The sequence below is a fragment of the Oncorhynchus mykiss genome, chromosome 18, assembly GCF_057628025.1.
Source record: "Oncorhynchus mykiss isolate SJ-2025 chromosome 18, ASM5762802v1, whole genome shotgun sequence".
NCBI lineage: Eukaryota > Metazoa > Chordata > Actinopteri > Salmoniformes > Salmonidae > Oncorhynchus > Oncorhynchus mykiss.
The window spans coordinates 12743020-13022421 of record NC_143039.1 but is presented as its reverse complement, the minus strand read 5'-3'; the positions used below and the strand labels follow the sequence as shown (position 1 = coordinate 13022421).

At 41.2% G+C, this 279402-nt stretch overlaps 11 protein-coding genes, 3 long non-coding RNA genes and 2 other non-coding genes across 35 annotated transcripts; 10 read left to right on the top strand and 6 right to left on the bottom strand.

The window, feature by feature from the left end:
• The first annotated feature begins 926 nt into the window (after positions 1-926).
• Positions 927-11566, top strand: LOC110495590 (uncharacterized). Its single transcript, XM_090207057.1, has 4 exons — positions 927-1041; positions 2018-2256; positions 5282-5530; positions 7526-11566. The coding sequence occupies exons 2-4, from the start codon at positions 2154-2156 to the stop codon at positions 8932-8934; spliced, it is 1761 nt and encodes a 586-aa protein (XP_090063183.1). The 5' UTR covers positions 927-1041; positions 2018-2153; the 3' UTR covers positions 8935-11566.
• Positions 11567-16850: 5284 nt separating this feature from the next.
• Positions 16851-37727, bottom strand: LOC118965192 (uncharacterized). Its single transcript, XM_036981872.2, has 4 exons — positions 37621-37727; positions 33699-33935; positions 20555-20776; positions 16851-20280 (listed from the first exon to the last, which is right to left on the bottom strand). The coding sequence occupies exons 2-4, from the start codon at positions 33787-33789 to the stop codon at positions 18614-18616; spliced, it is 1980 nt and encodes a 659-aa protein (XP_036837767.2). The 5' UTR covers positions 33790-33935; positions 37621-37727; the 3' UTR covers positions 16851-18613.
• Positions 37728-39374: 1647 nt separating this feature from the next.
• On the top strand, positions 39375-41790 carry LOC110497043 (uncharacterized). The gene is made up of 3 exons (XM_090207126.1): positions 39375-39528; positions 40241-40471; positions 40955-41790. Exons 2-3 carry the CDS (start codon positions 40369-40371, stop codon positions 41680-41682), a joined length of 831 nt encoding a protein of 276 aa, XP_090063252.1. The 5' UTR covers positions 39375-39528; positions 40241-40368; the 3' UTR covers positions 41683-41790.
• A 13875-nt stretch (positions 41791-55665) lies between these two features.
• Positions 55666-222088, bottom strand: LOC118948156 (uncharacterized). Its single transcript, XM_090209465.1, has 8 exons — positions 221978-222088; positions 220778-221016; positions 216621-216854; positions 207974-208219; positions 196085-196282; positions 194794-195042; positions 58850-58964; positions 55666-55771 (listed from the first exon to the last, which is right to left on the bottom strand). Exons 2-8 carry the CDS (start codon positions 220878-220880, stop codon positions 55666-55668), a joined length of 1251 nt encoding a protein of 416 aa, XP_090065591.1. The 5' UTR covers positions 220881-221016; positions 221978-222088.
• On the top strand, positions 68346-82173 carry LOC110495597 (uncharacterized). The gene is made up of 3 exons (XM_090207052.1): positions 68346-68448; positions 72011-72262; positions 78674-82173. The coding sequence occupies exons 2-3, from the start codon at positions 72157-72159 to the stop codon at positions 80491-80493; spliced, it is 1926 nt and encodes a 641-aa protein (XP_090063178.1). The 5' UTR covers positions 68346-68448; positions 72011-72156; the 3' UTR covers positions 80494-82173.
• On the top strand, positions 92035-92224 carry LOC118941223 (U2 spliceosomal RNA). The gene has a single exon (XR_005037554.1). It is a non-coding gene; the product is annotated as a U2 spliceosomal RNA (small nuclear RNA).
• Positions 93420-97741, bottom strand: LOC149975395 (uncharacterized). 10 transcript variants are annotated; one of them, XR_016488257.1, is made up of 5 exons: positions 97137-97741; positions 96766-96857; positions 96266-96410; positions 95838-95933; positions 93420-94107 (listed from the first exon to the last, which is right to left on the bottom strand). It is a non-coding gene; the product is annotated as an uncharacterized LOC149975395 (long non-coding RNA). The 10 variants fall into 10 exon arrangements; XR_016488258.1 differs by having other exon boundaries at positions 95842-95933; XR_016488250.1 differs by lacking the exon at positions 93420-94107 and having other exon boundaries at positions 95640-95933.
• LOC118941222 (U2 spliceosomal RNA) lies at positions 113582-113763 on the top strand. The gene has a single exon (XR_016488650.1). It is a non-coding gene; the product is annotated as a U2 spliceosomal RNA (small nuclear RNA).
• On the top strand, positions 116425-142661 carry LOC110528928 (uncharacterized). Of its 7 annotated transcripts, none has more exons than XM_090207080.1 (5): positions 116425-116646; positions 125803-126041; positions 128791-128964; positions 136312-136494; positions 138862-142661. In XM_090207080.1, exons 1-5 carry the CDS (start codon positions 116519-116521, stop codon positions 139614-139616), a joined length of 1479 nt encoding a protein of 492 aa, XP_090063206.1. In that variant the 5' UTR covers positions 116425-116518; the 3' UTR covers positions 139617-142661. The 7 variants fall into 7 exon arrangements, with proteins under 7 accessions (XP_090063206.1, XP_090063205.1, XP_036829028.2 ...); XM_090207079.1 differs by having other exon boundaries at positions 116430-116646; positions 128731-128964; XM_036973133.2 differs by lacking the exon at positions 116425-116646 and adding an exon at positions 124727-124852 and having other exon boundaries at positions 128731-128964.
• LOC110528878 (uncharacterized) lies at positions 148798-161117 on the top strand. Its single transcript, XM_090207112.1, has 4 exons — positions 148798-148919; positions 149691-149939; positions 154918-155091; positions 158163-161117. Exons 2-4 carry the CDS (start codon positions 149837-149839, stop codon positions 159227-159229), a joined length of 1344 nt encoding a protein of 447 aa, XP_090063238.1. The 5' UTR covers positions 148798-148919; positions 149691-149836; the 3' UTR covers positions 159230-161117.
• On the top strand, positions 171137-180814 carry LOC110495595 (uncharacterized). The gene is made up of 3 exons (XM_036951104.2): positions 171137-171250; positions 172210-172459; positions 174996-180814. The coding sequence occupies exons 2-3, from the start codon at positions 172363-172365 to the stop codon at positions 176357-176359; spliced, it is 1461 nt and encodes a 486-aa protein (XP_036806999.2). The 5' UTR covers positions 171137-171250; positions 172210-172362; the 3' UTR covers positions 176360-180814.
• Positions 197366-203071, top strand: LOC149975394 (uncharacterized). Its single transcript, XR_016488260.1, has 2 exons — positions 197366-197662; positions 202194-203071. It is a non-coding gene; the product is annotated as an uncharacterized LOC149975394 (long non-coding RNA).
• Positions 222089-224907: 2819 nt separating the features above from the next.
• Positions 224908-235053, bottom strand: LOC149975393 (uncharacterized). Its single transcript, XM_090207095.1, has 2 exons — positions 233445-235053; positions 224908-227833 (listed from the first exon to the last, which is right to left on the bottom strand). Exons 1-2 carry the CDS (start codon positions 233545-233547, stop codon positions 226419-226421), a joined length of 1518 nt encoding a protein of 505 aa, XP_090063221.1. The 5' UTR covers positions 233548-235053; the 3' UTR covers positions 224908-226418.
• A 2676-nt stretch (positions 235054-237729) lies between these two features.
• LOC149975392 (uncharacterized) lies at positions 237730-239033 on the bottom strand. The gene is made up of 2 exons (XR_016488263.1): positions 238772-239033; positions 237730-238063 (listed from the first exon to the last, which is right to left on the bottom strand). It is a non-coding gene; the product is annotated as an uncharacterized LOC149975392 (long non-coding RNA).
• A 6478-nt stretch (positions 239034-245511) lies between these two features.
• On the bottom strand, positions 245512-262488 carry LOC149975391 (uncharacterized). Its single transcript, XM_090207069.1, has 4 exons — positions 262359-262488; positions 258484-258732; positions 250816-251064; positions 245512-248748 (listed from the first exon to the last, which is right to left on the bottom strand). Exons 1-4 carry the CDS (start codon positions 262471-262473, stop codon positions 247739-247741), a joined length of 1623 nt encoding a protein of 540 aa, XP_090063195.1. The 5' UTR covers positions 262474-262488; the 3' UTR covers positions 245512-247738.
• Positions 262489-267196: 4708 nt separating this feature from the next.
• LOC110510710 (uncharacterized) lies at positions 267197-279184 on the top strand. 5 transcript variants are annotated; one of them, XM_090207036.1, is made up of 5 exons: positions 267197-267322; positions 268266-268514; positions 271900-272139; positions 275167-275415; positions 276268-279184. In XM_090207036.1, exons 2-5 carry the CDS (start codon positions 268412-268414, stop codon positions 277689-277691), a joined length of 2016 nt encoding a protein of 671 aa, XP_090063162.1. In that variant the 5' UTR covers positions 267197-267322; positions 268266-268411; the 3' UTR covers positions 277692-279184. The 5 variants fall into 5 exon arrangements, with proteins under 5 accessions (XP_090063162.1, XP_090063165.1, XP_090063164.1 ...); XM_090207038.1 differs by having other exon boundaries at positions 267230-267519; XM_090207037.1 differs by having other exon boundaries at positions 267258-267322; positions 268403-268514.
• Positions 279185-279402: the final 218 nt, after the last annotated feature.

Genomic DNA, 279402 nt, shown 5'->3' with positions numbered 1-279402 from the left:
TAATACATGGACGGGCATACTGCCTGTATTGTAAGGCTGATTCTACGCCAAACTTAGTGATGTAAAAAAACACATGACAACTCAAAAGGCAAAGCCTTGTAACAGTTCCACCCAAAACAAGCTGCAATTTATGGTTAACAAATTTACTTTGCAAAAAAGGCTGAGGCCACCATGGCATTAGCTATCGCTGAACACTGTTCCATGCTGGCATGTGATCACATTGGAGAAGCATGTAGAGCTGCTTTCTCAGACTCCACTGCTGCTACCCACTTCAAAATGCACAGGTCAAAGTGCACAGAAATTATTAATGGTATTCTAGCACCATACTTTCTGAAAAAGTTTGTTGTCGATGTGGGTGACCAGCGTTTCAGCCTCCTCCTCGATGAGTCCATGGATGTAAGTGTTTCTAAGTACCTGGGGGTTGTGTACTTTAGTGACACCAAGCAGACAATTGTATCACCATTTCTGGCGCTTGTTGAGTTGGAGGGAGGAGATGCCAAATCTATAGTCCTGTGCTGTTGTGTCTTTCCTCTCGAAGTGTAGTCTTAAAAAAGAGAAACTCCTGGGGATAGGGGACTGACAATGCCTCTGTTATGACGGGGATTAACAATGGGGTCCATAAAGTGCTGAATAAGGAGTATGGCCTCAAATATCTGGTTCTTATTCGCTGTGTGTGCCACTCTCTGCAGCTTGCTCATTTGTTGTTCTAAACATATTTAGGGTGTTTTTTGCTCACTTTTTGTCTTTCCCACAAAGTTATTCCTCTCTCCTACAGCGTCCAGCACAATTACATGCACATTGTCAATTATGCAAATTGGGCGATAACGTCATTTAGCGACTTCTAGCGACTTTTAGGACAGCCAATAGCTACTTTCCTTACTGAGGAGTTGGCAATCCCAAGGATCCCGGAATGCACGGACGGTGTTAGCGGGGGAACAGGAAGTTCCAGGCAGGCGCCCACCATTATTCAGTATAAAGAAAGCACCAGAACGATGCAGTCAAGAAGATAAGCTAAGTGTCCTTTTCTATTTATTACTACAGGTATGTAATAGCACGTTTAAACGTTCTGATATCAAAAGAATATGTCATAACATTTTAGGTAATAAGTCCGTTAAGGTATTATCACGTTTGGTAAAGGTTTAATGTGTAATTTTTGTGTCAAACCGAGTGAAGCACATGATAACTAAGTTACATATTTAGAGCCTTTAGGGTTTGTCTGAGTGGATGTACATAATTTTCTCAAGGTCATTTCATAAATAATCTATTTACTTCTGAGATTTCTGAATTCGTGTTGCAAATTGTTTTTTTAATGTAAAATTCACGAGCTGGTAAAATGGCGGCGCCACTCGGTTTGCGTCAACAGACTTTTTTTTATTTTATTGCAACAATAATAACATTATTACACATCAATACAGGGACATGTAAAGTCCAGGCAGAGAGACAATTTCACTGTTCCACCACTGTTTTGAAGCTGAATGTAATGATCATCAGTTTTCTACATGTGTACTAATATTCAGACACATTCAGTTGTTTCTATCTTTATCTATAAATGTTACTATGGTGTGAAAGGGTAATACTATTCGTTTTGATTTAAATAACACAGTGAAGACCAGGTTATTCAGGAAAATACTACATAGTGCTGCCTAAAACAAACGGTAACCTTGTACTAAATGGTTTTTGAGTCATTTATGCATTTGTGAATTCAGGACATCTACTATACATTAAGTGCACTTAAGTTGTGTAGCCTGATTTTAAAGTGTATACATTGTCTAATGGGAATCAGATCTATTGAAATCGGATCAGTGCTTGACTTGGACAGGAGCTCACCAGAGCGGAGTACCGGCACCTCAAATTTCTGTTTGAGCTCATGTTCCTCTTATAGAATATTAGCTTAACAGTATTGTAGCGCTCCTGCACCTAAATATAAACAATATTTTTTGAGAATAAATTAAGTGCCAGAACTGCCAAGACAATAACTTTTGGGTCCGTTTGTCTTTACTACTACTGGCCGACTCAGATTAAGTCTGAGGCCGGTAACATCAACAGTGAGGACAAACCCAGCCTGCCTCTCTCCTTCTACACTGAGTTCAAACCTACAGTCACCCAGTCCTGATTGTGACAGTGGAGCCCAGTTTGCTCTGCAGGATCCAGAGATGGCATCAGTGAAGCTGGAAGACTGCAGTCAAACACTGGAGCTGAATGTCAACATTAAAGATGAAGAAGAGGAGGAGACGATTGGGAAATCTGTTAGTCATGGTAAGAGCAGGTTCTATGTGTAACCAATGTGAAATGGCTAGCTAGTTAGCGGTGGTGCGCGCTAATACCGTTTCAATCGGTGATGTCACTTGCTCTGAGACCTTGAAGTAGTGGTTCCCCTTGCTCTGCAAGGGCCGCGGCTTTTGTGGAGTGATGGGTAACAATGCTTCGTGGGTGACTGTTGTTGATGTGTGCAGAGGGTCCCTGGTTCGAGCCCGGGTCGCGGCGAGGGGACGGACTAAAGTTATACTGTTACATACCTAACTAAGTTTGTTGTTCGTTCCAACTTCCCACTGTGCATGAAAAGATGCTGTAGAACTGTTTCATGATGAACTGTTTCAATGAGAAGGTAGATGTTAATTCATGCTACTGACACTTGCATGGTTTGACACCAGTATTGCCAGCATTTGTTTTATTCACTGGGCTATCTGGAGTGATCAATTATTTAGTGAAGTAGTGTTTTAAAGTTCTATGAAATGAGTCTGTAGTTCCTAACCCTTGTGATACTGAGTGGAGGATGATATGAAATTAGTCTGTGTAGTTACTAACCCTTGTGATAGTGAGTGGAGGATGATATGAAATTAGTCTGTGTAGTTACTAACCCTTGTGATAGTGAGTGGAGGATGACACGCCCCTTTTTAGCTTTCAACTCTTACCCACTTTTAGAATAGTTTTATTCCCCTTTTGTATTGCACAGCTTTCTTCTATGAATACATACAGTGCATTCGGAAAGTATTCAGACCCCTTGACTATTTCCACATTTTGTTACGTTACAGCCTTATTCTAAAATGGATTAAAAAAAGGTCATCAATGTACCTCAAAGGAAACACAGGTTTATAGAAATGTTTGTACATGTATTAAATTCAAAACAAAAATACCATTATTTACATAAGTATTCAGACCCTTTGCTATGAGACTCGACATTGAGCTCAGGTGCATCCTGTTTCCATTGATCATCCTTGAGATGTTTCTACAACTTGAGATTCCACCTGTGGTGAATTACATTGATTGGACAAGATTTAGAAAGGAACACACCTGTATATAAGGTCCCACATTTGACAGTGCATGTCAGAGCAAAAACCAAGCCATGAGGTCGAAAGAATTGTCCGTAGAGCTCCATGAAAGGATTATGTTGAGGCACAGATCTGGGGAAGGGTACCAAAACATTTCCCAATAACAAAGTGTAATATGCAGATAATGCAGATACCTCTAAGAACTACAGCCAATAAAAATAGAGGATTTACAGTTCCAATGCTTCTAGAATATCACCGGTTTGTAAAAACTCACAAAACTGATCTTAAATATTATGAAACTCTTCTTTTCACTATATAAGTATATTCACCAAGAGCCAGACTTGATGTTAATTATTTTAACCAATGACCAAGTGAGGGGGAACTGACATACATCCAGTCGAGAGCAATTGAACGTCTAGCTTGTAATAGACAGAGGTCAACCATTTTCTTTTCTCTCCTATGTAAAGAGATATTCTCTGGGTAAAGATTTTGGAGGTATAGTTTAGGGATTAGTGGTATTGTGGTAGAGGTCATCTCAGAGATATAGCACAGTACTGAGCTCAAACGTTTATCTCAGCACATTCCTACTAAATGCGTGTTACATTTAACACACATTTCTGGGGTATTGGGGTCAAATTTGTGGGGCTTAACTTGGGATTATCATCATCTGGAACATAAACATTAACTAGATTAATATGCTAATTCAAAAAAGTTTCCTGTGTCAAAATATATCTACCAGATGTATCAGTTATAATATTATCCACTTGAAACGGAACCGATTAGTGAATTAAAACCATAACACCATGAGAATGAGAGGAGAAACAGGATGCTATTACTTGCCCTTGCCATCTCCTTTGTACTTTAAGTAGCACATCCTTCAACAAGTGAGTTTCTTGTAGGAACACAATAGATGAAGTTGTTTAAGCCCAGTAATCACCTGTTATAAGCTTAGATCGTTTACAAACTCCACTGACATTCTACGAAGTACATTTCAGTTTTGCATTAGAAGTCATTTAACCAAAGATGTGAACGTGGAATAAGCTATAGCATAAAGACATATCTAAAATATGTTTAGTAACCAGAAGGACCGCATTAATATTTTTGTAGTGAGAAAAATGTGTAAAGATCTGTTGGAACAAACAAGCCATAAATCTACCCTAACAGTAGAACACTGAACCCCATTCCACTGTCTCCCTAACCGAGACATCCAACTCTTCCCCTCCCACCTCCCCCTAATCGTAGCCTGGTGGACGACTGATCCGTTAAAGGGACCAGTCTAACCTAACGACGCTAAACAAAACAAAGTGTCTCCTGCCTTCTCTCGGCCATTACTCCTCACGAGCAAAACAAAAGGCGTATCTGGCAAGATGATATGTGATATATCACAACAAAAGGCATATCTAGCAAGATGATATGTGAAATATCACGTCCTATTCGTTTTTGAAAAGTAGGAAAGAATAGCTCCACCTAAAACAGTAACGCTAGTTAGTGAAGCCTGAGACCAACGTTACAGTATGGACAGTCCAAAATAGTTGTAGATGATCCACAACACAGGGTTTTTTGCTAGTAGCTACCAAGTAACAAAGTGGCCCTCACACATATAATATTAACGTAGTATACCATGATACGTTTACAAACCAATAAAATATCAAAGATCAGAAATGACCAGCCTATGTAAGGAAAAGGGATACCGTCGAATATGTGCTTTGTTACCCAAAGGCCCTTTGCACAAGATGTTCGTGTGAAAGCCGAACATCATGTGCAATCATTTTAGTCCAAGGATATGATTGAAAGGCCTCCATCATTCTTAAAAAGTTTGGAACCACCAATACTTTTTATTTTTAGAGCTGGCCGCCCGGCCAAAGTGAGATATCGGGGGAGAAGGGCCTTGGTCAGGGAGTCAATCACTGAATTAGATAATTGATCAAGAAGAAATAATATATTTTTAGAGAATAAAGAAAGTTCTGGAACTGTCAAGACAATAACTTGTCTGTTTCTCATTGTTACTACAGGCCGACTCAGATCAAGTCTGAGACCGGTAATATCAGCAGTGAGGACAGACGCAGCCTGCCTCTCTCCTTCCACACTGAGTCCAAACCTACAGTCACGGGGTCCTGATTGTGACAGTCGAGACCAGTTTGCACTGCAGGATCCAGAGATGACATCAGTGAAGCTGGAAGACTGCAGTCAAACACTGGAGCTGAATACCAACATTAAAGATGAAGAAGAAGAGGAGAAGATTGGGACATCTGTTAATCATGGTAAGCACAGGTTCTATCTAAGTGTGTTGTTCGTTTCAACTTCCCACTGTGTATGAAAAGTTGCAGTAGAACTGTTTCAGTGAGAAGGTAGATGTTATTTCATGCTACTGACACTTGCATGGTTTGACACCAGTATTGCCAGCATTTGTTTTATTAACTGGGCTGTCTGGAGTGTTCAGAGAGGAGACTAAAGAAGTGAAGTAGACACATTGTCAGTGTTTTAAAGTTCTATGAAATGAGTCTGTGTCGTTACTAACCCTTGTGATAGTGAGTGGAGGATGACACGCCCCTTTTTAGCTTTCATCTCTTACCCACTTTTAGAATAGTTTTATTCCCCTGTATTGTACAGCCTACTGATATGAATACATATGTTACCCGGTACAGACAGAAGAGGACTGGCCACCCCTTTGGGCCTTGTTCCTCTACGTTTCTTCCAAGGTTCCTGCTTTCTAGGGAGTGTTTCATAACCACTGTGCTTCTGCATCTACTCTTTTGTGATTTTAGGCTGGATTTCTGTAAAGCACTTTTTCAACTGCTGATGTTTTAAGGGCATTGTCAAATAAATTGGATTGACATGTACACTACCAGTCAAAAGTTTGGATACACCTACTCATTCAAAGGTTTTTCTTTCTTTCTACATTATAGAATAATAGTGAAGACATCAAAACTATGAAATAACACATAGGGAATCATGTAGTAAACAAAAAAAAAGTGTTAAACAAATCAAAATAGATTTGAGATTCTTCAAAGTAGGCCACGCCTTGATGACAGCTTTGCACTCTTGGCATTCTCTCAACCAGCTTCATGAGGTAGTCACCCGGAATGCATTTAAATTAACAGAAGTGCCTTGAGTTAATTTGTGGAATATCTTACCTTTATGCGTTTGAGCCAATCAGTTGTGTTGTGACAAGGTAGGGGGGGGGGGGGGGGGGTATACAGAAGAGAGCCCTGTTTGGTAAAAGACCAAGTCCATATTATGGCAAGACCAGCTCAAATAAGCAAAGAGAAATGACAGAACATTTCAAGAACTTTGACAGTTTCTTCAAGTGCAGTCGCAAAAACCATCAAGCGCTATGATGAAACTGGCTTTCATGAGGACCACCACAGGAAAGGGAAGACCCAGAGTTGACCTCTGCTGCAGGGGATAAGTTAGAGTTATCAGCCTCAAATTGCAGCTCAAATAAATGCTACAGAGTTCAAGTAACAGACAAATCAACTACTCAGAAGACACTGTGTGAATCAGGCCTTCATAGTCGGATTGCTGCAAAGAAACCACTACTAAAGCACACCAATAAGAAAATACTTACTTGGGCCAAGAAACACGAGCAATGGACACTAGACCTGTGGAAATCTGTCCTTTGGTCTGATGAGTCCAACTTTCAGATTTTTGCTTCCATCTGCCGTGTCTTTGTGAGACGCAGAGTAGGTGACTGGATGATCTCCGCATGTGTATTTCCTACCGTGAAGCATGGAGGAGGTGTGATGTTGTGGCGGTGCTTTGCTGGTGACACTGTCTGATTTATTTACTCATTTGTTTTTCAACAAGACAATGACCCAACACACCCCCAGGCTGTGTAAGGGCTATTTGACCAAGAAGGAGAGTGATGAAGTGCTGCATCAGATGACCTGGCCTCCACAATCACCAGACCTTAACCCAATTGAGATGGTTTGGGATGAGTTGGATTGCAGAGTGAAGGAAAAGCAGCCAACAATTTGCTCAGCATATGTGGGAAGTCCTTCAAACTGTTGGAAAAGCATTCCAGGTGAAGGTAGTTGAGAGAATGCCAAGAGTGTGCAATGCTGTTAAGGCAAACTACAAGATATTTTGATTCGTTTAACAATTTTTCGGTTACATGATTCTATATATGTTATTTCATAGTTTTGATGTTGTAGAAAATAGCAAAAATAAAGAAACCCTTGAATGAGTAGGTGTGTCAACTTTTGACTGGTACTGTATATTACACCAACTGACTGGTTCTTCTGATGTTCACACAGGAGACCATGTTGAGACATTCTCTACATCTATAGAGCAACAGCAGGAAGATCACAGAGCTAAGAGGTCTCACCACTGCCCACATTGTGAGGAGATTTTCCCAATTCTATCAAAGTTCAAAATACACCTAAGAATACACAAAGGAGGGAATCTGTATTTCTGTACTGACTGTGGGAAGAATTTCACAACATCAAAGGCTATGACAGTTCATCAGAGAGTACACACAGGAGAGAAGCCTTACTCCTGCTCTGACTGTGGAAATAGTTTCTCTCGACGGGGCGACCTAAAAACACACGAACGTATACATACAGGAGAGAAGCCTTACTCCTGCTCTGACTGTGTAAAATGCTTCACCACATCAGGTGAGCTAAAAATTCACCAGAGAACACACACAGGAGAGAAGCCATACTCCTGCTCTGACTGTAGGGCGAGGTTCTCTCAACTGAGCCACCTAAAACAGCATGAACGTATACACACAGGAAAGAAGCCTTACTCCTGCTCTGACTGTGTAAAATGCTTCACAACATCATCTGAACTAAAAGTTCATCAGAGAACACACACAGGAGAGAAGCCTTACTTTTGCTCTGACTGTAGGGCGAGTTTCTCTCAACTGGGAAACTTAAAACAACATGACCGTGTACACACAGGCGAGAAGCCTTACTCCTGCTCTGATTGTGGAAAGAGTTTTTCTCGACGGGGCCACTTTAAAACACATGAGCATATACATACAGGAGATAAGCCTTACTCCTGCTCTGATTGTGGAAAGAGTTTTTCTCGACTGGGCGATCTAAAAATACATGAACGTATACATACAGGAGAGAAGCCTTACTCCTGCTTTAATTGTGTAAAATGCTTCACAACATCAGGTGAGCTAAAAGTTCACCAGAGAACACACACAGGAGAGAAGCCATACTCCTGCTCTGATTGTAGGGCGAGTTTCTCTCAACTGAGCCACCTAAAACAGCATGAACGTATACACACAGGAGAGAAGCCTTACTCCTGCTCTGACTGTAGGAAGAGTTTCTCTCAGTCGAGCCACCTGAAACAGCATGAACGTATACACACAGGAGAGAAGTCTTACTCCTGCTCTGACTGTGGAAAATGCTTCACAACATCGTCTGAGCTAAAGGTTCATCAGAGAACACACACAGGAGAGAAGCCTTACTTCTGCTCTGACTGTGGGGCGAGTTTCTCTCAACTGGGAAACTTAAAACAACATGAACGTATACACACAGGAGAGAAGCCTTACTCCTGCTCTGACTGTGGGGCGAGTTTCTCTCAACCGTGCAACCTAAAAAGTCATAAACGTATACACACAGGAGAGAAGCCTTACTCCTGCTCTGACTGTAGAAAGACTTTCTCTCAACTGGGCCACTTAAAAAGACACCAAGGTATACATAAAGGAGAGTAGCCTTACTACTGCAATGACAGTTTTCAATCATCAGCTGAGCTAAACGATCTTCAAAGAACATACACGGGAGAGAGGCCTTTCTTCTGCTCTTACTCAAGAGTTTCTCCCGATTGGGCAATTTAAAAACACACCAACGGCTACACACTTGAGAGAAGCCTCATCAGTTCTCTCAGACCAGCTGAGATTAGTCACTCCACTTAATTCTTCTCATAAAATAATTTGCAATGTTGAATAGGATCAAATCAAGAACGTGTAGAACAATTTTAGTCCTATTGTTTCTCACTGTGAGAGAACAATGCAGAGAACAGGGAGCGTTATGGAATGATCAGTGAGCATCTTGTCAATTTTGCAATTTTGCTGACAGTTGTGAATCTGATGCAGCCGAAGAGCTACTGCCCCTTTACTTGGGAAAGCACCGAACAACAGAAGGGATGTTGGACCATCAAAGAGGTGCAAATATGATGAGTCCTACATTGATTTGGGGTTCACTTATATTGGGAATAGTGCCTTTCCTCAGCCAAAGTGTGTTTATAGCTCACAACTGAAACCTTCACTCTTGCGCAGACATTTAGAAAAAAGCATGCCAATTTGAAAAATAAGCCACATGAGTTTTTTAAGCGAGAATTAAGACAACTTTCGAGTAGTAAGACACCTATTAAAGCAACAGATACCATTAATAAGAAGGGGCTAGAAGTGTCTTATACGGTGAGCTACCGAGTGGCTAGGACAGGCAAGCACCATACTATTGTGGAGGACTTCATTCTTCCTGCTTCCGTGGATATGGCTGGAGGAAAGGCCCAAAAAAACTATACCGCATCGGCGACATGGCAAGAGATGTTTTGACACAATTACTGCTTCGCAAGCCAGTGAATTCTATGCGTTACAGCTGGATGAGTCTGATGCTGGATGGGCCTGACACAGCTCCTGGTACATGTCCGTTACGTTTTTGGGGGTCAATTAAGGAAGACATCCTCTTCTGCAAACTAGGACAACAGGATACATTTTTAAAGTACTGGGCAGCTTTGTGACATCAAATGGACTTTGGTGGTCAAGATGTGTTGGTATCTGTACAGATGGCGCGAAAGCCATGACAGGGAGACATAGTGGAGTGGTAAACGCGCGTGCAAGCAGTTGCTCCCGGCGCTACTTTGGTACACTGCAGCATCAACCGAGAGGCTCTTGCTACCAAGGGGAATGCCTGACAACTTGAAAGATGTTTTGGACACTACAGTGAAAATGGTTAACTTTGTTGAAGCAAGGCCCCAGAACTCTCGTGTATTTTCTGCACTCTGCAATGATATGGGCAGCGACCATGCAATGCTTTTACAACATACAGAAGTGCGCTGGTCATCAAGGGGCAAAGTATTGACACTTTTTTTTAAATTGAGAGACGTACTTAGTTTTTTTTACTGACCATAATTGTCACTTGTCTGACTGCTTGCATGATCAGTTCCTCACATGACTGGCCTCTCTGGGTGATGTTGTTTCTCGCCTGAATGATCTGAATCTAGGATTACAGGGACTCTGCAGCTATATTCAATGTGCTGGACAAAATTGAGGCTATGATTAAGAAGTTGGAGCTCTTCTCTGTCTGCATTAACAAGGACAACACACAGGTCTTTCCATCATTGTATGCTATTTTTTGTGTGTGATAATGACCCTACGCTTATGGACAATGTCAGATGTGATCTTGCGAAGCACCTGAGTGAGTTGGGTGCGCAATTACACAGGTACTTTCCCAAAACGGATGACACAAACAGCTGGATTCGTTATCCCTTTTATGCCCTGCCTCCAGTCCACTTACATGCCCTGCCTCCAGTCCACTTACATGCCCTGCCTCCAGTCCACTAACATGCCCTGCCTCCAGTCCACTTTCATGCCCTGCCTCCAGTCCACTTTCATGCCCTGCCTCCAGTCCACTAACATGCCCTGCCTCCAGTCCACTTTCATGCCCTGCCTCCAGTCCACTTTCATGCCCTGCCTCCAGTCCACTTACATGCCCTGCCTCCAGTCCACTTTCATGCCCTGCCTCCAGTCCACTAACATGCCCTGCCTCCAGTCCACTTACATGCCCTGCCTCCAGTCCACTAACATGCCCTGCCTCCAGTCCACTTACATGCCCTGCCTCCAGTCCACTAACATGCCCTGCCTCCAGTCCACTTACATGCCCTGCCTCCAGTCCACTAACATGCCCTGCCTCCAGTCCACTTACATGCCCTGCCTCCAGTCCACTTACCGATATCTGAACAGGAGAGCCTCATCAAAATTACAAAAAGCGCATCTGTGGAAATGTAATTGAATCAGAAGCCACTGCCAGATTTCTGGATAGGGCTGCGCTCAGAGTATCCTGCCTTGGCAAATCGCACTGTTAAGACACTGATGCCCTTTGGAACCACGTACCTATGTGAGAGTGGATTCTCGGCCCTCAATAGCATGAAAACTAAATACAGGTACAGACTGTGTGTGGAAAATGATTTAAGACTGAGACTCTCCAATACAAACCAACATTGCTATGTGCATCCCTCTCAAGCACAACCTTCTCATTAACCTGTGGTGAGTTATTCAAAAATTTAAATTAACAAGTAAGGTTTTATATGTAAAATGGTTAAATAAAGAACGAAATGTATTATTATTTGTGCCCTGGTCCTATAAGAGCTATTTGTCACTTCCAACAAGCCGGGTTGTGACGACAACTCACACTAATTTCTTATGTTTAATAAATGTATCCTATTGTGTGTGTGTGTGCAATATTTGAGTGCGCTGACCCTGGTGCTAGAGGGGGTACGCAGCTTGAGGTTGAATGTTTGAAGGGGTACGGGACTATAAACATTTTGGGATCCACTGGTCTAGATAATCCCAGTTCCTGCTGTGTCATGCTGATGGGAAGACTAGGCTATGGAGAAAACCATGAGTACATGCATCCATGCCGTGTGTCAGCATTGCAGGCTGGTGGTGATGGTGTGGGGTGTGTTTTCGGGGCACGCATTGGGCCACCTTGATAAAAGTGGAGCAACGTTTTAATGCCACAGGATATTTATACATCATTGCCAATCAGGTGCGTCCCTTTGCGGCAGCAATGTATCCATCTGCAAATTAATGTTTTCAGCAGGATTATGCCACAAGGCTTGTCCAGGGACGGTTCCACGAACATACGTGAATTCAGCTTACTGCAGTGGCCTGCCGTGTCACCAGATCTCGATCCAATTGAACATCTGTGGGAAGAGATATTCACTCCCAGCCAACTTGGCACAACTGTGGGAAGCATTGGAGTCATCATGGCCCAGCATCCCTGTGGGTTTCTTTCCACACCATGTAGAGTCCATGACCTGACGAACTGAGGCTGTTCTGAGGACAAAAGGAATTGCAACTCAATATTAGGAGGGTGTTCCTAATGTTTTGTACACTCAGTGCAAAAGGAAAGTATTCAGACCCCTGGACTTTTTCCACATTTTGTAACGTTACAGCCTTATTCTAACATGGATTACATTTTAAAAAAATGTCCTCAATCTACACACAATAGCCCATAATGACAAATTGAAAACATGTTTTTTGGCAAATAATAAATAAGTATTCATACCATTTGCTATGAGACTCGAAATTGTTCTCAGGTGCATCCTGTTTCCATTAAGTATCCTTGTGATGTTTCAACAACTTGATTGGAGTCCACTTGGTAAATTCAATTCACGGCAGGGATGGCAGGGACTGGGAGACTAGTTAGGATCGAGGGAACGTTGAAATGAGCAAAGTACAGAGAGATTCTTGATGAGAACCTGCTACCGAGTGCTCAGGACCTGTTGACTAACTGTTGAAGTTAATTGATATAATTTTTGTACAATTTGTTCTGGGCAACATCTTCTCTTGTGTATAATTTTAAACGAAACAAACTGTTTTAATGTGTCTATATATAAACCAAATTTGATCCCATTCACATTCTCACAAACAAATGGCCCACACTGTGTATATACAATTGTTGACATCCGATGGTCATTCTTATGGTGGGTTGCAAGATGCAGGATCCTTCCAAGTTGAACCCACCAGAGGGGGACTGTCAGGATGGTCCTGTGAGGATCAGGTTACAGTGGATCCCGGTTCTACAGAGAGATCTCCCCCTCCCAAAGAGGGGGAGAAGTATAGAGGGATTGATGGGGGGGGGGGTTATGACCTCACGCCCATCATAAATTATAAGGCAACAGCCCATCTCAATTCTGTTCTCTAATGTGAGAGACTGGAATGTCTGTGTGCATTAGGAAGAGTTTACAGCCCAAAACTACACAACATCAAATAAATGGACGTTGGGACATGTATATTTGATCAGCCAAATGGTGGAAACAATGATGGATGGAATATGAAAATGAATGTCTATTTTATGATGTTCTTAAAAGTTAGTTGAGGATGTTATAACGAAAACATTAAATTGAAGAGTTTTCATAATGTATATGTGATGTTTACATACTTTGTGTCGAGAATATGCAGATGAAAGAGGATGTTATGGTGATAAGACTGATTTTAGTTGTCCTAATACCTTGCCTTGTAACTAGCTACGCCCCAGGGATCCCAGAGAGTGTGTCATAAAGATGGAAACGCCCCTTTCTACTCTAGGGTATAAAACATGAGTTAAGAATTTACATATCAGACTAAGTTGAACATGCACTGCAGCCGAGGTCTACGACTAGTCGTGACCCCGAAACGCAACACGAGGTTGAAGACAAAGTAAATATCTGAACAATCAAGTTTATGGTGGAGTAGCTATTCTAAGTACTGTATCTAGGAAGTTGAATTTAAGCAGGACCATCTGGCTATTCTTTTCAAGTCACCGGTTGTGTACACGGCCCTCTTACCCACGCCAGCAGCGTTGACACGGCTGATTAGCCTCCTCAGAAGCCCACTCTCACAGAACGAGTGCAAGGAAAGTGACAACTATGAGAAAGGACATTGACATCGTTTGGAGAATCTGAGACTTGCACCTGAAGACGAATGAACAAGGCGTTGGCCAAACTTTTCCCACTAAGCGGAACTCGACCCACAAAGAGATACCCAATGGAGACTTTCAACACGTAAATACAGACATTACACTTTTAACCCATAACAGGGGCAGTTCAGGGCAAGCTGTTAGGGCTGAAACTAAGCATAGTTTACAAATGTATCCAAGTGTTGAATTTCTCTCTTGCTCTCTATGTAAATCTCTATCTTGTGTTGGTCCACTAGGGACCTGTTGCCATTGTATGAAGTTCTAACCAATAACCTAGACTGTTTGTGTATATGTATCTTATGTTATCGTTTAGCTTGTTAGTACATAAATAATCAACTCAATGTGTGGTACGGAATGATTAGTGAGACCTTGGTTTGTGCAGATTTCCGAATTATGCGATGTTCAGAAGGAGACTGATGAAATGAATGAATTGGTGACTGCTATGAAATCGATATATTCTATGAGTTAATTCGGGAAATGGTAACTCATTAAACAACATTTTCCTGTGGCTGCTCCAGGTTACTGAGTTAATTGTTACAGGATTAATTTAATCACGTAATAATAAACAGTTAATTATTCAGTAAATAGAATGTCATCACATTAACATCACGTCATATTGATGCCCCCGTGCTAGAAACCTAAGAAACTAGGCCTCACTGTTGAAGTCAGTCCATAGGAATTGTGTAGCAAGTTACTCATACACCAATCATGATTATTGTTGAGAGTGGTGTGTATGGAGTTTTTCTTTTTCACCCAGATACTAGTAAAGCGAGATTGACTCGTGTTGTATATCTGACACAAATCAGTATGTAGGGGATTTACTGAATGCTATGAGCTGGGGCATATGTACCAGACGATGCAGGCATTCTGAGAAAAATAACACTACATTGGGCCCAACAAGTATTTTTGTCTATCGCATTCAGGAGCGAGTAGACTTGGTCATAATTAATTTCTCGAGCATGGACGTAGGGCCAGCCGATTAAAATTTGAGTAGATACTGGCTTGACCAAGCTAGTAATTATCTCTGTCTCACGTTTTCATTGGTGCGAGTAGACCAACGGTGTGTTTGTGTTTTCCGCGTGTCCCGGTTAATCGCAAAAAATATTGCTGAAAGAGACGTAACTCTTGTTGGAGGGGACTTTTGTTGTGCTGGAAAGTAAGATTCGGCACAAGTGAAGCTAAGCATTGCACCAAATGCAGTAATATCTAACAAGTAATCTAATAATTACACAACAACTACTTAATACAGACAAATCTAAAGGGATGGAATAAGAATATGTACATAAATATATGGATGAGCTATGACCGAGCGGCATAGGCAAGATGCAATAAATGGTATAAGATACAGTATAAAACATGTGAGATGAGTATTGTAAGATACAGTGGGGAGAACAAGTATTTGATACACTGCCGATTTTTCAGGTTTTCCTACTTACAAAGTATGTAGAGGTCTGTAATTTATTATAGGTACACTTCAACTGTGAGCAACGGAATCTAAAACAAGAATCCAGAAAATCACATTGTATGATTTTTAAGTAATTAATTAGCAATTTATTGCATGACATAAGTATTTGATTCATCAGAAAAGCAGAACTTAATATTTGATACAGAAACCTTTGTTTGCAATTACAGAGATCATACAGTGCCTTGCGAAAGTATTCTGCCCCCTTGAACTTTGCGACCTTTTGCCACATTTCACGCTTCAAACATAAAGATATAAAACTGTATTTTTTTGTGAAGAATCAACAACAAGTGGGACACAATCATGAAGTGGAACGACATTTATTGGATATTTCAAACTTTTTTAACCTCAGCACTGACATGGTTTTTCAGCATCATCTTTGAGACCAGATACACTACTGCCGCTGTATTGATCTACTGAATGTCTTTGTTTAATTCATGGAATTCTAAAGAATTTATCTACTCAAAACATGTCACTACATCTCTACACATCACCGTGGTGACAAGCCCATTCGTTAGGCACCAGTTATGTCTACAGTGCATACAAATAGATGCTAATCAGTATAAAGTGCATGTGTTTTCTTATTAAATAAGTGTTTTATAGCGTACCAAGGACAAGAAACAGCATTACCCATGCAATTCAATAATGACCCAGTTACTATTGGAGAATGGAACCAGAGAGGAAGCTTGTGTTACCTTTCTCACACCACTACAGTCTTCATTTCAACAGACCTTTTACACAACACCATTTGTTAGAGCTCAATATATACCCAAGACTATATAGAGGGTCAGGCTGTTGTAATGCCCAGTTGATCATGTAAATAGTCTTGAAGACTTTAATTTAGATATGTTTATTTCACATCCATTAAGTAGATACTAAATAACCTCATTTTTTTCAGCTTTTAAAATGTTTTATTTTATAAAGAATTCTCACTCCCAGACTTTTGACATTAGTCTATGTATCACACTTCCAAAAGACTTTAAAAATATTTAATGCACCAGTTTAAAATGTTTTTTGTCATGACTGTCATTACCAAATAGGCTATCATTTCATCAAATTGTTAGATTTTAGAAATTATTATTATGTGAACTTTATTTGAACTTACGATACACAGAATCATCTAGAATGCCAGCCTAAAGATCTTCGGGCACGGACTGTCCAAGGTGTTGAGAGCGTTTCGACAGGGATGCTGGCTCATGTCGACTCCAATGCTTCCTACAATCGTGTCAAGTTGGCTGGGAGTGGATCTTCTCCGAATAGCTCGTTCCATCTCCTCCCACAGATGTACAATTACAGGGAATTCAGTGAGCTGAATTCACTGTGATGTTCTTGGAACCATTCCTGGACAAGCCTTGTGGCATAAGGCATAATCATAATGAAAATAAAATCAATTTGCACTGCCGCCATGAAGGGATGCACCTGATTGGCAAATGATGTTTAGATATTGTGGTGGAACTATTGTAATCAAAATGAGAGACTTATACATTTCTTCAAAACAATCTAACTTTATTATTTAATTACTGCAGTAATGGAGCTGGTCAATGACTGTGTCGTAGGTGATTAGTTGAGAGCCCAACCAGCAGGACTAAGCCACAACATTTTATAGCAAAGTCCATCCTCCTGGATGTTTATGACAAACAGATTTATGAAATGGGCCACAAGGGAAAGATTCGTATGAAATGTACTAATTTCTCATTGTGTAGAGACCAGGGTCTGGCCCCCCAACTCCACACTGGAGCCATCTCCCCCTGGTACCTCAGGACAGAAACATTAACTCATGCTATGGAATGCGGTCTTGTTAGGTTTATCAACCCAAGACAATGTAAATCTTCTGTCAGTGTTAAATCTCCCAGAGGCCCACTTTTCAGTTCACACAGAAACCATAGAGTTATAAGAACCCTCTATTCTGTTGCATAAAACAACCATTTGATAAAATTAAACTAATATAACATAATCTTGCAATTTTGCTCTCACAATATCCCGTGGCATTCAAACATTACTCAACTTTTATCAAGGGGCCCAATGTGTGCCCTGAAAACACACCACCACCCTGCAATGCTGACACACGGCATGGATGCAGGCAGTGGTATAAACTACTGAAGTAAAAATTATTTAAAGAACTCATTTAGTAGTTTTTGTAGTATCTGTACTTTACTATTTATATTTTTGACAACTTTTCCTTCACTACATTCCTAAACAAAATGTACTTTTTACTACATACATTTTCCCTGACACCCAAAAGTACTTGTTACATTTATGATTAGCAGAACAGAAAATGGTCCAATTCACGCACTTATCAGGAGAATATCCCTGGTCATTCCTACTGCCTCTGATCTGGCAGACTCACTAAACACAAATGCATCATTCGTAAATGATGTCTGAGTGTTGGAGTCTGCCCCTGGATATCTGTAATATTAAAAAAACACAACACAGTTGTACAGTCAGTCTGGTTTGCTTCATTTAAGGAATTTGAAATTATTCATACTTTTACTTTTGATGGAGTATATTTTAGCAATTACTTTTAATACATAAGTATATTTACAACCAAATACTTTTACTCAAGTAGTATTTTAATGGGTGACTCACTTTTACTTGAGTAATTTTCTATTGAGGTTTCATTACTTTCACTCAGTCTGACAGTTTGGTACTTTTTCCACCACTGGATGTATGTCCTCGTGGTTTCCTCCATACCCCAGTCCTCCCATCAGCATGAAACAGCAGGAACCAGGGTTCATCAGACCAGGCAGTATGTTTCCAATTTTCCAGTGTTTTCATTCCTTAGCCCACTGCAACAGCAGTTTTGTTTGTTTGTTGAAAGCTAATGGAGATCCATAACAAATACACAACAACTAAATCATTAAGGATCAGCTGGTCATGGAAAGAGCAGGTGTCCTTAATGTTTTGTTTTTTTTACAATACAGTGTTCTACGCTTCATTTGATCCAATTCAATGTTGCCAATTATTTAATGAGATGAGAATAAAGTGGAGTGTCTAATCTTAGCTGGTCTGAGAGAGCTGATGAGGCTTCTCTCCTTTATGTACACATTGGTGTCTTTTTAAATGGCAAAAATCTGTAGAATATCTTCTCACAGTCAGTGCTTTGATAAGGCTTCATCAAATATGTATTTTCCAATCGGGAGAAACTCTTGCCACATTAAGAGCAGGAGTAAGGCTTCTCTCCAGTGTGAATTCTGACAAACTTTTAGGTCAGTTGATGTTGTGAAACATTTTACACAATCAGAGCAGGATTAAGGCTTCACTCCTATATGCATACGTTCATGTCTTTTTAAGTTGTACAGTTTAGAGAAACTCTTTCCACAGTCAGAGCAGGAGTAAGGCTTCTCTCCTGTGTGTATACGTTCATGTGTTTTTAAGTCCCCCAGTTTAGAGAAACTCTTTCCACAGTCAGAGCAGGAGTACGGCTTCTCTCCTGTGTGTGTTCTCTGATGAACGTTTTGCTCAGTTGATGTTCTGAAGATTTTTTCACAGTAAAAGCAGGAGTAAGGTTTCTCTCCTGTATGTACACGTTCATGTGTTTTTAAGTCACCCAGTTGAGAGAAACTCTTTCCACAGTCAGAGCAGGTGTAAGGCTTCACTCCTGTATGTATAAGTTCATGTCTTCTTAAGTGGCCCAGTTGAGAGAATCTCTTTCCACAGCCAGAGCAGGAGTAAGGCTTCTCTCCTGTGTGTGTTCTCTGATGAACTTTTTGCTCAGTTGATGTTTTGAAGCATTTTTCACAGTCAGAGCAGGAGAAAGGCTTCTCTCCTGTGTGTATACGTTCATGTGTTTTTAAGTCACCCAGTTGAGAGAAACTCTTTCCACAGTCAGAGCAGGTGTAAGGCTTATCTCCTGTGTGATTTCTCTGATGAACTTTTAGAGCAGTTGATCTTTTGAAGCATTTTTCACAGTCAGAGCAGGAGTAAGGCTTCTCTCCTGTGTGTGTTCTCTGATGAACTTTTCGATCAGTTGATGTTTTGAAGCATTTTTCACAGTAAAAGCAGGAGTAAGGCTTCTCTCCTGTGTGTATTCTCTGATGAACTTTTCGATCTGTTGATGTTTTGAAGCATTTTTCACAGTCAGAGCAGGAATAAGGCTTCTCTCCCGTGTGTGTTCTCTGATGAACTTTTTGCTCAGCTGATGTTTTTAAGCATTTTTCACAGTCAGAGCAGGAGTAAGGCTTCTCTCCTGTATGTATATGTTCATGTGTTTTTAAGTGGCCCAGTTGAGAGTATCGCTTTCCACAGTCAGAACAGGAGTAAGGCTTCTCTCCTGTGTGTGTTCTCTGATGAACTTTTTGATCAGATGATGTTCTGAAGATTTTTTCGCAGTAAAAGCAGGAGTAAGGCTTCTCTCCTGTATGTACACGTTCATGTGTTTTTAAGTTGTACAGTTTAGAGAAACTCCTCCCACAGTCAGAGCAGGAGTAAGGCTTTTCTCCTGTGTGTGTTCTCTGATGAACCTTTAGAGCAGTTGATCTTTTGAAGCATTTGTCACAGTCAGAGCAGGAGTAAGGCTTTTCTCCCGTGTGTGTTCTCTGATGAACCTTTAGAGCAGTTGATCTTTTGAAGCATTTGTCACAGTCAGAGCAGGAGTAAGTCTTCTCTCCTGTATGTATGCGTTCATGTCTTTTTAAGTTGTACAGTTGAGAGAAACTCTTTCCACAGTCAGAGCAGGGGTATGACTTCTCTCCTCTGTGCAATCTCTGATGAACTGTCAGAGCCTTTGAGGTTGTGAAATTCTTCCCACAGTCAGTACAGGAAAACAGATTCTCTCCTATGTGTATTTTTACATGTAATTTTAGCTTTGATAGAATTGAAAAATTCTCCTCACAATGTGGGCAGTGGTGAGACCTCTTAGCTCTGTGATCTTCCTGCTGTTGCTCTCTGGATGTAGAGAATGTCTCAACACGGTCTCCTGTGAGAACAACATCAGAAGAACCAGTCAGTTGTGTGATATACACTACAGGTCAAAAGTTTCAGAACACATACTCATTCAATGGTTTTTCTTTATTTTTACTATTTTCTACATTGTATAATAGTGAAGACATCAAAACTATGAAATAACACACATGAAATCATGTAGTAAACAAAAAGGTGTTAAACAATTCAAAATACATTATAACTGAGATTCTTCAAATAGCCACCCTTTGCCTTGATGACAGCATTGCACAATATTGGTATTCTCTTACCTTGAGAAAGAGATTTCTCAATCTTATCTTCTTCATCTTTAATGTTGACATTCAGCTCCATTGTTGGACTGCAATCTTCCAGCTTCACCGATGTCATCTCTGGATCCTGCAGTGCAAACTGGGCTCCACTGTCACATTTAGGACCCAGTGACTGTAGGTTTGGACAGGCTGGATTTGTCCTCACTATTGATGTTACCGGCCTCAGACTTAATTCCAGTTGTCCTGTAGTAACATTGAGAAACAGACAGAAAGTTGTCTTGACAGTTCTGGCACTTTATTCTAAAAATTTTTTTTTATTTCTTCTTGTTAAATGATCTATTTCAGTGCTGGACTTGGACTGAAACAGGTGCTGGTAATCATTTTTAGGTGCAGGAGCTCCACAATACTGTTAACATTCTGTCCAAGTCAAACACTGATCTCATTCCAATAGATCTGGTAGATAAGCATTTAGAACAAAACATGAATTCATTGCAATTAGACAAAGTACCTGTTTTAAATTTGTCTACACAACGTAAAATGTACTTAACCTAGAGTAGTTTCCCAAATTTGCATAAATGACTAAAAACCATTTAGTACAAAGTTGCAGTATATGTTTTAGGCAGCACTATGTACTATTTTCCTGAATAACCTTGTCTTTACTGTCTTATTTCAATGAAAAAACAATTTGATTTCACATTCACACCATAGTAACATTTATAGATATAGAAACATCTTAATGTGTCTGAATATTAGTACACATGTAGAAAACGGATAATCATTACATTCAGCTTCAAAACTGTAGTGTGACCGTGAAATTGACTCTCTGCACCAGCACTGCCTGCACTGAAGTCTGTTGACGCAGACAGAGTGGGTGCCACCATTTTACCAGCTTGTGAATTTTACACAAAACCAATAACATGCTCAGATATCTCAAATAAATTGATTGAATGGATGTACATAATTTCCTCAGACAAACTGTCGTGGAAAATTGCAAGATTGGTATACTCCTTGTATTGCACTATAATGGTTGTTTTATTCGACAGAATAGAGTATTCTGTTAACTATTGTGTGTGTTCCACTGAGGATGGGCCTCTATGATAGAGCACTGACAGAGGAGATTTACAATGTCTTTGGGTGATAAAACCTAAAAGAGCATTACAGATAACACGAGGTAATGTTTTTGTGCTATGAAGTACCAGGAACGAGATTAGAACCTCATCTTAGGGACCAAACTGAACGATAATTAATAGCGAATGCTATCTGGCTATGGGATACTCCTCTCTCTCAAGTAAAAGTATTTCTTTGTGAACTGTTCATAAGATCTGTGGTTCGTCATGTAAATTGAGAGGGGTGTATCTTGGCTATAAAAGTTTTGTACTTTTCTGTTGTGACTTTTCGATGGTTCATTAGAGATGGCGCATCATTGAAAGTCAAAGGCAAAGCTCTTATTATTAAAGATGTAGTTTAAGTATAACTCTGATTGGTGTGTGAAGTTTAACTCTCCTCATTTGGTAAAGCAGAAATATGCCACCACAAAACCCAAAGTATCTAACGTTAGCTATGTGACTTGTAAAATTGTTTCACGTTCTTCACTCAGTTTGACACAACACATCAAACCTTTACCAAACGTGATAATACGTTAACGGATGTTACCTAGCATGGTTGTTTTGATATTAGGAAGTTTAAACCGGCTATTACATACCTGTAGTAATAAATAGAAACCAACACAAAGGTTCTTGACATCACAGTTCTGTCTCTTTCTTTATTCTGAAGAATGGTGCGTGCCTGCCTGGAACTTACTGTTCTTCCACTACCACAGTGCACCCACAGATAGAACAATGAGACATATTTCACTGGATGTAGGAATGTTAAGCATCTGCTTAGCGTTTCCACTCACCAACAAATATGGTAGTGAGAGGAAGCCCAGTGGCTGGCAGTGAGAGAAGATGGATTTTGTTCGACATTCTGCAAATGTTCTAATCGATGAAACATCTGATCTTAAGGGAAAAAGACACTTATGGCTGTATCACTTAGTTTCCTGCCTGGCAGTTAAGATACAACATTTGTTCAGATGTGTAGGAGGAGACTCAGCCTAGGAGAAAGGGTTAAATATCAGTGCTTGTGTGAACTATGTCTTTGTCTAATGCAGCTGTATTGATCCTCTGGGAAGAATAAACTTGGTTTGAGCTGTCATAGAGTCCGTAAAGTTTTTACTCTGAGAATTAGAACCTAACAATACTAAGTAACAAAATGGTCCAAACATATATAGCGTTAACATAGTATGTATACCATGATACCTTAATAAACCAAGAAAGTATCAAAGATCAGAAATGAACAGCCTGTGGAGAAAAAGTGATACCATTGAATAATGTGCTACGTTACCCAGAGGCCCTTTGCACATGATGTTAGTGTTGCATGTGAGTGACCATCATTTTAGTCCAAGGATATGATCGAAAGGCCTCAATCATTCTTAAAATGGAAGAAATTTGGAACCACCAATCATTTTTCTAGAGCTGCCCGTCCGGCCAAACTGAGATCGGGGGAGAAGGGCCTTGGTCAGGGAGGTGACTAATCAGGATTGAGTGGAAAGATGAAAGGAGCAAAATACAGAGAGATCCTTGATGAAAACCTGCTCCAGGGTGCTCAGGAACTCTGACTGTGGCGAAGGTTCACCTTCCAACAGGACAACAACCCGAAATACACAGCCAAAACAACGCAGAAGTGGCTTCGGGACAAGTCTCAATGTCCTTGAGTGGTTCAGCCAGACCCCAGACTTGAACATCTCTGGAGAGACCAGAAAATAGCTGTGCGGCAACACTCCCAGTCTAACCTGACAGAGCTTGAGAGGATCTGCAGAGAATAAATGGGAGAAACTCCCAAAATACAGGTGTGCCAAGCTTGTAGCGTCATACACAAGAAGACTCGAGTCTAATCTCTGCCAAAAGGTGATGAACAAAGTACTGAGTAAAGGGTCTGAATATTTATGTAAATGTATTTTAACATTGAGAAAAAAAAGTTTTATCATTTTGTTAATTTCTAAAAACCTGTGTTTGCTTTGTCATTATGGGGTAGTGTGTAGATTGATGAGGGGAAAAACAAATCTATTTTATAATAAGGCTGTAACATAACAAAATGTGGAAAAAGTCAAGGGGTCTGAATCATTTTCCAAATCACTGTATGCTGAATCCTTTCAGCAAGGTTGCTTCCCCTCCTCTCTAAAGGAGTGTTTTATTCTCATTCTGAAGCCTGATAAATCCAACAAAATGTGAAAGTTAGACCGATTTCTCTTCTGAAATCCGACTCAAGAATTTGTGCTAAAGCCTTAGCCAGGAGATTGGACAGAGTTCTCCCACATCTAATACACAAAGAACAAAATGGCTTCGTGAAAAACCATCAACGTTTTCACAATGTGAGGAGAGTACTAAACATAGTGGACCCTTCACATGTGCACTGATACTGCCATACTCTCACTTGATGCAGAGAAGGCATTCCATAGAGTTGAGTGGTCTTATTTCAAGTGCTTAAGAGATTTGGGAACTACTTCTGTAAATTGATTAAGATATGATATATAGACCCCACTGCAGAAGTTGCAACTAACAACTTGTTTTCACAATTTTTCAGCATTTTAGGGGGATGAGACAAGGATGTCCGGCCAGTCCAGGACTCTTTCTTTTAGCTATAGAATCCTTTGCCATTGCAGTAAGGGCCCAAACGTCAATTAGTGGAATTAAAACATCAGATTTCGAACATTGAGTGGACCTGTATGCTGATGATACCCTCTTATTCCTAACAGATCTAAAGAACTCTTCCCTCTCCAATTGTTTTATTTAACCAGGAAAAGCCTATGCGCAGACAGACGCTCCTGACCTTCAGTGGTCACCAGCGCTGGCGTAGCAGGCCTTGCGCGCAGACAGACGCTCCTGACCTTCAGTGGTCACCAGCGCTGGCGTAGCAGGCCTTGCGCGCAGACAGACGCTCCTAACCTTCAGTGGTCACCAGCGCTGGCGTAGCAGGCCTTGCGCGCAGACAGACACTCCTGACCTTCAGTGGTCACCAGCGCTGGCGTAGCAGGCCTTGCGCGCAGACAGACGCCCCTGACCTTCAGTGGTCACCAGCGCTGGCGTAGCAGGCCTTGCGCGCAGACAGACGCTCCTAATCTTCAGTGGTCACCAGCGCTGGCGTAGCAGGCCTTGCGCGCAGACAGACGCTCCTGCCCTTCAGTGGTCACCAGCGCTGGCGTAGCAGGCCTTGCAAGCAGACAGACTCTCCTAACCTTCAGTGGTCACCAGCGCTGGCGTAGCAGGCCTTGCGCGCAGACAGACGCTTCTAACCTTCAGTGGTCACCAGCGCTGGCGTAGCAGGCCTTGCACGCAGACAGACGCTCCTGACCTTCAGTGGTCACCAGCGCTGGCGTAGCAGGCCTTGCACGCAGACAGACACTCCTGACCTTCAGTGGTCACCAGCGCTGGCGTAGCAGGCCTTGCGCGCAGACAGACGCTCCTAACCTTCAGTGGTCACCAGCGCTGGCTTAGCAGGCCTTGCGCGCAGACAGACGCTCCTAATCTTCAGTGGTCACCAGCGCTGGCGTAGCAGGCCTTGCGCGCAGACAGACGCTCCTAATCTTCAGTCGTCACCAGCGCTGGCGTAGCAGGCCTTGCGCGCAGACAGACGCTCATGACCTTCAGTGGTCACCAGCGCTGGCGTAGCAGGCCTTGCGCGCAGACAGACGCTCCTGACCTTCAGTGGTCACCAGCGCTGGCGTAGCAGGCCTTGCGCGCAGACAGACGCTCCTGACCTTCAGTGGTCACCAGCGCTGGCGTAGCAGGCCTTGCGCGCAGACAGACGCTCCTGGCCTTCAGTGGTCACCAGCGCTGGCGTAGCAGGCCTTGCGCGCAGACAGACGCTCCTGGCCTTCAGTGGTCACCAGCGCTGGCGAAGCAGGCCTTGCGCGCAGACAGACGCTCCTGACCTTCAGTGGTCACCAGCGCTGGCGTAGCAGGCCTTGCGCGCAGACAGACGCTCCTAACCTTCAGTGGTCACCAGCGCTGGCGTAGCAGGCCTTGCGCGCAGACAGACGCTCCTAACCTTCAGTGGTCACCAGCGCTGGCGTAGCAGGCCTTGCGCGCAGACAGACGCTCCTGACCTTCAGTGGTCACCAGCGCTGGCGTAGCAGGCCTTGCGCGCAGACAGACGCTCCTGACCTTCAGTGGTCACCAGCGCTGGCGTAGCAGGCCTTGCGCGCAGACAGACGCTCCTGACCTTCAGTGGTCACCAGCGCTGGCGTAGCAGGCCTTGCGCGCAGACAGACGCTCCTGACCTTCAGTGGTCACCAGCGCTGGCGTAGCAGGCCTTGCGCGCAGACAGACGCTCCTGACCTTCAGTGGTCACCAGCGCTGGCGTAGCAGGCCTTGCGCGCAGACAGACGCTCCTGACCTTCAGTGGTCACCAGCGCTGGCGTAGCAGGCCTTGCGCGCAGACAGACGCTCCTGACCTTCAGTGGTCACCAGCGCTGGCGTAGCAGGCCTTGCGCGCAGACAGACGCTCCTGACCTTCAGTGGTCACCAGCGCTGGCGTAGCAGGCCTTGCGCGCAGACAGACGCTCCTGACCTTCAGTGGTCACCAGCGCTGGCGTAGCAGGCCTTGCGCGCAGACAGACGCTCCTGACCTTCAGTGGTCACCAGCGCTGGCGTAGCAGGCCTTGCGCGCAGACAGACGCTCCTGACCTTCAGTGGTCACCAGCGCTGGCGTAGCAGGCCTTGCGCGCAGACAGACGCTCCTGACCTTCAGTGGTCACCAGCGCTGGCGTAGCAGGCCTTGCGCGCAGACAGACGCTCCTGACCTTCAGTGGTCACCAGCGCTGGCGTAGCAGGCCTTGCGCGCAGACAGACGCTCCTGACCTTCAGTGGTCACCAGCGCTGGCGTAGCAGGCCTTGCGCGCAGACAGACGCTCCTGACCTTCAGTGGTCACCAGCGCTGGCGTAGCAGGCCTTGCGCGCAGACAGACGCTCCTGACCTTCAGTGGTCACCAGCGCTGGCGTAGCAGGCCTTGCGCGCAGACAGACGCTCCTGACCTTCAGTGGTCACCAGCGCTGGCGTAGCAGGCCTTGCGCGCAGACAGACGCTCCTGACCTTCAGTGGTCACCAGCGCTGGCGTAGCAGGCCTTGCGCGCAGACAGACGCTCCTGACCTTCAGTGGTCACCAGCGCTGGCGTAGCAGGCCTTGCGCGCAGACAGACGCTCCTGACCTTCAGTGGTCACCAGCGCTGGCGTAGCAGGCCTTGCGCGCAGACAGACGCTCCTGACCTTCAGTGGTCACCAGCGCTGGCGTAGCAGGCCTTGCGCGCAGACAGACGCTCCTGACCTTCAGTGGTCACCAGCGCTGGCGTAGCAGGCCTTGCGCGCAGACAGACGCTCCTGACCTTCAGTGGTCACCAGCGCTGGCGTAGCAGGCCTTGCGCGCAGACAGACGCTCCTGACCTTCAGTGGTCACCAGCGCTGGCGTAGCAGGCCTTGCGCGCAGACAGACGCTCCTGACCTTCAGTGGTCACCAGCGCTGGCGTAGCAGGCCTTGCGCGCAGACAGACGCTCCTGACCTTCAGTGGTCACCAGCGCTGGCGTAGCAGGCCTTGCGCGCAGACAGACGCTCCTGACCTTCAGTGGTCACCAGCGCTGGCGTAGCAGGCCTTGCGCGCAGACAGACGCTCCTGACCTTCAGTGGTCACCAGCGCTGGCGTAGCAGGCCTTGCGCGCAGACAGACGCTCCTGACCTTCAGTGGTCACCAGCGCTGGCGTAGCAGGCCTTGCGCGCAGACAGACGCTCCTGACCTTCAGTGGTCACCAGCGCTGGCGTAGCAGGCCTTGCGCGCAGACAGACGCTCCTGACCTTCAGTGGTCACCAGCGCTGGCGTAGCAGGCCTTGCGCGCAGACAGACGCTCCTGACCTTCAGTGGTCACCAGCGCTGGCGTAGCAGGCCTTGCGCGCAGACAGACGCTCCTGACCTTCAGTGGTCACCAGCGCTGGCGTAGCAGGCCTTGCGCGCAGACAGACGCTCCTGACCTTCAGTGGTCACCAGCGCTGGCGTAGCAGGCCTTGCGCGCAGACAGACGCTCCTGACCTTCAGTGGTCACCAGCGCTGGCGTAGCAGGCCTTGCGCGCAGACAGACGCTCCTGACCTTCAGTGGTCACCAGCGCTGGCGTAGCAGGCCTTGCGCGCAGACAGACGCTCCTGACCTTCAGTGGTCACCAGCGCTGGCGTAGCAGGCCTTGCGCGCAGACAGACGCTCCTGACCTTCAGTGGTCACCAGCGCTGGCGTAGCAGGCCTTGCGCGCAGACAGACGCTCCTGACCTTCAGTGGTCACCAGCGCTGGCGTAGCAGGCCTTGCGCGCAGACAGACGCTCCTGACCTTCAGTGGTCACCAGCGCTGGCGTAGCAGGCCTCGCGCGCAGACAGACGCTCCTGACCTTCAGTGGTCACCAGCGCTGGCGTAGCAGGCCTCGCGCGCAGACAGACGCTCCTGACCTTCAGTGGTCACCAGCGCTGGCGTAGCAGGCCTCGCGCGCAGACAGACGCTCCTGACCTTCAGTGGTCACCAGCGCTGGCGTAGCAGGCCTCGCGCGCAGACAGACGCTCCTGACCTTCAGTGGTCACCAGCGCTGGCGTAGCAGGCCTCGCGCGCAGACAGACGCTCCTGACCTTCAGTGGTCACCAGCGCTGGCGTAGCAGGCCTCGCGCGCAGACAGACGCTCCTGACCTTCAGTGGTCACCAGCGCTGGCGTAGCAGGCCTCGCGCGCAGACAGACGCTCCTGACCTTCAGTGGTCACCAGCGCTGGCGTAGCAGGCCTCGCGCGCAGACAGACGCTCCTGACCTTCAGTGGTCACCAGCGCTGGCGTAGCAGGCCTCGCGCGCAGACAGACGCTCCTGACCTTCAGTGGTCACCAGCGCTGGCGTAGCAGGCCTCGCGCGCAGACAGACGCTCCTGACCTTCAGTGGTCACCAGCGCTGGCGTAGCAGGCCTCGCGCGCAGACAGACGCTCCTGACCTTCAGTGGTCACCAGCGCTGGCGTAGCAGGCCTCGCGCGCAGACAGACGCTCCTGACCTTCAGTGGTCACCAGCGCTGGCGTAGCAGGCCTCGCGCGCAGACAGACGCTCCTGACCTTCAGTGGTCACCAGCGCTGGCGTAGCAGGCCTCGCGCGCAGACAGACGCTCCTGACCTTCAGTGGTCACCAGCGCTGGCGTAGCAGGCCTCGCGCGCAGACAGACGCTCCTGACCTTCAGTGGTCACCAGCGCTGGCGTAGCAGGCCTCGCGCGCAGACAGACGCTCCTGACCTTCAGTGGTCACCAGCGCTGGCGTAGCAGGCCTCGCGCGCAGACAGACGCTCCTGACCTTCAGTGGTCACCAGCGCTGGCGTAGCAGGCCTCGCGCGCAGACAGACGCTCCTGACCTTCAGTGGTCACCAGCGCTGGCGTAGCAGGCCTCGCGCGCAGACAGACGCTCCTGACCTTCAGTGGTCACCAGCGCTGGCGTAGCAGGCCTCGCGCGCAGACAGACGCTCCTGACCTTCAGTGGTCACCAGCGCTGGCGTAGCAGGCCTCGCGCGCAGACAGACGCTCCTGACCTTCAGTGGTCACCAGCGCTGGCGTAGCAGGCCTCGCGCGCAGACAGACGCTCCTGACCTTCAGTGGTCACCAGCGCTGGCGTAGCAGGCCTCGCGCGCAGACAGACGCTCCTGACCTTCAGTGGTCACCAGCGCTGGCGTAGCAGGCCTCGCGCGCAGACAGACGCTCCTGACCTTCAGTGGTCACCAGCGCTGGCGTAGCAGGCCTCGCGCGCAGACAGACGCTCCTGACCTTCAGTGGTCACCAGCGCTGGCGTAGCAGGCCTCGCGCGCAGACAGACGCTCCTGACCTTCAGTGGTCACCAGCGCTGGCGTAGCAGGCCTTGCGCGCAGACAGACGCTCCTGACCTTCAGTGGTCACCAGCGCTGGCGTAGCAGGCCTTGCGCGCAGACAGACGCTCCTGACCTTCAGTGGTCACCAGCGCTGGCGTAGCAGGCCTCGCGCGCAGACAGACGCTCCTGACCTTCAGTGGTCACCAGCGCTGGCGTAGCAGGCCTTGCGCGCAGACAGACGCTCCTAACCTTCAGTGGTCACCAGCGCTGGCGTAGCAGGCCTTCAGTGGTCACCAGCGCTGGCGTAGCAGGCCTTGCGCGCAGACAGACGCTCCTGACCTTCAGTGGTCACCAGCGCTGGCGTAGCAGGCCTTGCGCGCAGACAGACGCTCCTGACCTTCAGTGGTCACCAGCGCTGGCGTAGCAGGCCTCGCACGCAGACAGACGCTCCTGACCTTCAGTGGTCACCAGCGCTGGCGTAGCAGGCCTTGCGCGCAGACAGACGCTCCTGACCTTCAGTGGTCACCAGCGCTGGCGTAGCAGGCCTTGCGCGCAGACAGACGCTCCTAACCTTCAGTGGTCACCAGCGCTGGCGTAGTAGGCCTTGCGCGCAGACAGACACTCCTGACCTTCAGTGGTCACCAGCGCTGGCGTAGCAGGCCTTGCGCGCAGACAGACGCTCCTGACCTTCAGTGGTCACCAGCGCTGGCGTAGCAGGCCTTCAGTGGTCACCAGCGCTGGCGTAGCAGGCCTTGCGCGCAGACAGACGCTCCTGACCTTCAGTGGTCACCAGCGCTGGCGTAGCAGGCCTTGCGCGCAGACAGACGCTCCTGACCTTCAGTGGTCACCAGCGCTGGCGTAGCAGGCCTCGCACGCAGACAGACGCTCCTGACCTTCAGTGGTCACCAGCGCTGGCGTAGCAGGCCTTGCGCGCAGACAGACGCTCCAACCTTCAGTGGTCACCAGCGCTGGCGTAGCAGGCCTTGCGCGCAGACAGACGCTCCTGACCTTCAGTGGTCACCAGCGCTGGCGTAGCAGGCCTTGCGCGCAGACAGACGCTCCTAATCTTCAGTGGTCACCAGCGCGGGCGTAGCAGGCCTCGCGCGCAGACAGACGCTCCTAATCTTCAGTGGTCACCAGCGCTGGCGTAGCAGGCCTTCAGTGGTCACCAGCGCTGGCGTAGCAGGCCTTGCGCGCAGACAGACGCTCCTGACCTTCAGTGGTCACCAGCGCTGGCGTAGCAGGCCTTCAGTGGTCACCAGCGCTGGCGTAGCAGGCCTTGCGCGCAGACAGACGCTCCTAACCTTCAGTGGTCACCAGCGCTGGCGTAGCAGGCCTTGCGCGCAGACAGACGCTCCTGACCTTCAGTGGTCACCAGCGCTGGCGTAGCAGGCCTTCAGTGGTCACCAGCGCTGGCGTAGCAGGCCTTCAGTGGTCACCAGCGCTGGCGTAGCAGGCCTCGCGCGCAGACAGACGCTCCTGACTCGGTAAGTTCCAACTCCAGAAAGGTGTCGGAAAATAAAGGTTAAATAAAATAAAAACAACTCTGCTCCCTTTAAGACACTAAAGAAGAACACTACTAATCCCTTTGTTAAAAACACCAACTATATGGCACAAAGTACAGCAACATCTGGGTGAATCCCCGGTATTATACAGTTTTACACCCATTTGGTGTGATGACAATTTCACACCTGGTTAAACTGACTAGGGGTTTAAATAATGGCCAAGAAAAGGTATTGTTAAAGTAACGGACTGGTTTAAAGAATTGACAACGACAGGTATTGTTAAAGTAACGGACTGGTTTAAAGAATTGACAACGACAGGTATTGTTAAAGTAACGGACTGGTTTAAAGAATTGACAACGACAGGTATTGTTAAAGTAACGGACTGGTTTAAAGAATTGACAACGACAGGTATTGTTAAAGTAACGGACTGGTTTAAAGAATTGACAACGACAGGTATTGTTAAAGTAACGGACTGGTTTAAAGAATTGACAACGACAGGTATTGTTAAAGTAACGGACTGGTTTAAAGAATTGACAACGACAGGTATTGTTAAAGTAACGGACTGGTTTAAAGAATTGACAATGACAGGTATTGTTAAAGTAACGGACTGGTTTAAAGAACAATAAATAAAAAAAAGAGGGTCTCATGTCGTTTGAAGAACTAAAGGGAAGATTTAACGTGAAGCTTTTCCAGTCTAAAACAATCAGCCCTACAACCTCCTTTGACCACATTAGAAACGCTCTCTGTTAATGTGTGTTATGAGAGAGGTCACATGGCATCATTACATGGGAAAATATCACCCTTTTGTTAAGCTCCACAAATTTGACCCGTGTTAAATGTAACACGCATTTACACACCTTGTATCATTGCCTGGAGGAATGTGCTGATATTCAAACATTTGACCTCAGTACACTACATCTCTGAGATGACCTCAGTACTACACCTCTGAGATGACCTCAACCCCATTACCACTAATCCCTAAACTATCCCTCCTAAATCTTTACACAGAGAATCTCTTTACATAGGAGAGAAAATAAAATGGTTGACCTCTGTCTATTACAAGCTAGACGTTCAATTGCTCTCCACTGGAAGTATGCAAGTTCCCTCTCACTTGGTCATTGGTTCAAATAATTAACGTCAAGCCTGGTTTTTGAAAAATGTACTTATATAGTGAAGAAGAAAGCCCCAGAGTTTCATAATATTTGGGATCTGTTTTATGAGTTTTGCAAGCCAGTGATGCTGTAGAAGCCAGTGATGCTGTAGATGCCAGTGATGCTGTAGAAGCCAGTGATGCTGTAGAAGCCAGTGATGCTGTAGAAGCCAGTGATGCTGTAGAAGCCAGTGATGCTGTAGAAGCCAGTGATACTGTAGAAGCCAGTGATGCTGTAGAAGCCAGTGATGCTGTAGAAGCCAGTGATGCTGTAGAAGCCAGTGATGCTGTAGAAGCCAGTGATGCTGTAGAAGCCAGTGATGCTGTAGAAGCCAGTGATACTGTAGATGCCAGTGATGCTGTAGAAGCCAGTGATGCTGTAGAAGCCAGTGATACTGTAGAAGCCAGTGATACTGTAGAAGCCAGTGATACTGTAGATGCCAGTGATATTGTAGATGCCAGTGATTCTGTAGAAGCCAGTGATTCTGTAGAAGCCAGTGATGCTGTAGAAGCCAGTGATACTGTAGAAGCCAGTGATACTGGCTTGACGTACAGTACCATTGGAACTGTAAAACTGTGTATTCACTATTTTTTATGTGAATTTTGGCGATAGTCTAAATACAATCTGCATTATCTGCGACTGCACATTATACTTATTTATTTTTATTATTGGAAATGTTTTGGTGCCCTTCCCCAGATCTGTGCCTCAACATAATCATTTCATGGGGCTCTACAGACAATTCCTTCGACCTCATGGATTGGTTTTTGCTCTGACATGCACTGTCAAATGTGGGACCTTATATAAACAGGTGTGTTCCTTTCTAAATCTTGTCCAATCAATTTAATTCACCACAGGTGGAATCTCAAACAAGTTGTAGAAACATCTCAAGGATGATCAATGGAAACAGGATGCACCTGAGTTTAAGGTTGAGTCTCATAGCAATGGGTCTGAATACTTATGTAAATAAGGTGTTTCTGTTTTTAATTTTTAATAAAAGAGCAAACATTTCTCAAAAAAAATGTTTGCTTTGTAATTATGGGTTATTGTGTGCAGATTGAGGAACTTTTTATTTAATCAATTTTAGAATAAGGCTGTAACGTAACAAAATGTGGAAAAAGTCAAGGGGTCTGAATACTTTCCGAATGCACCATATGTATTCACATAAGTAGGCTGTGCAATACAAAGGGGGAATAAAACTATTCTAAAAGTGGGTCAGAGTTGAAAGCTAAAAAGGGGGGGAGTCGTGAAAATTATGAGCCATATCATCCTCCACTCACTATCACAGGGGTGAGAAACTACACACTCATTTCATATCATCCTCCACTCACTATCACAGGGGTGAGAAACTACACACTCATTTCATAATAGAACCCTAAAACACTGGCAGTTGGTCTACTTCACCTCTTAGGCTACTCTCTGATCACTCCAGATAGCTCAGTGAATAAAACAAATGTTGGCAATACTGGTGTCAAACCATGCAAGTGTCAGTAGCATGAAATAACATCTACCTTCTCATTGAAACAGTTCATCATGAAACAGTTCTACTGCAACTTTTCATACACAGTGGGAAGTTGTAATGAACACAGACTTAATTAGAAAAAACCTGTGCTTACTAAGAGAAACCGATTTCTCCTCCTCTTCATCTTTAATGTTGACATTCAGCTCCAGTGTTTGACTGCAGTCTTCCAGCTTCACTGATGCCATCTCTGGATCCTGCAGTGCAAACTGGGCTCCACTGTCACAATCAGTACCCCGTGACTGTAGGTTTGGACTCAGTGTGGAAGGAGAGAGGCATGCTGGGTCTGTCCTCACTGTTGATGTTACCAGCCTCAGACTTAATCTGAGTCGGTCTGTAGTAATAAAGAGAAACGAACACAAGTTATTGTTTTGACAGTTCTGTCACTTTCTTTATTCTAGTCAATTATGTAATTACAATAGATCAGGTAGCTAAGCATTGACAACAAAACATTAATTCATTCACATTAGACAAAGTACATACTTTAAATTACACAACTCAAGTGCACGTAACCATAACATGTCATTTATAAACAAGAAAACGTCTCCTTTAAGCAGTACTTCAAAGTGTTTTTACTTAGTTACTTTACACCACTGACAATTGTATTTCCCGTTCACACCATAGTAACAATTATAGATAAATATAGAAACAACTGAATGTGTCTTAATATTAGTACACATGTAGAAAACTGATGATCATTACATTCAGCTTCAAAATAGTGTGACCGTGAAATTGTCTCTCACTCATGCACCTGCACTGCTACCCCATTCAGAGATGCTAACTGCTTTAGTACACCTGCACTGCTACCCCATTCAGAGACGCTAACTGCTTTAGTACACCTGCACTGCTACCCCATTCAGAGACGCTAACTGCTTTAGTACACCTGCACTGCTACCCCATTCAGAGACGCTAACTGCTTTAGTACACCTGCACTGCTACCCCATTCAGAGACGCTAACTGCTTTAGTACACCTGCACTGCTACCCCATTCAGAGATGTTGACTGCTTTAGTACACCTGCACTGCTACCCCATTCAGAGATGCTAACTGCTTTAGTACACCTGCACTTCTACCCCATTCAGAGATGCTGACTGCTTTAGTACACCTGCACTGCTACCACATTCAGAGATGCTAACTGCTTTAGTACTTATTGACGATAGTATCTTCTGACCAGGGGAGTTTTCCTAAGATCCATGACACTAGTCTTTTTCCACATTTTGTTAAGTGACAGACTTATTCTAAAATTTATTAAATAGTTTTTCCTGCTCATCAATCTACACACAATAACCCATAATCAAAGCCAAAACAGGTTCAGAAATGTTTGCAGATTTATTACAAATAAAAATATATATAGAATCACCCACTGCTCTTGTTGGCGGAGAGAACATTTAGCAGTTTTAAAGTTAATTTCAGGCTAACGTTCTGTACCCAAAATCCCTAATTTGTTTAGGAAAAATATTCCCTATCCCTCAACCCTTGCTCTCTTTACGTGACACATGTATGCATGGCTAGAGAACCTTCTGTTATTATTACTCCAGAATGGCTGTTATTCCAGAGGACGAGTCGGACGGGATTCTTTTTCCCCCCAAACGGCCCCCTGTAATTCTTTTTTTACCCCCAAACGGCCCCCTGTAATTCTTTATTTTTCCCCCGAACGGCCCCCTGTAATTCTTTATTTTTCCCCCCAAACGGCCCCCTGTAATTCTTTATTTTTCCCCAATAAATTGGCAGTTATGATGCAAGCCTGGAGGATTTTATTCTAGGAGTGAAGATACAGTATTTCAACATGTCCAGGTGATCGGGCCACACTGGTAACTCCAGCTTGGTTTCTAAACCATCTATCCTATAGTGTCACCCTAATATTTGTATTGAGAAAGTGTGATCATAATCATTGGCATATTTTAGCGATCTGCAGTACATCCTAAATGCCCCTCAGCCTTCAGATGTGAGCTAAACAGTTCAATTTCACCCCAGATGCATTTTAAGCCTATGGATGAGAACGTTAATCATTTACAAACCTTTAGGTCAGTTGTATGCTGCTGCTTTGCGATCTATTAACAGCAAAGGTTGCATTAAATTGACTCAATATTTTTTACTGATGCATATGGTAATATTCAATTCATAAACACAAAACATATAAACAAAAGCATTCACTGTGAAAGTTGATAGGCTGCATGCAGCCCATTCATTATGCACAGCACTTAACTGATTCGATAAGTTGAACTATTGTTTTCTGGTGTAAAACGAGAGCAACACCTGTCAAACGCAGACATTTCTCTCAAAACACAGGGATGTCGATTTGCACCGGACTAGTATTATCAGAGGACTTTGGATTTTGCCCCAAAACAGTAGGTTATTCTGGTTGGAATTGTTACTCTCCTGCCATGTAAATCTTAATGCCATGGCAGATTCGAACGGGACAAAAATGAAAGATGTTTTGTGCTCGTGCACATAATTACATAACCCGACCTCCCCCAGTAAAACGACTCCCGTCCGAATAGGGCACAACAGGGCCTGACCTATAGCCAGGGCCGCTATTTACCATTCTGCTCCAAAAATTCCACCCCCAGCCAAACTAGAACAGTCCCAGTTAGTAAAATGAAGTTGAAAAGACATCTAAAATATGTATTTTCCAGACATTGAATGCAAGGGAAGCCAGCAACCGTTTGTCCTCCCTTAAAAAAATTAAACAAATAATAATAATAATAGCCAATCAGCATTGACCTAAACTGACTGGGCTCAGCTGTGATTGGTCCTGGCCCACCAAAAACAAGTGTCAAGAGAAGCCAGTTTGGATTTGCCTTCAGACCAGTCACATCACATCAGAAGCCAAACATAACTGACATCTCAATGTGTTGTTGTCCTCTGGTGGGTAGTTGGTTAACTTAGAAAAGGGACGATTTTAGCCATGGATGGAGATACAGGGATTTAGACTTACGGCCTTACTTAATTCTCCGTACTGGCCAATGATTAGAACAGTGATTCTGATCCAACCATATACATTGCGCCCGTGGCCTGAGAGGATGAAAGTTCAACATGTAGCTAGATGTAGTATGCTAATATTACCTAGCTGGCCTGGCGCATCGTTTCCCATGAAAGTAAGTTAGACTAATGAGCCAAAACGTTTTGCCAGGTAGCCGAGGACAACAGAAACTAAACGCATTTACTCTACTACAGTCTACTACTACCTTTTAGGCAAAATGAACGAGGAGGATGGCATTGGTGTTTCTCTACAAGTAGTCAGAATATGTTGGAAACATTGCCTTGCTTGACCATGCCGTAGGTAATGTAATTGTTTGTTACACACTATGTTTAATAGACTTCACCCAACAGATGTTGCTCTCCGGTTTTGTAATGAAAACGAATGTGTGGTTGAATTTATTCTGCCAGTGTCTTCTTATTGTCTCGGGCCTTAGGCCTATATATCACGGTGTCAAGGCATATGAACTAACAGCTTAATGTGCACACACATAGGTTGTTATATGTTTGTTTGTTTGGGCTTGGCTTCTGCAGTGACTTCCCGTGCACTGGAAAAATGTATTTCTGATTTCAGATTATCAATCCTTACAAAATAGTTTTTCTATATCATCATTCGAAAGTTGTGTAAAAGGCAGTTGTTTTGGAGAAAATCATTGATTTTCGTATTAGATACACATTTGCACGTGTTTTTTCTTGATTGATTACAATTTGATTGATGTGGTTCTATTGTACGTCATCATTAAACGCAGACAGAGTGCGCACCGCCATTTTACCAACTCGTAAGACTTTTTATTTTTACACAAAGCCAATAACATCTCAAATACATTGATTATATATAAATGTACATTTTGATTCACGTTCAAAAAGAAAAATCTAGCTACGTGACTTGCAAAATCGTTTCACGTTTTTCACTCACTCGGTTTGACACATAAATAACACACACAACCTTTACCAAACGTGGTAATACCTTGACGGATGTGTTACCTAGCATGTTATGACGTGGTCTTTCGACATTGGAAAGTTTAAACGTGCTATTACATACCTGTAATAATGGACCCAATGGTTATCGTCTTCACAGCACAGTTCTAGCGCTTCCTTTATCTGAAGAATGGTGCGCGCTTCCCCGGAACTACTTCTCTCTCTGCTTTGGAGTTTAACGGCGGTTGGAATCGAATATGTAGCATTACCGCCCCCAACTGGACTATAATATAAACACATTGCACTTTAAAATACAAAATGGGAAAACGGGAAAAGCAAAAACGTAAATTAAAAAACAACAACTCTACAATCATTAAAAACCCACTACCCCATTCCACTACTTTGACCCGATCTGCTCCTGCACCATGCCAACGGCCTGGGAGGACGGGACACCACCACCCAACACATCCTGTAACTCTTCTGAAGTTAAATACCCAGATACTTCTCTGCAGCTGCCTCAATTATTTTCTGTGACTTACGTTCCACCTCTGAGGTGCAGATGAAGCCAACCTTCTACGAAGCCAACCTTAATGAAGCATACAGTATATCACTCAAATCAAATTGTACTTGTCACATGCGCCGAATACAACAGGTGTAAACCTTACCGTGAAAGGCATACTTAAAGACCCTTAACCAACAATGCAGTTCAAGAAATAGAGTTAAGAAAATATTTGCTAAATATATATATATTTTTTAAGCAACACAATAAGATGACATAACTTCTAATGACTACTGAAAAGTCAAAAATGATATGTATCTTACAAGGAGGGTTTGAATTTGGACTTTTCAGTAGTCATTAGAAGTTATGTAATCTTATTGTGTTACTTTTTATGTCCATTAAAATAACATAAAATTGATATAAATACAGTGTAGACATTGTTAATGTTGTAACTAACTATTGTAGCTGGAAACGGCAGATTTTTTTATGGAAGTCCGTGCTCCCAAATAGTAGAAATAGTGTGATTCATAAGGTTACATGATTCATTAGCCCCACATGGCTATAAAAATATTATGCAATTATGCAATTATATGGCCATTAAATAACACACAACATCATGCCGTATTTAGATAGTGGAATAGGCCTAGTCTAAATCATATTTACTTTCTGTTTTGCAGCTCAGGCGGTTTTTCTAGACAATGCTCTTCTGTGTATTTATTGTATAATTCTCACACAAGTCATTTGCTGAAGGCCCAAGCCTATATTACGCTATCTACTGGTACAATGCTGTTCTAAAACAAGATCTAGACTTTTATTTTGAAAATGAAACCGGAAGCTGCATTATTGACGAGCTACATTCGGTTTTGCAGATTCCACATTCCAGACAAAAATGTGTATATATAAAAAAGATCTGTAACCGAGTAAAGGGAGACGTAAAGTAAACATTTAAGTGTAAATGTTCATTCATGGTCGTAATATAGTACGTTTACAGATTATTATTTTTTGCGGTTACGTTACATGTTTCACGCACGGCTTTTCTTACGACTCAATGTCCCGGAGGAGGAGGAGTCGGTGGCACCAACCCCCTTCTCATGTAATGGGGTAGGGCTATTCCAAGGATCCCGGAACGTACGGACGGTTGCACTGTGGTAGTGGGGAACAGGAAGTTCCGGACAGGCGCGCAACATTCTTCAGAATAAAGAAAGCGTGCAGTCTAGAAGATAATCATTGTGTCCGTCTCTATTTATTACTACAGTTATGTAATATAATGTTTAAATTTATAATATCGAAAGAACATGTCATGCTATGCTAGGTGACAAATCTGTTAAGTTATTATCACGTTTGGTTAAGGTTTGATGTGTTATTTTTGTGTCAAACAGAATGAAGAACGTGATAACTACTTGACAAGTTCCATAACTAGAGACTTGGTTTGTCTGAGTGGATGTACATACTTTTGCTTGAACGGGCTTCAGGCAGTGCGGGTGCAGCAGAGAGAGCCAATTTGACGGTTGCAGTACTGTTTTGAAGCTGAAAGTAATTATCCGTTTTCAATCTTTATAAATGATAGTATGGTGTGAACGGAAATGCTATTGGTTTTGTATTGTAACAATATATCGAAGGCAAGGTTATTCAGGAAAATAGTACAAACAAGCTGTTTTTGTCAATAATGCATGTACATTCTGTATCTACTATCGATTAAGTGTTTTTAAGTTGCATAGTTGCAATGTTTTGTTGCCAATGCTTATCTACCTGATCCATTGAAATGAGATCAGTGCTTGACTTTTATTTATTTATTTTTTTACCTTTATTATTTAACTAGGCAAGTCAGTTAAGAACAAATTCTTATTTTCAATGACGGCCTAGGAACAGTGGGTTAACTGCCTGTTCAGGGGCAGAACGACAGATTTGTACCTTGTCAGCTCGGGGGTTTGAACTTGCAACCTTCCGGTTACTAGTCCAACGCACTAACCTACCCTTGGACAGCAGCTCACTGGAGCGGAGTACCAGCACCTCACATTTCTACTGCTTGAGCTCATGTTCCTCTTATAGAATATTAACTCAAAAGTGCTGTGGAGATCCTGCACCTAAATATAAAGAGTACTGGTCCCTATTTCAAGTCAAAACAAGTCAAACACTGACTTGGATAATTGAACAAGAAATATAATGTATTTTTAGAAAATGCCAGAACTTTCAAGACTAACTTTTGTCTGTTTCTCTTTATTACTACTGGCCGACTTGAATAAAGTCTGAGGCCGGTAACATCAAGTGAAGACAAACTCAGCCTTCCTCTCTCCTTCCACACTGAGTCCAAACCTACAGTCACTGGGTCCTGATTGTGACAGTGGAGCCCAGTTTGCACTGCAGGATCCAGAGATGGCATCAGTGAAGCTGGAAGACTGCAGTCAAACACTGGAGCTGAACGTCAACATTAAAGATGAAGAAGAGGGGGAGAAGATTGGGAAATCTGTTTCTCATGGTAAGCACAAGTTTTAAGTTTGTTGTTCGTCCCAACTTCTCCACTGTGCATGAAAAGTTGCTGTAGAAGGAGTCTGTGTAGTGACTAACCCTTGTGATGACGGTGAAGGATGAAATGGCTCATCATTTTCACTCCTTTTGTACCTTTTTAGCTTTTGACTCTTACCCCCTTTTAGAATAGTTGTAATTCTCTTTTTGTGTTGTACAGCCTACTGATATGGATACATGTCACCAATTACAGTAGGAAGAGGACTGGCCACCCCTTGAGCCTGGTTACTCTACGTTTCTTCCTACATTTCTTCTTCAGAGTTTTTCCTAGCCACTGTGCTTCTACATCTGCATTGCTTACTCTTTGGTGTTTTAGTCTGGGTTTCTGAAAAGCACTTTGTGACAACTACTGATGTAAAAAGGGCTTCATAAAATACATTTGATTGACATGTATTATCACACCAACTGACTGGTTCTTCTGATGTTGTTCACACAGGAGACCATGTTGAGACATTCTCTACATCCAGAGAGCAGCTGGAAGATCGCAGAGCTAAGCGGTTTCACCATTGCCCACATTGTGAGAAGATTTTGCCATTCCTATCAAAGCTAAAAATACACCTAAAAATACACACAGGAAAGAATCTGTATTCCTGCACTGACTGTGGGAAGAGCTTCACAACATCAACTAAGCTAAAAGTTCATCAGAGAACACACACGAGAGAGAAGCCTTATTCCTGCTCTGACTGTGGGAAGAGTTTCTCCCGATTGGATAATTTAAACACACATGAACGTATACATACAGGAGAGAAGCCTTACGTCTGCTCTGACTGTGGAAAATGCTTTAAAACAACAGCTGAGCTAAAAGTTCACCAGAGAACACACACAGGAGAGAAACCTTACTTATGCTCTGACTGTGGGGCGAGTTTCTCTCGACTGGGCCACTTAAAAATACATGAACGTATGCATACAGGAGAGAAACCTTACCCCTGCTCTAATTGTATAAAATGCTTCACAACATCAACTGAGCTAAATGTTCATCAGAGAACACACACAGGAGAGAAACCTTACTCCTGCTCTGACTGTGGGAAGAGTTTTTCTCAACTGGGCCAGTTAAAAATACATGAACGTAAACATACAGGACAGAAGCCTTACTCCTGCTTTTGTTGTGTAAAATGCTTCACAACATCAACTGATGGTTCAAAAATAAACATATCCAGGTGTTAGAATGGCCAAGTCAAAGTCCAGACCTGAATCCAATCGAGAATCTGTGGAAAGAACTGAAAACTGCTGTTCACAAATGCTCTCCATCCAACCTCACTGAGCTCGAGCTGTTTTGCAAGGAGGAATGGGAAAAAAATTCAGTCTCTCGATGTGCAAAACTGAGAGACATACCCCAAGCGACTTACAGCTGTAATCGCAGCAAAAGGTGGCGCTACAAAGTATTAACTTAAGGGGGCTGAATAATTTTGCACGCCCAATTTTTTAGTTTTTGATTTGTTAAAAAAGTTTGAAATATCCAATAAATGTCGTTCCACCTCATGATTGTGTCCCACTTGTTGTTGATTCTTCACAAAAAAATACAGTTTTATATCTTAATGTTTGAAGCCTGAAATGTGGCAAAAGGTCGCAAAGTTCAAGGGGGCCGAATACTTTCGCAAGGCACTGTATTTCCAACAGAAGCAGTGGATACTGACCTCTGTTGTGTCGGGTGTGGACACCTTGCGAGGCCTGGACCCAGGACCGGGACTGGGAAATGGTGCCAGGTGCCCAGCCTGAAAACAAGAGAAAATATGTTTTCTCATGGATTTCTGATGGTATCGTGCCATGGAGGGTTCCTCATCTCTGCAGAGAGTAAGACTGTTTCAAAATGACCTCGGGAGCACTGTGGGTGTTGAAGATGTCCATCATCCCCTTGGAGGTGGCCTCGCCAGTCTTGTCCTTGATGGGCATTATACAACATGAAAATAGCTTTTTTTTTTATTCCAAGCACAATTTTTAATGGGTTACAGAAGGGAATTTAGAGTTAAGCAAATTCTCTTCCTTTACTGACCTTAATTAATGGGTATTGCCTCCACTCACTTGGTGTCATTATCGTTTGTCGTCAGACACCAGCGGTTACCATTCCTGGATTTCGTGAAGGGTCCGATGAGGTCCACCCCGAACATTTAAAATGTTAAGTTACTTTTTTCTTACCCGTATCTGTGTCATACAGTATGCAGTTTTCATATTTGTACGGATACTGACACTAACATTTGATCATATTGAAGTCTGCTGTGGTCAAATAAAGCAACCATTTAAAAAACAACTTATCAATGCAAAATTTGAATCGTGACACACTTACCGATCATGCACCATGATGAAATAACTTTGATGGGTTTCAACTCCTGCGCCATAGTCTTCACCCTCTCAAACTTCTGGCAGGCTAGACAGGTACTGACCTATAAGCACAAAATTACAAATTGAAACACTGTGCACTCTATGACATTCATCGAAATCATAATAATTTCAGATATAAAAGCATGTGATTTTTAACAAAAGGTTATTTCACTTGCCCAGCTGTCCACATCCTTGACAATCCCACGCCAGAAGAAGCGTAGGTTGGTTTTGGCAATCATGCGCTTCACTCCGAAATGTCCAGCATGCATCTCTGTCAGCATGGCCTCCTTCTCCTCCTTAGTGAAAATCACCCTCCTCTGTGGCTGGCTATCCTTCCCCCGTAGATACATGTGTGTCATGACTTTTGCTCCTGGGTGAGGATCAGAGAGAGCCCACCTCCCCTCCCACCAGAGAGGAAGGGGGGGGGGGGGGGAGTTGGCTAGTTTTATGACGGCCGTAAATACCTTGCAGGAACTCTCTCTCGTACACTGCAGTATGGAGAAGTCAAAAATCCTTTGTGTAGAGAGAGACTGCCCCAAAACTTTAACATCAAAATGTTGGACATTGAAACAATATTTATAATGTAAATAATGTGGGAAATGGTCGGGAGGGATTTAAAGAACAATCATGTTAAATCAATTGTTGTTTTGTGATATCATTGAAGACGTTAGAACGGAAACATTGTAACTTTAAGAGATTTCACAATGTATATGTCAGAGTTACATCTAAATGTTGTAAAACATATGATTAAATTAAACTATTTGTGAAAAGATAAAATGTGATTTTAGCCTTCTAAATGAGATCATGTTTTTTCATATAGACTTTTGCCAAGTCAGTAACCACGCCCACGTGAGCACAGACATTGTGACAACGTGACAGAACCGCTCTCCAAGTTGAGTGCTTAAAAATATTTGCTTTATAATTAACATGTTAGACCAGTACATTGACAGGTTGCTACTGACGTGTAAAATGGTTTTAAAACGACCAGATCAGACAGCGTGGAGGGGTGACTACACGGCTGACAAATGGTTTAAAACTAAAACTACATCAGACCAAGTAGGTGGACGGTAAGCCGGACATCACGAATGGTTAGACTCTACCAGATCAGAATACGTGCAGCGCGAGCTGAATACGTTACAAATGGTAAGACCTTCAAACTCTCGAGTTAAAAAGAAAGACTGCATCGGAACATTCAGTCTGCAGCTGTTTAAAGACTTTAGTCAAGTAAATTTGACCGAGAACCAACTTGTGTACCTTTTTGAAGGATCCAGTCTAACGAAGACGAGAGGGGAAGAACATTTCCCTCTCACCACTGTGTGGTACTCGGATGTATCCATTCTAACGAACACTTTCAGAACAAAGAAGCCTACTACAACTACTAAGGACATGGTGACCTCAGAGACTTTCTGTCTAACTATTTGTCACAGACGGATCGGGTGATTTCAACAGAGAGGGACGACAAAGACATACAAACGTAAATGACCGTATTATTCAACTGTATGTACGATAGCTGAATTCCTTTGCATCTTCTTCTCTTGCTCCCCCCCCCCCCCCCCCCCCCCCCTCTTTCATTGTGTAACAAGCCGTCATATCGGATTAGTCCTCTAGGGACTTTTCATTGCATCATGTTAGTAATCAATGTATCAATCAATGATCTTGTGTGTTTGTGTTTCTGTGTGATTAGTTAGTTAGTTAGTAAATAAATAATTAAGCCCATTTGTGTATCACTGATTCGTCATCTAGACTAGGGTTCGTGCAGATATCCAAGAATTTTGCAACGTTCAGAATGCGACTGATATGAAGTAAAAATACATGAATAAGTGACTTATCTAAACTGAGCAAAAAAAGAAACATCCCCTTTTCAGGACCCTGTCTTTCAAAGATAATTCATAAAAATCCAAATAACTTCACAGATCTTCATTGTAAAGGGTTTAAACACTGTTTCCCATGCCTGTTCAATTAACCATAAACAATTATGAAGGTGCATCCCTTCACTGCAGCAGTGTATCCATCTGCAAATAGATTTCTTCAGCAGGATTACGCCACAAGGCTTGTCCAGGAATGGTTCCAAGAGCATGACAGTGAATTCAGTTTACTGCAGTGGCCTGCCGAGTCACCAGATCTCAATCCAATTGTGCATCTGTGGGAGGAGATGGAACGAGCTGATGATGATCAGTTTTCAGCATTAGTTTTGGTGGATTATTTTATGTTACTATATAACTTTTGTTTAGTGATAAACAGGCTATGAATCGACTACTTGTATTTATTAAATTGTCTTTTAATACTAGATTCATTATTTTAGTCATTGATGATGAATGTATTTGAATAACTGTGTTGAAGTTAATTGATCTGGCAGGTAGCCAGCGGTTAAGAGTGTTGGGCCAGTAACTGAAAGGTTGCTGGTTTGAATCCCGAGCCGACTAGGGGAAATGTATAATTAAATGTGTATAATGAAGTGAAATACTGTATATACAATACACAACATTACTGCTTTGTTGACCCTGTCCCTCTGGCCAGGGTCAGAGTAAGCACATTTTTCACCCCCTCTCCTACAATTTTTTAAAAAGAGAGGCTGCCTGGATCTTTAATTTAAAGACCCTTGCTCCCTTCGGTCTCAATGTATACTTTGATCTGAAGCCTTTCTTGTGATTGTGCTATTCATTGTAAATGTTTGTAGGCCTATGTAGCAAAATTGTATCTGTGATCGTATGCTCTCATTCATGTTTTTGATAGGTTAGCCAGCACCTCGCCTAAACAGGAGTGCGCTTCTTTCGCCCCCAGGTCTCTGTAAGTCATGGATATAATATGTCTGTCTCTCTGTGAGTCATGGATATAATATGTCTCTCTGTGAGTCATAGATATAATATGTCTCTCTGTGAGTCATAGATATAATATGTCTCTCTGTGAGTCATGGATATAATACTGTATGTCTCTCTTTGTAAGTCAAGATATATGTCTCTCTTTGTAAGTCGAGATATAGTATGTCTCTCTGTTTATAAGTCATGGACACAGTATGTCTCTCTCTGCAACAACAATTCTTCTCCATCCCCTCTTTTAAGTGGCTTTCCAACATCTAAGCCCTGGAACCCTGGATCAGGAACTCGTCTGATGTGCGACACGTGGATCCAGGTATCTCTCTCAGCAACCTTCACCATGGTGGGGGTCAAAAGAACTTGGTACGGGCCTCTCCAACGAGGGTCCTTTCAACTCTTTCTCCTGAAGTCCTTCACCACCACAAAATCACCTGGGTTAAAACAGTATTCAGTTCCACCTGCTAGATCTGGCAAGGAAGCCTTCGCCCGGGGGAAAAGAGCCTTAAGAATACTGTTAAGGGTGACGCAATACTCAACCATGTCTTCCTCCATCCCTTGCGGGACAACCTGCTCTGGACGAAATGTGCGTTTGTCATTCGCATAGGATGGCCAGACAGCACCTTGTGTGGAGAGAGACCAGTGACTGTATGGGGTCTGCCTCTCATACTCATCAGTGCCAATGGAAGCACTTTCACCCATGTCAGCCTTGTTTCGCCAATCAATTGGATTAATGGGGCGGCAGGGTAGCCTAGTGGTTAGAGCGTTGGAGTTCTCAAATCAATCTGCAAAGCCTCTGACTAGGATGGAACAATCTTATTTACGAAATACCAACCGTTGCCAGAATCCATTTTTGACGGCAGACCCCATCTCCTAAGATGGCGCTGACGGAGATGGTCGCCTCGCCTCGAGTCCTTAGGAAACTATGCAGTATTTTGGTTTTTATATATTATTTCTTACATTAGCCCAGAAAATCTTAAGTGTTATTACAGGTGCATCAAAGCTGGGACCAAGAGACTGAAAAGCAGCTTCTATCTCAAGGACATCAGACTGTTAAACAGCCATCACTAACACAGAGAGGCTGGTGCCTACATACAGACTCAAATCATTGGCCACTTTAATAAATGGATCACTAGTCACTTTAAACAATGCCACTTTAATAATGTTTACATAACCTTCATTACTCACCTCACATGTATATACTGTATTTTATACCATATATTGCATCTTGCCTATGCCGCTCGGCCATCGCTCATCCATATATTTATATGTACATATTCTGATTCCATTCTTTTACACTTGTGTGTATAAGGTAGTTGTTGTGGAGATTACTTAGATTACTTGTTGCTGTCGGAACTAGAAACACAAGCATTTCGCTACACTTGCATTAACATCTGCTGACCATATGTATGTGACCAATAACATGTGATTTGATCTCTCTCACAAGGCCTTCTTAGACTAAACTATCAGCAAAAAAATGATCAAAGAAATCACCTAAAAGTAAATATTAGAAACTGTTAAACTTTCACGTGAAGAAAAGCACCAGGTATGGACAGCACCAGGTATGGACAGCACCAGGTATGGAAAGCACCAGGTATGGACAGCACCAGGTATGGACAGCACCAGGTATGGAAAGCACCAGGTATGGACAGCACCAGGTATGGACAGCACCAGGTATGGACAGCACCAGGTATGGACAGCACCAGGTATGGACAGCACCAGGTATGGACAGCACCAGGTATGGAAAGCACCAGGTATGGACAGCACCAGGTATGGACAGCACCAGGTATGGACAGCACCAGGTATGGAAAGCACCAGGTATGGACAGCACCAGGTATGGACAGCACCAGGTATGGAAAGCACCAGGTATGGACAGCACCAGGTATGGACAGCACCAGGTATGGACAGCACCAGGTATGGACAGCACCAGGTATGGAAAGCACCAGGTATGGACAGCACCAGGTATGGACAGCACCAGGTATGGACAGCACCAGGTATGGAAAGCACCAGGTATGGACAGCACCAGGTATGGACAGCACCAGGTATGGACAGCACCAGGTATGGACAGCACCAGGTATGGAAAGCACCAGGTATGGACAGCTTTCCCACAGAATTTTATTTGACATTCTGGGACAAAGTAGCAGCCCAATTTACTCAAATGACAACACACGTTATGTATCAAACAATTTCAGTTATATTAAATTCAGGAACATCTGGAGAGTCCCCTACTGATTATAGACCCACAAGTTTAATAAACTGTGACAATCAAATAATAAAGCTTATAAGAATGACAAAAGTATTACCAGACTTAACATCAAACAAACAGGGTTTATTAAAAATAGACAAACAAAAACACATTTCAGTTTAATACAATACACAAAAAAACAATATATAGATTTATCAAAAATGGTGGTTGATGCCAAAAATGCTTTTGACTGTCTTGAAGGGCCTTTTCTATTAAAAACTTTAGAAACTTAAAATTTGAGCAGAAAAAAATACATTTTATAAAAAGATTGTATAAATGTCAGAAAGCTAAAATATACAAAAATATATTATCTGATGAAATTGTTTTATAAATGAGCACAAGACAGGGATGTCCCCCCTCTCCCTCCTGTTTTGCACTGGCAGTTGAACCGCTTGCAGAAAGAATTAGCCAGGACCCAAACGTAACAGGTATCAGTATTGGTAAACATGAATATAAAATACACTTATTTACAGATGATCTCCTGATGTACCTGTATTTACAGATGATCTCCTGATGTACCTGTATTTACAGATGATCTCCTGATGTACCTGTATTTACAGATGATCTCCTGATGTACCTGTATTTACAGATGATCTCCTGATGTACCTGTATTTACAGATGATCTCCTGATGTACCTGTATTTACAGATGATCTCCTGATGTACCTGTATTTACAGATGATCTCCTGATGTACCTGTATTTACAGATGATCTCCTGATGTACCTGTATTTACAGATGATCTCCTGATGTACCTGTATTTACAGATGATCTCCTGATGTACCTGTATTTACACATGATCTCCTGATGTACCTGTATTTACACATGATCTCCTGATGTACCTGTATTTACACATGATCTCCTGATGTACCTGTATTTACACATGATCTCCTGATGTACCTGTATTTACACATGATCTCCTGATGTACCTGTATTTACAGATGATCTCCTGATGTACCTGTATTTACAGATGATCTCCTGATGTACCTGTATTTACACATGATCTCCTGATGTACCTGTATTTACACATGATCTCCTGATGTACCTGTATTTACACATGATCTCCTGATGTACCTGTATTTACACATGATCTCCTGATGTACCTGTATTTACACATGATCTCCTGGTGTACCTGTATTTACACATGATCTCCTGATGTACCTGTATTCACACATGATCTCCTGATGTACCTGTATTTACACATGATCTCCTGATGTACCTGTATTTACAGATGATCTCCTGATGTACCTGTATTTACACATGATCTCCTGATGTACCTGTATTTACACATGATCTCCTGGTGTACCTGTATTTACACATGATCTCCTGATGTACCTGTATTCACACATGATCTCCTGATGTACCTGTATTTACACATGATCTCCTGATGTACCTGTATTTACAGATGATCTCCTGATGTACCTGTATTTACAGATGATCTCCTGATGTACCTGTATTTACAGATGATCTCCTGATGTACCTGTATTTACAGATGATCTCCTGATGTACCTGTATTTACAGATGATCTCCTGATGTACCTGTATTTACAGATGATCTCCTGATGTACCTGTATTTACAGATGATCTCCTGATGTACCTGTATATACAGATGATCTCCTGATGTACCTGTATTTACAGATGATCTCCTGATGTACCTGACCAATATTGGACCACAAAATATGAAATACTTTGGATGCTTAATAAGTGACAACAAATAACCAAACACGATATAAAGATAACTTTATTCCATTACTTAACAATATGACAGCAGATGTATTTAAATGAAATAATCTTCCCAATCTGGCAGGTAGAGTAAACCTCTAAAGAATGGCATGGCTCCCAAAGTTTTAGTATTTGTTTTCCATAATACCAATTATTCCACATTCTTTAAAAAGTATACTGTCATAACACTGTATATGGACAAATACAATTCATAGAGTAAAAAGGAAAGTTTCACATCTTCCTAAATCTGAGGGTGGTTTTAACCTTCCAGATTTGGAATTGTATCAACTCACTACTCAAGGCTTTACCTTGCGACATGTAGTTAAATGCACTAAAGAGGAACAATGGGTGTTTGGTTCATATTGAAGACGTGCGTGTTCATCCCCAGAATATTCTACGGGTTTATATTCAAAATAAAAAGCTAAGAACATGAACAACGTAGTTATAAACACAATAACAATATGGAAGAAGATGAAACGGATTCTACAAGAATCAATATCAGTCCCTAGAAACCACAGGAATTAGTGGACTCTATTCATTAGTGGAATGTTACAATAGATGAAACATGGTTTCCATGGTTTCCAGGTGTTTGATGCCATTCCATTGGCTCCGTTCCGGACAATATTATGAGCCGTTCTCTCCTCAGCAGCCTCCTGTGCTAGAAACACAACCCCCTGTATATAGCCTTGTTATTGTTATTTTATTGTGTTACTTTATTTTATTTTCTACTTTTAGTTCATTTAGTAAATATTTTCTTAACTCTACTTCTTGAACTGCATTGTTGGTTAAGGGTTTGTAAGTAAGCTTTTCACGGTAAGGTTTACACCTGTTGTATTCGGCGCATGTGACGAATCAAATTGTATAAAATGTATGGAACAATCCCTGGACGGCGTTTCAGAATTCATCCATAAATTGGTCCACATGGAAAACTAAAGGCATAGAAACTGTAAAAGACGTGGTAATAGGAAATACATGTATCTCAGTGACAGCTCTAAAAAGCCATTTTGGAAGGACCAATGTAGATATCTTCAAATACACTCAACTTAAAGGTTTTATATCACAATGTTGATTTGGAATCTTTTGGACGTCACAGCAATCTTGAGGGAATTCTATTTGAATTCTATTTGAGTCAGAAAATGATATTAATATGATAGGTAAGCTATAGAAAACCTTGCAGAAAACCTATACAACTGACCAACTCTTAGAAAAACTACTGGAACCAAGATTTAACAATAACTGATATTGTAGCTGGAAAAAATAGAAAATCCCATCAACTGGATGAGTCACTTATGTAGGTGGATGGAAATGATCCAGACATTATGTTGAATATAATAATAAACTACATTCATCAATCTGACTCCATTACTATGTGAATGCTACAGACCTAGAATCGTATCCAGTGGGTTTAGCCAAGGTTGCGAACCTTTTGTCACCTCTCGGAATACTATAAGATGCAAGTGTCTAGGTTTACCGTTCCGCAATTATTAAGAGGCTGAGGAACAAGGAGCTAATATCTTACAATCTATGTCTTAGCATTAAATTAAGTTAACCTTAGTGCAGAGATGCACAGTTAGACCGAGCATATATGCTATGTACAGTGCATTCGGAAAGTAAACTAACCGCACGTGTTTTCTGACTCCCTACGCCTATGTTACAACAATCTTGGCAAAGGAGAAATGCTCACTAACAGGGACAAAATGAGAGAAATAAGATTTTTTTTGAGTGTGAAAAATTTCACAGAGCGGCAAAGATTACTGTTTGATTTGAGATGGGAGCTCCTCCCTCCCCGCTTTTTCCGTTGACATGACGGGCCATTGCCCGGTTCAACCCTGGCCAGTGTAATAAAACTCCCTCAATGAAAGTGCACTCAGTGAGAGAACACAATTAAAAATGTTGAAGTACTTTTAATTGAACAAAATTAGGAATACCCTTGGTTTGACTGCACAATGTTATTTCAATATGGTTCAATAGGGATAAATGATAGATTAGTGAAACAGGGAGCAACCAAAATGGAGGTCTGGTGAGGTGACCAAACAATAGTGCCACTACATGGAACATTCATTCTTGAATTGAGGTGGCCTTACAACTTGCAAACCCTTTCAACACCCCATTGTTTAAGCTTAATATACTGTATCCCTGGGACTATATTGAGGATCAGGCTGTTGAAATGCAGTTGATTATGTAAATCCGGAAGCATTGAAGAACCAGTGACATTACGTGGAGGCGTAAGAATGGTGCTGCTAAGATCAGAGATTCATCTCCTGAGTACACACCTTCGAATCGTGAGTACATACTGTACCTAGTCCCCTGAATACAAACCAAGTAATCTTACATACAGAACTTCAAGTAGTAAAATAGTGAACTACTCCTTTAATGGAGTGGTAGGCTCTATGAAAGGGATGTTTTCACAACGCCAGAAATGTTGTATGTTAGCAATCAAGTCTTCAAGATAGAGAAGTTGGGGGAGGCAGGTATCCTAGTGGTTAGAGCATTGGGCCAGTAACCAAAAGGTTGCTAGATCGAATCCCCGAACTGCCAAGGTAAAAAATATTTAGTTCTGCTCCTGAACAAGGCAGTTAGCCTAGGAACAGCTGTCATTTTAAATAAGAACTTGTTCTTAACTTACTTACCTAGTTAACAAAAAAACTTTCAGTACAGTGGAAAATGTATTTATGATAATTGCATATCATTTGAATCTTCCCACTTTTTGCTGTGTACTGCAGTGTTTCCCAATCCTGGTCCAGGGGACCCAAAGGGAAGTGCTTTCTGGTTTTTGCCCCTAACACTCACACACTGGATTCAACTAAGCAACTCAAGCCTTTGAATTGAATAAGGTATGTGAGTGCGAGGGCAAAAACATACATGTACACCGCTTTGGGACCAGGATTGGGGAACACAAATAGATTTCTTCAGTAGCATTATGCCCCATGCCACAAGGCTTGTCCAGGAATGGTTCCAAGAACATGACAGTGAATTCAGCTTACTGCAGTGGCCTGCAGAGTCACCTGATCCAAATCCAATTGTGCATCTGTGGGAGGAGATGGAACGAGCTATTCAGAGTAGTGATCCCACTCCCAGCCAACCCGACACAACTGTGGGAAGCATTGGTGGACCAGCATCCCTGTGAAATGCTATCAACACCTTGGACAAACTATGCCCTGACAATTTGATGCTGTTCTGAGGACAAACAGGGGTGCAACTCCACATTAGGAAGGTGTTCCTAATATTTTATACACTCCGTGTATATCAGATAAAGATGGTCAGTTTTGGTGGAATATTTTATATTACTAAAAAACTTTTGTTTAATGATAAACAGGCTAAGAATCAACGTTTTTTGGGGGTATCTGTACTTTACTATTTATATTGTTGACAACTTTTACTTCACTACATTCCTAAAAAAAAATAATGTACTTTTTACTCCATACATTTCCCCTGACACCCAAACGTACTTGTTACATTTTTTTATGATTAGTAGGACAGAAAATGGTCAAATTCACACACTTATAAGATAACATCCCTGGTCCTCCCCACTGCCTCTGATTTGGCAGACTCACTAAACACAAATGCTTAGTTTGTAAATTATGTCTGAGTGTTGTTATCTGCCCCTGGCTATCCGTGATATAAAAAAACAACTCAGTTGTGCCAACTGGTTTGCTTAATTTCAGGAATTTGAAATTATTCATTATTCATTCATTATTCATATCATTCAAACTTTTAATACTTAAGAATATTTACAACCAAATACTTTTACTCAAGTAGTATTTTACTGGATGACTTTCACTTGAGTCTTTTTTTATTACCCCAGTTCTCCCATCAGCATGAAACAGCAGGAACAGGGATTCATCAGGCAGTATGTTTTTCAAATTCTCCAGCGTCCAGTGTTTTCATTTCTTAGCCCACTGCAACTGCAGTCTCTTGTTTTCTGCTGAAAGCTAATGGGGATCCATAATAAATTCATAATAAAAACCACATCATTAACGATTATAGTTTTCACCTGGGTTCACCTGGTCAGTCTATTTCATGGAAAGAGCAGGCGCCCTTAATGTTTTGTACACTCTGTACATGTTGTGTCTACCAGCTCTTTCCCACAGGAAACTGCAAAGGGAAGCCGTGCCACCCAGTCAACCATCAGACTCCATAGTGAGACGCCTCACAGAGGATATTCAACCCTAAGGGCAAATCCAAGGTCATCTCAATATCTTTACAGTAGAAGCTTACAAAACACACCAAAACTGACAAGGTGCACACTGATCAGTAAAGAGGCTAACATTCTATAACGCTCCCTTTCCTCGGCATTGTTCTCTCACAGTGAGAAACAATAAGATTACAATAGAGTGTTCTACACGTTCTTCATTTGATCCAATTCAACATCGCCAAATATTTAATGACATGAGAATTAAGTGGAGTGACTAATCTTAGCTGGTCTGAGAGAACTGATGAGGCCTCTCCTTTATGTACACAATGGTGTCTTTTTAAAATGGCCCAAATTGTAGAATCTCTTCTCACTGTCAGTGCAGTGATAAGGCTTCTCTCAAGTGTGTATCAGTTGGTGTGTCTTTACATTGCCAATCTGGCCGGAGAAACTCCTGCCACAGTCAAAGCAGAAGTAAGGATTCCCTCCTGTGTCTGTTCTCTGATGAACTTTTAGCTCAGTTGTTTACAAAAATAATAACATACAGTCAGATCAGTGGTAAGTCTTCTCTTCTTCACCTTGGTGTCTTTTTAACAGGCACATTCAAAATAAACTTTTTCCACAGTCAGAGCAGTAGTAAGGCTTCTCTCCCTTGTGTGTTCTCTGATTAACTTTTAGGTGAGTTGATGTGAAGCATTTTACACAATTAGAGCAGCATTAAGGCTTCACTCCTGTATGTATACGTTCATGTGTTTTTAAGTGGCCCAGTCGAGAGAAACTCTTTCCACAATCAGAGCAGGAGTAAGGCTTCACTCCTGAATGTATACGTTCATGTCTTTTTAAGTTGTCCAGTTTAGAGAAACTTTTTCCACAGTCAGAGCAGGAGTAGGGCTTCTCTCCTGTGTGTATACGTTCATGTGTTTTCACGCTGTTCAGTTGAGAGAAACTCTTTCCACAATCAGAGCAGGAGTAAGGCTTCACTCCTGTATGTATACGGTTGTGTATTTTTAATTCACCCAGTTGAGAGAAACTCTTTCCACAGTCAGAGCAGGAGTAAGGTTTCACTCCTGTATGTATACGTTTATGTGTTTTGAAGTGGCCCAGTCGAGAAAAACTCTTTCCACAGTCAGAGCAGGAGTAAGGCTTCACACCTGTATGTATACGTTTGTGTGTTTTTAAGTCATCGGGTCGAGAGAAACTCTTTCCACAGTCAGAGCAGGAGTAAGGCTTCTCTCCTGTGTGTACACGTTCATGTCGTTTTAAGGTGCCCAGTTGAGAGAAACTCTTTCCACAGTCAGAGCAGGAGTAAGGCTTCTCTCCTGTATGCACTCTCTGATGAACTGTTAGAACCTTTGATGTTGAGAAACTCTTCCCACAGTCAGTGCAGGAATACAGGTTCTCTCCTAGGTGTATTTTTAGTGTTGATATAACTGAAAAATTCTCCTCACAATGTGGGCAGTGGTGAGACCTCTTAGCTCTGGGATCTTCCTGCTGTTGCTCTCTGGATGTAGAGAATGTCTCAACATGGTCTCCTGTGTGAACAATATCAGAACAACCAGTCAGTTGTGTGATATACACTACAGGTCAAACGTTTTAGAACACCTACTCATTCAAGGGTTTCTTAATTTTTACAATTTTCTACATTGTAGAATAATAGTGAAGACATCAAAACTATGAAATAACATTTGGAATCATGTGATAAACAAATCAAAATATATTATATTTGTGATTCATCAAATAGTCACCCTTTGCCTTGATGCCAGCTTTGCACAATCTTTGTATTATCTTACCATGAGAAAGAGATTCCCCAATCTTCTCTTCTTCATCTTTAATGTTGACATTCAGTTTCAGTGTTTGACTGCAGTCTTCCAGCTTCACTGATGTCATCTCTGGATCCTGCAGCGCAAACTGGGCTCCACTGTCACAATCAGGACCCAGTGACTGTGGGTTTGGACTCAGTGTGGAAGGAGAGAGGCAGGCTGGGTTTGTCCTCACTGTTGATGTTACCGGGGTCAGACTTAATTCTAGTCGTCCTGTAGTAACAATGAGAAACAGACACAAAAGGTTTGTCTTGACATTTCTGGCTCTTTTTCTCTATTAAATACATTATATTTCTTCTTGTTCAATCATTTAATTCAACTTGGACTTGGACTGATATGTGTGCCGGTACTCATTTTTAGGTTCAGGAGCTCCAAAATACTGTTGAGCTAATATTCTATAAGAGGAACATGAGCTAAAACAGTAGAAATTTGAGGTGCCGGTACTCAGCACCGGTGAGCTGCAGTCCAAGTCAAGCACTGATCTCATTTCAATAGATCAGGTAGATAAGCATTAAGAACAAAACATTAATTCGTTAAAATTAGACAAAGTACCTGTTTTAATTAGTCTACACAACGTAAGTGCACTTAACCTCTAGTAGATTTTCCCAAATTCACATAAATGACTAAAAACCATTTAGTACAAGGTTTCAGTATGCTTTAAGCAGCAATATGTACTATTTTCCTGAATAACCTTGTCTTCACTGTATTATTTAAATTAAAAACCTACAGTATTTCCCGTTCACACCCTAGTAACATTTATAGATAAAGATAGAAACAACTGAATGTCTCTGAATATTAGTACACATGTAGAAACTGATAATCATTACATTCAGCTTCACAACTGTAGTGTAACTGTGAAATGGTGTCTCTCTGCTGCACCCTCACTGCCTGCACTGAAGTCTGTTGATGCAGACCGAGAGGGAGCCGCCATTTTAACAGCATGTGAATATTTCCTTTCATGGAGCTCTATGGACAATTCCTTCCACCTCATGACTTGGTTTTTACTCTGACATGCACTGTCAACTGTGGGACCTTATATAGACAGGTGTGTGCCTTTCCAAGTAATGTCCAATCAATTGAATTTACCACAGATGGACTCCAATCAAGTTGTAGAAACATCTCAAGGATGGAAACAGGATGCATCGGAGCTCAATGTCGAGTCTCACAGCAAAGAGTCTGAATACTTATGGAAATAATGTATTTCTGCTTCAAATTGTTTGATAAAATGTGAAAACATTTCTAAAAACCTGTGTTTGCTTTGTCATTATGGGGTATTGTGATGTCATGGGGTATTGTGATGTCATTATGGGGTATTGCGATGTCATTATGGGGTATTATGATGTCATTATGGGGTATTGTGATGTCATGGGGTATTGTGATGTCATTATGGGGTATTGTGGGTAGATTTTATTTATTTTTTTATTTTACCTTTATTTAACCAGGCAAGTCAGTTAAGAACAAATTCTTATTTTCAATGACGGCCTGGGAACAGTGGGTTAACTGCCTGTTCAGGGGCAGAACGACAGATTTGTACCTTGTCAGCTCGGGGGTTTGAACTCACAACCTTCCGGTTACTAGTTCAACGCTCTAACCACTAGGCTACCCTGCCGAGATTGATGAGGAACATTTTTTATTTAATCAATTTTAGAATAAGGCTGTAACGTAACAAAATGTGGAAAAAGTCAAGGAGTCTAAATTCTTCCTGAATGGGAGAGGGGATACCTAGTCAGTTGTACAACTGAATGCATTCAACTGAAATGTGTCTTCCACATTTAACCCAACCCCTCTGAATCAGAGAGGTGGAGGGGTGGGGCTGCCATAATCAACAACCACGTCTTCAGCACCCGGGGAACAGTGGGCTCATGGACAGAACAACAGAACAACATATTTTTACCTTGTCAGCTCGGGGATTCAATCCAGCAACCTTTCGGGTTACTAGTCCAACGCTCTAACCATTAGGCTACCTGTAAGTATTCATATAAGTAGGCTGTGAAATACAAAAGGGGAATAAAACTATTCTAAAAGTATCATGAAAATGTTGAGCTCTATCACCCTCCACTCACTATCACAAGGGTTAGTAACTACAGACTCATTTCATATCATCCTCCACTCACTATCACAAGGGTTAGTAACTACACAGACTCATTTCATATCATCCTCCACTCACTATCACAAGAGTTAGTAACTAAACAGACTCATTTCATATCATCCTCCACTCACTATCACAAGGGTTAGTAACTACACAGACTCATTTCATATCATCCTCCACTCACTATCACAAGGGTTAGTAACTACACAGACTCATTTCATATCATCCTCCACTCACTATCACAAGGGTTAGTAACTACACAGACTCATTTCATATCATCCTCCACTCACTATCACAAGGGTTAGTAACTACAGACTCATTTCATATCATCCTCCACTCACTATCACAAGAGTTAGTAACTACAGACTCATTTCATATCATCCTCCACTCACTATCACAAGGGTTAGTAATTACACAGACTCATTTCATATCATCCTCCACTCACTATCACAAGGGTTAGTAACTACACAGACTCATTTCATATCATCCTCCACTCACTATCACAAGGGTTAGTAACTACAGACTCATTTCATATCATCCTCCACTCACTATCACAAGAGTTAGTAACTACAGACTCATTTCATATCATCCTCCACTCACTATCACAAGGGTTAGTAACTACACAGACTCATTTCATATCATCCTCCACTCACTATCACAAGGGTTAGTAACTACACAGACTCATTTCATATCATCCTCCACTCACCATCACAAGGGTTAGGAACTACACAGACTCATTTCATATCATCCTCTACTCACTATCACAAGGGTTAGTAACTACACAGACTCATTTCATATCATCCTCCACTCACTATCACAAGGGTTAGTCACTACAGACTCATTTCATAGAACTTTAAAACACTGGCAGTTTGTCTACTTCACTTCTTTAGTCTCCTCTCTGAACACTCCAGACAGCCCAGTTAATAAAACAAATGCTGACAATACCAGTGTCAAATCATGAAAGTCTCAGTAGCATGAAATAATATGTATCTTCTCATTGAAACAGTTCTACTGCAATTTTTCATACACAGTGGGAAGTTGGAATGAACAACAAAATTAGACAGAACCTGCCCTTACCATGAGAAACAGATTTCCCAATCTTCTCCTCCTCTTCTTCATCTTTAATGTTGACATTCAGCTCCAGTGTTTGACTGCAGTCTTCCAGCTTCACTGATGGCATCTCTGGATCCTGCAGAGCAAACTGGGCTCCACTGTCACAATCAGGACCCAGTGACTGTAGGTTTGGACTCAGTGTGGAAGGAGAGAGGCAGGCTGGGATTGTCCTCACTGTTGATGTTACCGGCCTCATACCTGAGTCTGCAAGTAGTATAAGAGAAACAGACCCAAAAGTTATTTTCTTGAAAGTTCTGGCAAGGTCTTTCTTCTCTATAAAATATATTCTATTTTTTCTTGTTCAATTATCTAATTCAGTGCTTGACTTGGACTGAAATAGTTGCCGATACTCATTTTGTGTGCCGGTACTGTTTATATTTAGGTGCAGGAGCTCCACAATACTTTTGAGCTACAACTTAACCTGCAGTAGATAAATGCATAAAAGACTCAAACCATTTAGTACAAGGTTACAGTTTGTTTTAGGCAGCACTATGTGACATTTTAATTGATAACCTTGTATTCACTCTTTTACTTCAAAAAAACAATTGTATTTCCTGTTCACACCATAGTAACGTTTATAGATAAAGACAAACTGAATGTGTCAATATTATTTCACATGTAGTAAACCGATAATCAATACATTTAGCTTCAAAACAGTAGAGCAACCGTGGTCATGGATCTGAGCTATGCAATCTGGTTTCCGAGCTGGTCATGGGTGCACCTCAGCCACGCTCAAGGTACTAAACGATATCATAACCACCATTGATAAAAGACAGTACTGTGCAGCCGTCTTCATCGACCTGGCCAAGGCTTTCGACTCTGTCAATCACTGCATTATCGGCAGACTCAACAGCCTTACTTTCTCAAATGACTGCCTTGCCTGGTTCACCAACTACTTCTCAGATAGAGTTCAGTGTGTCAAATCGGAGGGCCTGTTGTCCGGACCTCTGGCAGTCTCTATGGGGGTGTCACAGGGTTCAATTCTCGGGCCGACTCTTTTCTCTGTATATATCAATGATGTAGAGCTCTTGCTGCTGGTGATTCTCTGATCCACCTCTACGCAGATGACACCATTCTGTATATTTCTGGCCCTTCTTTGGACACTGTGTTAACTAACCTCCAGACGAGCTTCAATGCAATACAACTCTCCTTCCATGGCCTCCAACTGCTCTTAAATGCAAGTAAAACTAAATGCATGCTCTTCAACCGATCGCTGCCTGCACCTGCCCGCCCGTCCATCACTACTCTGGACGGTTCTGACTTAGAATATGTGGACAACTACAAATACCTAGGTGCCTGGTTAGACTGTAAACTCTCCTTCCAGACTCACATTAAGCATCTCCAAACCAAAATTAAATCTAGAATCGGCTTCCTATTACGCAACAAAGCCTCCTTCACTCATGCTGCCGAACATACCCTCGTAAAACTGACTATCCTACCGATCCTTGACTTCGGCGATGTCATTTACAAAATAACCTCCAACACTCTACTCAACAAATTGTATGCAGTCCATCACAGTGCCATCCGTTTTGTCACCAAAGCCTCATATACTACCCACCACTGCGACCTGTACGCTCTCGTTGGCTGGCCATCGCTTCATACTCGTCGCCAAACCCACTGGCTCCAGGTCATCTATAAGTCTTTGCTAGGTAAAGCCCCCACCTAATCTCAGCTCACTGGTCACCATAGCAACACCCACCCGTAGCATGCAGTCCAGCAGGCATATTTCACTGGTCATCCCCAAAGCCAACTCCTCATTTGACCACCTGTCCTTCCAGTTCTCTGCTGCCACTGACTGGAACAAATTGCAAAAATCACTGAAGCTGGAGACATATCTCCCTCACGAACTTTAAGCATCAGCTGTCAGAGCAGCTTACCGATCACTGCATCTGTACACAGCCCATCTGTAAAGAGCCCACCCAACTACCCCATATTGTTATTTATTTTTGCTCTTTTGCACCCCAGTATCTCTACTTGCACATCATCATCTGCACATCTATCACTCCAGTGTTAATGCTAAATTGTAAATATTTCACCTCTACGGCCTATTTATTGCCTTACCTCCCTAATCTTACTACATTCGCACACACAGCATATAGATTTTTTCTATTGTGTTATTGACTGTCCGTTTGTTTATCCCATGTGTAACTCTGTGTTGTTTTTGGTGAACTGCTTTGCTTTATCTTGGCCAGGTCACAGTTGTAAATGAGAACTTGTTCTCAACTGGCCAACCTGGTTAAATAAAGGTGAAATAAAATAAAACAGTTCTACAGCAACTTTTCATACACAGTGGGAAGTTGGAATGAATAACACAAACTTAGTTAGTTAGAACCTGCTCTTACCATGAAAAAACGATTTCCCAATCTTCTCCTCCACTTCTTCATCTTTAATGTTGACATTCAGCTCCAGTGTTTGACTGCAGTCTTCCAGCTTCACTGATGCCATCTCTGGATCCTGCAGTGCAAACTGGGCTCCACTGTCACCATCAGGACCCAGTGACTGTAGGTTTGAACTCAGTGTGGAAGGAGAGAGGCAGGCTGGGTTTGTCCTCACTGTTGATGTTACCGGCCTCAGACTTAATCTGAGTCAGCCTGTAGTAACAATGAGAACCGGACACAAAAGTTAGTGCCAGAACTGCCAAGACTTACTTTATTATCTAAAAATGCGGTTTATATTTAGGTGTAGGAGCTCCACAATACTGTTGAGATAATATTCTATAAGAGGAACATGAGCTCAAACAGTAGACATTTGAGGTGACGGTACTCAGCTCAGCTCCAAGTCAAGCACTGATCTCATTTCAATAGATCTGGTAACTAAGCATTGACACAACATTAATTAATTCACATTAGACAAAGTATACACTTTCAATTAGGCTACACAACTGTGAATGCAGTTAATCTATAGTAGACTTCCTGAATTTACATACATGCCCCCAAAAACATTTAGTACAAGGTTGTAGCATGTTTCAGGCAGCACTATGTACTATTTTCCTGAATAACCTGGTCTTCACTGTATTATTCCAATCAAAAACCAATAGTATTTCCGTTCAAACCATAGTAACATTGATAGATAGACAGAAACAACTGAATGTCTCAATATTAGTACACGTGTAGAAAACTGATAAATCATTACATTTAGCTCCAAAACAGTAGTGCAACCGTAAAATGGTGTCTCTCTGCTGCACCCTCACTGCCTGCACTGAAGTGTGTTGATGCAGACCGAGGGGGAACCGCCATTTTCCCAGCTCGTGAATTTTACACAAAACCAAAAACGACATGTAAAACGAACCCAGAAATCTCAAATAGATTGATCCTTAATGAAAATACCTTGACGAAATTATATAACGTTACATCCACTCAGACTAACCCAAAGTCTATAACTATGTGACTTGTAGAAAAGTGACCACGTTAACCCACGCGGTTTGACACAAAAATAGCACAAAAACCTTCATTAAACGTGATAATAACTTGACGTATTTACTACCTGACATGGTCTTTCGATATTATAACGTGCTATTACATACCAGTAGTAATACACGGACACAGAAGTTATCGTATCGACTGCACAATTCTGGCGTATCCTTAATTCTGAAGAATGATGCGCGCCTGCGCGGAACTTCCTGTTTCCCCACTACCAGTTTCTCAACCCAGAGACGTAAAAACGCGAGACTTCAGAGAACGCTTGCGAAGCAGACCAAGCCCGGGTTTGAGAAGTCAGTGAGAAGTGAACAATTCTGATACTTTTGCAGCGTTTAATGGGGATCCTAATAAATACCAAAAATATTCCGTTGGCACACACTTGATACATGGCCATTATTTTATCAATTTCATAACTGCAGTGGTTTATTCACAATAGCTCTCAATGCGTATCATACATATCCCAGCATCACATCAGTAGGTATTGGAAATCTACCAGTACATATGTGTCCATTACACATTTTGTAGTCGTCAGCTGGATGAGTGCACTATATATATGTGTGTCTAGGTCATTGGACACAATTAGACATGCACCTGTCTGGGGAGTGACCATGACTGTTTATTTATTAACCATTGCTATGGCTCTAATGTTTCCATCCCTAATATGAAACCAAACTAAAATTAGTGCAAGGCAAAAAGATAATGGTGTCTAAATGCCAGAGGGGCTAATCATTAACATAAAGAGGAGTTTCTATGTGTGTGACGTAAAGATGAAACCTGTATAAAGAGTGTGTGCCAAGGCTGGAAAGTTAGTAGTTTTCATTAACCAGCAAGGCTGATATTACTCTGTAATAAAAGTCTATTTGAACTCACAGGGGAGAAATGTGTATGTGAGAAATATTATTGACTGAATATTTTCACAACATAGGCAGACACCCTTCACTCTTCCAGCGAAACTCCAGATATAACACACTTTTATCGGTACCCTGCTCCAAAAAACAATGCTCTCTCCTTCTGCTCTTCTGAGACACATGAAAACATACCAAAACCACTACTGGTCAGTCTTTAGAAATTGGTTGAGGTTTTTCCTTTGTGTAATGAAGAAGTAGCCCTGTTCAGAACGAGGGTCACTTGTAGTGTACTGTTAGATCGAGGCGCCTGACCAGAAAGCTAGCTACAGTTTGTTTTCCTCCTGTATTGAACACAGATCATCCCGTCTTCAACTTTATCGATTATTTACGTTAAAAAATACCTAAAGTTGTATTACAAAAGTAGATTGAAGTGTTTTGGCAAAGTTTACAGGTAACTTTTGAGATATTTTGTAGTCACGTTGCGCAAGTTGGAACCGGTGATTTTCTGGATCAAACGCGCCAAATAAATGGACATTTTGGATATACATCGACAGAATTCATAGAACAAAAGGACCATTTGTGATGTTTATGGGACATATTGGAGTGCCAACAGAAGAAGCTCGTCAAAGGTAAGGCATTAATTATATTTTTATTTCTGCATTTGTGTCGCGCCTGCAGGGTTGAAATATGCTTCTCTCTCTTTGTTTATTGGGTTGCTGTCCTCAGATCTTTTGCTTTTGCCGAAAAGCCTTTTTGAAATCTGACATGTTGACTGGATTCACAATAAGTGTAGCTTTAATTTGCTATCTTGCATGTGTGATTTAATGAAAGTTTGATTTTTATACTCATTTATTTGAATTTGGCCCTCTGCATTTTCCCTGGCTTTTGGCCACATATCCCAGAGAGGTTTTATATGGGAATTTCACCCTGGCTCTACCCTGGCATATAGTCATTAGTATATTAACAACATTACGTTTTTTGTTAAAAAAAAAGGAAGTTTCTACTTCCTGTATAAAAAAAGGGAAGTTTCTACTTCCTGTATGTTCATCTGCTCAAAGTGAACCACCAAGTCCCGCATTCATAGCAGGCATGGCGGGAGTTGAACAGCTGTTGTCAAGTCGAGAGAGGGGGAGGGAGTTTGAGGCACCAATCTTGAATGTGATTGAGTAACGAGAAAAACAGTCTGAGGGTGCGTTATTGGCAGATGTAATCACCAAAGTCTGAAAAATCACTAATTAAATCAATCAATATTACTGTCTGTTGAGCTGAATCTGAACAGCCAATCACGTGTTTTGCTTTGCCTCAGGTAAGGTGATATCATCTCACCTACTCATTAAAATTTGTCCACGGTGGATGACAGACCAAAAGGATAGCTGTAGATTAATCAACTCTCCACTAGGAGGTGCTGGCCAGCCTATTGTCTTTTCTGATAGTGGATATAAAGTTGAAGATCTAACGTTGTTTCAAAGGTACAAATTCAACATATATTCAACCTATTTATACAAGGTTTAACTACGTTGAAAATTGGTTAAAATGATGCCATAATCCTGTGGTTGAACCTCAAAACAACAGCTTTTGCAAATCCAATGTACAGTATTCTACACATACATTCCACGTCACAATACGTTGATAAATTATGTTGAAACACCGTTGATTCAACCATTTTGTGCCCAGTTGGCACCTTGTCAGTTGTGCTGTGTTTTGTTAGCTTCTATTGAAAATATATTAACTTGGATTGGCCCTTAGGGTTGAACTCACAATGAAACAATTTGTGGTGAGAACCAATATAGATAAATAGATATGATATTGATTTTGATTGATATAGATATGAGCAAGGCATATTGTGATATCGGTTTATCCTTGCTGTTAACCTACACTTGTATGTATAGTAGAACAGCCTTCGCTAAAAACCTTCTCAATTTAGCATAGTTAACTACTTGACCACGGGCATTCAATTGATTCCTATTGTATTCAAACTGTTGAGGTATGTTAGACACCCAGAACAATCACACTTGGCCTAACCAGCATCCAGCATCAGTTTTCTGGACTTCACAAAGCCATGGAAGTGAAGTGTAGACAGTTGCATTGTTATTCATTGAAATAGATATGATCTCAATGGAGGCTGCTGAGAGGAGGACGGTTCATAATTATGGCTGGAACGAAACAAATGGAACAGCATCAAACACCTGGAAACCATGGAAACCATGTGTTTGATGTATTTCATATCATTCCAACCATTACCATCAGCCTGGCCTCCCCAATTAAAGTGCCTCCAACCTCCTGAGTTTGGTATCGATATCAGTTTGAAAAAATCCTACTGTTATTGATATATACTTTCCATATTGATGCCCATCACTGCAGCCCATCACGCTGCTGGAGGTGTCTGCTTAAGCACAGGATCATAGCCACCCTCGTCTCCCTCAGCAAATCTGTGAGTTGACTGGGTGGTAGTGCTTCCCTCTGCAGTTTTCTGTGGGAATGATGTCGAAGACAACATGTATCAGATAGAGATGTTGTGATGATCAGTTTTCACCATTTAGTTTGGGATCATTCTTTACTACTAAATTATTATTTATTTAATTATCAACAGGCTATGAAATGACTGACTACATGTGTTTATTAAATTGTTTTTTCAAAACTAGATTTGTTATTTTAGTCATTGATAATAAATGTGTTTGGAAAACCACATTCAAGCCAGCTAAATTGATCTGCCAATGAAACATAAAGTTTGTATATGAATTTGTACTGGTCAAACTCTTTTCTTTTGTCTAATGAATTACAAAAAACGATGTTTCAAGTGACATATTTACTGTTTTTCTGAAGCTGAACAAGACAGCAAGTTGAAATTAAAGTTTTAAGTTCCTGGGCCGACACATCACAGACAAACTGAAATAGTCCACCCACACAGACAGTGTGGTGAAGAAGGCGCAACAGCGCCTCTTCAACCTCAGGAGGCTGAAGAAATTGGCTTGTCACCCAAAACCCTGACAAACTTTTACAGATGCACAATCGAGCATCCTGTCGGGCTGTATCACAGCCTGGTATGCCAACTGCGCCGCCATCAACCGCAAGGCTCTCCAGAGAATGGTGAGGTTTGCACAACGCAACACCAGGGGCAAACTACCTGCTGTCATGACGTTGCCCTCTTTGGGAACAGTGAGCACCACCCCCTCCCTATGCACCATCCCCCTCTCTCTGTCGCTCCTACACCCAGGCTGCTGTGACCTCAGGTCGTAAATTCCTGGAGGAGAATCCTGCCTCATGGCCAGAAAGTATAGAGAGAGAGTGAGTTTCATAGAGAGAACAAAGGAATTTCTTCCACCTCACAGAACTGGAGAACCGAACGACATTCATGTTCTGGAGAATGTATAAAAGATCGGTGAAGTAATGAGCTACGAACTGGTCCGTTTGGTACAATTTTGGTAAACTCATGAGCGACAATACAGTCACATTACCATAGTACTGTTTATACAAAAGTCTCAGTTATGAGGCTTACATCTAGTAGTTGTATAGAATGAATGAGTGAAGATGGAACTATTTGTGAAATTATGTAATGTGATTTTAGACTGTTCTTCCGGCTGAAATCCTGTTAACCGGATCGATTTGACAACAGCCGGCCTAGGAACAGTGGGTTAGCTGCCTTGTTCAGGGGCAGAATGACAGATTGTTACCTTGTCAGCTCGGGGATTCGATCTTGCAACCTTCCGGTTGCTCTAACCACTAGGCTAGGGTATGGCCAGAAGAGGACTGGTCACCGCTCTGTGCCTGGTTACTCTCTAGGTTTCTTCCTAGGTTACTGCTTTCTAGGGAGTTTTTTTGTGGCCACTGTGCTTCTAAATAAGTCTAAATAAATTTGACTGACATGTATATCACACCAACTGACTGGTTCTTCTGATGTTCACACAGGATACCATGTTGAGACATTCTCTACATCCAGAGAGCAACAGCAGGAAGATCACAGAGCTAAGAGGTCTCATCACTGCCCACATTGTGAGGAGATTTTCCCATTTCTATCAAAGCTAAAAATTGACCTAAAAATACACACAGGAGAGAAGCCTTACTCCTGCTTTGAATGTGGAAAATGCTTCAAAACATCAAATGAGCTAAAAGTTCATCAGAAAACACACACAGGAGAGAAGCCTTTCTGTGGAACTAGTTTCTCTCAACTTTCCCACTTGAAATCACATGAACGTATACATACAGGAGAGAAGCCTTACGTCTGCCCTGACTGTGGGAAGAGTTTCTCCCAATTGTATACCTTAAAAACACACCAACATATACATACAGGAGAGAAGCCATACTCCTGCTCTGATTGTGTAAAATGTTTTAAAACATCAACTGAGCTAAATGTTCATCAGAGAACACACACAGGAGAGAAGCCTTATATCTGTTCTGACTGTGGGGTGAGTTTCTCTCACCAGAGCAACTTAAAAACACACCGTTTTCACACAGGAGAGAAGTCTTACTCCTGCTCTGTGGAAGGGTGTGAGTGTAACTCAAACGTCTAGCCAAAGGTTGCGTGTTTGAATCTCACCAGGAGGACTTTAGCATCAGATGGAAGCTGGTGCCACCATTGCCTTTTATTGTCCCCCAGCACAAGGTGCACCTGTGTAATGATAATGCTGTTTTATCAGCATCTTGATATGCCACACCTGTCAGGTGGATGGATTATCTTGGCAAAGGCTGAAATGCTCACTAACAGGGATATAAACAAAGTTGTGCACAACATTTGAGAGACATTAGCTTTTTGTGCATATGGAACATTTCTGTATTTTTTTATTTCAGCTCATGAAACCAACACTTCACATGTTTTGTTTATATTTTAGTTCAGTTTATATTGTAATGTAATGTTACATACTAAATGGAGTGGCATGGATGTTTTTGTAACATATAATACGTTTTGCTCTGAGACCAGGTTGTCCCTCTGCAGTATTTTGTGGGAAGGAGCTAGTATACACTTTTTTTAAATATATTTTTTTATTGAACTAGGCAAGTCAATTAAGAACACATTCTTATTTACAATGATGGCCTAGGAATAGTGGATCAACTGCCTTGGTCAGAGGCAGAACAACAGATTTTTACCTTGTCACCTCATTGATTCGATCTAGCAACCTTTTGGTTACGGGCCCAACGCTCTAACCACTAGGAGACCTTCCATTGCGATGTTTTTTATTTGATCTATTATTGTATTTTGTTTTGATGTCGTTGTTTCCGCAATGGACATGATTTTCTTTTTACAGTTTACTAACCGTACAGTAGGTGGCGGCAGACACGTTATATTTGAGTAAATGTCAGTATACCAGAGAAGAAGATTACGCTGTACACTGTCGTAGTTGGGAACAGGAAGTTCCGGGTAGAAAACGACAGAACTGTGCTGTTACGTCTATAGTGGTTGTGTCCGTTTCAAATGTATTATTACAGGTATGTAATAGCATGTTTAAACTTTCTAATGTCGAAATAATATATTAGGTAACAAATCCGTCAATGTATTATCACGTTTTGTAAAGGTTTTAATTGTATGTGTTGTTTTGGGGTCAAAACGAGTGAGTGAAGAACGTGATTAAAAACGATTTTACAAGTCACATAGCTAGACATTGGGTTTATCTGAGTGTATGTACACAATTTCCTCAAAGTAATTTCATAAAGATTCCACTTATTCGAGTTAGTTTTTACATGTTCTTGGTTTTGTGTAAAATGTTCTTTATGAGCTGGTAAATAGCCACGTCCGAACCATCCTGTTCTCACGAGTTTACATACACTGTTTCTTTCATGTAAACTCGCGAGATCGGGATGGTTCGGAAGAGGCTGGTCAAGTGGCGGCTTCAACGGTTTCGGTCGACTTTCTAGGACTTTGCTCGTGGTGAAATGGTGACATGAGGCTGCGTGATGGAGTGTCAAAATAGAGGGAAGCTAACTGAAGTTATCCTTCACCATTTGGAGAGAGAGGCCAACTGCATGGAATGGCGTCGATTAATGCGGATGAATCGGAGCACGTGTCAAACCCATTCCATGGAGGACCAAGTGTCTGCGGGTTTTCGCTCCACACCTGTACTTGATTAATGAATTAAGGTCACTATTTAGAAAGGAACTCCCCTCATCTGATTGTCTAGGTTTTAATTGAAAGGAAAACCTGATGAGAATTGGTCCTCAATAGAATGAGTTTGACACCCCTGAAACAATGGAAATGGAGAGTTTGAGAAGCAACAGCTGTGCTGGAATGCGATCAATGTGGGGACAGTTCTGATGATATGGAGCGGGAGGATGAGGGCCTAGTATGTGAAATGTCTTTGCACTACAGACCAAAGAAGAACAGATACTGATGATACTGGAAGCAATGGTAACTCTAGAGGCCCACTGTAGGGAGCTAGAGTAATAATGTCTCACAGTGGAAAGTTGGGATGGTGTTTGAGGGGCCACAGGGCCTCGTTTACACCCTGATTAACCAAGGCTATAAAAAGGGAGGTGAAGTTAAACTGGGCCTCATCTGTGTAAATTAGAACTTGTTCTGAACTAGCCTACCTGGTTAAATAAAGGTGAAGTAAAAAATACATGGTAGATTGTTAATATCTTGTACTAGTCAGGTTCAGCAAGGGAAGATTCATCAAATGGAAAATAATAATGGGATGAAGCCATGACCCTGGAGCTGATGCTAAATTGAAGGGAGTAATAATCTCTGAGGTCCCAATATCTATGTCCATGGATGATATTGTTAAAGAACATGTGAAGGGAGACAGAGTGGTTGAAGCCTAAATGTTGATCAGTAGGAAAGAGGGTTAAAGAAGTGAAAGCTTATCAGTGCTGTTGAGGTGTTAGAAGGTTTTGTCTGGAAAAGTACAGAATAGGATTCCTTAGCTTCAATGTCAGAGAATTTGACCCAGCCTCATCAATCAACCAATCAAATGTATTTATAAAGCCCTTCTTACATCAGCTGATGTCACAAAGTGCTATACAGAAACCCTGCAGAAAACCCCATACAGCAAGCAATGCAGGTGTAGAAGCACAGTGGCTAGGAAAAACTCCCTAGAAAGGCCAGAACCTAGGAAGAAACCTTGAGAGGAACCATGCTATGAGGGGTGGCCAGTCTTCTTCTGGCTGTGCTGGGTGGAGATGTTCAAATGTTTATAGATGACCAGCAGGGTCAAATAATAATCACAGTGGTTGTCGAGGGTGCAACAGGTCAGCCCCTCAGGAGTAAATGTCAGTTGGCTTTTCATAGCCGATCGTTGAGAGTATCTCTACCGCTCCTGCTGTCTCTAGAGAGTTGAAAACAGCAGATCTGGGACAGGTAGCACGTCCGGTGAACAGGTCAGGGTTCCATAGCAGAACAGTTGAAACTGGATCAGCAAAGGTCAATCATCACAGTGTTTTTAAATGCCAAAGAATGGGACATGTAGCTGTTGAGTGAAAAGATGTGCCAAGTGTGGTGGGGAACATGATTACAGTGAATGTTGGAGCAATGTGACTGTTAAGTGTTGCATTTTTGGGGAGGACACACAGAGCAGCATTTGGTGGATGCCAGGTGCAGAGAGATGCTCAGAGAAATAGAATCTGTCATGATGTATCATATGCAGAGGCTGTAAGACAGACTGGTGGAACTACAGTGCAGACTGATGGAGCTTCCATGGCTGGTCCCGTAGTAAGAGGACCTACTGTCAGACTGATGGAGCTTCCATGGCTGGTCCTGTAGTAAGAGGACCTACTGTCAGACTGATGGAGCTTACATGGTTGGTCCCGTAGTAAGAGGACCTACTGTCAGACTGATGGAGCTTCTATGGCTGGTCCTGTAGTAAGAGGACCTACTGTCAGACTGATGGAGCTTCCATGGCTGGTCCTGTAGTAAGAGGACCTACTGTCAGACTGATGGAGCTTCCATGGCTGGTCCTGTAGTAAGAGGACCTACTGTCAGAACTGGTCTTTCTACTTTTCCTGACATGGTTTCGAGGCCTGTTCAGAAATCTTGCGTCCATAAATGCACTGTGACAAAGGATACTTTAATAGTGAATACAATGTACTTCATAGCTTTCATTGGTAAGGTTATCAACAACTTGGATTGTGTAAAGCAGAAATACCAGGTTTAAAGTTATCTTGTAAACTGCAGCAGAGTTGTTGGGGGTAACAGATGTTACTGTCGGTATGGTTTTTGATAAGCTGGATAACCTGGGGGTGGATTGTCTCAGCATGATATAGACCCCAATGTTTGTAAACACAGAAAGGGATCTATTGATATAGTTTATTGGGGGGTGTGGGAGGGTTATTGGGGAAGGGGAGAGTGTGGTAGAAGTTAATAGGGATTTCTTGGTTTATTTTCTTAGTACAGAATTAGACAGCACCTTAAACGTTTGTTTGTGGACCTCCATGATACCATAGGAGGTCTGCATCAACAGACTTCAGTGCAGGTAGTGCCTCATCAGAGAGAGAACATTTCAGTTGCTCTACAGTTTTGAAGCTGAATGTAATGATTATCAGTTCTTTACATGTGTACTAATATTCAGACACATTCAGTTGTTTCTATATTTATCTATAATTCAGGGTTTTCACATGGGGCTTAAAGTAAATACATTTTAGTGCTTGAAAGTCCTTGAACTTGACTTGCCACTGTACGACCCCTGATAATTCTTAATATGGTGTGAATGGGCCATACAATTGTTTTCTGTGAGTGAAATAATACAGTGAAGACAAGGTTATTCATAAAATAGTACATAGTGCTGCCTGAAACATACTGTGATCTTGTACTAAATGGTTTTTGAGTCATTTATGCATTTATGTGAATTTAGGAAATCTACTATAGATTAAGTGTATTTATGTTGTGCAATTTAAAATGTGTACTTTGTCTAATGTGAATGAATGTTTTGTCAAGGATTAGCTACCTGATCGACTGAAATGAGATAATTGAACAAGAAAAAATATAAAATATTTTTACAGAATAAAGTGCCAGAACTGTCAAGAAAATAACTTTTGTGTCCGTTTGTCTTTATTACTACAGACTGACTCAGATTAAGTCTGAGGCCGGTAACATCAACAGTGAGGACAAACCCAGCCTGCCACTCTCCTTCCACACTGAGTAGAAACCGACAGTCACTGGGTCCTGATTGTGACAGTGGAGCCCAGTTTGCACTGCAGGATCCTGAGATGACATCAGTGAAGCTGGAAGACTGCAGTCAAACAGTGGAGCTGAATGTCAACATTAAAGATGAAGAGGAAGAGGAGGAGAAGATTAGGACAACTGTTAGTCACGGTAAGAGCTGGTTCTATCTATAAATTATCTTATTAAATTAGACCTCCATAAGTTATGACCAGTCTATTGCTTGGTTGAATTCTGTAATTCTGACATCACACATCCCTGAACAACTCAAGACTTCACAGTGAAGCAAATTTAAAGAAAACTTGTATCGCCTGCCTTCTCCCACACATTGTCTCAAAAACGTTGAAAATGTTTAATACCCTCAATCACCAAGTTAGGCATACCTCATTTCAAAATAGGCCAAGGCATCATGACTGTCAATATTGAATGATAATTCTTCACGTTTTACCAGTGAAATGATCAAGCTGCGTCTGCATACCAATCGTTTGATCTCAATCAATTTCATGGGAATATGCATTTAAATCTTCTTGAATTATTGTTCGTTTATCAAATTAGAGCAGATGGTGTTAAATTATATAGACTTCCTGTATTTTGTTTTAATCAAAGCACATTCTGCCTCATGGCACACTGTTGAGTGTGGGACGATTCTGCAAACCATCCTAAAATCTCGTAAGAAATTAGGTGTTGTATTTGTTGTAACAGTAATGTTATGCTATAATAATTGGTTATGTTGACTACTAATTAATCATTAGGTGATCGTCCAAGACATTGATCTGACTTTACTAAACAAACACCATTGTTTGTATAAAGTTGTAGAAACATCTCAATGATGATCAATGGAAACAGGATGCACCTGAGCTCAATTCTAAAGTTTGGGGTCACTTAACACCAGTCTCAACGTCAACAGTGAAGAGGCGACTCCGGGATGCTGGCCTTCTAGGCAGAGTTGCAATAGCCAGTTTTATTGCTTCTTTAATGAGCACCACCGTTTTCAGCTGTGCTAACATAAATTCAGAAGGGTTTTCTAATGATAAACTTGGATTAGCTAACACAACATGCCATTGGATCACAGGAGTGATGGTTGCTGATAATGGGCCTCTGTACACCTTTGTAGATATTCCATAAAATATCTGCCGTTTCCAGCTACAATAGTCATTTACAACAATAACAATGTCGATACTGTATTTCTGATCAATTTGATGTTATTTTAATGGACACAAAATGTGCTGTTCTTTCAAGACAAGGACATTTTTAAGTGACCCCACATTTTTTGAACAGTAGTGTATATTTAATGTTTTATATATCAAGTTGTAGAAACATCTCAAGGATGATCAATGAAACAGGATGCATCTGAACTCAATTTTGAGTCTCTTGTTTTTCTTTGCTTTTTAAATTATTTTTAATAAATTTGCCAAAATGTCAGATCCTGTTTTAGCTTTGTCATTATGGGGGTGTGTAGATTGCTGAATATTTTTTTAAATTAAATTTTAGAATAAGGCTGTAACATAACAACATGTGGAAAAAGTCAAGGCACTGTCAGACCCCTTCCCATTTTGGTACGTTACAGCCTTATTCTAAAATTGATGACATGTTTTTCCTTGTCAATCTACACACAATACCCCATTATGACATCACAATACCCCATAATGACAAAGCCAAAACAGGATTTTTAGAAATTCTTGCAAATGTCAAAGAAAATTATAATTGCTTATCTACGTTTAAGTTTTCAGACCCTTTGCTATGAGATGATCCTTGAGATGTTTCTACAACTTGGAGTCCACCTGTGGTAAATTCAATTGATTGGACATGATTTGGACAGGCACACACCTGTCTATGTCAGGTCCAACAGTTGACAGTGCATGTCAGAGTAAAAACCAAGTCATGAGGTGGAAGGATTTGTCTGTAGAGCTCCGAGACAGGATTATGTCGGCACAGATCTGGGGACCGGTACCAAAACATTTCTGCTGCATAGAAGGTAACCAAGAACACAGAGGCCTCCATTATTCTTCAATGCAAGAAGTTTGGAACCACCAAGACTCTTACTAGAGCTGGCCACCCGGCCAAACTGAGCAATCGGGGGAGAAGGGCCTTGTTCGGGCAGGTGGCCAAGAACCCGATGGTCACTCTGACAGAGCTCCAGAGTTCCTCTGTGGAGATGAGAACCTTCCAGAAGGACAACCATCTCTGCAGCATGTCTGGAGCAAACCTGGCACCATCCCTACGGTGAAGCATGTTGGTGGCAGCAGCATGCTGTGGGGATGTTTTTCAGCGGTAGGGACATGGTGACTAGTCAGGATCAAGGGAAAGATTAACGTAGCAAAGTATAGAGAGATCCTTGATGAAAACCTACTTGAAAGCGCTCGGGACCTCAGACTGGGGTGAAGGTTTACCTTCCAACAGGACAATGACCCTAAGCACACAGCCAAGACAATGTGGGAGTGGCTTCGGTACAAGTTTCTGAATGTCATTGAGTGGCCCAGCCAGAGCGCGGACCGGAACCCGATCAAACATCTCTGGAGAGACCTGAAAATAGCTTTTCAGAGATGCTCCCCATCCAACCTGGCAGAGCTTGAGAGGATCTGCAGAGAAGAATGGAAGAAACTCCCCAAATACAAGTGTGCCAAGCTTGTAGCTTCATACCCAACAAGACTCAAGGCTGTAATCGCTGCCAAAGGTGCTTCAACTAACTATTGTCTGAAGGGTCTGAATACTTACGTAAATGTAATGTTTCAGTTATTTCTAAAAACCTGTTTTTGCTTTGTCATAATGGGCTATTGTGATGTCATAATGGGTATTGTGTGTAGATTGATGAGGGGAAAAAAACAATTGACTCAATTTTAGAATAAGACTAATGTAACAAAATGTGGAAAAAGTCAAGGGGTCTGAATTATTTTTGAATGCATTGTAGATGTTATTTCATGCTGCTAAGACTTGTATGGATGACAACAGTATTGCCAGCATTTGTTTTATTCACTGGGCTATCTGGAGTGATCAGAGTGTAGACTAAAGAAGTGGAGTAGACAAACTGCCAGTGTTTTAAAGTTCTCTGAAATTAGTCTGTGTAGTTACTAACCCTTGTGATGTTGAGTGGAGGATGATATAGCTAATCATTTTCACCACTTTTGCCTCTTATTAGTTTTTGACTCCTACCCAGTATTAGAATAGTTTTATTCCCCTTCCCATACAGCCTACTGAAATGAATACATACACTACCGTTGAAAAGTTTAGGGTCACTTAGAAATGTCCTTGTTTTTTTTGTCCATTAAAATAACATCAAATTGACCATTAATACAGTGGAGACGTTGTTAATGTTGTAAATGACTATTGTAGCTGGAAACAGATTTTTTTTTAAATAGATGTACAGAGGCCCATTATCAGCAACCATCACTCCTGTGATCCAATGGCATGTTGTGTTAGCTAATCCAAGTTTATCATTTTAAAAGGCTAATTGATCATTACAAAACCCTTTTGCAATTATGTTAGCACAGCTGAAGACTGTGGTGCTGATTAAAGAAGCAATAAAACGGTCCTTCTTTAGACTAGTTTAGTATCTGGGTCATTTGTCAGTTAGATTACAGGCTCAAAATGGCCAGAAACATCAGTCTATTCTTGTTCTGAGAAATGAAGGCTATTCAATGTGAGAAATTGCCAAGAAACTGAAAATCTCGTACAACACTGTGTACTACCTTCACAGAACAGCGCAAACTGTCTCTAACTAGAATAGAAAGGGGAGTGGGTGGCCCCGGTGCACAACTGGGCAAGAGGACAAGTATTTTTAGAGTGTTTCGTTTGAGAAACAGACGTCTCACAAGTCCTCAACTGGCAGCTTCATTAAATAGTACCTGCAAAACGCCACTCTCAACGTCAACAGTGAAGAGGCGACTCCGGGATGCTGGCCTTCTAGACGCTATTCTGGTTAGGGCCAGTTCGCGCTGTTCTGTGAAGGGAGTATTACACTGCATTGTACGAGATCTTCAGCCGTTTCCAGCTACAATAGTCATTTACAACGTTAACAATATATTTCTGATCAGTTTGACATTATTTGAATGGACAAAAAATGTGCTTTTCTTTCAAAACAAGGACATTTGTAAGTAACCCCAAACTTTAGAATTTATTCATTTATTTCACCACTAATGGTAGTGTATTTTTATTTTTTTTACTTTTTAAAAATGTTACCTTTATTTAACTTCCTTTACATACTGATTATTGTCCGGAATTTCGGATGACTGACGTGCCCAAAGTAAACTGCCCAGAAGCTAGGATATGCATATAATTGATAGCATTGGATAGAAAACACTCTGAAGTTTCTACAACTGTTAAAATAATGTCTGTGGGTATAACAGAATTGATATGGCAGGCGAAAACCTGTGGAAAATCCATTCTGATTTTTTATTTTTTGAGGTCACCGTTTTTTTCAATGCTTGCCTATGGGATATTCAAATAGATAGGACCCAGATTGCAGTTCATATGGCTTCCACTAGATGTCAACAGTCTTTAAAAGGGGTTCAGGCTTGTTTTTTGAAAAATGAACAAGTATTTGTAGTTTTTCCAGGGTGTGCCCCATTAGAAAAGTAGTCATGATGCGCGCATCATTGAGAGTGCGCTCTTCGTTATTCATCTTCGCTATTGAACACACTATTCTCCGTATTAAATATTATTGTTTATTTAGATATTAGAATACCTGAGGATTAATTAGAAACATCGTTTGACTTGTTTAGACAAACTTTACCGGTAACTTTTTGGATTTGTTTGTGTGCATGTTGAACGAGTGAATTACTGAATGAAGTGCGCCAACTAAACTGACATTTTTGGGATATAATGAAAGACTTTATCGAACAAAATGACCATTCATTGTGTCGCTGGGACCCTTGGGATTGCAAACAGAGGAAGATCTTCAAAGGTAAGTGATTTATTTAATTGCTGTCTGTGATTTTGTGACGCCTGTGCTGGTTGAAAAAGTATTTTGATGTGGTGCGATGTCCTCAGATAATCGCTTGGTATGTTTTCTCCGTAAAGCCTTTTTGAAATCTGACAACGCAGTTGGATTAACAAGAAGCTTTTAAATGTTGTAAGACACTTGTATTTTAATGAATGTTTAACTTCTTGACGCACCCATCCCGTTAGCGGGATCATTATCATCACAGTTTAACTTGTTGTTAATCCACCTGGCGTGTCAGATTTCAATAAAGCTTTTCGGCGAAAGCATAACAAGCGTTTATGTGAGAACATCTCTCTCAGTAGACAAAATATTACAAACAGCTAGCAGCCAAGTAGATTGGTCACGAAAGTCAGAAAAGCAATAAATTAAATCGCTTACCTTTGATGATCTTCGGATGTTTGCACTCCCGAGAGTCCCAGTTACACAATAAATGTTCATTTTGTTCCATAAAGATTATATTTATATCCAAAATACCTCCATTTGTTTGGCGCGTTATGTTCAGAAATCCACAGGCTCGAGCGGTCACGACATCGCAGACAAAAATTCCAAATAGTATCTGTAAAGTGCGTAGAAAGATGTCAAATGTTTTTTATAATCAATCCTCAGGTTGATTTTACAGTATATAATCGATAATATGTCAACCGGAATGTTGCTTCTTCCATAGGCGAGAGAGAGAAAATGGCTGTTGCGCATGAAAAACTCTGCTGGCACCCAGCCATCCACTGACGCAATGGGTTCTTTCTCGCTCATTTTTCAAAATAAAAGCCTAAAATTATGTCTAAAGACTGTACACAGCTTGAGGAAGCCGTAGGAAAAGAAATCTGGTTGATATCCCTTTAAATGGAGGCAAGGCATCCAGTGGAACAGAGAGCTTTCAGGAAAAACAGCACTTCCTTGTTGGATTTTCCTCAGGTTTTCACCTGCAATATCAGTTCTGTTATACTCACAGACAATATTTTGACAGTTTTGGAAACTTTAGAGAGTTTTCTATCATAATCTGATTATATGCATATTCTAGTTTCTGGGCTTGAGAAATAGGCAGTTTCAAATGGGTACGTTTTTTAGCCTAAAACGAAAATACTGCCCCCTACACTCAAGAAGTTAATATTACGATTTTTGTATTCTGAATTTCGCGCTCTGCAATTTCACCGGATGTTGTCGTAGATGTCCGGCTAGGGTTTGGACATGCGCTCAAACAGGTTAACATGGCAAGTCAGTTAAGAACAAATTCTTATTTTCAATGACGGCCTAGGAACAGTGGGTTAACTGCCTTGTTCAGGGGCAGAACGACAGATTTTTACCTTCTCAGCTCGGGATTCGATCTTGCAATCTTTCGGTTGCTCTAACTACTAGGCTACCTGTCACCCGGTATGGCCAGAAGAGGACTGACTGGTCACCGCTCTGAGCTTGGTTCCTCTATAGGTTTCTTCCTAGGTTCCTGCTTTCTAGGGAGTTTTTCTTGGCCACTGTGCTTCTACATCTGCATTGCTTGCTCTTTGGGGATTTTAGGCTGGGTTTCTGTTAAGCACTTTGTGACATCTTCTGATGTAAAAAGGGCTTCATAAAATACATTTGATTGACATGTATATCACACCAACTAACTGGTTCTTCTGATGTTCACACAGGATACCATGTTGAGACATTATCTACATCCAGAGAGCAACAGCAGGAAGATGACAGAGCTAAGAGGTCTCATCTCTGCCCACATTGTGAAGAGATTTTCCCATTTCTATCAAAGCTAAAACTACACCTAAAAATACACACAGGAGAGAAGCCTTACTCCTGCTCTGACTGTGGAAAATGCTTCAAAACATCAACGGTGCTAAAACTTCATCAGAGAACACACACAGGAGAGAAGCCTTTCTACTGCCCTGACTGTGGAACTAGTTTCTCTCGAGTTTCCCACTTAAAAAGACACAAACGTATACATACTGGGGAGAAGCCATACTCCTGCTCTGACTGTGGAAAATGTTTTAAAACATTAAATGAGCTAAAAGTCCATCAGAGAACACACACAGGAGAGAAGCCTTACATCTGCTCTGACTGTGGAACTAGTTTCTCTCGAGTTTCCCACTTAAAAAGACACGAACGTATACATACAGGGGAGAAGCCATACTCCTGCTCTGACTGTGGAAAATGTTTTAAAACATTAAATGAGCTAAAAGTTCACCAGAGAACACACACAGGAGAGAAGCCTTACGTCTGCTCTGACTGTGGAAAATGCTTCACAACATCAAGTGATCTAAAAGTTCATCAAAGAATACACACAGGAGAGAAGCCTTTCTTCTGCCCTGACTGTGGAATTAGTTTCTCTCAACTTTCCAACTTAAAATCACATGAACGTATACATACAGGAGAGAAGCCTTACTCCTGCTCTGACTGTGTAAAATATTTCAAAACATCAACTGAGCTAAAAGTTCATCAGAGAACACACACAGGAGAGAAGCCATACTCCTGCTCTGACTGTGGAAAATGTTTTAAAACATCAACTGAGCTAAAAGTTCACCAGAGAACACACACAGGAGTGAAGCCTTATTCCTGCCCTGACTGTGGAACTAGTTTCTCTAAACTTTACCACTTAAAATCACATGAACGTATACATACAGGGGAGAAGCCATACTCCTGCTCTGACTGTGGAAAATGTTTTAAAACATCAACTGAGCTAAAAGTTCATCAGAGAACACACACAGGAGAGAAGCCTTACATCTGCTCTGACTGTGGGACTAGTTTCTCTCAACTTTCCCATTTAAAATCACATGGACGAATACATACAAGGGAGAAGCCATACTCCTGCTCTGACTGTGGAAAAAAAATTAAAACAACAAATGAGCTTAAAGTTCATCAGAGAACACACACAGGAGAGCAGCCTTACGTCTGTTCTGATTGTGTAAAATGCTTCAAAACATCAACTGAGCTTAAGGTTCATGAGAGAACACACACAGGAGAGCAACCTTACATATGCTCTGATTGTGTAAAATGCTTCAAAACATCAACTGAGCTTAAGGTTCATGAGAGAACACACACAGGAGAGACGCCTTACGTCTGTTCTGACTGTGGAAAGTGCTTCACAAAATCAACTCATCTAAAAGTTCATCAGAGAACACACACAGGAGAGAAGCCTTATGTCTGTTCTGACTGTGGAAAGTGCTTCAAAACATCAAATGAGCTAAAAGTTCATCAGAGAACACACACAGGAGAGAAGCCTTATGTCTGTTCTGACTGTGGAAAGTGCTTCAAAACATCAACTCATCTAAAAGTTCACCAGAGAACACATACAGGAGAAAAGCCTTACTCCTGTTCTGACTGTGGGGTAAGTTTCTCTCGACTGGATACCTTAAAAAAACATCAACATATACATGGAGAGAAGCCATACTCCTGCTCTGCCTTTGTAAAATGCTTCAAAACAGCAACTGAGCTAAAAGTTCATCAGAGAACACACTCATGAGAGAAGCATGCTTACATCTGCTCTGACATTTGGGTGAGTTTCTCTCACCATAGCAACTTAACACACACCAATGTATACACACAGGAGAGAAGCCTTACTCCTGCTCTGTGGAGGGTTGGGCGTGTAAGTTAAATGTCTAGCCAAAGGCTGTGTGTTTGAATCTCATCAAGGAGGACTTTAGCATTTTAGCTAATTAAGCAACTTTGCAACTACTTACTACTTTTTATCTATGTTAGCATGTTAGCTTAGCATGCAACTACTTAGCATGTTAGCTAACCTTTCCCTAAACCCATTTAACTCTACATTACGCCCCTCACCCTAACCTAGCTAATGTTTGTAACAACAAATTGGAATTTGTAACATATCATACATATTACAAGTTCGTAAGATAACATACGAATTGTAAATCGTAACATACGATAATAACATCCTATAAGTCGTATTATACTAAACAACAATCTAAATACAACAATTTCAAATATTTACAGTTCGTGTAAGGAAATCAGGCAATTGAAATAAATCAGGCTCTAATCTATGGATTTCACATGACTGAGCAGGGGCTCAGCCATGGGTGGGACTTGGGAGGGCATAGACCCACTTGGGAGCCAGGCCCAGCCAATCAGCATGAGTTTTTCCCCACAAAAGGTTTTTATTACAGACTGAAATACTACTCAGCCCGCCCCCCCTCACAATCTTGCAGGTGAAGAGGTCCTGGGCTGCTGTGGTTACATGTGATCTGCAGTTGTGAGGCCAGTTGGATGTACTGCCAAATTCTCCAAAAGGACGTGAGAGGTTGCTTATGGTAGAGATATAAATATTGAGTTATCTGGCTATGGTGGACGTTCCTGCAGTCATCATGACAATTGCATATTCCCTAAACTTGAGACATCTGTGACATTGATGTTGTGTGGCCATTTATTGTCCCCCGCTGTTTTATCAGCATCTTATGCCACACCTGTCAGGTGGATGGATTATCTTGACAAAGGCTGAAATGCTCACTTACAGAGATATAAACAAAGTTGTGCACAACATTTGAGAGAAATTATGTTTTTGTGCATATTGCTGGAATTTTTTATTTCAGCTCATGAAACCAACATGTTTAGTTTATATTTTAGTTACGTTTTTATTGGTAGGCCTAACATACTAAATGGAGTGGCATGGATGTTTTTGTAATACATAATACGTTTTGCTCTGAGACCAAGTTGTCCCTCTGCAGTATTCTGTGGTAAGGAGCTAGTGGACACTTGTTTTATTGAACCTTTATTTAAATAGGCAAGTCAGTTAAGAACAAATTGTTATTTACAATGATGGCCTAGGAACAGTGGGTTAACTGCCTTGTTCAGAGGCAGAACAACAGATTTACCTTGTCAGCTCGGGGATTTGATCTTGCAACCTCTTGCAACCTTTTGGTTACTGCCACTAGGCTATCTTCCGCCACACCTAACATGTATCAGATAGCGATGATCACTTTTCACCATTAGTTTGGGGGGATTATTTTACAACCTTATTTAATGATACACAGTTTATGAAATTAATACATGTGTTTATTAATTGTCTTTAAAACTAGATGAGTTATTTTAGTTATTGATCATGAATGTGTTTGGATAACTGCATTGATGCAAACTTTATTGATCTGCCAATGAAAAATAAAGTTACATGAATATGTACTGGTCAACCTCTTCTTCTGTTTAGTATTCAGTTCTTCATATTAGATCTGACAGTATGAATGGTTCTTATGGTTGTGTTCAGTTCTTCATATTAGATCTGACAGTATGAGAAAGGAAGTTAACCCCCTAACAACTGCTCCCCGGGTGCCGATGACTTCAATTAAGGCAGCCTACCCCCCACTCACACACACCTCTCTGATTCAGAGGGGTTGGGTTAAATGTGGAAGACACATTTTGGTTAAATGCATTTCCCTTTCCCCACACCAGAGTTCTACAAGACTATTTACATAATGGACATTTCAACAGTTTGACCCTCAATATAGTCCTGGGCATTTACTGAGCTGTAACAATGGACCATGGAAAAGGTCTGTTGAAATGAATACTGTAGTGGTGTGAGGAAGGTAACACAAGGTTCCATTCCCCAATAGTAACTATTGAGAGAAACAGATGAGTGAATAATAGAGCCTGTAATTGTCAATGTAACACCTGACCACATACCTATAATGTAACATGATGAACCTTAGGTTTTCAGATATGTGTTTTTTTTAAACCTCCTAATGGGTGGATTCATTACGCCGATTCTGTTGTAAAACATTGTCTGTTAGAACCCGTTTACTCCCCCCAAACATTTTTTTGCAAGGACAAGGAGAGTTTCTATTGGACAAATTCCGGTAGGTCCCTCCCAATTTCGCTCCATTTGCTCTGTTTGCTTTTTAAATGGTAAACGGTTACCGTTGCAAGGCGTAATGAATACACCCCAGTTCTTAGTTGTAGTGCCTTTCACCTCTTTCAACCCACCCTTCCAGTGGGATAAAGATTATACATTTTTGTAAGTAGGGCTGGACGGTATACCGTATTTTACGACGTACTGGTATTGTTGCACGGACCCGTTTGGTTTGGACTTTTCCTATAACGGTATTTTAATGTTTGATTTGTTAAATGGGATACGCCCTGTGTAACATCTATTTTACTTCGCTTCTCTCCATGCCGCTTTCCACGCAGACCTAGCCCCGCCCCCTGTCACTCGATGAGGCATTTGTTGTTCCTCGACCATGAGACACTTGTGCTCCGTCTGCAGGTTCAATGCAGCACATGCAACAATGTTGATGACAACGATGCTGTTTTCTCTTTACTTCTTAATATAAACCACTAGCTTTCTAAAATTACACTACTAGTTCGTGTTTTCTTAGCAAGTTGGGCCTAAATTTTGTTAGCCGCTAATCGCTAGCTAGCAATCTAATAAATGTACTGAGTCAGAGCAAACGTAATTAGCTATGCAGCCTGATAATACCAGTGATGCTGTAGACCGAAATCAGCATGTTGTTTGGGAAACAGTATCTTCAAAACCAAATAGGAATATGTGAAGCAAGAATGTTAGCTACATGAAGTAGCTAAGAGAAAGAGTAGGAACCAACGTGTTGTCACAATAACTGCTCCCTGGCATTTTAATTTGTCATGTCAAACACTGTATTCAAAGAGCCCACTATTATATTTTAACTATAGAATAATCCCTAACACTACTTTACACCCAGCGTCATAACACTTTATGACACAGTCATAACCATGTCATAATGTCAACAGCTGATAGAACTTGCCATAACACTGTCATGACCTGTTTAGACATATTGCATTATTTTATGACTGGTTATGACATAAGTGTCAAAATCCACAAAACCAGCCACACATGGCAAAACATTCCATTACACCATAGCCTGTGTGTCAACAGTATGTTTGTTATGTATCATTTTTTTAATTGAACATGTTCAATTATTATTGTAATTGCGCACACATTGTCAGACATGGACCTACCCCAATGCTCTGTTGTTGATGACTGGGATGAATGCAGCAGCAGATTTCAGGTGAGAGACATGGACCTACCCCAATGCTCTGTTGTTGATGACTGGGATGAATGCAGCAGCACATTTCAGGTGAGAGACATGGACCTACCCCAATGCTCTGTTGTTGATGACTGGGATGAATGCAGGAGCACATTTCCGGTGAGAGACATGGCCCGATGTAATTATACAAAAGAGAAGAAGAGTTTGACCAGCAAAAATGTACAAACTTTATTTATTGGTAGATGGATTCAGTTCAATGCATTCATCCAAAACACTTTTCTCATCAATGACTAAAATGACAATTTAATAAATATATGAAGTCATTTCTAAGATTGTGTATCGTTAAATAGTTGTTTAGTATTAAAAACTGATCATCACACCATCTGATACATGTTGTGTCTACCAGCTCCTTCCCACAGAAAACTGATCACACCATCTCTATCTGATACATGTTTTCTACTAACTCATTCCCACAGAAAACTGATCACACCATCTCTATCTGATACATGTTTTCTACTAACTCATTCCCACAGAAAACTGATCACACCATCTCTATCTGATACATGTTTTCTACTAACTCATTCCCACAGAAAACTGATCACACCATCTCTATCTGATACATGTTGTCTACTAACTCATTCCCACAGAAAACTGATCACACCATCTCTATCTGATACATGTTGTGTCTACCAGCTCCTTCCCACAGAAAACTGATCATCACACCATCTCTATCTGATACATGTTGTCTACTAACTCATTCCCACAGAAAACTGATCACACCATCTCTATCTGATACATGTTGTGTCTACCAGCTCATTCCCACAGAAAACTGCAGAGGGAAGCAGTGCCATTCAGTCAACCATCAGACTAGATTGTTTTAGTAATGGCCACTGATATGGAAAATCTACAGTTTGTCAATATGAGTTGAACTGTAATTTGTCGAACTGATGTCTATATATCAGTTTGAATAAATAACAATTGTGACTGTGTGGACTTTCCACAGCTTTGGGAAGTCCAGACAACTTCTTGCTGATTGGCTATTGGGGCAAGTGTGATTGTTCTGTGGGCCTAACCCACCCAACCAGTGTAAATACAATGGGGAGCAGCCTGTTAAATATGCTAAGTTGAGAGCCTGTTCAAGGGTTTTGTGCCTGTTTTGGTTAACAGCAAGGATAAACTGATATCCCAGTATGCCTTGCTCATTTACCACTCGCCGGAACGTTTATTAGTTACACCAATTTTGCCTGCAGAACAGCCTGAACAGGCAGTTAACCCACTGTTCCTAGGCCGTCATTGAAAATAAGAATTTGTTCTTAACTGACTAGCCTAGTTAAATACAGGTAAAATAAAATAAATATTGGCATTAGAGAAAGGCATAAAGCAATCACAGGTGTTGATTGGGAGAGCTAAGACAACAACAGGTAAACAGCTCAGACAACAACGGGCAAATGGCGATGAATGGGCAGAGAGGGTCCGTTAGCTACACACAGGGCCTGAGTTTGAGGCTGGGGCCGACAGATAAACAAAATGAAGTACCGTGTTAATGAACAGTCCAGCAGGCATCAGCTGTGTAGCCGAGTTGCTGCTGATTGGACCTCGGAACACCACCGCCACCAGCTTGTACTGTTGACACCAGGCAGGATGGGTCCATAGACTCATGCTGCTTATGCCAAACCCTGCCTCTGCCATCAGCATGATGCAACAGGTTCTGGGGTTTGTCAGACCAGGCAATGTTTTTGCACTCAATTGTCCAGGGTTGATGATCGTGTGCCCACTGGATCCACTTCTTCCTTGTTTTTAGCTGATAAGAGTGGAACCTGGTGTGGTTGTCTGTTGCAATAGAACAATCCATGACAAGGATCGACAAATTGCAGCATTCCGAGATGCCATTCTGCACGACACTTGTTGTGCTGTGGGGTTATTTGTCTGTCTGTGGCCCGCCTGTTAGCGTGCACGACTCTTGCCATTCTCCTTCGACGTCTTTCATCAACAAGCTGTGTTCGACCCCCACAGGACTGCTGCTGACTGGATGTTTGGTCGCACCATTCTCTGTAAACCCTAGACACTGTTGTGTGAAAAGCCAGGAGGGTGGCTGTTTCTGAGATACTGGATCCAGCGTACCTGGTAACTATTATACCACGCTCAAAGTCACGTACCTGGCAACTATCATACCACGCTCAAAGTCGCTTAGGTCACTGGTTGACCACTCCCTCCATTTTTTTTTTGTACACTGCTGCTACTCTCTGTTTATTTTCTATGCATAGTCACTTCACGTACAAAAATGACCTCAACTAACCTGTAGCCCCGCACACTGACTCGGTACCGGTACCCCCCTGTATTTAGCCTCAGAATTTTGTATTACTTTGTGTTACTTTTTTATTATATTTTACTTTAGTTTATTCGGTAAATATTTCCTTTAACTCTTCTTGAACTGCATTTGGTTAAGGGCTTGTCAGTAAGCAGTTCACGGTAAGGTCTACACTGTTGGTTAAGGGCTTGTCAGTAAGCAGTTCACGGTAAGGTCTACACTGTTGGTTAAGGGCTTGTCAGTAAGCAGTTCACGGTAAGGTCTACACTGTTGGTTAAGGGCTTGTCAGTAAGCAGTTCACGGTAAGGTCTACACTGTTGGTTAAGGGCTTGTCAGTAAGCAGTTCACGGTAAGGTCTACACTGTTGGTTAAGGGCTTGTCAGTAAGCAGTTCACGGTAAGGTCTACACTGTTGGTTAAGGGCTTGTCAGTAAGCAGTTCACGGTAAGGTCTACACTGTTGGTTAAGGGCTTGTCAGTAAGCAGTTCACGGTAAGGTCTACACTGTTGTTTAAGGGCTTGTCAGTAAAGCAGTTCACGGTAAGGTCTACACTGTTGGTTAAGGGCTTGTCAGTAAGCAGTTCACGGTAAGGTCTACACTGTTGGTTAAGGGCTTGTCAGTAAGCAGTTCACGGTAAGGTCTACACTGTTGGTTAAGGGCTTGTCAGTAAGCAGTTCACGGTAAGGTCTACACTGTTGGTTAAGGGCTTGTCAGTAAGCAGTTCACGGTAAGGTCTACACTGTTGGTTAAGGGCTTGTCAGTAAGCAGTTCACGGTAAGGTCTACACTGTTGGTTAAGGGCTTGTCAGTAAGCAGTTCACGGTAAGGTCTACACTGTTGGTTAAGGGCTTGTCAGTAATCAGTTCACGGTAAGGTCTACACTGTTGGTTAAGGGCTTGTCAGTAAGCAGTTCACGGTAAGGTCTACACTGTTGGTTAAGGGCTTGTCAGTAAGCAGTTCACGGTAAGGTCTACACTGTTGGTTAAGGGCTTGTCAGTAAGCAGTTCACGGTAAGGTCTACACTGTTGGTTAAGGGCTTGTCAGTAAGCAGTTCACGGTAAGGTCTACACTGTTGGTTAAGGGCTTGTCAGTAAGCAGTTCACGGTAAGGTCTACACTGTTGGTTAAGGGCTTGTCAGTAAGCAGTTCACGGTAAGGTCTACACTGTTGGTTAAGGGCTTGTCAGTAAGCAGTTCACGGTAAGGTCTACACTGTTGGTTAAGGGCTTGTCAGTAAGCAGTTCACGGTAAGGTCTACACTGTTGGTTAAGGGCTTGTCAGTAAGCAGTTCACGGTAAGGTCTACACTGTTGGTTAAGGGCTTGTCAGTAAGCAGTTCACGGTAAGGTCTACACTGTTGGTTAAGGGCTTGTCAGTAAGCAGTTCACGGTAAGGTCTACACTGTTGGTTAAGGGCTTGTCAGTAAGCAGTTCACGGTAAGGTCTACACTGTTGGTTAAGGGCTTGTCAGTAAGCAGTTCACGGTAAGGTCTACACTGTTGGTTAAGGGCTTGTCAGTAAGCAGTTCACGGTAAGGTCTACACTGTTGGTTAAGGGCTTGTCAGTAAGCAGTTCACGGTAAGGTCTACACTGTTGGTTAAGGGCTTGTCAGTAAGCAGTTCACGGTAAGGTCTACACTGTTGGTTAAGGGCTTGTCAGTAAGCAGTTCACGGTAAGGTCTACACTGTTGGTTAAGGGCTTGTCAGTAAGCAGTTCACGGTAAGGTCTACACTGTTGGTTAAGGGCTTGTCAGTAAGCAGTTCACGGTAAGGTCTACACTGTTGGTTAAGGGCTTGTCAGTAAGCAGTTCACGGTAAGGTCTACACTTGTATTCGGCGCATGTGACAAATAAAGTTTGATGTGGTTTTGCCCAATATAACATTCAATCGAACAGTAATGGAATGCTTCGATGCCTGTCCGCCTGCTTTACATAGCAAGCAACGTGACTCGTTGTCTATATGAGCGTTCCATTATCGTGTACCTAATAAACTGGCCGGTGAGTAGATATCAATATCATATTGAATTGTGGATTATTGGTGCACACCACTAATTGCTTTCAACGTGACTAAAATAACAAAACTAAAATACAATTGAATAAACAAGTGTAGTCGTTCCATATCCTGCTTATCATTAAAGTAATAGCTAAATAAGCGAAACACCTTCTTCGCCCGCTTTGAGGAAAACACAGTGCCACCGACGCGGGTCACCACCTCTCACCAGGACTGTGAGCTCTCGTTCTCCATGGCCGACGTGAGTAAGACATTTAAGTGTGTTGACCCTTGTAAGGCTGCCGGTCCAGAAGGCATCCCTAGCTGCATCCTCAGAGCATGCACAGACCAGCTGGCTGGAGTGTTTACGGACATATTCAAATCTCTCCACATTCTGTCTGTTGTACCCACTTGCTTGAAGATTCCACCATTGTTCCTGTACCCAAGAAAGCTAAGGTCTAACTTCTGCTATCATGAAGTGATTTGAGAGGCTAGGGATCATATACACCTCCACCTTACCCGACAACCTAGACCCACTACAATTTGCATACTGCCCCCGCAGGGCCATGTGGATCAGTTTACCAACAAAGACGAGACAGCCTATAGGGAAGAGGTGAGGGCCCTGGCAGAGTGGTGCAAGGAAAATAGCCTCTTCCTCAATGAGAAAAACAAAAGGATCTGGTCGTGGACTTTGGAGATAGCAGAGGGAGCACATCGACAGGCCACAGTGGAGAGGGTCAAAATCTTAAAAGTTACTTAGCGTGCACATCACTGACATCCTGAAATGGTCCTTTCACACACAGATGTGGTGAAGAAGGAGCAACAGGAGGCTGAAGAAAGGGCTTGGAGAACAGCCCCGAGATACTACATTTTGTGATAACATTTTACCTCTCATTCTGGGAGGAGGGAGAGAAGGAGGTAGAGAACACCTCTGTGTTTGGAGACATTGGATCAGCATTCTTGGGTCTCGGGTCTCCTGTTAACACATTTTATGTAGGGAAGCTAATGATCCAAAATGTTTTGACATTCCTGGGAGTGTGTAAACTTGTATGTTTTATTAGCATAGCATTTTTGTATGTTTTATATTCTTGAAAATGTATCAATTTACAAATTCGACCACTTGGAAGCCACTTGGGCAAATTGTGAAGGACACCTGGGTGACTTCATAGTAAATTTCATGCAGCTTGCTTATTAGTCTTCCAGTTATCAGTCTGAAACGTTGCACATACACTGCTGCCCTCTTGTGGACACCATCTAAATTACAACCAGGGTCGTGACTAGATTTGGGTCCTTTCTGTTGCATTTCAAAGATGGTGGTACAAAACAATTTAAAGTTTTATTTGTATTTTCTTCTATCAGATCTATTGTGTTATACTCTCCTACATTCAATTCACATTTCCACAAACTTCAAAGTGTTTCCTTTCAAATGGTATCAAGAATATGTATATCCTTGCTTCAGGGCCTGAGCAACAGGCAGATAGATTTGGGTATGTCATTTTTGGCGAAAATTGAAAAAACGGGGCTATCCCCTTAATGGGATAGTGCTTAGTGCTTTTTCTTTCAAAAACAAGAATTTCTTAAGTGACTCCAAACTTTTGAACGGTAGTGTGTGAATAAGCAGCCCATTCATTCCAGTAGGCCCCATGAAGTCAGAACAATACAAAAAGCACAACCATTTCATTTCCAAAATGGAATTTTACCACCATGATATGACATTTCTTGTAGTGACTGAGTAAGCCTAAATGTAAAAGTAAGCCTCAAAAGTGCCACCTTTATTATGAGGAGGAAACATTTAGGCAGCCAGGACCATAGGCCAGGACCGCTCTGGCCTAAGCTCTCACTTCAGTCCAGTGCCATGGATGGACATCTTTGAAGTTTGTCCTCTAGTAATTTAGGAGGGCAACTTTATGAAGGCCTCCTCACAATGGCCTTATCATACAACGCTCAACAGAAGAAAAAAATACATAGGCTATTATTATTGTTCACATTTCTTGCGTTGATGTATTGAAGTCATGCAGTTTGATGTACCACACGGGACAGCTTGGAAAAAGCAACGGTCGGTGGAACTCTGGCGCCATCAAGTGGACAAATTGCTTCAGTTCAGTTGTGGCAGCAACGCTACCAGAGATATTTGGACCCAGACTTGACCAGACTACCTCTGACAGTCAAAAGGACGGACATAAGGGTACTGGGGGTAAAGTTTGACCGGGGGGGAGGAGGGAGCGGTAACTGGAGTGGGATCCTGGGGACAGTAAGACAGACACTGGGTTTTTGGGGATTACGACAGCTGACTTTTGAGGGCAAGGTTTTAATCATTAAAGCTGTGATTTTACCTGTGCTTTTATTAATCAGTTCTGTTTTTATTCCCCCTCAAAGGAGTATTTTAGCCCTGGAGCGGATGCTTTTTTACTTCCTGTGGGGAGGCAAGCGGGAGAGGCTGAGGAGGGAGGTGGTTAAGAGGCCCAGGTCCAAGGGGGGGAAAGGCTTGCCTGACCTCTACTTGTTCCTGGGCAGCCGCTATACAGCGTTACATCTGACTCTTGCCACCTCCCCGGTCAACAACAAGACCCAGGCCCTCGCACGGTTCTGGCTGGGATCTTACCTCAGGACCCTGAGGCTGATCCCAGTCGACCTGCGAGGCCCAGTCTCTTTCCTGCTACCCACGCACTACGTCCAGCTCCAGAAGTTCTTAAGACATTTTAAACTGGAAAAAGAAACAGTCACGGTTTTAACTAAACACCGCTCTCTTCTCTCTCTTGTGCAGGATCGGGAACCAGTGTGTCCAGTGCGCGGGCTCGCTATAGGCGAGGTCCTCAACAGTTTGGCGCAACGTGGCCCATCCTGCTCTCCTGAATCGGCATCGGGACCTGTCCTGGATGGTCGCCCACGAGATCCTCCCGGTCAGGGCCGTTATGCACTCACGGGGCATGGCGAGGACATCCGTGTGTCCCCGACCAGGCTGCGGCCAAGAAGAGTCGGTGAGGCACTTGCTCTGGGAGTGCAGAGCTACAGGGACCGGTAGAAGGAAGCAGAACCCCTGATCACCCCGTGTCTGCCAGCAGGGGAGGACCTAACACCTCAGCTTGTGCTGTATGGGGTGGGCCGAAGGCCTATCCCATCGAAGGACTTCACCAAGTTCTGGCCCACCCTCACATGCTTGAAGGAAGCACTGTGGTCCTCCCGAAACCTGCTGGTAGCGAAAAATGTAGAGACCACCCCCCCAGGCAGTGGCCATGGTAGCCACGGAAGCCCTGGTGTGGTACGGAAGGAAGGGGGCCTCGACCCCAGGCGAAGGGTCCCCCAAAACACCCTAGGTCCCGGCGGCCACGGCCTGACAGCGCTGCGGCGCCTAGGGCGATGCGACTAGGGGAGGGATCTCCTCTGGGCCCCGAAGGACCGGATGATAATCTATTCAGAGGAGCAGGGTGAGGCGAGTTTGATAAGGACTCACCCCGCTCCTGTACAGAGGATCGAAGACAGCCTTTTAACAAAGTGACTTTTTAACATGTTTTTTCATGTCTTCGAACAATTCTATCTTGTTAAATCATTTGTACACATTTTAAATGGCTTTTACAGATTTGATGTTTTTTACAATGAAAAGTCATTTTATTCATGGTTGTTTTTATTGGTTTTAACAACATGTACTTTTAACAAATTTAAATGTAATCGTCAAATGATGTGTTTTTATGCTTGTATGCCGTTATGTGTAAAAATGATGTAAAAGTATATGAGCTGTTTAATGTGACAAAACTTCTTTTTTTTTTAACAAACGGAGAAAAAAAATCTGTTCTTATCAGTTTAATATCTGATACGTCACCTATCTGGGGACCATATATTAAATTCATTTTTGGAATAGGGAGATGGAATAGGGGCTTGCTCCGTCCACTCCACGCATCGACCTGGTATTGCAGTACCTCCAGGAACGGTGCACCCCCTGTCGTTGTAAATATAAATAAGGCGTTGCTTCCTTATAGTTTGTTAGGAGCATGGTCTATTTGTAGTTACACATTGTACAAGTTCATCTTAGTGTCAGTGATGTCTAGACAGTGCTGGTCAGGTCGGTCACCATTATATTAATTATGATAGCTGATGTGAATGGTGCATTAATCTTTAAAAAAAAAGTTTTCGTCACGCACACGGGATACAGGGTGTAAACGGTACAGTGAAATGCTTACTTGCAAGCTCTCCTCAACAGCGCAATACACACGATCAAACAGATACACAAATAAAGTCCTAAAGTAGTCAAAAACACTTATGATTTGGATATATATACACAAGAAGACTATACAGTATAAACTATGAAATGTGCTAAAGTCATGTTCTGGTAACATGGACTGCCTCACATACCGGTAACGTTATCTGATGTATTTGTCTGAAGCCAATATTTGATAGGCCTGCTATTTTCACAAGACTCAAATATATGTCGTTAAATGTATACAAGGTTTGTAACTCATCTGCCTGTGTTAAAGTAACTATGTATGTTTATCCCATTATTTCTATGATGTCACACTGCACTTTTTCAAGTGACAAAAACTTGATATAGCGTAGCAAGAGTTATTCCTTCGCTTACGGCATTATTACAGATCATATATACACCATACAGTCACTGGCTTACGGCCATACCAGTCACAATACGCCTGGTCTCGGAAGCTAAGCATGGGCCTGGTTAGTACTTGGATGGTACACTGCCTGGGAATACCAGGTGCAGTAAGCTTTTTTGTCCAGCAGGGTGTACTCTTGTACTATTTAATCAGGGAGCAACTGCCTTGATGTATTACAGTTTCAATCGCCTACAATCATTTTTTGGAACAATGTTGTTGATTTTCAAAACAGAGTCCACAAAACACACAACTTTTATAAAACAGTAAATGCTTTTTGAAAATGTACTTGTCTTTTAAAAAAAAAAACATTCATAAAAAATACAATACCATCAAAATTGCAAATCCGTTCATCAAAAGAACACAACTGCCTGCAAAAAGATTGACACAACTATACTTATTTCTTGAGTGCAAGCAGACAAAACAGAAAGTTAGTCTGTCTTTTAAAAATCCCAGTAGATCCATAAATGTTCTTTGCAGTCACTAAATCATGATGACCAAAACTGGAAGTACAACGATACAAACATGCAGAATTATGGGCAATTACTCTCCTTTATTGCATATTTCACCAAACAATTTAATCCACATCAAATTTAATTACTGATAATTTAAAAATATTAATATTTGCACATTGTGTGTACGATTCATTCATCGGTACAGATGGCAAACAGAAACACAATCCACAATAGAAATAAGGAAAGCTGAATACAACAGGGGAACACAACTGATATGAATGTACAGGCCTCAATCCACACCAAAGCAAAGCTCTAGAATAGAAGGTCACGTGTTGGAGATGATGACATAGGAGTCAGCCAAAGTTACTTAGAAGTAACCCAACTTCATTCTCTGCATCTCTGAATATTTGCAATATAGTAAAAAATGTTACGAATTAGACAGTCCCCGTTAAGTAAGATCTTTTAAACAGGTCAACAAGGCCGCAGGGACAGACAGATTACCTGGACGTGTACTCGGAGCATGTCCTGACCAACTGGCAAGTATCTTCACTGACATTTTCAACCTGTCCCTGACTGAGTCTGTAATACCTACATGTTTCAAGCAGACCACCATAGTCCCTGTGCCCAAGAACACCAAGGTAACCTGCCTAAATGACAACCGACCCGTAGGACTCACGTCTGTAGCCATGAAGTGCTTTGAAAGGCTGGTCATGGCTCACATCAACACCATCATCCCCAGTCCATGCCCTGACGAATTGAGGCTGTTCTGAGGGAAAAAGGTTTTAACTGAATATTAGGAAGGTGTCCTTAATGTTTTGTACACTCAGTGTACATACACTGAAAAATATATAAATGCAACATGTCAACTGTTGGTCCCATGTTTCATGAGCTGAAATAAAATATAATGTACCTAGAATACAAGGGTTGAATTTGCACTAAACAAATTAATGTCAGATAAATCATGTCACAAATCTGGCTTATGGTTAGCCTCATATACATTATCTATTTCAAATGTAGAACATATAGCTAGCTCAACAATATGAGTTTAGCTATTGTCTGCTGCTGATGTATAATGATGACAAGGGGCACATTGATTGCACATGTCCATTAGGCCAGTAATGCCACCATACTGTAGACATATGGTTGCATTGGTAATGCATGCCATTATGACAAGCAGCTAAATGGATGATATCCTGAGACAGCATGACAATCAAATAAAACCGCTCAGAGAGATTACAACTGGACAAAAAGGTTGTTTTCATTTGAGACAGAAACACAGACAAGTTAGAGACAGATCCCCTTCACACCTTTTTGATTGTAGAATTCTGATCTGTAATTAATGAACATTGACACTAGTTCATCTTGGATACTATTGTAATGAAACAGCAGGGAGCAGGTCTCGAACCCTCAACCTTCGAGCCCAAGGTCTGGCGCGCTGTCGACCTTCGAACCTTCGAGCCCGAGGTCCGGCGCGCTGTCGACTGCCACAAAAGCATGCTCACTCCAGCGGCAGAGTCGATTTCCGCGCTTATAAACCCAGGGTCGTTACGATGTTTTTACGTTACAATTAAAACAAGTTTAAACAATTAATAAAAAAAAAGTTATGAATCAACATATAATTTCAATGTAGAAATAAGCTACCTTGTTTGTAAATGTTGTAAATGTTAGACATCTTAGTAAGTATGCTAATATTATGCTATTATTACTAAAGCTTCAATTTTAGAAAAACAAAAATATCCATCAGGTACTCCCTGATCTACTGGGTGAGCAGATTCCAGCCCAACAATAATACACATTATTATCAAGTCATTAGGATTGATACGTTTGTATCAGGTGTGTTAGTGCAGGGTGGGAAGAGACGCCTGCACACCCAGCAGACCTCCAGGAGCAGGATTGGCCTGCTACTGTTGTAATACCCACAAGCCATAAGACTCATGAACAGGTAACCAAATGGTTACCTGGACTATTTGCATTGTGTGCCCCCCCCAACCCCTCTTTTACACTGCTGCTACTCTCTGTTTATCTTATATGCATAGTCACTTTAACTATACATTCATGTGCATACTCCCTCAATTGGCCCGACCAAGCAGTGCTCCCACACGTTGGCTAACAGGGCTATCTGCATTGTGTCCCACCATCCGCCAACCCCTCTTTTTACGCTTCTGCTACACTCTGTTCATCATTCATGCATAGTCACTTTAACCATACCTACATGTACATACTACCTCAATAAGCCTGACTAACAGGTGTCTGTATATAGCCTTGCTACTCTTATTTTCAAATGTCTTTTTACTGTTGTTTTATTTCTTTACTTATCTACACACACCTTTTTTTTCACACTATTGGTTAGAGCCTGTAAGTAAGCATTTCACTGTAAGGTCCTGTTGTATTCGGGGCACGTGACAAATAAACTTTGATTTGATTTAATACGTTTGTAGCCTACATTGTGTGAATTTTAACTGTATTGTTGTGTACAACATGTGCTAACATAAGTACCCACAAATCCTATGGCATACAAGGATGGGCCTGCAGACTCTTGGACCTTCACTGGGACCTCTTCATCTGCAGACAGGCTTTCACAGCTCTCCATATCTGAGGACAGACATCAAAGAATCAAGCTTCATTATATTCCAATTAGACAGCCCTGACTATCTCTGTCTGTCTTCATAGTTTTCCTTTTCTGACAGCTGGAGCAGAAAATCCTTTCACCCTCTTCCATTGCTGATCTCTACAAACGCATCTGGAAAATGAGTTTTTAATTTACAATGATAAATAGGTGAACATTACGATAACAAGCTAATATGGCGTTAGCCAGCTGATATTTAACTTAACACTAGTATGTAAAATTGCTAGCTAGCAGCTCATCAGCCAACACACAGTGGCCTGACTTACTTGAATAGGTTCTGCTTCTGGTCAAAACCTACCGTGAGTCAAACCAAAAGTCCACACCTCTTCTCAGTCTGCTGCGCCCTGGAGCAGCACCTGGGATCAGTTGAATTGCCTCATGGGGTACAAACCAAGGATCCAATTCAGGAAAGTTGTATTTCAGGTAGGAATGCTGGTGAGTGACTGCCGATCCAATAACCAAAAGTTATTTTCAGCCGTAGGTAATAATTGTCACGTTCTGACCTTAGTTCCTTTGTTTTGTCTTTGTTTTAGTATGGTCAGGGCGTGAGTTGGGTGGGTTGTCTATGTTAGTTTTTCTATGATTTGCTATTTCTCTATTTGTCCTGGTATGGTTCTCAATCAGAGGCAGCTGTCAATCGTTGTCCCTGATTGAGAACCATATTTAGGGAGCCGGTTTTCTATTGTGTTGCGTGGGTGATTGTTTTGTGTCTACACCAGACAGGACTGTTTAGTTCATTCTCCTTTGTTATTTTGTTTAGTGTTCTCATGATAATAAATTATCAATATGGACACTTACCACGCTGCACCTTGGTCCTCCTCTTCTTCCACCACCAACGGCCGTTACAGAATCACCCACCACCAAAGTTATCACCCCAAAGCCTGTTACAACTGACCCGGAAGGTGGGGGAATTTGGAACATGTCACTCCTTGTGTTTGAGACAGTCTGTTTTGATTTAGAGAGATAAAACCAATACTACTTTGTAACAGACAGATGTTCCTATTCACATGTTGAATGTACTAGCTCAAAATAATCTGAGATGTTGACAAAAAATGCAACCATCCCCTATATCCTCTACACTAAATCACACATTTTTATGTAAATCCATTTTTTTATAGAAGGGTCCAGACAGTATTTTTTGTGATTTCACATACTTTTGAGAACCTTACCAAAACCAGCAAATCGCGCCCTCATCCTTGTTTAGCAGTATGGGGGTGGGGGAAAAAATGAAGTCTCCAAAACCCCCGAAATACGTCCTTTTAGAAACGGCAAAGCTCCCATGATAGTGATGCGGGTCTTTAGATGTTGTACACATGAAATTGTGTCGTTCCGAGCAACGTTTTAATCAATGTTGTTTTATGCCCGGGGTTTGGGAGAGGAAATCCAATAATTCCTTCAGTTTAAAAAAATAACGCATCTACACTGACTGACCGCCATCTTGCGGGAACACTCAGGTCTCTTCTCGTTGTCATCAAACACCACGTGACTGGGGGACTACCGTAAACTACATAATAATGTGACAGAGGCAAATAAGAACGCTGTTCTTTATCTCCTAACGTATTGCACAAGTTAACTGCAGGCATTTACTTAAAAAGTAGCTACAAATATTTTACTTCGAAGAAAATAGTTTCAACGGTATTGAAAAACCATCCTATGGCTTTTTCCCAAGTATTCTGGTATATACGGAATTACGCCCAAGCCTAGTAACTACACAGACTCATTTCATAGAACTTCTTCACTGGCAATTTGTCTACTTCACTTCTTTAGTGTACTCTCTGATCACTCCAGATACCCCAGTTGGTTATGGAAAATATATTTCACAGCGGTTTAGATGGTACGATGATTCTCTACACAATGATTGCTTGTTTTGCCACAAACGGAACATTTTGCAACCAGGAAATTGAGGATTTGTTTGCATAGCGCATCTTTAAGCAAACCAGACGGCATGATTTTCCCGTTTTTTATTTTTATTTAATGTATTTTTATTTACGGTTTTCAGGGGCACCTTCCAACACTCAGGCATAATTTACAAATGTAGTATTTGTGTTTAGTGAGCCCGCCAGTTCAGAGGCAGTAGAAATGACAACGTGTTAATTGGGCCACATTGCTGTCCTGCCTGACCATTTGTAATGTAACCAGTGCTTTTGGGTGTCAGGGAAAATGTATAGGAGTAAAAAGCACATATATTCTTTAGGAATGTAGGGGAGTAAAAGTTGCCAGAAAATATCAATAGTAAAGTACGGATACCCAAAAAAACTAGGGGGCACTATTTTCATTTTTGGAAAAATAACGTTCCCAAAGTAAACAAGCTATTTTGTCAGGACAAGATGCTAGAATATGCATTTCCAAAACTGTAAAAATATTGTCTGTGAGTAGAACAGAACTGATATTGCAGGCGAAAGCCTGAGAAAAATCCACTCAGGAAGGGACTCTTATTTAGAAACTTCTGCGTTCCTATGCGTCCCTATTGAGCAGTAAATGGGATATCAGCCAGATTCATTTTTCTATGGCTTCCCTAATGTGTCTAGTGTCACAAGACATAGTTTCAGGCTTTTTATTTTGAAAAATGAGCGTGAACGACAACATTGCGCCAGCGGTCAGCTAGCTGGTGGCTCTCAGAGTGAATTGTGCGTAATAGACAAAGGCGGCCATTGTGCCTCTCGCTCCTACTGGGAAGCCAACTTCCCCGGTTGATATATTATCGAATATATATTTGAAAAACACCTTGAGGATTGATTATAAAAAACGTTTGCCATGTTTCTGTCGATATTATGGATCTAATTTGGAATATTTTTCGGCGTTGTCGTGACCGTAGTTTCCGGTGGATTTCTCAACCAAACGTGAAGAACAAAATGAGGTATTTCGGCTATGAAAATAATCTTTATGGGACAAAATGAACATTTGCTGTCTAACTGGGAGTCTCATGAGTGAAAACATCCGAAGTTCATCAAAGGTAAACGATTTAATTTGATTGCTTTTCTGATTTTCGTGACCAAGTTGCCTGCTGCTAGCTGGACATAATGCTATGCTAGGCTATCGATAAACTTACACAAATGCTTGTCTAGCTTTGGCTGTAAAGCATAATTTCAAAATCTGAGATGACAGGGTGATTTAACAAAAGGCTAAGATGTGTTTCACTATATTTCACTTGTGATTTTCTGAATATTTTCTAGTAGCATTTTTGGTCAGTTGCGTTATGCTAATTAGTGTCAGTTGATGACAATTCTCCCGAATCTGGGAGGGGTAGTTCTAAGTTAAAGGAGAAGTTTCCTGTTTTACAACAACTCAGTCACACCTTGCCTGTTTGATTTAGAGATATAATACCAATACTAATTTGTCGCAGACAGTTGTTCCTATCACATTTTGAATGTAGTAGCTCAAACAATATCTGATTGGCAGCAGGGTAGCCTAGTGGTTAGAGTGTTGGACTAGTAACCGGAAGGTTGCAAGTTCAAACCCCGAGCTGACAAGGTACAAATCTGTCGTTCTGCCCCTGAACAGGCAGTTAACCCACTGTTCCTAGGCCATCATTGAAAATAAGAATTTGTTCTTAACTGACTTGCCTGGTTAAATAAAAAATTATAAAAGACATGTGAAACCTTCTCCCATTAAAGGAGAATTTCACTATTTTTTTATGTAATTTTACAAACACTTTTTGTGATTTCACATGTTTTTGAGAACCTTACCCCAACCAGCGAATCACTTCCTCATCCTTGCTTAGCAGTATGGGGCCCCCCAAAAAACATGTGAAGTTCCAGTACACTTGTTGAATCTATGCCATAGCGCATTGAAGCTGTTCTGGTGGCTCGTGGTGGAGCAAAACACTATTAGAATAGAATAAAACTTTATTGTCCAATTTTTCTTTGAAATCACCTTCATTAAAATAATCACATACATCATATTTAAACCAGTCAGTCCATCATGTTGCATACACTATCAACTTAGAGGACATACATTCACTCACAACGACTACTGTTCCAACTGCACTAGATAGATAAGTTAATATACCGATACAATTTACTTTGCATTTAGTAGTCCAACAGCACAAGTGTAACAGTATTGCTTCTGTCCCTCTCCTCGTCCCTACCTGAGCTCGAACCAGGGATCCTCTGCACACACCTACAACTGCCTCCCACGAATCATTGCTCCACAAAAGCAGTGGCCCTTGCAGAGCAAGGGAAACAACTACTTCAAGGTCTCAGAGCGAGTGACGCCACCAATTGAAACGCTATTAGCGTGCACCCCGCTAACTAGCTAGCCATTTCAAATCGGTTACACAAGGAACGAATGAATGTTTGAACACGTTCTTCTTGGCGATGGGCGTTCTTAACCGTCAGACTGAAGGGAAACCTCTCGAACTGCGGGTGTAGACGGTGGGAGGGGTCGCCAACGACAGCCAGGGCCGCCTTTTTGGTTGCATTGTGGAACAGACTGCTCAAATGTGCCTGTGGTCGACCAATTGCTTTGCTGGCTGTGTTTACTATTCTGGTCAGTTTGCTTTTGCGCCTCACACTCAGATTACCATACCATACTGTCATATTGAACGTTAGGATGCTCTCTACCAGCTCAGATTACCATACCAGACTGTCATATTGAACGTTAGGATGCTCTCTACCAGCTCAGATTACCATACCAGACTGTCATATTGAATGTGAGGATGCTCTCTACCAGCTCAGATTACCATACCAGACTGTCATATTGAATTTGAGGATGCTCTCTACCAGCTCAGATTACCATACCAGGCTGTCATATTGAACGTTAGGATGCTCTCTACCAGCTCAGATTACCATACCAGACTGTCATATTGAATTTGAGGATGCTCTCTACCAGCTCAGATTACCATACCAGACTGTCATATTGAACGTGAGGATGCTCTCTACCAGCTCAGATTACCATACCAGACTGTCATATTGAACGTTAGGATGCTCTCTACCAGCTCAGATTACCATACCAGACTGTCATATTGAATGTTAGGATGCTCTCTACCAGCTCAGATTACCATACCAGACTGTCATATTGAACGTTAGGATGCTCTCTACCAGCTCAGATTACCAGACTGTCATATTGAATTTGAGGATGCTCTCTACCAGCTCAGATCACCATTCCAGACTGTCATATTGAACGTTAGGATGCTCTCTACCAGCTCAGATTACCATACCAGACTGTCATATTGAACGTTAGGATGCTCTCTACCAGCTCAGATTACCATACCAGACTGTCATATTGAACGTTAGGATGCTCTCTACCAGCTCAGATTACCATACCAGAATGTCATATTGAACGTTAGGATGCTCTCTACCTGCTCAGATTACCATACCAGACTGTCATATTGAACGTTAGGATGCTCTCTACCAGCTCAGATTACCATACCAGACTGTCATATTGAACGTTAGGATGCTCTCTACCAGCTCAGATTACCATACCAGACTGTCATATTGAACGTTAGGATGCTCTCTACCAGCTCAGATTACCATACCAGACTGTCATATTGAACGTTAGGATGCTCTCTACCAGCTCAGATTACCATACTGTCATATTGAACGTTAGGATGCTCTCTACCAGCTCAGATTACCATACCAGACTGTCATATTGAACGTTAGGATGCTCTCTACCAGCTCAGATTACCATACCAGACTGTCATATTGAACGTTAGGATGCTCTCTACCAGCTCAGATTACCATACCAGACTGTCATATTGAACGTTAGGATGCTCTCTACCAGCTCAGATTACCATACCAGCATATGTTTTGAAAGCGATGATTATTTAGATTTCTCAACGTTAAAACACAGCGTCAGAATTGTAGTTTACACAGAGCCAAATATGGGCAAATGTAACAGCTGAAAACCCTACTTAAGGAGACCGGGGTAAAGCCAGTTTCAGGTTGGATATTCGAGCTTTCAAACCACTTGCCACAGACTCCAAATAAGTGTCATGAAGTTGGAATAATTGCGCACAACATTGCACAGGTTTTATTTTCACAATTTGGACATTTATTTGCTTTTCAAAGCTAATAAACGTGGAAATGTGAGCTGCATTTTGTATTCCTATAGTTGAATTAGTTAGTCAGCGTAAACAAAGTACAGAATTTGTTACATTTGAATTTCAATAGCTCCATGGTCATGTGACCTACTGACTTCAAACAAGTTTCAGAATGTCCACTCAGTGGGCCTACACATTACACATCCTTTTGTTTGTCCATTTTCATCTCACACAATGTTACATTAATTTGCCTGCTCTGCCCCCCTGAAGGACAGTGTCACTCACACACCAATTCACTTGGTCCTTCTCCTTGGGGCCTTCCTGACCTCCAGACAGGCCCCCATTGACCTGGTGACCTCTGACTCCTGGCCTCTAGGCCTTCACAAAGAAAAGAGAACTCTCCCTGGGGCTCCAGCCAGCTTCTCCGGGATCAGTCGCGTTAACGCACTGGATGCCTCGCGGTGCCCGTCTCGACCAGTCAGCGGACATTCTGAAAGTAGTTTGAGGCCAGTAGGTCACATTACCAAGGAGCTATTGAAATGATAAACATTGAAAAATGTATGTAAAATCATTTGAGATGAAAATGGATAAACTTAAGGGTTTGCTATATAGAAGGGTAGTCAGCGGACATTCTGAACCTTGTTTGAGCCCAGGTCAACAGACGCCTCACGTCCTCAACTGGCAGCTTCATTAAATAGTACCCGCAAAACATGAGTCTAAACAGTGAAGAGGCGACTCCGGGATGCTGGCCTTCTAGGCAGAGTTCCTCTGTCCAGTGTCTGTGTTCTTTTGCCCATCTTAATCCTTTATTGGCCAGTCTGAGATATGGCTTTTTCTTTGCAACTCTGCCTAGAAGGCCATCATACCAGAGTCGCCTCTTCACTGTTGACGTTGAGACTGGTGTTTTGCAGGTACTATTTAATGAAGCTGCCAGTTGAGGACTTGTGAGGCGTCTGTTTCTCAAACTAGACACTAATGTACGTGTCCTCTTGCTCAGTTGTGCACCGGAGCCTCCCACTCATCTTTCTTTTCTGGTTAGAGCCAGTTTGCACTGTTCTGTGAAGGGAGTAGTACGAGATCGTTGTACGAGATCTTCAGTTTCTTGGTAATTTCTCACATGGAATAGCCTTCATTTCTCAGAACAAGAATAGTGACATGTTTCAGAAGAAAGTTATTTTTTTCTAGGCATTTTGCGCCTGTAATCGAACCCACAAATGCTGATGCTCCAGATACTCAACTAGTCTGAAGGACAATTTTATTGCTTCTTTAATCAGAACAACAGTTTTCAGCTGTGTTAACATAATTGCAAAATGGTTTTCTAATGATCAATTTGTCTTTTAAAATTATAAACCTGGAGTAGCTAACAACGTGCCGCTGGAACACAGGAGTGATGGTTGCTGATAATCTTGCTGCTGGTGAGTCTCTGATCCACATCTACGCAGACGACACCATTCTGTATACTTCTGGCCCTTCTTTGGACACTGTGTTAACAACCGTCCAGGCAAGCTTCAATGCCATACAACTCTCCTTCCGTGGCCTCCAATTGCTCTTAAATACAAGTAAAACTAAATGCATGCTCTTCAACCGATCGCTGCCTGCACCTGCCCGCCTGTCCAACATCACTACTCCGGATGGCTCTGACTTAGAATACGTGGACAACTACAAATACCTAGGTGTCTGGTTAGACTGTAAACTCTCCTTCCAGACCCACATCAAACATCTCCAATCTAGAATTGGCTTCCTGTTTCGCAACAAAGCATCCTTCACTCACGCTGCCAAACATACCCTTGTAAAACTGACCATCCTACCAATCCTCGACTTCGGCGATGTCATTTACAAAATAGCCTCAAATACCCTACTCAACAAATTGGATGCAGTCTATCACAGTGCAATCTGTTTTGTCACCAAAGCCCCATATACTACCCACCATTGCGACCTGTACGCTTTCGTTGGCTGGCCCTCGCTTCATACTCGTCGCCAAACCCACTGGCTCCATGTCATCTACAAGACCCTGCTAGGTAAAGTCCCCCCTTATCTCAGCTCACTGGTCACCATAGCATCACCCACCTGTAGCACGCGCTCCAGCAGGTATATCTCTCTGGTCACCCACAAAACCAATTATTTCTTTGACCGCCTCTCCTTCCAGTTCTCTGCTGCCAATGACTGGAACGAACTACAAAAATCTCTGAAACTGGAAACACTTATCTCCCTCACTAGATTTAAGCACCAACTGTCAGAGCAGCTCACATATTACTGCACCTGTACATAGCCCACCTATAATTTAGCCCAAACAACTACTTCTTTCCCTACTGTATTTATTTATTTTGCTCCTTTGCACCCCATTATTTTTATTTCTACTTTGCACATTCTTCCACTGCAAATCTACCATTCCAGTGTTTTACTTGCTATATTGTATTTACTTTGCCACCATGGCCTTTTTTTGCCTTTACCTCCCTTTCTCACCTCATTTGCTCACATCGTATATAGACTTGTTTCTACTGTATTATTGACTGTATGTTTGTTTTACTCCATGTGTAACTCTGTGTCGTTGTATGTGTCGAACTGCTTTGCTTTATCTTCGCCAGGTCGCAATTGTAAATGAGAACTTGTTCTCAACTTGCCTACCTGGTTAAATAAAGGTGAAATAAAAAAAATAATGGGCATCTGTAGGCCTATGAAGACATTCCATAAAAAATCTGTCGTTTCACTTAATTGACTTTAACGTTGTCAAATGAGCACCAATCGGGCTTGATAGCCAATGAGCTGGGCTTTACGGTAGTATGAGGAAACCCTGTATCTGTCGGACAATTTCTGTCGCGTTACGCAGATCTGTGAGTTATGAAAACGGTGTTTTGCAAATGTTGAACTTACAATATGGCTACTAATACTGGAAAAGCTAAATCAAAGTCCAAGTATACAGATTTTGGACGATATTCTTGCAGAAAAAGGTAATAGACAACAGCTAAAGGAGAGGATGATGACGTTACATTAGACTGGTAATAAAAGGTAAGACGTCATCATCCTCTCCTTTAGCTGTTGTTACATTAGACTGGTAATAAAAGGTAATAGACAACAGCTAAAGGAGAGGATGATGACGTCTTACCTTTTATTACCAGTCTAATGTAACGTCATCATCCTCTCTTTTAGCTGTTGTCTATATTATCTTTTATTACCAGTCTAATGTAACGTCATCATCCTCTCCTTTAGCTGTTGTCTATTACCTTTTATTACCAGTCTAATGTAACAACAGCTAAAGGAGAGGATGATGACGTCTTAACTTTTATTACCAGTCTAATGTAACGTCATCATCCTCTCTTTTAGCTGTTGTCTATATTATCTTTTATTACCAGTCTAATGTAACGTCATCATCCTCTCCTTTAACTGTTGTCTATATTATCTTTTATTACCAGTCTAATGTAACGTCATCATCCTCTCCTTTAGCTGTTGTCTATATTACCTTTTATTACCAGTCTAATGTAACGTCATCATCCTCTCCTTTAACTGTTGTCTATATTACCTTTTATTACCAGTCTAATGTAACGTCATCATCCTCTCCTTTAACTGTTGTCTATATTACCTTTTATTACCAGTCTAATGTAACGTCATCATCCTCTCCTTTAACTGTTGTCTATATTATATTTTATTACCAGTCTAATGTAACAACAGCTAAAGGAGAGGATGATGACGTTACATTAGACTGGTAAGTGAAATACAAGTCTTTCTATTTATATTATTTTATATTGTAAATCCTAAAGCCACAACATGTGGGGCGGCAGGGTAGCCTAGTGGTTAGGGCGTTGGACTAGTAACCGAAAGGTTACAAATCTGTCGTTCTGCCCCTGAACAGGCAGTTAACCCACTGTTCCTAGGCCGTCATTGAAAATAAGAATTTGTTCTTAACTGACTTGCCTAGTTAAATACAGGTAAAATATATTTTTTTTAAATGTCAAAGTCAACATACAATACACGTTGGGCACCCGACTGGCGCAGTGGTCTAACACACTGCAGTACCTGGTTCGATTCCAGGCTGCATCACATCCGGCCGTGATTGGGAGTCCCATAGGGCGGCGAACAATTGTCCCAGCGTCGTCCGGGTTTGGCGTCATTGTAAATAATTATTTGTACTGACTTGCCTAATTTAAATAAAGGTTAATTTTAAAAGTAAATAAATTGGTACACAACCTTCACCACAGTGTTCTCCACTCAATATAATATATGTTTATAGATGTGTTGTTGTATATTTGATGTATTGCTAAAATAAAGGTTCAATATAATAAGTAATAAACTTGAGTTCTTACAGATTTTGCTTTAGTGATAGACTGACTACAAAGAGACCACATTCAAGTCCTCCATCCCCCACTTAGAGTGACTGCTGCTCTCTCTGGCTCCACAACAAACCCCCGCCCGGCCATCAAGAGGTGTGAATACCCAGCCAGCCTACAAGTAGAGGATGGTAAGTGCTTTACAGCAGAAAAAGACTTGGGACCAGCAGCACAATCTTGTGTTTAGGGCGTGTTGTAAGTACAGTCATTGTAAATAATGTGTACATTTTGTTATTTTAATTACATTTTTTAAAACTTTGTTTGTGTACCTTATGAAATTAGATCAGTGTTGGCTGCTAACTTGGTCATTATCTTAAATATTTCACCTATGTGTTTGGAGAGGGGCTGGCTGGGGGTGAGGAAAGACTGTCTGTAATGGTACTCTTATCTTTATATTGTGGAATAGGGTGCCATTTTGGATTCAACCCAAGTTCATTCTGGTAATATTTATGAGGTGTTCCCCATCTCTCCTTGCAGCCATTCGATGAGACGGGCCGTAGAACCAGCGCTATGAAGAGCACCAATCGGGATGCGTCGGTTCTCCACTCTGGAAAATGGGACAGGGTCCGCTCCTGCTGAGGACGTCCTGGATGAAAGAGGGCATGGAGAACAGCCCCGAGATACTACATTTTACCTCTCATTCTGGAAGGAGGGAGAAAAGGAGGTAGGTAGGGAGGGAGGTAGAGAACACCTCTGTGTTTGGAGACATTGGATCAGCATTCTTGTCTGGTCTCCTGTTAGCACATTTTATGTAGGGAAGCAAATGATCCAAAATGTTTTGACATTCCTGGGAGTGTGTAAACTTGTATTTTTTATGGGCATAGCATTTTTTTATATTTTCTATAGTTTTATATTCTTGAAAATGTATCAATTTACCAATTCGACCACTTGGAGGCCACTTGGGTACATTTGGGCAAATCGTGAAGGACACCTGGGTGACTTCATAGTACATTTCATGCAACTTGCTTATTAGTCTTCCAGTTATCAGTCTGAAACTTTGCACATACACTGCTGCCCTCTTGTGGACACATCTTAATTACAACCGTGACTAGATTACAAGTCGTGACTAGATTTGAGACCTTTCTGTTGCATTTCAAATATGGTGGTACAAAACAATACAAACAGTTGTTTTTTTCTTTTCTGCTACCAGATCTATTATATTCTCCTACATTCAATTCACATTTCCACAAACTTCAAAGTGTTTCCTTTCAAATGGTATCAAGAATATGCATATCCTTGCTTCAGGTCCTGAGCTACAGGCAGATTTTGGTTTGTCATTTTAGGTGAAAATTGGAAAAACGGCTATCCCCTTAATGGACTAAATGAGCTTTTTCTTTCAAAAACAATCATTTCTAAGTGACCCCAAACTTATGTTATGTATGTATGTATGTCACAAGAGTAAGTACACCCCTCACATTTCTGTAAATATTTGAGTATATCTTTTCATGTGACAACACTGAAGAAATGACACTTTGCTACAATGTAAAGTAGTGAGTGTACAGCTTGTATAACAGTGTAAATTTGCTGTCCCCTCAAAATAACTCAACACACAGCCATTAATGTCTAAACCGCTGGCAACAAAAGTGAGTACACCCCTAAGTGAAATATCCAAAATAACCAGTGATCCGGGTCAACAGCATCAATGTAACCGTATAACTTTGATCCGTCCCCTCGCCCATACCCAGGCGTGAACCAGGGACCCTCTGCACACATCAACAACAGTCACCCACGAAGCATCGTTACCCATCGCTCCACAAAAGCCGCGGCCCTTGCAGAGCAAGGGGAACCACTACTTCAAGGTCTCAGAGCAAGTGACGTCACCGATTGAAACGCGAACACCGGTAACTAGCTAGCCGTTTCACATCCGTTACACTCGGGGGGCTGAAAGGACAACGACCGTAATACCTGTGCATTCCATGGCGTTGAAGGAGAGACGGTTCTGGTCAAACACAGAGCCAGGAGACAGCAGTCACACACAGCATCAAGTAATGTTACAGAATAAGCAGCCCATTCATTCCAGTAGGCCCCATGAAGTCAGAACAATACAAAAAGCACAACCATTTCATTTCCAAAATGGAATTTTACCACCATGATATGACATTTCTTGTAGTGACTGAGTAAGCCTAAATGTAAAAGTAAGCCTCAAAAGTGCCACCTTTATTATGAGGAGGAAACATTTAGGCAGCCAGGACCATAGGCCAGGACCGCTCTGGCCTAAGCTCTCACTTCAGTCCAGTGCCATGGATGGACATCTTTGAAGTTTGTCCTCTAGTAATTTAGGAGGGCAACTTTATGAAGGCCTCCTCACAATGGCCTTATCCTACAACGCTCAACAGAAGAAAAAAATACATAGGCTATTATTATTGTTCACATTTCTTGCGTTGATGTATTGAAGTCATGCAGTTTGATGTACCACACGGGACAGCTTGGAAAAAGCAACGGTCGGTGGAACTCTGGCGCCATCAAGTGGACAAATTGCTTCAGTTCCGTTGTGGCAGAAACGCTACCAGAGATATTTGATACAAGATCTAATTGTATGTCTATATTATCTCCAAATTGTTTCTCTCCACCCCCACCCGTGATATGTTATTATTCCAATTAAGCTGTTAATATGGTTTTAATTTAACAACGCATTCTCTCATTTCTGATTGGAGGGCGGATGACCACATGACTTTAGAACCTTCAACTGTGTTACTTTGTAACAGTCAAACCTGGTGATCAACTCGCAATCCATGCGGCCATTTATTTAAAGCATCATCTTTTTTTATGGGGGAAAATAGTATACAGAGCTCATTTTGGTGTAAAAATCGTCGAATTTGACGTGTCGGAGAACGGCCACTTTCTCCCGAAACCATTGTGGGTATCGCTTCTCGGCCTTTTGGCTAAGATCAAGTGTAGTAAACTTCTGGAGCTGGGCGTAGTGCGGGGGTAGCAGGAAAGAGACTGGGGCTCGCAGGTCGACTGGGATCAGCCTCAGAGTCCTGAGGTAAGATCCCAGCCAGAACCGTGCGAGGGCCTGGGTCTTGTTGTTGACCGGGGAGGTGGCAAGAGTCAGATGTAACGCTGTGTAGCGGCTGCCCAGGAACAAGTAGAGGTCAGGCAAGCCTTTCCCCCCCTTGGACCTGGGCCTCTTGACCACCTCCCTCCTCAGCCTCTCCCACTTGCCTCCCCACAGGAAGTAAAACAGCGTCCGCTCCAGGTCTAAAATGCTCCTTCGAGGGGGGATAAAAACAGAACTGATTAATAAAAGCACAGGTAAAATCACAGCTTTAATGATTAAAACCTTGCCCTCAAAAGTCAGCTGTCGTAGTCCCCAAAAACCCAGTCTCTGTCTTACCGTCCCCAGGATTCCGCTCCAGTTACCGCTCCCTCCTCCCCCCCGGTCAAACTTTACCCCCAGTACCCTTATGTCCGTCAGTTTAACTGTCAGAGGTAGTCTGGTCAAGTCTGGGTCTGCCCACGGTCCGAAGAATTGGGCCTCTGTCTTGTCTCTGTTCAGTCTCGCCCCAGAGGCTCGTCCGTACCAGTCAGTCCTGTCCAGAGTCCTGTCGACGGATAAAAGGTCGGTACATAAAATGTTGACGTCGTCCATGTAAAAGACGCACTTGGCGGTCATCCCCCCACTCCCCGGGATACCCACCCCACTGATCCCTTGGTCCCTTCTCAAGACCTGTGCCAGTGGTTCAATACAGGCCACGAACAGAAGGGGAGATAACGGACAGCCCTGACGGACGCCGCAGTGTACTCCCACTGCTTTTGACAGATGCCCATTTACAAGGATTTTGCTGGTGATGTCCCCGTACAGCAGTCCCACCCAAGCTAAGAACCTGTCCGGGAAACCCATTTTTTGCAGTACCTTAAAGAGGTACTGGTGCGAGACCCGATCAAAGGCTTTTTCAAAATCTAAATTTAGGACTACAAGCCGCATGTTTCTGTCTCTCGCATAACAGATGGCATCTCGGATCAGTATCAGGCTGTCCGTGATCTTCCTTCCGGGCACGGCACAGGTTTGGTCCGGGTGGATCACCTCCCCTAAAACAGAAGACATTCTGAGTGTTAAAACCTTGGTAAAAAGTTTACAATCAAAGTTTAAAAGGGTAATCGGTCTCCAGTTTTTCAGGTCCGTCCTGTCGTTTTTCTTATGTAAAAGAGTCACGATCCCCACTCTAAAACTGTCGGGTAGTCTGTCGAGGTGTTCGAAGTCAGTAAAAACAGTCAGAAGTTCGTCGGCTAAAACATCCCAAAAGGTCAGATAAAACTCCAAAGGGAGGCCGTCCTCCCCCGGTGATTTACCTCTCTTAAAACGTTTCAGTCCTTGGTCGATTTCTGTCCTCGTCAGGTCTTTTTTCAGGTCGTCTGTATTGGGTAAGGTCTTGTCGATGTATGTTAAAAGGTCCCCCATTGTTCCCTCGCACACATCTTTTACCCCAAACAGTTCCCCATAAAAGTCCTCGACCACTTCCTTTATTCCCTCTGTGTCTGTTTTTAAAACCCCGTCCTTGTTTCTCAATCCTGTCATAATCCTACCCTTACTAATTATTTTCTTAAAAAAGTACCTAGTGCACTTCTCCCCCTCTTCTAATTCCCTTTCCTTGCTTCTTAAAATAACCCCCTTGCTTCTCTGTTCTGCTAAAAGTGCCATTTCCTTCTTTACTTCTTTAATTTCTTGGTTAAAATCAAGGCCCTGTTGGCATAGGTTAAAATACCTTTCCAGTCGCTTTTGCTGTCCCACCATGCGTCTATCTTTTTCTCTGCTTTTTTCCTTTCCTATCTCTCTAAAGAAGGTCCTTGTCCTTTCCTTCACCATTTCCCACCACTGTGCTCGCGTGTCAAAGAAGTCCTGTAGCGTCTGCCACTGGCTGAACTGCTCTCTGTACTGACTAACTACTCTATCATCTTCTAGAAGGGAGCAGTTCAGTTTCCAGGGCCCTCTTCCCACAGTCACACCCGAAGATAGTGAAAGGGTGCACGTCAGCATTACGTGGTCTGAGAAGAAAGCAGGGGTTATTCTAGCATCAGTTGGGGGACAGTCCCGGGTAAACAGATAATCAATGCGAGAGGCTCTGGTGCCATCACCACTGGTCCAGGTGAAGCCCTCCTCTCTTGGATGCAGGGTTTTAAAACAGTCAGTCAGTTTAAAATCCCTGCACAGCACTTGCAATAAAACACTTGACCTGTCTACCTTAAAATCCCCTCCTGCCCCTCTCCTGTCTGCTCTGCTTAAAACACAATTAAAATCCCCACCCACCACTAGAGGATCCCTCCCTAGCATGTGGGACTGCAGGTCCTCTAAAAGTGCACACCGGTCATGTTTATCGTTAAAACCATACACGTTTAGCACGTTAAAATCCCTCCCCATAAAAGTACAGTTGGCTAAAAGAGCACGCCCACCTACCACCACTGTGCTCCCCTTCACCACCACCTGTGGGGTCTTGATTAAAATGGCAACACCGTCGTTCTTGTTAAAATTGGAACCACTCCAAATGGAGGGCCCGTGCCGCCACTTATCCTCCCATTTCCTGTAAGAGGATAAAAAGGGTAGACCACACTCCTGTAGTAAAAACACATCAGAGTTAAACCTTTCTAAAAAGGATAAAACCGACTGTGCTCTTGTTGCTGTCTTTACGCTCCTCACGTTTATAGTGGTGATTTTAAAAGCCATGAAAGGGGTGAGTAAAAACAGTGCTAGAAGAAAAGCCATTGAAAAGTTAAAAGGGGGTTAGTCTTCAGGGACTTTCTCTCTCTCCCTCCGGGGTAAGGGGGTTTGGAAGGGAGAGGAGGTTAAAACAGGACTTAAAAAGGAGACTTGATTGGGGGAGTTGGAGGGGAAGGTTCTGGGTTCTTCCTCCCCCTGGGAGCTCTCCCACTCCACCTTTCCCTTTTTCTCCTCACCCTGTTCGGGGTCAGAGAGCTCCTCAGCGTTTCTTTTACGTAGGGGGAGGTGTTCCTTACTCTCCCCCTCCTCTCCCGTACCTTCTGACACAGTCTCCATGGTGCTTTCCGACACCGACCCTATGATGTCTGACCCACTTGGGGAGCTTTCGCTAAACATCTCTCCGGAGCCGTCTTTCTCGGCCCTTTCTCCTTCAGGGGTCACATTAGTCTGGGGCAGGGGGATTGGGGTGGGGAGGGTTTTGTCCTCTCCTCCCACTTCTTCCACCACTGCACCTTCCGCGCCCTCCACTACAGCCACCACCACCGGCTCCACCACTGTCTCCTCTACCACCACTACCGGCTCCACTACTGCCTCCTCCTCCACCACCACCGGCTCCTCCACTACCACCTCGGCAACTGCCGTTCCAGCCCTCTGGCGCTCGAAAGCCCGGTCCGCGGCCGCCCACTCCCTCCTTCCAGCCTTGGCCCTGTTGGCCCAGGAGGAGGGGCAGTCGCGGATGAGGTGGGACCGCTCGCCACAGAGGTTGCACGACCTTCCGTTCGTGCACTCCTCGTAGCGGTGGCCCACCTCCCGGCACTTCATGCAGACGACCTTCTGACAGGCGTCTGCAAGGTGGGCTGCGGCCAAGAAGAGTCGGTGAGGCACATGCTCTGGGAGTGCAGAGCCGCCAGGGACCTGTGGAAGGAAGCAGGCCCCCTGATCACCTCGTGTCTGCCAGCAGGGGAGGACCTAACACCTCAGCTCGTGCTGTATGGGGTGGGCCGAAGGCCCATTCCATCGAAGGCCTTCGCCAAGCTCTGGCCCACCCTCACGTGCCTGAAGGAAGCACTGTGGTCCTCCCGTAACCTGCTGGTAGCGAAAAACGTAGAGACCACCCCCCAGGCAGTGGCCATGGTAGCCACGGAAGCCCTGGGGTGGTACGGAAGGAAGGGGGCCTCGACCCCAGGCGAAGGGTCCCCCACAACACCCTAGGTCCCGGCGGCCACGGCCTGACAGCGCTGCGGCGCCTAGGGCGATGCGCCTAGGGGAGGGATCTCCTCTGGGCCCCGAAGGACGGGACGATGATCTATTCAGAAGAGCAGGATGAGGTGAGCTTGATAAAGACTCACCCCCCTCCTGTACAAGGGACTGAAGACAGCCTTTTAACAAAGTGACTTTTTAACATGGTTTTTCATGTCTTAAAAATGTTTTACCTTTGTTAGATCATTAGTACACATTTTAAATGGCTTTTACAGATTTGATGTTTTTACAAGGAAAGTACTTTTATCCATGGTTGTTTTCATTGGTTTTAACAACATGTACTTTTTAACAAATTTAAATGTAACTTTCAAATGCTGTGTTTTATGCTTTGTTGCCGTTTTTATGTATCAATGATGTAAAAAATGTATGAGCTGTTTTTAAAGGAAATGTATCAATAAAACTTTTCCAAAAAAAAAAAAAAAAAATCTGTTCTTATCAGTTTAATATCTGATACGTCCCCTATCTGGGGACCATATATTAAATTGATTTTTGGAATAGGGAGATGGAATAGGGGCTTGCTCCGTCCACTCCACGCATCGACCTGGTATTGCAGTACTTCCAGGAACGGTGCACCCCCTGTCGTTGTAAATATAAATCAAGCATGGTTTCGTTTTAGTCTATATTGTAGTGTCACATTGTCACACACACAGTTCACCTTAGTGCCAGTGGTGGCTAGAAAGTGTTGGTCAAGTCGGTCACCGTTATATTGAGCTGATGTGAATGGTGCGTTAATCTTTAAAAAAACGTTTTCGTCACGTAGATGGGACACAGGGTGTAAACGGTACAGTGAAATGCTTACTTGCAAGCTCTCCTCAACAGCGCAATACACACGATCAAACATATACACAAATAGCTAAGTACTAAAGTAGTCAAAAACACTTATGATTTGGATATATATATACACAAGAAGACTATACAGTATAAACTATAAAATGTGCTAAAGTCATGTTCTGGTAACATGGACTGCCTCACATACCGGTAACGTTATCTGATGTATTTGTCTGAAGCCAATATTTGATAGGCCTGCTATTTTCACAAGACTCAAATATATGTCGTTAAATGTATACAAGGTTTGGGCCTGTGTTAAAGTAACTATGTATGTTTATCCCATTATTTCTATGATCTCACACTGCACTTTTTCAAGTGACAAAAACTTGATATAGCGTAGCAAGAGTTATTCCTTCGCTTACGGCATTATTACAGATCATATATGCACCATACAGTCACTGCCTTTACGGCCATATCAGTCTCAATACGCCTGGTCTCGGAAGCTAAGCAGGGTCGGGCCTGTTTAGTACTTACCAGGTGCAGTAAGTTTTTTTGTCCAGCAGGGTGTACTCTTGTACTATTTAATCAGGGAGCAACCGTCTTTATGTATTACAGTTTCTCATAATCGCCTACAATCATTTTTTGGAACAATGAGTCCACAAAACACAACTTTTTCAAAACAGTAAATGCTTTTTGAAAATGTACTTGTCTTTTTAAAAAACAAACATTCATAAAAAATATACCATCAAAATTGCAAATCCGTTCATCAAAAGAATGACACAACTATACTTATTTCTTGAATGCAAGCAGACAAAACAGTAAGTTAGTCTGTCTTTTAAAAATCCCAGTAGATCCATAAATGTTCTTTGCAGTTGTAGTATCTGGGATCTACATCTGTTTATATTAGTTACTGTGCTGTTACTAAGCAGTAATGCATTACGGCAGTGTTACGTTACTACACCTAAAATGAAATGCACATGCGCACTGGAATGCCGGGAACTGTAGAGCACGCGGGGTTTTGACTAAACGAAAACTAACTACCCTGCCTGGTAATTTCTCCACAACACAAATATTACAGCAGTCATTAAATCATGATGATCAAAACTGGAAGTACAACGATACAAAGGTGCAGAATTATGGGCAATTACTCTCCTTTTATGCATATTTCACCAAACAATTTCATACACATCAAATTGAATTACTGATAAATGAAACATATTAATATTTGCACATTGTGTGTATGATTCATTCATCGGTATCATCACAATCCAATTCCATGTATTCAAAACATAGGCTTGTTTGCTCATAGTTTTGTAGACTTTCCATTGGTGTACAGAAACACAATCCACAACAGAAATAAGGCAAGCTGAATACAACAGGGGAACACAACTGATGTATAGGCCTCAATCCACACCAAAGCAAAGCTCTAGAATAGAAGGTCACGTGTTGGAGATAGCCAAAGTTACTTAGAAGTAACCCAACTTCATTCTCTGCATCTCTGAATATTTGCAATATAGTAAAAACATTTACGAATTAGACAGTCCCCGTTAAGTAAGATCTTTTAAATAGGTCAACATTAACAAGGCCGCAGGGACAGACAGATTACCTGGACGTGTACTCAGAGCATGTCCTGACCAACTGGCAAGTATCTTCACTGACATTTTCAACCTGTCCCTGACTGAGTCTGTAATACCTACATGTTTCAAGCAGACCACCATAGTCCCTGTGCCCAAGAACACCAAGGTAACCTGCCTAAATGACAACTGACCCGTAGGACTCACGTCTGTAGCCATGAAGTGCTTTGAAAGGCTGGTCATGGCTCACATCAACACCATCATCCCCAGTCCATGCCCTGACGAATTGAGGCTGTTCTGAGGGCAAAAGGTTTTAACTGAATATTAGGAAGGTGTCCTTAATGTTTTGTACACTCGGTGAACATACACTGAAAAATATAAAAAATATATGAGGGCAAAGGGGGTGCAACTCAGTATTAAACTTGTTATGGCTGGGGGCAGTATCGAGTAGCTTGGATGAAAAAGGTGCCCAGAGTAAACTGTCTGCTACTCAGGCTCAGTTGCTAATATATGCATATTATTAGTAGATTTGGATAGAAAACACTGAAGTTTCTAAAACTGTTTGAATGATGTCTGAGTATAACAGAACTCATATGGCAGGCAAAGACCTGGGAAAAAATCCAAACAGGAAGTGGGAAATCTGAGGCTTGTAGTTTTTCAACTCAGCGGGATATTGGTCATCTTGCACTTCCTAAGGCTTCCACTAGATGTCAACAGTCTCTAGAACCTTGTTTGATGCTTCTACTGTGAAGTGGGGCTGAATAAGAGGGGAATGAGCCAGAGGTCTGCCCGAGTCCCACGAGCTGACCACGCGTTCATGTGAAAGTTAGCTTGCTTTCCATTGCAGTTCTACAGACAAAGGAATTCTCCGGTTGGATCATTATGTTAGATTTATGTTAAAAACATCCTAAAGATTGATTCTATACATCGTTTGACATGTTTCTATGGACTGTAACGGAACTTTTCGACTTTGTCTGCTCGTGCGTCATGAATGTGGATTACTGGGCTGAACACGCGAACAACAAGGAATTTGGACATAAATGATGGACATTATCATACAAAACAAACATTTATTGTGGAACTGGGATTCCTGGGAGTGCATTCTGATGAAGATCAAAGGTAAGTGAATATTTATAATGCTATTTCTGACTAATGTTGACTCCACAACATGGCGGATATTTCTTTGGCTGGTTTGGTCTCTGAGCGCCGTACTCAGATTATTGGATGGTATGCTTTTTCCGTAAAGTTTAATTGAAATTTGACACAGCGGATGCATTAAGGAGAAGTTTATCTAAAGTTTCATGTATAATAGTTGTATCTTTCATCAATATTTATTATGAGTATTTATGTAAATTGATGTGGCTCTCTGCAAAATCACAGTATGTTTTGGAACTACTGAACATAACACGCCAATGTAAACTGAGATTTTTGGATATAAATATGCAATTTATCGAACAACATACATGTATTGTGTAACATGAAGTCCTATGAGTGTCATCTGATGAAGACCATCAAAGGTTAGTGATTAATTTTATCTCTATTTCTGCTTTTTGTGACTCCTCTCTTTGGCTGGAAAAAATCTGTGTTTTTCTGTGACTTGGTGAAGACCTAACATAATCATTTTTGGTGCTTTCGCTGTAAAGCCTTTTTGAAATCGGACACTGTGGTGGGATTAACAACAAGATTACCTTTAAAATGGTATGAGATACTTGTATGTGTGAGGAATTTTAATTGTGAGATTTCTATTGTTTGAATTTGCCACTTCACTTTCACTGGCTGTTGTCATATCAATCCCGTTAGCGGGCTCTCAGCCATAAGAAGTTTTAAGGGTGTTTCCAATGTTTTGTACACTTCGTGTCTATTGAGACACATTACAGACAAGCCTACAAATAGCAAAACAGAACTCACTTGATTGACAATTAAATGTATTTCAACATTGAAATAAGCCTATAGGCTAATGTTTACACACTACATTGACAAAAGTATGTGGACACCCCTTCAAATGAGTTGATTTTACTGTTTTAGCCACACCCTTAACTGACAGGTGTATAAAATTGAGGTACACAACCATGCAATCTCCATAGACAAACATAGGCAGTAGAATGGCCTTATTGAAGAGCTCAGTGACGTTCAACGTGGCACCGTCATAGGATGCCACCTTTCCAGAAAGATCATTCCAATAGACACCCCAGAGACGACAATTTTCAAAATGACAAAAAAGACCGTTTCGTTATCACCTTTGTGCCAAACGTATATCAATGGAATTTGTCCATGAATTGTCTTCAAGGCCGATTTTTCTTTTCTTCCCCCCCCCCCCCACAAATCACAGCTAAAGTTATTAATGTTTTATATTCATGCTATTACATGGAAGAGCTTGCACGTGTAATGGATGTGAAAAACAATGGAAATCACTCACTTGCTCTCGTCCACATTGCTCATTCAATGTGATGGGTTCCTGACATTAGAAGATGAGACCGACTGACTGAAGTAAATGGATAGTCCAGGATCTGCTGTTTGTATGTGGCTGCTTTGAAAGTGAACTGTGTTTGTGTGTGAGATCAGGGGTATATTCATTCCGCCAATTCTGTTGAAAAAACGTTCCTTAAAATGAAGCAAATGAAATCAAAGATAAATATACCGGTATTTGTCTAATAGAAACTCTTGTTTGCAACTGTTGGACTAATGATTACACCCCAGATCAGATAGATACAGGTAAGAGTGTGCAAGACGGTATTGAATGTGTCAATGTCACCTTGATTACTCAGATTTCTCTCGACCTGTGCACCTACGTTGTAAACTTTCATTCATAGGCTAGGTTGTAGCAACCACTTGAAGGGTATAGGGAAAATTAGAGTATCATGTAGTAGCCTAAACCTGTCGATGTTACATTGAGCTGGGTGAATGATAGTCATCCAATATGCTGTTATAGAAATAAGGCCATGCTCATAAAAAAAAGACCTGTCCTCCCTTGTCTTAAAGGCACAGACCGCCACTAACATTTACTAATGGGCTCCTGAAACCGGAATCTAGCAAGATGTCAGCCTCCTTGAATAGGCGTATCTGACCGTGAGTAGATTACGTTCAAAACAATGGTCGGCCATCTTGGAGGCTGTCTCTCGTTCTTAATATAACTCAATGCATTGCTGGCTTTCACCATTTTAATGTAGTCAACTGGGTGGTACTTCCAACTTCATTGGCTGATCCCTCCTGACTCTGTTGGAGTCATCTCCAGCTGGCTCGTCAGTAGGGATTATGCTGAGCCACGGGGCCACCGGTCTATGGCCCGTGATGTAAATGGTGAACAGGCAAATCTGGCAAGGGATTAGTGCCCTTCTCAAATAGCAACAGTAATCTGCGCCTTTCGGTCATTCTGTCAACAAGGCAGCATGGTGCATCATCCAGAAACAGCTCTTTTCCATAAAATATTTGTTCTAATTTTTTAAACCAGGTTTAATTGAAGGCAGATAAAGCTTTTTATCACAATCAATAACTTTTTCATGTGAAAAACACAGAATCCTACTCATTACTCCAAGTGGTTAATTACATCACTTTTGTTTGGGCTTTGAATGTGGCACCTGGCCAAAAACAAAACAAATGCCATCAACTTTCACCCCGTGCAAAACACGCCTATCCGGGAGCCCAGGCCAAACTAATCGAATCCCCTCAATTCTGTCACTGACGCTATAATGACACAGACACAAAGATAAGTCCTCTATCTATCTCTATGGCCGCGCATCTTTGTTCAGAATCTGTGCTGTGAAGACGGTGCTTTTTGTCTCCGTTTCTATGTATTACTACCGGTAGGTAATAGTTTAAACGTGCTATCTAAAATCGAAAGAACATGATAGGTTACAAATCCGTCAAGGGATTGCCAGGTTTCCTATGTTAAATTTGTGTCGTGATGAAAACGATTTTACAAGTCATATACCTTGAGATTTTGGGTTTGTCTGACTTAATGTACACCATTTCGTCAAGGTAATTTAAAAATATTCAATTTATTTGAGATTTCTGAGTTCGTTTTATGTTATTGGTTATGTGTATTTTTAAAAAAGGCTCACGAGCTGGTAAAATGGCGGCGCTGCTGTCTGCGTTTTAAAGTCCAAATAGAAGACAATGGACACGATCATATATTTATGTAGTTGGTGCAGTATATTAACTACACTGCTCAAAAAAAAATAAAGGGAACACTAAAATAACACATCCTAGATCTGAATGAATGAAATATTCTTATTAAATACTTTTTTCTTTACATTGTTGAATGTGCTGACAACAAAATCACACAAAAATGATCAATGGAAATCAAATTTATCAACCCATGGAGGTCTGGATTTGGAGTCACACTCAAAAGTGGAAAACCACACAATGACCCTATGTGGTGGTGATGTGGAAACCATCACCTCCGGCTCTACCAGGAGCATGTGTAACTGTATAGCTTTCATCCGTTCACTCACCCCGACCCGGGCTCGAACCAGGGACCCTCTGCACACATAGACAACTGACACCCACGAAGCATCGTTACCTATCACGCCTCAAAATCCGCAGGGCAAGGGGAACAATTACTTCAGGTCTCAGAGCGAGTGACGTAACCGATTGAAACACTATTAGCGCGCACCACCGCTAACTAGCTAGCCATTTCACATCGGTTACACTCACCCCCCTTTTGACCTCTTTTTCCGCAGCAACCAGTGATCCGGGTCACGGCACCAATGTAACAGTATAGCTTTCATCCGTCCCCTCGCCCCGACCCGGGCTCGAACCAGGGACCCTATGCACACATCAACAACTGACACCCACAAAGCATCGTTACCCATTGTTCCACAAAAGATGCGGTCCTTGCAGAGCAAGGGGAACAACTACTTCAGGTCTCAGAGCGAGTGACGTCACCGATTGAAACGCTATTAGCGCGCACCACCGCTAAATAGCTAGCCATTTCACATCGGTTACACATGCTTGAGGTGGTCTGCCACAGCTCTCCGAACATCATGGTCAGTGGCCTGGCTGTTCCATTTCTTGACTGCAGCTGTAACACCAAAATAAACACAGTAAATTATAGAAAAGACTAATAGATATGGATTATTTTACAGGTTCCCCACGGCACTTAAATCAGGGCTCAAACCCATGGTTTATCACTAACCAATGGTGGCTATTTTGTGTTGTGCAGTAATAATGATCATTTATTACATTTATTCAGAATAATTTATAAGTGGATAAATGTGTTTGCTTTTCTGTGTCTATCAAAGACAAAAAGCAATTTACAAGATAAGTTTGGTTAAAGTTGTCCTTCTTAGGGGCTGACAATTGATTAGGGCTGGGCTCAAACTTGCACGCAGTGTAGAAAAGACGAGGGCCCGTTTGAATGGTGCAAGTTGTCTCTTTCACTCCTCCCTAATAGACTATTATCACATTCATTGGTAAAATCTGAACACTAGCCTAATATATTTGTCAGTAAGCGGAGATCGCAAGTAAAAAATATATAAATAAATCTACTTGAAAATGGGGGAATGTTTCGCCGACTGGTCGCTCAGGAGACAAAGTCAATGTCAGGCGTATGAAAGACATTTGGCTTGAGCTCATAGAGAGAGGAAGGAGCCAGCGCTGCATGTGCCAAACAAGTGCTGTATTCTGCTATATATATATATATATATATATATATTATTATTATTATTATTATTATTATTATTATTTTTTTTTTTTTTTCTGATGGCTTGGAACAGTGTAAACAACACAAAATAAATGATAGCTGTTCCAGAGAGTTGATCTGTACTAATGAAAAAAAATGCTAAAGCCTTTATTATTATTATTAAGTCCATTGTATACTGTAGGCTAATTATTCAAGAGAATGCTTCACTGCATTTAAATGCAGGACCAGTAGGCTGTGTGATGAAATGAAGTAATAATAAGGACTAATTGATAACAGGCCAGAAAGCAGAACAAAACCAGCATAATGACATACCAGAGAGTCTAACGGAGAAAAGAAACATGGTGAAGCATTTATTAGGGCTAAAGCATAGCAAAATAAATAAAACAGAATTTGAGAAAATGTCATGTTGGGCAGACCGTTATACACTTTTAGAACTTGCGAGTCAATAGGTTAAAAGGTCATTAAGGTCACATGATCACCTCATTCAAAATTGCCAAGCTCCTAAACCATTCTTCTCAAAAAGGGACCACACAAATTACCACCATGCAAATTAAAAATTGGTTTAGAAGACAAAATAAGAATCTAGCCTATTAAAACAGACAGAGCAGGTCATTTTGATTATACGACCTTAGTGACCCTTTAAGCAATGGGAGGGTGTAAAGTTTTTTTTAATGCACAACGCAACTCGGCGTGCCTGTGTAACAGTATAACTTTAGACCGTCCCCTCGCCCATACCCGGGCGCGAACCATCAACAACAGTCACCCACGAAGCATCGTTACCCATCCCTCCACAAAAGCCGCGGCGCTTGCAGAGCAAGGGGAACTACTACTTCAAGGTCTCAGCAAGTGACGTCACCGATTAAATCGCTATTTAGCGCAGACCACCGCTAACTAAGCAAGCCGTTTCACATCCGTTACACTTGGATACAGACTGTAACCATGTATTGTGTGGTTACGGCACCACAAAACCCTGAGGACTTTTCTTTTATGGCTATGACACTCACAGCCATGATAAATGTCATCATAACACATGGGCTCTCATGGGCTCTCACCACCCAGTTATTAATACAAAATATCCTACAGAATAATGACATGTTTATAGGTACGGTTGACAAGAGTACACAGTTGTGTTTCCTAATCCCCGTTTTGCGTGATCGCCGTTGTGTCACGAATCCCGCCGAATATGGTGCCTCCTCCTGTTCGGGCGACGTCGTCGTCGCGGGCCTACCAGCTGCCACAGATCCCCTTTTCTGTTTCATTTAGTGTTGTCTGATTAGTTGCACCTGTTTCTTGTTTAGGTTTTGGGCTATTTAAACCCAGTAGGCATACCGGCTTTCGTGCGGGCTTGTTTTCTGTTATTTGATGTGTGTGATTTCTGTGGATGTTATTTTTCCCGAACCGTTTCGTCCTGGGTCTTATAGCGCCCGTGTGTGTGGAGTTGACCGACATTGTTACTTTGGGAATAAACTATCCACGTATCTACTACCCTGCTCTCTGCACCTGACTCCTCCACCCACTACTTCTAGAAGTACACGACACGTTGAAGTTGAACAAGGACATCAGGCCATTGGTAAAGAGCCTGAAAGTCAAGCACACACAGGATGTTCTTTGTGAATTGAACACTATCAAACTGCTGAGGAGATAAGGCTGTTGGATTTACTGTCTTTGTTGCAGACAGTTTATCACTAATGATACCTTTTAAAATGACTTTCTTATTGGATCTATTCTAAAGATATGACATACCTGTCCATGACCTTGTGGGCACAGTCCTTTGTGTTCTTTCCACCAATGTTGCTTAACCTTGCAATCTGTGTCAAGAGACTGTTTGAAACCCTGGAAGTGACTTATTTTTATTTGATTTATTTCAGCTTTATTTAACCAGGTAGGCTAGTTGAGAACAAGTTCTTATTTACAACTGCGACCTGGCCAAGATAAAGCAAAGCAGTGCGACAAAAACAACACAGTTACACATGGGATAAACAAACTTTCCGTCAACACAATAGAAACTACATTTGCACACACTGCATATAATTGTAAGATTAGGCGATTAGCTCCCCTGTGAGCTAACGTTCTTAGCTAGCTAGATAGCTAACCCATACTACAGTTAGTTAGCAAACCAACCAGCTTCACCGTAGGTACCCAGAGAGTAACGTTGATGTCTAGCTAGTTAAAAAAAATGTAATGGTCAAATAATGACTCCACACCCGTTACCAGAAAACAAAGCTAACCGTAGTTAGCTAAACAGATACAGTAAACTAGCTGACAGTTTGTACAACCATCAAATATGTTGGCCCTGCTTTCCCGCCTATCTAGCAACTAAGTTAGTGTTAACTAGCATGTTAACGGTAGCTTATTAGTTAGCATGTAAGTATCCAGGCAGAGTTGCTTATGTTAGCCTAGAGAAAATTAGTTTGCGACATTAACAGAAACGTTTTCAGAAATGTTGATTCTTACAATTATCCTCGTATCGTTGTGTTGCCGTCATGAGGAACAAATGTCGGGTGAATGACTTGCTCTTTCTGCTTCTCCCAGTTTGGAGACATGACAGTTATAAATTCCATTGTGAAATTGTAAATTACTGATTTTAAGGTAATTTTCAGTCATTCTGTCTATATCAGAACATCTTACAAGATATTCGATTTTTTTATTTTAATTTTAAATAAATATATTTCATTATTGTGTATATCAAAAAATAATCAAACTCATGCAATATTGTATACATGTATTCGTGTATCTAATGCATTTCAATGAGTACAAGCTGATCAGGCTGACCTTCGGCTAGTTTTGGATCAAAACAGGCGGACAATTTTGGGCGAAATAAAGTCTGATAGACATCGCCACTGATGCCATTACTAAACCAGCGTGAAATTGTCATTTAACCTGTAGTTGTTGGCTTTATTCAATGCATGGTTATACTGTACATTCAGGAGTTAGTCCGTAGCGGGGTGTGTCTGGTTTTGGGGAGGGAAATATTGCGAAGCGGATGTGCTGTTCGAGTCTGATATCTCCCAGTTGAATAAAGTTGGTAAGTATCAATGGAAGACGGAGACAACGAAAAATGGAGCAAACCGACCAAAGGTTGTAAACGAACATTGGTTTCTTTTGGAGCGCGATTCATTTGAGGTCAGGAAGATGGTAAAGGAGGCATGAGGAAAGGTAGAGTCAGTCAGTGACCAGTAGTGGTTTTGTTTTGATTTCATGCGTCTCAGAAGAGCAGAAGGAGAGAGCATTGTTTTTCGGAGCAGGGCACCGTTAAATGTGTTATATCTGGAGTTTCGCTGGAAGAGTGAAGAGTGTCTGCCTACTCACGTGATGCTGAGATACGTAAGATACGCAGTGAGAGCTATTGTGAATAAACCACTGCAGTTATGAAATTGATAAAAGAATGGCCATGTATCAAGTGTGTACCGACGGAATCTTTTTGGTATTTATTAGGATCTCCATTAGCCGCTGCAAAAGTATCAGAATTGTTCACTTCTCTCATTGACTTGTCAAACCACGGATTGGTCCGCTTCACAAGCGTTCTCTGAAGTCTCGCGTTTTTACGTCTCTGGGTTTAGAAACTGGTAGTGGGGGAACAGGAAGTTCCGCGCAGGCGCGCATCATTCTTCAGAATAAAGGATACGCCAGAATTGTGCAGTCGAGACGACAACTTTAGTGTCCGTTTCTAATGTATTACTACTGGTATGTAATAGCACGTTCTAATATCGAAAGAACATGTAATACCATGCTAGGTAACAAATGCGTCAAGGTATTATCACGTTTGATGAAGGTTTTATGTGCTATTTTTATGTCAAACCGCATGAGTGAACGTGATCACTTTTTTTTTTACATATCACATAGACGTTGGGTTAGTCTGAGTGGATGTATATAATTTCGTCAAGGTAAATTCATTAAGGATCCATTTATTTTAGATTTCTGGATTCGTTAAACATGTCGTTTTTGGTTTTGTGTAAAGTTCAGGAGATGGTAAAATGGCGGTTCCCCCTCGGTCTGCATCAACGGACTTCAGTTCAGGCAGTGAGGGTGCAGCAGAGAAAGACAATTTTACGGTTGCACTGCTGTTTTGGAGCTGAATGTAATGATTATCAGTTTTCTACATGTGAACTAATATTCAGAGACATTCAGTTTCTGTCTATCTATAAATGTTACTATGGTGTGAACGGAAAGACCATTGTTTTTTGATTGAAATAATACAGGGAAAGGTTATTTAGGAAAATAGTACATAGTGCTGCCTGAAACATACTGCAACCCCGTATTAAATGTTTTTGAGGCATTTATGTGAATTAAGGAAATCTACTATAGATTAAGTGAATTTAAGTTGTGTAGCCTAATTTAAAGTGTATACTTTGTCTAATGTGTATGAATTCGTGTTTTGTTGTCAATGCTTAGTTACCAGATCTATTGAAATGAGATCAGTGCTTGACTTGAACAGGAGCTCACCGGAGCTGAGTACCAGCACCTCAAATTTCTACTGTTTGAGCTCATGTTCCTCTTATAGAATATTAGCTCAACTGTATTGTGGAGCTCCTGCACCTAAATATTAACCATATTGTTTGAGAATAAAGTAAGTCTTGACAGTTCTGGCACTAACTTTTGTGTCCGTTTCTCTTTATTACTACTGGCCGACTCAGATTAAGTCTGAGGCCAGTAACATCAACAGTGAGGACAAACCCAGCCTTCCTCTCTCCTTCCACACTGAGTTCAAACCTACAGTCACTGGGTCCTGATTGTGACAGCAAAGCCCAGTTTGCACTGCAGGATCTAGAGATGGCATCAGTGAAGCTGGAAGACTGCAGTCAAACACTGGAGCTGAATGCCAACATTAAAGATGAAGAAGAGGAGGAGAAGATTGGGACATCTGTTTCTCATGGTAAGGGCAGGTTCTATCTAACTAAAGTTGGTGTTTTTCATTCCAACTTCCCACTGTGCAGGAAAAGTTGCTGTAGAACTGTTTTATTTATTTTATTTCACCTTTATTTAACCAGGTGGGCCAGTTGAGAACACCTTTATTTAACCAGGTGGGCCAGTTGAGAACACCTTTATTTAACCAGGTGGGCCAGTTGAGAACGAGTTCTCATTTACAACTGCGACCTGGCCAAGATAAAGCAAAGCAGTGCGACACAAACACAGAGTTACACATGGGATAAACAAACATGCAGTCAATAACACAATAGAAAAATCTATATGCTGTGTGTGCAAATGTAGTAAGATTAGGGGGTAATAGGCCATAGTGGCGAAATAATTACCATTTAGCATTAACACTGGAGTGATAGATGTACAGATGATGATGTGCAAGTAGAGTTACTGGGGTGCAAAATAGCAAAAATAAATAAGATGGGGATGAGGTAGTTGGGTGGGCTATTTACAGATGGGCTGTGTACAGGTGCAGTGATCGGTAAGCTGCTCTGACAGCTGATGCTTAAAGTTAGTGAGTGTCTCCAGCTTCAGTGATTTTTGCAATTAGTTAGTCATTTGCAGCAGAGAACTGGAAGGACAGGTGGCCAAAGGAGCAGTTGGCTTTGGGGGTGACTAGAGAGATATACCTGCTGGAGCGCGAGCTACGGGTGGGTATTGTTATGGTGAACAGTGAGCTGAGTGAGATAAGGTGGGGCTTTACCAAGCAAAGACTTATAGATGACCTGGAGCGAGTGGGTTTGGCGACGAGTATGAAGCGATGGCCAGCCAACGAGAGCGTACATGTCGCAGTGGTGGGTAGTATATGAGGCTTTGGTGACAAAACGGATGGCACTGTGATAGACTGCATCCAATTTGTTGAGTAGAGTGTTGGAGGTTATTTTGTAAATGACATCGCCAAAGTCAAGGATTTGGTAGGATAGTCAGTTTTACGAGGGTGTATTTAGCTGCACGAGTGAAGGAGGCTTTGTTGCAAAATAGGAAGCCAATTCTATATTTTATTTTGGATTGGAGATGCTTAATGTGAGTCTGGAAGGAAATTTTACAGTCTTAACTAGACACCTAGGTATTTGTAGTTGTCCACATAATCTAAGTCAGAACTGTCCAGAGTAGTGATGCTAGTCGGGCGGGCGGGTGCGGGCAGCGATCGGCTGAAGAGCATGCATTTAGTTTTACTTGCATTTAAGAGCAGTTGGAGGCCACAGGAAGGAATGTTGTATGGCATTTAAGCTCATCTGGAGGTTTGTTAACACAGTGCCCAAAGAAGGGCCAGATTTATACAGAATGGTGTCGTCTGCGTAGAGGTGGATCAGAGCATCACCAACCGCAAGTGCTACATCATTGATATATACAGAGAAAAGAGTCGGCCCGAGAATTGAACCCTGTGGCACGCCCATAGAGACTGCCAGATGTCCGGACAACAGGCCCTCCGACTTGACACACTGAACTCTATCTGAGAAGTAGTTGGTGGACCAGGCAAGGCAGTCATTTGAGAATCCAACGCTGTTGAGTCTGCCGATAAGAATACGGTGATTGACAGTCGAAAGCCTTGGCCAGGTCGATGAATACGGCTGCACAGTACTGTCTGTTATCGATGGTGGTTATGATATTGTTCAGGACTTTGAGCGTGGCTGAGGTGCACCCATGACCAGCTCGGAAACCAGATTGCATAGCGGAGAAGGTACCTTATTCTAAAATTAATTAATTAAAAAACGTTCCTCATCAATCTACATACAATACCCCATTAATGACAAAGCAAACGCAGGTTTTTAGGAATGTTTTCACATTTATAAACAATTTAAAACAGAAATTATTTACAAAAGTATTCAAACCCTTTGCTATGAGAATCGACATTGAGCTCAGGTGCATCTTGTTTTCATTGATCATCCTTGAGATATTTCTATAACTTGATTGTTGTCAATCTGTGGTAAATTAAATTGATTGGACATGATTGGAAAGGCACACACCTGTCTATATAAGGGCCCACATTTGACAGTGCACGTCAGAGCAAAAACCAAGTCATGAGGTCGAAAGGAATTGTCCGTAGAGCTCCATGACAGGAAAAATTCACAAGCTGGTTAAATGGCGGCACCGCTCGGTCTGCGTCAACGGACTTCAGTTCAGGAAGTGTGGATGTAGCAGAGGGAGACAATGTTACAGCTACGGTTTACTGTTTTGATTATCTTTAAATGTAATGATTTATCTTTTTTCTACATGTGTAATAACGTTGACAAATTCAGTATGTCTTTATCTATAAATGTTACTATGGTGTGAACAGGAAATATATATATATATATATTTTTTTTAAAGTAAAATAGTGAATAGTAGGTTATTAAGGAAAATAGCACATCGTGCTGCCTAAAACAAACTGTAACCTTGTACTAAATGGTTTTTGAGCAATTTATGCATTTATCTACTATAGGTTAAGTTTTAGCTCAAAAGTATTGTGGAGCTCCTGCACCTAAATATAAACAGTACCGGCACCCAAAATGAGTATCGGCAACTTTTTCAGTCCAAGTCGAGCACTGAATTAGATAATTGAACAAGAAAAAATAGAATATATTTTATAGAGAAGAAAGACCTTGCCAGAACTTTCAAGAAAATAACTTTTGGGTCTGTTTCTCTTGTACTACTTGCCGACTCAGGTATGAGGCCGTTAACATCAACAGTGAGGACAACCTCAGCCTACCTCTCTCCTTCCACAGTGAGTCCAAACCTACAGTCACTGGGTCCTGATTGTGACAGTGGAGCCCAGTTTGCACTGCAGGATCCAGAGATGGCATCAGTGAAGCTGGAAGACTGCAGTCAAACACTGGAGCTGAATGTCAACATTAAAGAGGAAGAAGAGGAGGAGAAGATTGGGACATCGGTTTCTCATGGTAAGAGCAGGTTCTATCTAATTGTGTTGTTCGTTACAACTTCCCACTGTGTATGAAAAGTTGCGGTAGAACTGTTTCATGATGAACTGTTTAAGGACTGCAGTACATCTCATCCTCATGGACTGCACCAGATTTGCGAGTTCTTACTGTGAGATGTTGCCCCACCCTTCCACCAAGGCACCTGCAAGTTCCCAGACATTTCTGGGGGGAATTTGTGCCCATAGGCAAAGTTTTTGCTGGTGATGTCTGGTAAGGACCTGCCTGACAACAGGCCGACAAGCCCTCAGTCCAGCCTCTCTCAGTGCATTGCGGACAGTCTGAGTACTGATGGAGGGATTGTGCGTTCCTGGTGTAACTTGGGCAGTTGTTGCCATCCTCTACCTGTCCTGTAGGTGTGATGTTCGGATGTACCGATCCTGTGCAGGTGTTGTTTCACGTGGTCTGCCACTGCGAGGACGATCAGCTGTCCATCCTGTCTCCCTGTAGCGCTGTCTTAGGCATCTCACAGTACGGACATTGCAATTTATTGCCCTGGCCACATCTGCAGTCCTCATGCCTCCTTGCGGAATGCCTAAAGCACATTCACGCAGATCAGCAGGGACCCTGGGCATCTTTCTTTTGGTGTTTTTCAGAGTGAGGTGGTGGGTCCGTCATGGTCTGGGGTGGTTTTCAGAGTGAGGTGGTGGGTCCGTCATGGTCTGGGGTGGTTTTCAGAGTGAGGTGGAGGGTCCGTCATGGTCTGGGGTGGGTTTTAGAGTGAGGTGGAGGGTCCGTCATGGTCTGGGGTGGGTTTTAGAGTGAGGTGGAGGGTCCGTCATGGTCTGGGGTGGGTTTTAGAGTGAGGTGGAGGGTCCGTCATGGTCTGGGGTGGGTTTTAGAGTGAGGTGGAGGGTCCGTCATGGTCTGGGGTGGGTTTTAGAGTGAGGTGGAGGGTCCGTCATGGTCTGGGGTGGGTTTTAGAGTGAGGTGGAGGGTCCGTCATGGTCTGGGGTGGGTTTTAGAGTGAGGTGGAGGGTCCGTCATGGTCTGGGGTGGGTTTTAGAGTGAGGTGGAGGGTCCGTCATGGTCTGGGGTGGGTTTTAGAGTGAGGTGGAGGGTCCGTCATGGTCTGGGGTGGGTTTTGGAGTGAGGTGGAGGGTCCGTCATGGTCTGGGGTGGGTTTTAGAGTGAGGTGGAGGGTCCGTCATGGTCTGGGGTGGGTTTTAGAGTGAGGTGGAGGGTCCGTCATGGTCTGGGGTGGGTTTTAGAGTGAGGTGGAGGGTCCGTCATGGTCTGGGGTGGGTTTTAGAGTGAGGTGGAGGGTCCGTCATGGTCTGGGGTGGGTTTTAGAGTGAGGTGGAGGGTCCGTCATGGTCTGGGGTGGGTTTTAGAGTGAGGTGGAGGGTCCGTCATGGTCTGGGTGGGTTTTAGAGTGAGGTGGAGGGTCCGTCATGGTCTGGGGTGGGTTTTAGAGTGAGGTGGAGGGTCCGTCATGGTCTGGGGTGGGTTTTAGAGTGAGGTGGAGGGTCCGTCATGGTCTGGGGTGGGTTTTAGAGTGAGGTGGAGGGTCCGTCATGGTCTGGGGTGGGTTTTAGAGTGAGGTGGAGGGTCCGTCATGGTCTGGGGTGGGTTTTAGAGTGAGGTGGAGGGTCCGTCATGGTCTGGGGTGGGTTTTTTTTTTTTGCGTTTATAGAAAATCACCACAAGTCAAACTTAAAGGTATCATTCTTTATTATCAACAAGCTGGAGAGGTTCCATCAAACTTAAAGAACCATAGTACACGTCGGTCGGGAGCTCTGCCGGGGCAGTCCCGTTAGTTCTCCTTTACACTGCTTACTCAGACAAGTTATATTTGCATGATTTAGCTTATTCATTATTGATAATTCATAATTAACATTTTGCTGTTGCGTGTGCTGAGACCTTGAAACAGAACAATGTTCTGGGCGTACTGCCGATTGGGGCTGAGGAGGAGGTCACAGTCTACTGCACGAACCAATAACATTTTTCCTCACTTTTTGTAGAGGGCAAATAGTTGGCGGGGCAATTTTGTAATAATTAGCATATCAATGAATTGAATGTATGTAGGCTATGAATGGCCTCACACCAGTACAGTAGGTGGAGGTGTAGGCACCTAAGAGTTGGATGCGATCCGCCAACCAAATCCCAAAGAAGGTGTTTATATTTTTTGTACAGATGAACGTGTTACATTCAGGTGTTTGGAAATTGCTCCCAAAGATGACTTGTGGAGGTCTACAATTTTTTTTTCTGATGTCTTGGCTTATTTATTTGTATTTTCCCATGATGTCAAGCAAAGAGGCACTACGTTTGAAGGTAGGCATTGAAATGCAGCCACAGGTACATCTCCAATTGACTCATGTCAATTAGCCTATCAGAAGCTTCTAAAGCCATGACATCATTTTCCAAGCTGTTTTAAAGGCACAGTCAACTTAGTGTAACTTCTGACCCACTGGAATTGTGATATAGTGAATTAAAAGTGAAATAAGTGAAAGTGAAATAATCTGTCTGTAAACAATTGTTGGAGAAATGACTTGTGCCATGCACAAATTAGATGTCTTAACTGACTTGCAAATACTTTAGTTTGTTAACAAGAAATTTGTGGAGTGGTTGAAAAACGAGTTTTAATGACTACATCCTGAGTGTATTTAAGAGAGTTATAAGGGCAAGAGGCCACAGTTCTATAGAAGATATGTAGGTGGATGCACCACAACCAGTTGTAAATGTTGTACGTCAATCAAGTGATCTGGATACACATATTGTGAAGGTGGATATTTTAGTATTCATAGCCACAGTTATTAATTATACTGTACAAGAAGTCCAAGAAGCTGGACATCATTATATCTACAGCTGAGAAGTTTCTGGGCCTCCAAGACTACAAGGACTACTGTCACCAGATAATGTTCTGCTCTTACAGGATCCTTCTCAGCCTGTGTAGGGACCTGGTTAGAACAGAAAAGCAGGCTGATTTAGTTTAATTTACATTTCGTTATTGATAGTTTTTGCATGATAAAAAAAAAAAATACTGTATACACTGAACAAACATATAAACGAAATATGCAAAGTGTTGGTTTCATGAGGTGAAATAAAATATCCCAGAAATGTTCCACACACACAAACTTATTTCGGTCAAATGTTGTGCACATTTGTTTTACATCCCCCGGTAGTGAGCATTTCTCCTTTGCCAAGATAATCCATCCACCTCACAGGTGTGGCATATCAAGAAGCTGATTAAATAGCATGATTATCATACACAGGTGCACCTTGTGCTGGAGACAAGAGTAGGTGCTTGGCAGCAGCTTATGGTGATCTCTAATAAATACAAAAATGCCACTCAAATGGGCTGTTTTTTTTTCACACAACACAAAGCCACAGATGTCTGAAGTTTTAAGGGAGCATGCAATTGGCAAACTGACTGCAGGATTTTCCACCAGAGCTGTTGCCAGATCAGTTAATGTTAATTTCTCTACCTTTGTTGTTTTAGAGAATTTGTCAGTATGCCCAACCAGCCTCACATCGACAGACTGCCGTGTATGGTGTTGTGTGGGCGTGTGGTTTGCTGATGTCAGTGTTGTGAACAGAGTGCCCCATGGTGGTATCAGGGTTATGATATGGGCAGGCATACGCTACAGACAACAAACACAATTGCATTTTATCGATGGCAATTTGAATGCACAGAGATACCATGACAAGGAAGTGATCCCAAGAGGGGGGGTGACCTGGGGGGCTCTGAGGTACCAGAACACATTAAATAAAATACCTTTATAATAAAGTATTGCATGCATTATCGTGGCTTTAGCGTTCTGGCAAAATGTGGCCTTTTAAAAACAAATTTCATGCAATTTTAGATGACTGGAGACTTTCACAGAATCTTAAAAGTTAAATTATTATTTTATTTAACTAGGCAAGTCAGTTAAGACCCAATTGTTATTTACAATGACTGCCAAACCCGGACAACGCTGGGCCAATTCTGCGCCGCGTCGTCCAGGTTTAATACCTCTCAAATGACCAAAATGACAGGCTGCTTTGACACTGACAAATGGAGAATCTGAGGTCAATAAAAACAACCTTGTCTCTAATCCATCAATAGCCTAGGCCAGGTGTGAGGAGAAACACATTGTACAATATGAGGAGGAAGTTATAGTCCTAATCAAGCTTTCCAGTTTCACTGACTCACCCAATGATGTGCAGCTCACTCCCTGAATGAATGGACAATTGCACAAGTTTTTTTTATTTTTATAACTAATCCAAGATTAGACCACAGCTGGTCGTTTCCAATGGGAACAGATCAGTCATAGTGGGCAGAGCCAAGCATGAGTCAGCGAGATCCTACTGGTGCGTTATACAACACATCTGCACATTTCTGTTAGGGAACTCTTCTGTGAATCGCTCGTGTGCAATAACTCAATTCGCTTTTACGTTTCTTCTAAATTACGCAATTATTTAAAACTTTTGCAAATGGTAAAGTCTACAGATCTGTTCATCAAATATTTTAGTTTTGGGAACAGAACTGTATTAAGATCAGATGTTTCATAGATTAAAACATTTGCAGAATGTCGGACAAAATACATCTCGTTCCATCTTCTCCCACTGCGTGCCAGTGGGCTTCCTGTCACTACCATATTTGGTAGTGAGTTGAAACGCTAAGCGGATGCTTCACATTTATACATCTGGTGAAATATCTGTCTCATTGTTCTATCTGAGGCTGCACTGTGGTAGTGGGGGAACAGGAAGTTCCAGGCAGGCACCATTCTTCAGAATAAAGAAAACGCCAGAACTGTGATGTCAAGAAGATAACCTTTGTGTCGGTTTCTATGTATTATCGAAGGAACATGTCATACCATGCTAGGTAACATCCGTTACGGTATTATCACGTTTGATGTTTTATTTTTGAGTCAAACCAGGTGATTGTGATCAACTATTTTACAAGTCACATAGCTAGAAGCTTTGGGTTTGTCTGAATGGATGTACATTTCCTCAAGGTAATTTTAATAAAGAATATATTTATTTGAGATTTCTGAGTTTTGTTTAGCATGTTATTGGTTTTGTGTAAAATTCACAAGCTGGTAAAATGTCAGTGTCCACTCTTGTCTGCGCCAATGGGCTTCAGTGCGGGTGCAGAGAGACAATTTCACAGTCGCACTACAGTTTTGAAGATGAATGTAATGATTATCATGTGTTGTAGTATTCAGACACATTACGTTGTTTCTATCTTTATAAATGTTACTATGGTAACAGAAATACTATTACTATTTTAAAAATGGTACGTGCTGCCTAAAACACCTTGTACGAAATGTTTGAGTCATTTTGGCATTTACAGTGGGGCAAAAAAGTATTTAGTCAGCCACCAATTGTGCAAGTTCTCCCACTTAAAAAGATGAGAGAGGCCTGTAATTGTCATCATAGGTACACTTCAACTATGACAGACAAAATTAGAAAAAAAATCCAGAAAATCACATTGTAGGATTTTTTTAATGAATTTATTTGCAAATTATGGTGGAAATAAGTATTTGGTCAATAACAAAAGTTTATCTCAATACTTTGTTATATACCCTTTGTTGGCAATGACAGAGGTCAAACGTTTTCTGTAAGTCTTCACAAGGTTTTCACACACAGTTGCTGGTATTTTGGCCCATTCCTCCATGCAGATGTCCTCTAGAGCAGTGATGTTTTGGGACTTTCAACTCCCTCCAAAGATTTTCTATGGAATTGAGATCTGGAGACTAGCTAGTCCACTCCAGGACCTTGAAATGCTTCTTACGAAGCCACTCCTTCGTTGCCCGGGCGGTGTGTTTGGATCATTGTCATGCTGAAAGACCCAGCCACGTTTCATCTTCAATGCCCTTGCTGATGGAAGGAGGGTTTCACTCAAAATCTCACGATACATGGCCCCATTCATTCTTTGCTTTACACGGATCAGTCGTCCTGGTCCCTTTGCAGAAAAACAGCCCCAAAGCAGGATGTTTCCACCCCCATGCTTCACAGTAGGTATGGTGTTCTTTGGATGAAACTCAGCATTCTTTGTCCTCCAAACACGACGTGTTCAGTTTTTACCAAAAAGTTCTATTTTGGTTTCATCTGACCACATGACATTCTCCCGATCTTCTTCTGGATCATCCAAATGCTCTCTAGCAAACTTCAGACGGGCCTGGGCATGTACTGGCTTAAGCAGGGTGACACGTCTGGCACTGCAGGATTTGATGATGGTGCAGGATTTACTGATGGTAGGCTTTGTTACTTTGGTCCCAGCTCTCTGCAGGTCATTCACAAGGTCCCCCCGTGTGGTTCTGGGATTTTTGCTCACCGTTCTTGTGATAATTTTGACCCCACAGGGTGAGATCGTCCGTGGAGCCCCAGATCGAGGGAGATTATCAGTGGTCTTGTATGTCTTCCATTTCCTAATAATTGCTCCCACAGTTGATTTCATCAAAACCAAGCTGCTTACCTATTGCAGATTCAGTCTTCCCAGCCTGGTGCAGGTCTAGAATTTTGTTTCTGGTGTCCTTTGACAGCTCTTTGATCTTGGCCATAGTGGAGTTTGGAATGTGACTGTTTGAGGTTGTGGACATGTTTATTTTATACTGATACAAGTTCAAACAGGTGCCATTAATACAGGTAACGAGTGGAGGACAGAGGAGCCTCTTAAAGAAGAAGTTACAGGTCTGTGAGAGCCAGAAATCTTGCTTGTTTGTAGGTGACCAAATACTTATTTTCCACCATAATTTTTCAAATAAATTCATTAAAAATCCTACAATGTGATTTTCTGGATTTTTTTTTCTCTCATTTTGTCTGTCATAGTTGAAGTACCTATGATGAAAATTACAGGCCTCTCATCTTTTTAAGTGGGAGAACTTGCACAATTGGTGGCTGACTAAATACTTTTTTGCCCCACTGTATGTGAATTTGTGGAGTCTACTATGGTTTAAGTGCACTTACATTGTGTAGTCTAATTTAAAGCTTGTACTTTGTCTAATTTGAATTACATAATGTTTTGTTGTCAATGCTTAGCTACCAGATCTTTTGAAATGAGATCAGTGCTTGACTGAGTACCGGCACCTCAAATTTCTACTGTTTGAGCTCATGTTCCTCTTATAGAATATTAGCTCAACTGTATTGTGGAGCTCCTGCACCTAAATATAAACAGTACCGGTATCTATTTCAGTCCAAGTCAAGCACTGAATTAGATAATTGAACAAGAAGAAATATAATATATTTTTAGAGAATAAAGAAAGTGCCAGAACTGTCAAGACAATAACTTTTGTGTCTCATTGTTACTACAGGACGACTTGAATTAAGTCTGAGGCCGGTTACATCAATAGTGAGTACAAACCCAGCCTGCCTCTCTCATTCCAGACTATGTCCAAACCTATATTCATTCACTGGGTCCTGATTGTGACAGTGGAGCCCAGTTTGCACTGCAGGATCCAGAGATGACATCAGTGAAGCTGGAAGACTGCAGTCAAACACTGGAGCTGAATGTCATCATTAAAGATGAAGAGGAGGAGGAGGAGAAGATTGGGGAATCTGTTTCTCATGGTAAGAGCAGGTTCTAAGTTTGTTGTTCATTTCAACTTCCCACTGTGTATGAAAAGTTGCAGTAGAACTGTTTCATGATGAACTGTTTCAATGAGAAGGTAGATGTTGTTTCATGCTACTGAGACCTGCATGGTTTGACGAGTATTGTCAGCATTTGTTTTATTAGTAGACTAAAGAAGTGAAGTAGACAATCTGCCAGTGTTTTAAAGTTCTATGAAATGAGTCTGTGTAGTTGCTAACCCTTGTGATAGTGAGTGGAGGATGATATGAAATTAGTCTGTGTAGTTACTAACCCTTGTGATAGTGAGTGGAGGATGATATGAAATTAGTCTGTGTAGTTACTAACCCTTGTGATAGTGAGTGGAGGATGATATGAAATTAGTCTGTGTAGTTACTAACCCTTGTGATAGTGAGTGGAGGATGATATGAAATTAGTCTGTGTAGTTACTAACCCTTGTGATAGTGAGTGGAGGATGATATGAAATGAGTCTGTGTAGTTACTAACCCTTGTGATAGTGAGTGGAGGATGATATGAAATGAGTCTGTGTAGTTACTAACGGTTGTTATAGTGAGTGGATGATGACACGCCCCTTTTTAGCTTTCATCTGTTACCCACTTTTAGAATAGTTTTATTCCCCTGTATTGTACAGCCTACTGATATGAATAATGTCACCCGGTACAGACAGAAGAGGACTGGCCACCCCTTTGGGCCTGGTTCCTCTCTACATTTCTTTCTAACTTTTCCGAGCCGCTGTGCTTCTACACCTGCATTGTTTGCTCATTGGTGTTTTAGGCTGAGTTTCTGAAAAGCATTTTGTGACAGCTGCTGATGTAAAAAGTGTTTATAAAATAAATTTGATTGACATGGACAGTACCAGTCAAAGGTTTGGACACCTACTTATTCCAAGGTTTTATTTATTTTTATTATTTTCTACATTGTAATATAAGCGAAAACAAACTTTAAGTAACACATATGTAATCATGTAGTAACCAAAAAAGTGAGATTCTTCAAAGTAGCCACCCTTTGCCTTGATGAATGCTTTGCACACTCTTGGCATTCTCTCAACCAGCTTTATGAGGAAGTCACCTGGAATGCATTTAAATTAATAACAGGTGTGCCTTGTTGAAAGTTACTTTGTGGAATTTCTTTCCTTAATGCGTTTTAGCCAATCAGTTGTATTGTGACACGGTAGGGGTGGTATACAGAAGAAAGCCCTATTTGGTAAAAGAGCAAGGCCATATTATGTCAAGAACAGCTCAAATAAGCAAAGAGAAATGACAGTCCATCATTACTTTAAGACATGAAGGTCAGTCAATGCGGAACATTTTTTATAGAACTTTGAAAGTTTCTTCAAGTGCAGTTGCAAAAACCATCAAGCGCTATGATGAAACTGACTCTAACGAGGACCGCCACAGGAAATGAAGACCCAGAGTTACCTCTGCTGCAGGGGATTAGTTCATTAGTTACCAGCTTCAGAGTTAAAGTAACAGACACATCAACATCAACTGTTCAGAGGAGACTGTGTGAATCAGGCCTTCATGGTCGAATTGATGCAAATAAACCACTACTAAAGGACACCAATAAGAAGAGACTTGCTTGGGCTAAGAAACACGAGCAATTGACATTAGACCAGGGGAAATCTGTAATTTGGTGTGATTCGTCCAAATTTCAGATTTTTAGTTCCAACTTCTGTGTCTTTGTGAGATGCAGAGTAGGTGAATGAGTGATCTCTGCATGTGTGGTTCCCACCGTGAAGCATGGAGGTGTGATGGTGGAGTGCTTTGCTGGTAACACTCAGTGATTTATTAACCAGCATGGCTACCACATCAGTCTGCAGCAATATGCCATCCCATCTGGTATGGGCTTAGTGGGACTCATTTGTTTTTCAACAGGACAATGACTCAAAACACCCCTCCAGGCTGTGTAAGGGCTATTTGACTTAGAATGAGAGTGATGGAGTGCTGCATCAGATGACCTGGCCTCCACAATCCCCCGACCTCAACCCAATTAAGATGGTTTAGGATGAGTTGGACTGCAGAGTGAAGGAAAATCAGCCAACAAGTGCTCAGCATAAGTGGGAGCTCCTTCATGACTGTTGGAAAAGCCTTCCAGGTGAAGCTGGTTGAGATAATGCCAAGTGTGCAAAGCTGTCATCAAGGCAAAGGATGGCTACTTTGAAGAATCTAAAATATATTTAGATTTATTTTAATACTTTTTTGGTTACTACATGATTCCATATGTGTTATTTCATAGTTTCGATGTCTTCACTTATTCTACAATGTAGAAAATAGTAAAAATAAAGAAAAACCCTTGAATGAGTAAGTTTGTCCACCAACTGACTAGTTCTTCTGATGTTGTTCACACAGGAAACGATGTTGCCACGTTCTCTGCATCCAGAGAGCAACAGCAGGAAGATCATAGCGCTAAGAGATCTCATCACTGCCCACATTGTGAGGAGATTTTCCCATTTCTATCAAAGCTGAAAATACACCTAAAAATACACACAGGAGAGAATCTGTATTCCTGTACTGACTGTGGAAAGAATTTCACAACATTAGAGGTTCTGATCATTCATCAGAGAGTGCATGAACGGATACACACAGGAGAGAAGCCTGTGTCCTGCTCTGACTGTGGAAAGAGTTTCTCTCTACTGAGCAACTTAAAACGACATGAACGCATACATACAGGAGAGAAGCCTTACGTATGCTCTGACTGTGTAAAATGCTTCACAACATCAACTGAGCTAAAACGTCATCAGAGAACACACACAGGAGAGAAGCCTTACTCCTGCTCTGACTGTGGAAAGAGTTTCTCTCAACTGAGCAACTTAAAAGCACATGTACGTATACATACAGGAGAGAATCCTTACTCCTGTTCTGACTGTGGGAAGAGGTTCTCTCTACTGAGCAACTTAAAATCACATGAACGTATGCATACAGGAGAGAAGCCTTACGTATGCTCTGACTGTGTAAAATGCTTCACAACATCAACTGAGCTAAATCGTCATCAGAGAACACACACAGGAGAGAAGCCTTACTCCTGCTCTGACTGTGGAAAGAGGTTTTCTCGACTAAGCACCTTAAAAAGACACCAAGGTCAACAGAAAGGACCATTGATCTGACTGTAGAAAATGTTTTAAAACAACAGCTGAGCTTAAAGGTCATCAGAGAGCACACATAGGAGAGAAGTGTCGTGGAAATGTCCTGTATTACCAAATCACGAGAGAGCAAACCACACACAAGTCAAGAGTTATCATAAAGTCCATCTTTAATTATATGAGCGTCACCATAGCCCTGTGACTCTCAGATCAATTCAGTGTCTATAAATGAATTATCTGAGAGTGCTTACATATTGGTAACTGAGATCCTTTATAGCAAAGACACACATAGCCAGACAGCATTCAGTTTGGTCTCCTAAACTAAGTTCTTATCTTGTTCTTGGTACCACTTAGAACCAAAAACATTACCTCATCCAATGGCATATATCAAATACACCCCCTCCTGGACAAGATCAGAAAAGACAGTGAGCCTCTTAGGTCATATACTAAATCAAGATAAGGGCAACCTCAGAGGAGACATGTAAATAATTAGACACATTCCCATAAGAAGACATGCCTGACCTCTCCCCTCTCTGGGGCCCAATGTGACTAAGCCCTGGCAGAGAAGGCATAACTGCAAACAGTATTATCCAAAAGAAGACATTCTAATGACATATCTCACATAAGAATTATTATGTAAATGCAACATCTTATTTATCAATGTTACCTAACTAATTCTGATTCTGCTACTACAGAAGCCTTACATCAGCTCTGACTGTGTGTCAAGTTTCTCTCTTCTGTGCCACTTAAAATGACTTGAACGTGTACACACAGGAGAGAAGCCTTATCACTGCATTCATTGACTGTGAGAAGAAATTCTACAGATTGGGCCATTTAAAACGACACCAATGTATACATAAAGGAGAGAAGCCTCATCAGTTCTTTCAGACCAGCTAAGATTAGTCACTCCACTTAATTATCATGTCATTAAATAAGTGGTAACAGTGAATTGGATCAAATGAAGAAATCGTAGAACACTGTATTGTAATCCAATTGTTTCTCACTGTGAGAGAACTGTGCAGAGGAGAGGGAGCGTTATAGTATGTATGTTATCCTCTCTTTACTTTACTGATCAGTGTGCACCTTGTCAGTTTTGGTGTGTTTTGTTAGCTTCTACTGTAAAGATATTGAGATGGCCTTGGATTTGGCCTTAGGGTGTAATATCCTCTGTGAGAAGTCTCATGTCTTGACTGGGTGGTACTGCTTCTCTCTGCAGTTTTCCGTGGGAATGAGCTGGTAGACACAACATGTACAGAGTGTACAAAACATGAAGGGACGCCTGCTCTTTCCATGACATAGGTGAACCCAGCTGAAAACTATAATCCTTAATGATGTGGTTTTTATTATGAATTTATTATGGATCCCCATTAGCTTTCAGCAGAAAACAAGAGACTGCAGTTGCAGTGGGCTAAGAAATGAAAACACTGGACGCTGGAGAATTTGAAAAACATACTGCCTGGCCTGATGAATCCCTGTTCCTGCTGTTTCATGCTGATGGGAGGACTGGGGTATGGAGGAAACCCCGAGTACATCCATCATGCCTCGTGTCATCTTTGCAGGCTGGTGGTGATGGTGTGGAGTTTGTATTCATGCCACACTCTGGGCCCCTTGATAAAAGTGGAGCAACTTTGAATACCACAGGATTTCTAAACATCATTGCCAATCAGGTGCATCCCTTCACTGCAGCAGTGTATCCATCTGCAAATAGATTTCTTCAGCAGGATTATGCCACAAGGCCTGTCCAGGAATGGTTCCAAGAACATGACAGTGAATTCACCTTACTGCAGTGGCCTGACGAGTCACCAGATCTCAATCCAATTGTTCATCTGTGGGAGGAGATGGAACGAGCTATTCAGAGTAGAGATCCACTCCCAGCTAGACACAATTGTGGGAAGAATTGGGCCAGAATCCCTGTGTAATGCTCTCAACACCTTGGATAATTCTGAGGACAAAGGGGGGGGTGCAACTCAATATTAGGAAGGTTTTTTGTACACAGTGTATATCAGATAAAGATGGTGTGATGATCACTTTTAAGCATTTGTTTGGGTAGATTATTTAATATTACTCAACTTTTGTTTAAACAGTATGAATCTACTTGTGTTTATTAAAATTGTCTTTTAATACTAGATTTATTATTTTAGTCATTGATGATGAATGTATTTGAATAACTGTGTTGAAGTTAATTGATCTGGCAGGGAGCCAGCGGTTAAGAGTGTTGGGCCAGTAACTGAAAGGTTGCAAGGTTTGAATCCCAAGCCGACTAGGTGCGAAGTCTGTCATTGTGCCCTTGAGCAAGGCAATTAACCCTTATTAGCCCTGTAAGTTGCTCTGGATAAGAGCATCTGCTAAGTGACAAGATTGTAATGAAAAATGTTTGTAGATGAATTTATGCTGGGCAACTGCTTTTTTTTCTCTTAAATGAAATAAACTGTTTGAAGTGAAATACTGTATATACAATACACAGCATTACCACTTTGTTTACCCTGGCCAGAGGTACAGGACCATAGTAAACTAGACTATGTAGCTGCTGTTGTTAGTAGCCTACAGTTTCCATGCAATACAGCATGTCAGATCACTAATGATTAGATGTATAGGCTGCTACATTTATGCAAGAGTTTTTTGCTTGTGTCTGTCGGGAGAGATGTGTTGTCATGCTTGCTAAATAACTCCTGGAGGGAAGTGGAGAGCGTGAGTTGAGCTTTGTGCGTTGTGCCCCGCCCGCCTTACATGGTCAAGAGACTCAGAGAGCCTGCAGCAGCACCCTGATGTGAAGAACTGTACTAAAATGTAGGATTGTAGTACAATGAAGAAAATATAGCATGTTATTTTCGTGGAATGGTAGTGACCAAAAAAACATGTTTTCCATTGTACTGGGCCTAGAAACATAGAAGAAACTGCCAGATGTGTCATAATAGCCTGGAAGTAAAGCTGCACTGGGAGACACATTTTAAATGGAATACATTGAAAACATTCAGCAGGGTGGAACAATCACAGTAAAACATGATTTAAATGTATTGTTGGAAGGGCTGTGGTCACCAGTCATGTAATACATTAAATATATACATCAGATGGTATTGGGGAGCTATTTCATAGGGTTTTCATGGGTACATTATTTACCCATTTCAATCTTATACCAACCAACCCTATGCTTGGTGTGACTGTTATGGTCAGAACAGACCATCTGATATGCCCTTAAATATTGTAATATGCAACCTGGAATTAAAATGTAAGAGGACCAGTGCTTCTACAGTGAATCACATCTGTGCTGTTTGAGAGAGATGTTGTTAGACTACATTGTATTGTTGTTTCCTCTTCTGAGGGCACTGGTGGGGAACAGCATAATTTCAATTCACAGAGACAATGAGTCCTTCAAGTTTAGCACTATAACCACACATTTGAATGATCTGTATTGTGATGATGGGGGAAATTGAATTGACAGTATACCACGGGTCTTGGTAACTAGGTTTGGCCTCCAGTCAATTTGTTGCTGGGCTTGTAGCTAGTCTGCGGTCCAGAACATAATTATCCTATTAACAAATAGCCTATAGCTGCCCAATTCATAGTCCTACACAGTGTAGGCTACACTACACATTTAACACGTGGTTAGTGGGCTAATCAATTCAATGACCACAACATAATAATGTCCATCTGATATTACAGTGGTAAAATCACCAATGTCTATATTAATAGGACTTCCTGTTCTGTTAAAATATATTAATCATATTTCTGTCATTTCAAACCAGTGTGTCTTGTTTGCAGTGTGTCAGTTCAATCTGAGATGTCATTAGGAATCTAAGCATGGTACATTCAGAAGTAGATGTTCCACCCCAGACACGAGGCTGGAGTCCGACGCAGAAAGGAAGGTGGGCCTAAAGAGTGTGTGTTTGTGTGTTTTACAGTGTTGATTTTACCATGTACATATTTTATTATTATAATTTAACCTTTATTTAACTAGAAGGTTCTTATCGACTTACACAAATCCACAAGGAGTCAGTGGAAACCATATTTATTTAATCAAGTCAATCATATCAGCAGTAAATGAGGCTGAATTAGTTGTTAGGCTGCCAGACGAGACTCCGGTGGCCAATAGCCAGGTGTAGCGGTGGTAAGGATTCACTCCATGGTGTTAAAAGGAAAGCTTTATGCTGGACTAACTAAAATTCTGTTACAAATGGTTTAATTGAGCTGTTCTTGCCACAATATGGACTTGGTCTTTTACTCATTTCATATAACTTTTTAAAAAATAACAGCGTTTTATTAGGTTCCAAAGTCCAGAGACAATATTTCCCATGCAATTCAAGAATTACCCACTATCTATCTATTGGATAATGGAACCAGAGAGGAAGCTTGTGTTACCATTCTCTACACCATTACAGTACTCATTTCAACAGACCTTTTCCACGGCCCTTTGTCAGAGTTCAATATATGCCCAAGACTATATGGAGGGTCAGACTGTTGTAATGTCTGGAGGGTGAAAATCCAAATAAATGACATTATTACGTGTTCCACCACCCATGTTATTTACATTATTAAATGTCCATGTGGGCTCTGCTATGTCGGTAAAACCTCCCGCTCTCTCAAACAGAATTAGTGAACATAAAAGTTCAAACAGGAGAAACGACAGGGATCATCCAGTCGCAGTACATTTTAATGACCTGAGGCAGGACATTTCTACCTTTTTAGATTTTTGTGGCATAGAGAAAGTTAAGAAGTCAGACAGGGGAGAAGATATTAATAAAACTCTGAGTAAAAGAGAAAGTTTTGGGATTTTCACCCTCCAGACATTATCTCCTAAAGGACTTAATGATGAAATGCCTGTGTATGTTATGTTGTGAATTTGAACATGAATGATGTGCCTACTGAAGATCACAATGATGTTTTTCGTATGATGTACCCAACGACTAATGAAAACTTGCTTAATGTCCTCAGTGTGGTTTTACAGACGTGTTGAATACGTCTTATTTACACACTTTTGTAATATTTATAAAATGCACATTGTTATATTTGGCAGCACTTATTAGTTTTTCCTTTGCCTCCAACCCCTTTTGATGTGTGAACGGATGTGGGTGGGGCCAGGTCTACATAAGGGTGCTCATTCTTTTTTTTTATTCACTAAAAGCTCTGACAAAGGCCGTGAGGCCCGATACGTAAGTTTATTGAATATCAGTGATACTATCAAGAGCAGTGTGCAGTTTCCTTTTTCCTTCATCTTGTTCAACTGTTGCCATGGCACCTGCAAAACATTTTGCTCAGATGTGTGAGTGCCTTTTGAATTTTATATAAAGCTGGTATAAAAGGTGTTATATCTGGAGTTTAGTAAAGGTGTTTCATAAAGGTGTTTCATAAAGGTGTTATATAAAGGCGTAATATAAAGGTGTTATATAAAGCTGGTATAAAAGGTGTTATAGCTGGAGTTTAGTAAAGGTGTTATATAAAGGTGTTATATAAAGCTGGTATATAAAGCTGGTATAAAAGGTGTTATAGCTGGAGTTTAGTAAAGGTGTTATATAAAGGTGTTATATAAAGGTGTTATATAAAGGCGTAATATAAAGGTGTTATATCTGGAGTTTAGTAAAGGTGTTATATAAAGGTGTTATATCTGGAGTTTAGTAAAGGTATTGTATAAAAGGTGGTATAAAAGGTGTTATAGCTGGAGTTTAGTAAAGGTATTGTATAAAAGGTGGTATAAAAGGTGTTATATCTGGAGTTTAGTAAAGGTATTGTATAAAAGGTGGTATAAAAGGTGTTATATCTGGAGTTTAGTAAAGGTATTGTATAAAAGGTGGTATAAAAGGTGTTATATCTGGAGTTTAGTAAAGGTGTTGTATAAAGGTATATAAAGGTGGTATAAGCGGAAGATCCCTGGAGTGGTTTGTATTTGTGTATTTATCAAGGATCCCCATTAGTTACTCTTCCTGGGCTCCAAACACACCAACGCATCCACATGACATATAAAACAACAGATTAAACAGTGAACTATGTTTGTTCTGAATGAGCTAAAGTTAAAACAGTACATCATGTAACATCCCTACACCACCACATCTCCACAACACAAAATGTTCAATATCACAATACAACAATATCACAATGTGTGTATGCATGTGTCTGTACCTTTTGTGTGTGTCTCTTCACAGTCCCCGTTGTTCCATAAGGTGGTATTTTTTATCTGCTTTTTAAATCTGATTCTACTGCTGGCATCAGTTTCCTGATGTGGAATAGAGTTCCATGTAATCATGGCTCAATGTAGTACTGTGCGTGTCCCATAGTATGTTCTGGACTTGGGGACTGTGAAGAGACCTCTGGTGGCATGTCTTGTGGGGTTGTCATGGGTTTCCTAGCTATGTGCTTGTAATTTTAACTTCTTACGGCTGAAATCCCGTTAACGGGATCAATTTGACAACAGCCAGTGATAGTGCAGGGCGCCAAATTCAAACAACAGAAATCTCATAATTAAAATTCTTCAAACATACAAGTATTATACACCATTTTAAAGATAAACTTGCTAATCCCACCACAGTGTCCGATTTCAAAAAGCTTTACGACGAAAGTAAACCATATGATTATGTTAGGTCAGCACCTAGTTACAGAAAAACAGCCATTTTTCCAGCCAAAGAGAGGAGTCACAAAAAGCAGAAATAGAGATAAAATGAATCACTAACCTTTGATGATCTTCATCAGATGACACTCATAGGACTTCATGTTACACAATACATGTATGTTTTGTTCGATAAAGTTCATATTTATATCCAAAAATCTCAGTTTACATTGGCGCGTTATGTTCATTAATGTTTTGCTTCCAAACCATCCGGTGATTTTGCAGAGAGCCACATCAATTTACAGAAATACTCATAATAAACATTGATAAAATATACAAGTGTTATGCATGGAATTATAGATATACTTCTCCTTGATGCAACCGCTGTATCAGATTTCAAAAAAGCTTTACGGAAAAAGCACACCATACAATAATCTGAGTACAGTGCTCAGACACAAAAACAAGCCATACAGATACCCGCCATGTTGTGTCATGTTGAGTCAACAGAAGACAGAAATAGCATTATAAATATTCACTTACCTTTGATAATCTTCATCAGAATGCACTCACAGGAATCCCAGTTCCACAAGAAATGTTTGTTTTGTTCGATAAAGTCCATCATTTATGTCCAAATACCTCCTTTTTGTTTGCGCGTTTAGTTCACAAATCCAGGCACGAGCACTAGGTCCAAATGAAAAGTCAAAAAGTTCTGTTACAGTTCGTAGAAACATGTCAAACGATGTATAGAAACAATCTTTAAGATGTTTTTAACATAAATCTTAAATAATGTTCCAACCGGACAATTCCTTTGTCTTTAGAAATGCAATGGAACGCAGGTCGCTCTCACGGGCGTGCGCGAGACTGAGCTCATGGCATTCTGCCAGACACCTGGTTGAAACAGCTCTCATTCGCTCCCCCTTCACAGTAGAAGCCTGAAACAAGGTTCTAAAGACTGTTGACATCTAGTGGACACCTTAGGAAGTGCAATCGGACCGAATTGACACTATCTTGGATAGGCAAAGAGTTGAAAAACTACAAACCTCAGATTTCCCATCTCCTGGTTGGATTTTTTCTCAGGTTTTTGTCTGCCATATGAGTTCTGTTATACTCACAGATATCATTCAAACAGTTTTATAAACTTCATGGTGTTTTTTTTACTAATAATATGCATATCTTAGCTTCTGGGCCTGAGTAGCAGGCAGTTTACTCTGGGCACCTTATTCATCCAAGCTACTCAATACTGCCCCCCAGCCATAAGAAGTTTTAAACAGACAGCTCGGAACATTCAGCGTGTCAACAGCTCTTAAAAAAACAAGTAATGATGAAGTCAATCTCTCTTCCACTTTGAGCCATGAGAGATTGACATGCATGTAATTAATGGTAGCTCTCCGTCTACTTTTAAGGGCCAGCCGTGCTGCCCTGTTCTGAGCCAACTGCAATTTTCCCAAGTCCCTCTTTGTGGCACCTGACCACACTACTGAACAGTAGTCTAGGTGCGATAAAACTAGGGACCTGCCTTGTTGACAGTGTTGTTAAGAAGGCAGAGCAGCTCTTTATTATGGACAGACTTCTCCCCATCTTAGCTTTTGACCATCACAGTTTCCAAACCAGGGTTACTCCAAGCAGTTTAGTCACCTCAACTTGCTCAATTTCCACATTATTCATATCGAGACGTAGTTGAGCCACATACGTTTTTCCAGCAGCAGACTATGATCGATAATGTCAAAAGCTGCACTGAAGTCTAACAAGACAGCCCCCACAATCATTTTAGCATCAATTTCTCTCAGCCAATCATGAGCAATTTGTGTAAGTGTTGAGTGTCGAGTGTACTTCTCAAACATAATTTTGGCCCGAAGTTTGTTGACAGGCTGACTGGTCAGCTATTTGAGCCAATAAAGGGGGCTTTACTATTCTTTAGTAGCGGAATGACTTTAGCTTCCCTCCAGGCCTGAGGACACACACTTTCTAGTAGATTGTCAGACTCCTCCGGTGGCTTCTCATTGTTGAAAGACAACAATCTTTTTACCAACTTTACGGAATTCAAAAGTACATTTCTTGTCTTTCATAATTTGGTCAGATATACTTGGATGTGTAGTGTCAGCATTTGTTGCTGGCATGTCATCCCTAAGTTTGTTTATCTTGGCAATATCAGTGGGTTTTGTGATAAATGAGACATCTGATTCAATGTATGAAGGCTTTTTTTCTCATAATTTTGTTTAATGTGCTCCAAAGCTTTTTAAATATCATTCTTTATATAATTTCTCTTTGTTTCATAGTGTAGTTTATTTTTATTTAGTTTAGTCACATTATTTCTTAATTCGCAGTACATTTGCCAGTCAGTTGGGCTGCCAGACTTATTTGCCATTCCTTTCACCTCATCCCTCTCAACAATACAAATGTTCAATTCCTCATCAATCCAAGGAGATTTAACAGTTTTTACAGTAATTTCCTTAATTGGTGAGGACTTATTAGTAACTGGAATAATCAATGTAATAAATGTGTCTAGTGCAGCGTCTGGTTGCTCCACAGACCAGCAAACATTCTAGAAATAGCATTACACAATTAACATCTTGATCAACTCTATGCAAAGGAGATGTGTCCTGGAGGAGGCTACGAACCCCTTCTCATGTAATGGGGTAGGGCCTTCTCAAGGACCCCGGAATGCACGGACGGTGTTAGTGGGAGAACAGGAAGTTCCGGGAAGGCGCGCACCATTCTTCAGTATAAAGAAAGCGCAAGAACGATGCGGTCTAGAAGATAATATTCGTGTCCGTTTCTGTGTATTACTACAGGTATGTAATAGCACGTGTAAACCTTCGAAAGAATATATTTACTTGAGGTTTCTGAATTCGTTTGGCAAGTTATTGGTTTTGTATAAAATTCACGAGCTGGTAAAATGGCGGCACCACTCGGTTTGCGTCAACTGACTTTTTTTTTTTTTTTTACTGCAACAATAATAACAATATTACACATCAATACAGGGACATTCCTGTGAATACAGTGAAAAAATCCATGCAGAGATGATCCATTTTCTACATGTGTACTAATATTCAGACACATTAAGTTGTTTCTATCTTTATCTATAAATGTTACTATGGTGTGAACGGAAATACTATTGGTTTTGATTTAAATAATACAGTGAAGACCAGGTTATTCAGGAAAATACTACATAGTGCTGCCTAAAACAAAAGGCAACCGTGTACTAAATGGTTTTTGAGTCGTTTATCCGAATTCGGGAAATCTACTATAGATTAAGTGCATTTAATTTGTGTAGCCTGATTTTAAAGTGTATACTTTGTCTAATGTGAATTAATGAATGTTTTGTCAATGCTTACTTACCTCATCTATTGAAATTAGATCAATGCTTGACTTCGACAATAGCTCACCGGAGCTGAGTATCGGCACCTCAAAATTCTACTGTTTGAGCTCATGTTCTTCTTATAGAAAATTAGCTCAACAGTATTGTGGAGCTCCTGCACCTAAATATAAACCATATTTTTAGAGAATAATGTGCCAGAACTGTCAAGACTAACTTTTGTGTCTGTTTCTCTTTATTACTACAGGCTGACTCAGATTAAGTCTGAAGCCGGTAACATCAACAGTGAGGACAAACCCAGCCTTCCTCTCTCCTTCCACACTGAGTTCAAACCTACAGTCACTGGGTCCTGATTGTGACAGTGGAGCCCAGTTTGCACTGCAGGATCCAGAGATGGCATCAGTGAAGCTGGAAGACTGCAGTCAAACACTGGAGCTGAATGTCAACATTAAAGATGAAGAAGAGGAGGAGAAGATTGGGAAATCTGTTTCTCATGGTAAGAGCAGGTTCTAAGTGTGTTGTTCATCCAACTTCCCACTGTGTATGAAAAATGTTTTTACCTTTTATTTAACTAGGCAAGTCGGTTACGAACAAATTCTTATTTTCAAAAATTCAAAACAGAAGTACCTTTATTTACGTAAGTATTCAGACCCTTTCCTATGAGACTCAACATTGAGCTCAGGTGCATCCTGTTTCCATTGATCATCCTTGAGATGTTTTTACAACTTGATTGAGAGTCCACCTGTGGTAAATTCAATTGATTGAACATGATTTAGAAAGGCACACACCTGTCTATATAAGGTGCCACATTTGACAGTGCATGTTAGAGTAAAAACCAAGCCACGAGTTTGAAGGAATTGTCCGTAGAGCTCCATGAAAGGATTATGTTGAGGCACAGATCTGGGGAAGGGTACCAAAACATTTCCAATAATAAAAAGTGTAATATGCAGATACCTCTAAGAACTACAGCCAATAAAAATAGAGGATTTACAGTTCCAATGCTTCTAGAATCACCGGTTTGTAAAAACTCACAAAACTGATTCCAAATATTATGACACTCTGGGGCTTTCTTTTTCACTATATAAGTACATTTTTCAAGAGCCAGGCTTGATGTTAATTATTTTAACCAATGACCAAGTGAGGGTGAACTGACATACTTCCCATGGAGAGCAATTAAACATCTAGCTTGTAATAGACCGAGGTCAACCATTTTATTTTCTCTCCTATGTAAAGAGATACTCTGGGTAAAGATTTCAGCGGGACAGTTTAGGGATTAGTGGTATTGGGGTAGAGGTCATCTCAGAGATATAGCGCAGTACTGAGCTCCAAAACGTTTGTATCTCAACACATTCCTCCAGGCAATGATACAAGGTGCCTAAATGTGTGTTACATTTAACACACAGGTCTGGGGTATTAGGGTCAAATCTGTGGAGCTTAACAAGGTGATATATGTTCTCATTATCCAATTGTATTGCAACAATCTCAGGCGGGTGTTTATTGTCTGTATCTGAGCTCTACAGCATATCATACATACCCCAATACAGTGTACATATCCAGAAGGGGACCTAGAAGTTTGTCCTTAATTATCTTCGACATATCTATTGGGAGCCCATCTGGACCTGCCTCTCTACCTCTCTTCATATTGAAAATAGCATCAGATATACACCATCCAATTCCTTTTCCAGATCCAATTTAGTGTCTTCTGACATAGAGGGAACATCAATACCTGATTACTTCTCAGGAGATTCAGAGTTGTAAAGTGTGTTGTAGTAGGAAGCAAATGTTTGGTTTATTTCTACACGATCCATTGATAATTGTCCTTGTTAATTATGAATTACAGGAATGGCTCGGTCTGAATTTAACTTCTAAATGCGCCAGGCCAGTAATTTACCAGCTTTTTCACCTTGATCATAGGACTGTTTCAGCCTAGTTAAGCTGTTTACAGCCTTTGAGGTGGAAAGTTCTTCATACTGAGCATTAAGAGCAAATAATTCCTTGTTTACTTCTACTGAGTTATCTCAAAAAGTTTCCCTCTCCAATTCTCTGATTTTGCTGTCCAGCACTCATTTTCTGATTTAAATTTAATTGAGTTGATTTGAAACTGGTAGAATGTAGTTTCCCTCCAATACATGCTTAGGAGGCTTTCAATCTGGTACTCACTGACGTTTGGTTAGTGTTCAATACATGCTTAGGAGGCTTTCAATCTGGTACTCACTGACGTTTGGTTAGTGTTCAATACATGCTTAGGAGGCTTTCAATCTGGTACTCACTGACGTTTGGTTAGTGTTCAATACATGCTTAGGAGGCTTTCAATCTGGTACTCACTGACGTTTGGTTAGTGTTCAATACATGCTTAGGAGGCTTTCAATCTGGTACTCACTGACGTTTGGTTAGTGTTCAATACATGACAAGATCCTGAGGGCCGTTGTCCTGCCATTCATCTGCCGCCATCACCTCATGTTTCAGCATGACAACGCACAGCCCCACGTCGCATTGATCTGTACACAATTGATAATGCTGAAAATGTCCCAATTCTTCGATGGCCTGCATACTCACCAGACATGTCACCCTTTGAGCATGTTTGGAATGGTCTGGATCAATGTGAACGACAGCTTGTTCCAGTTCCTGCCAATATCCAGGAATTTCGCACAGCCATTGAAGAGCAATGGGACAACATTCCACAGGCCACAATCAACAGCCTGAATAACTCTATGTAAAGGAGATGTGTCCCATGGGAGGCAGCAGCAGCTACCCACTTCTCCAGTGCTTCATTAGTAAATTGGGAGGTGCTGGAACAAAAAGTGAGCCCAAGAGGGGGGGGGGGGGGTGACCTGGGGGTCTCTGAGGTACCAGAACACATTCAATAAAATACCTTTTATAATAAAGCATTGCATGCATTATCATGGCTTTAGTGTACTGGCAAAGAGTAGTGGTGTGGAGCTGCTTGCAGAAGTTGCACACATGAAGTACATTTATTGTAGCCTGGAGTCCTGGAAAAATGTGGCCTTCTGTAAACAGATTTCTTGCGGTTCTACATCATTTTAGATGACTGGAGACTTTTGCAGATTTTTTAAAAATACCTCTCAATGACCAAAATGACAGACTACTTTGACACTGACAAACAGAATCTGAGATCAATAAAAACAACCGTGTCTCTAATCCATCAATAGCCTAGGCCAGGTGTGAGGAGAAACACATTTTACAATATGAGGAGGAAGTTATAGTCCTAAACAAGCTTTCCAGTTTCACTGACTCACCCAATGATGTGCAGCTCACTCACCAGACAAAAGCTTATCTCTCTTGCTTTACCTTGTAAAAACAATGCTGTTCTCTCAATAGACCTATTTGGAAGTTGATAACTTGGTAACAGACAGATTAGTATATTCTATTCAGCAGGATCTATTTGCTTTACAACCTGTGTTTTCTAGCGATGGTATTAGAAATATTATAGGAAATAAATTATGAAGTGCAATGCTGGAGAGATGAGTTGTCGGCTCATGTCTATAACAACACAGAGGGAGAGAGATCATCCAAAGTGAATCTCATTTTAGTTCTGTGAGAGATACAGGTGTGCTTCTCTCTCACCACAGCAATGGCCACGCCTTGGTCTAAATAGGCTACAATGTTGCATAAACCTGGGACGGCCCAACATGAATCAATTCTTAGAATATCAGGCACGTTTTCACATTACATTTTTTAGGAGGCATGACAATTGCAGAGGAATCCAAATGTAATTACTCTGATGGCTTTTATTATGATTTTTACATTGCAAATAGTGGAAATGTATTTTTCATGCCACAAGAGCTTGGTTACCTGATCCTGACAAATAACGAAAGAACGAAAGACTACAAAACTGAGAGGTGCCGGAAGATCCGGCTCAAATTAAGTACCGCCCTTCTCATATAATGGGATAGGGACATAATAATCCCTGAAAGCACGGAGGGTTGCACCATGTTTTTTTTATAACTAAACCGGTCGGTTCCAATGGGAAGAGATTAGTCATTGTGGGCAGAGCTAAGCACAAGGTAAAGAGATCCTATTAGCGCGTTCTAGCATACATCTGCATATTTCTGTTAGGGAACACCACCTCTGTGAAGCGCTCGTGTGCAATAACTCAAGTCACCTTTGCGTTACTTCTAAACAAAGCGATTTATAAAAAAAATATAAAAAATAAACTTCTGCAACGGGCAAGGTCTACAAAACGTAGTCCACTCTGTTCATAACATATTTTAGTTTGGTAGTGAGGTGACGCATGCGCTTAGTGTTTCCAATTTATCCATCGGGTGTAGAGGGGGAACAGGAAGTTCCAGGCAGGCACGCACCATTCTTCAGAATAAATGAAGCGCGAGAACTGTGATGTTAAAACGATAACCCTTGTGTCCGTTTATATGTATTACTACAGGTTTGTAATGGCACGTTTAAACTTTCTAATTTCGAAAGAACATGTCGTACCATGCTAGGTAGCATCCGTTAACGTATTATCACGTTTGGTAAAGGGTTGATGTGTTATTTTTGTGTCAAACCGAGTGAACGTGATACACATAGATAGTCACATAGCTAGACACTCCGGGTTTGTCTGAATGGGTGTACATCATTTCCTCAAGGACATTTAATAAATAATCAATTTATTTGAGATTTCTGAGTTCGTTTGGCATGTTTTTGGTTTTGTGTAAAATTCACAAGCTGGTAAAATGGCGGCGCCCACTCGGTCTGCGTCAACGAACTAAAGAAAGCGGGTGCAGAGAGACATTTTCACCGTTACACTACAGTTTTGAAGCTTAATGTAATGATCATCAGTTTTCTACATGTGTACTAATATTCAGACACATTCAGTTGTTTCTATCTTTTATCTATAAATGTTACTATGGTGTGAACAGAAATACTATTCGTCTTTGATTTGAAATGATGGTGAAGACGATGTTATTCAGGAAAATAGTACATAGTGTTGCGATAAACATACTAAATGCTTTGTTGTCATTTATGTATTTATGTGAATTTAATCTACTATAGATTAAGTGCATTTACGCTGTGTAGGCTATTTTTGAAGTGTGTACTTTGTCTAATTTGAATGAATTAAGGTTTTGTCAATTCTTAGCTAGCAGATCTATTGAAATGAGATCAGTGCTTGACTTGGACAGGAGCTCACCAGAGCTGAGTACCAGTACCTCAAATTTCTACTGCTTCTGCTCGTTTCTTTTATAGAATATTAGCTCAAAAGTATTGTGGAGCTCCTGCACCTAAATAGAAACAGTACCGTCACCCAAAATGAGTATCGGCACCTATTTCAGTCCAAGTCAAGTACTGAATTAGATAATTGAACAAGAAGAAATATAATATATTTTGAGGGAATAAAGAAAGTGCCAGAACTGTCAAGATTAACTTTTGGTGCCTGTTTGTCATTGTTACTACAGGCAGACTATAATGAAGTATGAGAACAATGAGGACAAGCTTAGCCTGCCACTCTCCTTCCACAGTGAGTCCAAACCTACAGTCACTGGGTCCTGAATGTGACAGTGGAGCCCAGTTTGCACTGCAGGATCCAGGGATGGCATCAGTGAAGCTGGAAGACTGCAGTCAAACACTGGAGCTGAATGTCAACATTAAAGATGAAGAAGGGGAGAAGAAGATTGGGACTTCTGTTTCTCATGGTAAGAGCAGGTTCTAAGTTTGTTATTTGTTCCAACTTCCCACTGTGTATGAAAAACTGCGGTAGAACTGTTTCAATGAGAAGGTAGACATTATTTCAAGCTACTCAGACTTGCATGGTTTGACACCAGTATTGCCAACAAGTATACAAACTGCCAGTGTTTTTTAAAAATGTCTATGAAATGTGTCTGTATAGTTACTGTCATGGAAATATTGAATAAAATATTTCTCAGATACCGGAGCTTGTGAAATCAAATAGACTTTATTACAAAAGTAACAAAGCCGAGCAATTCCATGGAAGAACTGATTCTCCATTCTCAGTACTCAGCTTTTATACAGTTTTACCCATATATAACAGTGTCACTCCACTTTATGTAAAATATTAATTCCTTCTAGCTTTGGCCACCCTAATATTGCTGCCTTTCTTATTGCCTCAGACATTTGGGCATAGATTATATTGGTGGCGTGACACACTCCTACTGCAGGTCTAAAGGTGCCTATAACTGATTAGCTAATGTTCCTGTCCAAAGGTCTTCACAAGTTCAGGCTGATGTTGTCTATGTATGATTAACCCATGTGCATGTCCAGTAGCCTTCACAAGATCAGATATGGCCCAGACCAGTCACGTCTGTGTTGATCTACCTTGCCTCATCCACACGGATTCTGCTTAAATGATTCTTTACATTTCTAATGGTTAACTCGATGTTGATCCAGCTCTGTACATTCACATGGGCTCAGCCTTCATTCTGCTTACACATGTCTAATATTTAACCTTATATCGATTCTTCTTTCTACTTCAAGGAGAACACTATAGGTACTGAAAAACACCAGATGACTGGACATTCTCTAACATTACTAACCCTTGTGATAGTGAGTGGAGGATGACACACCCCTTTTTTGTTAATGTTGCAAATGACTATTGTTGCTGGAAACTTGTTTTTTTATTATTTTTTATTATTTGTTTAATGGAATATCTACATTTATCAGCAACCATCACTCCTGTGTTAGCTCATCCAAGTTTATCATTAAAAAAAAATGTTTTCTAATGATCAATTAGCCTTTTTAAAATGATAAACTGTGATTAGCTAACACAACGTGCCATTGGAACACAGGAGTGATGGTTGCTGATAATGGGCCTCTGTAGCCTATGTGAATATTCCATTAAAAAAATCTGCCATTTCCAGCTATGATAGTCATTTACAACATTTAACAATGTCTACACTGTATTTCTGATCAATTTTATTCAACAAAAATGTTTGCTTTTCTTTCAAAACGAAGACATTTCTAAGTGACCCCAAACTTTTAAAATGTAGTGTATGTCACCCGGTACAGACAGAAGAGGACCGGCCACCCCTTTGGGCCTGGTTCCTCTCTGTTTCTTCCAAGGTTCCTGCTTTCTAGGGAGTTTTTCATAGCCACTGTGCTTCTACATCTGCATTGCTTACTCTTTTTGTGATTTTTAATCTGGATTTCTGTAAAGCATTTTGTGACAACTGCTAATGTAAAAAGGTACATTTGATTGACATGTACAGTACCAGTCAAACGTTTGGACACCTACTCATTGAAGGGTTTTTCTTTCTGCATTGTAGAATAATAGTGAAGACATCAAAACTATGAAACAGCATATATGGAATTGTGTAGTAACCAAATAAGTGTTAAATAAACCAATATATTTGAGATTCTTCAAAGTAGCCACCCTTTGCCTTGACAGCTTTGCAAACTCTTGGCATTCTCTCAACCAGCTTCATGAGGAAGTCACCTGGAATGCATTTCAATTAACAGGTGTGCCTTCGTAAAAGTTATTTTTTGTAATATCTTCCCTTAATGCGTTTGAGCCAATCAGTGGTGTTGTGACAAGGTAGGGGTGGTACACAGAAGAGCCCTATTTGGTAAAAGACCCAAGTCCATATTATGGAAAGAACAGCCTAAATAAGCAAAGAGAAATTACATTCTATCATTACTTTAAGACCGGAAACTCAGTCAATCCGGAACATTTCAAGAACTTTGACAGTTTCTTCAAGTGCAGTCGCAAAAAAACATCAAGCGCTACGATGAAACTGGCTTTCATGAGGACAACCACAGGAATGGAAGACCCAGAGTTACCTCTGCTGCAGAGGACAAGTTCATTAGAGTTACCAGCCTCAGAAATGTCAGCCCAAATAAATGCTTCAGAGTTCAAGTAACAGACACATCAACAACAACTGTTCAGAGGAGACTGTGTGAATCAGGCCTTCATGGTTGGATTGATGCAAAGAAACCACTACTAAAGCACACCAATAAGAAGAGACTTGCTTGGGCCAAGAAACACGAGCAATGGACATTAGACCTGTGGAAACCAGTCCTTTGGTCTGATGAGTCCAAATTTCCAACCGCCGTGTCTTTGTGAGACGCAGAGTAGGTGACCGGATTATCTCCGCATGTGTATTTCCTACCGTGAAGCATGGAGGAGATGTGACATTGTGGCGGTGCTTTGCTGGTGACATTGTCTGATTTACTTAGATATCAAGGCACATGTAACCAGCATGGCTACCACAGCATTCTGCAGCGATACGCCATTCCAGCTGGTTTGGGCTTAGTGGGACTCATTTGTTTTTCAACAAGACAATGACACAACATACCTCCAGGCTGTGTAAGGGCTATTTGACCAAGAAGGAGAGTGATGGAGTGCTGCATCAGATGACCTGGCCTCCACAATCACCAGACCGTAACTCAATTGAGTTGGTTTAGGATGAGTTGGATTAAAGCAGCCAACAATTGCTCAGCATGTGTGTGAACTTCAAGATTGTTGGAAAAACATTCCTGGTGAAGCTGGTTGAGAGAGTGCCAAGAGTGTGCCAAGCTGTCAAGGCAAGGGGTGGCTACTTTGAAGAATCTAAAATACAAGCTATTTTGATTTAACACTTTTTTTTGGTTACTACATATGTGTTATTCCATAGTTTTGATGTTTTCACTTATTATTCAATGTAGAAAATAGTAAAAATGAAGAAAAATCCTTGAATGAGTAGGTGTGACCAAATGTTTGACTGGTACTGTATATTACACCAACTGACTGGTTCTTCTGATGTTCACACAGGAGATCATGTTGAGACATTCTCTACATCCAGAGAGCAACAGCAGGAAGATCACAGAGCAAACAGGTCTCACCACTGCCCACATTGTGAGGAGATTTTCCCAATTCTATCAAAGCTAAAAATACATCTAAAAATACATACAGGAGAGAATCTGTATTTCTGCACTGACTGTGGGAAGAATTTCACAACATCAAGGGCTATGATAGTTCATCAGAGAGTTCACACAGGAGAGAAGCCTTACTCCTGCTCTGACTGTAGGAAGAGTTTCTCTCAATCGAGCCACCTAAAACAACATGAACGTATACATACAGGAGAGAAGCCTTACTCCTGCTCTGTCTGTGGGAATAGGTTCTCTGGACGGGGACATCTAAAACAACATGAACGTATTCACACAGGAGAAAAGCCTTACTCCTGCTCTGACTGTTGGAAGAGTTTCTCTCACTCGAGCCACCTAAAACAACATGAACGTATACACACAGGAGAGAAGCCTTACTCCTGCTCTGACTGTGGAAAATGCTTCACACAATCGTCTCAGCTAAAAGTTCACCAGAGAACACACACAGGAGAGAAGCCTTACTCCTGCTCTGACTGTGGAAATAGTTTCTCTCACCTGGGCCACTTTAAAACACATGAACGTATACATACAGGAGAGAAGCCATACTCCTGCTCTGACTGTGGAAAATGCTTCACAACATCAACTGAGCTAAAAGTTCATCAGAGAACACACACAGGAGAGAAGCCTTGCTCCTGCTCTGACTGTGGAAAATGCTTCACAACATCAACTGAGCTAAAAGTTCATCAGAGAACACACACAGGAGAGAAGCCTTACTTCTGCTCTGACTGTAGTGCGAGTTTCTCTCAATCGAGCCACCTAAAACGACATGAACGTATACACACAGGAGAGAAGCCTTACTACTGCTCTGACTGTGGAAGATGTTTTAAATCATCAGCTGAGCTAAACGGTCATCAGAGAACACACACACGAGAGAAGCCTTTCTTCTGCTCTTACTGTGGCAAGAACTTCTCCCGATTGGCCAATGTAAAAACACACCAACGGCTACACACTTGAGAGAAGCCTTATCAGTTCTCTCACACCAGCTAAGATTTGTCACTCCACTTAATTCTCATCTCATAAAATAATTGGCAACGTTGAATTGGATCAAATGAAGAAAGTGTAGAACACTATTGTAATCCTATAGTTTCTCACTGTGAGAGAACTGTGCAGAGGAAAGGGAGTGTTATAGAATGTTAGCCTCTCTTTACTGATCAGTGTACATCTTGTCAGTTTTGCTGTGTTTTTTTTAGCCCGTGTCTATAGAGACACATACCAGCTCTACTGGTAGTACTGGTACTACCAGCAGTACCGCACCTGTCGACTGCACAAGTTGTTCTGCTGCCACGAGCACATCCAATGCTAGCGTCAGTTATTCTATGTTTATTGTTAGCCCAGCTAGCATGGACACTGACAGTTGTGATTCTGATGCAGCCGAAGAGCTACTGCCCCTTTACCCAGGAAAGCACTGAACAACAGACGGATGTTGGACCATCGAAGAGGTGCAAATATGGTGAGAACTACATTGATTTGGGGTTCATTTATATTGGGAATAGTGCCTTTCCTCAGCCACAGTGTGTGTTATATCTCACAACTCAATGAAAAATCCACTCTTAACCAGTCATTTAGAAACAAAACGTGCCAATTTGAAAAATAAGCCACAGGAGTTTTTTTGAGCGAGAGTTGAGACTACTTTAGAGTAGTAAGATATGTATAAAAGCTGCAGATTCCATTAATAAGAAGGGGCTAGAAGTGTCTTGGTGAGTTACCAAGTGGCTAGGACAGGCAAGCTCCATACTATTGTGGAGGACTTCATTCTTCCTGCTTCCGTGGATATGGCTGGGGGAAAATGTTTTTAAAAAATGATTCAGTTTCGTGATGCATCAGTGACATGGCAGATGTTTTGAAACTATTACTGCTTCGCATACAAGCCAGTGAATTCAGTGGGATGAGTCAACAGACGTGGCGGGCCTGGCACAGCTCCTGGTACATGTCTGTTACCTTTTTGGGGGGTCAATTAAGGAAGACATCCTCTTCTACAAACCACTGGAAACCAGGACAACAGGATATCTTTTTAAAGTACTGGACAGCTTTGTGACATCAAATGGACTTAGGTGGTCAAGATGTGTTGGTATCTGTACTGATGGCACGAAAGCCATGACAGGGAGACATAGTGGAGTGGTAACGCGCATGCAAGCACTTACTCCCGATGCTACTTGGGTTCACTGCAGCAATTCCCTTGCTGCCAAGGGAATGCCTGACAGCTTGAAAGACATTTTGGGGACTACAGTGGAAATTGTTAACTTTGTTAACATGGACAACACACAGGTCTTTAATCATTGTATGATTTATTTTGTGTGCAAATGAACTCAAGCTTATGGTCAATGCCAAATGTGATCTAGCGAAGCACCTGAGTGAGTTTTGGTGTGCAAATACGCAGGTACTTTCCTGAAACGGATGACACAAACTAGATTCGTTATCCCTTTCATGCCCTGCCTCCAGTCCACTTACCGATATCTGAACAAGAGAGCCTCATCAAAATTGCAATAAGCGATTCTGTGAAAATGTAATTTAATCAGAAGCTACTGCCAGATTTCTGGATTGGGCTGCGCTCAGAGGATCCTGCCTTGGCAAATCGAGCTGTTAAGACTGATGCCCTTTGGAACCACGTACCTATGTGAGAGTGGATTCTCGGCCCTCGCTAGCATAAAAACTAAATACAGGCACAGACTGTGTGTGGAAAAGGATTTAAGACAACTCTGCAATGTTGGGTTGTATTGGAGAGAGTATGTGCATCTTTTCAAGCAAATCCTTCTCATTAACCTGCGGTGAGTCTTTCATAATTTTCAATGAGCAAGTAAGGTTTAATATGTAAAATGGCTAAATAAAGAGCAAAATGGATTATTATTATAAGAGCTCTGTCACTTCCCACGAGCCTGGTTCTGCCAAACTCACTCATTCTTATGTTTAATAAATGTATGTGTGTGTGTGTGTGTGTGTGTGTGAGAGAGAGAGAAATGCTTACAATATTTGAGAGCGCGCTGACCCTGTTGCTAGAGGGGGTACGCAGCTGGAGGTTGAATGTTTGAAGGGGTACGGGACTATAAACGGTTGGGGGAACCGCTGGTCTAGATAATCCCAGTTCCTGCTGTGTCATGCTGATGGGAAGACTAGGCTATGGAGAAAACCATGAGTACATGCATCCATGCCGTGTGTTAGCATTGCAGGCTGGCAGTGATGGTGTGGGGTGTGTTTTTAGGGCACGCATTGGGCCCCTTGATAAAAGTGGAGCAACTTTTAATGCCACAGGATATCTAAACATCATTGCCAATCAGGTGCGTCCCTTTGCGGCAGCAATGTATCCAGCTAAGGATTTTTTCTGCAGGATTATGCCCCAAGGCTTGTCCAGGAATGGTTCCATGGGACCCATGACTGGGAATTCAGTTTACTGCAGTGGCCTGCCGAGTCACCAGATCTCAATCCAATTGTGCATCTGTGGGAGGAGATGGAACGAGCTATTCAGAGTAGACGTCCACTCCCAGCCAACCCGACACAACTGTGGGAAGCTTTGGAGTCATCATGGCCCAGCATCCCTGTGGGTTTCTTTCCACACCATGTGGAGTCCATGGCCTGACGAATTGACTAGTGTTTATTAAATTGTCTTTTAATGCTAGATTCATTGTTTTAGAGATTGATGAATTTATTTTAATAACTGTTGAAGTTAGATATGTTTGTACATGAATTTGTTCCGGGCAACATCTTCTCTTGTGTATAGTTTTAAATGAAACAAACTGTTTTAAATGATATGGTGTCTATAAATGAACCAAATTTGATCCCATTCACATTCTCACAAACAAATGGCCCACACTGTGTATATACAATTGTTGACATCCGATGGTCATTCTTATGGTGGGTTGCAAAATGCAGGATCCTTCCAAGTTGAACCCACCAGAGGGGGACTGTCATGACGGTCCTGTGAGGATCAGGTTACAGTGGATCCCGGTTCTACAGAGAGATCTCTCCCTCCCAAAGAGGGGGAGAAGTATAGAGGTATTGATGGGGGGGTTTATGACCTCACGCCCATCGTAAATTATAAGGCAACAGCCCAACTCCATTCTGTTCTCTAATGTGAGAGACTGGAATGTCTGTGTGCCTTAGGAAGAGTTTACAGCTCAAAACTACACAACATCAAATAAATGGACATTGGGACATGTATATTTGATCAACCAAATGGTGGAAACAATGATGGATGGATATGAAAATGAATGTCTATTTTATGATGTTCTTAAAAGTTAGTTGAGGATGTTATAACGAAAACATTAACTTGAAGAGTTTTCATACTGTATATGTGATGTTTACATACTTTGTGTCGAGAATATGCAGATGAAAGAGGATGTTATGGTGATAAGACTGATTTTAGTTCTCCTAATACCTTGCCTTGTAACTAGCTACGCCCCAGGGAACCCAGAGTGTGTCATAAAGATGGAAACGCCCCTTTCTACTCTAGGGTATAAAACATGAGTTAAGAATTTACATATCAGACTAAATTGAACACGCACTGCAGCCGAGGTCTACTGCTAGTCGTGACCCCGAAACGCAACACAAGGTTGAAGACAAAGTAAATCTCTGAACAATCAAGTTTATGGTGGAGTAGCTATTCTAAGTACTGTATCTAGGAAGTTGAATTTGAGCTGTTCTTTTCAAGTCACCAGTTGTCTACATGGCCCTCTTACCCACGCCGGGAGCGTCGACACGGCTGATTAGCCTCCTCAGAAGCCCACTCTCACAGAACGAGTACAAGGAAACATTGTGACATAGTTTGGAAAATCAGAGACTTACACCTGAAGACGAATGAACAAGGCGTTGGCCAAACTTTTCCCACTAAGCGGAACTCGACCCACAAAGAGATACCCAACAGAGACCTTCAACACATAAATACATGCATTACACTTTTTACCCACAAGAGTGGCAGTTCAGGGCAAGGTGTTAGGGTTGAAACTAAGCATAGTTTACAAATGTATCCAAGTGTTGAATTTCTCTCTTTCTCTCTGTGTGTGAAGCTCCATCTTGCATTGGTCCACTAGGGACCTGTTGCCATTTTATGAAGTTTTAATCAATAACCTAGACTGTTTGTGTATATTTATCTTATGTTATCATTTAACTGGTTAGTAAATAAATAATAATCTAAATTTGTGTGGTACGGAATAATTAGTGCAGATTTACTAATTATGCGACATTCAGAATGAGACTGAGGAAATTAATTAATTGATGACTGCTATGAAATCTATGTAATCTTTGAGTTAATTTGCGAAACGGTTCCTCATTAAACAAGCTTTTCCCATGGTGCTCCAGGTTACTGAGTTAATTGTTACAGAATGAATTTAATCACGTAATAATAAAAAGCTAATTATGTCATCACATTAACAATAACGTTGCGACATATTGCTGCCCCCGTGCGAGAAATCTAAACTAGGCCTCACTGTTGAATTTAGTACATAGGAATTGTGTAGCAAGTTACTCATACACCAATCATGATTATTGTTGAGAGTGGCGTGTGTGTAGTTTTTCGTTTTCACCCAGATACTAGTTTAATGAGATTGACTCGTGTTGTATATCTGACACACATCAGTGTGTAGGGGATTTTCTGAATGCTATGAGCTGGGGTATATGTACCAGCCGATGCAGGCATTCTGAGAAAAATACTAGTTGGGCCCAACTGTTATTTCTGTCTATCGCGTTCAGAAGCGAGTAGACTTGGTCATAATTAATTTCTCGAGCATGGACACAGGGCCGTTTTAAAATTTGAGTAGATATTGGCTTGACCAAGTTAGTAATTATCTCTGTCTCGTGTTTTCATTGGTGTGAGTCAACCAACCGTGTGTTTGTGTTTTCCTCACGTTCCGGTTAATCGCAAAAAATATTGCTGAAAGGTTGAACGTGAGACGTCACTTAGTGAACCCGTTCTCTTGTTGGAGCGGAGTCTGACTTTCCAGCACAAGTGAAGCTAAGCATTGCACCAAATGCTAAGCTAACAAGGGGGAGCAGCCGTTTTTGTTTCCCCCTTTGTTCAAAGTGAAATCCCGTGCCGTGCGGGAATCCCATGTGATTTCAGTGGCCTCTGGTGGTGAAGAATCGCCAGTAATTGTTTTTAAATATCTCCGGTTCCACTGCATGATATGATTTTAAACTTTCTACATTTTCAGGTTAATTTAAAGTTTAATTTTCAAATAGCCTAGACAGGTATGATTCATCATTAACATTATTTAAATTGAACAATTACATTTGCGAGCTCATTAGAGCCAACTCCCACATTACTGATCTGGTATTGTTGGAAGTCCCACCTTTGCTAGAATCCAGTGGGATTTCAGCTTTCAGGGATAAGTGGTGGTGATGAATAGCAAGTAATTACATTTTTTAAAAACATTTTTATAATTTCTTGTGACAGCAACCATATGCTCAAATCAAATTTTATTGGGTCACATACACATGGTTATCAGATGTTTATGCGAGTGTAGCGAAATGCTTGTGCTTCTAGTTCCGACAGTGCAGTAATATCTAACAAGTAATCTAACAATTCCACAACTACCTAATACAGACAAATCTAAAGGGATGGAATAAGAATATGTACATATAAATATATGGACGAGTGGCATGGGCAAGATGCAATAGATGGTATAAGATACATTATAAACATATGAGATGAGTATTGTAAGATATGTAAACATTATTAAAGTGGCATTATTTAATGTGACTAGTGATCCATTTATTAAAGTGGCCAATGATTTAAGTCTATATGTAGGCAGCAGCCTCTCTGTGTTAGTGATGGTTTTTCAGTCTCTCAGTCCCAGTTTTGATGCACACAGGCAGTGGCTCGGGTGGTTGTTGTCCTTGATCTTTTTGGTCTTCCTGTGACATCGGGTGTTGTAGGTGTCCTGGAAGGCAGGTAGTTTGCCCCTGGTGATGTGTTGTGCAGACCGCACCACCCGCTAGAGAGCCTTGCGGTTGAGGGCGGTGCAGTTGCCGTACCAGGCAGTGATAGAGCCCAACAGGATGCTCTCAATTGTGCATCTCTAAAAGTTTGTCAGGGTTTTAGGTGACGAGCCAAATGTCTTCAGCCTCCTGAGGTTGAAGAGGCGCTGTTGCCGAGGAACTTAAACTTTCCACCTTCTCCACTACTGTCCTGTCGATGTGGATAGGGGGGTGCTCCCTCTGCTGTTTCCTGAAGTCCACAATCTCCTTTGTTTTGTTGACGTTGAGTGAGAGTTTGTTGCTCACGTTTGTTACAACGGGGTACGCTGTACTGTATCCAACCAATCTCAACTGATTGGATATCATTGTCTCGTTGACGATAAAAGCCGACCAAGACAAACTAATGGAAACTGTACTATAGAGGCACAAAATATGTTAGTGGAAAAACAAAAAGAACTGGAGGTACCTATTCAAGAACGCTCAAGTGTAATGTATAAGGAGTAAGGAGTAAAACAAGGCTGTCCGTTGTCTACATATCTACAGTGCCTTGCGAAAGTATTCGGCCCCCTTGAACTTTGCAACCTTTTGCCACATTTCAGGCTTCAAACATAAATATATAAAACTGTATTTTTTTGTGAAGAATCAACAACAAGTGGGACACAATCACGAAGTGGAAAGACATTTATTGGATATTTCAAACTTTTTTAACAAATCAAAAACTGAAAAATTGGGCGTGCAAAATTATTCAGCCCCCTTAAGTTAATACTTTGTAGCGCCACCTTTTGCTGCGATTACAGCTGTAAGTCGCTTGGGGTATGTCTCTATCAGTTTTGCACATCGAGAGACTGACATTTTTTCCCATTCCTCCTTGCAAAACAGCTCGAGCTCAGTGAGGTTGGATGGAGAGCATTTGTGAACAGCAGTTTTCAGTTCTTTCCACAGATTCTCGATTGGATTCAGGTCTGGACTTTGACTTGGCCATTCTAACACCTGGATATGTTTATTTTTGAACCATTCCATTGTAGATTTTGCTTTATGTTTTGGATCATTGTCTTGTTGGAAGACAAATCTCCGTCCCAGTCTCAGGTCTTTTGCAGACTCCATCAGGTTTTCTTCCAGAATGGTCCTGTATTTGGCTCCATCCATCTTCCCATCAATTTTAACCATCTTCCCTGTCCCTGCTGAAGAAAAGCAGGCCCAAACCATGATGCTGCCACCACCATGTTTGACAGTGGGGATGGTGTGTTCACGGTGATGAGCTGTGTTGCTTTTACGCCAAACATAACGTTTTGCATTGTTGCCAAAAAGTTCAATCTGACCAGAGCACCTTCTTCCACATGTTTGGTGTGTCTCCCAGGTGGCTTGTGGCAAACTTTAAACGACACTTTTTATGGAAATCTTTAAGAAATGGCTTTCTTCTTGCCACTCTTCCATAAAGGCTAGATTTGTGCAATATACGACTGATTGTTGTCCTATGGACAGAGTCTCCCACCTCAGCTGTAGATCTCTGCAGTTCATCCAGAGTGATCATGGGCCTCTTGGCTGCATCTCTGATCAGTCTTCTCCTTGTATGAGCTGAAAGTTTAGAGGGACGGCCAGGTCTTGGTAGATTTGCAGTGGTCTGATACTCCTTCCATTTCAATATTATCGCTTGCACAGTGCTCCTTGGGATGTTTAAAGCTTGGGAAATCTTTTTGCATCTAAATCCAGCTTTAAACTTCTTCACAACAGTATCTCGGACCTGCCTGGTGTGTTCCTTGTTCTTCATGATGCTCTCTGCGCTTTTAACGGACCTCTGAGACTATCTCAGTGCAGGTGCATTTATACGGAGACTTGATTACACACAGGTGGATTGTATTTATCATCATTAGTCTTTTAGGTCAACATTGGATCATTCAGAGATCCTCACTGAACTTCTGGAGAGAGTTTGCTGCACTGAAAGTAAAGTGGCTGAATAATTTTGCACGCCCAATTTTTCAGTTTTTGATTTGTTAAAAAAGTTTGAAATATCCAATAAATGTCGTTCCACTTCATGATTGTGTCCCACTTGTTGTTGATTCTTCACAGAAAAATACAGTTTTATATCTTTATGTTTGAAGCCTGAAATGTGGCAAAAGGTCGCAAAGTTCAAGGGGGCCGAATACTTTCGCAAGGCACTGTATTTATCATGGCCATTGAAATGCTAGCTATTAAAATTACATCCAACAAGAACATCAAGGTGTTAGAAATCCAGGGGATAAAAACAAAAGTGTCAATATGATGACTCTAGTTTTTTCTTAAGTCTACAATCTGGATCCCTGCACAGTCTCATTGAAGATCTTGATCACTTTTCTAGCGCCTCTGGATTAAAACCTAATTATGACAAGTGTACCATATTACGTATTGGATCGTTAAAAAATAGTGTTGACACTACCTTGTAGTTTACCAATGAAATGGGTGGATGGTGAAGTAGACATACTTGTTAATCACATCTCAAAATATACATTAATTTACCACAATTAATTTCAATAGAAAGTTAGTAAAAATAGATACGATTCTGCAACCATGGCAAGGTAAATACTTGTATATTTATGGAAAAAATACATGGATTAACTCTTTGGTCCTATCACAGTTTACTTACTTACTTACTAATAACATTGCCTACTCCAGATGATTTGTTTTTAAAATCATATGAGCAAAATATATGTCATTTTATTTGGAATGTTAGCCAGACAAAATTAAACGTGCCTATTTATATAATGAATATGAGTTTGGTGGGCTACAATTATTAAATATTAAAGCTTTAAATCTCTCACTAAAAGCTTCACTCATACTTTAGTTATACTTAAACCCAAATTCGTTTTCCAGTCGATTTAGAAAAACTCATCCTTTGTTCAAAAATGGCTTTTTTGCCTTCATACAGATTACAACTTCTCATTTAAAGTATTGCCCTTTCTTAAACAAGCCATACAAAGCTGGCTACAATTTCAGTTTTTGTCCTCCAGAAAATATTACAACAAATGTAATGGTTAAACTCAAATATATTGATTAATAAAAAAACATTCTTTATGGATTTAAAAAAAAAATGGTATTATATTTATTAATGATATTATGATAATCATAATTCAATTACCAATAGACTGGGTCATAACTTATGGAGGTTTAATTTATGAATAACATTTATATCTAGAACCTGGTTTTACCATGAATAAAATATTTCCCAATGTTCTCCTCCTCTTCATCATCTTTAATTTTGAATTCTGACATTACACACCCATGAAGAACTTCCGACTGCACTAATGTAGTTATGAAAGTTCAATCAGTAAGGCTGGTCTGAATGGATCGTCACTTCATTCATCTAGTAAACTCTATGGTGCAGACATGGTTTAAAATAGTCTCAGACTTGTCCTCGTGTAGATGTAAAGTCAGGATGATTTCATCTAGATCCAAGCAGTGGGCAACCATGAGGGCCTTCAGAGAAGGCTAAGGCTGGATAAAAATGTATATATTTTTTAAATAAAATGTTGTTTTTAATTTGTATTTCATCGTTACAATTTGTTTAATTTGTATTTCGTCTTAACAATAATTGTAATAATTTTCTGATTTCATCTCTTCAGTTTGTGTTGGAAAGATAAGGGTTATTAAGAGAAAAGCATATCCAATCAGGATTTTCTTTGGTGGTCTCTGGGTAGAAAAATCTAGCTAGCTCAAGCCAGCCATTGGCTAGAGTCATGGGTAACAGCATATATAGAGTGTGTCTGAAAGTGGGCCTGTTGACAGAAGTGGGAGGATCAACAGAAGTGAGTGTATGGAAAGTGAATCAGCTAATTGAGAAGATTTGTTGCCACTCAAGGCCGTTTTGTGTGGCTGATATGATTGTTGAACAACCAGTTGATTGTTTGACGACTGTGGCATTTTATCTAAGCAAATCCCTAACCTTTTTCCTAACCTGCTAGGTTAGTTCTCTTAACCTGCTATGTAAACATTACGCTGACCAGCATGCACCTGGGTATGGCTGGTCTGACCAATAATGGAGTGCTGATGTTAAACTTCCACCTTTCCAGACACAAGTCTCTCACCGTTGACGCTTGTTATAGACCCCCTTCAGCCCCCAGCTGTGCCCTGGACACCATATGTGAATTGATTGCCCCTCATCTATCTTCAGAGTTCGTACTGTTAGGTGACCTAAACTGGGACATGCTTAACACCCCCGCCATCCTACAATCAAAGATAGATGCCCTCAATCTCACACAAATTATCAAGGAACCTACCAGGTGCAACCCTAAATCCAAAACCATGGGCACCCTCTTAGGTATCATCCTGACCAATTTGCCTGGATCTCAGCGATCATTTCCTCATTGCCTGCGTGCGTAATGGGTCCGCTGTCAAACGACCACCTCTCATCACTGTCAAACGCTCCCTAAAACACTTCAGCGAGCAGGCCTTTCTAATCGACCTGGCCGGGGTATCCTGGGAGGATATTGACCTCATCCCGTCAGTAGAGGATGCCTGGTTGCTCTTTGAATGTGCTTTCCTCTCCATCTTAAATAAGCATGCGCCATTCAAAAAATGTAGAACTAAGAACAGATATAGCCCTTGGTTCACCCCAGACTTTATTGCCCTTGACCAGCACATAAACATCCTGTGGTGTTCTGCATTAGCATTGAATAGCCACCGTGATATGCAACTTTTCAGGGAAGTCAGGAACCAATATACAGGAGTCAGATTAGGCTACAGGTAAAACAAATGTTTAAAAAAACACTGGCTGTTGTTGACAAGCATATTCAGTTAATATTCATATTATTCATATTTAATTCAGTGATTGAAATGATGAGCCCATCCCTCAGTAGCCTATTCCAGCAGGCTATTGGGAAACAAGCACTTCTTATTGAGGATTTACCTCGCTTTCATGTTGAATAAATTAGTCTGGAAATTTGAAATAAGCAAGCTGCTAAATCGTTCAGTTTACATCTTGCCTACATCTCGTCTAGGCTGCTGTAGACTATCTGAAATGATACGTAGGTCTATCAGGCTACCTGCCTTTATCCAAGCAAACTATGGCAAAATGTAATTAGAAACATAAACCCAGATTTTAGTCTGTTGCCTATGTCTATTGAAATGACAAGTCAGTCTCGCAAATGGGTCATTTATAACGGCTGTAGTCTTACAATCTGGCACATAATAACTGCATAATTTCTATAAATTTGCCTAATATTCATTTTTTTTATGTTCATCCAAATGTTTCTTGCTCAGAGATTTCGAAATCCTCTGCCAGCTTTCATCACTCAAACTCTCCTGTCGGATTTATCTATAGTTATGCACATGCGCAAAGGCTATTTATTTACAAAAATAAACCTGATTCAAGCCCTGAATGCTGATTGGCTGAAAGCCGTAATATATCAGACCATACACCAGGGGTATGACAAAAAAATCATTTTTACTGTTCTAATTACGTTGGTAACCCGTTTATAATAGCAATAAGACACCCTTGGGGTTTGTGGTATATGGCCAGGCACTCCGCGTTGCGCTTAGAACAGCCCTTAGCTGTGGTATGTTGCCCATATACCATACCCCCTTGTGCCTCGTTGCTTAATCAAGTCGACATTCATTGATAGAAAATGATCTGGTGAGTTTAATAAAGGTGTTATGTAAAGGTCTTATAACATGTGTTATATCTGGAGTTTCCTCGGACAATGAGGTTCATCTTCTTAAGCAGAAGATTCCAGGAGTGTTTGGATGACTAAACCGTGTGTAGATGGAAAGGAGGAAAGTCAATCGGTTTTACTGACGTTGGAAGAAGAGTACCAACCTACTAATCTTTTTGGTATTTATTAGGATCCCCCATTAGCCGCTGCAAAAGCATCCGAGTTGTTCACTTCTTTCATTAACTTCTCAAACCTCGGCTTGGTCTGATGTCAAGCGTTCTCGCAAGTCTCGCGTTGTTGCGTCTCTTGGTTAGGAACTCTATGGCTGAAGTGGGGGAACCGGAAGTTCCGGCCAGGGCCGCATCTTTCTTCATAACAAAGAAAGTGGCAGAATTGCGCAGTAGAGACGATTACTTTTGTCTCCTTTTCAAATTGATTGATACAGGTATGCACGTTTAAATATAACGTTTAAACTTTGTAATATCGAAAGAACAGGTCATAAAAAAACGTTAAGGTTTTATTTTTGTGTCAAACTGGGTGAGTGAAGAACGGGATAAAAATAATGTACAATTCACATAACGTTAGCTAGTTAGAGACTTTGGGCTTGCATGAGTGGATGTACATAATTTCGTCAAAGTAATTTCATAAATAATCCATTTATTTGAGATGTCGGAGTTTGTTTTACATGTCGTTATTGGTTTTGTGTCAAATGAGCTGGAAAAATGGCGAGCTGGGAAAATGGTGGTGCCCACTCTGTCTGCGTCAAAGAGAGACAATTTAACGGTTGCACTACTGTTTAGAAGCTGAATGTGATGATGATCGGTTTTCTACATATGTAGTACTATTCAGACACATTCAGTTTCCACCTTGATTCCACCTTGATCTATAATTGTTACTGGTGTGAACGGGAATTAAATAATGCATTGAAGAGAAGATTATTCGGGAGAATCAAATGTGTCACATGCCGAATACAACAAGCGTTGAACTTAGGGAGGATCAATGCAAATAGTTCAGGTAGCCTTTTGATGAATTGTTCAGCAGTGTTATGGCTTAGGGGTTAAAGCTGTTAAGGAGCCTTTTTGACCTAGACTTGGCGCTCCTTTACCGCATGCCATGAAAATGGTACATAGAGCTGCCTTAAACAAACTGCAACCATGTACTAAATTGTTTTTGTCATTTATGTGAATTTGGGAAATCTACTATAGATTAAGTGCACTTACGTTGTGTAGCCTAATTATAGTGTGTACTCGTCAAATGTGAATTAGTGTTTTGCTGTCAATGCTTAGCTACCAGACCTGTTGAAATTAGTTGAACAAGAAAAAATATAATATTTTTTGAGAATAAAGAATGTACCTGAACTGCCAATACAATAATTTTTGTGTCCGTGTCTCTTTATTACTACAGGCCGACTCAGATTAAGTCTGAGGCCTGTAACATCAACAGTGAGGACAAGCCCAGGCTGCCTCTCTCCTTCCACACTGAGTCCAAACCTAAAACCTACAGTCACTGGGTCCTGATTGTGACAGTGGAGCCCAGTTTGCTCTGCAGGATCCAGAGATGGCATCAGTGAAGTTGGAAGACTGCAGTCAAGCACTGGAGCTGAATGTCAACATTAAAGATGAAGAAGAGAAGATTGGGAAATCTGTTTCTCATGGTAAAAGCAGTTTCTATCTAACTAAGTTTGTTATTCATTCCAACTTCCCACTGTGCATGAGAAGTTGCAGTAGAACTGTTTCATGATGAACTGTTTCAATGAGAAGGTAGATGTCTGTCCTGTGTAGCTCAGTTGGTAGATCATGGTCCTCTCATCGCAAGGGTTGTGGGTTCGATTCCCATGGGGAACAGTATGAAAAAAGTATTGTAAATGTGTAATATGTTAGGAGATAAAGAACATTGTTTTCTTCATTACATATTTCACATTATTACGTAGTTTATGGTAGTCCCCAGTCATCTGGTGTTTGTTACAAGAACACAACTAGAAGAGACCGGAGTCTTGTGAGTCACTCACTGTCGTGCAGCATGCGCCAGGTGATCTAATTACAGTATGGAATTCACAACTAAATGTTTGCCAGCTAGATATCTTAAACCTCTTAAGTTCAGTCTACAATGTGCTAAATGAAGAAATAAGACCGATCCTGCTTGTGTTGCCTGTTTGTTTAATAGCCTACTGATTCCGTGAGCACAAAGCCTCACGCAACATGTCGGAAAAACCATTTTTAAAATTCAGCTGTTTTTAAAAAAAATATCTTTGCAATGCTGTAATGAAGGCTTAACCAAACGATTCAACAGACTTGGTTAGGCTTATCATTTATTTAGTGTTGTTTACGTTGTTCCAAATAGTCAGAACTTTTTTCTTGCACTCTAACAGCGCCTGTTTGGAACACCCAATATGCACTCAGTGTTTGCTCCTTACCTTCTTTTTCTTGATCTCCAGTGTTTTCCACAACTAGTCACATTTATTCCACACATCTGACTTCCCCTTTACCTACTGAGCAATCAGTAACCATTCTCCCATTTTCAAGTTCGTCACGTCCTCTGCGTTCATTTTGCTGTTACGGTGTTCTGAGTTTGTTATAACCAATTTATTGATGTGATTACGATATAGGTTAGGCCCTATTGGTCAGGTGCATGCGATGTATACATGTGTCACAAAGAGAGGAGGAAAAGTTGAGGGAATAGAGAATGTTTTTCCATAACATATGAGGTATTTCAGCAACAGAACTTTTCGGTCAGAATTGACTGTAATAATGCTTCAGTACAGGACAGGACAGCGTGATGAACACTGTTGATGTTCTGTGGTGGTCGCTGCAGCAGGGAAGAGAGAGAGACAACGGGTGCTAGTCTTTTTTGTTGTAAGTCTGAGCACAATCATATCAATTGCGGTCGAACTCCCTCTAGTCATTTGTGTGTCTTAGTTTAAGAGCAGTTTGATTAAATCATTATCAGACAAGCTCAGTGCATGTGGTTGATTTGATTAAAACACGTGTCTATATATGGAGAAATAGATAGTACATTTTTTTTCGACCAATCGATTGGTGGAAAGAACAGACTACTCTTGGTGCCCTAATGGACAGTGCAAGTTGTTTTTTTAAATGTATTTTTATTTAACCTTTTATTTAACCAGGTAGGCTAGTTGAGAACACCTTTATTTAACCAGGTAGGCTAGTTGAGAACACCTTTATTTAACCAGGTAGGCTAGTTGAGAACACCTTTATTTAACCAGGTAGGCTAGTTGAGAACACCTTTATTTAACCAGGTAGGCTAGTGGAGAACACCTTTATTTAACCAGGTAGGCTAGTTGAGAACACCTTTATTTAACCAGGTAAGCTAGTTGAGAACAAGTTCTCATTTACAACTGCGACCTGGACAAGATAAAGCACAGCAGTGCGACACAAACAACAACACAGAGTTACAAATGGAATAAACACGAGTACAGAAAAAAAAGAAAGTCTATACAGTGTGCAAATGGCGTGAGGAGGTAAGACAATAAATAGGCCATAGTAGCGAAGTAATTACAATTTAGCAGATTAACACTGGAGCGATAGATGACCAGATGATGATGTGCAAGTAGAAATAATGGTGTGCAAAAGAGCAGAAAAGTAAATAAAAACAATATGGGGATGAGGTAGGTAGATTGGGTGGGTTATTTACAGATGGCTATGTACAGCTGCATCGATCGGTTAGCTGCTCAGATAGCTGATGTTTAAAGTTAGTGAGGGAAATATAAGTCTCCAGCTTCAGCGATTTGTGCAATTCTTTCCAGTCATTGAAAGTATTCCACAGAGAGGCTGGCCCATGTTGACTCAAAAGATGGATGTCCTTTGGGTGGTGGAATGTTCTTGAGACACAAGGGAAAATGTTCAGCATGAAAAACCCGGCAGCATTACAGTTCTAGACACAAACCGGTGCACCAGGCACCTACGATCATACCCTGTTCAAAGGCACTTCAATCTGTTTTCTTGCCCATTCACCCTCTAAATGGCAGACATTCGATCCAAATGATCTTAAGCCTTAAACATCTATCTTTAACCTGTCTCCTTCGCTTCATGTATACCAATTTTTTAAAAGTGGTTTTAACAAGTGACATCAATAAGGGATCATAGCTGTCACCGGGTCAGTCTGTCATGGAAAGAGCACGTGCTCATAATATTTTGTACCACTGACTTTTTTTTCTTCTGATGTTCACACAGGTCACGTTGAGACGTCCTCTACATCCAGAGAGGAGAAGCAGGAAGATCACAGAGCGAAGAGGTTTCACCACTGCCCACATTGTGAGGAGATTTTCCCATATATATCAAAGCTAAAAATACACCTAAAAACACACACAGGAGAGAATCTATATTCCTGTACTGACTGTGGGAAAAGATTCACAACATCACATTCTCTGACAGTTCATCAGAGAGTGCACACAGGTGAGAAGCCTTACTCCTGCTCTGCCTGTGGGGGGAGATTCTCTCGAAGGAGCCACTTAAAGAGACACCAACATATACACACAGGAGAGAAGCCTTACTCTTGCTCTGACTGTGGAAAATGCTTCGCAACATCATCTGACCTAACAGTTCACCAGAGAACACACACAGGAGAGAAGCCTTTTTCCTGCTCTGACTGTGGGGGGAGATTCTCTCAACTGAGCAGTTTAAAAAAACACCAACATATACACACAGGAGAGAAGCCTTACTTCTGCTCTGATTGTGGGAAGAGTTTCTCCCTATTGGATACCTTAAAAGCACATGCACGTATACATACAGGAGAAAAGCCTTACTCTTGCTCTGACTGTGGGAAGAGGTTCTCTCAACGGAGCAACTTAAAAATACACCAACGTTTACATACAGGAGAAAAGCCTTATTCCTGCTCGGACTGTGAAAAGAGTTTCTCCCAATTGGATAAGTTAAATAGTCACCAGCGAATACATACAGGGGAGAAGCCTTACTTCTGCTCTGACTGTGGGACTTGTTTCAGCCAAATTGATACGTTAAAATGTCACCAGCGAATACATACAGGAGAGAAGCCTTACTCTTGCTCTGACTGTGGGCAGAGTTTCTCTCAACACAGCAGCTTAAAGAAACACCAACGTATACACACAGGAGAGAAGCCTTACTCCTGCTCTGAATGTGGGTCGAGTTTCTCTCTACAGGACAGCTTGAAATCACACCAACGTATACACACAGGAGAGAAGCCTTACTTCTGCTCTGACTGTGGAAAGAATTTCTCTCGACACAGCAGCTTAAAGAAACACCAGCGTATACACACAGGAGAGAAGCCTTACATCTGCTTTGAATGTGGGAAGAGTTTTACAACATCAAGTGCTCTGACAGTTCATCAGAGAGTGCACACAGGAGAGAAGCCATACTCCTGCGCTGACTGTGGGGGAAGTTACTCTCGACTGGGAAACTTAGAGACACACCATCGTACACATACGGGAGAGAAGCCTTACTCTTGTTCTGACTGTGGTAAATGCTTCACAACATCAAGTGCTCTGACTGTTCATCAGAAAACACACACAGGAGAGAAGCACACCAACGGATACACACAAGCCAAGAGTTTTGCAGATTGAAATCTTATGTTTTCGGTGGATTGACAATGGACCCGTTTTAAAGTATCCTTTTTTTGGTAACAGTTCTCTCAAACCAGCTATGGTTAAAGTCACTCCATCACTTAATTATCATTAAAGAAGTGGTAAGTGAATTGGATCAAATGAAGAAAGCGTAGAACACTGTATTGTAATCCTGTTGTTTCTCACTGGGAGAGAACTGTGCAGAGGAAAAAGGAGCATTACAGAATGTTAGCCTCTTTACTGATCAGTGTGCATCTTGTCAGTTTTGGTGTTTTGTTAGCGTCTACTGCAAAGATATTGAGATGACCTTGGATTGGCCCTTAGTGTTGAATATCCTCTTAGGTTTCTCTTGTTGAAACAATGGAGTCTGATGGTTGACTGGATAGTACTGCTTCCTTCTGTAGTTTTCTGTGGGAATGAGCAATTACACACAGCATGTATGAGATAGAGATGGTGTGATGATCAGTTTTCAGCATATATATATATATATATATATATGAAGAAGTGTCAATAGAAAAACTATTAAAAATAAATTGAATGCAGCTACTTCGCTGTTATTCTAGCTACACGGTTTCACGTGACTGTTAGCCGTAGTTGGCTAGCAAGCAAGGCATAACAAACGACTTGGTCGCGTCCATAGATACAGAATAAAAATACTTTGACTGGATCAAGTCTCTGGCAACCTATCCAATAGAATGAACGGACATCTTTTCTCAGACAGTCAAAATCATGAATCGGCGTGGATATGGATATATACAAAGAAATGTTGCTTTCTTCATTTGTTAGAAAAACGGGTAAAACGGCATGAAATGCAGCTAGTTTGCTGTGTTACAGCGTCAGTTTGAAATGATTGCGTTTGCTGTGTAGATGGCTAGCTTCTCTGAACAGTGTCCTGACCCGAGAGCACATTTTCTATGCCATGCGAAATCCAAAACAGCTTATGCAGATGCAGCTACTTTGCTGTTATTCTAGCTGCACTGTTTGACCTGTTTTTTAAAAATGTAATTGGTAACCCATTGTATAAAAGCAAATGTACACTAGAGATTGTGGACAACGGTACTCTTACCTATGGCCGCAGCACAGCCGTGCTAAAAAATTGTTTTCGTATAGTCTGTGATGTGCCATCTGTAAATACGAATACATTTGCTTAAATTACGAGCCTAGTTGGTACTTCTGCATAAGTACTTCTGCATAAGTGTTACTCTCCACTTTTCTGGAGGACCGAGTTTTGAAATCAGTGGAATTAGAGTATGTTAGCTAAGGAGATGGAGAAAACCCACGTTTCTGGATTACATCTTCAAACTAAGGGCAAACATGGTATCTGTGACAGGGAGACGCATCCATCCATGATGTATACGGGTAAGGTAATGTAGCTAGCTAGACTTTCAGATATTACACGTTTCTAATTTTGACAGTGGTTTCATTTCAAGTTAAAGTGTACTGTTGGCTATCTAGCTAACGTTAGCTAGTTGGCTCGCTAACTTACATTATGTGTATGATCTTATTATTCGTATCTCAGAGCCATTTGCTTTGCTAGTTATAGCCTAATGTTAGTTAGCTAACATGAACCTGGTTGGTTAGCTACCTGCAAATTCATGCAGGGTAGTAACGTCATGAGTTGGGATTATGGTTAATTGTTTACCTAGCTAGTTACACATCTTATTAAAAGACTCCAGTATGTAAGTAACCATTTCCGTTGCATTTGTAAATTCAGTCTGAGTATGCCAGAGCGCAGAATAACTGATGAATTTATGAACGCTCAACACCAGTTGAATATGGCCAGAGTTGGTAAACGTCTGCAAAAAAGCGTAAATAAATTGTTGCCAGGAGCACAGTTAGTCACCAACGCTCTGGATAACATGACAACAGCCTAACCAGCTAGGGCGAGTAAAATGGTCAGTTGGGTGTCCTCTCATTTGTGTCTGGATGTAGCTAGCAAGCAAGCCAATTTTAGCCAGTTAGCTGTGGGGATAAAGCTTAAGAGGGTGTGAACGATGCTGAACGGGCAAAGAAGAGCTCTCCAGTAGGTGCCAAAATATTCAAAGGCCATTTTCTCAGAAGTGAGGTTACAAGTATCAAGTTAATGGCCGAGCTGGTCGCCCGGCCAAACTGAGATATTGGGGGAGAAGGACCTTTGTCAGGGAGGTGACCAAGAACCCAATGGTCACTCTGACAAAGCTCCAGAGTTCCTCTGTGGAGATGGGAGAACCTTCCAGAAGGACAACCATCTCTACAGCACTTTGCCAATCAGCACATGACTTCCTGCTTGGAGTTTGCCAAAAGGCACCTAAAGGACTCTCAGACCATGACAAACAAGATTCTCTTGTCTGAAGAAACCAAGATTGAACTCTTTGGCCTGAATGCCAAGCTTCACGTCTGGAGGAAACCTGGCACCAGCCCTACGGTGAAGCGTGGTGGAAGCAGCATCATGCTGTGAGGATGTTTTTCAACTGCAGAGACTGGGAGACCAGTCAGGATCGAGGGAAAGATGAACAGAGAAAAGATCCTTGATGAAAACCTGCTTCAGAGCGCTCAGGACCTCCGTCTGGGGCGAAGGATCACCTTCCAACAGGACAACACAGGAATGGCTTCAGAACAAGTCTCAATGTCCTTGAGTGGCCCAGCCAGAGCCCGGACTTGAACCCAATCGAACATCTCTGGAGAGACCTGAAATTAGCTGTGCTGCGACGCTCCCCATCCAACCTGACAGAGCTTGAGAGGATCTGTAGATAAGAATGGGAGAAACTCACCAAATACAGGTGTGCCAAGCTTGTAGTGTCATAACCAGGAAGACTCGAGGCTGTAATCACTGCCGAAGGTGCTTCAACAGAGTAAAGGGTCTTAATGTATTGAAGTATTATTTTTTTTGCAAACATTTCTAAAGACCTGTTTTTGCTTTGTCATTATGGGGTATTGTGTGTAGATTACGTAACGCAACAAAATGTGGGAAAAAGTCTAGGTATCTGAATACTTTCCGTGCGTGTGTGTGTGTGTGAGTGAGTGATGTGGTAGCCTACCTTGTTCAGTTAATAAAGTCAACGCAGTATTAAGATTATTAATAATGGGTTATGCATAATAAGCTAATAGCCTCTGTCTCTTGTGCAATACTCACCTGTGCTCTGCTGGCCTTTCCTTAAACCCTCCTTAGCTCTTGGACTCACATTTCTTCCTCTAATAGATTATTGGTAGAGAGAAGCAAGCTTTTTTTTGTTGCTGAATATTAATTACAGCAGCCAATAGAACTCACGGGTAGTTTGAAAGAGCCAACGCTCAATGGTGGTAGAATATATAGCAGTTATTGATTCACACCCATAACCATTCAATCTTCGTGAAGAGAAAGCCGTCTGCATCTTATTGTAGTCATATATTATCTTATTGTAGTCCTATATTATTGTACTCCTATATTATCTTATTGTAGTCGTATATTATCTTATTGTAGTCCTATATTATCTTATTGTAGTCGTATATTATCTTATTGTAGTCGTATATTATCTTATTGTAGTCCTATATTATCTTATTGTAGTCGTATATTATCTTATTGTAGTCCTATATTATCTTATTGTAGTCGTATATTATCTTATTGTAGTCCTATATTATCTTATTGTAGTCGTATATTATCTTATTGTAGTCCTATATTATCTTATTGTAGTCGTATATTATCTTATTGTAGTCCTATATTATCTTATTGTAGTCCTATATTATCTTATTGTAGTCCTATATTATCTTATTGTAGTCCTATATTATCTTATTGTAGTCCTATATTATCTTATTGTAGTCGTATATTATTCAAGCATGTCATTACAATAATAAAGATGAGGACAACAGGACTGTTGTCAGGAAGGAAGGAATGAAGCAACCATAGAAAAGGGAGTTAATAACATTAGGGGAAATATTATGAATCCAGATGCATCCTCCTACTAATTATACAAATGTAAAATAGGCTCTATTGTATTTCAAAATGATTATCACATTTGCTAGCTTATAATTGTAACTTTGTAGGCCGCATGTCCTGCACCAGATTTGCATGTTCTCTCCACAGTTCATGGAATGAAAGAGGTGAGTAATTCCAGTCCAGATAATACAATATAATACAGTCCACACTCAAAGATTAGCCTACTGGAGCTAGTTTCATGTATTTACCCAAAAGAGCATCGCTGCATCGATGGGCTTTTATGTTTTTCTGTGTGCAATGTGCGGTAGCCTATATATTATAGGCTATGTATTGTACCAACGACACTAACCACAGTCCTATCTCACACACCTCACGCTGCTTTGCACTCAGTCAGGGCCATAACAATACCAGGAAGAGGAACAGACTTGGGTCATCTTATCAATTGAGACTGATTATCTCAGAGGGGGTGAGTGGTGACTCGGCCTAGTTGGAAGGTGTAATAATGTACTTCTATTTGCATCTGAAGCGTCCAGCGGGTTGAATAAATCTGGTTTGTGCTTTTACTAGTTGTCCGTCTGTTTCTACTCTTGTTCGTTCAGAACTTAACAATCATTTCATTGAGACTTCACTTGGTACACTTGATATTGCTCATCCAGCAGAGAATCAGGGATGAGAGGCATCACGATATAATGAGCAACTAATTCTCAAACCCTGAGTAATAGGACATGTCATTGATTCCAAATGACATGACCCTCCCCTGAAATAAATGTACAAATTACTAAACCCACTTTTCTCCAAGTAACAATTGTCAATTTCGATCTCTCCCTAAGAGACTTTTGTTTTAATGATATACATACTTTGAAACGCTTTATTAAATTGTCTTTTAAAACTAGATGGATTATTTTTGCCATTGATGAATAATGTATCTGGATAACTGCATTGAACTTGCATTGATTGCAACCTGCATTAATCCACTAATGACATTCATATTCTACATTCATTTGTGCTGCTCAGTCAATGGGTTATCTATACAGAAAATGTTTTAGTTTAATTCATAGCATGCTAAACCATTTAAATGTATATCTACCCAATACATGTCACTACACCTCTACATGCCAATTAGCTAGCCTCCTTTCATATTTAAATAAAAGTGAAATAAAACAACAAAAATATTATTTTAAAGTGTTTTCTATGGTGCAAAAGTCCAGAGACTATATTACTACCACAATTGAAGTATGACCCACTTACTATTGGAGAATGCAACCAGAGAGGAAGCTCTCTGGAGAATGCAACCAGAGAGGAAGCTCTCTGGAGAATGCAACCAGAGAGGAAGCTCTCTGGAGAATGCAACCAGAGAGGAAGCTCTCTGGAGAATGCAACCAGAGAGGAAGCTCTCTGGACAATGCAACCAGAGAGGAAGCTCTCTGGACAATGCAACCAGAGAGGAAGCTTACCCTTTCCATGCCTCATTGTTCAGAGTGGAAGAGCTGTGAGCTCACCTGTGATGGCTGTTGGGGAATAATCAGAATTGGTTGGTAACATAGGTAAGATGTTTTATATTCATCATATGTTTGTAAGTTACTTCTCATCAGAATGTTATTTTTGTATAATACTGTGGCGGGGTTGCAGTATCTGTTCTCTGTCAAGACTAAGTTGTTTGGGCCGGAGAGAGGGGAGAGGTCAAGCGTGTATCTCTTGGCTCCACAATGTCTGTGTGCCAGTCAGTGTCTCTCTGTGCTCTTGTCAAGATAGGATGGATTTGATATATGCCTGTTGATATGGAGGATTGGTTTATGGTTCTGAGTTTGAGAAAGGAGACAAAGCTGAACGATGAATTATGCCGATGCTGTCTTATCCTGTGTGTGTCTTTGCTATAAAGGATCTCAGTTGAAATGTGGAAGGGACTCTCAGAGAATTCATGGATAGACACTGAATTGATCTGAGTCACAGGGTTGTGATAGAGCTCATATAATTAAAGATGGACTTTGATAACTAACTCTGACTTGTTTGTGGTTTGCTCTCATGATTTGGTAAATAGAGGAAATTTCCACGACATGGCCCACATCTATCACCTTTCCTATTGTGTTCGTAAGCACCACAGCATTTTAGGAAGCCATTGTTCAAAATGTGTTCATACGTAATATTACAATGAGAGGGGTGTGGCCTGCACAGAGGAGGACCAGGAGGTTGAGCTCAGACTTATTTTTGGACTAGCATCCTATCCAGAGGTTCCAGATTACCATTGAGTACAAACCCAGTCTGCCTCTCTCCTTCCACACTGAGTACAGACCTACAGTCACTGGGTCCTGATTGTGACAGTGGAGCCCAGTTTGCACTGCAGGATCCAGAGATGGCAACAGTGAAGCTGGAAGAATGCAGTCAAAAACTGGAGCTGAATGTCAACATTGAAGCCGAAGAGGAGAATATTGGGAAATCTGTTTCCCATGGTAAAACCAGGTTCTAGCTATAAATTATATTCATAAATTAAACCTCCATAAATTATGACCTAGTCTATTGCTGTGTTGAATTCTGACATTACACATCCATGAAGAACTTCCGACTGCACTAATGTAGTTATGAAAGTTCAATCAGTAAGGCTGGTCTGAATGGATCGTCACTTCATTCATCTAGTAAACTCTATGGTGCAGTTCCGCGGACACAGATTGAGCCTAATCCTTGAATAAATTTCACTTTTAAACTGTAATAACTGAAATGGCTTATCTCAGACACGGTTTAAAATGGTCTCAGACTTGTCCTAGTCTAGAGTTTAAAAGTCTGATTTCCAGAAGGATGATTAGTTCATCTAAATTCAGCAAAAAAAAGAAACATCCCTTTTTCAGGACCCGGACTTTCCAAGATAATTCCTAAAAATCCAAATAATTTCCCAGATCTTCATTGTAAAGGGTTTAAACACTGTTTCCCATTAAACACTGTTTCACATTTTGTTGGTGAAACCATTAGTGGGATCATTTATCATATAACCTAAATTAAAGTTATTCTCATTAAATAATGGGTGTGATGGACTTCCGTTAACAATTAATAATTGGCCATTGTAGGGCGGAATTTAAATTACATAGGGGGCCTGTGGCTCCTTAGATCTGGGCCCGTCACCGGGTTCATATACGACACGGGCCCTGGTGCAACCACACCGGCTGAAGCTACGTCACTGGGTGGTATACAGAAGATTTGGTAAAATACCAAGTCCATATTATGGCAAGAACAGCTCAAATAAACCATTTGTAACAGAATTTTAGTTAGTCCAACATAATGCTAGAGCTTTGCTTTCAGCACCTTGGAGTGAATCCTTACCACCGCTGCACCTGGCTATCAGCCACAGGAGCCTCGTCTGGCAGCTAATTCACCCTCATTTACTGCCTTTTTAAAAAACATAGCTGATATGGCTGACTTGCTTAAACAAATGTGGTTTCTACTGACTCCTTGTGGATTTGTGTAAGTCGATAAGAACCGCCTAGTTAAATTAAGGTTAAATAACAAAATATGTACATGCTAAAATCGCCACTGTAAAGCACACAGGGTGTTCACTCCTTAGGCCCACCTTCCTCTCTGAATCAGACTTCAGCTTCATATCTGGGGTGGAACATCAACTTCTGAATGTACCATGCTGAGATTCATAATGACATCTCAGATTGAACTCTTTGCAAACAGCGACAGTCTCGTTACAAAGAAGACACACTGGTTTGAAATTGGAGAAGTACGATGAATATGGGTGATCAAATCCAATTTTATGTCACATGTGCCGAATACAACAGATGTAGGTAGACCTTACAGTGAAATACTTACAAGCCCTTAACCAACAATGCAGTTAAGATTATTTATTATTTTTTTAAAGTAACAAATGATTAAAGAGTAGCAGTAAAATAACAATAGCGAGGGCATATGCAGGGGGTACAGAGTCAATGTGCGGGGGCACCAGTTAGTCAAGGTAATTGAGGTAATATGTATATGTAGGTGGAGGTGTTAAAGTGACTATGTATAGATAATAACAGAGAGGAGCAGCAGCATGAAAGGGGGGGGGGGCAATGCTAATATTCTGGGTAGCCATTTGATTAGCTGTTCAGGAGTCTTATGGCTTGGCGGTAGAAGCTGTTTAGAAGCCTCTTGGACCTAGACTTGGCGCTCCGGTACTGCTTGCCATGCGGTAGCAGAGAGAACAGTCTACAGTGGGGCAAAAAAAGTATAGTCAGTCACCAATTGTGCAAGTTCTCCCACTTAAAAAGATGAGAGAGGCCTGTAATTTTCATCATAGGTACACTTCAACTATGACAGACAAAATGAGAAGAAAAAAAATCCAGAAAATCACATTGTAGGATTTTTAATTTATTTATTTACAAATTATGGTGGAAAATAACTATTTGGTCAATAACAAAAGTTTATCTCAATACTTTGTTATATACCCTTTATTGGCAATGACAGAGGTCAAACGTTTTCTGTAACTCTTCACAAGGTTTTCACACACTGTTGCTGGTATTTTGGCCCATTCCTCCATGCAGATGTCCTCTAGAGCAGTGATGTTTTGGGGCTGTTGCTGGGCAACACGGACTTTCAACTCCCTCCAAAGATTTTCTATGGGGTTGAGATCTGGAGACTGGCTGGGCCACTCCAGGACCTTGAAATGCTTCTTACGAAGCCACTCCTTCGTTGCCTGGGCGGTGTGTTTGGGATCATTGTCATGCTGAAAGACCCAGCCACGTTTCATCTTCAATGCCCTTGCTGATGGAAGGAGGTTTTCACTCAAAATCTCACGATACATGGCCCCATTCATTCTTTCCTTTACACGGATCAGTCGTCCTGGTCCCTTTGCAGAAAAACAGCCCCAAAGCATGATGTTTCCACCCCCATGCTTCACAGTAGGTATGGTGTTCTTTGGATGCAACTCAGCATTCTTTGTCCTCCAAACACGACGAGTTGAGTTTTTACCAAAAAGTTATATTTTGGTTTCATCTGACCACATGACATCCTCCCAATCTTCTTCTGGATCATCCAAATGCTCTCTAGCAAACTTCAGGCGGGCCTGGACATGTACTGGCAGGTACTTCCATTTCCTAATAATTGCTCACACAGTTGATTTCTTCAAACCAAGCTGCTTACCTATTGCAGATTCAGTCTTCCCAGCCTGGTGAAAGTCTACAATTTTGTTTCTGGTGTCCTTTGACAGCTCTTTGGTCTTGGCCATAGTGGAGTTTGGAGTGTGACTGTTTGAGGTTGTGGACAGGTGTCTTTTATTCTGATAAGTTCAAACAGGTGCCATTAATACAGGTAACGAGTGGAGGACAGAGGAGACGCTTAAAGAAGGAGTTACAGGTCTGTGAGAGCCAGAAATCTTGCTTGTTTGTCGGTGACCAAATACTTATTTTCCACCATCATTTGCAAATAAATAAATAAATAATCCTACAAATGTGATTTTCTGGATTTTTTTTTCTCATTTTGTCTGTCATAGTTGAAGTGTACCTATGCTGAAAATTACAGGCCTCTCTCATCTTTTTAAGTGGGAGAACTTGCACAATTGGTGGCTGACTAACTACTTTTTTGCCCCACTGTATGCTATATTGCATGGAAACTGTAGGCTACTAACAATAGCAGTTACATAGTCTAGCCTACAATAGGCCTGTCCGTCGGGCCAGGGTATACAAAGTGGTAATGTTGTGTATTGTATATACAGTTTTTCACTTCAAAAAGTTTATTTCATTTAATTATAAACAAAAGAAAAGCAGCTGCATAACTTCATGTACAAACATTTTTCATCGCTTTGTCATTTAGCAGATGTTCTTATCCAGAGCAACTTACAGGACAAATGAGGGTCAATTGCCTTGCTCAAGGGCACAATTACATATTTTTCACCTAGTCGGCTCGGGATTCAAACCAGCGACCTTTCAGTAACTGGCCCAACACTCTTAACCGCTGGCTACCTGCCAACAGAACAATTAACTTCAACACAGTTATTCAAATACATTCATCATCAATGACTAAAATAATGAATCTAGTATTAAAATACAATTTAATAAACACAAGTAGTCGATTCATAGCCTGTTTATCATTAAACAAAGTTGTTTAGTAATGTAAAATAATCTACCCAAACTAATGCTAAAAACTGATCATCACACCATCTTTTCTGATATACACAGAGTACAAAACATCAGGAACACCTTCCTAATATTGAGTTGCACCCCCCTTGGTCCTCAGAACAGCCTCAATTTGTCAGGCATGGACTGTCCAAGGTGTTGAAAACGTTCAACAGGGATGGTGGCCCATGTTGACTCCAATGCTTCCTACAATCGTGTCAAGTTGGCTGGGAGTGGATCTCTACTCTGAATAGCTCCTTCCATCTCCTCCCACAGTAAGTTGAATTCTCTGTAATGTTCTTGTAGTTATTATAGGAATTATAGGACTATTTCTCTCTATACCATTTGTATTTCATTAACCTTTGACTATTGGATGTTCCTCTAGGCACTTTAGTATTGCCAGTGTAACAGCATAGCTTCCGTCCCTCTCCTCGCTCCTCCCTGGGCTCGAACCAGGAACACAACGACAACAGCCACCCTCAAAGCAGCGTTTGCCATGCAGAGCAAGGGGAACAACCACTCCAAGTCTCATAGCGAGTGACGTTTGAAATGCTATTAGCGCGCACCCCGCTAACTAGCTAGCCATTTCACTTCGGTCACACCAGCCTCATCTCGGGAGTTGATAGGCTTGAAGTCATAAACAGCGCAATGCTTGATGCACAACGAAGAGCTGCTGGCAAAACACACGAAAGTGCTGTTTGAATGAATGCTTACGAGCCTGCTGCTGCCTTCCACCGCGCAGTCAGACTGCTCTATCAAATCATAGACTTAGTTCTAACATAATAACACACAGAAATACGAGCCTTAGGTCATTAATATGGTCGAATCCGGAAACTATCATCTCGAAAACAAGAGGTTTATTCTTTCAGTGAAATACGGAACCTTTCCGTATTTTATCTAAGGGGTGAGATCCATTAGTCTAAATATTCCTGTTACATTATGTTTTGTCATAATTACGTAAAATTCTGGCAAATTAGGCGGCCCAAACTGTTGCATATACACTGACTCTGCGTGCAATGAACGCGAGAGAAGTGACACAATTTCACCTGGTTAATATTGCCTGCTAACCTGGATTTCTTTTAGCTAAATATGCAAGTTTAAAAATATATACTTCTGTGTATTGATTTTAAGAAAGGCATTGATGTTCATGGTTAGGTACACATTGGAGCAACGATACGCACCGCATCGATTATATGCAACGCAGGACAAGCTAGATAAACTAGTAATATCAACCATGTGTAGTTGATTGATTATGATTGTTTTTTATAAGAGAAGTGTAATGCTAGCTAGCAACTTACCTTGGCTTACTTCGTTTGCATAACAGGCAGCCTCCTCGTGGAGTGCAATGAGAGGCAGGTGGTTAGAGCATTGGACTAGTTAACTGTAAGGTTGCAAGATTGAATCTCCCTTGCTGACAAGGTGAAAATCTGTCATTCTGCCCCTGAATGAGGCAGTTAACCCACCATTCCTAGGCCGTCATTGAAAATAAGAATGGGTTCTTAACTGACTTGCCTAGTTAAATAAATATATTTTTTAAAAAAACGCCAAATTGGTGTCCAAAACCAGTAGAACCAGTTCCTACATTTGAACATAAAAATGGATTTTATTAGACGAAACTACGCTACATTTTATCTGTGGGACCCTCAGGATGACAAATCAGAGCAATATGACTGAATGAAAATACCTTATTTACCTTCAGAGGTGAATGTATCAAATCATTTGCGCGATAAGTTTGTTGTTGTGCACTCTTCAAACAATAGCATGGTCTTTTTTCACTGTATTAGCTACTGTTAATTGGACACTGCAGATAGATAAACAATAATTTAAGCTTTCTGCACATATAAGATATGTCTATGTCCCGGAAAGATGGCTGTTGTATACAACGTCAATCTAGTCAGACTAGCACACCTTAGCTACAACCGTCCCAGTTTAGGGACACCCATCCCGTAGGGGTAATTTAAGGAATTGGAAATTATGCATACTTTTACTTTTGATAATTAAGTATATTTACAACCAAATACTTTTCCTCAAGTAGTATTTTACTTGGTGACTATCACTTGAGTTACTCTTGCCACATCAAGAGCAAAAGTAAGGTTCCCTCTTGACCTTTCAGCTCAGTTGTTATTTTAAAACATTTTCTACAGTCAGGTCAGTGGTAAGGCTTCTCTCCTCTATGTAAACGTTCATGTGTTTTTAAGAGACCTATTCGAGAGAAACTCTTCCCGCAGTCAGAGCAGGAGTAAGGCTTCTCTCCTGTGTGTGTTCTCTGATGAACTTTTAGTTCAGTTGATGTTATGAAGCATTTTACACAGCCAGAGCAGGAGTACGGCTTCACTCCTGTATGTGTATGTTTATGTCTTTTCAAGTGGGCCAGTTGAGAGAAAATATTTCCACAGTCAAAGCAGGAGTAAGGCTTCACTCCTGTATGTAAACGTTCATGTGTTTTTAAGAGACCTATTCGAGAGAAACTCTTCCCGCAGTCAGAGCAGGAGTAAGGCTTCTCTCCTGTGTGTGTTCTCTGATGAACTTTTAGTTCAGTTGATGTTATGAAGCATTTTACACAGCCAGAGCAGGAGTACGGCTTCACTCCTGTATGTGTATGTTTATGTCTTTTCAAGTGGGCCAGTTGAGAGAAAATATTTCCACAGTCAAAGCAGGAGTAAGGCTTCACTCCTGTATGTATACGTTCATGTGTTTTTAAGAGACCTATTCGAGAGAAACTCTTCCCGCAGTCAGAGCAGGAGTAAGGCTTCTCTCCTGTGTGTGTTCTCTGATGAACTTTTAGTTCAGTTGATGTTATGAAGCATTTTACACAGCCAGAGCAGGAGTACGGCTTCACTCCTGTATGTGTATGTTTATGTCTTTTCAAGTGGGCCAGTTGAGAGAAAATATTTCCACAGTCAAAGCAGGAGTAAGGCTTCACTCCTGTATGTATACGTTCATGTATTTTTAAGAAAGCCATTTGAGAGAAAGTCTTCCCGCAGTCAGAGCAGGAATAAGGCTTCACTCCTGTATGTATACGTTCATGTATTTTTAAGAAAGCCATTTGAGAGAAAGTCTTCCCGCAGTCAGAGCAGGAATAAGGCTTCACTCCTGTATGTGTATGTTTATGTCTTTTCAAGTGGCCCAGTTGAGAGAACATCTTTCCACAGTCAGAGCAGGAGTAAGGCTTCTCTCCTGTATGTATACGTTGGTGTGTTTGTAAGGCATCGAGTCGAGAGAAACTCACCCCACAGTCAGAGCAGGAGTAAGGCTTCTCTCCTGTATGTACCCGTTCATGTCTTTTTAAGAAAGCCAATTGAGAGAAACTCTTCCCGCAGTCAGAGCAGGAGAAATGCTTCTCTCCTGTGTGTGCTCTCTGAGGAACTGTCAGAGCCCCTGATGTTGTGCATCTTTTCCCAGAGTCAGTGAAGGAATACAGATTCTCTCCTGTGTGTATCCTTATGTGTATTTTTAGCTTTGATAGTAATGGGAAGATCTCCTCACAATGTGGGCAGGGGTGAGACCTCTTAGCTCTGTGATCTTCCTGCTGTTGCTCTCTGGATATAGAGAATGTCTCAACATGGTCTCCTGTGTGAACAACATCAGAAGAACCAGTCAGTTGGAGTGATATACATGTCAATCAAATTTATATTATGAAGCCCTTTTTACATCATCAGCTGTCACAAAGTGCTTTATAGAAGCCCGGCCTATAATTCCCAAAGAGCAAGCAATGCAGATATAGAAGCACAGTGGCCAGGAAAAACTCCAGAAAGAGCAGGAACCTTGGAAGAAACATAGAGAGGAAACAGGCCCAAAGGGGTGAAGTATGTATTCATATCAGTAGGCTGTACAATACAAAAGGGGAATGAAACAATTATAAAAGTGGGTAAGAGTTGAAAGCTAAAAAGGGGCGTGTCATCCTCCACTCACTATCACAAGGGTTAGTAACTACAGACTCATTTCATAGAACTTTAAAACACTGGCAGTTTGTCTACTTCACTTCTTTAGTCTACTAATAAAACAAATGCTGACAATACTGGTGTCAAGCCATGCAAGTCTGAGTAGCATTAAATAACATCTACCTTCTCATTGAAACAGTTCATCATGAAACAGTTCTACTGCACCTTTTCATGCACAGTGGGAAGTTGGAATGAAACACAAACTTAGTCAGAGAGAACCTGCTCTTACCACGAGAAACAGGTTCCCCAATCTTCTCCTCCTCTTCTTCATCTTTAATGTTGACATTCAGCTCCAGTGTTTGACTGCAGTCTTCCAACTTCACGGATGTTCCCAGACTTAATTCTAGTCGTCCTGTAGTAACAATGAGAGACAGACAAAAAGTTAGAAATCGACAGAACTGTCAAGACTTTCTTCTCTACAAATATATTATATTTCTTCTTGTTCAATTATCTAATTCAGTGCTTGACTTGGGCTGAAATAGATACCGGTACTGTTTATATTTAGGTTCAATAGCTTCACAACACCGTTGAGCTAATATTCTATAAGAGGAACATGAGCTCAAACACTAGAAATGTGAGGTGAGCTCCTGTCCAAGTCAAGCACTGATCTCATTTCAATAGATCTGGTAGCTAAGCATTGACAACAAAATATTAATTAATTCACATTAGAAAGGACACACTTTAAATTAGGCTACACAAACGTAAGTGAACTTAATCAAAAGTAGATGTCCTAAATTCACAAATGACAAAAACCATTTAGTACAAGGTTGCAGTATGTTTCAGGCAGCACTATGTACTATTTTCCTGAATAACCTGGTCTTCACTGTATAACCACATCAAAAACCAATTGTATTTCCCATTCACACCATAGAAACATTTACAGATAAATATGGAAACAACTGTGTCTGAATATTACTACACATGATAATCATTACGTTCAGCTTCAAAACTGTAGTGCGATCGTGAAATTGTCTCTCTGCATCCGCACTGCAGTCCGTTGACGCAGACAGTGGGCACGCCCTGTTACCAGCCCACGGATTTCACACAAACCAATAACATGCCAAATGAACTCAAAAATCTCAAATTAATTAATTTATTAAAATTACCATGAAGAAATTATGTACATCCATTCAGACAAACCCAAAGTTTCTATCTGTGTGACTTTTAAAATAGTTTATCACGTTCACTTGGTTTGACACAAAAACAACAAACCTTTACCAAACGTGATAATATCTTAATGGGTTTGTTACCTAGCATGGAATGACATGTTCTTTTGTTATTATGCAGAGCAAGGGAAACAACCACCCCAAGGCTCAGAGTGAGTGAAGTTTGAAACACTATTAGCGCGCGCTAACTAGCCAGTCATTTCACTTCGGTTACACCAGCCTCATCTCGGGAGTTGATAGGTTTGAAGTCATAAACAGCGCAATGCTTGACGCACAATGAAGAGCTACTGGCAAAACGCACGAAAGTGCTGTTTGAATTAATGTTTACGCGCCTGCTTCTGCCTACCACCACTCAGTCAGATACTTAATACTTGTATGCTCAGTCAGATTATATGCAACACAGGACACGCTAGATAATATCTAGTAATATCATCAACCATGTGCAGTTAACTAGTGATTATGATTGATTGTTTTTATAAGATAAGTTTAATGCTAGCTAGCAACTTACCTTACTGCATTTGCGTAACAGGCAGTCAGTCTCCTTGTGGAGTGCAACGAGAGAGAGGTAGGTCGTTATTGCGTTGGACTAGTTAACTGTAAGGTTGCAAATTTGGATCCCCAAGCTGACAAGGTGAAAATCTGTCTTTCTGCCCCTGAACGAGGCAGTTAACCCACCGTTCCTATGCCGTCATTGAAAATAAGAATGTGTTCTTAACTGACTTGCCTAGTTCAATAAAGATTAAATAAAAAAGGTGTAAAAAAAATAAAAAATAAAAAATAAAATCGGCAAATCGGCGCCCAAAAATACAGATTTCCGATTGTTATGAAAACTTGAAATTAGCCCTAATTATTCGGCCATTCCGATTAACCGGTCGACCCCTAATGTCTACAATGATGCTTATTAGCGTTTTATAATCTGAGAGGAAATAGAGACTAATATATTGGTAAATCACCTGTCCGAGATACATTTCCATGGTTATCAAAACGTCACGCCAGCGTAAGCCGACACGAAACGCAGCCCTTATTTTTATTGTTTCTAAAAATCACTAAAAAATGATTGGAACCATTTCCACCCCCCAAACGGAAATATCACATTTATATAAATATTCAGAACCTTTACTTTACTCCATACTTTGATGAAGCACCGTTGGCAGTGATTACAGCCTTGAGTCTTCTTGGGTATGACGCTTCAAGCTTGGCATACCTGTTTTGGGGAGGTTCTCGCATTCCTCTCTGTAGACGTGTCGCCGCACAGCTATTTTCGTATCTCTCCAGAGATATTTGATTGGGTTCAAGTCTGGGCTCTGGCAGGGCCACTCAAGGACATTCAGAGACTTGTCCCGAAGACACTCCTGTGTTGTCTTAGCTTTGTGTTTAGGGTAGTTGGAAGGTGAACCGTCATCCCCATTGTGAGGTCCTGAGTGTTCTGGAGCAGGTTTTCATAAAGGATCTATCTGTACTTTGTTGTACTTTCCAACTAGTCTCCCAGTCCCTGCCGCTGAAAAACATCCCCACAGCATGCTGCTGCCACCACCATGCTTCACTGTAGGGATGGTGCCAGGTTTCCTCCAGGCGTGATGCTTGACATTAAGGCCAAAGAGTTCAATCTTGGTTTTATCAGACCAGAGAATCTTGTTTCTCATGATCGGAGTCCTTTTGATGTCTTTTGGCAAACTCCAAGCAGGTTGTCATGAGCCTTTTACTGAAGAGTGGCTTCCATCTGGGCAGTCTACCCTAAAGACATGATTAGCGGAGTGCTGCAGAGATAGTTGTCCTTCTGGAAGGTTCTCCCTTCGCCACAGAGGAGCTCTGGAGCTTTGTCAGAGTGAGCATCGACTTCTTGGTCACCTCCCTGACCAAGGCCCTTCTCCACTGATGTCTCAGTTTGGCCGGGAGTCCAGCTTCCTAAAAAGTCTTGGTGGTTCCAAACTTCTTCCATTTAAGAATGATGGAGGCCTTTCAAATCATATCCTTGGGCTAATATGATTGACACTCGCATGCAAAGGAACTTTGGGTAACGTGGCACATATTCAATGGCATCTTTTCCTCATGGAGGCTGTTCATTTCTGATCTTTGATACTTTTATTGGTTTGTAACCGTATCATGGTATACTATATGTTAACGCTATGTGGGAGGGCCACTTTGTTACTTGGTAGCTACTAGCAAAAAACCCTGTGTTGTGGATCATCTACAACTATTTTGGACTGTCCATACTGTAACGTTGGTCTCAGGCTTCACTAACTAGCGTTACTGTTATAGGTGGAGCTATTCTTTCCTACTTTTCAAACAAATACTGTAATATTTCACATATCTTGCTAGATATGTATCTTGTTGTGATATTTCACATAACTAGTATGTGCTTTGAAATCCTTCCATCTGGTAGTCGCTGACGTTTGGTCAGTGTTCAATGTAAAATAAACATCTATATGCACTACAACATAATGTAAGACGTCTGGGTCCTGTAACCATCTGGGATGCAAACGCCATCTAGGAGGATCCTTTTACCAGTTTTCTATCCCTTTAGAATAATGACAGGTGAAAGGTCACTCAGAACAATACTATCATATCCACTTCCTGCTACATTGGGAAGCAATGAGCAAGAAACTAAAAAGTAGTCTGTATGAGAAAATTATTTAAAATGTTGACGAGTAACGGGAATATTCCCTTTTCCTCGGGTTCTGAATCCTCCAAGGTTCACATAGATTAAAGTCCTTAATGAAAAGCTGTCATTTCTTTCTACTCTGTTAGTGGGAAGTGTCTAAACCAGAGGAGCGATCTAGATCAGGAGCAATTAAAATCCCCTGCCATTAGGACTTTACCAGGAAGGGAGGTAACTAGACTAATTCATTCTCAGTTACTCTAATATCTAAATAAACGATAATACTTCATACGGCGTCTAGTATGTTCAATAGGAAAGGAAAATTACGAAGAGCGCGCCCTCGTTCACGCGGGCAAAGAGACTAATTTTCTCTTAGTGCTCCCAATGGATAAACAACCATTACTCGTTTGTTTTTCAAAAAACAAGCCTGAAACTATGTATAAATACTGTTAAGTGGAAGCAATATCATCCCCCACTCACTATCACAAGGGTTAGTAACGACACAGACTCATTTCATAGAACTTTAAAACACTGGCAGTTTGTCTACTTCACTTCTTTAGTCTACTCTCTGATCACTCCAGATAGACCAGTGAATAAAACAAATGCTGGCAATACTGGTGTCAAACCACGCAAGTCTCAGTACCATGAAATAACATCTACCTTCTCATTGAAACAGTTCATCATGAAACAGTTCTACTGCAACTTTTCATACACAGTGGGAAGTTGGAATGAAACAAACTTAAAACCTGCTCTTACCATGAGAAACAGATGTCCCAATCTTCTGCTCCTCTTCTTCATCTTTCATGTTGACATTCAGCTCCAGTGTTTGACTGCTGTCTTCCAGCTTCACTGATGTCATCTCTGGATCCTGCAGAGAAAACTGGGCTCCACTGTCACTATCAGTACCCAGTGACTGTAGGTTTGGACTCAGTGTGGAAGGAGAGAGGAGGCCTGCGTTTGTCCTCACTGTTGAGGTTACTGGCCTCATACCAGAGTCGGCAAGTACTAGAGGAGAAACGGACACAAAAGTTGTGTATTCAAAGTCCTGGCACTTTCTTTATTCACTATTAAATATATTCTATTTTTTCTTGGTCAATTATCTAATTCAGTGCTTGACTTGGACTGAAATAGTTGCCGATACTCATTTTGTGTGCTGGTACTGTTTATATTTAGGTGCAGAAGCTCCACAATACATTTGAGCTAAAACTTAACCTGTAGTAGATAAATACATACAAGACTCAAAAACCATTTAGTACAAGGTTACAGTTTGTTTTTGGCAGAACTATGTACTATTTTCCTTAACCTTCTTCACGGTATTATTCCAATCAAAAAACAATTGTATTTCCATATAGAAATACATAGACAAACTGAATGTGTCAATATTCTAGACATGTAGAAACTGATAATCATTACATTTATCTCCAAAACAGTAGTGACCTTAAAATGGTCTCTGCTGCATCCTCACTGCCTGCATTGAAGTCTGTTGACGCAGACCGAGTGGGAGCTGCCATTTTACCAGCTTGTGAATTTTTCCTTCCATGGACCTCTACGGACAATTCCTTCGATCTCATGGCCTGGTTTTTGCTCTCACAGGGCTGGGCGATGTGGCCAAAATATCATACCATTTTTCACGGTATTTAATGTTTTTGATTAATAAAAGTTCTACATTTGCTCTATGAGTAGTGCGTGACCCTAGGGTGGCAACACTTATATTCTAAATGAATTCAATGGGTCTTTATCAATTCTAATTGTTTTATACCGTTCAATTCAACTTAAACCTAAAACAATTTCCTGCACTCATTTGAGATCATTTACACACTGCCACGATATGGGAAAAAATACTAGGGCTTATTATTAACCAAATGTTGCAATTTAGATCAAAACACCAAGGTGAACTTTTGGAATCATGGGATTAGAATGATTATTCTAATTCCATAGTTAGAATATAAATAATGGGCACTTCTACCATCTCATTGAAACAGTTCTACTGCAACTTTTCCTGCACAGTGGGAAGTTGGAATGAAACAAACTTAGAACCTGCTCTTACCATGAGAAACAGATGTCCCAATCTTCTCCTCCTCTTCTTCATCCTTAATGTTGACATTCAGCTCCAGTGTTTGACTGCAGTCCTCCAGCTTCACTGATGCCATCTCTGGACCCTGCTGTGCAAACTGTGCTCCACTGTCACAATCAGGACCCAGTGACTGTAGGTTTGTCCTCACTGTTGATGTTACTAGCCTCATACCTGAGTCAGCAAGTAGTAGAAGAGAAACAGACAAACATTATTGTCTTGCCAGTTCTGGCACCTTCTTTATTGTCTAAAAATATATTATATTTCTTCTTGTTCAATTATCTAATTCAGTACTTGACTTGGACTGAAATAGGTGCCAGTACTGTTTATATTTAGGTGCAGGAGCTCCACAACACTGTTAAGCTAATATTCTATAAGAGGAACATGTGCTCAAACAGTAGAAATTTGGAGGTGAACTCTTGTCCAAGTCAAGAACTGATCTCATTTCAATAGATCAGGTAGGTAAGGATTGACAAGAAAACATTGATGCATTAATATTAGACACAAAGGACACACAACGTAAGATCACTTAATATATAGATGTCCTAAATTCACATAAAATGACTAAAAAACCATGAAGTACAAGGTTAGTTTGTTTCAGGTAGAACTATGTATTATTTTCCTGAAGAACCGCGCGTCTTCGTTGTTTCAATCAAAAACCAGCAGTATTTCCGTTCACACCATACTCAAATGTATAGAGAAAGATAGAAACAACTGCATGTGTCTGAATATTAGTACACATGTAGAAAACCAACAATCATTACATTCAGCTTCAAAACAGTTGCGCAACCGTAACATTGTCTGCTCTTTAGTCCGTTGACCCAGTCCGAGTCGGCGCCGCCATTTTGTGAATTTTACACCAAACCGATAACATGCAGCTCGGAAATCTCAAATAAATTGATTCTTTATTCAAATTAACCTGAGCAGAATATGTACATCCACTAAGACTAACACCAACGTCTCTAGTTACGTGACTTGTAAAAAAGTTTAACTTCACCACGTTCTCCACTCGGTTTGACACAAAAATAACACATCAAACCTTTATCAAACGTCATAATAATTTAATGGATTTGTTACCTAGCATGGAATGACATGTTCTTTCGACATTAGAACGTTTAAACATTAGAAAGTTTAAACGTACCTGTAGTAATAAAATGAAACGGGCACAAAAGTTACCTTCTTGACTGCACAGTTCTGGCGCTTTTTTTTATTCTGAAGAATGGTGCGTGCCTGTCGGGAACTTCCTGTTCCACCACTAACACCGTCCGTGCATTTCGGGATCCTTGGGTTGGCCCCACCCCATTACATGAGAAGGGGGTAGCTGCTGCTGCTGCTGCTCCCGCCCTCTCCTGCTGCTCCTCCTCCTTCCCTGGGACACTTCTCATTTGCATAGTGTTGATCAAGCTGTCGATTGTGGCCTGTGGAATGTTGTCCCACCCCAGCTAGCACAGTGGATCTGGGCGGATTCCGGCTGACTAGCTAGCCGGCTGAGAGTCAGACTCGGCCGACATCATGTGGCCCGAGGATGCGGGGATTAAACTCGGGCCGAATCCGGTGAGAGTTTATCTGGCCAAATGTATTACTTGGGGCTCGGGACGATTGGGGCCACTCTCTGGCAGATGATTACACGGGGGCCTGTATATAATTAACATTTCATTATTTATTTATTTGTCCATATTTTTTAATTGTTTCCGTGATAAAAAAAAATACTATTAACTTTAATAGTAAACTTTAAATTATTTTAGAGTCCGGTTTAAGTTGTACTTTCGTATTTTGATACTTTGTACATGGCAACTGATAAGCATTAACACAGCAGTCGCGGTGCAGATCCACTAAGGGTGAAACATTTTCTGGCGACAGTAGTCTGAAGTCTTGGAGGCCCAAAAACTTCTCAGCTGTAGATATAATTATGTCCAGGAAGCTTGGCGCCAGTGATGTACTGGGCCGTTCGCACTACCCTCTGTAGTGCCTTGCGGTCGGAGGCCGAGCAGTTGCCATAACTGCTCGGTAGGGGGAATAGGTTTTGTCATGCCTGCTTCACGACTGTCTTGGTGTGCTTGGACCATGTTAGTTTGTTGGTGATGTGGACACCAAGAAATTTGAGGCTCTCAACCTGCTCAAAAATTAAATGCTAATTAGCTGCTAATGTGGCTATCATAAAGAACTACAAGTACAATTACGGCCTACCCTGGGAAAACCCTAATCCGAACGACACTGGGCCAATTGTGCTCTGCCCTATGGGACTCCCAATCACAGCCGGTTGTGATACAGCCTGGAATCAAACCAGGGTCTGTAGTGATGCCTCTAGCACTGAGATGCAGTGTCTTAGACCGCTGCCCCACTCAGGATGGCACATTTGTAAAATCCCGGGAAAATATTCAACTCTAATGGTGACTGAAGGAATAGGCTGACAGAATCTATGGATAATAGCCTATAATTTAGTCTGTCAAACAGGTATATGTAACAGTATTACTTTAGACCGTCCCCTCGCCCATTTTATATTACGGATAGCCAGGGAGCTCAATCCAACACTCAGACATCATTTACTAACAAAGCATTTGTGTTTAGTGAGTCTGCCAGATCAGAGGCAGTGGGGAGGACCAGGGATGTTATCTTGATAAGTGTGTGAATTGGACCATTTCCTGTCCTGCTAATCATAAACAATGTAACGAGTACTTTTGGGTGTCAGGGAAAATGTATGGAGTAAAAAGTACATTTTCTTTAGAAATGTAGTGAAATAAAAGTTGTCACCAATATAAATAGTAAAGTACAGATACTACAAAAACTACTAAAGTAGTTATTTAAATCACTTTTACTTAAGTACTTTACACCACTGCATGCATCCACTCCATGTGTCAGCATTGCAGGCTGGTGGTGTGTTGGTTGGGGTGTGTTTTCAGGGCACACATTGGGCCCCTTGATAAAAGATGTGCAATGTTTGAATGCCACAACGTTTTCGTCTTTTGAGCTTCTATTCATGAAATCTATGCAGCCTACTCAATCACTTTTTATAGCTACTGTTTACAGGCCTCCTGGGCCATATACAGCGTTCCTCACGGAGCTCCCTGAAGTCCTATCGGACCTTGTAGTCATAGCAGATAATATTCTAATTTTTGGTGACTTTAATATTCACATGGAAAAGTCCACAGACCCACTCCAAAAGGCTTTCGGAGCCATCATCGACTCAGTGGGTTTTGTCCAACATGTCTCCGGACCTACTCACTGCCACAGTGATACTCTGGACCTAGTTATATAAATGTTGTGGATCTTAATTTATGTTTTTCCTCATAATCTTGGACTATTGGACCACCATTTTATTACGTTTGCAATCGCAACAAATAATCTGCTCAGACTCTAACCAAGAATCATCAAAAGTCGTGCTATAAATTCTCAGACAACCCAAAGATTCCTTGATGTCCTTTCAGACTCCCTCTGTCTACCCAAGGACGCCAGAGGAAATACATCAGTTAACCACCTAACTGAGAACCTCAATTTAACCTTACCCTAGATGCAGTCGCACCCCTAAAAACTAAAATTATTTGTCATAAGAAACTAGCTCCCTGGTATACAGAAAATACCCGAGCTCTGAAGCAAGCTTCCAGAAAATTGGAATGGAAATGGTGCCACACCAAACTGGAAGTCTTCCAACTAGCTTGGAAAGACAGTACCGTGCAGTATCGTGCTGCTCGATCATCCTATTTTTCCAACTTAATTGAGGAAAATAAGAACAATACAACATTTATTTTTGATACTGTTGCAAAGCTAACTAAAAAGCAGCATTCCCCAAGTGAGGGTGGCTTTCACTTCAGCAGTAATAAATTCATGAACTTCTTTGAGGAAAAGATCATGATCATTAGAAAGCAAATTACGGACTCCTCTTTAAATCTGCATATTCCTCCAAAGCTCAGCTGTCCCGAGTCTGCACAACTCTGCCAGGACCTAGGATCAAGGGAGACACTCAAGTGTTTTAGTACTATATCTCTTGACACAATGATGAAAATAAGCATGGCCTCTAAACCTTCAAGCTGCATACTGGACCCTATTCCAACTAAACTACTGAAAGAGCTGCTTCCTGTGCTTGGCCCTCCTATGTTGAACATAATAAACGGCTCTCTATCCGCCGGATGTGTACCAAACTCACTAAAAGTGGCAGTAATAAAGCCTCTCTTGAAAAAGCCAAACCTTGACCCAGAAAATATAAAAAACTATCGGCCTTTTTCGAATCTCCCATTCCTCTCAAAAAAAAATGAAAAAGCTGAAATGCTTCAGTCTGGTTTTAGACCCCATCATAGCACTGAGACTGCACTTGTGAAAGTGGTAAATTACATTTTAATGGCGTCAGTCCGAGGCTCTGCATCTGTCCTTGTGCTCCTAGACCTTAGTGCTTGCTGCCTTTGATACCATCAATCACCACATTCTTTTGGAGAGATTGGAAACCCAAATTGGTCTACACGGACAAGTTCTGGCCTGGTTTAGATCTCATCTGTCGGAAAGATATCAGTTTGTCTCTGTGGATGGTTTGTCCTCAGTAACAGTAAATTTCGGTGTTCCTAAAGGTTCCGTTTTAGGACCACTATTGTTTTCACTATATATTTTACCTCTTGGGGATGTCATTCGAAAACATAATGTTAACTTTCACTGCTATGCGGATGACACGCGGCTGGCTGTACATTTTGATGACACATGGTGAAGCCCCAAAATTTCCCTCGCTGGAAGCCTGTGTTTCAGACATAAGGAAGTGGATGGCTGCAAACTTTCTACTTTTAAACACGGACAAAACAGAGATGCTTGTGCTAGGTCCCAAGAAACAAAGAGATCTTCTGCTGAATCTGACAATTAATGTTGATGGTTGTACAGTCGTCTCAAATAAAACTGTGAAGGACCTCGGCGTTACTCTGGACCCTGATCTCTCTTTTGACGAACATATCAAAACTGTTTCAATTACAGCTTTTTTCCATCTACGTAACATTGCAAAAATCAGAAATGTTCTGTCCAAAAATGATGCAGAAAAATTAATCCATGCTTTTGCCACTTCTAGGTTAGACTACTGCAATGCTCTACTTTCCGGCTACCCGGATAAAGCACTAAATACATTTCAGTTAGTGCTAAATACGGCTGCTAGAATCCTGACTGGAACAAACAAAAAAATATCATATTACTCCAGTGCTAGCCTCCCTACACTGACTTCCTGTTGTTAAGGCAAGGGCTGATTTCAAGGTTTTACTGCTAACCTACAAAGGTAGGCGCAAGCCCATGTAATGCTATCTTTCAGACTTGGTCCTGTCGTACATACCTTGGGTCACAAGACGCAAGACGCAGGCCTCCTAATTGTCCCTAGAATTTCTAAGCAAACAGCTGGAGGCAGGGCTTTCTCCCATAGAGCTCCATTTTTATGGAATGGTCTGCCTACCCATGTGAGAGATGCAGACTCGGTCTCAACCTTTAAACCTTTAAGTCTTTATTGAAGACGCATCTCCTCAGTAGGTCTTATGATTGAGTGTAGTCTGGCCCAGGAGTGTGAAGGTGAACTGAAAGGCACTGGAGCAATGAACCGCCCTTGCTGTCTCTGCCTGGCCGGTTCCCCTCTCTCCACTGGGATTCTCTGCCTCTAACCCTATTACAGGGGCTGAGTCACTGGCTTACTGGTGCTCTTCCATGCCGTCCCTAGGAGGGGTATGTCACTTGAGTGGGTTGAGTCACTGACGTGGTCTTCCTGTCTGGGTTGGCGCCCCCCCTTGGGTTGTGCTGTGGCGGAGATGTTTGTGGGCTATACTCTGCCTCGTCTCAGGATGGTAAGTTGGTGGTTGAATATATCCCTCTAGTGGTGTGGGGGCTGTGCTTTGGCAAAGTGGGTGGGGTTATATCCTTCCTGTCTGGCCCTGTCCGGGGGTATCATCGGATGGGGCCACAGTGTCTCCTGACCCCTTCTGTTTCAGCCTCCAGTATTTATGCTGCAGTAGTTTGTGTCGGGCGGCTAGGGTCAGTCTGTTATATCTGGAGTATTTCTCCTGTCCTATCCGGTGTCCTGCGTGAATTTAAGTATGCTCTCTTTAATTCTCTTTCTTTCTTTCTCTCTCTCTCTCAGAAGACCTGAGCCATAGGACCATGTCTCAGGACTACCTGGCATGATGACTCCTTGCTGTCCCCAATCCACCTGGCCGTGCTGCTGCTCCAGTTTCAACTGTTCTGTCTGCACCTTTGGAACCCTGACCTGTTCACCAGACGTGCTACCTGTCCCAGACCTGCAGTTTTCAACTCTCTAGAGACAGCAGGAGTGGTAGAGATACTCTCAATGATCGGCTATGAAAAGCCTTCTGACATTTACTCCTGAGGTGCTGACCTGTCGCACCCTCGACAACTCCTGTGATTATTATTATTTGACCATGCTGGTCATTTATGAACATTCGAACATCTTGGCCATGTTCTGTTATAATCTCCACCCGGCACAGCCAGAAGAGGACTGGCTACCCCTCATAGCCTGGTTCCTCTCTAGGTGTCTTCCTAGGTTTTGGCCTTTCTAGGGAGTTTTTCCTAGCCACCGTACTTCTACATCTGCATTGCTTGCTGTATGGGGTTTTAGGCTGAGTTTCTGTACAACACTTTGTGGCATCAGCTGATGTAAGAAGGGCTTTATAAATACATTTGATTTGATCTTACATACAGGACTTCCAAGTTGTAAAATAGTGAACTACTCCTTTAATGGAGTGGTAGGCTCTATGAAAGGGATGTTTCACAAAAAAAACAACTTTATTGTAGTATTTTGTTCATTAGTACACTGCAATCACGTTTTCAAGAACGCAAGGTCCATACAGAAGTGGTTTGTTGAGATCGGTGTGGAAGAACTTGACTGGCCCGCACATTGCCCTGACCTTTACCCCATCGAACACCTTTGGGATGAATTGGAACAAATGGTCTGTTCTATATCTTCAATCAAATTAAACATGTACTACTGTGACATTAAAATGTTTAATGGTATTTTTCATCAGTTGTTTTCTATGAAATGTCATTTCCACCACACTCTGTCATTACCACAACGCTAAGTCATTACCATCACGGTACATATTGTTGTGCCAAAAGTGTATTAAATTACAACTGATATAAATGACTTTTCCCATATGTGAACCTTTTATACTTGTTCTTAAATAATTTCTAAAGTAATGTAAAATATTAAGATGTTGATGTGGTAAATACATGTTTCTGAGTATCATCAAGGCAAATATGGACATTTAGACACGACAATAATGAATACATATAATTAAGGAAACTTCCAAATAGTTAAAAATACGTTTTTGAATGTGAAATGTTATATAAAACACCGTAGGCATAATTTCTGTCATTTCCTTTTCAACTAAAATAACCAATAAAAATCTTTAATTGTTAAATAGTTTGGTCTCAGCCACTATTAGATCTTGTTTCCAGATCGGGTGAAGAAGATATTCAGAGAAAAAAACAGTTAAGAGATTTAATTTTCCAAAACATTTAACATGCCTGTATTTGTAAAACCAACCATATATTTTAATAGAACAGGTTGACTATAAATTTAGACATAGGTGATTTCACCACTGTAATCAGATGGACATTATGTTATGGTCATTGAATTGTTTATCCCACTAACCACGTGTTAAATGTGTAGTGTAGCCTACACTGTGTAGGACTATGAATTGGGCAGCTATAGGCTTTTTTTTAATCGGCTAATTATGTTCTGGCCCGCAGACTAGCTACAAGCCCAGCAACAAATTGACTGGAGGCCAAACCTAGTTACCAACCCCTGTTGTGTATAGTCAATTCAATCTTCCCCTTCACCATCATCATAATTCAGATAATTCTAATGTGTGGATATAGTGCTAAACTTGAAGGACTGAAGGTCCTGTGAATTGAAATGATACCGTTCCCCACCAGTGCCCTCAGAAGAGGAAACAACGATACAATGTAGTCTAACAACATCTCTCTCAAACAGCACAGATGTGATTCACTGTAGAAGCACTGGTCCTCTTACATTTTAATTCCAGGTTGCATATTACAATATTTAAGGGCATATCAGATGGTCTGCTCTGTCCATAACAGTCACACCAAGCATAGGGTTGGTTGGTATAATATTGAAATGGGTAAATAATGTACCTAGTAGTTACTTAGCCTGATAACACATCACTCCCAAAAGACATAAGCAGAAATGTAGCAGCCTATACACCTAATCATTAGTGATCTGACATGTTGTATTGCATGGAAACTGTAGGCTACTAACAACAGCTGCTACATAGTCTAGTTTACTATGGTCCCGTCCCTCTGACCAGGGTAAACACGTGGTAATGTTGTGTATTGTATATACAGTATTTCACTTCAAACAGTTTATTTCATTTAATTATACACAAGAGAGAAAAAAAAATGTACAAACATAATTTTTCATTACATTCTTGTCAGTTAGCAGATGCTCTTATCCAGAGAGATTTACAGGACAAATAAGGGTACAGGACAAATAAGGGTTAATTGGCTTGCTCAAGGGCACAATGACAGATTTTTACACCTAGTCGGCTCGGGTTTCAAACCAGCAACCTTTCAGTTACTGGCCCAACACTCTTAACCACTGGCTCCCTGCCACCAGATCAATTAACTTCAATACAGTTATTCAAATACATTCATCATCAATGACTACAATAATGAATCAAGTATTAAAGACAATTAAATAAAGAAGTAGTAGATTCAGTCTGTTAATCATTAAACAAAAGTGGATGCATGGATGCATGCAGTGGTGTAAAGTACTAAAGAATAAATTATTTGAAGACCTAGTTCATCTGTACTTTACTATTTATATATATATTTTTTGTTTTTAATTTTACCCCTTTTTTTTAGAATAATTTCTTTAAATAACTAATTTAGACGTTTTTGGGGCGTATCTGTACTTTACTATTTATATTGTTGACAACTTTTATTTCACTACATTCCTAAAGAAAATATGTACTTTTTACTCCATACATTTTCCCTGACCCCCAAAAGTACTTGTTACATTGTTTATGATTAGCAGGACAGAAAATGGTCCAGTTCACACACTTATCAAGAGAACATCCCTGGTCCTCCCCACTGCCTCTGATCTGGCAGACTCACTAAACACAAATGCTTCGTTTGTAAATGATGTCTGAGTGTTGGATTGAGCTCCCTGGCTATCCGTACTATATATTTTTTTTAAAGACAAATGTGCCGCCTGGTTTGCTTAATTGAAGGAATTTGAAATGATTAATACTTTTACTTTTGATACTTAAGTATCTTTACAACCAAATACTTTTACTCAAGTAGTATTTTAATGGGTGACTCACTTTCACTTGAGTCATTTTATATTAAGGTATCATTACTTTTACTCAAGTATGACAGTTAGGTACTTTTTCCACCATTTCCTCCCATCAGCGTGAAACAGCAGGAACTGGGATTCATCAGAACAGGCAGTATGTTTCCAATTTTCCAGTGTCCAGTGTTTTCATTCCTTAGCCCACTGCAACCGCAGTTTGTTTTTTGTTGAAAGCTAATGAGGATCCATAATAAATACACAACAACTAGATCATTAAGGATCATAGCTTTCACCTGGGTTCAGCTGGTCAGTCTATGTCAAGGAAAGAACAGGTGTCGTTAATGTTCTATACACTCAGTGCATGTTGTGTCTACTAGCTCAATCCCACAGAAAACTGCAGAGTGAAGCAGTACCACTCAGTTAACCATCAGACTCCACTGTGAGAAGCCTCACAAAGGATATTCAACCTTAAGGGCAAATCCAAGGTCATCTCAATATCTTTACAGTAGATGCTAACAACACTCACCAAAACTGTCAAGGTGTACACTGATCAGTAAAGACAGGCTAACATTCTATAATGCTCCATTCCCTCTGTACAGTTCTCTCTCAGTGAGAAACAACAGGATAACAATAGTGTTCTACGCTTTCTTCATTTGATTCAATTCAACGTTGCCAATTATTTAATGACATGAGAATTAAGTGGAGTGTCTAATCTTAGCTGGTCTGAGAAAACTTCTCTCCTTTATGTATACATTGGTGTCTTTTTAAATGGCCCAATCTGTAGAATCTCTTCTCACAGTCAGCGCAGTGATAAGGCTTCTCTCCTGTGTGTAAACGTTGATGTCGTTTTAAGTTGCACAGTAGAGAGAAACTCGCCGCACAGTCAGAGCAGGAGTAAGGCTTCTCTCCTGTGTGTATACTTTCATGTCGTTTTAAGTGGCACAGTACAGAGAAACTCGCCGCACAGTCAGAGCAGATGTAAGGCTTCTCTCCTGTGTGTGTTCTCTGATGAACTTTTAGCCTAGTTGATGTTGTGAAGCATTTTACACAATCAGAGCAAGAGTAAGGCTTCTCTCCTGTGTGTGTTCTTTTATGGACTTTTAGCTCAGTTGATGTTGTGAAGCATTTTACACAGTCAGAGCAGGAGTAAGGCTTCTCTCCTGTATGTATATGTTTATGTGTTTTTAAGTGGCCCAGTCGAGAGAAACTCTTTCCACAGTCAGAGCAGGAGTAAGGCTTCTCTCCCGTATGTATATGTTGGTGTCTTTTTAAGTGGCCCAGTAGAGAGAAACTCTTTCCACAGTCAGAGCAGGAGTAAGGCTTCTCTCCTGTGTGTATACATTCATGTCGTTTTAAGTTGCACAGTAGAGAGAACCTCGCCGCACAGTCAGAGCAGGAATAAAGCTTCTCTCCTGTGTGTATACGTTCATGTCGTTTTAAGTTGCGCAGTAGAGAGAAACTCGCCTTACAGTCAGAGCAGATGTAAGGCTTCTCTCCTGTGTGTGTTCTTTGATGAACTTTTAGCCTAGTTGATGTTGTGAAGCATTTTACACAGTCAGAGCAGGAGAACAGCTTCTCTCCTGTGTGCACTCTCTGATGAACTGTCAGAGCCTTGGATGTTGTGAAATTCTTCCCACCGTCAGTATGGGAATACCGATTCTCTCCTGTGTGTATTTTTAGGTGTACTTTTAGCTTTGATAGAAATGGGAAAATCTCCTCACAATGTGGGCAGGGGTGAGACCTCTTAGCTCTGTGATCTTCCTGCTGTTGCTCTCTAGATGTAGAGAATGTCTCAACATTGTCTCCTGTGTGAACAACATCAGAAGAACCAGTCAGTTGATGTGATATACATGTCAATCACATGTATTTTATGTAGCCCTTATTACATCAGAAGTTGTCACAAAGTGCTTTACAGAAACCCAGCCTCAATCCCCAAAGAGCAAGCAACGTAGATGTAGAAACAAAGTGGCCACGAAAAACTTGCCAGCAAGCAGGAACCTAGGAAGAAACATAGAGAGGAACCAGGCTCAAATGTGGGGCCAGTACTCTTCTGGCTGTACCGGGAGACATACATATTTATATCAGTAGACTGCACAATAGAAAAGGGAACAGAACTATTCTAAAAGTGGGTAAAAGCCATATCATCCTCCCCTCACTATCAAAGGGTTAGTAACCAGGCTGTATCACATCTGGCCATGATTGGGAGTCCTATAGGGTGGCTCACAATTGGCCCAGCGTTGTCCGGGTTTGGCCGGGGGTAGGCCGTCAATGTAACTAATCATTTGTTCTTAACTGACTTGCCTACATAAATAAAGGTAAAACATGTTTTTTTTGGTGTTTTTTTTTAAAGACTCATTTCATAGAACTTTAAAACACTGGCAGATTGTCCACTTCACCACTTAGGTGTACTACTCTTTGAGCACTCCAGATATCCCAGTGAATAAAACAAATGCTGGCAATACTGGTGTCAAACCATGCAAGTAGGAGTAGCATGATAAACAGTTTATCATGAAACAGTTCTACTGCAACTTTTCATACACAGTGGGAAGTTGGAACGAACAACATAGTTAGATAGAACCTGCTCTTACCATGAGAAACAGATTTCCCAATCTTCTCCTCCTCTTCTTCATCTTTAATGTTGACATTCAGCTCCAGTGTTTGACTGCAGTCTTCCAGCTTCACTGATGCCATCTCTGGATCCTGCAGTGCAAACTGGGCTCCACTGTCACAATCAGGACCCAGTGACTGTAGGTTTGCACTCAGTGTGGAAGGAGAGAGGCATGCTGAGTTTGTCGTCACTGTTGATGTTACCGGCCTCAGACTTAATTCTAGTCCTGTAGTAACAATGAGAAACAGAAATAAATGTTATTGTGTTGACATTTCTGGCACTTTCTTTATTCTCTATTAAAATATATTATATTTTTTCTTGTTCAATTATCTAATTCAGTGCTTGACTTGGACTGAAATAGGTACCGGTACTGTTTATATTTAGATGCAGGAGCTCCACAATACTGTTGAGGTAATATTCTAGAAGAGGAACATGAGCTCAAACAGTAGAACATTGAGGTGCTGGTCCTCATCTCCAGTGAGCTCCTGTCCATCTCATTTCAATAGATCAGGTAGGTAAGCATTGACAACAAAACAAGAATTAATTCAAATTAGACAAAGTACACGCTACACAACGTAACTAAACTTAACCTATAGTAGATTTCTTGGCTTTACATAAATTAATAAACGACTCAAAAACCATTTAGTACAAGGTTGCAGTATGTTTCAGGCAGCACTATGTACTATTTTCCTGAATAACCTTGTCTTCTCTATATTATTTAAATCAAAAAACAATTGTATTTCCCGTTCACACCATAGTAACATTTATAGACAAAGAAACGGAATGTGTCTGAATATTAGTACACATGTAGGACTGATCATCATTACATTCAGCTTCAAAACAGTAGTGCGACCATGAAATTGTCTCTCTTTGACGCAGACAGAGTGGGCGCCGCCATTTTCCCAGCTCGTGAATTTTACACAAAACCAATAGCATGTAAAACGAACTCAGAAATCTCAAATAAATTGATTTGATTATTAAATTACCTTGAGAAAATTATGTACATCCACTCAGTTCCAAGAAGGCGTAGCAGTCAGTCGTCTTTGTCTTGTCCCATGTATATATTTTTCTTCGCATTCTTTTTTATATTTTTCCTAAACCTCAACTTCAAATACTCTCCTTCAACCCGCCTCACCCAATGTGGTGTGGATCTGTTTTTATTCCTAAAGTATTTCTATTTACCTCAGAACTGGAATCTCTCAACTGAAGCTAACAAGCTACCAGCTATCAGTCAGCTAACCACTGCTAGCGGCTATCAGTCAGCTAACCACTGCTAGCGGTCATCAGCTAACCTTTAGCTCGGACAGCTCTCACCAGTTCTTACAACGCATTTCAAACCAGAGCAAACCGGACCTATTTTTCTCTCCATATCCTCCGGATTCCTACCAGCAAACGATGAACATTTTCATCTGGATCATCGCCGCTTGCTAACCAAATTTGTATACCGAGTATGTCCACATCTCCGTCAGACCATTTTAATGGTAAACTACATGGTCATTTTAAAATTTGCATTTTTTTAGTGACCCAATACGTAATATTATCATAATTTGGTTTTAATCCAGAGAGAATAGCAAAAGTATCTAGATCCTCTATGAGGCCGTGGAGAGACTAATTGTGGTTTTAAAAGAAAACATAAATCATCAGCATACAATGACACCTTAGTTTTTAAGCCACGGATTTTGTAATCCCTAAATATTATTGTTTGATCTAATCTTAACAGCTAACATTTCCATGGCAATAATAAATAGATATGCCGATAGTGGACAACCTTGTTTTATTCCTCTAAATAGTTTAAAAGTTTGAGATGTAGACATTATTTACTATTTTACACTTAGGGTTACTATACATAACTTTAACCCATTTTATAAAGAGATTTCCCAAAACTGAAATATTCTAGGCATTTATACAAACTCCAATCGTACTTTATCAAAAGCCTTCTCAAAATCAGCTATGAAAACCAGGCCTGGTGTCCCTGATATTTCATAGTTTTCTATTATTTCTAGTAGTTGTCGTATATTATCTCCAATGTATCGTCCATGTAAAAAAACCTGTCTGATTACTATGAATAATAGCTGACAATACTTTAATTCTATGCGCCAAGCATTTTGCTAGAATTTTTGCATCACAACACTGAAGTGTAAGAGGTCTCCAATTTTTAAATGGACTGGATCTTTATATATATATATATATATATATATATATATATATATACACACCACTTTGCTCCTGTTTCAGTAATAATGATATCAGACCTTCTTGTTGTGTGTCTGATAATCTACCATTTATATAGGAGTGGTTAAAACATGCTAATAATGGTCCTTTGAGTATATAAAAAAAGATGTGTATACTTCCACTGATATGCCATCCAGCCCTGGAGTAATCCCATCCTTAAAGGCCCCAATTTCATCAAGCAGTTCCTCCTCTGTAATTTGGCCTTCATATGAGTCTTTCTCTACAGATGTTAATTTTAACATTATTATTAGGAAAAAAATCCATACAATTAGTTTCAGTTAGTGGAGATGGAGGAGCCTGAAACACAAACATATTCTTAAAGTACATTACTTCCTCTTTCAAAATATAATTTGGTGAATCATGCGTGACTCCATCATTTGTAACAAGTTTTAATACTTTTTTTTGGTAGCATTTCTATATTGAAGATTGAAATAGAATTTGGTGCATTTTCCCCCATATTCCATCCAGTTCGCTTTATTGTTATAATATATTACACTGGATCTTTCTGGAATTAAGTTCCTCCATTTCTTTTTGTTTTTCCTCTAACTTATTCTGTGCCTCTATGGTACCGTTTATATTGCTGTCTAACTGTACTGTTAGTCCTTCAATTTCCTTTGTGAATATAGACTTGATCTAAATCGCTTTGTTTTATAGAGGAGTACTGAATTGCATGGCCTCTAAAGGCACACTTAAGTGTCCCATACAGTAAGGGGATCTGCTGTACCTATGTTATGTCTGAAAAAGTCAGTTATAAATTCTCCTGTCCTAGTTCTAAACAATTTATCAGCTAGTAGGCTTTGATTAAATTTCCAATATCCTCGCCCACGTGGAAATTCTGTAAGATATATATATATATACCAATAATGTGATGATCCGACCGCATTCTGTCCCCTATCAACACTTTTTAAACTTTTGGTGCCAGAGAGAATGGCATAAGAAAGTAGTCAAGACGACTAGCTTGATTAAGCCTCCGCCATGTATATCTCACTAGGTCAGGGTATTTAAGTCTCCATATATCCACTAATTCCTTAAGTGCCTGAGGGTGATAGTTTGTAGTGTGATTTCCTTTCCGGTCCATAGAGGTATTGAAGACCGTATTAAAATCCAAACAAAGATATAAAACTGTATTTTTTTGTGAAGAATCAACAACAAGTGGGACACAATCATGAAGTGGAACGACATTTATTGGATATTTCAAACTTTTTTAACAAATCAAAAACTGAAAAATTGGGCGTGCAAAATTATTCAGCCCCCTTAAATTAATACTTTGTAGCACCACCTTTTGCTGCGATTACAGCTGTAAGTCTCTATCAGTTTTGCACATCGAGAGACTGACATTTTTTCCCATTCTTCCTTGCAAAACAGCTTGAGCTCAGTGAGGTTGGATGGAGAGCATTTGTGAACAGCAGTTTTCAGTTCTTTCCACAGATTCTCGATTGGATTCAGGTCTGGACTTTGACTTGGCCATTCTAACACCTGGATATGTTTATTTTTGAACCATTCCATTGTAGATTTTGCTTTATGTTTTGGATCATTGTCTTGTTGGAAGACAAATCTCCGTCCCAGTCTCAGGTCTTATGTAGACTTCATCAGGTTTTCTTCCAGAATGGTCCTGTATTTGGCTCCATGCATCTTCCCATCAATTTTAACCATCTTCCCTGTCCCTGCTGAAGAAAAGCAGGCCCAAACCATGATGCTGCCACCACCATGTTTGACAGTGGGGATGGTATATTCAGGGTGATGAGCTGTGTTGCTTTTACGCCAAACATAACATTTTGCATTGTTGCCAAAAAGTTCAATTTTGGTTTCATCTGACCAGAGCACCTTCTTCCACATGTTTGGTGTGTCTCCCAGGTGGCTTGTGGCAAACTTTAAACGACACTTTTTATGGATATCTTTAAGAAATGGCTTTCTTCTTGCCACTCTTCCATAAAGGCCAGATTTGTGCAATATACGACTGATTGTTGTCCTATGGACAGAGTCTCCCACCTCAGATGTAGATCTCTGCAGTTCATCCAGAGTGATCATGGGCCTCTTGGCTGCATCTCTGATCAGTCTTCTCCTTGTATGAGCTGAAAGTTTAGAGGGACGGCCAGGTCTTGGTAGATTTGCAGTGGTCTGATACTCCTTCCATTTCAATATTATCGCTTGCACAGTGCTCCTTGGGATGTTTAAAGCTTGGGAAATCTTTTTGTATCCAAATCTGGCTTTAAACTTCTTCACAACAGTATCTCGGACCTGCCTGGTGTGTTCCTTGTTCTTCATGATGCTCTCTGCACTTTTAACGGACCTCTGAGACTATCACAGTGCAGGTGCATTTATACGGAGACTTGATTACACACAGGTGGATTGTATTTATCATCATTAGTCATTTAGGTCAACATTGGATCATTCAGAGATCCTCACTGAACTTCTGGAGAGAGTTTGCTGCACTGAAAGTAAAGGGGCTGAATAATTTTGCACGCCCAATTTTTCAGTTTTTGATTCGTTAAAAAAGTTTGAAATATCCAATAAATGTCGTTCCACTTCATGATTGTGTCCCACTTGTTGTTGATTCTTCACAAAAAAATACAGTTTTATATCTTTATGTTTGAAGCCTGAAATGTGGCAAAAGGTCGCAAAGTTCAAGGGGGCCGAATACTTTCGCAAGGCACTGTATTTCACCACCTACCATAATGAGACAACTTTCAATTCTATTTATCAAAATATATGTTTATAAACGTACCATTAAAAAGTAACATGATGATGGGTGTGTCTATATAGCTGTACCATGATATTTGCATTTCTACTAGGTAAACCTCCAATTGGTCCCTACTATTCCACCCGCTAAAAGCCCTCATCCCAATGCCCGGCAGACCACCCCCGACCCCCCGTATCCCATAGCCCTGAACAGATTGGGATCCATCCTTCGAAAAGAGCACACAGTGCCATTTACCGAGTTGAAGTAGATCAACTGCCAAATGCCTTTCCATCGCCCTCACCCCGATTTGTATTATATATAGCTCTGGATCATCCTCTATCGTCCCTAACATCTTTTACTCCTTCGCAACATTTGTGAGATACACACATACACCCACACACACTCAACCCTTTCCCCCCACACAACCATAAACTCACATTCTCAACAGCTGCACCATCCCAGAGCCCAACTCAAGAAAGGTCTTGATTTACAAATGCACTTACAGTTGCAGCTGTATGAGACGGCCTGCAAGACAGCACAAAAAAATGGGCAGAAATTGAGCGATTTTATGAACCATTGTCACATCCTAGATGGAGGTCAAATGTACACCTTTTCCCTGAAACACCCACAATACAGTCACCCGTATTGACCATATTCCCAAGCATCTCCATGCAGTCTGACTTTGATTTTGCGCCACCAGGGTCACAATATACCCCCTCTCTGAATGTCAGAGTGTGACCCCCTCCCCATGGGTTACTGCAGCTAGTGTTGCCAGCACTGCCACTGCCTGGGTGGGGGCACCCCACCGGAATCCCCACCGGCTAGGTACAAGCTCGTCAAGGTTCTCATTAGCAGCTTTGAGAATTTCCTAGTGTAGCATGCTCTCCCTTTAGGGACAAACCCTGCAATGCAGGCTCAGAATCTTGAGGGGGCAGTGCTGATCTAGATCTCTGACCGCATTTTGGCTGCATACAGACCTCTTACAGCAGGCCCATAAAACAGTTAGGGACTTCTCCTTAGTATCTGGGTCATTCAGGTGGGTGTCTAGGGTATAGGGTTGTGGACCGTACCATTAAATTAGGATTATAAATAAATAATTAGATATCATTTATTTTAAAAATGTAGTTCCCCATGATAGGACAATAAATAAATCAAATGTATAAGTTATTTTAAAACTGTTCCACCATGATAGGACAATAAATAAATAAGAAGTATAATTCATTATAAAAGTATATCCATCATCTGAACAACATTGAAAGCCTGCTTATTATTATTCGACCATGCTGGTCATTTATGAACATTTGAACATCTTGGCCATGTTCTGTTATAATCTCCACCCGGCACAGCCAGAAGAGGACTGGCCACCCCACATAGCCTACCCCACATAGCCTTCCTCTCTAGGTTTCTTCCTAGGTTTTGGCCTTTCTAGGGAGTTTTTCCTAGCCACCGTGCTTCTACACCTGCATTGCTTGCTGTTTGGGGTTTTAGGCTGGGTTTCTATACAGCACTTTGAGATATCAGCTGATGTACAAAGGGCTATATAAATACATTTGATTTGATTTTGCTCATACCCTGGCCCACAGCAATACATTGGTTCTGGGATATGCAACCATTCCATTACTCACTCAACTTTCCCAAACAAAACAATACAATTAAAATAATAAACACACCCACACCATCCACACTGTGCCTTCTGTTTACTTGGTTTTTATCTTCACCATGTTGAATTAGTGCTTGTGTGTTCCAATTAGTTACAGGTGAAGATATATACAAAAGCTTTTATTGTATTGTTACAATCCATAACCGGGCTAGAATTGTGTTTCATTATTTTCCTCATCTACGAGAACTTTGTAATTATTTAAATAACCATGGAGTAGTCTGTGTCTCTGAACAACTGGTTATCAATATATAGTTTATCAACGCGGAGAGCTACTCGTTTCCCTTTTAATCTATTTTCTTTGAAAATTGGATACAGAACTTTGCGCCGTTCTGCAATTTCCTTCGGAAACTGATCATTCATGCCAATTTTGGTCCCAGCAAGTCTTTTAACCATTATTTTATCTTTAAATGAAGCAAATTTGGCAACGATTGGGGTTCATACCTTTGGCCTCTCTGTCCGAAGCGGTGTACACATTCAAGTTGGATTTTGTCAATTACTTCAGATCCCACGTGAAGCTGAGGTCTACCGATTAATCGGAATGGCCGATTTCAAGTTTTCATAACAATCGGAAATCGGTATTTTTGGACACCGATTTGGCTGAATTCTTATACAGTGGGGGAAAAAAGTATTTAGTCAGCCACCAATTGTGCAAGTTCTCCCACTTAAAAATATGAGAGGCCTGTAATTTTCATCATAGGTACACTTCAACTATGACAGACAAAATGAGAAGAAAAGAAATCCAGAAAATCATTGTAGGATTTTTTTATTTATTTATTTGCAAATTATGGTGACCATATTCCCAAGAATCTCCATGGGTTTGGTACAGGTAGGCAGTCACTGTAAATAAGAATTGGTTCTTAACTGACTTGCCTAGTTAAATAAAATAAAACAATTATAATATGCCAGTACACTAAAGCCATGATAATGCTTTATTATAAAGGTATTTTATTTAACGTGTTCTGGTACCTCGGAGACCCGCAGGTCACCCCCTCGGACTCACTTTTGGTTCCAGCACCTCCCAATTTACACATTAAGCACTGGAGAAATTGGTAGCTGCCGCTGCCTCCTCCGGCACACATCTCCTTTGCATAGAATTCGTGAGGATGTTGATTTTGGCCTTTGGAATAGACCACAACACCTGAACAGGATCGATACATTTGAACATCACACCTGCTAGACAGGAATGTCAGTGTTTTGCCATGGCCAGCGAAGAGCCCGGATCTCAATCCCATTGAGCACGTCTGGGACCTGTAGGATCGGAGGGTGAGGGATAGGACCATTCCCCCAGGAAATGTCCGGGATCTTGCAGGTGCCTTGGTGGAAGAGCGGGGTAACATCTCACAGCAAGAACTGGCAAATATGGTGCAGTCCATGAGGAGATGCACTGCGGTACTTAATGCAGCTGGTGGCCACACCAGATAGTGACATTTTTTATTTATTTTGACCCCCCCCTTTGTTCAGGGACACATTATTCTATTATGTTAGTCACATGTCCAAGGAACTTGTTCAGTTTATGTCTGTTGTTGAATCTTGTTATTTTACATACAAATATTTACACATGAAGTTTGCTGAAAATAAACACAGTTGACAGTAAGAGGACGTTTCTTTTTTTGCCGAGTTTATTTTTACCTTGTCAGCTCAGGGATTTGATCCAGCAACCTTTTGATTACTGGCCCATCTCTCCAACCACTAGGCTACCTGTACGTAATTCATATCAGTAGGCTGCGCAATACAAAAGGGGAATAAAACTAATCTAAAACTATCTCAGCCATATCATCCTCCACTCACTATCACAAAAGGGTTAGAAACGACACAAACTCATTTCATAGAATTTAAAAACACTGTCAGTTTTACTACACTTCTTCAGTCTACTCTCTGAACACTCCAGATCGCCCAGTGAATAAAACAAATGCTGGCAATACTGGTGTCAAACCATGCAAGTGTCAGTAACATGAAATAATATATACGTTCTCATTGAAACAGTTATACTGCAACTTTTCATGCACAGCGGAGAAGTTGTAACGAACAACAAAATTAGACAGAACCAGCTCTTACCATGACTAACAGATGTCCCAATCTTCTCCTCCTCTTCTTCATCTTTAATGTTGACATTCAGCTCCAGTGTTTGACTGCAGTCTTCCAGCTTCACTGATGCCATCTCTGGATCCTGCAGTGCAAACTGGGCTCCACTGTCACAATCAGGACCCAGTGACTGTAGGTTTGGACTCAATGTGGAAGGAGAGAGGCAGGCTGGGTTTGTCCTCACTGTCGATGTTCCCGGCCTCATACCTGAGTCGGCAAATAGTACAAGAGAAACAGACCCAAAAGTTATTTTCTTGACAGTTTTGGCAAGGTCTTTCTTAAATATATATATATATATCTCCTATATATATATATATTGGTCAATTATCTAATTCAGTGCTTGACTTGGACTGAAATAGTTGTCGATACTCATTTTGGGTGCCGGTATGGTTTATATTTAGGTGCAGGAGCTCCACAATACTTTTGAGCTATAACTTAACCTGTAGTAGATAAATGCATAAAAGACTCAAACCATTTAGTACAAGGTTACAGTTTGTTTTAGGCAGCACTATGTGATATTTTCATTGATAACCTTGTATTCACGGTTTTACTTCAAAAAACTATTGTATTTCCTGTTCACACCATAGTAACGTTTATAGATAAAGACAAACTGAATGTGTCAATATTATTATACATGTAGTAAACCGATAATTATTACATTAAACTTCAAAACAGTAGTGCAAACGTAAAATTGTCTCTCTGCTGCATCCACACTGCCTGCACTGAAGTCTGTTGACACAGACCGAGTGGGGTCGGCCATTTTACCACCTTGTGAATTTTTCCTTTCATGGAGTTCTACAATTCCTTCCACCTCATGACTTGGTTTTTGCTCTGACATGCACTGTGAAATGTGGGACCTTATATAGACAGGTGTGTGCCTTTCCAAATCATGTCCAATCAATTGAATTTACCACAGGTTGACAACAATCAAGTTGTAGAGATATCTCAAGGATGATCAATGGAAACAAGATACACCTGAGCTCAATGTTAAGTCTCATAGCAAAAGGTCTGAATACTTATGTAAATAAGGTATCCGTTTTTATTTTTTTTATAAATGTTTAAACATTTCTAAAAACCTGCGTTTGCTTTGTAATTATGGGGTATTGTGATGTCATTATGGGGTATTGTGATGTCATTATGGGGTATTGTGATGTCATTATGGGGTATTGTGATGTCATTATGGGGTATTGTGTGTAGATTGATGAGGGACATTTTTCATTTAATCAATTTTAAAATAAGGCGGTAACGTAACAAAATGTGGAAAAAAATCAAGGGGTCTGAATACTTTCCGAACACACTGTACGTATTCATATCAGTAGGCTGGTACTGTACGTATTCATATCAGTAGGCTGGTACTGTACGTATTCATATCAGTAGGCTGGTACTGTATGTATTCATATCAGTAGGCTGGTACTGTATGTATTCATATCAGTAGGCTGGTACTGTATGTATTCATATCAGTAGGCTGGTACTGTACGTATTCATATCAGTAGGCTGGTACTGTACGTATTCATATCAGTAGGCTGGTACTGTACGTATTCATATCAGTAGGCTGGTACTGTACGTATTCATATCAGTAGGCTGGTACTGTATGTATTCATATCAGTAGTCTGGTACTGTATGTATTCATATCAGTAGGCTGGTACTGTACGTATCCATATCAGTAGGCTGGTACTGTACGTATCCATATCAGTAGGCTGGTACTGTACGTATCCATATCAGTAGGCTGGTACTGTACGTATCCATATCAGTAGGCTGGTACTGTACGTATTCATATCAGTAGTCTGGTACTGTACGTATTCATATCAGTAGGCTGGTACTGTACGTATCCATATCAGTAGTCTGGTACTGTACGTATCCATATCAGTAGGCTGGTACTGTATGTATTCATATCAGTAGTCTGTGCAATACAAAAGGGGAATAAAACTATTCTAAAAGTATCTCATAAGACAAGAAAATTATGATCTATATCATCCTCCACTCACTATCACACGGGTTAGTAACTACAGACTCATTTCATATCATCCTCTCACTATCACAAGGGTTAGTAACTACACAGACTCACTTCATAGAACTTTAAAACACTGGCAGTTTGTCTACTTCACTTCTTTAGTCTACTCTCTGATCACTCCAGATAGACCAGTTAATAAAACAAATGTTGACAATACTGGTGTCAAACCTCCAAGTCTCAGTAGCATGAAATAACATCTACCTTCTCATTAAAACAGTTTATCGTGAAATCCTGCCCTGCCTTTCTAAAGTCTTCAAAAGCCAAGTGAACAAACAGATCACCGACCATCTCGAATCCCACCGTACCTTCTCCGCTATGCAATCTGGTTTCCGAGCTGGTCACGGGTGCACCTCAGCCACGCTCAAGGTCCTAAACGATATCACAACTGCCATCGATAAAAGACAGTACTGTGCAGCCGTCTTCATTGACCTGGCCAAGGCTTTCGACTCTGTCAATCACCACATTCTTATTGGCAGACTCAACAGCCTTGGTTTCTCAAATGACTGCCTCGCTTGGTTCACCAACTACATCTCAGACAGAGTTCAGTCTATCAAATCGGAGGGCCTGTTGTCCGGACATCTGGCAGTCTCTGGGGGTTCCACAGGGTTAAATTCTCTGTATATATCAATGATCTCGCTCTTGCTGCAGACGACACCATTCTGTATACCTCCGGCCCTTCTTTGGACACTGTTAAACCTCCAGATGAGCTTCAATGCCATACAACACTCCTTCCGTGGCCCCCAACTGCTCTTAAATGCTAGTAAAGCTAAATGCATGCTCATCAACCGATCGCTGCCCGTACCCGCCCGCCCGACTAGCATCACTACCCTGGACGGTTCTGACTTAGAATATGTGGACAACTACAAATACCTAGGTGTTTGGTTAGACTGTAAACTCTCCTTCCAGACTCACATTAAGCATCTCCAATCCAAAAATAAATCTAGAATCGGCTTCCTATTTCACAACAAAGCCTCCTTCACTCGTGCTGCCAAACATACCCTCGTAAAACTGACTATCCTACCGATCCTTGACTTCGGCGATGTCATTTACAAAATAGCCTCCAACAGTACTCAGCAAATTGGATGTAGTCTACCACAATGCCATCCGTTTTGTCACCAAAGCCCCATATACTAACCACCACTGCGACCTGTATGCTCTCGTTGGCTGGCCCTCGCTTCATATTCGTCACCAAACCCATTGGCTCCAGGTCATCTATAAGTTTTTGCTAGGTAAAGAACTGCCTTATCTCAGCTCACTGGTCACCATAGCAACACCCACCAGTAGCATGTGGTGCAGCAGGCATATTACACTGGTCATCCCCAAAGCAAACTCCTCCTTTGGCCGCCTCTCCTTCCAGTTCTCTGCTGTCAATGACTGGAACGAATTGCAAAAAATTACTGAAGCTGGAGTCTTATCTCCCTCACTAACTTTAAGCGTCAGCTGTCAGAGCAGCTTACCGATCATTGCACCTGTACACAGCCCATCTGTACATAGCCCACCTAACTACCCAGTCCGCATATTGTTATTTACTTTTGCACCTCAGTATCTCTACTTGCACATCATCATCTATCACTCCAGTGTTAATGCTACATTGTAATTATTTCGCCACTGTGGCTTTTATTGCCTTACCCCCCTAATCTTACTACATTTGCACACACTGCATATAGATTTTTCGTTTGTTTATCCCATGTGTAACTCTGTGTTTGTGTCGCACTGCTTTGCTTTATCTTGGCCAGGTCGCAGTTGTAAATGAGAACTCGTTCTCAACTGGCCCACCTGGTTAAATAAAGGTGTTCTCAACTGGCCCACCTGGTTAAATAAAGGTGTTCTCAACTGGCCCACCTGGTTAAATAAAGGTGTTCTCAACTGGCCCACCTGGTTAAATAAAGGTGTTCTCAACTAGCCCACCTGGTTAAATAAAGGTGTTCTCAACTGGCCCACCTGGTTAAATAAAGGTGTTCTCAACTGGCCCACCTGGTTAAATAAAGGTGTTCTCAACTGGCCCACCTGGTTAAATAAAGGTGAAATAAAATAAATACAACAGTTCTACAGCAACTTTTCATACACAGTGGGAAGTTGGAATGAAAAACAAACTTAGTTAGATAGAACCTGCTCTTACCATGAGAAACAGATGTCCCAATCTCCTCCTCCTCTTCTTCAGCTTTAATGTTGACATTCAGCTCCAGTGTTTGACTGCAGTCTTCCAGCTTCACTGATGTCATCTCTGGATCCTGCAGTGCAAACTGGGCTCCACTGTCACAATCAGGACCCAGTGACTGTAGGTTTGAACTCAGTGTGGAAGGAGAGAGGAAGGCTGGGTTTGTCCTCACTGTTGATGTTACCGGCCTCAGACTTAATCTGAGTTGGCCAGTAGTAATAAAGAGAAACGGACACAAAAGTTAGTCCCAGAACTGTCAAGACTTTCTTTATTCTCTAAAAATATGGTTTATATTTAGGTAAAGGAGTTCCACAATACTGTTGAGCTAATATTCTATAAGAGGAACATGAGCTCAAACAGTAGAAATTTGAGGTGCTGGTACTCAGCTCTGGTGAGCTCCTGTCCAAGTCAAGCACTGATTTCAATAGATCTGGTAGCTAAGCATTGGCAACAAAACATTAATTAATTCACATTATACAAAGCATACACTTTAAATTAGGCTACACAACTCTAAATGTACTTAATCTATAGTAGATTTCCTGAATTCACATAAATGCATAAATTACTAAAAAAAACATTTAGTACAAGGTTGCAGTATGTTGTAGGCAGCACTATGTACTATTTTCCTGAATAACCTGGTCTTCCCTGTATTATTTCAATCAAAAAACAATATTATTTCCGTTCACACCATAGTAACATTTATAGACAGACAGAAAGAACTGAATGTCTCAATATTAGTACACGTGTAGAAAACTGATAATCATTACATTTAGCTCCAAAACAGTAGTGTAACCGTAATATTGTCTCTCTGCTGCACCCTCACTGCCTGCACTGAAGTACGTTGATGCAGACCGAGGGGGATCCGCCATTTTACCATCTCCCGAATTTTACACAAAACCAAAAACGACATGTAAAACGAACCCGGAAATCTCAAATAGATTGATCCTTTAGAAATTACCTTGACGAAATTATATACATCCACTCAGACTACCAAAGTATCTAACTATGTGACTTGAAAAAGGTGATCACGTTCACTCACGCGGTTTGACATTTAAAAAAATAGCACATAAAACCTTTATCAAACGTGATAATACCTTGACGTAATTGTTACCTAGCATGTTATGAAATGTTCTTTCGATATTAGAACGTGCTATTACATACCAGTAGTAATATATTAGAAACGGACACAGAAGTTATCGTCTCGACTGCACAATTCTGACGTATCCTTTATTCTGAAGAATGATGTGCGCCTGCGCGGAACTTCCTGTTTCCCCACTACCAGTTTCTAAACACAGAGACGTAACAACGCGAGACTTCAGAGAACGCTTGGGAAGCAGACTTCTCAAGCCGGGGTTTGAGAAGTTGAGAAGTGAACAATTCTGATACTTTTGCAGCGGCTAATGGGGATCCTAATAAATACCAAAAATATTCCGTCGGTACACACTTGAAACATGGCCATTATTTTATCAATTTCATAACTGCAGTGGCTTATTCACAATAACTGCATATGCATACTGCATACTGCATACTATATACATCTTAGCATCACAGGTAGCCTAGTGGTTAGAGCGTTGGGCTATGTAGCTGGAAAGTTGCTGAATCAAATCCCCGAGTTTACATCGCATTAATCTTTCGTTCTGTCCCTGAACAATGTAGTTAACCCTGTCACGAACCGGCTCAAAGCCCGTAACAAAGGGAGACAACGTGGAGATAAGGAGTAACAAAATATATATTTATTAACTAAAGCAACTAAGGAAAATATACAATGATGTGTGTAATCAGTAGTGTAAGTGAGTTTTGCGTGCATGAATGTGATAATGCAGGGTGTTGAAAGGTGCCAAAACAACCAAACAAACAAAAGGCCACCAAGAACCACAACACAATCTACAAAGGTGTCCGCATGGAGAGAGTCTCTTCCATGAATGTGGAAGAGGTCCATTTATCCTGGGAGACACCTGGCCCAGGTGTTTCCCATGAAGCTGACGACCCTCCCAACTCCGCCCACCGGCATCCTAATAAGGAAACAAGAACAAAGACAGAATACAGCAGACAGAGTGGGAGGGTCGTCACAAACCCACCGTTCCTTAGTAGGCAGTCATTGAGATAAAGGTAAAAAAATATTTAAAAAAAATCACGAGTAGCCAGACCGAGGTGAAGTTGGTTTCATATTCAGACATTCATTCGCCAAAAGCCATTGCAATTTCAAAAATCAATAACAAATGAATTGATTGTCACAGAAACAAAAACAGATATGGTTTATTCTATAAAATCTAATCAAATATCATTTAAAACTGTAGAAATCAATAACTAATTCACCGTTTGTCACAGAAACATCAAACTATGTATGATTTATTCTATAAATGTCTAGTATACTTTTACAACCATTGCTTTGAGTAGAAATTCCCGTTTTGATTTGATAGAAATACATAAAATCTCAAATACTGCATTTAAAGATGAAGAAATCAATAACTAATTCAGTGATTGTCTCAGAAAAAAAGTGAGAATATGCATTTAAAATAACTTTAAATAAATGTTAATTTCAAGTGCAATTTGTTCTATATGAAGTTAGACAATGTTTACATAAAGTTGTACAATGTTTACCATCTTAAATTGTATGTCAAATCAATGTTTGCATTTTAAGTGCAAAAGTTCCACATTTTAAAGTAGTTACAAGGCACAACAGTCATTTATTTATACGTCTCTAATTTAACAGCAAAAAAGGCCCCTTCCAATAATTTTCTATTTTAGCTTTGTTGAAGTCCTTCATTGTCATCCCCAGACAAGCTAAATGGAACCATCTCTGGCACACAGAGCGTTCTATCTGCAGTATTAAAAACATAAAACAGGGTTATGTTAATTTACATGTAAATAACAGTTCTGGAATACCCGAATTATGTTACTGGCTTTTGCAATTAGGAACATTTTCAAATTGAATTGGATTTTTGTTCAATTGCTAAATTGACTTTAAAGGACATGCATTTGACCACAATCCTGACAGAAGCACACATAACTGAGGTGCTAATCATCGTTAAGTATTCAAGCAATATAAATGTTGTAATATCAAACATTACAAGAATGGCATCTTATAGATTTGACATATTTCTATCAAATCAAAACTGGAATTTATATTAAAAACAAAGGTTGTAAAAATATTCTAGACATTTATAGAATACATCATATCTAGTTTGATGATTCTGTGACTAAGGTTGAATTAGTTATTGATTTAAACAGCTTTACATTGCATTTAAGATGTTATATGTTTCCATCAAATCAAAACTGGATTTTTCAAATTCAAAACGAAGGTTGTAAAAGTATGCTAGACATTTATAGAATAAACCATATCTATTTTTATATCTCTGTGACAATCATTGATTTAGTTACAGATTTTTACAATTATTTATGGCTTTTTTGCAAATGTCAGTTGAATGTCAGAATGTGTGAATACAAAACCAACTTTACCTCGGGAGTAGGCAGAGTATCTTCTTCAAACAACAGTAAAACTGATTGACTTTCTTCCTTCTATCCATCTACTCCAGGGTTTAGTGCTCCAACCACTCCTGGAATCTTCTGCTCAAGACGATGAACCTCAATATATAACAAAACCCCAGATAACAGCTCCGAAATTATATACACAATATAATAAAATATATTGATTTAAAAAAAAAAATCGAATATCTTGTTAGATGTTCTGATTTAGACAGAATGACTGAAGATTACCTGTCATTTCAAATCATTAGTTTACAATTTCACAACGGAATTGATTACAATTTATAACCGTCGTGTCTCAAAACTGGGAGTAGAAGAAAGAGCATGTAATTCACCCGACATTTGTTCCTCAAGACAGTAACACAACGACACAAGGATAATTGTAAGCATCAACATTTTTGAAAACGTTAGTAATTTTACATGGTTGTTATATTAATGATCAGTTTCCGTTAATGTCGCAAACTATTATTTTCTCTAGGCTAACATAAGAAACTCTGCCTGGATACTTGCATGCTAGCTAACATTAACTCTAACTTAGCTGCTCTAGCCTACTATGGTCCTGTCCATCTATCCAGGGTAAACAAAGCGGCAATGTTGTGTATTGTATATACAGTATTTCACTAAAAACAGTTTAATTCATTTAATTATACACATGAGAAAAAAAGGTTGCCCAGCACGAATTCATGTACAAACATTATTTTTCATTACATTCTTGTCATTTAGCAGATGTTTGTATCCAGAGTGACTTACAGGACAAATAAGAGTTAATTGGCTTGCTCAAGGGCACAATGACAGATTTTTCACCTAGTCGGCTCGGGATTCAAACCAGCAACCTTTCAGTTACTGGCCCAACACTCTTAACCGCTGGCTCCCTGCCAGATCAATTAACTTCAATACAGTTATTCAAATACATTCATCATCAATGACTAAAATAATCCACATAATTTTCTATTTTGTGAAGTGCACCATTTCCTCCTGTAGCCACGCACCCCCACAACATGATGCTGCCCCCCCCCCCCGTGCTTCACGGTTGGGATGGTGTTCTTCGGCTTGCAAGCCTCACCCTTTTTCCTCCAAACATAATGATAGTCATTATTGCCAAACAGTTATATTTTTGTTTTATCAGAACAGAGGAAATTTCTCAAAAAAGTACAATCTTTGTCCCCATGTGCAGTTGCAAACCATAGTCAGGTTTTTTTATGGCTGTTTTGGAGCAGTGGCTTCTTCCTTGCTGAGCGGCCTTTCAGGTTATGCCGATATAGGACTCATTTGACTGTGGACAAAGATACTTTTATACCCGTTTCCTCCAGCATCTTCACAAGGTCCTTTGCTGTATGTTCATCTCTAGGTGACAGATGGCTGCGTGGTCCCATGGTGTTTATACTTGCGTACTATTTTTTGTACAAATGAACCTGTTACCTTCAGGCGTTTGGAAATTGCTCCCAAGGATGAACCAGACTTGTGGAGGTCTACAATAGTTTTTCTGGGGTCTTGGCTGATTTCTTTTGATTTTCCCATGATATCAAGCAAAGAGGCACTGAGTTTGAAGGTATGCCTTGAAATACATCAACAGGTACACCTCCAATTGATTAAAATGATGTAAATTAGCCTATCAGAAGCTTCTAAAGCCATGAAATCATTTTCGGAAATTTTCCAAGCTATTTAAAGGCACAGTCAACTTAGTGTATGTAAACTTCTGACCCACTGGAATTGTAATACAGTGAATTATAAGTGACATAATCTGTCTGTAAACAATTGCTGGAAAAATGACTTGTGTCGTGTACAAAGTAGATGTCATAACCGACTTGCCAAAACTATAGTTTGTTAACAAGAAATTTGTGGAGTGGTTGAAAAACGAGTTTTAATGACTCCAACCTAAGTATGTTAACTTCTGACTTCAACTGTATAGGATTACAATAGAGCATTCTACGCTTTCTTCATTTGATCCAATTCAAAGTTGCCAATTATTTAATGACATGACAATTAAGTGGAGTGTCTAATCTTAGCTGGTCTGAGAAAACTGATGAGGCTTCTCTCCTTCATGTATACCTTGGTGTCTTTTGAAATGACCCAGTTGAGAGAAACTCTTTCCACAGTCAGAGCAGGAGTAAGGCTTCTATCCTGTGTGTATACGTTCATGTTGTTTTAAGGTGCCCAGTCGAGAGAAACTTGCCCCACAGTCAGAGCAGGAGTAAGGCTTCTCTCCTGTGTGTATACGTTCATGTTGTTTTAAGGTGCCCGGATGAGAGAAACTCGCCCCACAGTCAGAGCAGTAGAAAGGCTTCTCTCCTGTGTGTATACGTTCATGTCTTTTTAAGTCACCCAGTTGAGAGAAACTCTTTCCACAGTCAGAGCAGGAGTAAGGCTTCTCTCCTGTGTGTGTTCTTTGATGAACTATTAGCTCATTTGATGTTGTGAAGCATTTTACACAGTCAGAGCAGGAGTAAGGCTTCTCTCCTGTGTGTATACGTTCATGTTGTTTTAAGGTGCCCGGATGAGAGAAACTCACCCCACAGTCAGAGCAGGAGTAAGGCTTCTCTCCTGTGTGCATACGTTCATGTTGTTTTAAATTACCCAGTCGAGAGAACCTCTTTCCACAGTCAGAGCAGGAGTAAGGCTTCACTCCTGTGTGTGTACGTTCATGTTGTTTTAAGGTGCCCAGTCGAGAGAACCTTGCCCCACAGTCAGAGCAGGAGTAAGGCTTTTCTCCTGTGTGTGTTCTTTGGTGAACTTTTAGCTCAGTTGATGTTGTAAAGCATTTTACACAGTCAGAGCAGGAGTAAGGCTTCTCTCCTGTGTGTGTTCTTTGGTGAACTTTTAGCTCAGTTGATGTTTTGAAAAATTTTACACAGTCAGAGCAGGAGTAAGGTTTCACTTCTGTATGGATACGTTCATGTCTTTTTAAGTGGCCCAGTTGAGAGAAACTCTTTCCACAGTCTGAGCAGAAGTAAGGCTTCTCTCCTGTGTGTATACGTTCATGTTGTTTTAAGGTGCCCAGTCGAGAGAAACTCGCCCCACAGACAGAGCAGGAGTAAGGCTTCTCTCCTGTGTGTGTTCTTTGGTGAACTATTAGCTCAGTAATTGTTGTGAAGCATTTTACACAGTCAGGGCAGGAGTAAGGCTTCTCTCCTGTGTGTATACGTTCATGTTGTTTTAAGTTGCCTAGTTGAGAGAACCTCGCCCCACAGTCAGAGCAGGAGTAAGGCTTCTCTCCTGTATGTGTTCTCTGATGAACTTTTAGCTCAGTTGATGTTGTGAAGCATTTTACACAGTCAGAGCAGGAGTAAGGCTTCTCTCCTGTGTGTATACGTTCATGTTGTTTAAAGGTGCCCAGTCGAGAGAAACTCGCCCCACAGTCAGAGCAGGAGTAAGGCTTTTCTCCTGTGTGTATTTTTAGGTGTATTTTTCGTTTTGATAGAAGTGGAAAAATCTCCTCACAATGTGGGCAGTGGTGAGACCTCCTAGCTCTGTGATCTTCCTGATGTTGCTCTCTGGATGTAGAGAATGTAGAGAATGTCTCAACGTGGTCTCCTGTGTGAACAACACCAGAAGAACCAGTCAGTTGGTGTGATATACATGTTAATCAAATGTTTATTATGAAGCCCTTTTTACATCAGTTGTAACAAAGTGCTTTATAGAAACCCACCCAAATTCCCCAAAGAGCAAGCAATGCAGATGTAGAAGCACAGTGGCCACAAGAACTCCCCTAGAAAATAGGAACCTTGGAAGAAACAGAGAGGAACCAGGCTCAAAGGGGTGGCCAGACCTCTTCTGGCTGTACCGGGTGACATACAGTTGAAGTCAGAAGTTTACATACACTTAGGTTGGAGTCATTAAAACTCATTTTTCAACCACTCCACAAATTTCTTGTTAACAAACTATAGTTTTGGCAAGTCGGTTAGGACATCTACTTTGTACATGACACAAGTAATTTTTCCAACAATTGTTTTCAGACAGATTATTTCACTTATAATTTTCTGTATCACAATTAGTGGGTCAGAAGTTTACATACACGAAGTTGACTGTGCCTTTAAACAGCTTGGAAAATTCCAGAAAATTATGTCATGGCTTTAGAAGCTTCTGATAGGCTAATTTACATAATTTGAGTCAATTGGAGGTGTACCTGTGTATTTTAAGGCCTACCTTGAAACTCTCTGCCTCTTTGCTTGACATCATGGGAAAATCAAAAGAAATCAGCCAAGACCTCACAAAACAAATTGTAGACCTCTACAAGTCTGGTTCATCCTTGGAAGAAATTTCCAAACGCCTGGGCGTTTGTACAACGTTCATCTGTACAAACAATAGTACGCAGGTATAAACAGCATGGGACCACGCAACCGTCATACCGCACAGGAAGGAGATGCGTTCGGTCTCCTAGAGATGAATGTACTTTGGTGCGAAAAGTGCAAATCAATCCCAGAACAACAGCAAAGGACCTTGTGAAGATGCTGGAGGAAACAGGTACAAAAGTATCTATATTCACAGTAGAAAGAGTCCTATATCGACATAACCTGAAAGGCCGCTCAGCAAGGAAGAAGCCACTGCTCCAAAACCACCATAAAAAAAAGCCAGACTAAGGTTTGCAACTGCACATAGGGACAAAGATTGTACTTTTTGGAGAAATGTCCTCTGGTCTGATGAAACCAAATGGAACTGTTTGGCCATAATGACCATCGTTATGTTTGGAGGAAAAAGGGGGGGGGGGGGGGGTTGCAAGCTGAAGAACACCATCCCAACCGTGAGGAACGGGGGTGGCAGCATCATGTTGTGGGGGTGCTTTGTTGCAAGAGGGGCTGGTGCACTTCACAAAATAGATGGCATCATGAGGGAGGGAAAATGATGTGGATATACTGAAGCAACATCTCAAGACATCACAGTCAGGAAGTAAAAGTTTGTTCGCAAATGGGTCTTCCAAATGGACAATGACCCCAAGCATACTTCCAAAGTTGTGGCAAAATGGCTTAAGGACAACAAAGTCAAGGTATTGGAGTGGCCATCACAAAGCCCTGACCTCAAACCTATAGAACATTTTTGGGCAGAACTGAAAAGTGTGTGTGCGAGCAAGGAGACCTACAAGCCTGACTCAGTTACACCAGCTCTGTCAGGAGGAATGGGCCAAAATTTACCCAACATATTGTGGGAAGCTTGTGGAAGGCTACCCAAAATGTTTGACCCAAGTTAAACAATTTAAAGGCAATGCTACCAAATACTAATTGAGTGTATGTAAACTTCTCACCCACTGGGAATGTGATGAAAGAAATAAAAGCTGAAATAAATCATTCGCTCTATTATTATTCTGACATTTCACATTCGTAATATAAAGTGGTGATCCTAACTGACCTAAAACACAATTATTAACGTCTTTTTGCAAATGTCTGCTGATTGTCTGCTTAATGTCTACTTAATGTCCGAATGTGTGAATATAAAACCAACTTTACTTTAAGACAGGGAATCTTTACTAGGATTAAATGTCAGGAATTGTGAAAAACTGAGTTTAAATGTATTTGGTGTATAAGGTGTATGTAAACTTCCAACTTCAACTGTATGTATTCATGTCAGTAGGCTGTGCAATACAAAAGGGGAATAAAACTATTCTAAAAGTGGGTTAAGAGTTGAAAGCTAAAAAATAGTCAAAAGTCATGAAAATGTTGTTATATCATCCTCCACTCACTATCACAAGGGTTAGTAACTACACAGACTCATTTCATAGAACTTAAAAAAAAACTGGCAGTTTATCTACTTCACTTCTTTAGGCTATCCTCTGAGCACTCCAGATAGCTCAGTTAATAAAACAAATGCTGACAATACTGGTGTCATCCCTGCAAGACTCCGTAGCATGAAATAACATTACCTTTTCATTTAAACAGTTCACCATCAAACAGTTCTACTGCAACTTTTCATGCCCAGAGGGAAGTTGAAACGAACAACACAAGCTTTGTTGTGCAGTGTGGAGTTTCTCAGCGATGTGTGATGTCAGAACTACAGAATTCAACCTAGCAATAGACTGGGTCATGTCATGACTTGCCCTTTTGGGTGAGGATCATAGGCGCCAGATCCCATCACCCTTTACCCTCCCCTCTTTCGCTCTCTCCCACCAGTTTTATGGTCCTCTTAACATGTGTCTTGAGGTCGACATAAATTCTTACTGACCTCCAGGCATTGACCTGGAAATTCTCTGATGACGTCAGACTCATTCTGAACAGGTTGCAGCCTACCAGGATACTTGGTTTTCCTTCCCTTGGCATGTGCGCTTGTGTAAGCAAACGTACCACGGAACATTTAATGAGGATTTATGCTGGGATAACTTAAAACTTGTTAGGGTGTCCTGTCTACGGGACAGTTGTTACTCAATTAGCATAATGTGTTAACGTGTTTTTTAGCGTGGGGGGGGGTGGGGGGGGGGGGGGGTGTAGGTACATATAGGTGTCTTATATGGGCAGAAAGCTTAAATTATTGTTAATCAAACTGCATTGTCCAATTTACAGTAGCTATTACAGCGACAAAAATGCCATTATATTGTTTGAGGAGAGTGCAGAACAACAAAACACTATTTCCACCCCGACAGGTTTGATACATTCACATCTGAAGGTAAAATATTGACTTACATTCCGAAATCTTGCTCTGATTTGTCATCCAAATGGTCCCAGAGATAACACAGTGTTGTTTGGTTAGATAAAATCATTTTTCATATCCTAAAAAAGGTCCATGTAGCATGCACGATCGATTTTGTATTTCCCCTCATTCAACTTGCAAAGAAAGAAATCTGTGAAAATCAAATGCTAAAACGTTGTTTCAACCAGTTAAATTACATTTGTGCTTATTCCTCAGACACTCGAGAAAGTAACCAGCCTTTGTTAAATCAGTCTGCATTCAGTCAATCCACTGGGAAACCAGTTTTAGCCAGGATGGCATCATGGCCATACGGCATCATTGCAAGCCGATGACACGGTTGGTGTTCACTTGATTGACTGTGTCTTTGTCAAATTACCACCTATCGTTTTGAAACCAAGCTAGCTAGATAGCCAATAAGCTGTGCTTTACGAGAGCAGGTGGAAACCCTTTGTCCGTCACACAATCTTTCAGCTAGCACGCCAGGAGGCTAGTTCCGTTTGGACATTAATGCAAGAACATGTCAAAGCGCGTTACGCATATCTGTGAGTTATGAAAACGAAGTGTTTTGCAAATTTTGAACTTACAATATGGCTACTAATACTGGAAAAGCTCAATAAAAATCCAGGTATACAGATTGTGGACGATATTCTAGCAGAAATCTATCGGGAAAATAGACGCCAACGTTACCTGAGACTGGTAAGTGAAATACGAGTCTTTATATTCTTTTATATTGTAAATCCAAAAGCCACAACATGTCAAAGTCAACATCCAATACACATTGGGCTCCCGACTGGCGCAGTGGTCTAACACACTGCAGTACCTGGTTTGAATCTAGGCTGCATCACATCCGGCTGTGATTGGGAGTCCCATAGGACAGCGCACAATTGGCCCAGCGTCTGGGTTTGGCCGGGGTAGGCGTCATTGTAAATAAGAATTTGTACTGACTTGCCTAATTTAAATAAAGTTTAATATAAAAAATAAACAAATAATTGGTACACACTTCACCAGTGTTCACCACTCTATATAATATATGTTTATATTTATGGTAATACGTGGTAATAATATATGTTTATATTTATGGTAATACGTGGTAATAACATGTTTATATTTATGGTAATAAGTGGTAATAATATATGTTTATAGATGTGTTGTTGTATATTTGATGTATTGCTAAAATATAGGTTCAATGAAATAAGCTCTAAACTTGAATTCTTACTGATTTTTTTGTGTGGTAAAGACTGACTTCAAAGAGACCACATTCAAGTCCTCCATCCCCCACTTAGTCTGACTACTGCTCTCCCATCAATCCAGAGAACGGACTTCCAGAAATCTTCAGGTTTGTCCAGGTGGTCTCTGGCAAAGTTAAGACGGGCAGTTTGGTTCTTGTGTGACAGCAGAGGCTTCTTCCTAGCAACCCTCCCATTTGGATTCAGTGTTCTTACTGTTGAAGCACAGTTACCTGAGACGCAGCAAGGGAGGTTTGCAAATCTCTAGATGTTATGTTTGGGTTGGCTTTTACCTGATTTATTATTGTTCTTGTGGCTCTTAGGGATATTTTGGAAGGGTGTCCACTTCTAGGCCGAGTTGCTGTCATGTTAAATGCTTTCCATACGTAAATTGTTTGCCTCACAGTGAACTGAAGGAGCTCAAATCTTTTTGAGATGATTTTATAGCCTTCCCCAGAATGATGTGTTCCAACTACCCTCGTCCTGTTGTCCTCTGAGATATCCTTTCCTCTCGGCATGTTGTGCTTTGAATTCACCTGGATGGGTAACACAAAACTGACCAGGTTTCTTACCTCTGTCAGAGTCCCGCACAAACTCTTTCCTAACGATCTCTCCTTTGATTGGTTCATTTGGTACCCAATTATTTACCCACCTGAATCTACTTAGCTACTTGATTTAACCAATGCAACTTGGGGTTCACTTATTTTTGCACCTGCACTAATTCCTTTTTAATATTATTTTTCCACTACACACATGATTTCCTCTACACCAACATATGGTATTGGTATTAATAAACCTGTTATGTCAGATCAAAAGACTGGTTCTGATTAAATGAAGACTTCATGGTAAAAACAAAAACATATCTAATTGCACAAGAGGTTCACAGACTTTCAAGCAGCACTGTATATATTTGCCACTGCTCGACTAAAAAAAGCTTGGTCGACCAACATCTATCCACCAAACAATCGACCAGTTGACTAAATGGGGTCAGCTCTAAAAGTTGTTCAACAGTCGAGGGCAAAAAATGGGCATAAGGGGTGAATATTATGAGTCATAATCAATTATCATCCTCCCTCACTATCACAACGGTTAGTAACTACAAACTCATTTCATAGAACTTCAAAACACTGTCAGTTTATCTACTTCACTTCTTTAGTCTCCTCTCTGATCACTCCAGATAGCCCAGTTGTTCAGGGATGTGTGATGTCAGAATTACAGAAGTCAACCTATCAATAGACTGGGTCATAACTTATGGAAGTCTAATTTATGAAGATAACTTATAGATAGATAGAACCTGCTCTTACCATGATGAACAGATTTCCCAATCGTCTCCTCCTCTTCTTCATCTTTAATGTTGGCATTCAGCTCCAGTGTTTGACTGCAGTCTTCCAGCTTCACTGATGTCATCGCTGGATCCTGCAGTGCAAACTGGGCTCCACTGTCACAATCAGGACCCAGTGACCGTAGGTTTGGATTCAGTGTGGAAGGAGAGAGGCAGGCTGGGTTTGTCCTCACTGTTGATGTTACAAACCTCAGATTTAATCTGAGTTGGCCAGTAGTAATAAAGAGAAACGGACACAAAAGTTAGTCTTAAATTCTGGCACTTTCTTTATTCTCAAACTATATTAGATCAGGTACCTAAGCATTGACAAACCATTCAATTCATTTCAAATTAGACAAGGTTCACACTATAAATTAGTCTACACAAGTCTACAGATTTCCTAAATTCACACACAGAGCATTCAGAAAGTATTCAGACCCCTTGACCTTGATTGGCGAGGGGGAATTGTTTTCCCCCTCGCCAATCTACAGACGATACTCCATAATGACAAAGCAAAAAAATGTTTTTACAATTTTTTGCAAATGTATTAAAAATGTAACTGAAATATCACATTTACTTACGTATTCAGACCATTCACTCAGTACTTTTTTGAAGCAACTTTGGCAGCGTTTACAGCCTCAAGTCGTCTTGTGTATGACGCTACAAGCGTGGCACTAGAGGTCGACTGACTAATCGGCATGGCCGAATAATTACGGCCGATTTCAAGTTTTCATTACAATTGTAATCGGCATTTTTGGACTGATTACATTGCATTCCACAAGGGAACTGCGTGGCAGGCTGACCACCTGTTACACGAGTGCAGCAAGGAGCCAAGGTAAGTTGCTAGCTAGCATTAAACTTATTTTATAAAAAACAATCAATCTTCACATAATCACAAGTTAACTACACATGGTTGACGATATTACTAGGTTAACTAGTTTGTCCTGCGTGGCATATAATCAACGCGGTACCTGTTAATTATCATCGAATTACAGCCTACTTCGCCAAATGGGGGATGATTTAATTAACATAAGCGCATTTGCGACAAAAGCACAATCGTTGCACGAATGTACCTAACCATAAACATCAATGCCTTTCTTAAAATCAATACAGAAGTCAATTTATTTTTAAAAATTGCATATTTAGTTAAAATAAATTAATGTTAGCAGGCAATACTAACTAGGGAAATTGTGTCACTTCTCTGGCGTTCATTGCACGCAGGGCCGTTTGGGCCGTCTGGCTCGTTGCAAACTAATTTGCGAGAATTTTACGTAATTATGACTTAACATTGAAAGCTGTTCAATGTAACAGCAATATTTAGACTTAGGGATGCCACCCGTTAGATAAAATACAGAACGGTTTCGTATTTCACTGAAATAATAAACGTTTTGTTTTCGAAATGATCGTTTCCGGATTTTACCATAATGACCAACGGCTTGCATTTCTGTGTTTATTATAATTAAGTCTATGATTTGATAGGTCAGTCTGACTGAGCGGTGGTAGGCAGCAGCAGGCTCATAAGCATTCATTCAAACTTTACTACGTTTGCCAGCAGCTCTTAGCAATGCTTGCTTCACAGCGCTGTTAATGACATCAAGCCTATCAACTCCTGAGATTAGGCTGGCAATACTAAAGTGCCTATTAGAACATCCAATAGTCAAAGGTATATGAAATACAAATGGTATAGAGAGAAATAGTTGACGCGTCATAATTCCTATAATAACTACAACCTAAAACTTCTGAACTGGGAATATTGAACCACCAGCTTTCATGTGTTCTCATGTTCTGAGCAAGGAACTTAAACGTTAGCTTTTTTACATGGCACATATTGCAATTTTACTTTCTTCTCCAACAAAGTGTTTTTGCATTATTTAAACAACATTGAGCATGTTTCATTATGTAGTTGAGACTAAATATATTTTATTTATGTATTATATGAAGTTAATAAAAGTGTTCATTGTTCATTCAGTATTGTTGTAATTGTCATTATTACTTATATATATATATATATATATATGTTTAAAAAATAATAATAATAATTGTCCGATTAATCTATATCTGCTTTTTTGGCCCTCCAATAATCGGTATCGGTGTTAAACTCATAATCGGTCGACCTCTACATGGCACACCTGTATTTGGGGAGTTTCTCTCATTCTTCTCTGCCTTTCCTCTCAAGCTCTGTCAGGTTGGATGGTGAGCATTGCTAAACAGCCATTTTCAGGTCTCTCCAGGGATGTTCGATCTGGCTGTGTTGTCTTGGTTGTGTGCTTAGGGTCATTGTCCTGTTGGAAGGTGAACCCAGTCTGAGGACCTTGGAAGGTTTTCATTAAGGATCTCTTTGTAATTTGCTCCATTCATTTTTCCCTTGATCCTGTCGAGTCTCCCAATCCCTGCCGCTGAAAAACATCCCCACAGCATGATTCCACCACCATGCTTCACCGTAGGGATGGTGCCAGGTTTTCTCCAGGTGCGTTTCATCAGACCAGAGAATGTAGTTTCTCATGGTCAGAGGCCTTTAGTCGCTTTTTGGCACCAAGCGGTCTGTCATGTGCCTTTTACTGAGGTCATGTGCCTTTTATTAAGGAGTGGCTTCCTTCTGGACACGCTACCATAAAGTTCTGACTGGTGAAGCGCTGCAGAGATGGTTGTCCTTCTGGAAGGTTCTCCCATCTCTACAGAGGAACTCTGGAGCTCTGTCAGAGTGACCATTGGGTTCTTGGTCACCTCCCTGACCAAGGCCCTTCTACCCGATTACTCAGTTTGACCAGGCGGTGAGCTCTAGGAAGAGTCAATCCTGTCTCAAAGCTCTACAGACAAATCCTCCTTGGTTTTTGCTCTGACATGCACTGTTAACTGTGGGACTGGATGCACCCGAGCTCAATTTTAAGTCTCATAGCAAAGGGTCCGAATACTTATGTAAATAAAGCATTTGTTATTTTTGCAAACAAATCTAAAAATCTGTTTTCGCTTTGTCATTATGTGTTATTGTGTGTAGATTGATGAGGAACATTTAATTGAATCAATTTTAGAATAAGGCTAAAGTAACAAAATGTGTAAAAGGGGAAGGGGTCTGAATACTTTCCAAATGCCCTGTAAGGAACTGGCAACTCGTTCTCATTCTGAGAAATAAGGTTGGCCCCTTTATTTAACATCTGAACAAAGTGGACAGCCTAACAAGCTTTTCAAACAGTTGGAGACAGACATCTAACAAATGGATCCAAGTTGGCTAAACTTGAAATATAAAAATTAGCTGGCTAATCACTAGCACGTGGGCTTGAGAGATTAGAGTAAATACGTTATACTGTATTATACTCTGTACTGTTGTACTCTACTGAACTAACTGTTACTAATCTTTCCTGTACTCTACTGTACTGTGCTTTCCAATCTTGTGAAACAGTAGCTATGTTTCCAAGAAGTTATCCAGTGATTGTTTTTTGTTGACATGTAGAAAAAGTTTGAATAGAAAATAGATCAGACAATTGCCCACTAGATTGTTTTCATTTAACTATCTTGTGCTGATAAAAACAGCTGTACGTAATGACGCACCTCGTACTGTCAAAATGATTCAGCAATCATCATTTATTCAACAAACACTGTTTTCATCCTCATTTGTCAGAATAAAGAAACATTGACAAAAGAGATATCCACCCGTCAAAAAGATATAAATGTTGTTGAGCATTAAAACATTTCTTCTATATCTGCCGTTTCCATTACACATGTCGCAAATAATGTTTTTACCACATTGCTTTGTTGAATGCACCCAGGTCAATGAAAACCTGCCTAATGATGTGATTGGTTCAGATTTGGTCCGGTCTAAGGTTTGGGCCAAGTCAAAAAAGGCATCCAAAAGACGTCGGTCCGTGTTTACTGGGGTGTATCCTACAGTGTTTACTGGGGTGTATCCTACAGTGTTTACTGGGGTGTATCCTACAGTGTTTACTGGGGTGTTTCCTACAGTGTTTACTGGGGTGTATCCTACAGTGTTTACTGGGGTGTATCCTACAGTGTTTACTGGGGTGTATCCTACAGTGTTTACTGGGGTGTATCCTACAGTGTCGGTCTATAACTTTATGAATGTCCATCCATGTGGAAGGCCTAGCGTTTGTAAAACAGTCAGTTGCATTGGCTTTATTAGTCCTGGTTCCTGTGATTAATAAATGTGTCCATTTAAGCTCTGAATCAGCTACCCAACTTTATCAGGAGTTATCCAGAGCCTATTTGCAATGAGAATCAATGTGTTTAACACAGTGGGAAATGTAGAAGTATCATTTGTTTTGCTATGATCATCTCGTCCAAAATGTACGAAGAAACTTGAAACCACTGATTACCATGACAATTTAGCTGACGGGGTTCAACTCCCGGACAACAGAGGTTTCAGAGTCCTGCAATAGAGCCGAGATGCTAATATTTGTGTAAACTCTACATAGTTGTGTTCTGTGGGTGTCACTGAGTAGGCTGAACAATCCATGGGTAAGACTGTAGAGTGCAATATGAATGTCCAACACAAACAAAAGACCCTCCATACTCAACTGGTGGACCTCGGTCCGGATCCAGAATGGGGTGAATACGGAACCCCTAATTTTTGCCTTTGGGATACGAAGCCTGGTAAAAAAAAGACATGGACAGGTTTAGGATAGCAGGAAATTAGCTTTAAAACAGCTACATGTTTTCTCTGCTAAGAGGATGGTAGTTAAGATTTTGGGGTTGCAAGTTAGGGGTTTGTTACAACGCCAATAAATGACAATATCCATCTGGACCTTTGCCACCTAGGAAATTTGTGTGACCGGACCTTCTGAAAAAGTACTGGAGAACCCCTGTAATGGACTGACTGGGAAGGTGATTTTTCAGTCCTGCAATAACAGCTAAGAAGCAGGCCAAACATGGAAGCCGCTGGGCCAATTGTGCGCCGCCCTATGGGACTCAATAATGAAACTAATTCATTATTGTAATTCATTTAAAATTAAGTAACAACATTCAAATCATGTTTAGCGTTATCTAGTCCAGTATGGCATGATTGCACTATTTTGTATCCGTTTGCGTTACTTTCAATGAGGAACTTTTATTTTGAGGGGGAACCGCAAATCCCACTATTGTGGCTAATCGTTATTGTAGCTAACTTCACATAGGTAGGGACAAGCGACTACCAGGGCTGTTTCCAGCCACGATCAGAACAAATGTATTATGTAGAACAAGCATGCCTCTGATTCCAAGGAATCATGTCAGTTCTATTCAGAGCACTTCAATCTGCAACTTTCCAAAACGTTTTTGTTCTGAACATCCCCAGGCAAAACCCACTGAACCCATACGAACCTGCAAAGCCTCCCAAATGAACGCGTGGTGGGCTCCGCATCGTGCGCTTTTAAAATATTTTTTTTGCACGTTCTTCACTCAATCGGGTTGGCAACAAAACCTTTCCCAAACGTGATAATACCTTGACGGGTGTTATCTAGCATGTTATTACGTTATTTCGATATTAGACCGTTCAAACGTGCTAGTACATACCTGTAGTAATAAAGAGAAACGGACAGCACAGTTTAAACGTTTTCTAAATTCTAAAGAATGGTGTGCGCCTACCGGAACTTCCTGTTCCCCACACTACCAAAGTGCAACAGAGACATCTACTGGATTGATGGACTAACTTCTGCTAAATCATGTGGAATATAAAAGTGAGATTGATTAGCTACACAAATAAAACTTGGTTTAAAAAAACGAAAGGGGTGTCTGTTTAAGTGTCTTTAAGTTTTCAACCCATTACATATGCATTGTAGAGGATCTCTGTGGAAGGCCAAGAAGATCATCAAGAACCTCAGCCACCAGAGCAACAGCCTGTTCACCCTGCTACCGTCTTGAAGGCGAAGACAGTACAGGTGCATCAAAGCTGGTACCAAGAGAATGAAACCGCTTCTATCTCCAGGCCATAAGACTGTTAATAAACAGTCATCCTTGATTTGATTTAGAGAATATTGGTGACAAGCAACTTGGCTTGTCCCAGTGTGTAGAGGTGTCATGACATGTATTGAGTAGATAAATACAGATATACAGCACCAGTAAAAAGTTTGGACACACCCACTCATTCCAGGGTTTCTTTAGTTTTCTTATTTTCTACATTGTATAATAATAGTGAAGACATCAAAACTATTAAATAGCACATATGGAAGGAATCATGTAGTAACCAAAAAGGTGTTAAAAAAAAAATCAAAATATATTTTATATTTGAGATTCTTCAAAGTAGCCACCCTTTGACTTGATGACAGCTTTGCACACGCTTGGCATTCTCTCAACCAGCTTCACCTGGAATGCTTTTCCAACAGTCTTGAAGGAGTTCCCACGTTGTTAATTTGAATGCCATGAAAGCATATTTACCCCCAAAACTACAATGACTCAGTAGATCAATAAAGTTCCAGTACTCTAGCAGGTCTCACAGCTGCTTATGCTGACATAACATGTTAGTGAATAGGTCAGATTTAGCTTTGTGGTGCCCCTTTCAACTTCCTGTCTTGTTCAGCTTCAGAAAAACAGTAAATATGTCACTTGAAACATCGTGTTTTGGTAATTCCTTATACAAAAGAGAAGAGTTTAACGAGAACAAAAAAATACATTTTCAATTAAGTTATCCAAACATATTCATAATTAATTATTAAAATAACTAATCTCGTTTTAAAATACAATTCATTAAACAAAAAGTATCCACCCAAACGAATGGTGAAAACTGATCATCACACCATCTCTATCTGATACATGTTGTGCCATCTCATTCTCACAGAAAACTGCAGAGGGAAGCAGTACCACCCAGTCAACCAGCCTCACAGAGGATATTCAACCCTAAAGGCAAATCTAAGGTGCTCTAAATATCTCTACAGTAGAAGCTAAGAAAACACACAAACGGACCAGGTGCATACTGATCAGTAAAGTAAAGAGAGGCTAACATTCTATAACACTCCCTTTCCTCTGCACAGTTCTCTCTCAGTGAGAAACAATAGGATTACAATAGTGTGTTACAATTTACTGAGAATTAAGTGATGGAATGATTTTAATCTTCACTAGTCAGGGTCAGATGAGGTTTCTCACATTTATGTACATGTTGGTGTCTTTTCAAATGGCCATGTTGAGAGAAAGTCTTCCAATGGTCAGAGCAGGAGTAAAGCTTCTCTCCTGTGTGTATGCTTTGGAGTGTTCTTATGTTGCTCTGCTGAGAGAAAATATTCTCACAGTCAGAACAGGAGTAGGGCTTCTCTCCAGTGTTGAACTATCAGATCCCTTGATATTTTGCCAGGTCTTCCCACAGTCAGAGCAGGGATACAGATTCTCTCCCGTGTCTATTTTTAGGTGTATTTTTAGCTTTGATAGAATTGGGAAAATCTCCTCAATGTGGGCAGTGGTGAGACCTCTTAGCTCTGGGATCTTCCTGCTGTTGCTCTCTGGATGTAGAGAATGTGTCAACATGGTCTCATGTGTGAACAACATCAGAAGAACCAGTCAGTTGGTGTGATACACATGTCAATCAAATGTATTTTATAAAGCCCTTTTTACATCTGCAGTTGTCATGAAGTGCTTTACAGAAACCCTAACCTAACGTATCAGGCGTAAAATAAACACCACAAGCTTGCGGTTTTCAGGCTTTGACTTCCTCTCTGCCTTTTCCCTGAAAAACGGATGCTTCCGGTGTTCGTTGACTCCGCTGAGGGTGCAGGTACCGAGACCAAAACCCCAAAAGAGCAAGCAATGCAGAAGCACAGTGGTAGTAAAAACTCCCTAGAAGGAAGGAACGTAGGAAGAAACCTAGACAGGAACCAGGCTCCAAGCAGTGTCCGGGCTCTGGCTGGGCCACTCAAGGACATTCAGAGAATTGTCCAGAAGCCAGTCCTGCGTTGTCTTGGCTGTGTATTTGGGGTCATTGTCCCATTGGCAGGTGAACCTTCACCCCAGTCTGAAGTCCTGAGCGCTCTGGAGCAGGTTTTCATCAAGAATCTCTCTGACATCTACTGTCAACTTTGGGACCTGAAATAGACAGGTGTGTGCCTTTCCAAATCATGTCCAATCAATTGAATTTACCACAGCTGGACTCCAATCAAGTTGTAGAAACATCTCAAGGATAATCAATGGAAACAGGATGCACCTGAGCTCAATTTCAAGTCTGATAGCAAAGGGTCTGAATACTTATGTAAATAAGTATTTCTGTTTAAATGTGTGTTTTTTTTTAAACATTACTAAAAACGTGTTTTCATTGGTATTGTGTAGATTGCTGAGGAAAACGTTTTATTTAATACATTTTGGAATAAGGCTATAAAGTAACAAAATGTGGAAAAAGTTAAAGGGGTCTAAATTTAGAAAAATGGGATTGTCTTCTTGTCCTCCTTTTTAATGTTACAAATAACAATGGAAATCAATAACTCTGTCTCTGTTGTCATATGTTTCTTTCTGGTAAGCCTTTCCCATCCTGGAGTCTGAGACCTTGTGGAAATTTGTGGTAGAGAAGAATGTATGACAATTTAGACACTACATTACCCTATAGCAGTCATCATTTTATTTATTTATTTTACCTTTATTTAACCAGGCAAGTCAGTTAAGAACAAATTCTTATTTTCAATGACGGCCTGGGTGACACCCTGTTGTTTCCAATGGGTGACTCATAGCTAGCTAGCGAGTAGCGACCATATCATAGCTATTTGTCAGTTTCAGGTTAGGAAATTTAGCAAGCTACAGTAGCTAGTCAAGGTTAGAAAGCTACCTAGCTAATCCAAACAAAACTCAACATACTACATGGAAAGTATATTCTGCACAATGCGATATGGTAACTAGTTAGCAGGCCTAACAATAACGCAAACGTTTGCTAGCTACAGTTATGGCACTGCAGTTAGCTAGCAGGCCAAAATGCTAGCTAACTTCCTCGTTCAGCAGAATTCATGTATCCCCAAAAGAAAACTAAACAAATTGCATGTTTAACGTACCTTTCTCTCTCCTGTCTTGACGTTTCTGTCTCATCTATAACACTTTTGCACACATTTTGCACACTGACCTTTTCGACCCCTGTTCTAAACAAAATATTTAACTTTTTACTCAATACATTTTCCATGACACCCACTCATTACATTCCGAATGCTTAGCAGGACAGGAGAATGGTCCAATTCACACAGTTACCAAGAGAACAACCCTGGTCATCCAGGTCGGTGGACTTACTAAACATAAATGCTTTGTTTGTAAATTGTCTTAGTGTTGGTGTGCCCCTGGCTATTTTAATACTGATTAGATTTTTTTTGAAATTGTAATTTATTTAGTTTACAATTGTGCCATCTGGTTTGTTTAATATGAGGAATGTGAATAATATATTTTACTTTTGATACTTAAGTATATTTAAAACCCTTATACTTTGACTCAAGTATTTTACTAGGTGACTTTCACTTTTACAATTAAGGTGTCTTTACTTTTACTGAAGTATAACAACTGGGTACTTTTGTCCACCACTGGCTATTGGTTCCCTGTAATTACAAGTAGCACCCCACCAGATAGACTTCATTATTACTGGACAAATCCTGTGTAACACCTAGTAAATACATTGTACTTGTGCAGATATTAAATATACTCTGTGTTGGACTAGTGTATTTGTTCTCCCACTTGGATGTCATTTTCACAAGCTTTAAATTGAGGGCCAGGTTGTCAGGGTGGGTAATGTACTGTATAGGTAGGTACACATTAATTACTCCTAAAGATACACTTAATTTTAACTAGCTAAATCCTGTGTAAGAACTCAAAATTACATTGTATTTAAGCAAACATAACATGTGCTTTGAAAGTGTCGTATTCCTCACCTGGGATGAGACTCGTTTTAGATCTGTTTTTGTAAGCTCAAACCAAGTAAACCCAGATGGTTTCAGTAATTATATCTATATTTATTTACCAGGTAAATTGACTGAGAACACATTCTCATTTACAGCAACAACCTGGGGAATAGTTACAGTAGAGAGGAGGGGGGGTGAATGATGGTATGAGGGCCAGATTGGGAATTTAGCCAGGACCCAGGGGTAAACACCCCTACTCTTATGAAAAGTGGCATGGGATATATATAGTGACTGCAGAGAGTCGGGGTACCCGTTTAAGGTCCCACCCGAAAGATGGCACACAGGGAAATGTCTCCAATCACTGTCCTGGGGCATTATGATTTGTATTTTAGACCAGAGGAAAGACTGCCTCCTGCTGGCCCTCCAACACCACTTCCAGCAGCATCTGTTTTCCCATCCAGAGACCGACCAGGACCAACCCTGCTTAGCTTCAGAGGCTAGCTAGCAGGGGGGTATATTGCTGGCAATTATTAATTAGAGCCTATAATAAGGACCTCATGAAAGGAAGTGTTACCAGCATCTCTTCTTTATGTATATGCTGGTCTGCTTTAAAAAACCCAAGAGTCAATGTCCGCATCCCCGTCGAAATCAAATTAGCTTAATAATAAAAAATCCCCATCAAAAGCCTTCTGTTTAAGCTAGGGATGTATGTTTGAATTGGCTGTGTCTCAATTCACCACATCCGCTGATGTCAGCCTTCCTCATCTGTGGTGGAAGGTGGCAGAGCTGCGGTGTTGTTTGTCAGACCAGGAGACACTAACTTCTGTCTGTAGCCTACAAGGTGAGACTCACGAACAAGTACATTTTGCTCTAGGATTCCCACAAGTGTCTGAAGGTAGCAGGTACAAGTTTTTTAAATGTTTTATGTTGAGACATATACATTGAAAAAAGGGGTTAAATACAGGTAAACATATATATATGTTTTACTGATCTTTCTTAATCTCTCAGACAGGACACAAACTTCAAAACCAACTTTCCTTTGAAAATTGTTAGCAATGTCATCCCCCGCTCACTATCAAAAGGATTAGCAACTGTTAGCGTCAATTCCAGTCAATTCACAAAGTATCCCAAATTCCAATTCCACATTTTCCTCTTTCAAAAGCTATGAAGAGAATTGGATGTCAGAATGACAGAATTCAACCTAACAATAGACAGGGTCATAATGTACGGAGGTCTAAATTATCAAGATAATTTATAGAGAGAACCTGCTCTTACCATGAACAACAGTTTTACCAATCTTCTCCTCCTCTTCTTCATCTTTAATGTTGACATTCAGCTCCAGTGTTTGACTGCAGTCTTCCAGCTTCACTGATGCCATCTCTAGATTCTGCAGTGCAAACTAGGCTCCACTCTCACAATCAGGACCCAGTGACTGTAGGTTTGGACTCAGTGTGGAAGGAGAGAGGCAGGCTGAGTTTATCCTCACTGTTATTCTGTCAACTCTGGATAGGATCCCAGTTCTAAATAGAAGTATGAGGTCAACTTCTTCCCCTGTGCAGGCCACATCCCCTCCCATTGTAATATTACGTATGAACACATTCTGAACAATGGCTTCCTAAAATGCTGTGGTGCTGACTAACACAGTAGGAAAGGTTGTGGTAGACGTGTTCCATCACAGGCGATTTCACAGCTCTTCCACTCTGAACAATGGGGATGGAAAGGGTAATGCAGCTTCCTCTCTGGTTCCATTCGGCAAAGAGAGTTCATAGCTCTGTTACTCTGAGCATTCATAACAATGACGCCCTCAAATGCGCCATCAATACCAGAGTTCTACAAGACTGTTTACATAATCAACAGGGCATTTCAACAGTCTGAGCCTGAATATAATCCTGGGCATATATTGAGCTCTAACAATGAAGAATGAATACTGTAGTGGTGTGAGAAAGGTAACACAAGCTTCCTCTCTGGTTCCATTCCCCCAATAGTAACTGGGTCATTATTGGATTGTGGTGGTAATGCTGTCCCTGGACTTTGGCACCACATAAAACACTTTAAAATAAGAAATAATACTTTGTTTTATTTAACTGTTATTTAATAAGAAACATATTTAAGTAATTTATACTGCAAATTGGCTTATCCCCATGGTGATGTCTAGAGATGTAGTGACATGTTTTGAGTATATAGACATGTACATTATTTTGAATACCATGAAGTAAACAAATCATAGTATTTTCTGTATAGATAACCCGAAAAACAAAGTATGACCAGCACAAATTCATGTAGAATGTTTATTTTTCATAGGCAGATCAATAAGTTCATTGCAGTTATCCAAATACATTAACCAATGACTAAAGTAATCAATCTAGTTTTCTAAGGCAATTTAATAAACACTTGTAGTCATTTCAGAGCCTGCATATCATTAAAAAAATGTTGTTATGTAGTTAAAAATAATCCACCCAAACTAATGGTGAAAACGAATCATCACACCATCTCTATCTGATAAACGTGTCTACCAGCTCATTCCCACAGAGAACTGCAGAGGGACAACTTGGTGTCAGAGCAAAACGTACTATATGTAACAAAAATCCATACCACACACTTTAGTATGATACAGTATGCTTTGTTACATTACAGTGGCCTACAAATGTAAAATGAGTAGTACAATATAATAAGATTTGTATGGCGTATAGTATGCTACGAATTACAATTCGTACAATATGTTACGAATATGCAATACGTATATTTTACTTATTCCAATTTGTTGTTGCTAACGTTAATGAAAATGCTAAGTAGTTGCATGCTAACCTAACATGCTTGGTACACTATATAAACAGAAAAGTATAAAGACACCCCTTTAAATTAGTAGAGTCGGCTATTTCAGCCACACCCGTTATTGACAGGTGGCATCCCATCGTCATGGGATGCCACCTTTCCAACAAGTCAGTTCGTCAAATATCTGCCCTGCTAGCCCTGCCCCGGTCAACTATAAGTGTTGCTATTGTGACGTGGAAACGTCTAGGAGCGAAGTGGTAGGTCACACAAGCTTACAGAACGGGACCGCCAAGTGCTGAAGCGCGTAAGAATTGTCTGTCCTCGGTTGCAACACTCACTAACGAGTTCCAAACTGCCTCTGGAAGCAACGTCAACACAATAACTGTTAGTCAGGAGCTTCACAAAAAAATGGGTTTCTATGGCTGAGCAGCTGCACACAAGACTAAAATCACCCAGATGTGCAATGCCAAGCGTCAGTTGGAGTGGTGTAAAGCTCACCGCCATTGGACTCTGAAGCAGTGGAAACACGTTCTCTGGAGTTATGAATCCCGCCTTATCATCTGGAAGTCTGATGGACAAATCTGGGTTTGGCGGATTCCAGAAGAATGCTACCTGTCCCAATGCATAGTGCCAACTGTAAAGTTTGGTGGAGGAGGAATAATGGTCCGAGGCTGTTTTTCATGATTCGGGCTAGGCCCCTTAGTTCCAGTGAAGGGAAATCATAACGCTACAGCATACAATGACATTCAACATGATTTTCTGCTGCCAACTTTGTGGCAACAATTTGATAAAGACCTTTTCCTGTTTTAGCATGACAAGGCTTCTATACAAAGCGAGGTCCATACAGAAATGGTTTATCGAGATCGGAGTGGAAGAACTTGACTGGCCTACACAGAGCCCTGACCTGAACCCCATTTAACAACTTTGGGATGAATTGGAATGCCGACTTCGAGCCAGGCCTAATCGCCCAACATCACTTGTGACTGAATGAAAGAAATTCCCCACAGCAATGTTCCAACATCTAGTGGAAAGCCTTCCCAGAAGAGTGGAGGCTGTTATTTCAGCAAAAGGGGCACCAAGTCCATGATTTTGGAATGAGATGTTCAACGAGCAGGAGTCCACATACTTTTGGTCATGCAATGTTGTTGCAAAGTTGCTTATTAGCTAAAATGCTAAAGTACATGTTGATGCATTTCTATGTTTTGTAGTAAAAAAGATGGAGAAAGATCATTTACAATGACATTCTATAATGCTCCCTTTCCTCTGCACAGTTAACACAGTGAGAAAAAAAATATGATTACAATAGTGTTAATGTTCAAATTCACTGTTACCACTTCCTTTATGAGATGAGAATGAGGTGATGTAGTGACTAATCTTGGCTGGTCTGAGACAACTGATGATGCTTCTCACCTTTATGGATACATTGATGTGTTTTTAAGGTGGTCAATCGGGAGAAACTCTTCCCACAGTCAGAGCAGGAGTAAGGCTTCTCTCCTGTGTGTATTCGCTGGTGTCATTTTAAGTGGATCTGTTGGGAGACACTCTTCCCACAGTCAGAGCAGAAGCAAGGCTTCTCTCCTGTGTGTCCTATTGGGTGAACTTTTTGCTCAGTTGACGTTGTATAGCACTTCCCACAGTTAAAGGAGATAAGCCTTACTCCTGCTTTATGTATATGTTTGTGTATTTTTAAGTTGCTCTGTTGGGAGAAACTCTTTCAACTGTCAGAGCATTAGTAAGGCTTCTCTTCTGTATGTATAAGTTCATGTCTTTTTAAGTTGCCCAGTCGGGAGAAACTCTTTCCACAGTCAGAGCAGGAGTAAGGCTTCTCTCCTGTGTGTGTTCTCTGATGAATTTTTAGGTTAGTTGATGATGTGAAGCATTTTACACAATTAGAGCAGGCATAAGGCTTTTCTCCTGTGTGTGTTCTCTGATGACTTTCAAGACCAGAGTATGTTGTGAAGCATTTTACACAATCAGAGCAGGAGTAAGGTTTCTCTCCTGTGTGTGTTCTCTGATGAACTTTCAGGTCATTTGATGTTGTGAAGCATTTTAAACAGTCAGAGCAGAAGTAAGGCTTCTCTCCTGTATGTATACGTTCATGTGTTTTTAGGTGGCCCAGTCGAGAGAAACTCTTTCCACAGTCAGAGCAGGAGTAGGGCTTCACTCCTGTATGCATACGTTCATGTGCTTTTAAGTTGCTCAGTAGAGAGAAACTCTTCCCACAGTCAGAGCAGGAGTAAGGCTTCTCTCCTGTATGTATACGTTCATGTGTTTTTAGGTGGCCCAGTCGAGAGAAACTCTTTCCACAGTCAGAGCAGGAGTAAGGCTTCTCTCCTGTATGTATACCTTCATGTGTTTTTAGGTGGCCCAGTCGAGAGAAACTTGCCCCACAGTCGGAGCAGGAGTAAGGCTTCTCTCCTGTATGTATATGTTCATGTCTTTTTAAGGTGTCCAGTCGTGAGAAACTCTTTCCACAGTCAGAGCAGAAGTAAGGCTTCAATCCTGTATGTATCCGTTCATGCACTCTCTGATGAACTATCAGAACCTTTAATGTTGTGAAATCCTTGCCACAGTCAGTACAGGAATACAGATTCTCTCCTACGTGTATTTTTAGGTGTATTTTCAGCTTTGATAGAAATGAGAAAATCTCACCACAATGTGGGCAGTGGTGAGACCTCTTAGCTCTGTGATCTTCCTGCTGTTGCTCTCTGAATGTAGAGAATGTCTCTCCATGGTTTCCTGTGTGAACATCATCAGAAGAATAATCAGTTGGTGTCATATACAGTACCAGTCCAAAGTTTGGACACACCTACCCATTCCAGGGTTTTTCTTTATTTTGACTATTTTCTACATTGTAGAATAACAGTGAAGACATCAAAACTATATATATAATGTTATATTTTAGATTCTTCAAAGTAGCCACCCTTTGCCTTGATGACAGCTTTGCACTGTTGGCATTCTCTCAACCAGCTTCACCTGGAATGCTTTACCAACAGTTTGAAGGACTTCCCACATATGCTGAGCAGATGTTGGCTGCTTTTCCTTCACTCTGCGGTCCAACTCATCTCAAGCCATCTCAATTGGGTTGAGGTCTGGGGATTGTGGAGGCCAGGTCATCCGATGCAGCGCTCCATCACTTGCATTCTTGGTCAAATAGCCCTTACACATCCTGGAGGGGTGTTTTGGATCATTGTCCTGTAGAAAAAACAAATGATAGTCCCACTAAGCCCATACCAGATGGGATGGCATATCGCCTCAGAATGCTGTGGTAGCCATGCTGGTTAAGTGTGCCATTCTAAATCAATCACAGACACTGTCGTCACCAGCAAAGCACCCCCACACCGCCTCCTCCATGCTTCACAGTAGGAACCACACACGCAGAGATGATCCGTTCACCTACTACTCTGCGTCTCACAAAGACACAGCGGTTGGAACCAAAAATCTCATATTTGGACTCATCACACCAAATTACAGATTTCCACTGGTCTCATGTCCATTGCTCATGTTTCTTGGCCCAAGCAAGTCTCTTCTTATTGGTGTCCATTAGTATTGGTTTCTCTGCATCAATTCAACCATGAAGGCCTGATTCACGCAGTCTCCTCTGAACAGTTGATGTTGAGATATGTCTGTTACTTGAACTCTGTGAAGCATTTATATGGGATGCAAATTCTGAGGCTGGTAAATCTAATGAACTTATCCTCTGTCGCAGAGGTATCTCTGGGTCTTCCTTTCCTGTGGCGGTCCTCATGAGAGCCCAGTTTCATCATAGCGCTTGATGACACTTTCAAAGTTCTAGAAATATTCCACATTGACTGGCCTTCATGTCTTAAAGAAGATGGACTGTCATTTCTATACCACCCCTACAGTGTCACAACACAACTGATTGGCTCAAACGCATTAATAAGGCACTTCCAAAAATGAACTTTTAATAAGGCACACCTGTTAATTGAAATCTATTCCAGGTGACTTCTTCATGAAGATGGTTGAGAGAATGCCAAGAGTGTGCAAAGTTGTTATCAAGACAAAAGGTGGCTACTTTGAAGAATCTCAAATATATTTTTATTTGTTTAACACTTTTTTGGTTACTACATAATTCCACATGTGTTATTTAAAAGTTTGTTTTCACTATTATTCTACAATGTAGAAAATAGTAAAAATTAAGAAAAACCCTGGATTGAGCAGGTGTGTCCAAACTTTTGACTGGTGCTGTCCATGTCAATCAAATTTATTTTATGAAGCACGTTTTTACATCAGCAGTTGTCACAAAGTGCTTTACAAAAACACAGCCTAAAATCCCTAAAGAACAAGCAATGCAGGTGTAGAAGCACAGCGGCTAGGAAAAATTCCCTAGAAAGAAGGAACCTAGAAGAAACGTAGAGAGGAACCAGGCCCAAAGGGGTGGCCAGTCCTCTTCTGTCTGTACCGGGTGACATATGTATTCATATCAGTAGGCTGTACAATACAGTGGAATAAAACTATTCTAAAAGTGGGTAAGAGATGAAAGCTAAAAAGGGGCGTGTCATCCTCCATTCACTATCACAAGGGTTAGTAACTACACAGACTCATTTCAAAGAACTTTAAAACACTGGCAGTTTGTCTACTCCACTTCTTTAGTCTACACTCTGATCACTCCAGACAGCCCAGTTAATAAAACTAATGCTGGCAATACTGGTGTCAAACCACGCAAGTCTCAGTAGCATGAAATAACATCTACCTTCTCATTGAAACAGTTAATCATGAAACAGTTCTACTGCAACTTTTCATACACAGTGGGAAGTTGGAATAAATAACAGAACCTCCTCTTACCATGAGAAACAGATTTCCCAATCTTCTCCTCCTCTTCTTCATCTTTAATGATGACATTCAGTTCCAGTGTTTGACTGCAGTCTTCCAGCTTCACTGATGCCATCTCTGGATCCTGCAGTGCAAACTGGGCTCCACTGTCACAATCAGGACCCAGTGACTGTAGGTTTGGACTCAGTGTGGAAGGAGAGAGGCAGGCTGGGATTGTCCTCACTGTTGATGTTACCGGCCCCAGACTTAATTCTAGCCGTCCTATAGTAACAATGAGAAACAGGCAACAAAAAGTTAGTCTTGACATTTATGGCACTTTCTTTATCCTCAAAAAAATATATTATATTTCTTCTTGTTCAATGATCTAAAACAGTGCTTGACTTGGACTGAAATAGGTCCCGGTACTGTTTATATTTGTATTGATTTAACCTTTATTTAACCAGGAAGGGCTCGTTGAGATTTAAAATCTCTTTTTCAAGAGCATCCTGGCCAAGATAGGCAGCACCAGGTCATTACAGAAATTACAGACAGACAACATGAAAAACTACAAGTAATCTAGTAAAAACCATTGAATTCACAATAGTATAACAAAATCAAAAACAGCAAATTAAAAACATTGACAGGTCAGGGAATCAGCCTCAAAATCCTTCATCAGTGATTTAAAAACACCAATCAGGACACGTTCTTCCAGTTTAAAAGTATTTTGTAAGGCGTTCCAAGACGATGGCGCAGAGTACATAAAAGTCCTTTTACCAAATTCAGTTCGGACATTTGGAACAGTTAGCAGGATAAAGTCCAGTGAACGAAGAGACGACCCACCACATTTCTGAACCATAAAAATGCCCAAATAAAAAGGTAGTAAACCCAAAATGGCTTTGTAAGGAGCTCCACAATACTGTTGAGCTAATATTCTATAAGAGGAACATGAGCTCAAACAGTAGAAATTTGAGGTGACGGTACTCAGCTCTGGTGAGTTCCTGTCCAAGTCAAGAACTGATGTCATTTCAAAAGATCTGGTAGCTAAGCATTGACAACAAAAGATTAACGAATTGATATTAGACAAAGTACACACTTTAAAATTAGTCTACACAACATAAATTAAGCTACACAACATAAATTAAGCTACACAACATAAATTAGTCTACACAACATAAATTAGTCTACACAACATAAATTAGTCTACACAACATAAATTAAGCTACACAACGTAAGTGCACGTAAACTATAGTAGATGTCCCAAATTCACATTGTTTCAGGCAGCACTATGTGCTATTTTCCTAAATAACCTCGTCTTCACTTTATTATTTCAATCAATTGTATTTCCTGTCCACACCATGGTAACATTTATAGATACATAAAGAAACAACTGAATATTAGTACACATGTAGAAAACTGATGATCATTACATTAAGCTTCAAAACTGTAGTAAGACCGTGAAATTGTCTCTGCATTGTCTTTTGGCATTCTGTACTACTGGAACCCCGGCAACCTCAATCTGCCTTTCTCTCACCTGACACCTCAGATCTCCAGCCCCATTGGCACCCCCACAACTAACACACATAACTTTCTCCACGATACCACACATTCCTTCATCTCATGACCTCCTACACACTTCTCACATCTAGGCATCTCACTCCTACACACTGCTGCAACAGGCCCATAAACCTGACACCTAAAACACTAGTATTTACGGAACAAAAGCGCCCACAGGATAACTGACACTTCCTACCTTGACCTTTCTGGCAGAGACTCTGCATCAAAACTCTACATGACAGATGTCTTCTGTTTCCCAACGCTCTACACCGGATCTACGTCTCACCAAATGGCGGGTGTCACAGACACCTGGAATCTTCTATTTCAACTGCTCCACCTCAACACTTTAAACTTGTTATCACTTCTTTCAATGCCGCCATGTCCCATTCAACCTGACAGAGCTTGAGACGACCTACAGAGAAGGGAGAAACTCCCCAAATACAGGTGTGCCAAGATTGTAGCGTCATACCCAAGAAGATTTGAGGCTATAAATAACACATCCTAGATCTGAATGAATGAAATATTCTTATTAAATACTTTTTTCTTTACATAGTTGAATGTGCTGACAACAAAATCACACAAAAATAATTAATGGAAATCAAATGTATCAACCCATGGAGGTCTGGATTTGGAGTCACACTCAAAATTAAAGTGGAAAACCACACTACAGGCTGATCCAACTTTGATGTAATGTCCTTATAACAAGTCAAAATGAGGCTCAGTAGTGTGTGTGGCCTCCACGTGCCTGTATGACCTCCCTACAACGCCTGGGCATGCTCCTGATGAGGTGGCGGATGGTCTCCTGAGGGATCTCCTCCCAGACCTGGACTAAAGCATCCGCCAACTCCTGGACAGTCTGTGGTGCAACGTGGCGTTGGTGGATGGAGCAAGACATGATGTCCCAGATGTGCTCAAATGGATTCAGGTCTGGGGAATGGGCGGGCCAGTCCATAGCATCAATGCTTTCCTCTTGCAGGAACTGCTGACACACTCCAGCTACATGAGGTCTAGCATTGTCTTGCATTAGGAGGAACCCAGGGCCAACCGCACCAGCATATGGTCTCACAAGGGGTCTGAGGATCTCATCTCGGTACCTAATGGTAGTCAGGCTACCTCTGGCGAGCACATGGAGGGCTGTGCGGCCCCCCAAAGAAATGCCACCCCACACCATGACTGACCCACCGCCAAACCGGTCATGCTGGAGGATGTTGCAGACAGCAGAACGTTCTCCACGGCGTCTCCAGACTCTGTCACGTGCTCAGTGTGAACCTGCTTTTCATCTGTGAAGAGCACAGGGTACCAGTGGCGAATTTGCCAATCTTGGTGTTCTCTGGCAAATGCCAAACATCCTGCACGGTGTTGGACTGTAAGCACAACCCCCGCCCGTGGACGTCGGCCCCTCATACCACCCTCATGGAGTCTGTTTCTGACCGTTTGAGCAGACACAATCACATTTGTGGCCTGCTGGAAGGCATTTTGCAGGGCTCTGGCAGTGCTCCTCCTGCTCCTCCTTGCACAAAGGCGGAGGTAGCGGTCCTGCTGCTGGGTTGTTGCCCTCCTACGGCCTCCTCCACGTCTCCTGATGTACTGGCCTGTCTCCTGGTAGCGTCTCCATGCTCTGGACACTACACTGACAGACACAGCAAACCTTCTTGCCACAGCTCGCATTGATGTGCCATCCTGGATGAGCTGCACTACCTGAGCCACTTGTGTGGGTTGTAGACTCCGTCTCATGCTACCACTAGAGTGAAAGCACCACCAGCATTCAAAAGTGACCAAAACATCAGCCAGGAAGCATAGGAACTGAGAAGTGGTCTGTGGTCACCCCCTGCAGAACCACTCCTTTATTGGGGGTGTCTTGCTAATTGCCTATAATTTCCACCTGTTGTCTATTCCATTTGCACAACAGCATGTGAAATTTATTGTCAATCAGTGTTGCTTCCTAAGTGGACAGTTTGATTTCACAGAAGTGTGATTGACTTGGAGTTACATTGTGTTGTTTAAGTGTTCCCTTTATTTATTTTTTAGTAGTGTATAAACACATTATATACACATGTTGTAAAATGTCTAAAAAACAGTTTTTTTATTTTGTCATTGTGGAGTATTGTGTGTAGATTGGTGAGGGAAACAACAATTTAATATATTTTAGAATAAGGCTCAAATGTAACAAAATGTGGAGAAAGTCACGGGATCTGAATACATTCCCAATGCACTGTGTGCTGAATCCTTTCAGCAAGGTTGCTTCCCCTCCTCTCTAAGGAGTGTTTTACTCTCATTCTGAAGCTGGAAAATCACCAACAAAATGTGAAAGTTCAGACCGATTTCTCTTCTGAACTCAGACTCAAAAATTAGTGCTAAGGCCTTAGCAAGGAGATTGTGTATTAGATACGGGAGAACTCCATCCAAAGACCAAAATGGCGTTGTGAAAAACCATCAAGGTTTTCACAATGTGAGGAGAGTACTAATACTGCCATACTCTCACTTGATGAAGAGAGTTGAGTGGTCTTATTTCAAGTGCTTAAGAGATTTGGGTTTGGGGACTACTTCTGTAAATGGAATAAGATATGATATACAGACCCCACTACAGATGTTGCCACGAATAACTTGTTTTCACAACCTTTTAAGCTTTTTCAGGGGACGAGACAAGGATGTCCGGCCAGTCCAGGACTCTTTCTTTTAGCTATAGAACCTTTTGCCATTGCAGTAAGGGCCCAACCGTCAATAAGTGGAATTAAAACAGATTTTGAACATTGAGTGGACCTGTATGCTGATGACACCCTCTTATTCCTAACAGATCTAAAGAACTCTTCCCTCTCCAATTTAATTAATAACTTGTCCGTTTTTTGGGGTTTAAAGCTAATAAAACCAAATCTTCAATCCTTTTCCTCAACAAGCAAGATACTGAATCCAGTTGTACAACATCTATTTGTGAATAAAGAACAAGGTTTCACATATCTAAATATTAAAATCACACCAGAAATTAGCTTCCTGAGCTCAACAAATGATGAACCCATGGTAACGAGTGTAACATAATGCATCAAAAGATGGACATCATTGCCTTTATCTATTACTGGTAGAATAAATATCATTAAGATTAATATTCTGCCCAAATGTCTTTATCTATTTCAATCAATTCCTCTGGCTACACCAACTTTAGATCTGAAAGATACCTGAAGCAACAGAAAACCAAGGCTTAGACTTCCCCTTCTTTATCTGGCCATTGACAGAGGGAGGTTGCAACATCCAAACCTACAGTGGTATTACTGGGCTGCACAAATTAGAGCTGCAATGTTTTGGTTCTCCAGGAAACAATACCTACCCTGGCTGCACATGGAAATGATATCCACAACAGGCTTAACTTTGAAGAACACTACTAATCCCTTTGTTAAAAACACCAACTATATGCCACAAAGTACAGCAACATCTGGGTGAATCTCCGGTATTATACAGTTTTACACCCATTTGGTGTGATGACAATTTCACAGCTGGTAAAACTGATTGGGGTTAAAAGAATGGACAAGAAAAGGACTAAAACAACAAAAGGGCTCAAGTCATTTGAAGAACTAAAGGGAAGATTTAATTTATCACAAAGCATTTTTTCAAATACTTACAATTGAGAAGCTTTTCCAGTCTAAAACAATCAGACCTAGAACCTCTTTTGACCACTTTAGAAACGCTCTCTGTTAATGAGTGTTATGGGAGAGGTCACATGACATCATTATATTGGAAAATTGTAGCTACTCATAAAGACAACACTGATAGTAAGAGGCTTCAGTGGATACAAGATATGCAGGAAGATATTTCAGCAGAGGACTGGGGTATGATATGCTCTAGAGCTCAGATACAGACAAACACCCGCCTGAGATTGTTGCAATACAATTGGACAATGAGAACATATATCACCCTTGTTAAGCTCCACAAATTTGACCACAATACCCCAGACCTGTGTGTTAAATGTAACACACATTTAGGCACCTTGTATCATTGCCTGGAGGAATGCGCTGAGATACAAACATTTTGGAGCTCAGTACTGCGCTACATCTCTGCGATGACCTCTACCCCAATACCACTAATCCCTAAACTATCCCTCCTAAATCTTTACCCAGAGAGTATCTCTTTACATAGGAGAGAAAATAAAATGGTTGACCTCTGTCTATTACAAGCTAGACGTTCAATTGCTCTCCACTGGAAGTAAGTCAGTTCCCCCTCACCTGGTCATTGGTAAAAATAATTAACATCAAGTCTGACTCTTTTCACTTATATAGTGAAGAAGAAAGCCCCAGTGTCATAATATTTGGGATCTGTTTAATGAGTTTTTGCAAACTGATGATATTGTAGAAGCATTGGAACTGTAAATCTGTATATTCTCTATATTTTATGTGAATATTGGCTCTAGTTGAAGAGTAATCTGCATTATCTACAACTGTATATTCTCTATATTTTATGTGAATATTGGCTCTAGTTGAAGGGTAATCTGCATTATCTACAACTGTATATTCTCTATATTTTATGTGAATATTGGCTCTAGTTGAAGAGTAATCTGCATTATCTACAACTGTATATTCTCTATATTTTATGTGAATATTGGCTCTAGTTGAAGAGTAATCTGCATTATCTACAACTGTATATTCTCTATATTTTATGTGAATATTGGCTCTAGTTGAAGAGTAATCTGCATTATCTACAACTGTATATTCTCTATATTTTATGTGAATATTGGCTCTAGTTGAAGAGTAATCTGCATTATCTACAACTGTATATTCTCTATATTTTATGTGAATATTGGCTCTAGTTGAAGAGTAATCTGCATTATCTACAACTGTATATTCTCTATATTTTATGTGAATATTGACTCTAGTTGAAGAGTAATCTGCATTATCTACAACTGTATATTCTCTATATTTTATGTGAATATTGGCTCTAGTTGAAGAGTAATCTGCATTATCTACAACTGTATATTCTCTATATTTTATGTGAATATTGGCTCTAGTTGAAGAGTAATCTACATTATCTACAACTGTATATTCTCTATATTTTATGTGAATATTGACTCTAGTTGAAGAGTAATCTGCATTATCTACAACTGTATATTCTCTATATTTTATGTGAATATTGGCTCTAGTTGAAGAGTAATCTACATTATCTACAACTGTATATTCTACTTTATTTATTTATATTATTGGATTTCTTTATGTTTGGATGTTATGTTTTCATCTCTCTTTGGGTTGGGGGGGTGAAAAGAGAAAATACAATTGTATTTGTGTAATTGTTCTACATGGAACTAATAAGTATATGTGGGGGGAAAAAAGAATGATGATGTCACTGTGTTCTTGGGGACCTTCAACGCTTCAAGGGGCTGGAAGCACTGCATCTCATGAAAACATTTCTAAAAAACTATTTTTTCTTTGTCATTATGGGGTATTGTGTGTAGATTGATGAATTATTTTTTATTTATTTAATCCATTTTAGAAATGTGGGAAAAGTCAAGGGGTCTAAATACTTTCTGAATGGGAGAGGGGATACCTAGTCAGTTGTACAACTGAATGCATTCAACTGAAAAGTGTCTTCCGCAACCCAAATCAAATCAAATATATTTATAAAGCCCTTCTTAAATCAGCTGATATCTCAAAGTGCTGTACAGAAACCCAGCTTAAAATCCCCAAACAGCAAGTAATGCAGCCCCTCGGAATCAGAGAGGTGCGGGGGGCTGCCATAATGGACATCCACGTCTTTGGCACCCGGGGAACTGTGGGTGCCTCACTCAGGGGAAAAAATACAGATTTTTACTTTGTCAGCTCAGGGATTCGATCCAGCAAACTTTAGGTTACTGGCCCCAACGCTCTAACCACTAGGCTACCTGTAAGTATTCATACAAGTAGGCTGTGCAATACAAAATGGGAATACAACTATTCTAAAAGTATCTCAGGTTTCGTTTCATAGAACTTTAAAACACTGGCAGTTTGTCTACTTCACCTCTTTAGTCTCCTCTCTGGTGCTGGTGTCAAACCATGCAAGTCTCAGTAGCATGAAATAACATCTACCTTCTCATTGAAACAGTTCATCATGAAACAGTTCTACTGCAACTTTTCATACACAGTGGGAAGTTGGAATGAAAAACAAACTTAGTTAGATAGAACCTGCTCTTACCATGATTAACAGATTTCCCAATCTTCTCCTCCTCTTCTTCATCTTTAATGTTGACATTCAGCTCCAGTGTTGGACTGCAGTCTTCCAGCTTCACTGATGCCATCTCTGGATCCTGCAGTGCCAACTGGGCTCCACTGTCACAATCAGGACCCAGTGACTGTAGGTTTGGACTCAGTGTGGAAGGAGAGAGGCAGGCTGGGTTTGCCCTCACTGTTGACGTTACCGACCTCAGACTTAATCTGAGTCGGCCTGTAGTAATAAAGAGAACCGGACACAAAAGTTAGTCTTGACAGTTCTGGCACTTTCTTTATTCTCTAAAAATATTGTTTATATTTAGGTTCAGGAACTCCACAATACTGTTGAACTAATATTCTATAAGAGGAACATGAGCTCAAACAGTAGAAATTTGAGGTGACGGTACTCAGCTCTGATGAGCTCCTGTCCAAGTCAAGAACTGATCTCATTTCAATAGATCTGGTAACTAAGCATTGACAACAAAACATTAATTAATTCACATTAGACACAAAGTACATGCTTTAAATTAAGCCACACAACTTAAATGAACTTAATCTATAGTAGATCTCCTGAATTTACATAAACGCATAAATTACAATAAAACATTCAGTACAAGTTTGCAGTATGTTTTAGGCAGCACTAAGTACTATTTTCCTGAATAATAGTGTCTTCCCCGTATTTTAGCAACATTGCTTTAGTCGAATGCACCTGGGTCAATGGAAACCTGCCTAATGATGTCTGAGTGATTGGTTCAGATTTGTTCAGGTCTAATGTTTGGGCCAAATTTAAAAAATGACATCCAAAAGATGTCGACGTCGGTCCGTCCTTTCTAGGGTCTTACAGTGTCGGCCTGCAATGGAAGGTTATGAACATCCATCCATGTTGTAGGCAGTTGCATTGGCTGGTTCCTGTGATTAATAAATGTGTCTATTTAAGCACTGAATAGACCCATCAGCTACCCAACTCTATCAGGAGTTATCCTGAGCTGATTTGCAATGAGAATCAATGTGTTTAACACAGTGGGAAATGTAGAAGTATCATTTTTTTTTGCTATGATCATCTCGTCCAAAATGTACAGAGAAACTTGAAACCACTGATGATCATGACAATTTAGCTGACGGGGTTCAACTCCCGGACAACAGAGGTTTCAGAGTCCTGCAATAGAGCTGAGATGCTAATATTTGTGTAAACTCTACATAGTTGTGTTCTGTGGGTGTCACTGAGTAGGCTGAACAATCCATAGGTAAGACTGTAGAGTGCAATATGAATGTCCAACACAAACAAAAGACCCTCCATACTCAACTGGTAGACTGTAACTGAACGGGGTCAATACGGACCCCGGGTCCCCCAAAAATATACATAATAATACTGTTTGGTTGGGCTTCAACCCCTGGTATCATATAAACACACAGAAATTGAAATGTGTAGAATTGCAGGAAACTTGCTCTAAAACAGCCCAAAAATACATATTGGCCCCATCACAAAATGTGTAGAGTTGTGGGATATTACCTTTAAAACTGCTAAATGCTCTCTCCACCAACAAGAGGGTTGTGGGATATTACCTTTAAAACTGCTAAATGCTCTCTCCACCAACAAGAGGGTTGTGGTATATTACCTTTAAAACTGCTAAATGCTCTCTCCACCAACAAGAGGGTTGTGGGATATTACCTCTAAAACTGCTAAATGCTTTCTCCACCAACAAGAGGGTTGTGGGATATTACCGTTAAAACTGCTAAATGCTTTCTCCACCAACAAGAGGGTTGTGGGATATTACCTCTAAAACTGCTAAATGCTTTCTCCACCAACAAGAGGGTTGTGGGATATTACCGTTAAAACTGCTAAATGCTTTCTCCACCAACAAGAGGGTTGTGGGATATTACCTCTAAAACTGCTAAATGCTCTCTCCACCAACAAGAGGGTTGTGGGATATTACCTCTAAAACTGCTAAATGCTCTCTCCACCAACAAGAGGGTTGTGGGATATTACCTCTAAAACTGCTAAATGCTCTCTCCACCAACAAGAGGGTTGTGGGATATTACCGTTAAAACTGCTAAATGCTTTCTCCACCAACAAGAGGGTTGTGGGATATTACCTCTAAAACTGCTAAATGCTCTCTCCACCAACAAGAGGGTTGTGGGATATTACCGTTAAAACTGCTAAATGCTTTCTCCACCAACAAGAGGGTTGTGGGATATTACCTCTAAAACTGCTAAATGCTCTCTCCACCAACAAGAGGGTTGTGGGATATTACCTCTAAAACTGCTAAATGCTCTCTCCACCAACAAGAGGGTTGTGGGATATTACCTCTAAAACTGCTAAATGCTTTCTCCACCAACAAGAGGGTTGTGGTATATTACCTCTAAAACTGCTAAATGCTCTCTCCACCAACAAGAGGGTTGTGGGATATTACCGTTAAAACTGCTAAATGCTCTCTCCACCAACAAGAGGGTTGTGGGATATTACCTCTAAAACTGCTAAATGCTCTCTCCACCAACAAGAGGGTTGTGGGATATTACCTCTAAAACTGCTAAATGCTCTCTCCACCAACAAGAGGGTTGTGGTATATTACCTTTAAAACTGCTAAATGCTCTCTCCACCAACAAGAGGGTTGTGGGATATTACCTCTAAAACTGCTAAATGCTTTCTCCACCAACAAGAGGGTTGTGGGATATTACCTTTAAAACTGCTAAATGCTCTCTCCACCAACAAGAGGGTTGTGGGATATTACCTTTAAAACTGCTAAATGCTCTCTCCACCAACAAGAGGGTTGTGAACAGTTTGGGGTCATATGGGTTGCAAGTTAGGGATTTGTTACCATGGCAATAAATGACAATATCCATCTGGACCTTTGCCAACTAGGAAATGTGTGTGACCGGACCTTCTCAAATAGTACTGGAGAACCCCTGTAATAGACTGACTGGGAAGGTGATTTTTCAGACAAAGTCCTGCAATAATTTGATTTGATAAGAGCTAAGAAGCTTAATATGTGTGTTAACTCTTAGTAATCGTTTTCTGTGGGTGTCACCCGTTTCCTGGGTGCACAAACCAACCCGTTCTATAAGTATATATAAAAATGTCTCCAATGCAATTATATGGTCTAATACATCCACAGTGGGATTATAACAGTTTTGTTGTTTATTTTCAAACTAAATAATTATTGTAATTCATTTTTAATTAAGTAACATTGCAACCATGTTTGGCGTTATCTAGTCCAAATATGACTTGATTCCATTAATTTGTATCAGTTTGCATTACTTTCAAATCAGGGTGAACCGAAAATTCTACGTTTGAGGCTAATCGTTATTGTAGCTAGCTTCACGTAGGTGGAGGACGGAGACGTTGGCCACATTCAGATAGAAATGTATCATGTAAAACAAACATGCTTCTGATTCTTAGGAATCATGTCAGTTCTATTCAAACATTTCTATCTGCAACTTTCCACAACTTTTTTGTACAGAACATCCCCAGGCGAAACTCACTGAGTATGAACCTGGAAATCCTCACAATTTTAAACGTGTGGTGGACACCTCGCCATGTGCTCGTAAAATATTTTTTTTATCACGTTCTTCGCTCACTCGGGTGGACAGAAAAATAAGACAAAACCTTTCCCAAACATTATTTTATTTTTATTTAACTAGGCAAGTCAGTTAAGAAAAATCCTTACAGCCTTGTTCAGGAGCAGAGGGCCAAATTTTTACTTAGTTGGCTCTGGGATTCGAATAGAAACCTATTTTATGTATTTACTGTCCCAACGCTCTAACCACTAGGCCACCTGCCGCCCCAACAGCTTGACGGATGTGTTATCTAACATGTTATTACGTCATTTCGATATTAGGCAGTTTAAACGTGCTGTTACATACCTGTAGAAATAACGAGAAAGGGAAAGCACAGTTCGGGCGTTTTCTTTATTATGAAGAATGGTGAGCGCCAAACCGGAACTTCCTGTCCCCCACCACCACAGTGCAACAGGGACATCTATTGGACTGATGGACTAACTTCAGCTAAAGCATGTAAAATATAAAAGTGAACTTGATTAGCTACACAAGTAATCCTTGGTTTTAAAAAAACGAAAGGGGTGTCTGTTTTAGTGTCTAAGTTTTTCAACCCATAACATATTCATCGTAGATGATCTCTGTGGAAGGCCAAGAAGATCATCAAGAACCTCAGCTACCCGAGACACGGCCTGTTCACCCTGCCACCATCTTGAAGGCTGAGACAGTACAGGTGCATCAAAGCTGGGACAGAGAGAATGAAACTGCTTCTATCTCCTGGCCTTAAGACACAATGTCCCATTGTGTACTGGTGTCTTGACATGTACTGAGTAAATCTATAAACATGTATTATTTTGAATTCCACGAATTAAACAAAAGCATTATATTTACTGTAAAGATAACCCCCCATAACTACAATGATTCAGGAGATCAATAAAGTTGCAGTACTCTAGCAGGTCTCACAGCTGCTTATGCTGACAAAACATTTTAGAGAATAGGTCAGATTTAGCTTTGTGATGCTCAAATCAAATCACATTTTATTGGTCACATACTCATGGTTAGCAGATTTTAATGTGAGTGTAGTGAAATGCTTGTGCTTCTAGTTCCGACAGTGCAGTGTAATCTAACAATTCCCCAACAACTACCTAATACACACAAATCTAAAGGGGTGAATGAGAATATGTACATATAAGTATATGGTTGAGCAATGGCCGAGCGACATAGGCAAGGTGCAATAGATGGTATAAAATACAGTATATACATGAGGTATGAGTAATGTAAGATATGTTAACACGATTAAAGTGGCATTGTTTAAAGTGACTAGTGATCCATTTATTAAAGTGTCCAGTGATTGGGGCTCAATGTAGGCAGCAGCTTCACTAAGTTAGTAATTGCTGTTTAGCTGACTGATGAGATAGAAGCTGTTTTTCAGCTGTTTTTCAGTCTCCCTGTCCCTGCTATGATGCACATGTACTGACCTCACCTTCTGGATGATCGCGGTGTGAACAGGCAGTTGCTCTGGTGGTTGTTGTCCTTGATTATCTTTTTGGCCTTCCTGTGACATCGGGTGGTGTAGGTGTCCTGGAGGGCAGGTAGTTTGCCCCTGGTGTTGCGTTGTGCAAACCTCACCATTCTCTGGAGAGCTTTGCGGTTGATGGCGGTGCAGTTGCCGTAGCAGGCTGTGATACAGCCCGACAGGATGCTCGATTGTGGTGACAAGCCAAATTTCTTCAGCCTCCTGAAGTTGAAGAGGCGCTGTTGCGCCTTCTTCACCACACTGTCTGTGTGGGTGGACCATTTCAGTTTGTCTGTGATGTATCGGCCCAGGAACTTAAAACTTTAATTTCAACTTCCTGTCTTGTTCAGCTTCAGAAAAACAGTAAATATGTCACTTGAAACATAGTTTTTTGTAATTCATTACGCAAAAGAGAAGAGTTTGACCAGTACAAATTCATATACCACCCTGCGTACCACCCTGCGTACCACTGCTGGCTTGCTTCTGAAGCTAAGCAGGGTTGGTCCTGGTCAGTCCTTGGATGGGAGACCAGATGCTGCTGGAAGTGGTGTTGGAGGGCCAGTAGGAGGCACTCTTTCAACTGGTCTAAAATATATCCCAATGCCCCAGGGCAGTGATTGGGGACACTGCCCTGTGTAGGGTGCTGTCTCTCGGATGGGATGTTAAACGGGTGTCCTGACTCTCTGAGGTCATTAAAGATCCCATGGCACTTATCGTAAGAGTAGGGGTGTTAACCCCGGTGTCCTGGCTAAATTCCCAATCTGACCCTCAAACCATCACAGTCACCTAATAATTCCCAGTTTACAATTGGCTCATTCATCCCCTGTAACTATTCCCCAGGTCGTTGCTGCAAATGAGAACATGTTCTCAGTCAACTTACCTGGTAAAATAACAGATAAATAAAATAAAAAAAGAAATATACAGACTTCATGTTTCATTGGCAGATCAATTTAGTCAGCTTGAATGTGGTTTTCCAAACACATTTATTATCAATGACTAAAATAACAAATCTAGTTTTGAAAATACAATTTAATAAACACATGTAGTCAGTCATTCCATAGCCTGTTTATAATTAAAGAAACAGTCATTTAGTAGTAAAAACATTATCCCAAAGTAGTGGTGAAAACTGATCATCACAACATCTCTATCTGATACATGTTGTGTCTACCAACACCTTAATTGGGGAGGCCAGGCTGATGGTAATGGTTGGAATGGTATCAAATACATCAAACACATGGTTTCAATGGTTTCCAGGTGTTTGATGCCGTTCCATTCGCTCCGTTCCAGCCATTATTATGAACCGTCCTCCTCTCAGCAGCCTCCATTGAGATCATATCTATTTCAATGAATAACAATGCAACTGTCTACACTTCACTTCCATGGCTTTGTGAAGTCCAGAAAACTTATGCTGAATGCTGGTTGGGCCAAGTGTGATTGTTCTGGGTGTGTAACATACCTCAACAGTTTGAACACAATAGGAATCAATTGAATGCCCGTGGTCAAGTGGTTGTTGCTAAATTGAGAAGGTTTTGAGCGAAGGCTGTTCTACTATACATAAAAGTGTAGGTTAACAGCAAAGATAAACCAATATCACAATATGCCTTGCTCATATCTATATCAAACAAAATCAATATCATATCTAATTGTCTATATTGGTTCGCACCACAAATTGTTTCATTGTGAGTTCAACCTTAAGGGCAAATCCAAGTTAATATATTTTCAATAGAAGCTAACAAAACACAGCACAACTGACAAGGTGCCAACTGGGCACAAAATGGTTGAATCAACGGTATTTCAACATAATTTATCAACGTATTGTGACGTGGAATGTATATGTAGAACACTGTACATTGGATTTGCAAAAGCTGTTGTTTTGAGGTTCAACCACACGATTATGGCATCATGTTAACCAATTTTCAACAACCTTGTATAAATAGGTTGAATATATGTTGAATTTGTACCTTTGAAACAACGTTAGATCTTCAACCTTACATCCACTATCAGAAAAGACAATAGGCTGGCCAGCACCTTCTAGTGGAGAGTTGATTAATCTACAGCTATCCTTTTGGTCTGTCATCCACGGTGGACAAATTTTAATGAGTAGGTGAGATGATATCACTTTACCTGAGGCAAAGCAAAACACGTGATTGGCTGTTCAAATACAGCTCAACAGACAGTAATATTGATTGATTTAATTAGTGATTTTTCAGACTTTGTTGATTACATCTGCCAATAACTCACCCCCAGACTGTTTTTCTGGTCACTCAATGACATTCAAGATTGGTGCCTCAAACTCCCTCCCCCTCTCTCGACTTGATAACACCTGTTCAACTCCCGAATGCGGGACTTGGTGGTTCACTATGAGCAGATTAATACACAGGAAGTAGAAACTTCTCGATTCTACCAGTGAAATGAAAATGTGCTAGTTCTAGCTTGTGGTTAGGATAATTTTGATGTTTATTACAAAAAACGTAATGTTGTTAATAAACTAATGACTATATGCCACGGTAGAGCCAGGGTGAAATTCCCCTTTAAACTGTAGTTGTTACATTTCTTCAATGCAGGATTCCACATGCAGGAGTTAGTCTGTAGCGGGGTGTGTCTGGATTTGGGGAGGGAAATATGGCGAGGCGGAAGTGCTGTTAGATTCTGATGGCTTGCGGTTGAGTAAAGTTGGTAAGAATGAATGGAAAAAGGTGACAATGAAAAATGGAACAAAAATACAACAAGTTGTAAACTAACTTTTTTTTGGAGTGCGATTCGTCAACAATTATGTATTTTTGGGAGATCATTTGAGGTCAGGGAGATGGTAAAGGAGGCATTACGGAAGGTAGAGTCAGTCAGAGTGACCAGTAGTGGTTTTGGTATGATTTCATGTGTCTCAGAAGAGCAGAAGGAGAGAGCATTGTTTTTTGGAGCAGGGTACCGATAAAAGGGTGTTATATCTGGAGTTTCGCTGAAAGAGTGAAGAGTGTCTGCCTATGTTGTGAAAATATTCAGTCAATAATATTTCTCACATACACATTTCTCGCCTGCGAGTTCAAATAGACTTTTATTACAGAGTAATATCAGCCTTGCTGGTTCATGAAAACAACTAACTTTCCAGCCTTGGCACACACTCTTTCTATAGTTTTCATCTTTACTTCACACACATAGAAACTCCTCTTTATGTTAATGATTAGCCCCTCTGGCATTGAGCCACCATTATCTTTTTGCCTTGCACTAATTTTAGTTTGGTTTCATATTAGGGATGGAAACATTAGAGCCATAGCAATGGTTAATAAATAAACAGTCATGGTCACTCCCCAGACAGGTGCATGTCTAATGGGGTATAATGACCCAGACACACATATATATATATGTATAGTGCACTCATCCAGCTGACGACTACAAAATGTATAATGGACACATATGTACTGGTAGATTTCCAATATCTACTGATGTGATGCTGGGATATGTATGATACGCATTGAGAGCTATTGTGAATAAACCACTGCAGTTATGCCATTGATAAAATAATGGCCATGTATCAAGTGTGTGCCAACGGAATATTTTTGGTATTTATTAGGATCCCCATTAAACGCTGCAAAAGTATCAGAATTGTTCACTTCTCTCATTGACTTGTCAAACCAAGGCTTGGTCTGCTTCACAAGCGTTATCTGAGGTCTCGCGTTGTTACGTCTCTGGGGTGAGAAACTGGTTGTGGGGGAACAGGAAGTTCCGCGCAGGCGCGCTTTGTTCTTCACAATAAAGGACACGGCAGAATTGTGCAGTCTAGACGACAACTTCTGTGTCCGTTTCAAATATATTACTACTGGTATGTAATAGCACGTTATAATATCGAAAAAACATGTCATAACATGCTAGGTAACAACTACGTCAAGGTATTATCACGTTTGATGAAGGTTTTATGTGCTATTTTTGTGTCAAACCGCGTGAGTGAACGTGGTCACTTTTTTTTTACAAGTCACATAGTTTGGGTTAGTCTGAGTGGATGTATATCATTTTCTCAAGGTAATTTCATAAAGGGTCAAACTATTTGAGATTTCCGGGTTCGTTTTACATGTCGTTTTTGGTTTTGTGTAAAATTCACGAGATGGTAAAATGGCGGTTCCTGCTCGGTCTGCATCAACGCACATCAGTACAGGCACTGAGGGTGCAGCAAGAGAGACACAATTTTACGGTTGCACTACTGTTTTGGAGTTAAATGTAATGATTATCAGTTTTCTACATGTGTACTAATATTCAGAGACATTCAGTTGTCTATCTATAAATGTTACTATGGTGTGAAAGGAAATACTATTGGTTTTTTTGATTGGAATAATACAGGGAAGACCAGGTTATTCAGGAAAATAGTACATAGTGCTGCCTGAAACATACTGCAACCTTGTACTGAATGTTTTTTGAGGCATTTATGTGAATTCAGGAAATCTACTATAGATTAAGTGCATTTAAGTTGTGTAATTTAAGTAATTTAAAGTCTATACTTTGTCTTATGTGAATTAATTAATGTTTTGTCAATGCTTAGTTACCAGATCTATTGAAATGAGATCAGTGCTTGTCTTGGACAGCAGCTCACCAGAGCTGAGTACCAGCACCTCAAATGTTTACTGTTTGAGCTCATGTTCCTCTTATAGAATATTAGCTCAACAGTATTGTGTAGCTCCTGCACCTAAATATAAATCATATTTTTATATAATAAAGAAAGTCTTGACAGTTCTGGGACTAACTTTTGTGTCCGTTTCTCTTTATTACTACAGACCGACTCAGATTAAGTCTGAGGCCGGTAACATCAACAGTGAAGACAAACCCAGCCTGCCTCTCTCCTTCCACACTGTGTCCAAACCTACAGTCACTGGGTCCTGATTGTGACAGTGGAGCCCAGTTTGCACTGCAGGATCCAGAGATGGCATCAGTGAAGCTGGAAGACTGCAGTCAAACACTGGAGCTGAATGTCAACATTAAAGATGAAGAAGAGGAGGAGAAGATTGAGAAATCTGTTTCTCATGGTAAGCACAAGTTTGCCAAAAACAACACAGAGTTACACATGGGATAGACAAACGTACGTCAATAACACAATAGAACAGTCTATATGCTGTGTGTGCAAATGTAGTAAGATTAGGGAGGTAAGGCAATAAATAGGCCGTAGTGGCGAAATAATTACAACTTAGCATTAACACTGGAGTGATAGATGTGCAAGTAGAGATACTGGGGTGCAAAAGAGGAAAAATAAATAAAAATATGGTGATGGGGTAGTTGGGTATTTACAGATGGGCTGTGATCGGTAAGCTGCTCTGACAGCTGATGCTTAAAGTTAGTGAGGGAGATATGTCTCCAGCCTCAGTGATTTTTGAGACCTGGAAGGACAGGCGGCCTAATGAGGAGTTGGCTTTGGGGATGACCAGTGAAATATGCCTGCTGGATCGCTTGCTACGGGTGGGTGTTGCTATGGTGACCAGTGAGCAGAGATAAGGCGGGGCTTTACCTAGCAAAGACTTATAGATGACCTGAAGCCAGTGGGTTTGGGGACCAATATGAAGCGAGGACCAGCCAACGAGAGCATACAGGTCGCAGTGGTGGGTAGTATATGGGGCTTTGGTGACAAAACAGATGACACTGTGATAGACTACATCCAATTTGCTGAGTAGAGCGTTGGAGGCTATTTTGTAAATTACATTGCCGAAGTCAAGGATGGGTAGGATAGTCAGTTTTACGGGGGTATGTTATGCAGCATGAGTGAAGTAGGCTTTGTTGCAAAATAGGAAGCCGATTCTAGATTTAATTTTGGTTTGGAGATGCTTAATGTGAGTTTACAGTCTAACCAGGCACCTAGGTATTTGTAGGTGTCCACATATTCTAAGTCAGAACCGTCCAGAGTAGTGATTCTGGACGGGCGGGCAGGTGTGGGCAGTGATCTGTTGAAGAGCATACATTTAGTTTTACTTGCATTTAAGAGCAGTTGGAGGCCACGGAAGGAGAGTTGTGTCTCATTGAAGCTCGCCTGGAGGTTAGTTAACACAGTGTCCAAAGAAGGGCCAGAAATATACAGAATGGTATCATCTGCGTAGAGGTGGATCAGAGAATCACCAGCAGCAAGAGCTACATCATTGATATATACAGAGAAAAGAGTCGGCCCGAGAATTGAACCCTTTGGCACCCCCATAGAGACTGCCAGAGGACCGGACAACAGGCCCTCCGATTTGACACACTGAACTCTATTGGAGAAGTAGTTGGTGAACCAGGCGAGGCAGTGATTTGAGAAACCAAGGCTGTTGAGTCTGCCGATAAGGATACTGTGATTGACAGAGTCGAAAGCCTTGGCCAGGTCGATGAAGACGGCTGCACAGTACTGTCTTTTATCGATGACGGTTATGATATTGTTTAGGACCCTGAGCGTGGCTGAGGTGCATCCATGACAAACTCGGAAACCAGATTGTGGAGAAGGTACGGTGGGATTCTAAATGGTCGGTGATCTGTTTGTTAACTTGGCTTTTGAAGACTTTAGAAAGGCAGGGCAGGATTTCACGATGAACTGTTTCAATGAGAAGGTAGATGTTATTTCATGCTACTGACACTTGCATGGTTTGACACCAGTATTGCCAGCATTTGTTTTATTCACTGGTCTATCTGGAGTGATCAGAGAGGAGACTAAAGAAGTGAAGTAGACAAACTGCCAGTGTTTTAAAGTTCTATGAAGTGAGTCTGTGTAGTTACTAACCCTTGTGATAGTGAGTGGAGGATGATATAGCTCATAATTTTCATAACTTATGAGGTACTTTTAGAATAGTTTTATTCCCCATTGTATTGCACAGCCTACTGATATGAATACATACAGTACCAGACTACTGATATGAATACATACAGTACCAGACTACTGATATGAATACATACAGTACCAGACTACTGATATGAATACGTACAGTACCAGCCTACTGATATGAATACGTACAGTACCAGACTACTGATATGAATACGTACAGTACCAGCCTACTGAAATGAATACGTACAGTACCAGCCTACTGATATGAATACGTACAGTACCAGCCTACTGATATGAATACACACAGTACCAGCCTACTGAAATGAATATGTACAGTACCAGCCTACTGATATGAATACGTACAGTACCAGCCTACTGATATGAATACGTACAGTACCAGCCTACTGATATGAATACGTACAGTACCAGCCTACTGATATGAATACTTACAGTACCAGACTACTGATATGAATACATACAGTACCAGCCTACTGATATGAATACGTACAGTACCAGCCTACTGATATGAATACGTACACTACCAGCCTACTGATATGAATACGTACAGTGCATTCGGAAAGTATTCAGACCCCTTGATTTTTTCCCACATTTTGTTACGTTACAGCCTTATTTTAAAATTGATTAAATGAAAAATGTTCCTCATCAATCTACACACAATACCCCATAATGACATCACAATACCCCATAATGACATCACAATACCCCATAATGAGATCACAATACCCCATAATGACAAAGCAAACGCAGGTTTTTAGAAATGTTTAAACATTTATAAAAAAAAATAAAAAAATGGATACCTTATTTACATAAGTATTCAGACTCTTTGCTATGAGACTTAACATTGAGCTCAGGTGCATCTTGTTTCCATTGATCATCGTTGAGATGTTTCTACAACTTGATTGTTGTCAACCTGTGGTAAATTCAATTGATTGGACATGATTTGGAAAGGTACACACCTGTCTATATAAGGTCCCACATTTGACCGTGCATGTCAGAGCAAAAACCAATCACATGGTCGAAGGAATTGTCCATAGAGCTCCATGAAAGGAAAAATTCACAAGGTGGTAAAATGGCGGCCCCCACTCGGTCTGTGTCAACAGACTTCAGTGCAGGCAGTGTGGATGCAGCAGAGACACCATTTTACGGTTGCTCTACTGTTTTTGAATTTTAATGTATTGATTATCGGTTTACTACATGTATAATAATATTGACACATTCAGTTTGTCTTTATCTATAAACGTTACTGTGGTGTGAACAGGAAATACAATAGTTTTTTTGAAGTAAAAGAGTGAATACAAGGTTATCAATTAAAATGTCACATAGTGATGCCTAAAACAAACTGTAACCTTGTACTAAATGGTTTGAGTCTTTTATGCATTTATCTACTACAGGTTAAGTATTAGCTCAAAAGTATTATGAAGCTCCTGCACCTAAATATAAACAGTACCGGCACCCAAAATGAGTATCGGCAACTATTTCAGTCCAAGTCGAGCACTGAATTAGATAATTGAACAAAATATATATATATATTTAAGAAAGGATAAAGAATAAAGACCTTGCCAAAACTGTCAAGAAAATAACTTTTGTGTCTGTTTCTCTTATACTATTTGCAGACTCAGGTATGAGGTCGATAACATCAACAGTGAGGACAAACCCAGCCTGCCTCTCTCCTTCCACACTGAGTCCAAACCTACAGTCACTGGGTCCTGATTGTGACAGTGGAGCCCATTTTGCACTGCAGGATCCAGAGATGGCATCAGTGAAGCTGGAAGACTGCAGTCAAACACTGGAGCTGAATGTCAACATTAAAGATGAAGAAGAGGAGGAGAAGATTGGGACATCTGTTAGTCATGGTAAGAGCAGGTTCTATCTAACTAAGTTTGTTGTTCATTCCAACTTCCCACTGTGTATGAAAAGTTGCAGTAGAACTGTTTCATGATGAACTGTTTCAATGAGAAGGTAGATGTTATTTCATGCTACTGACACTTGTATGGTTTGACACCAGTATTGCCAGCATTTGTTTTATTCACTAGGGGGTCTGGAGTGTTCAGTGAGTAGACTGAAGTGTAGTAAAACTGACAGTGTTTTTAAATTCTATGAAATTAGTCTGTGTAGTTTCTAACCCTTGTGATAGTGCGTGGAGGATGATATGGCTCATCATTTTCATGACTTATGAGATAGTTTAGTGGTTAGAGAGATGGGCCAGTAATCGAAAGGTTGCTGGATCGAATCCCTAAGCTGACAAGGTAAAAATAAACTCGGCAAAATAAGAGACGTCCTCTTACAGTCAACTGCGTTTATTTTCAGCAAACTTAACGTGTAAATATTTGTATGTAAAATGACAAGATTCAACAACTGAGACATAAACTGAACAAGTTCCACAGACATGTGACTAACAGAAATAGAATAATGTGTCCCTAAACAAAGGGGGGGGGTGGGTCAAAATCAAAAGTAACAGTCGGTATCTGGTGTGGCCACCAGCTGCATTAAGTCCCGCAGTGCATCTCCTCATGGACTGCACCAGATTTGCCAGTTCTTGCTGTGAGATGTTACCCCGCTCTTCCACCAAGGCACCTGCAAGATCCCGGACATTTCCTGGGGGAATGGCCCTATCCCTCACACTCCGATCCTACAGGTCCCAGACCTGCTCAATGGGATTGAGATCCGGGCTCTTCGCTGGCCATGGCAAAACACTGACATTCCTGTCTAGCAGGTGTGATGTTCGGATGTATCGATCCTGTTCAGGTGTTGTGGTCTATTCCAAAGGCCAAAATCAACATCCTCACGAATTCTATGCAAAGGAGATGTGTGCCGGAGGAGGCAGCGGCAGCTACCAATTTCTCCAGTGCTTAATGTGTAAATTGGGAGGTGCTGGAACCAAAACTGAGCCCGAGAGTGTTGACCTGCGGGTGTCTCAGGTACCAGAACACATTAAATAAAATACCTTTATAATATAGCATTATCATGGCTTTTGCGAACTGGCAAATTATACTTGTTTTATTTTAGTAAACTCGGCAAGTCAGTTAAGAACAAATTCTTATTTACAGTGACGGCCTACCCGTACCAAACCTGGGCCAATTGTGCGCCGCCCTATGGGAATGCCAATCACGGCCAGATGTGATACAGACTGGATACGAACCAGGGACTGTTGTGATGCGGTGCCTTAGACCGCTGTGCCACTAGGGAGCAGTGGTGTTGAGCCGCTTACAGAAGTTGCACACATGGAGTACATTTATTGTAGCCTGGAGTCCTGGAAAAATGTGGCCTTTTATAAACGGATTTCATGCAGTTCTACATCATTTTAGATGACTGGAGACTTTTGAAGAATATTTTTTAATACCTCACAGATGACCAAAATGACAGGCTACTTTGACACTGACAAACTGAGGTCAATATAAACGACCGTGTCTCTAATCCATCAATAGCCAAGGCCAGGTGTAAGGAGAAACACATTGTACAATATGAGGAGGAAGTTATAGTCCTAAACAAGCTTTCCAGTTTCACTGAATCACGCAGCTCACTCACCGGACAAAAGCTTATCTCTCTTGCTTTAATTTGTAGAACTGTGCTGTTTGCTCAATAGTCCTATTTGGAAGTTGATAACTTGTTAACATACAGACAGATTCGTATTTTCTTTTCAGCAGGATCCATTTGCTTTACAACCTGTGTTTTCCAGTGATTTGTATTAGAAATATTGCTGAAGGCCTGTTTTGGCTGCTTGCTGTTCACTGACAGATTTGCCACATGTTCCTGACTGTAGACATGCCTTGTGATTTGGCTACACACAATCCACAGCTGGACTAATTAATTTAAATTCGCTATTGATCCTCCGTGGATAAATACTCCTGGTGTAGTTTTGGGAATGATTTAATTTCTTTCTGAACAGACTGCAGAGTGCTGCTGCACCTCAACACACTTCCCACAGCTATTATTTTATCAGGAAATACATGAAGAAGTGCAATGCTGGAGAGATGAGTTTCCGACTCATGTCTATAACATCACAGAGAGGGAGAGAGATCATAGAAAGTGAATCTCATTTTAGTTCTGTGAGAGATACAGGCGTGCTTCTCTCTCACCACAGCAATGGCCACGCCTTGGTCTAAATAGGCTACAATGTTGCACAAACCATAAACCTGGTTCGGCCCAACATTAATACATTCTTATATCAGGCACATTTTCACATTGTTTTTTAGGAGGCATGATAATTACAGAGGAATCCAAATGTAATTACTCTGCTTTTATTAGGATTTTTACATTGCAAACAGTATAAATCATTTTTCATGCCACGAGGTAGGTTACCTGATCCTGGAAAATGGGTTCCGGAACGAAAGACTACAAAACTGAGAGGTGCCGGAAGATCTGGCTCAAATTAAGCACCACCGTTCTCATATAATGAGGTAGGGCCATCCCAAGGATCCCTGAATGCAACAACGGTTGCACCAAACCAAGATAGACCACAGCCAGTTGTTTCCAATGGGAACAGATGAGTTATAGTGGGCAGTGCCAAGCACGAGCTAGTACTGAATGTTTTTGTTATTTATGAGAATTTGGGAAATTTACTATGGATTCACTTAGCCTAATCACGTAGCCTAATTTATAGCGTGTACTTTGTCTAATGTGAGTTAATTCATGTTTTGTTGTCAATCCTTAGCTACCAGATCTATTGAACTGAGATCAGTCCTCAGCTCACCGGAGCGGAGTATCTGCACCTATTTCAGTCCAAGTCAAGCACTGAATTAGATAATAGAACATATATAACAATATATGTAACAATATAATATTTTTTATATATATTTTTCGAAAATAAAGCAAGTGCCAGAACTGTCAAGACTAACCTTTTTTTTTTTTTTTTTTTTGTCTGTTTCTCAATGTTACTACAGGACGACTAGAATTAAGTCTGAGGCCGGTAACATCAATAGTGAGGACAAACCCAGCCTGCCTCTCTCCTTCCACACTGAGTAGAAACCTACAGTCACTGGGTACTGATTGTGACAGTGGAGCCCATTTTGCACTGCAGGATCCAGAGATGACATCAGTGAAGCTGGAAGACTGCAGTCAAACACTGGAGCTGAATGTCAACATTAAAGATGAAGAAGAGGAGGAGAAGATTGGGGAATCTGTTTCTCATGGTAAGAACAGGTTCTATTTAACTAAGTTTGTTGTTCGTTCCAACTTTCCACTGTGTATGAAAAGTTGCAGTAGAACTGTTTCAATGAGAATGTAGATGTTATTTCATGCAACTGAGTCTTGCATGATTTGACACCAGTATTTCCAGCATTTGTTTTATTCACTTGGCTACCTGGAGTGATCAGAGAGGAGACTAAAGAAGTGAAGTAGACAAACTGCCAGTGTTTTAAAGTTCTATGAAATTAGTCTGTGTAGTTACTAACTCTTGTGATAGTGAGTAGAGGATGATATGAAATGAGTCTGTGTAGTTACTAATCCTTGTGATAGTGAGTGGAGGATGATATGAAATGAGTCTGTGTAGTTACTAACTCTTGTGATAGTGAGTAGAGGATGATATGAAATGAGTCTGTGTAGTTACTAATCCTTGTGATAGTGAGTGGAGGATGATATGAAATGAGTCTGTGTCGTTACTAATCCTTGTGATAGTGAATGGAGGATGACACGCCCCTTTTTAGCTTTCATCTCTTACCCACTTTTAGAATAGTTTTATTCCCCTGTATTGTACAGCCTACTGATATGAATACATATGTCACCCGGTACAGCCAGAAGAGGACCGGCCACCCCTTTGAGCCTGGTTCCTCTCTACATTTCTTCCAAGGTTCCTGCTTTCTAGGGAGTTTTTCCTGGCTACTGTGCTTCTACATCTGCATTGCTTGCTCTTTGGGGATTTTGGGCTGGGTTTCTGTGAAGTACTTTGTGACAACTGCTGATGTAAAAAGGGCTTCATAATATATACTTTTGATTGACATGTATATCACACCAACTGACTGGTTCTTCTGATGTTGTTCACACAGGAGACCATGTTGAGACATTCTCTACATCCAGAGAGCAACAGCAGAAAGATCACAGAGCTAAGAGGTCTCACCCCTGCCCACATTGTGAGGAGATTTTCCCATTTCTATCAAAGCTAAAAACACACCTACAAATACACACTGGAGAGAATCCCTATTCCTGTACTGACTGTGGGAAGAGATTCACAACACCAGGAGCTTTGGCAGTTCATCAGAGAGTGCACACTGGAGGGAAGCCTTACTCCTGCTCTGACTGTGGAAAGAGTTTCTCTCTACTGGGCAACTTAAAAACACATGAACGTATACATACAGGAGTGAAGCCTTACTCCTGCTCTGACTGTGGACAGAGGTTCTCTCGACTGGGCCACTTAAAAACACATGAACGTAGACATATTGGTGTGAAGCCTTACTGCTGCTCTGACTGTGTAAAATGCTTCACAACATCAGCTCAGCTAAAAGATCATCAGAGAACACACACAGGAGAGAAGCCTTTCTTCTGCTCTGACTGTGGAAATAGTTTCTCTCAACTTTCCCACTTAAAAACACATGAACGTACACATACAGGATTGAAGCCTTACTCCTGCTCTGACTGTGGAAAGAGTTTCTCTCAAATGGGCCACTTAAAAAGACATGAACGTAGACATATTGGAGTGAAGCCTTACTCCTGCTCTGACTGTGTAAAATGCTTCACAACATCAGCTGAGCTAAAAGATCATCAGAGAACACACACAGGAGAGAAGCCTTTCTTCTGCTCTGACTGTGGAAATAGTTTCTCTCAACTTTCCCACTTAAAAACACATGAACGTATACATGCAGGAGTAAAGCCTTACTCCTGCTCTGACTGTGGAAAGAGTTTCTATCAAATGGGCAACTTAAAAAGACATGAACGTATACATACAGGAGTGAAGCCTTACTCCTGCTCTGACTGTGGAAAGAGTTTCTCTCTACCAGGCACCTTAAAAACACATGAACGTATACATACAGGAGTGAAGCCTTACTCCTGCTCTGACTGTGTGAAATGCTTCACAACATCAGCTGAGCTAAAAGTTCATCAGAGAACACACACAGGAGAGAAGCCTTACTCCTGCTCTGACTGTGGAAAGCGTTTCTCTCGACTGAGCCACTTAAAAAGACATGAACGTAGACATATTGGAGTAAAGCCTTACTGCTGCTCTGACTGTGTAAAATGCTTCACAACATCAGCTGAGCTAAAAGTTCATCAGAGAACACACACAGGAGAGAAGCCTTACTCCTGCTCTGACTGTGGAAAGCGTTTCTCTCGACTGAGCCACTTAAAAAGACATGAACGTATACATACAGGAGTGAAGCCTTACTCCTGCTCAGACTATGGAAAGAGGTTCTCTCTACTGGGCATCTTAAAAAGCCACCAGGGTAAACAAAGGAGAGAAGCCTTGCCACTGATCTGACTGTAGAGAACACACAAAGAACTGAACCTTACTTCTTCCTTGAGGTTTTTAAGCGAACTAGACGGCACAATTGTGTTTTTTTTTATATTACTTATAGCCAGGGGCCAACACTCCAACACTCCATCACTCCAACACTCCAACACTCCAACACTCCAACACTCCATCACTCCAACACTCCAACACTCCATCACTCCAACACTCCATCACTCCAACACTCCAACACTCCAACACTCCAACAATCCATCACTCCAACACTCCATCACTCCAACACTCCAACACCATTTACAAACAAAGCATTTGTGTTTTGTGAGTCCGCCAGATCAGAGGCAGTGGGGAGGACCAGGGATGTTATCTTGATAAGTGTGTGAATTGGACCATTTTCTGTCATGCTAATCATTTACAAAAATGTAATGAGTACTTTTGGGTGTCAGGGAAAATGTTTGGAGTAAAAAGTACATTATTTACTTTAGGAATTTTCGAAATGAAAGTAAAAGTTGCACAAAATATTAATAGTCAAGTATAGATACCCCCCCAAAAGTACTTTACACCCCTTCATGCCTCCATGCTGTGTCAGCATTGCAGGCTGGTGGTGTGATGGTTGGGGTGTGTTTTCAAGGCACACATTGGGGCCCTTGATAAAAGCTGAGCAATGTTTGAATGCCACAGGATATCTAAACATCATTGCCAATCAGGTGCATCCCTTCATGCCAGCAGTGTATCCATCTGCAAGTTGTTTTCTTCAGCAGGATTATGCCCCAAGGCTTGTCCAGGAATGGTTCCAATAACATTACAATGAATTCACTGTAATTGTGCATCTGTGGGAGGAGATGGAACGAGCTATTCAGAGTAGATACACTCCCAGCCAACTTGACACAATTGTAGGAAGCATTAGAGTCAACATGGACCAGCTTCCCTGTGAACTGCACACAACACCTTGGACAGTCCATGTCCTGACGATTTGAGGATGTTCTGAGGATAAAGGGGGTGCAACTCTATTAGGAAGGTGTTCCTAATGTTTTGTACACTCTGTGTATATCAGATAAAGGTGGTCTGATGATCAGTTTTCAGCTTTAGTTTGGGTGGATTATTTTATATTACTAAACAAGCTATGAATCAACTACTTGTGTTTATTAAATTGTCTTTTAATACTAGATTTATTATTTTAGTCATTGATGATGAATGTATTTGAATAACTGTGTTGAAGTTAATTGATCTGGTGGCAGGTAGCCTAGTGGTTAAGAGTGTTGGGTCAGTAACTGAAAGGTCGCTGGTTTGAATCCCCAGCCGACTAGGTGAAAAATCTGTCATTGTGCCCTTGAGCAAGGCAATTAACTCTTATTTGTCCTGTAAGTCTCTCTGGATAAAAACATCTGCTAAATGACAATAATGTAATGAAAAATAATGTTTGTACATGAATTCATGCTGGGCAGCCACTTTTTTTTCTCATGTGTATAATTAAATGAAATAAACTGAAGTACTGTATATACAATACACAACATTACCACTTTGTTTACCCTGGTCAGAGGGACAGGGCCATAGTAAACTAGACTATGTAACTGCTGTTGTTAGTAGCCTACAGTTTCCATGCAATACAGAATGTCAGATCACTAATGATTAGGTGTACAGGCTGCTACATTTATGCAAGAGTTTTTGCTTGTGTCTGTCGGGAGTGATGTGTTATCAGGCTTGCTAAATAACTAATGGTAGGAAG

What these genes read in the sequence shown, in the direction of transcription:
- LOC110510710 (XM_090207038.1), top strand. Translation starts at nt 267,366, where the DNA reads ATGCTAGGTAACAACTACGTCAAGGTATTATCACGTTTGATGAAGGTT. An exon ending in ATGTATATCATTTTCTCAAG is followed by an intron (nt 267,520 to 268,265) that starts GTAATTTCATAA and finishes TTATTACTACAG; the next exon opens with ACCGACTCAGATTAAGTCTG. An exon ending in TGAGAAATCTGTTTCTCATG is followed by an intron (nt 268,515 to 271,899) that starts GTAAGCACAAGT and finishes TACTATTTGCAG; the next exon opens with ACTCAGGTATGAGGTCGATA.
- LOC110495597 (XM_090207052.1), top strand. Translation starts at nt 72,157, where the DNA reads ATGACATCAGTGAAGCTGGAAGACTGCAGTCAAACAGTGGAGCTGAAT. An exon ending in TAGGACAACTGTTAGTCACG is followed by an intron (nt 72,263 to 78,673) that starts GTAAGAGCTGGT and finishes ATGTTCACACAG; the next exon opens with GATACCATGTTGAGACATTA.
- LOC110495595 (XM_036951104.2), top strand. Translation starts at nt 172,363, where the DNA reads ATGGCATCAGTGAAGTTGGAAGACTGCAGTCAAGCACTGGAGCTGAAT. An exon ending in TGGGAAATCTGTTTCTCATG is followed by an intron (nt 172,460 to 174,995) that starts GTAAAAGCAGTT and finishes ATGTTCACACAG; the next exon opens with GTCACGTTGAGACGTCCTCT.
- LOC118948156 (XM_090209465.1), bottom strand. Translation starts at nt 220,880, where the DNA reads ATGACATCAGTGAAGCTGGAAGACTGCAGTCAAACACTGGAGCTGAAT. An exon ending in TGGGAAATCTGTTTCTCATG is followed by an intron (nt 196,283 to 207,973) that starts GTAAGAGCAGGT and finishes TTGCTGACTCAG; the next exon opens with GTATGAGGCTAGTAACATCA. An exon ending in TGGGACATCTGTTTCTCATG is followed by an intron (nt 195,043 to 196,084) that starts GTAAGAGCAGGT and finishes TTTCTCCTCTAG; the next exon opens with TACTTGCCGACTCTGGTATG.
- LOC118965192 (XM_036981872.2), bottom strand. Translation starts at nt 33,789, where the DNA reads ATGGCATCAGTGAAGCTGGAAGACTGCAGTCAAACACTGGAGCTGAAT. An exon ending in GGAGAAATCGGTTTCTCTTA is followed by an intron (nt 20,777 to 33,698) that starts GTAAGCACAGGT and finishes ATGTTACTACAG; the next exon opens with GACAACTGGAATTAAGTCTG. An exon ending in TGAGAAATCTCTTTCTCAAG is followed by an intron (nt 20,281 to 20,554) that starts GTAAGAGAATAC and finishes TTGTTCTCACAG; the next exon opens with GAGACCGTGTTGAGACATTC.
- LOC110528878 (XM_090207112.1), top strand. Translation starts at nt 149,837, where the DNA reads ATGGCATCAGTGAAGCTGGAAGACTGCAGTCAAACACTGGAGCTGAAT. An exon ending in TGGGAAATCTGTTTCTCATG is followed by an intron (nt 149,940 to 154,917) that starts GTAAGAGCAGGT and finishes CTCCTTCCACAG; the next exon opens with TGAGTCCAAACCTACAGTCA. An exon ending in TGGGACTTCTGTTTCTCATG is followed by an intron (nt 155,092 to 158,162) that starts GTAAGAGCAGGT and finishes ATGTTCACACAG; the next exon opens with GAGATCATGTTGAGACATTC.
- LOC110528928 (XM_090207079.1), top strand. Translation starts at nt 116,519, where the DNA reads ATGTGGATTACTGGGCTGAACACGCGAACAACAAGGAATTTGGACATA. An exon ending in TGGGACATCTGTTTCTCATG is followed by an intron (nt 126,042 to 128,730) that starts GTAAGGGCAGGT and finishes TTGCCGACTCAG; the next exon opens with GTATGAGGCCGTTAACATCA. An exon ending in TGGGGAATCTGTTTCTCATG is followed by an intron (nt 136,495 to 138,861) that starts GTAAGAGCAGGT and finishes TTGTTCACACAG; the next exon opens with GAAACGATGTTGCCACGTTC.
- LOC110495590 (XM_090207057.1), top strand. Translation starts at nt 2,154, where the DNA reads ATGGCATCAGTGAAGCTGGAAGACTGCAGTCAAACACTGGAGCTGAAT. An exon ending in TGGGAAATCTGTTAGTCATG is followed by an intron (nt 2,257 to 5,281) that starts GTAAGAGCAGGT and finishes TTGTTACTACAG; the next exon opens with GCCGACTCAGATCAAGTCTG. An exon ending in TGGGACATCTGTTAATCATG is followed by an intron (nt 5,531 to 7,525) that starts GTAAGCACAGGT and finishes ATGTTCACACAG; the next exon opens with GAGACCATGTTGAGACATTC.
- LOC110497043 (XM_090207126.1), top strand. Translation starts at nt 40,369, where the DNA reads ATGGCATCAGTGAAGCTGGAAGACTGCAGTCAAACACTGGAGCTGAAC. An exon ending in TGGGAAATCTGTTTCTCATG is followed by an intron (nt 40,472 to 40,954) that starts GTAAGCACAAGT and finishes TTGTTCACACAG; the next exon opens with GAGACCATGTTGAGACATTC.
- LOC149975391 (XM_090207069.1), bottom strand. Translation starts at nt 262,473, where the DNA reads ATGTCCCTGTTGCACTGTGGTGGTGGGGGACAGGAAGTTCCGGTTTGG. An exon ending in CTTTCTCGTTATTTCTACAG is followed by an intron (nt 258,733 to 262,358) that starts GTATGTAACAGC and finishes TTATTACTACAG; the next exon opens with GCCGACTCAGATTAAGTCTG. An exon ending in TGGGAAATCTGTTAATCATG is followed by an intron (nt 251,065 to 258,483) that starts GTAAGAGCAGGT and finishes TTGTTACTATAG; the next exon opens with GACGGCTAGAATTAAGTCTG.
- LOC149975393 (XM_090207095.1), bottom strand. Translation starts at nt 233,547, where the DNA reads ATGACATCAGTGAAGCTGGAAGACTGCAGTCAAACACTGGAGCTGAAT. An exon ending in TGGGAAATCTGTTCATCATG is followed by an intron (nt 227,834 to 233,444) that starts GTAAGAGCAGGT and finishes TTGTTCACACAG; the next exon opens with GAGACCACGTTGAGACATTC.